Source organism: Pongo abelii, chromosome 19 (genome assembly GCF_028885655.2).
Source record: "Pongo abelii isolate AG06213 chromosome 19, NHGRI_mPonAbe1-v2.0_pri, whole genome shotgun sequence".
NCBI classification, from domain to species: Eukaryota; Metazoa; Chordata; class Mammalia; order Primates; family Hominidae; genus Pongo; species Pongo abelii.
The window spans coordinates 56,223-300,167 of record NC_072004.2 but is presented as its reverse complement, the minus strand read 5'-3'; the positions used below and the strand labels follow the sequence as shown (position 1 = coordinate 300,167).

At 51.6% G+C, this 243,945-nt stretch overlaps 3 protein-coding genes and 1 long non-coding RNA gene across 16 annotated transcripts; 2 read left to right on the top strand and 2 right to left on the bottom strand.

Annotated features, from left to right (window-relative positions):
• The first annotated feature begins 1,164 nt into the window (after positions 1-1,164).
• RFLNB (refilin B) lies at positions 1,165-11,801 on the top strand. The gene is made up of 3 exons (XM_024235582.3): positions 1,165-1,508; positions 5,866-5,969; positions 8,308-11,801. Exons 1-3 carry the CDS (start codon positions 1,293-1,295, stop codon positions 8,636-8,638), a joined length of 651 nt encoding a protein of 216 aa, XP_024091350.2. The 5' UTR covers positions 1,165-1,292; the 3' UTR covers positions 8,639-11,801.
• Positions 11,802-28,346: 16,545 nt separating this feature from the next.
• Positions 28,347-36,474, bottom strand: LIAT1 (ligand of ATE1). 4 transcript variants are annotated; one of them, XM_002826789.5, is made up of 3 exons: positions 36,067-36,474; positions 32,097-33,534; positions 28,347-28,595 (listed from the first exon to the last, which is right to left on the bottom strand). In XM_002826789.5, exons 1-2 carry the CDS (start codon positions 36,371-36,373, stop codon positions 32,717-32,719), a joined length of 1,125 nt encoding a protein of 374 aa, XP_002826835.4. In that variant the 5' UTR covers positions 36,374-36,474; the 3' UTR covers positions 28,347-28,595; positions 32,097-32,716. The 4 variants fall into 4 exon arrangements, with proteins under 4 accessions (XP_002826835.4, XP_054391298.2, XP_054391295.2 ...); XM_054535323.2 differs by having other exon boundaries at positions 32,519-33,534; XM_054535320.2 differs by having other exon boundaries at positions 32,097-33,537; positions 36,067-36,426.
• On the top strand, positions 29,896-219,006 carry RPH3AL (rabphilin 3A like (without C2 domains)). Of its 10 annotated transcripts, none has more exons than XM_054535327.2 (10): positions 29,896-30,173; positions 122,308-122,420; positions 128,191-128,334; positions 132,009-132,138; positions 163,693-163,779; positions 183,617-183,799; positions 192,317-192,491; positions 213,053-213,166; positions 215,611-215,756; positions 217,474-219,006. In XM_054535327.2, the coding sequence occupies exons 2-10, from the start codon at positions 122,344-122,346 to the stop codon at positions 217,543-217,545; spliced, it is 1,128 nt and encodes a 375-aa protein (XP_054391302.2). In that variant the 5' UTR covers positions 29,896-30,173; positions 122,308-122,343; the 3' UTR covers positions 217,546-219,006. The 10 variants fall into 10 exon arrangements, with proteins under 10 accessions (XP_054391302.2, XP_063574020.1, XP_063574023.1 ...); XM_054535326.2 differs by lacking the exon at positions 29,896-30,173 and adding an exon at positions 58,753-58,891; XM_063717951.1 differs by lacking the exons at positions 29,896-30,173; positions 183,617-183,799 and adding exons at positions 58,853-58,891; positions 87,055-87,219.
• LOC129050991 (uncharacterized) lies at positions 191,862-199,762 on the bottom strand. Its single transcript, XR_008514940.2, has 2 exons — positions 196,519-199,762; positions 191,862-192,784 (listed from the first exon to the last, which is right to left on the bottom strand). It is a non-coding gene; the product is annotated as an uncharacterized LOC129050991 (long non-coding RNA).
• Positions 219,007-243,945: the final 24,939 nt, after the last annotated feature.

Below are 243,945 nucleotides of genomic sequence, written 5' to 3'. Positions count from 1 at the left end.
GATGTGCCCTGGGCTGCCGCCGTCTCAGCCAGGGACGTCCAGGGTGTGACTCCTCTTCTGAGCTGTCCTGTAGGTCTGGGTGAGGCTCCAGCTCCAGGCCCTCGGCTGAATACCCATCAGAACCCCCAGGGGAGGGCTGCTGGTGGAGTGGGGACTCTGCACTTTCTGCTGACCTCGGAGACCCGTGAGAAACAGCCCAGTTCTACACCCCGCAGCTACGGAGACGAGTTCCCACTCAGGATAAGGCTTCATTGTCAGACCCAAGGGGTGGGGAGAAGTGCTGTCTGTTTTTCGGAAGGGATTCTCCTGGGGGTGGGGTGGGCAGAACGGTTAGCCCCGGTGAGGGAAAAGCTGCGGCCCCCACTGGGCGGCCGGTGGCCCTAGAGGCAGCCCGCGGTCCACCTGCTGAGCCTGTCCACGAGCCTGCGCCAGCCGCAGAGGGCTCTGCCCTGCGTGTCCTGTGTGGCCACAGCCTGTCCAGCTGAGCACCAGGGGTGACCCGCGCCTGCGGAGCCCCCGAGGACAAGTCTTTCCTCCGGGACGGGCAGGAGCGCCAGAGCCCGCCTTCCTGGGCCAACGGGCGGCTGCGGCCATACGCAGCGCATTAACTATTAATAATTTCCAGTTGTTTGCTCGCTGGCTTCGCCCGGCTCCCCAGGCCTCTGCGGGATGGGATCCTGCTCCGTCCGGCTCCCCCGACCGCCAGGTCGGAAGCTGTTAGCGCCTCCCGGGTCCCGCTGGGACAGGGCGAGGGGTCAACGCGCCCCCAGGGCCCCGGCGCGAGCGGGTCCCCGCGTCCACCTGTAGCGCGCTGGGGGCCAGACCGGGCTGGGGGGCCTTTGGCGCTCGGTGCCTCCAGCGGGCGGGGATCGGCCTCGGGGGGCGGGGCCGGGAGCCAGAGGGCGGGGCAGGCGGGCGGGAAGGGGGCGGGCCCGGAGGGCGGGAAGGGGGCGGGCCCGGAGGGCGGGGCGGGGCCGAGGCCGGACCTGGGGCGGGGAAGGGGCGGGGCAGGAGGGCGGGGCGGGGCCGAGGCCGGGCCTGGGGCGGGGAAGGGGCGGGGCCGAGGCCGGGCCTGGGGCGGGGAAGGGGCGGGGCCGAGGCCGGGCCTGGGGCGGGGAAGGGGCGGGGAAGGGGCGGGGCCGGGCCCGAGGCCGAGGCCGGGGAGGGCGGCGCGCGGGCGGCGGGGCAGGGAGGGAGGGCGGCCGGGCGGGCAGCGGCCCCGGCCCGCATCTGCGCCCCTCGCTGTCCCGCGACCCCGGCGCGGGTGCCTCGGGCCCCTCTCGCGCGCCGCCATGGTGGGCCGGCTGAGCCTGCAGGATGTGCCCGAGCTCGTGGACGCGAGGAAGAAGGGCGACGGCGTCCTGGACAGCCCGGACTCGGGGCTGCCCCCCAGCCCCAGCCCCAGCCACTGGGGGCTCGCGGCGGGCGGAGGCGGCGGAGGCGGCGGAGGGCGCGCGCCGGCACCGGGGGCGCTGGAGCCCGACGCGGCGGCGACCCCCGCGGCTCCGGTGAGTGGCCCCGCGCGGGCTCCTTCCCTCCAAGCGCCGCGGTTTCCGCTCCGGGACCCCCAGCGGCTCCTGCCCCCCGGGCGCGCTGTGTCGGGACGGGGCGGCCATCGCCGGGAGCCCGGGGCGGGAGCGCCGCGAGCCCGGCCAGCTGGAGCCGGTGGCTGGAAAGTTGTCATTGCCTGGGAGGCGCGGGAGCCCCGGGAGCGGCGAGCCGCCGTCTCCTCCCTTCGGGGTGGCGGCCCCGGGGCTGCCAGGCTGCGGGTCGGCCACATCTCTGCCTTTGCCGGGCGCGGGGGGCGCCTGGAGGGAACCCCGGCCCGCCCCGGACTCCGGCCCGACACCCCGCGGCTTTGGGCTCCCGCGGGGCCGCGCGCCTCCTCCCAGCCGGGCCCGGCATTGGGTGTGCCCCGGGCTCCCCATCCCAGGGCAGAGGGGCCAGAGCCTTCCTCGACCTTTAGAGAAAGGTCCCTCCCCAGCCTGCGGCCTCCCGGGGCCCCCTCTTGGCCTGAACCCCGGGAACCCGGTGCCTCCCATGACGGGTGGGTGGAAACTTTCACGGAGTCATCCTTTTACTTTACTTTAAAATGTTCATTTAAAGAAAAAACTCCACCTAATCTCTTGCCTCGGGAGTGGCTCAGATGTTGGCGTTTGCTGCCTCTACTTAGAACTCTGGGGAAGCCACATCCTGCCCGCAGTCTCCGAAAAGCTGGAGCGGGGACTTCCAGCCCCTCCCCCGGGTGAAGTCGGCGGCCGCTGCTGTCCCTAGGGATCCCCACGAGAGATTCCTGGGGACCCCCACGGGAGCCCCGGCGGTGCTGGTGGTCTCGCCCCTCCCACTCTGTCTCTCGGTGGGCATCAGGGCAGTTTCCTCATTGCCATCGCAAGGCGGGGCTGGCTTCAGCTTGGCCTTGAGTGCCCTCCCATCCGGCCCCATCTGGCCTCGTCGTCCACCTGCCCTGGCCACAGGCCGGACGCATACACCACACCAGCGTTTCTGCTGCCGCCCTCCACCCGCATGCCCAGGGCCTCTTACCTCTCCCAGGAGGCGTCCTGCTGGCCCCTCAATGCCCAGCTCATGTCTCCTCCTCTGGGAGGCCTTCCTTGATGCTTCCCAGGGGCCAGAGTCCACGGCTGCATCCCCATTCCTGTGGCCCCTCGTTGGTGTGTCTGTTACGACCTCCGCTGCCTCACATCACCCCAGCCCCAGCCTGGAGCGAGGGCCGTGCTCAGGGAGGGTCTGTCGGGTGGGCAGGGATGGAAGAGCAGAGAGGGCGACAGAACCGAGTGCTCCTGCCGATGCCTGGAGGAAGGCGGTGGGGGGTTCAGAGATCACCCGCCTTCTCATGGGGACACCTGGGAGGTGCCCCCTTCTGTTGGGCAGGGTCTGGCAGCCAGAGAGTGGGGGCAGAGCAGGGCCCACTGTCACTATGTGGGGGCTGTTTGCAGAAGCCAATGCCCACACCTTATGTGCCCTCCCCCCCCACACACCTTATGTGCCCCAACACACACACACTTTATGTGCCCCCAACACACACACACACCTTATGTACCCCCCCAACACACACACACTCCTTATGTACCCTCCACCCAATACAAACACACACACACCTTATGTACCCCCAACACACACACACACACACCTTATGTACCCCCAACACACACACACACACACCTTATGTACCCCCAACACACACACACACACCCCTTATGTACCCTCCCCCAACACACACACACCCCTTATGTACCCCCCAACACACACACACCCCCCTTATGTACCCTCCCCCAACACACATACACCTTATATACCCCCCAACACACACACCTTATGTACCCCCCCAACACACACACACACCTTATGTACCCCCCAACACACACACACACACACCCCTTATGTACCCTCCCCCAACACACACACACCTTATGTACCCCCCAACACACACAGACACCCCTTATGTACCCTCCCCCAACACACATACACCTTATATACCCCCCAACACACACACCTTATGTACCCCCCCAACACACACACACTCCTTATGTACCCTCCACCCAATACAAACACACACACACCTTATGTACCCCCAACACACACACACACACACCCCTTATGTACCCTCCCCCAACACACACACACACCTTATGTACCCCCCAACACACACACACACCCCTTATGTACCCTCCCCCAACACACATACACCTTATATACCCCCCAACACACACACCTTATGTACCCCCCCAACACACACACACACCTTATGTACCCCCCAACACACACACACCCCTTATGTACCCTCCCCCCAACACAAACACACATACCCCTTATGGACCCTCCCCTGCCACACACACACACACAACTCACTGACCTTGGCTCCCACCCACCGCCCCTCCTCTAGCCTGGCCTTGCTAAACCCCCACCCATGTCCAGGACCTGGACCCTCAGGGCCCTCTGCGTCTCTGTTCTGGTCCCCTTTGGCTTTCACATTTCCACCCCATGCCCCCAGTTGACACACCTTGTCCTGGTCTCAGGATAAAGGTCTCAGAGCCAACCTTCTAGAAACGTTTGCCTCCTTCTCTGTCCTGAGAGATGTCGGGGTGGGGCTGCCCACTCCACACCCTGGCGCAAATGTACATCCTTCTCTCAAATTAGGCAAAGAAAATGATAGATCCCGAGTAAACCAGGGAACATAAAGGGCTTCCGAGTTCAGACTCTGCACCGTGTTTATCTTTGCACACTTAACACAAAAGCCCTGATCCTGCAAATTGGGTGAAAACTAGCCCCGTGTCTAGGATGTAACTGCCTTCTAGTGAGCCTTCTTGGTTAATCAGAACGTCCCATGCAATGGCCGGGCTGGGAGTACTGCTGTGCTCTGGTTCACTGAGTATTCTGGATAGCGGAGGGTGACAGGAAGAACATTTGGTGTCCATCTCTCTCTTTTTTTTTTTTTTTGACACAGAGTCCCACTCTGTCACCCAGGCTGGAGTGCAGTGGCACGATTTCGGCTCCCTGCAACCTCTGTCTCCTGGGTTCAAGCGATTCTCGTGCCTCAGCCTCCCTAGTAGCTGGGACTTCAGGCACACAGCACCACGCCTGGCTCATTTTTGTATTTTTAGTAGAGACGGGGTTTCGCCATGTTGGCCAGGCTGGTGTCGAACTCCCGACCTCGGGTGAGCCACCTGCCTTGGCCTCCCAAAGTGCTGGGATTATAGGTGTGAGCCACCGTGCCCGGCCTGGTGTCCATCTTACCAATGAAAGTTTTTTCTTTAAAGACAGAGTTTCTTGTTCTGCCCGCTCTGTCGCCCAGACTGGAGTGTAGTGGCAATCTCAGCTCATTGCAGCCTCAACCTCCCAGGCTCAAACGAGTCTCCTGAGTAGCTGGGACTACAGGCGTGTACCACCACACCCAGCTAATTGTTGTATTTTTTGTAGAGATGGGGTCTTGCCATGTTGTCCAGGCTGGTCTCAAACTCCTGGGCGCAAGGGATCCTCCCACCTCCACCTCCCAAATTGCTGGGATTACAGGTGTGAGCCACTGCGCTTGGCCAGATTGAATCTTTAGTTAGAAAACAAAAAATTCCCTGGTAGCATATTTTTTGTTTTGACCTTTTCTAGAGTGTTGCTGAGACGACGACAGAGGGAGCACTACAGAATGGAGGATTCGGGTGAGGTGAGCCTCGGCTCACCAGGGTTTCTCACCGCAGGGTGGGGGGTGGCAATCTGGCTTGAGTTTGTTTCCTCTTTGCGGCTTTTCACACAACCTTAGCAGTGAAGGGGGGCGTCCACTTTGCTGTGCTGATAAGGTCACAGGGCATGTGATGTGACTCCTCTGAGGACACACGACACGGTCGTGGTCAACCTGGGATTTGAACCCAGACCTCTCGGCTGCCTGTCCAGCGTTTCTCTGGTGTGCCCAGCACGGGGGACACAGATCCCAGTAGGGCCCATCAGCTGGAGGCTCAGAGCCACAGCCTTCTGTGGGCAATGCTTAGAAATGGCCTGTGGGGGCCGGGTGTGGTGGCGCATGCCTGTAATCCCAGCACTTTGGGAGGCTGAGGCGGGCGGATCACCTGAGGTCGGGAGTTCAAGACCAGCCTGGCCAACATGACGAAACCCCCTCTCTACTAAAAATACAAAAAAAATTGGCCAAGCGTGGTGGCACATGCCTGTAATTCCAGTCACTCAGGAGGCTGGGGCAGGAGAATTGCTTGAACCTGGGAGGCAGAGGTTGCAGTGAGCTGAGATTGTGCCATTGCACTCCAGCCTGGGTAACAGAGCAAGACTCTGTCTCAAAAAAAAAAAAAAGAAAAGAAAAGAAACGACCCGTAAGAGCTCTAACTGCATTCTTCTCTGTCCTTGAAGAGTCCAGCGTCTGTCCCCCTGACTCCCGGCTGTGCGCTGAGGCTGTGTCCCCTGTCCTTTGGCGAAGGAGTGGAGTTTGACCCCTTACCACCAAAGGAAGTAAGGTAAATATAGCAGGCCCCAATTTTATTCTTTTTTTTTTTTAACAATTTTTATTTTTTATTCCAGATATTAATGCTTGTTGTCATAAAAAAAATTAGTTAATTGCAAAAGTATGACAAAGATGATTAATAGTTTGGTGGGTCCTCTTTCTGTTCCTGCATTCTAACCAATTAAATATATAGACATGCTTTTAAAATTAAAATAAAAATGAGATCATGTTATGTATAAAGTTCTGCATTTTCTTTTTGCACTTCATGTATCATGGCCGTCAGAAGGTTACAATTTTGTCAAATATTAATTCTTCTTTCCAGAACCTGCTGTCCCCTACTCCCTTACCTGCCAACCCCGTCTCTGAGGTCTTTTAACCTTGTCTCATAGTATAATTTCACTAGGCAAGCGCTGGTCTTCCTCTGGGGATTATCTCATCCAGGATTATCTGGGGGCAAAGATGCATTGAAAGGCTCAGGTAAAGATAGGTCTTTTTAGAGAAAGGAGTTTTACTTTTGGTACCTGGTGGTTTGATAGCTGGAGTTTCCGCTGCATTAACACAAAGGCCCCTTTGACGTGAAACAAAGACAAGTTTCATCAGTTGGGAGGTGAGCAGTTCAACCTTTGTTCCTGTAGAGCTTGTATTTTGAGCAAAATGGGGCCATGACTCCCACTAGCCTCTTAACTACTTGCCTAAGGAGGAGAGATGAAATTTCCATTCCACTCACAGAAAAGAATTCTGATTCTTACTCACCTGACCAGTGGGTAGGGGCTGGTTGGAGGCAGTGCTATTAGATGTGTCTGTATGTGACGCTCATACTCTTTTCAGTATCTACAAAGCTATAAGAATTCAGTAAAATGCATTAAAGCTTTGCTTCTGTAAGAAAACTAACTTCTGGGCCAGGCACGGTGGCTCACGCCTAGAATCCAGCATTCTGAGGGACTGAAGTAGGAGGCTGGCTGGAGCCCAGGAGTTCGAGACCAGCCTGGGCAACAACAGTGAAACCCTGTCTCTACAAAAAATACAAAAATTTCCTGGGAATGGTAGTGTATGCCTGTAGTCCCAGCTACTCAGGAGGCTGAGGTGGGAGCATCACTTGGGCCCAGGAGGTGGAGGCTGCGGTGAGCTGAGATCACCCCACTGCACCACTCCAGAGCGGGCGACAAAGCGAGACTCCGTTTCCAAAAGAAAAAAAAAAAAAGAAAGAAAGAAAAGAAAAGAAGAAAAGTAACTCCCAAAATTAAAAGAATGACTTGAAAAAATTAAGTGCCTGAGGAATATAGATGCTAATTTATCTTATGGAAATCAAGATGATAATTGGCTTTCGTTGATAAGTCAGATACCCAGATACGTAGGTTTAGGGAGGGTCCCCAAAAAGTATACCAAAAAGTGTTTGGTATAGCCAAACTTTCAGAACCAGCATTCAAGGTTTCTGGGTTCCTTTATCCTCTCATTAAAGAGCTGATAGGGTGGGTGCGGCGGCTCATGCCTGTACCCAGCACTCTGGGAGGCTGACGCAGGAGGGTTGCTCGAGCCCAGGAGTTTAGGACCAGCCTGGGCAACACAGGAAGGCCTCATCTCTACAAAGAATAAAAGATATGTTGTTTAAAAAAAAAAAAAAAAGAGGCTAGGTGCAGTGGTTCATGTCTATAATCCCAGCGTTTTGGGAGGCCAAGGCAGGCAGATCACCTGAGGTTGGGAGTTCGAGATCAGCCTGGTCAACATGGTGAAACCCCGTCTCTACTAGAAATACAAAAATTAGCAGAGCGTGGTGGCGGGCGCCTGTAACCCCAGCTACTCAGGAGGCTGAGGCAGGAGAATCACTTGAACTCGGGAGGCAGAGGTTGCAGTGAGCTGAGATGGCACCACTGCACTCCAGCCTGGGGGTGACAGAACGAGACTCCATCTCAAAAAAAAAAAAAAAAGGAAGAGGAAACGGAGGCTCAGAAGAGTGAAGTAACTTGGCTGAGGTCTGAAGTTTATGCGAGTGGGAGCGGGATCCAGGGGCTGCTGCCCGCAGTGGCTAACAGTGACTCGGGGTCAGCTTTGGAATCCTGCACCCCTGTATTTAAATCCCAGCTCCACTACTCAGTGGCGCTGTGAGCTTCACCTCTGCACCTCAGTTTCCTCCCTCAGGGTTGTTGGGGAGATTAAATTGGATCCCGTAAGTGAAGTACTTAGACGGGTACCTGGCACATAGTACTTTATAGACCCTGTGACCCTAGGCTGCTTCTCACCGGAGCAGCCACGTTTCTACCTGTGCACCCCACAAATGACTCATGGTCACAGTGGGGACCCCAAGCCCCCAGCTCAGAGGAGCGGCTTCACGCGGCCTTGTGTCTCCCGCCCAGGTACACCTCCTCGGTCAAGTACGACTCCGAGCGGCACTTCATCGACGACGTGCAGCTGCCCCTGGGCCTGGCGGTGGCCTCCTGCAGCCAGACGGTCACCTGCGTCCCCAATGGCACGTGGCGCAACTACAAGGCTGAGGTGCGCTTCGAGCCACGCCACAGGCCCACACGCTTCCTCAGCACCACCATCGTCTACCCCAAGTACCCCAAGACCGTCTACACCACCACCCTGGATTACAACTGCCGCAAGACGCTGAGGAGGTTTCTGTCCAGCGTGGAGCTCGAAGCCACGGAGCTCCTGGGCAGCGACGACCTCTCCGATGAATGCTGACCCAGCAGGCTGGGCTGGGGTCGGACTGGCTCTCCCGCTGTCCTGCCCCCGACTGCCCTGGCCAAGCTGGGCGACCTTACCCTTCATGTCATTCCAGCCCCAGAGGAGTCTAACCTAGAGATACCTCCAAGCCCGGCTGGGGGAAGAGAAAAAAAAAAAATCACTGCATCTCATAATTATTGAGATCTTTGTGTTGTAATTTTCAAGCTGTTTTTAGAGGGAATATATGTCCTGGTTTGCTGCTGTGTTGTGTCCCCAAAGTCTCAATCAGATGAGGCAACAAAAAGACCACCAGAACTGCAGGAAAGCAGCAACAGTCTGGGATAGGGAGCGGGGAGGAGAGCTCTCCCTCCACGGTCAGTTTATCAGAAGAAGAGCATGGAAAAAGTGAGATTTAAGAAATTTCAGCCACGGGTGTCTTCACTGCGCAAAAGTGGTGCTAATTCAGTAAACAGCGACACCTGTGTGGGTTCAATCTGTGGAGAGTTGAGTTCCATTCCTTTGTTTTTAAATTTCCACCTCCATTTGTGTTTCCTGTTAACCTAAACTCTTGTAATTCTCTAAATCTTTTTTCATGATATCAAAAAAAAAAAAAAAATCCCAAACCACAATTTAAGATGCCTTTTTTTAAAAAAAAGGTTCTCCGTGTTGCCACCTGCTCCGGGAAGGCCAGGCCGATGGGCGGCCAGGTTTGGGAGCAGCGGCTTCGGCTCTGATTGCTTCCTGACGGTCAGTTCCCAGCACAGGCTCTGAGAAAACGCCGCGAACCCTTGGTATCTGGTGACCGTCTCTGCAGGCTTCCATGAGTCTCCGATAGGTGTTTTGGGCTTTTGGAATACTTTCAGAATACTTTCCCATTTTTTCATAAGGCAAAACAGAGTGGAGGGCCTTTTTTGAGAGAAACAGCCTTCTAAGATTATGCTTGGAAAACACACGTGGGGAGTGGACACTCAGGACTGGAAGTGGTGGCCCTGACGAAGACCTGCGGCCACCCGGAGGAGGCAGACGCAGGTGATGACCTGGTTCATCATGAGAGGGGCCAGAGTTGACTCAGTCTTAGGATTTCGATGGCGTCAGAATTGCAGAGGGTTTCTGCCAGTGCCTTAGGTCCAATTCAAAAAGCAAGGAAGGCTGGGCACGGTGGCTGGCGCCTGTAGTCTCAGCTACTTGGAAACTGAGGCAGGAGGATCTCTTGAGCCCAAGAATTCGAGACAGGCCTGGCTGCATAGTGAGCCTCCATCTCTAAAAAAAAGTGGCAGAAAAAAAAAGGCGAGGAGATCTGTGCCCACATCCCCCGACACCAGACAAGCTAAGGTACATTCAGAGTAGGGAATGATGTCAAAACCTGGCTGCCGTGGTGGCGCGCGTCCCTCTTACACCACCATATGGGGGCAGGTGACAGTGAAATGAAATGTTCCCAAGGACCGTGTGAATTCAGCTGACGCGGCCCAGCAGTGGGGTGGACCAGGGTGCGGTGGCTTCAGCCCTGCCTCCCGCCACTCCATCCTCCCCTAACCCCTTCTTGGGACCTCCTGCCAGTCCCTGTGGCGTTTGAGTAAAGAAAGTGGCTGATGGTTTTACTTTTTTCTTCCAATATTGGAAAGAACAAGCTAGATATTTCCTTGGAATACATCCAAATTATTTCAAGTGCCTGAGGGTTACCGAGCACTGTGGGCTCAGCTCGGCTGTAGCTCCGGGTTTCTGCGGATGGCTTCCATCGTGTCGAAAGCTGAACTGAGCTCCGTAGTGCCCCGGAGCCACAGCGGCAGGTGCAGCGACAATCGCCGTCGTGTGCAGTCGCTGGAGGCCTGGAGAGCCACGTTGTCCTCTGCAGACAACGGCATCAGTGCGCTGTGGACAGAGCCTGCAGTCCACACCTGGTCTGAGCTTGCCGGGCTGAAGCCCAGCTGGGACCCGGTGAGGGGGCACCCTGGGGCCCACAGTCTCCTCAGTCACGTGCAGAGCAAAAAATGCTTCCTGTGTTTGCAAGAGCAAGTGACGCAGCATTTATTCATAAAAATGGATTTTTCTGTCTGATTTCATGCTGTGGTAGTTTAAGTGGTCAATGTGTTTTTTTTTTTTTTTTTTTTGAGATGGAGTCTTGCTCTGTCACCCAGGCTGGAGTGCAGTGGTGTGATCTCGGCTCACTGCAACCTCCACCTCCCAGGCTCAAGCGATTCTCCTGCCTCAGCCTCCTGAGTAGCTGGGATTACAGGCGCGCACCACCACGCCCAGCTACTTTTTGTATTTTTAGTAGAGACGGGGCTTCACCATGTTGGTCAGGCTGGTCTCGAACGCCTGACCTTGTGATCCACCCGCCTTGGCCTCCCAATAATTTGTAAGTTATGTTAGCGGGATCCTCAAGGCCTTGCTCTGCCCCGTGGAGGCGCTTGCTTGGATGAGCTCAGGAAACAGCACCAGCTGCGTGGCAGGTGTGGGTGTTGCGTGGGAAGACGTGGCCTTTGAACACCTCTGTGTTCTCAGACGTCCTTAGGAGATTTTTTTTTTTTTTTTTTTGTCTTAGGGGGACTGTGTTAAGTTCAGACAAATCATGCTAGGTGTGGAGAGAGTCTGAAATACGTCAGTGAAGTAAGTAGCAGTGAGCGATTGTGAATGTGTAATGCAAATGGAAAACCGGGTTTTATTGTGTTAAGTTATTCACTAGGGAGCCAATTGTAGTTCTTTGTAATCCTCTTTCTCTCCAAACCTGCTTTGCTGAAAGTTGCAGAAAAGGAAGTGTGTGGAGAGAAACGGAACGCTTCAGGGTGGGTCAGAGGACGCCATCCACAGTGGATTCATGTTCGTTTGCAGGGCAGAAGCAGTGATTTTTAAGACCCACTGATTAAAAACAAACATTCCTAAGTGCCTCTGAGAGATGCTGTTTGTTAATTAAAAAGCTTTTTTCTCGGTCTCTTAAATTATGGCTTTCATGTAATAAGGATATTTTTAGTGAAAAGTAGTTTTCCTTTCAAATTACAGACCTTTTAAAAAAACTTAATTTGAGCGAGTACCTTTTCATTTGACACTTTTCCTGTTTCTAACCTTAGGAAACCAGAATAGCGTTTGGCAGACACGACGTTTTCAGTTTACCTTTGACACCTGCCCCACTCCATTTTGCTTTGTGACGTCTTCATTTAACAATAAATTATCTGAAAAAACAAAACTTAGAGAGATGCTTCTGTTTTTAAAGTAGAATTATGTTTGGTTAAGCAAAATGAGAAAAACAGCTCCTCATCTTGAGAAATTTTAAGTTGTGATTATATTTAACAGTATTAATCTGCAAGTACAAGATTTTCCGAGTGTGGCTGGGCACGGTGGCTCACACCTAAAATCCCAGCGCTTCACAAGGCCAAGCCTGGAGGATCGCTTGAGCCCAGGAGTTCGAGATCAGCCTTGGCAATGCAGTGTGACCCCATCTCTACAAAAATTAAAAATTAAAAAAGAAAGGGGCCAGGCGCCGTAGCTCCCTCCTGTAATCCCAGCACTTTGGGAGGCTGAGGCGGGCAGATCACCTGAGGTCAGGAGTCCGAGACCAACCTGACCAACCTGGTGAAACCCTGTCTCTACTAAAAAGACCAAAATTAGCCAGGTGTGGTGGGGCACACCTGTAATCCCAGCTACTTGGGAGGTTGAGGCAGGAGAATCACTTGATCCCGGGAGGTGGAGGTTGCAGTGAGCTGAGATCGCGCCATTGCACTCCAGCCTGGGTGATGGAGCGAGACTCCATCTCAAAAAATAAATTAAAAAAAATAAATAAATAAAAATAAATAATTTCTGTAGCTTGCTTCAGGGGAGAAAAGGGTGAGGGAAGGTCAGAGAGCCCTTCGCTTCTGCTGTTTTCTCAGTTTCCTTGAGCTTAAAATACACAGCAAGCGAAAGTACCGTATTTTGGGCAGCATTTCCTGCAGGCCATCCGTCCCTTTGGGCAAAGCAAAGAGAGAGTCAACAGGAAATATTGAAAATGGACGGAGGCCCCGTATTTCATTCAAGCATCCAATTCACGGCAAGGCTGTATGTGTATTTGTCTGTCTTTGAGTGATGACTGGGAAGTAATTATGTCCCAGAGATGCAGCTCCATCTTGGATGCTGATCTGCCCTATTGACTTCGGATTCACCCCAGCTTAGCGAATGCCTCTATTTTATCTATGTTATCTACGGTTCTTGGTATAGGAACATCTACTCAGCACAAAGCCTGCCCTGAGGCAGATTCACATAGCATTCCTGCCTTTCCCTGCGAGCGTCCCACACAATCCTTCCCTATGGTGGACGAGTCCCGGGTCTAGGGGTAACAGTGCAGGGATGCACCATCTCCCCTCGCTGCTGCCAGGGACCTCATGGCTTCTGCTCATGAGGCTCTATTAGATGTTTCTTTCTGTTTTGCTTTGTTTTATTGAGACAGGGTCTCCCTCTGTCTCCCAGGCTGGAGTGCAGTAGCACAATCATAGCTCACTGCTGCCCAAGAACCTCTGGGCACAAGTTATCTGCCCACCTCAGCCTCCCGAGTAGCTGGGACTACAAGCATGTGCCACCACACCAGGCTAATTTTTAAATTTTTTTTGTAGAGATGGGGTTTTGCCATATTGCCCAGGCTGGTTTTGAACTCCTGGGCTCAAGCAATCTTCCTGTCTTAGCCTCCCAAAGTTTTGGGATTACAAGTATAAGCCACTGTGCCCATCTTAAATGTTTCTTTCTGAGGAACTAAATCTGTCAGCCTCTTTCTTCCAGCTCTCAGCTTCCCTGAACCTTGAGGATAGGGTTGCACAGGCCTGCGCATTGCAAAACAAATGCAGAGTATCGTTTCTGTAATTTTTTTTCCAGTCCCCTTTTAATAGGAATGATGCCTGATTTGGCTGACCGGGATAACAATGAGGGCTAATTTTGCCAATTAGGTTATATGGTGTAAATGTTCCATAAAATGAATTGGCTAATCAGCAGTTCCAAGGTTTTGAGGGAAAAATATTTAAAGCACCTAAGATTAAGGCTACAGGGATGTGTGGGTGTGGGCACGCGCAGAGAAATAGTCAAAAGGGTGTTGAAACCAGTAACGTCTCCAACCTTTCTAAGTATCTCAGATTAAGCTGGTGCTCCCAAGAGGAAAAGTAGTGGGGATAATCAACAATAATATGACGAATCTCAAAAAACCTTTTTGGTATACTCTCTGGAAATTTAAGAAGCAAATGACTGTATTGATTAGGTAACAAATCCCATTGCAAAGAATATGTCTTTTCAAAATTCTGATAATTTTATTTAAGAATAATCCCTATCAAGTAGTTTGTTTTTATTACTATTTTCCAAATTGCTTAGAAATACAAATAAGGTTCTATGATCAAATAAGTTTGGGGACACGAAAAGCTGAACAAGCTAAGTGTGTTTATTACAGGGCTGCTTGGGATGTTTGTATTGGTCAGCTCTTGCCACGTAACAACCACCCTAAAAATCACACCACTGCATACAAGAGTAAGCATTTATTTCTTGCATACAAATCTATAGTCTGATACAGCAGTTCTGCCCCTGGCTAAGTGTTGAATTCAGATCTTTTCCACTCAGCCCTGAAACAGGTTAGAGAGGTGGCTTGGGCACATCCTTCTCAGGGCAGAAGTCCTGTAATACCTTCTAAGGTCTACACTGGGACCTGGCACGCTGTTACCTCCACCCACATTCTATTGGCCAAAGCAAGTTACTTGGATGGATACACCAAACATCAAAGGTCAGAGAACCATGCTTCTTCCACGGATGTGGGGAGAAGCCGTGAATATTCGCTCTATAATCACCTACCCCAGCTGTTAATATGGTAGTGTGCGTTGAGAGTCTTCAACAGAGGAAATCTAGTAGATAGCACTTTCCAAACTCATTGGATCACAGAACCCATGAGCATTTCATGGGACTAATGTTTTTGGAATAAACTTTAAGAAATGCTAGTTTTTTTTGTTTTTGTTTTTGTTTTGTTGTTTTTTTTTTTTTTGAGAAAGATTCTCACACTGTTGCCCAGGCTGGAGTGCAGTGGCGCGATCTCTGCTCACTGCAACCTCAGCCTCCTGGGTTCAAGTGATTCCTTTGCCTCAGCCTCCTGAGTAGCTGGGATTACAGGTGTGCACCACCACACCTGGCTAATTTTTTGTATTTTTAGTAGAGACGGGGTTTCACTATGTTGGCCAGGCTGGTCTTGAACTCCTGACCTCGTGATCTACCTGCCTTGGCCTCCCAAAGTGCTGGGATTCCAGGCCTGAGCCATGGTGCCCAGCCAAGAAATGCTAGTTTATACGCATAACATTCAGAGTCCAGTCAGGGAAACCAAAACTGTACTAGACATTTAACACAGAGAGCTGCTCACACAGATGTTGGAAGGCTGGGCGAACAGGGGATATGGAAGTAACCCAGATCATCACGAACTTCAAGAGGCAGCTCCCACGCCCAGCACCACTCTGATGGCAATTTCCACCTACAGCAGCTAGAAAAAGATGAGCAAATTAAACTCCAAGTAAGAAGAAGGAATTTAATAATGAATATTTAATAATAAAGATAGGTGTATAAAGCAATGAAATAGAAACAGACAAATCATTGTGAATTTTTTTAAATAAAAATTGTGATTCTTTGAAAAGATTGGAAAAAATTGATAAACCTCAGCTAGATTGATGAAGAAATAGCCAGAAAGCAAAAATTACAATATCATAATTGAATAGAGATCCGACAGACATCGAAAGTATAATAAGATAACTTTACAAACAACTTTATGTTGATAAATTAGACAACTTGGATAAAACAGAAAAATTTCTTTAAAAAAAGCATCTTACCAAACTGACACAAGATGAAATAGAAAAGAAGAATACACATCTATACAAACTATTTACATAAAATGATAATATACATGTATCAAAGGAATTGAGTTTTTCTCACCAAGAAAACCCCAGGTCTAGATGATGGTGAATACTATCAAACATTCAAGGAAGAAATAACACCAATCGTACACACACTTGTTTGGAAAGCAGAGGCAGAAGTCACGCTCTCCAGTTTGTTCCGAGGCCAGCATTTCTGTGATTCCACAGCCTAACACAGCTGTTGAATGAAAACCATAGACTAATATCGTTCATGAATACAGATACAAAAATCCTTAAGAAAAATAAGTGAATTAAAGCCAGGAATATATAAAAAGGATCATACGTCATAACTAAATGAGGTTCATCCCAGGAATGCAGGGTTGGTTTAACATTTGAAAATCAGTCAATGTAATTCACCATACTAACAGATTAAAACAACAACGAAAAAGAACATGCAATTATCTCCATAGATGCAGAGAAAACATTTGAAAACATTTAACACTCATGTGTGATAAAAGCTCTCAGCAAAGTAGGAATAGAAGGAAACTTTTCCAACCTAGTAAAAGGTGTCTATGAGCCACCTTCAAGTACTTCATGGTGAAAAGAGTGAATGTTTCCAAGTGGGGGAACAAGGCAAGGACATTCACTCTAACCACTGAGACTTGACATTGTGTTGGATTCGTCTGTGAAATAATACAAGAAAAGGAAGAACATGCAGATTTAAAAGGAAGAAGTAATAGTTTCCCCATATGCAGAAAACACAATCATTGTGTAATGCATTTAATGATAAAACACTGAACGCTGACCCCCTAAGACTGGGAATGATGCATGAATACTCACTTTACCATTGTACTGTCCCATGAAATAGGGTAAGAAAAATAAAAGGTATAAAGATTGGAAAGGGGCCGGGCACGGTGGCTCACGCCTGTAATCCCAGCACTTTGGAGGCTGAGGCGGGTGGATCGCCTGAGGTCAGGAGTTTGAGACCAGCCTGACCAACATGGTGAAACCCTGTCTCTACTAAAAATACAAAAATATAGCTGGGCTTGGTGGTGGGCACCTGTAATCTCAGCTACTCAGGAGGCTGAGGCAGGAGAATCACTTGAACCCAGGAGGCGGAGGTTGCAGTGAGCTGAGATTGCACCATTGCACTCCAGCCTGGGTGACAGAGTGAGACTCTGTCTCAAAAAAAAAAAAGACTGGAAAGGAAGAAGTAAAACTGTCCCTGTACATAGATGACATGACTGTTTACATAGAAAAGTCTTACAGAATCAACCAAAAAATTATTAGAATTAATAACTAAATATATCAAGATCTCAGAATACAATGTGGAGATATGAGTCAATTGTGTTTCTATATACTAGTAACAAACAAAAATGAAATTTAAATCATAAATTTATATGTCACAAATCACAAAATACTTAGGAATACATAAAATCACATGCAGTCTTTACATTGAACACTCTAAAACACTGCAGAGGGAAATTCAGGGAAATGCAAATAAATGAAGTACACCATGTTCCTGGAGTGGAAGACTTGCTGCTAAGATGTCACCTGTCTCCAAACTGTACTATAGATTCAACGCAATCCCAGTCATAATCCAACAAAGTGTTTGTTTTTTAATAAAAAAAACTTTGAAAGTTTGTTTTAAAATTTTTATAGGGTGAGGCATGGTGGCTCACAGCCTGTATTCCCAGCACTTTGGGAGGCCGAGGCGGGTGGATCAGCGGAGGTCGGGAGTTCAAGGCCAGCCTGGCCAACGTGGTGAAACCTGGTCTCTACTAAAAATACAAAAATTAGCTGGGCGTGGTGGCACATGCCTGTAATCCCAGCACTTTGGGAGGCCGAGGCGGGCGGATCACGAGGTCAGGAGATCGAGACCATCCTGGCTAACATGGTGAAACCCCATCTCTACTAAAAATACAAAATATTAGCCGGGTGTGGTGGCACATGCCTGTAATCCCAGCTACTCGGGAGGCTGAGGGAGGAGGAGAATCGATTGTACCCGGGAGGCAGAGGTTGCAGTGAGCTGAGATCACACCACTGCACTCCAGCCTGGGCCACGAGCAAGATTCAATCTTTTTTTTTTTTTTTTTTTTTTTGAGACGGAGCCTTGCTCTGTCGCCCAGGCTGGAGTGCAGTGGCGCGATCTTGGCTCACTGCAAGCTCTGCCTCCCGGGTTCACGCCATTCTCCTGCCTCAGCGTCCCAAGTAGCTGGGACCACAGGCGCCCGCCACCATGCCCGGCTAATTTTTGTATTTTTAGTAGAGACGGGGTTTCACCGTGGTCTTGATCTCCTGACCTCGTGATCCGCCCACCTCGGCCTCCCAAAGTGCTGGGATTACAGGTGTGAGCCACCGTGCTCAGCCAATTCAATCTTAAAAAAAAAAAAAAAAAAATTAGCTGGACGTGGTGATGGGTGCCTGTAGTCCCAGCTGCTCAGGAGGCTGAGGCAGGAGAATCGCTTGAACCTGGGAGGTGGAGGGTGCAGTGAGCCGAGATCATGCCACTACACTCCAGCCTAGGTGACAGAGCAAGACTGTCTCAAATAAATAAATAAAAATAAAATTTATATAGAAATTTAAGGAACCTAGAATAGCCAAAATAATCTCAAAAAAAGAAAAACACCAACTGGTTTTAAAGCTACAGTTATCAAGACAGTATAGGGCCAGATGTAGTCGCTCACACCTGTAATACCAAAACTTTGGGAGGCTGAAGTGGGAGGATCACTTGAGGCCAGGAGTTTGAGATCAGCTTGGGCAACATAATGAGACTCCATCTCCACAAAAAAATTAAAAATTACTTGGGTGTGGTGGTGTGCACCTGTAGTCCTAGCTACTTGGGAGGCTAAGGCAGGAGGATTGCTTGAGCCCAGGAGTTTGATGTTACAGTGAACTATGATCGTGCCACTGTACTCCAGCCTTGGTGACAAAGCAAGACCTTGTCTCGGAAAAAAAGATAGTATAATTTGTCATAAAGATAGACATGTAAGTGGGACAGAATAGGAGTCCCATAGTAGACCTGTTGCAAATTGATTTTGACAAAGACACCAAAGCAATTTGATGGGGAAAGGAGAGCGTTTTCAGTAAATGGTGCTGGAACTACCAGTTCTCTGTATGGGAAAAAAGTAAACCTCAGCCTCTACCACATACCATGAACAAAAATTAATTCCAGATAGATTATAGACCTACATGTAAATGTTTAAAAGCTAAGAGAAAAATTTTAAGACCTGCAGTGCGCAGCGGCTCATGCCTGTAATCCCAGCACTTTGGGAGGCCAACATGGGTGGATAACTTGAGGTCAGAAGTTCGAGACCAGCCTGGCCAACATGACGAAACCCTGTCTTTACTAAAAATACAAAAATTAGCCGGGCGTGGTGGCGGGCACCTGTAATCCCAGTTACTCAGGAAACTGAGGCACAAGAATTGCTTGAACCCAGGAGATGGAGGTTGCAGCGAGCTGAGATTGCAGCATTGCACTCTAGCCTGGGTGAGAGAGCAAGACTCTATCTTGGGGGGGAAAAAAAAGACCTGAGAGTGAGCAAAAATTTTTTTCTTTTTCTTTTCTTTTTTTTTTTTGAAAGGAGTCTTGCTGTGTCATCCAGGCTGGAGTGTAGTGGCACAATCATAGCTCACTGCAATCTTGAACTCCTGAGCCCAAGCAATCCTCCCATCTCAGCCTCCCAAGCCGCTGGAACTGCAGGTGTGTGCCACCACACCCAGTCAATTTAAATTTAAATTTTGTAGAGATAAGATTTTGCTATGTTGCTCAGGCTGATCTTAAACTTCTGGCCTCAAGCAATCCTCCCCACCTGGCCTCCCAAAGTTCTAGGATTATAGGCATAAGACACCATGCCCAGCCCAAAGAGTTCTTAAACAGGATACAGAGTGAATAACCATAAAGAAAAAAAGTAATAAACTTGTTTCATCAAAATTAAAAACCTCTGTTCTTTAAAGACTCCGTTAAGAAAACGTAAGTCAAGACTGGGAGAAAAATTCACATCTGACAAAGGACTTGTATCCAGAACATGTAAAGAGCTCTTTAAGTCAACTTTTTTTTGTTTGTTTTTTGAGACAAGGTCTTGCTCCGTCACCCAGACAGTGATGCAGTTATGGTTCACTGCAGCTTCAACTTCCGGGCCCCAAGCCGTCCTCCCACCTCAGCCTCCTGAGTAGCTGGGACTATAGGCACATGCCACCATGCCTGGCTAATTTCTTTGTATTTTTGTAGAGATGGGGTTTCACTATGTTGCCCAGGCTGGTCTTGAACTCCTGGGTTCAAACAGTCCTCCCACCTCAGCCTCCCAGAGTGCTGGGGTTACAGCCGTGAGAACAACCCTATTAAAAACGAGCAAAAGACTTGAACAGACAGTTCACAAAGGAAGATATATGGATGGGAAATAAGTCCATGAAAAGGTGTTCAAAACCATTAGGTATCAGGGAAATGCAGATTAAAGCTACGATTAAATATAATTTGATACTTATCTATGAGAAATGAAAACATAGATCCACCAAAATGCTCACACACAAGAAAGTTACTGGTCATTCTGTTGATAGTCATATGCTGAAGAAACCAAAATGTCCATCCGTCAACAGAGTATTTGATAAATAAAAATATAGTGTATATTAATATATATAATAGAATACTATTTAGACCAGGCGTGGTGGCTCACACCTGTAATCCCAGCACTTTGGGAGGCCGAGGCGGGCGGATCATCTGACGTCAGGACTTCGAGACCAGCCTGACCAACATGGTGAAACCCCGTCTCTACTAAAAATACAAAATTAGCCAGGCCTGGTAGTGCATGCCTGTCATCCCAGATACTCAGGAGGCTGAGGCAGAAGAATCACTTGAACCCGGGAGGTGGAGGTTGCAGAGAGCTGAGATCGCACCACTGCACTCCAGCCTGGGTGACAATAGGGAAACTCTGTCTAAAAATATATATATATACACACACAGACATATATATATATACACACACACACACACACACATATATATACACACACAAAATAGAATACTATTTAACAATAAAAAGGAATAAATTGCTGATACATGTAATATTGTGGGTGACTCTCATAGACACGGTGCTGACAGGCACAAAAGGATGCATATAGTATGATTCCACTTATGAGATTCTAAAACAGGCAAAAGGATTCTAGGTTGAAAAGAATTAGACTAATGATTACCTAGATGTGTGTGTATGGTGGTTGGTGACTTACTGGGAAGGAACATGAGGATCCTTTCGATGGAAATTCAAATGTTTCAGATCATGAAGGGGGGTAGGTACATGGGTACAGGTTAAGCTAAATGCAGGAGGAATTTAGTTTATAGTTTAATTTTGAAGCAAAGATGACAACAATCTGATATGGTTATGCTTTGCATCGCCACCCAAATCTTGTCTTGAATTGTAATCCCTATAATCCCCACAGGTGGGGGTGGTTGGATCGTAGGGGCAGCTCCCCACATGCTGATCTGGTGATAGTGAATTCTCACGAGATTATAATCCCCACAGGTGGGGGTGGTTGGATCGTAGGGGCAGCTCCCCACATGCTGATCTGGTGATAGTGAATTCTCATGAGATCAAATGGCTGTTTAAGGGGCTCTTCCCCTCAGCTCAGCCCTTCTCCTTCCTGCTGCCTTGTGAAAAAGGTGGTTGCTTTCCCTTCACGTTCTGCCATGATTGTAAGTTTCCTGAGGCCTCCCCAGGCATGCTGAACTGTGAGTCAATTAAAGTCAATTAAACCTCTTTCCTTTATAAATTACCCAGTCTCAGGCAGTTCTTTACAGCAGAGTGAAAACAGACTAATACACAACCCCTTTCCAAAACAAACCCCTTTCAGTTGTTGACACAAGATGCGATGAATGCCTATATTTCTAAAGCCAAGGAGCTGATAGAAAAATATGGAAATTAGAGTAAAGCATATAAGACATTTTTCCTTTTTTTTTTTTTTTTTTGAAACTGAGTCTTGCTCTATCACCCAGGCTGGACTGTGGTGGTGTGATCTTGGCTCACTGCAACCTCCACCTCCCAGGTTCAAGTGATTCTTGTGCCTCAGCCTCCCGAATAGCTGGGATTACAGGTACGCGCCACCACGCCCAGCTAATTTTTGTATTTTTAGTAGAGACGGGGTTTCACCATGTTGGCCAGGATGGTCTCGAACTCCTGACCTCAAATGATCCACCCACCTTGGCCTCCCAAAGTGCTGGAATTGCAGGCATGAGCCACTGCACCCAGCCGAAATTTTTCCCTTTGAAGGAAATGGTATCACGACTTAACATTTAGAGGGAGAGATGCTGGTTCACTCTATGTATCAGGTATATTTTTGCTATTAGCATGAATTGTAACCCTTAATTAGGAGTATGGCAAAACTACATAGTTAACTAAATTGTAGTTGCTTAAAGCAGGTGTCTTTAAAAGTTCTTTTAGAAAAGTATTTTTTATTTTTATAGATTTAGGGGGTACGGATGCAGTTTTGTTACATGGATATATTATATAGTGGCCAAGTCTGGGCTTTTGGTGTACCCATCACTCAAATAGGGTACATTGTACCCAAAAGGTAATTTCTCATCCCTCACCCTCCTCCCACCTCCCCACCTTTCCGAGTCTCCAGTCTCTCTTATTCCACACTGCGTGACCCTGTGCACACATGGTTTAGCTCCCACTTTTACATGAGAACATGTGGTGTTTGACTTTCTGTTTCTGAGTTGTTTCATTTGGGATGATGGCCTCCAGCTCCAACATGTTGCTGCAAAATACATGGTTTTATTCTTTTTTTATGAATATGGCTGAGGGGTATCCCATGGTATACATTTGCCATATTTTCTTCATTCAGTTGCCCGTGGATGGGCACTTAGATTGATTCCATGTCTTTGCTATTGTGAGTTGTGCTGCATTGGAGCACAACTCCAGTGAGTTGTGAGTGTGGGTGTCTTTTGGATAGAAGAGTTTCTTTTCCTTTGGGTGGACACCCATGGTGGGATTGTTGGGTAGAACGGTAGTTCTACTTTTGGTTCTCTGAGAACTCTCCATGCTGGTTTTTCTTGAGGGTTGTGCTGATTTACATTCCCACCAGTAGCGTGCAGGCCTTCCCTCTTCTCTACGTCCTCGCCAACATCTGTTGTTTTTTGACTTTGTAGAAAGTCTTGCCCTGGTAGTATGTATACAGACTTTAAAATAATTGATTGTTCTTTTGGCTCATCTGTTCTTCTACAATGAGTTAGTGTTACTGGTATAATAAAAACAGGAATTAAGAATCAAAAAAGAATTAAGAATCAAATAAATGGCCGGGTGCACAGGCTCACACCTGTAATCCCAGCACTTTGGGAGGCTGAGGTGGGTGGATCACTTGAGGTCAGGAGTTCAAGACCAGCCTGGCCAACATGGTGAAACCCCGTCTCTACTAAAAAATACAAAAATTAGCTGGGCATGGTGGTGAGCACCTGTAATCCCAGCACCTCCAGAGGCTGAAGCAGGAGAATCACTTGAACTGGGCAGGCGGAGGCTGCAGTGAGCCGAGATCACACCACTGCACTCCAGCCTGGGCAACAGAGTGAGACTCCATCTCAAAAACAAACAAACAAACAAACAAAAAACCCTTTCTTCCCAAAGTATATACTTTGTCAAAATGGTACAACTAAGATTTGTGGGCCATGTGCCGTGGCTCATGCCTGTATTCCCAGCACTCTGGGAGGCTGAGGGAGGTGGCTTGCTTGAGCCCAGGAGTTTGAGACTAGCCTGGTCAACACGACAAAACCTTGTTTCTACAAAAAATACAAAAATTGGTTGAGCGCAGTGGCGTGAACCTGTAGTCCCAGCTACTTGGGAGGCTGAGGTGGGAGAATCGGTTGAACCTGGGAGGTGGGGGTTGCAGTGAGCCGAGATCACACCACTGCACTCCAGCCTGGGCAACAGGGCAAGACCCTCTCTCACAAAAAAACAAAAACAAAAACAAAACAAACAAAAAAAACAGGATTTGTGCATTCTAATGTAATTTTTGTCTCAAAGAAAATGCAGAGTCATCCAAAGGGTTGATCTTGTCCACTGCACAGATATAGCCAATTTACCAAGACAGCAGTATTGCAACAGAGAAAGAGTTTAATAAACACAGAGCCAGCTAAGCAGAAGAACAGGAGTTTATTATTGCTCAAATCCGCCTCTGAAAATTCAGAGGCTAGAGTTTTGTTTGTTTGTTTTGAGATGGAGTCTTGCTCTGTTGTCCAGGCTGGAGTGCAGTGGTGTGATCTCGGCTCACTGCAACCTTCGCCTCCTGGGTTCAAGTGATTCTCATGCCTCGGCCTCCCGAGTAGCTGGGACTACAGGCACCCACCACCATGTCAGGCTAATTTTTGTATTTTTAGTAGAGATGGGGGTTTCACCATGTTGGCCAGGCTAGTCTCGAACTCCTGACCTCAGGTGATCCACCTGCCCCAGCCTCCCAAAATGCTGGGATGACAGGTGTGAGCCACCACACCTGGTTCTGAGTCATAATTTATAATCTGTGGCTGATTTGTTAGTTTCACAAAGGCAGTGTGGTCCCCAAGCAAGGAAGGGGTTTGTTTGGGGTAGGGGTTGTTATCATCTTTGTTTCATTGTTTGTTTGTTTTTTTGAGACAGGGTCTTGTCCTGTCACCCAGGCTAGAGCACAGTGGCACGATCTCAGCTTACTGCAACCTCTGCCTCCTGAGTAGCTGGGCCTACAGTGCGTGCCACCGCACCTGGGTAATTTCTGTATTTTTTGTAGAGACAGGGTTTCATGATGTTGCCCAGGCTGCTGTCGAACTCTTGGGCTTAAGTGATTCACCCGCCTCGGCCACCCAAAGTGTTGGGATTACAGGCGTGAGCCACCGCGCCCAGCCTGAAAGTGCTCATTCTTAAAAATAAAAAAATTCATATTAGCAAAAATAAAAATCATTCATATTCTCCCCAGCCATTGCTAATTTTTTGGAGAACCGCAGCTTTTGGTGGTGGTCAGAATGGAGCTGTCTAAGGGGATATGTTGCTTTTAGACTGAGTACTGTTCTCAAGCTCACAATGGTGTAGTTGTTGAATCAAGACATTAGAGCGTGAAGGGGCTTTTTTTTTTAAGTGGAAGGTTTTTGTTCTTTATGTTTGCTGGCTTCCTTTTCAGAATGAGAACAGGGGCCTTGATGTGTCAAACCAGTTGCTGGTAATTACAAATTACTCCTTTTCTCTAGGAGGCTTTGGGCTTTGTTTAGGTAATTAAGCTGGCAAGTACAATTAACAGGATGTTCCCAGTGCCAGCACACCACCTTCCCGACCCCAAGAATTCTTACAAAGCAGGAAGGGTCCAAAAAGTTAGTTTAAATGAACTGTTAAATGAATTGTTTCATTCATTTTATTCACGTGTTAATCGTATCCACTTACTTTCAAAAGCAGATAGGGATAGCTACAAGACATCTATGTGACAGAGGCACTAAAACCCTGTCTGTTGGTTGCTGTGAATCTCCTGTTTTTTGGAAAAGTGACCCATTTTAAAGTTCAGGGTGATCACCGGGCACCTGCCACGAGTGACTTCGTTTTGGTCGCTCTGGACTGTTGGGCCTAGTGCAGTACCTTAGTCCAAAACAATGGCCTCCTGTAAATTTTTTTACCCTAGTATAAGGAAGTGAGCCCCTAAAAGACAAGGCTTTTCTCAGGACTGAACTCGAAGAGGACTTTACAACACCTGTATCTACACAGGGGACACAAAGTCGAAGATCCTCACATTGACCCAATGCCATTTCTTTTTTTCTTTTTCCTTTTCTTTTTGAATTGAGACAGAGCCTTGCTCTGTCGCCCAGGCTGGAGTGCAGTGGCGCGATCTCGGCTCACCGCAATCTCCACCTCCCAGGTTCAAGCAATTCTCCTGCCTCAGCCTCCTGAGTAGCTAGGATTACAGGCACCTACCACCACACCCAGCTAATTTTTGTATTTTTAGTAGAGATGGGGTTTCGCCACGTTGGCCAGGCTGGTCTCAAACTCCTGACCTCAGGTGATCCGTCCACCTCTGCCTCCCAAAGCGCTGGGATTACAGGCGTGAGCCACTGGGCCCGGCCCCAATGCCATTTCCTATTTGGCTCTTAGGAAAGGCAAAGAGGACATTTAAAACTGGGAGTAACCCATAGTGGAATGAGTACACACAGACTTTGAGCCAGAATGCCTGGTTCAAATCCCAGCTTCACCACTTAGCAGCTGTGTGACCTTGGGCAAGCCCCTTAAACTCCCTGTAGAATGGGGATGTTGCCGGACGTGGTGGCTCACACCTGTAATCCCAGCACTTTGGGAGGCTGAGGCGGGCGGATCACAAGGTCAGGAATTTGAGACCAGGACCAGCCTGACCAACATGGTGAAACCCCATCTCTATGAAAAATACAAAAATTAGCTGGGTGTGGTGGCGGGTGCCTGTAATCCCAGCTACTTGGGAGGCTGAGGCAGGAGAATCACTTGAACCTGGGAGGTGGAGCTTGCAGTGAGCCAAGATCTTGCCACTGCACTCCAGCCTGGGCAACAGAGCGAGACACCATCTCCAAAAAAAAAAAGAAAAAAAAAGAAACTAGATTTCCACAGATAGAGAACTGAATACTAAGCAAATATCACAAACGATGATGGAGATGTCAGTTTAGTGATTTGGAAAGATATCCATGCCATATATATATATATATACACACACACATATATATATACACACACACACGTGTATATATATACACACACACGTATACATACATATACACACATATATACATCATATACACATGTATATACATATACACACGTATATATACACACACGTATATATATACACACGTATATATACACACACAGGTATATATATACACACGTATATATACACACACAGGTATATATATACACACGTATATATATACACACACACACACATATATATATATATTTTTTTCAAGATGGAGTCTCACTCTGTCACCCAGGCTGGGGTGCAGTGCCGCAATCTCAGCTCACTGCAACCTCTGCCTTCTGGGTTCAAGCAATTCTCCTGCCTCAGCCTCCCAAGTAGCTGGGACTACAGCTGTGCACCACCACGCCTGGCTAATTTTTTTGTATTTTTAGTAGAGACAGGTTTTCACCATGTTGGCCAGGCTGGTCTCGAACTCCTAACCTCAAGTGATCTGCCTGCCTCAACCTCCCAAAATGCTGGGATTACAGGTGCGAGCCACCACGCCTGGACACCAAGCCATATTTTTAAGAAAATTATTTAAAAACAATTTATATATTGTTATTCCATTAATTTTCTTTTGTTTTCTTTTTTTTTTTTGAGACGGAGTTTTGCTCTTGCTGCCCAGGCTGGAGTGCAGTGGCGCGATCTCGGCTCACTGCAACCTCTGCCTCCCGGGTTCAAGTGATTCTCCTGCCTCAGCCTTCCTGAGTAGCTGGGATGACAGGCATGCGCCACCACGCCTGGCTAATTTTGTATGTTTAGTAGAGACAGGGTTTCTCCATGTTGGTTAGGCTGGTCTCAAACTCCTGACCTCAGGTGATCCACCCACCTCGGCCTCCCAAAGTGCCAGGATTACAGGCGTGAGCCATCGCGCCCGGCCTTAATTTTCATTTTCATTTTTTAAATGTTTTGTACAGATAGGGTCTCATTTTTGTTGCCCAGGCTGGTCTTGAACTCCTGGCCTCAAGAAATCCTCCTGTATTGGCCTCTCAAAGAGCAGGGGTTGAGCCACCATGCCTGGCCATATTTTTTTTTTTTTTTTTAGAGCTAGGGTCTTGTTCTGTTACCCAGGCTGGAGTGCAGTGGTGCAGCTATAGCTTACTGCAGACTTGAACTCCTGGCCTCAAGTGATCCTCCCACATCAGCCTCCCAAAGTGCTGGGGTTCCAGACATGAGCCAACACACCTGGCAATTTTGTTTTCCTGTACTTAGATATATTAATAGAAAAAGGCTGGAAGGATGAATCCAAACAGATAAGGCTATCTCTCTCCTAATGGTGGGACTAGTCGGTGTTTTTAAAACTTTTTTTTTTTTTGAGACAAAGTCTCGTTCTGTTGCTCAGGCTGGAGTGCAGTGGCGCGATCTCGGCTCACTGCAACCTCCACCTCCTGGGTTCTAGTGATTCTCCTGCCTCATCCTCCTGAGTAGCTGGGACTACAGGCGTGTGCCACCACACCCTGCTAATTTTTGTATTTTTCATAGAGATGGGGTTTCACTATGTTGGCCAGGCTGGTCTCGAACTCCTGACCTCAAGCGATCCGCCCACCTTGGCCTCCCAAAGTGCCGGAATTACAGGCGTGTGCCATCATGCCCGGCCTCCTAAAACATTTTTTTTTTTTTTTGCTTCTCTGTATTTTCTAGTTTGCCTCACTACCTATGCATTTCTTGAAAAGTAAGATCTAAGCGACATCACATTGTTTCTGGTGATCTGATTTAAGCGTAGAGAAACCAGATAATTAAATGGTTAGTGTGCCTGTCCCTTAGACCAGGATCGCGAACTGGGAAGAATGAGATTTTGTGCTGTTAGCAAGCTAACAAGTTAGCCTGCTACAATTTCTTTTCTTTTCATGTTTTGTTTTTTTTGTTTTTTTTTTTTTTTAGATGGAGTCTTGCTCTGTTGCCCAGGCTGGAGTGCAGTGACGCAGTCTCAGCTCACTGCAGCCTCCGCCTCCTGAGTTCAAGCGATTCTCCTGCCTCAGCCTCCCGAGTAGCTGGGATTACAGATGCCCGACACCGTGCCAGGATAGTTTTTGTATTTTTAGTAGAAATGGGGTTTCACCATGTTGGCCAAGCTGGTCTCGAACTCCTCACCTCGGCCTCCCAAACTGCTAGGATTGTAGGCGTGAGCCACCGTGCCGGGCCGCCCGCCGCAGTTTCATGGATGTTAGCTAAAGACAGGAGACTCTGCAGCCAGAGACAAGACAAAGGATGTTTATTAGTCACAGCAACAGCAGTAGCCAGAGTGTTTGCAATTGTGCTGGTTTCCTCAGAATCACTTCCCACAGGGTGACAGGAAGAGGCTCTAGGTGACATGAGAACATAAGGGTTTACGTTACAGCAGAGGAGCTCTGAGCCCAGGAACCGGGATCTTCTGTAATCATTGAAGCTAATCTGCCCTTTGCTCTGGAGGGAGACACGATCTCCATCTTCCAAGGCTATTCATCCTATGAAAGAGAGTCTGAATCAAAGGCAGTCAGTGGTGACGAGGAGAAACATAAGTAGAGTGAGAATTCCGTACGGGGAATTGTGTCCCAACAACCAGAGCCTCTCACAGTGAATGTGCATGGAATTACCTGGGGACTTTGTTAAACTGCAGGTTCTGATACAGTAGGTCTGGTTTGCAGGGAGAACCTGAGGATCCACTAGCAAGGGAGTTTCTTTTTAAAACATTTTGTTAATTTTTTTGAGGGAGTCTTGCTCTGTTGCCCAAGTGGGAGTGCAGTGGCGTGATCCTGGCTCACTGCAGCCTCAACTTCCCAGGCTCAAGCTGTCCTCCCACCTCAGCTTCCCACGTGGCTAAGACTATAGGCATGTGCCATCACACCTGGCTAATTTTGTTTTTTGTAGAGGCAGGGTCTCACCAGAATGCCCAGGCTGGTCTCGAACTCCTGGACTCAAGGGACCCTCCCACCTTGGCCTCCCAAAGTGCTGTGATTACAGGTGTGAGCCACTGCACCCAGCCAGATTCTGGATAGATTCTGTAACAATCTGTCTAGCTCATGCGTCCTGTTGGGCTGCCCTGCCCTGCTCCACGTTCTGGGTCTCTGCAGCCATCAAACACTGTATTCGCCTGGCTGCTGGGATTAGTCCAGTGATGGACATATGACCCCTGCCAGGCTAGAGACCTTCTTGGGACTGATATGGACACTGGATAGGGACGAGGAGTAACTCTCTTTTCCTTTCAAAATTATAAGGATGTCAGTGGCTGTCTTTGCCATCCTGTGATGAGAACCTATCTGAACATAAAGCTGATATGGAGGAGGCAGAGGTGAAATACGGAGAGAGAGAGACATTTTGATGACACAGTGTGTCCTCCTGGATCCAGCCATGACTGAAGCCACAGGCAACCCTGGACTGTTGGCTTATAATGGTTTATAAGTCAACCATTCCGGCCGGGTGTGGTGGCTCACGCCTGTAATCCCAGCACTTTGGGAGTCCGAGGCGGGTGGATCACTTGAGGTCAGGAGTTCTAGACCAGCCTGGCCAACAGGGTAAAACCCCATCTCTACTAAAAATACAAAAATTAGCCGGGCGTGGTGGCGCATGCCTGTAATCCCAGCTACTCAGGAGACTGAGACAGGAGAATCGCTGAACCCAGAAGGCGGAGGTTGTGGTGAGCCAAGATGGTGCTTTGCACTCCAGCCTGGGTGACAAGAGCAAAACTCCGTCTCAAAAAAAAAAAAAAAAAAGTCAACCATTCCCCTTGGTCTGTAAGGCGGTTTTCACCGTGGTTTGTTTCTTGCCCTGAAGGAGACCTCACTGCTACAGCCTGGGTGTGAGGAAGATATGCAAACTTCGAACCCAAGGTGTTCTGAGTTGAAGCCACTTGTGTGCTCCAGGAGCCTTCACCCCACCTGCTTTCTATCATTATACGTTAAGCACCGGCCTTCCGGGCCCCGGCTTCCTTCCTGCTCCACTCTCTCCTGCTCCGGGCCTCCGTCATTTGTTCTCTGTGTGTGAATTCCATCTCTTGGCCAGCCACTGAAGCCAGATTTCTTCTGTGAAGCTCACCCTTCCAGGAGGTAAGGTCTACACCATTACTCGGGACAGTCTCTCTAGCAGACATGTGGCCACACCAACCTGAAATACCACTGATTAAAACTCGCACAATAGTTTGTTTCCTGGGTGCCAGGCGCCATGCTAGATGCCTCATTGCACTTGATTCTCACAGCACTAAGGTAGGAATTTGTAGTCTGGTTTTCAGATGAGGAAACTAAGGCTCAGAGAGGTGAAGCAATCTGCCAGGGGCCACAACGCTAGCATGTGGTGGGGAAGAGATGAATTCAGCTCTGGTGTCAAAGCTCACCATCTTAGCTACTTTCCGAGAATTGTTACCTCACGGCTGGGAGATGACCACAGCCCCCGCCCCTGCCTCTCACCGCCATGGAAGACGCTGCTAAGCGACCGTCTCAGCCCAGTGCACCCTCACACTCCTCTGTGCCCCAGGCCCCAGCCACTGTGGTAGACCCGGAGGGTACACGAGATGCCAGCCCCGTGGCTGCCCCTGTTCTGTCTCTGCTTTTAATACCCTGGTGCACAAGCGAGGTCCTGTGGCGGCCACTGGAGTATTTCCTGCGCCTTCCTCTCCACGGAGAGCAGAGGACAGGCCTGGCCTCAGCACAGGGAGGGCCGTTCCTGTCTGCTAACCATTCTCCATGGCAGGAGAGGACTCTTCCAAACGTCTCTTCAGTATATTCTGACAGGGTGCAAGGGCAAATGTGGAAACTGTCACTGGCCTTTTAAGGAAGGGTCAGAAGAGGGCTGCTCTGCCAGCCCAGGGCTAGCAGGGACCACGATGCCCACTTTCACTTAATTTTTTTTTTTTTGAGACAGAGTCTTGCTGTGTTGCCCAGGGTGGAGTGCAGTGGCGCCATCTTGGCTCTGCCACCTCCGCCTCCTGGGTTCAAGTGATTCTCCTGCCTCGGCCTCCTGAGGAGCTGGGACTACAGGCACCTGCAACCATACCCGGTTAATTCTGTACTTTTACCAGAGACAGGGTTTCACCATATTAGCCAGGCTGGTCTCGAATGCCCGAGCTCAGATGATCCACCCGCCCCAGCCTCCCAGTGTTGGGATAATAGGCCTGAGACGCCGCCCCAGCCACTTTCACTTTTCAAATGAGCGTTCTGTGAGGTCTGTATTGGCTTTAACTTCTCCCGTGTACAGTGCACATTCACTTTTTGTCTCCCCCAAAACCCTGTGACCTCTCAAAGGTCAGGGATCTCATCTTAGCCCTCCATGCTGTCCCTCTCAGACCCACGGTGTTGCTGAGGTAGCTGAGGCTTCCCCAGAGACCACCCTTTTCCTTTGGACCTTTCAGCTAGAAATGCCAGGAGACACACACACACACACAGACACACAGGACCAGCCCTCGGCCAATGCCTTTGGGAAGTATAAATACCCCAGCTTCCTCACCCTCAGGTGGGATAATTCTAGAAGTGGGTTTCCCTGTGGAATTAAGCCCAGTATGAAAGCTGGCCTAATAGTCCCTGGAAGAGGGGCCAGACACAGTGGCTCGTGCCTGTAATCCCAGCGTTGTGGAAGGCCAAGGGAGGACTGCTTGAGACCAGGAGTTTGAGACCAGCCTGGGCAACATAGTGAGACACCCCCCTCCAATCTCTACAAAAAAATTTAAAAATTAGCCAGGCGTGGTGGCACTCACCTATAGTCGCTGCTACTTAGGGGGCTGAGGTGGGAGGATTGCTTGAGCCCAGCAGGCGGAGTGCAGTGAGAGCTATAATTTCGCCACTGGTACTCCAGCCTGGGCAACACAGCGGGATCCTGTCTAAAAAGAAAAGTCCCAGGATTGGCCATCTTCTCTTCTCTGTATCACCCTCTACTCATCCTTTCTTCACCTCCCAGATAATCTACTTGCATTTGAACCCTCGTCTCAGGGGCTGCTTCTGGGAGAGCACAAACTACGACAGCACATGGCCCTCACTCACCGGCTACTTGTGGCAGGGAGGAATGTGTATTTAGGAGACGCAGTGTAGCGAGGCTTTTTATAATGGAGGATTAGGAGAGGACCATGTTTATAAAAGAAGCAATATTCCTTTTGGGACTTCCCACGGTAACTTCCCAGGGATGGAGTTCTGGAACCCACTTATTTTGAGGCCATGTAAAGGCAGGCCATGCATTTAATTAAAACAGAAAAAGGCTCCAAGAGGTTCAGGACATTGTCCTCAGGCCAACAGAAGCAGGTACTGTGTGAGGAGTTTCACCATGAGATTGAGACTTAAGATGTAAATTATCTACATACTTTCTTTTCTTTTTGGGGCAGATTATAGATATCTAGCTGTGGTGAGAAATTAAGTAACAGAGATGCTTATTTAAGAAAAAGGAAATTCTGAAAAGAACTCTTCACTACATTGCTTATGTTCTCAAGGCACTGTGGCTCTCCTGGGCAACTGAGGACAGCTTGGTGATGGGAGAGTTGGTGTCGTCCGTGTACCACACATCTGTTTCCTTCAGATATAGGCCTCATTTCCTTTTATGATGATTGTTTTTAACACATAAACTTGTGGTGAGGAGGAATTATAAGTTTGTGAGTGTGGTGGGTAGATTTTTACTCCAGCAGAGTAGGAGCTAAATCAGAGTGTAGAAGCTTTGGGGTAAGGTTTCCTTCAAAATAGAGATTGGGGCACTCGGCTTTCGACGTGGGTTGCCTGTGGCTGGAGCTGCTGTCTTTGTCCAAGAGGTAGGGTAAGTCCTCAGGGGTCTCCTTGGCATTGGGGTTGGCGTGGAAACCCTTGAGGGCCTCGGGGTCGGGGTGGAAGCCCTTGAGGGCCTCGGGGTCGGGGTGGAAGCCCTTGAGGGCCTCGGGGTCCGGGTGGAAACCCTTGAGGGCCTCGGGGTCCGGGTGGAAGCCCTTGAGGGCCTTGGGGTCAGCGTGGAAGCCCTTGAGGGCCTCGGGGTCCGGGTGGAAGCCCTTGAGGGCCTCGGGGTCCGGGTGGAAGCCCTTGAGGGCCTCGGGGTCCGGGTGGAAGCCCTTGAGGGCCTCGGGGTCGGGGTGGAAGCCCTTGAGGGCCTCGGGGTCCGGGTGGAAGCCCTTGAGGGCCTCGGGGTCGGCGTGGAAGCCCTTGAGGGCCAAGCACTGGTACCGCTTTCTCCGGTTCAGTTTATAGATGCGAATCCTTTCCTTCTCTGCCTCTGGGTCAGCAAGAATTCCATCCCAACGCAGACTTTCGTTGATCCGGTTCGCAAGGTTCTCTATTTCGGCAAAGTCGGGGAGGCTGACGGTGGAGGAGTCAGAAGGGAGATGCTTGTTTTCCACTTTGCTCTGTCTGTGCTCTGGTTTCGGATCACGGTCTTTGCAAGGACTTAAGATGTCATGAAAGGAGGAAGAAAGTGGCTGGCTCTTCAGGCTCTGATTCTGATGTTTATCTGCTGAGCACATGAGCAGGTTAGTGTTTGTGGTGATGTCTGCCCTTGGCCTGCTGGGGATGGTGCCAAAATCACCCAAGATGGAAGAGGAGGATGGGGGCCTCTCCATACTCAGGGCTCAGGCTGCCAAGCCCACCAGCCTCGTGCCCACCCACTGCCTGTGTGATTTTGCTGAAATCATTTTGGGGCAGGAGGAACCATTCATTGAGCACACAGTCCAAGCCAGGCCCTCTGGGTAAAGGCGATCGGCCCTATTCTTCAGGTGAGGAAACCGAAGCTCCAAAAGCTTCAGGAACTTGCCAGTGTCATGAGCGAGTGGCAGAGCTGGGACCTGAGTGCAGGCCAGGCCCCCAATGCCCCATTCTTTCCACTGGGCCGTGCTGCCCCCATCCACCCTCGCCATGTGCTCACCACGGCCATCCCCAGGTCTGGGAGTCTGTGACTCTACCCTAGTCTAGACACTTTATGATGGAAGGAACGGAAAACAACAGAAAAGCTTCCTAAATTTGACTGATGGAAGCAGTATTATGCCAAGCCGGAAATACTTCTGCTGTATGGCTTGTACTGATTTTTTTTTTTAAACATCAGTAGCACTTCAGAATTATTTAACATGCACATAAAATGCTACAAATTGTGGTTCTTTCATCAGCTTGTCCTTTTATTTTAGGGGAGAGAGAAAGAAATCATCTTTTGACATTTCCCTCCCTTGCTACGCCCTGGAAACTATCTGGTGCCCCCTGCTGACGGTATGCGGCACATGTCACTGTAATTTCTACAGTGAAAAGCTACGCCAAAAGGACAATGAACAGCCAGATTTCTTTTTGCAGATACACACAGGGCTTCTTTTTTTTTCTTGAGACTGAGTCTCACTCTGCCACCCAGGCTGGAGCGCAGTGGCACAATCTTGGCTCACTGCAACCTCTGCCTCTCAGGTTCAAGCAATTCTAGGTGCCTGCCACCATGCCCAGCTAATTTTTGTATTTTCAGTAGAGATGGGGTTTCACCATGTTGGCCAGGCTGGTCTTGAATTCCCAAAGTGCTGGGATTACAGGCGTGAGCCACTGTGCCCAGCCACATAGGGCTTCTTGACCTGAACTGCAGAATTTTCTTGCCTTTGTATTACGATTCCGCCTGAGAAGTACTTATCATCTTCCCATTGCTCCTTTCCCACACTGCACGATCCATATGGGCGAGGCTGCCACTCTGCCTCCTGCTTGTCTTGGTGCCAGCTCTGCCACAGAGGGCCAGGCCCCAGAACTGGAGCTTAGGGCCCTCTCCCGGACAGCCAAAGCCACTGAGGTGGACCACACGGGCGACAGTGGCCTCACAGCACTCACGGGCACCTGCATTCTCTGTCACTGCTGTGTGCTCTCTCCTCAAAGTGGGTGCTCAGTCCCTTTGTCAAGAAATCTAGGGATTCTACAAGAAGAGCTTGGTGAGATGTAGGGACTGGAGTTTATGGCAGGTAGGGCGTGTGTGTTTTGAAGTTGTCCCTGAGAGAGACTGCAATTCCTGCCTGTATATGACCACACACGTGAATGTATAACGTATTAACAGTCTGTGTCTGTGTGTGTAGACTATGAATGTGTGTGCATGACAGGGATCTGTGCTTTAGTTTTTTTGTTTGTTTGTTTTCTTAAGAGACAGGGTCTTGCTTGTTGCCCAGGCTGGAGTGCAATGGTGCGATCATAGCTCACTGCAGCCTGGAAGTCCTGGGTTCAAGTAATCCTCCCACCTCGGCCTCCCAAAGTGCTCAGATTACAGGTGTGAGCCACTGCGTCCCGCCCTTTAGTTTCACTGTTGGTGTTACATGGATAGAAGGTGGGAGGAGTGGCTGAGGGCGTCCCCCGCCCTTTAGTTTCACTGTTGGTGTTACACTGATATGAAGCGGGGAGTGGTTGAGGGTGTCAGGGATTATCGGAGGATGTCACAGTGACTGGTGTGATGGGGTTTGTGCAGTCCAAGGCTGCCCCTTGGTGGGTGTGAGGGGGAGCCCATGCAGCGAGGACCTTTAATACACACGTCTGTGGGTGTGGGTGTCTACCGCACATCCAGAGGCAGGCAGCCTTAACGCAAGAGGGTGTGAGGAGGGGAGGCAGGAGTCTGCCCTTCTCTGTGCATGAGCGTGAGGGCCTTTCATGCGGCATCAATGTGTTTGGGGTGGGGAAAGTGTCTTGTAAGGAGGGCCTCTGTGGGGAAGGTGCAGACGTTTAAGATTGCCAGTTTTGGCTGAGGGATTAGGAAGTTGAGAGGGTGTCTTTGTGTGGGGCTGGAAGGCTCTTAGGAATGGTGGATGTCTGCAGGGGTCTCTGTGTGGGGCTAAGGGACCGCAAAGTTGGTGGATGGTCTCCATGAATGGGGCTGGGGCATCAACGTGCTGCTGACGGGCATGTGTGGGGAGCAGGAGGACCTCGGTCCGGGACCACTGAGCTTCTGTTTCCGGTCTAAAGGGTCTCCTGGTAAATGGGGGGGGTCCCCAAAGAGTCTCCAGGGAACCGGAGCTGACGCAGCCGCGCTAGCTGCTCCTCTTACCGTCCCCCTTGCCAGACCCCTTGGTCTTCTTCTTCCTTTTTTTCTTCTTCTTCACCTTCCGTTTGGCCAGCTCGGAGGCGCCGCCTGTGATGGGGGGCAGTCTAGACCCCCGCGGGCCCGCGGCGCCGCCCTCCCGCTCCTCCTCCTCGCCGTCGTTGTCCTCATACCCCAATGTCCCTGCCCCACCGCGGCGGTCCATCCGCCCGCTGGGTTGCAACCCAACCCGCCCCGGGGGCGCCGGAGACCCGCTGCCGACTAGTTGGTGGCTCTCAGCGCGGACTGCCAGGCCAGGGCCACGCGTCTCCATGGCGACCGCCCGCTGCGCCTGCGCAGTCAGGACGCTTCCGCGCGGTGCCCCACGGACCTCGATGTGCGCATGCGTGCTTCTGTTTTTTTGGAGACCTAGACACACAGCGGTGTGCGCATGCGTGCTTCTGTTGGGGACCTCGGCACATAGCGGTGTGCGCATGCGTACATCTGTCGGCGTGCTAGGCACGCAGCGGTGCGCGCATGCGTGCTTCCATCTGTTGGTGATCTCGGCACAGCGATGTGCGCATGCGTGCTTCTGTCTGTTAGACCTCCGCGCATAGAAGTGTGCGCAGGCGTGCATGTGTCGGAAACCTCCGCACACAGAGGTGTGCGCATGCGTGCTTCTGTCGGGGACCGCGGCGCACAGTGGTGCTCCCAGGTGTGCTTTTGTCTGTTGGAAACTGCACAGTTGACCGCGTGAAGGGGAGGTGGGCAGAGAGGTTTTAAATCCCTGGGCTGACACTCATCTCGTCCAGTCCTGTGCCTCGATCCTCCTGCCTTGGGCTCCCACCGCCACGCCTGGCTGAGTTTTGATTTTTGGTTTCAGGCTGGTCTCGAACTCCTGGGCTCCATCGATCTTCCCGCCTCGGCCTCCTAGAGCGCTGGGATCACAGGCATGAGCCCCCGTGCTCGGCCTCCTGTACCTTTTTAAATGCTGTGTATTCTCCCCTCAATTTTTATTGCCTGAGTTTCAGCCTCGTACATCTACCCTGGACTCTCAAAGCCAATGTGTCCAAAACAAACTTACTTCTCCATGGTTTTCCATTTCAGTGAATAAAACCGCTGGACTGGCCGGAAACCTGGTGGGCTTCCACGACTCCCACCCTCTCCCTTGTCCCTTACCCAGGCTGGGGCCGACTGCCGTGTCTGGCACTGGGACTTCTGGGTCCTCTCCTGAACGGTCTCTGCTTTCAAACCTTCCCCACGAACTCTTTATCCGCACAGCTGCTAGAACAAACTTAAAAACAACCAAACCGTTCACTCCCTTGCTTAAAAGTCTCCAGTGATGAAAAACAAAACATAAAAAGCCAGAAAGTCCTCCAGTGCTTCCTCATCACAATTCACATCAAGATCTAAACTCTTGTGGGGCCCTGTGCGGGGCTGACACCTGTAGTCCCAACACCTTGGGAGGTCAAGGTGGGTGGATCGCTTGAGCCCAGCCTGGGCAACGTAGTGAGACCCCATCTCTACAAAAAGTTAACCAGCTGTGCTGAGGGGCTCTTGTGGAGGAACTTGAGCCTGCAGTGAGCCGAGATCGCACCACTGCTGTCCAGCCTGGGTAAGAAAGCAAGACTTTCTCTCTCCGTTTTTTTTTTTTTTTTTTTGGAGACAGATCCTCCCTCTGTTGCCCAGGCTGGAGTGCAGTGGCGTGAACGCGACTCACTGCAACCTCTGCCTCCCAGGTTCAAGTGATTCTTCTGCCTCAGCCTCCCTAGTAGCTAGGACTACAGGTGTGTGCCACCACGCCTGGCTGATTTTTTTTTTTTTTTTTTTTTTTTTGTATTTTTAGTAGAGACGGGGTGTCACCATATTGGCCAGGCTGGTCTCGAACACCTGACCTTGTGATCCACCTGCCTCGGCCTCCCAAAGTGCTGGGATTACAGGCTTGAGCCACCACGCCCGGCCTCTGTCTCTTTAAAAAAAAAAAAAAAAAGTGTGGCTTATAAGGCCTGGTATGATGCGTCACCTGCTTTTCTTTCCAGGTTTATCCTCCACAGATTGTATTATCTGAAAATGGCTGCAGAGGGTGGGCACAGTGGCTCATGCCTATAATCCCAGCACTTTGGGAGGCCGAGGCGGGCGGATCACTTGAGGTCAGGAGTTTGAGACCAGCCTGACCGACATGGAGAAACCCTGTCTCTACTAAAAATACAAAAATTAGCCGGGCGTGGTGGTGGATGCATGTAATCCCAGCTATTTGAGAGGCTGAGGCAGGAAAATCAATTGAACCCAGGAGGTAGAGGTTGCAGTGAGCTGAAATTGCATCACTGCACTCCAGCCTGGGCGACAGGGCAAGACTCCATCTCAAAATAAAGTAAAATGATAAAATAAAATGAAACTGGCTGCAGTAATATCTCTTGTCCCACATACTCTTCGAGAATCTTGCCATTCCTGTGGTAAGACACAGAGTCTCATTCCGCTCTCCTTCAATTTAAGGGGTTTGTCGACTCGCTTGGAACCAATAGTATGTGGCAGAAGTACCCCAGTGTGACTTCTCAGGCTAGGTCCTAAAGGGAATGCAGCATCCATCCATCTTCTTAGCCCACAACGTGCTTGCTGTAGAGTCCTGAGCCTCCCAGTGAGAAGTCTGAGGACCCCAAGGCTGTCACACCTTGATAAATCCCCACCTAGTCCACATGGAGAGCCTCTAAGATGTATGGAGAGAAGAAAGATGCCTCAGCTTCTCCAGCCCCCACTTTTCCCATCCAGCTATCATCCCGCAGCAACAGCAGCAGCAGGAGAGACCCCAGGCCAGACCCAAGCAGACAAGCCTTTCCTGAATTTCTGACCCAAAGAAGCTGTAAGAGAAAATACGATGGTTGTAGTTATTTAAGTTACAAATGTTTGGAGTGATGTGTTATGCAACAGTAGGTAACTGAAGGTGTCTTTGTTAAAAGATATGGAATGGTATTTTATCTTTTATTTAATTTCAACTTTTAGATTCGGGGAGTACATGTGCAAGTTTGTTACATGAGTACATTGAGTGATGGTACATGACTCAGGAGTACAATGTACATAAGTACATTGAGGTTTGGGGGGTATGGGTGATCCCGTCACCCAGGTGGTGGGTACAGCACCCAATAGGTAGTTTCTCAGTCCACACCTCCCAGCCCCTCCTCCCTCTAGTAGCCCCCATTACCCATTGAAAATCAGCCTTTGATTTTAGCCATTCTAGTGGGTAAGAAGTTGTATTTCTCTGTGGTTTTAAGTTGAATTTCCTTGGTGATTAATGAAGTCAAGCACTCTTGAATGTGCGTTCTGGTCATTTGTGTGTGTGTATATATATATATATATATATTTTTTTTTTTTTTTTTTTTTTTTTTTTTGAGATGGAGTCTCACTCTGTCGCCCAGGCTTCTATGCACTGGCACAATCTCCACTCACTGCAGCCTCTGCCTCCCGGGTTCAAGCAATTCTCCTGCCTCAGCCTCCCGAGTAGCTGGGATTACAGGCGCCCGGCACCACACCCGGCTAATTTTTATATTTTTAGTAGAGACGGGGTTTCACCATGTTGGCCAGGCTGGTCTCAAACTCCTGACCTCAGGTGATCCACCCGCCTCGGCCTCCCAAAGTGCTGAGATTACAGGTGTGAGCCACTGCGCCCGGCCTGTTGTTTGTATATCTTTAAGTGTCTTTTGAAGTCTTTTGGCCATTCTGTAATGTGGTTGTTTATTGTTGATTTGTTGTTTGTTGTTGATGTCTTTGCACAACTTGAATATAAGTGTTTTGTCAGCTTTATGACTGCAAAGATTTTTTTTCCAGGTCTGTAGCTTATCCATTTTCTGAATGTGGTGTCTTTGGTTAAGCAGAAATTTGAAATTCTGATAAAGAATTTTTTTCAATTTTCAATTCATTTGATCAGTTTTTTCTTTTTGTATTGTGTCCAAGGACTCTTTGCCTGCCCCATATTGCAAAGACAGTGTGCTATGCTATCTTCTAGAAGCTTTATAGTTCTGGTTTTAGGTTAGGTTCATGATCTACTTCAAATTTATCATTATTATTATTTTTTGAGATGGAGTTTCGCTCTTGTCACCCAGGCTGGAGTGCAGTGGCGTGATCTCAGCTCACTGCAACCTCTGCCTCCTGGATTCAAGCAATTCTCCTGCCTCAGCCCCCAAATAGCTGGGATTACAGGCGTGCACAAACATGCCAGGCTAATTTTGTATTTTTAGTAGAGGCAGGGTTTTACCATGTTGGCCAGGCTGGCCTTGAACTCCTGACCTCAAGTGATCCGCCTGCCTCGGCTTCCCAGAGTGCTGGGATTATAGGTGTGAGCCACTGCACCTGGCCTACCTCAAATTAATTTTGTGAATAAAGTCATATATAGGAGTCACATTTATTTTTTCCCAAATGAATTTCCAGTTTTTCCAGGAACTTCCATTGAAAAGACATTCCTTTACCCATTGACTTGACTTGGTACTTTTCATTATTATTATTTTTTATTTTTTTGAGATGGAGTGTCACTCTGTGGCCCAGGCTGGAGTGCAGTGGTACGATCTTGGCTCACTGCAACCTCCACTTCCCAGGTTCAAGTGGTTCTTCTGCCAGAATCAGCCTCCTGAGTAGCTGGGACTACAGGTGCGTGCCACCATACCTGGCTATTTTTTTTTTGTATTTTTAGTAGAGATGGGGCTTCACCATGTTGGCCAGGCTGGTCTCGAACTCCTGACTTCAAGTGATCCACCTGCCTCAGCCTCCCAAAGTGCTGGGATTATAGGCGTGAGCCACCGCGGCTGGTCATTTCTGATTTTCTTTTCTTTTCTTTTTCCTTTTTTTTTTTTTTTTTGAGACAGGGTCTCACTATTTTGCCCAAGCAGGTCTCAAACCTCTGGGCTCAAGTGATCCTCCTACCTCGGCCTCCCAAAGCGTTGGGATTACAGGCATGAGCCACCATACCCAGCCTGACTTGGTACTTTTGTAGAAAATGAGTTAACTGGCCTGGTGTGGTGGCTCACGCCTGTAATCCCAGCACTTTGGGAGGCCGAGGTGGGCGGATCACGAGGTCAGGAGATCGAGACCGTCCTGGCTAATACTGTGAAACCCCGTCTCTACTAAAAATACAAAAAAATTAGCCGGGCGTGGTGGTGGGCGCCTGTAGTCCCAGCTACGCGGGAGGCTGAGGCAGGAGAATGGCGTGAACCCGGGAGGCGGAGCTTACAGTGAGCCGAGATCGCGCCACTGCACTCCAGCCTGGGCGACAGCGAGACTCTGTCTCAAAAAAAAAAAAAAAGAAAATGAAGATGAGTTAACTATATGTTTGTCAATCTATTTCTGGACTCTGTTTTGTTCTGTTGTTCTGTCTATCCTTTGACCAATACCGCATCATCTTGACTTATCATCTTGTAGCTTTATGGTAAATCTTTTTTAAAAAAAATAAAAATGAAAAATAGAGATGGATTATCAGTATGTTCTCCAGGCTGGTCTCAAACTCCTGAGCTCACGTTGTCCTCCCGCCTTTGCCTTCCAAAGTGCTGGAGTTACAGGCGTGAGCCACCGTGCCCAGCCCCATGGTAAATCTTGATATCACCTAGTGTAAGTCTTCCGACTGTGTTATTTTTGAAGATTGTTGGGACGATTCTAGAGCCATTGCTTTTCCATATACATTTTCAAATCTTCTTGTTTGCTTCTTAAAATCCCCTTTGAGACTTTGATGGGGATTGCATCAAATCTATAAATCTGTCAGTACTGAGTAAATGACAGTCATTGCTGTGTGCGGACGCATTGCTCTATAAGGGGCCCTTCTGTCAGTAGGACGTGTGTCCTCGGTCTTCCCATCCCCTGGCGAGCTCCTTGATGTGTCCAGCACAGCTCGGCATGCAGAGTGTGCAGTATCTGCCTCTTGCCTGTCTGCTTTTGTCCTTAGGAGCTAAGTGAAATACAAATGGCAGAAGGCCTTTGTGGAAATGACCAGCTACCATCGGTCTGTCTGGGGTTTGCATTTCAGATGCCCTTTCATACTCACCCTGGTACTTGCAGACAGGTGCTTGGAAAGGCTGGCTGCCCTCCTTCCCATCTTCCCTCTCAGCTGGTCCTTCTTGCCTCAGTGCTTAGCTGGCAGGAGACAGTTTGATCATTTCTCTTCTGATTTTAGTGAAGGTTATGTCGAGGTTATGTTGAGCCAGCCAGTGAGCTATGAAAGAGAAAAGTCACCTCAAGCAAAGGGATGCATTTTATGAATGCGTTTCATAAATAATCATAAAAAGGCCATGCAAGGACAGCTAATCTAAATGTTTACAGGTATTTTAATTGTGCATCATTCCGTTTGGTCTCCTTTGCAGTCTCTGTCTCCTCACTGACCCATCCCTTCTCAGCCCACTACAGTTGTAGTTCTGGCACCGTTGTGCTATCAAAGCCGCTTTACAACATCACCACTGTCCTTCCAAGTCATCGAGCGTCACCACTGTCCTTCCAAGTCATCGAGCGTCACCAGTGTCCTTCCGAGTCATTGAGTCCAGTGGACAACCTTTGTCCTTGTTGTCCCTGACCTGCCAGCAACATTTGACACTCCTGACCACTCTTTCCTTCTTGAAATGTTGTATCTGCCCGGCTTTTGGGACACCATCCTCATGATTCTCTGGCCATCCCGTCTCCTTTGCACATAAATCTTCCCTTCTCAAGGGAATGTTGAGAAGCCTCTGAATGTTGGCGTTTTCCGAGCTTGGCCTAAGGACTCTGTTCTTGAAGCTCTGTCTGTGTATTAAGGTATTCTCATCTACACTCACAGCTACGATCATGTCCTACATGCTGATGACTTCTAATTTTCTATCCTTAGCCGACAGCCCATCTATCCAACATCCAACTCAGCCTCCCATCTTGCTCACACATCCCTGGGACAGGGACTGTTGGCTGCTGTGTTGGTTGTTGTGTTTGTTTGAGTTCCCCCAAATGCCAACTCTAAGACGAGGAATTGAGTGTGGAGTTTATCTGGGAGAGGGTCTTAGGAAACACGGGTGGAGGAGTGGACAAGTGAGACAGGGAAGGCAGGACAGTTAATAAAGTTTTCACTATCCTGCCAGCTACCTCTGTGCACAACCACAGCTCAGTCCTCTGGGAGGACTCTGGGAGGCGGTGCCAAAGCATGCCGGTGATCCCAAGTGAGGGGCAACGAAGCTTCTCAGAAGCTGGGTATCACCCACCATCTCTCAGAAGCTGGCTATTACCCGCCGCCCCTCAGAAGCTGGGTGTCACCCACCGCCCCTCAGAAGCTGGGTGTCACCCGCCGCCCCTCAGAAGCTGGGTGTCACCCGCCGCCCCTCAGAAGCTGGGTGTCACCCGCCGCCCCTCAGAAGCTGGGTGTCACCCGCCGCCCCTCAGAAGCTGGGTGTCACCCGCCGCCCCTCAGAAGCTGGGTATTATCCACCAACTCTCAGAAAAGGTGGCTTCTGGAGGTCCTAACCTCCAGTTGCCAAACATGCAACTGGAGAAAAGCCCCAGGCAGAGTCACAGGTGTCGGGAGGAAGAAGCTTTCTGCATGTAGAGGTGAATGGCGGGGGATGGAGGTGGAGAAGACATTGTCAGCTGCAATTGCCCACCCAACCTTTGCCCCCTTCCTGCAGAGCTCTGATCTTGTTCTGGTCCCTGTGCCCACCGACAGCCTGCCCCGTATCTTCACAAGAGAATCCTGATTGGCCAGAGTTGTTATGGTCATCCCATTCTCTTTGTCAATGTTATGTTTGAGAAAGAACCTGTTACCCACTCCTGGCCAATGAGAGTTGAAGATCATCTACCTGAGGCTCCAGGGAAAAGTTTGCTCCTTCATCAAAGGGAGGAGGAGACACACTCCTCTTCTGCTGCTGGGCACGGTCGGCCATGGATGTGTTGCCTGGGTCTGTGGCAAACATCTCGCGACAGTGACAGGAGCTAATTGGAAGGCAGAGCCAGTGTCCTGAGGATGGCAGGATCTCTGAGAACCCCAATCCTTAAGATATACCCAAGCTTGGCACCAACTGAATGTTTAAGAAAAAAAAAAAAAAGACACACCCAAGTGAAATTCTTGCATATGGGCACCAGGAGCCATCAAAAATGTTCATATCAGCAAAGCTCATAGTAGCAAAAAGCTGGAACCACTCAGTGATATAGTCACACATGGAATATTATACATCAGCGAAAGGATGATCTATGCCCCCACAACATGGATGAACCTTGGAAACAGTATTAAATTAAAAAAAGGGGCCAGGCACGGTGGCTCACACCTGTAATCCTAGCACTTTGGGAGGTCGAGGCAGATGGATTGCCTGAGCTCAGGAGTTCGAGGCCAGCCTGGGCAACATGGTGAAACCCCATTTCTACTAAAATACAAAAACTTAGCCAGGCATGGCAGCATATGCCTATAATCAGCTGCTCGGGAGGCTGAGGCAGGAGAATTGCTTGAACCCAGGAGAGGGAGGTTGCAGTGAGCGAGACTCAGTGTCTAAAAAAAAAAAAGAAGTCTGTTTAACATACATGTATTTATGATACAACAGTATTTTACAGTGCAATAAAAAGTGTAAACTATAGGGCAGGGACAGTGGTGACCTCTTGGTGGGGACCGGGGAGTGGGGGAAGGGAGGGGCGCACAGGACGATGAGACGGTTGGTTATGTTTGACTTCTTGGTTTGGATAGTGGGTTCATGCTTGTTTAAGGAAAAGATAAAGAAAGAAAAAAACCTGGATCTTTTTTTTGTTGAGGTCCAGGCTGGAGTGGAGTGGCGCCATCCCGGCTCACTGCGGCCTCCGCCTCCCGGGTTCAAGTGATTCTCCTGCCTCAGCCTCCCAAGTAGTGGAGTGCCATGGTTGTACCACTGTACTCCAGCCTGGATGACAGAGTGAGACCCTGTCTCAAAAAAAAAAAAAAAAAAAAAAAAAAGGTTGCCAATACAATCAAGGGCAATGTCGTTCAAGTTTTGGAAATGGGCAAAAGAGAATGCTGCGTGTCCTTTCTGTGGAATGCCAGGTGTTGCCCTCCTAACTCTTGGGGATTATGATTCTATGGGGTGCACCTTTACTTACCTTTCTAATAACTAGGCTATTTTACAACTCCATAGGGATAAAAGCTAAGCTGTAAAAAAACTTACAGTAATGCAAGTGACTCTTACCTACAAGAATACAAATGAATTTTGTCTGGCAAAGATACAATTGATTTCTATCCCAGAGAAAAGATAATCTCAAAACATTACATTTTATTGTTCTGTAGGATATTATGGGTATTAACCACTTTGCATTTATTAGCAACTTCATTTCAGCATTTCTTTAATATATTTGGCCTTGAACAACATGGGTTTGAACTGTGTGGGTCCACTTACATGTGGATTTTTTTCAATACATATATTGGAAACTTTTTTGGAGATTTGTAACAATTTGAAAAAACTAGAAGATGAACTGCATAGCCTGGAAATATTGAAAAAATGAAGAAAAAGTTAGGTCATGAATGCATAAAATATATGTAGTACTAGTGTATTATTTTAAGAGATAGGGTCTTGCTCTGTTGCCCAGGCTAGAGGGCAATGGCACAATCACTCACTGCAGCCTCCAACTCCTGAGGTCAAGCTGTCCTCCTGTTTCAGCCTTCCAGGTAGCTGGGACTACAGTCACAGGCCACTACACCTGGCTAATTTTTACATCTTTTATTTTATTTTATTTTTGTAGAGACAGGGTCTCACTATGTTGAGACTCCATCTCAAAAAAAGAAAAAACAAAGGGAAAGAACTCAGAGATATAGTCACATGTGGGATGTCAAATATCAGCAAAAGAATGAACGGTGCCCCCACGACATGGGCACCAGGAGCTGTCAAGAATAGTTCCTATCAAGGAAAATTCTAGAAAATTTTCTCTACAAGAGACAGAGTCTTGCTATGTTTCTCAGGCTGGTCTTGAACACCTGGCCTGAAGCAATCCTCCTGCCTTGGCCTCCCAAAGTGCTAGGATTATAGGCATGAACCACTGCACCTAGGCCAATACTAGTTTTAAAAAATCATTTACCACCATAAAATATACATACATCCACTTTAAAAAGTTAAAATGTATCAAAACTTACCCACACATTTACAGACCATGCCTGCAGTCAAGAGAAATGTAAACGAATTTAAAGATGCAGTATTAAATCTAACTGTATAAAGTTAACTGTAACACATACTGGACTACTGTGATAATTTAAAGATGCAATGTTAAATTGTAACTGTATAAAGTTCACTGTAGCCGGGCGTGGTGGCTCATGCTTGTAATCCCAGCACTTTGGGAGGCCAAGGCAGGTGGATCACCTGAGGTCAGGAGTTCCAGATCAGCCTGACCAATTTGGTGAAACCCGCTCTCTACTAAAAATACAAAAAAAATTGGCTGGGCATGTTGGCGGGCATCTGTAATCCCAGCTACTCGGGAGGCTGAGGCCAGAGAATTGCTTGAACCTGGGAGGCAGAGGTTGCAGTTAGCCAAGGTTGCGCCATTGCACTCCAGCCTGGGCAACAAGAACAAAACTCCATCTCAAAAAAAAAAGATAACCGTAACACATACTGTAGTACTGTGATAATTTAAAGATGCAGTGTTAAATTGTAACTGTATAAAGTTAACGGTAACACTGTGCTACTGTGATAATTTAAAGATGCTGTGTTAAATCATAACTGTATAAAGTTCACTGTAACATTGCGCTACTGTGATAATTTAAAGATGTAGTGTCAAATCGTAACTGTATAAAGTTACTTGTAACACATACTGCATTACTGTGATAATTTAAAGATGTAGTGTCAAATCGTAACTGTATAAAGTTACTTGTAACACATACTGCATTACTGTGATAATTTAAAGATGCAGTGTTAAATCCTAACTGTGTAAAGTTCATTATAACACATACTGTGCTACTGTGATAATTTTGTAGCCACCTCCTGTTGCTATTTTAATCAGCCCAACTGTTGCAAATATCCTCTTAAGATGTCATGTGACAAAGTAAATTATCTAGCCAGTGTCTCATTCCTATAATCCCAGCACTTTAGGAGCCCGGGGAAGGAAGATCACTTGAGGTTGGAAGTTTGAAACCAGAAATTTTTTCTACAAAAGAAAAATTAAAAAATTACCCAGGCATGGTGGTGCCTGCCTGTAGTCCCAGCTACTCAGGAGGCTGAAGGAGAGGATCAGGTGAACCCGGGAGTTGGAGGCTGCAGTGAGCTGTGACTGTGTCACTGCACTCCAGCCTGGGCGATGGAGCAAGACTCTGTCTCAAAACAAAAACAAAAACAAACATGATTTGCATTTCTCTGCAAATCAAAACCACAATAAGATACCATCTCACACCAGTTAGAATGGCAATCATTAAAAAGTCAGGAAACAACAGGTGCTGGAGAGGATGTGGAGAAATAGGAACACTTTTACACTGTTGGTGGGACTGTAAACTAGTTCAACCCTTGTGGAAGTCAGTGTGGCGATTCCTCAGGGATCTAGAACTAGAAATTCCATTTGACCCAGCCATCCCATTACTGGGTATATACCCAAAGGACTATAAATCATGCTGCTATAAAGACACATGCACACGTATGTTTATTGCGGCATTATTCACAATAGCAAAGACTTGGAACCAACCCAAATGTCCAACAATGATAGACTGGATTAAGAAAATGTGGCACATATACACCATGGAATACTATGCAGCCACAAAAAATGATGAGTTCACGTCCTTTGTAGGGACATGGATGAAATTGGAAATCATCGTTCTCAGTAAACTATCGCAAGAACAAAAAACCAAACACCGCATATTCTCACTCATAGGTGGGAATTGAACAATGAGAACACATGGACACAGGAAGGGGAACATCACACTTCGGGGACTGTTGAGGGGTGGGGGGAGGGGGGAGGGATAGCATTGGGAGATATACCTAATGCTAGATGACGAGTTGGTGGGTGCAGCGCACCAGCATGGCACATGTATACATATGTAACTTACCTGCACATTGCGCACATGTACCATAGAGCCGAAAGTATAATAATTAATAATAATAATAGTAATAATAATAATAATAAAAAGAAAAAAAAAAAACCAAACATGAACAAACCCGCCGTGTGAGGCTAATTATCTCCACATGAGCAGCTTGCCTCTCCGGTAAGTTGTGAACAGCAGGAAAAAGTGATCGACTGGAGTTCTCCGGTGTCTTTCACTGTGTTTAGTGCAATGCCCTAAACCTTAGCAACACCCTAGGACCCAGATGAACTGCTACAAATGATGCTGGAAGTGCTCCCAAAAAGCAAAGGGAAGTCCTGACATTACAAGAAAAAGCTGAATTGCCTGATATGTACCATAGATTGAGGTCTGCAGCTGCGGCGGCCTGCTGTTTCAGACAGAGCATTCATCTTGTAGACAGATGATATAAACTTACAGTAATCAGTCAGTGTCTGTACAGTACTGTCAATGTGTTTTCTCTCTGATTTTCTTAATAACATTTTACTTACTTTACTGTATATGACACATATACAAAAAACATGTTCATTGACTGTTTATGCCATTGGTAAGGCTTCTGGTTAATAGTAGGCTATCGTTACTTACATTCTGGGGGAGTCAGAAGTTACACACGGATTTTTGACGGCACGGGGATTGGCAGCCTTAACCTCCATGCTGGTCAAAGGTCAACTGTGTTTGTGTGGGTGTACGTTTATGTTTATATATAAACACATACATAATACATATTATATACATATATCAAATGTATAAAAATAATATATGTTTATATATACAATAGACGTTTATATGGTATATATATGTTTATAGATACTATATATGTTTGTGTATAATATATACATTTCTTTCCTTCAAATTATTTGAACCAGTTTTAACATCTTATTGGTTTCTTCGTCAAAGTGTTGAATAAAATTTTACATCAAAGGCATGATTTGACCTTTTTGAAAACTGTAATTTAGCACAGAAATAAAATGCTTCCCCCCTTACTTTAAAAGAACAACTTTCTATCTTAACATTTTTGTCTTCTTTTTTTTTGAGGCAGAGTCTCACTGAGTTGCCCAGGCTGGAGTGCAGTGGCGCAATCTTGGCTCACTGTAGCCTCCTCCTCCCAGGTTCAAGCTATTCTCCTGCTTCAGCCTCCTGAGTAGCTGGGACTACAGGCGCCCGCCACCATGCCCAGCTAATTTTTGTATTTTCAATAGAGACAGGATTTCACCATGTTAGCCAGGCTGGTCTTGAACTCCTGGCCTCAAGTGATCTGCCTGCCTCGGCCTCCCAAAGGGCTGGGATTACAGGTGAGACCTGGCCTCATTCTATCTTAACTTGTATTTATTTATCTGGAAAATGCTTCTAAGCCTACAACTGCGCATGGAATGGGCAGCTCTTGGAGCACAGCTGTTTGTCTCCTCAGTCGGACCAAGTTCCCTGAGGTCAGAAAGTATGAGAAAGTATGATTTATTTCTGCTCTTGCAGCCCTGCCCAGCTCTTGGCCCAGAGCTGACGTTCTGTGAGTGGCTAAATGAGCAAAGCAAGGGGAATGGAACCGATTCTTGTAACTCTGAAAGAGATTGGGCAAGTATACTCCTATTCGATAGATGAGGAAACTGATACACAGAGATGTAAAGTGAATCGCTCAACCTCACAATGCTAATTAGTCACCAAACGGGCTGGAACCCATGTTCCCAGTTCCAGGAATCCTGCAAGAGAGCGGTGGACTTCACAATGATATTTGTTGACCAACCAGTGAGATGGTGGCATCTTCACTGTTGGTGTCGGCTTCCTCGTTTATACTTTCTCCTTGTGGTCTCAGCGACTGTTATTGTTATGAGCTCTTCAAACATTCTCCAGAGTGGAAGTTTCTTTCCCAAGAAGGATCAGGTTTTCGCCTTTGGCCGGCGCTGATGTGGGCAAACCCTGGGTAGGGCTTGTGGTTCATGCCTTTCCTGCTGTGTGCTCAGCCTGGGTCCCTCCAGCTGGCCCAGCGGCTGATTCCAGCTTTCCACTCTGTCCTGCCCACACTTGTGAGTGTCTTCCCCAAGGCAGACAAGCAGTGTCCACACTTCTGCAGCACCAGCCTTCGATGTGGGCAAGAGGAGTCCCTGCCCTCTGTCCCCTGCTCCACCGGATCCTGTTCTGGCTCCACTCCAGCTGTATCTCTCCCTGAGAGACGGGAATCACGTGGAATTGAGGGGTCTCACCCACGTAGAGCCTATCCCCCCTCCTTCCTTCTAGCCCACAATCCGAGTACCTTGGAACTTGGAGTTTCTTGCCCAAATAGCCCCAGCCTGCTTGTAGGGCCTATGTGGGCCTCTTTCCTGAGTCTTTCCTCCGGAGCACCCCTAGGCCCAAGGGCAGCATGGATGGAAACTGCACGGGGCAGGCTCAGGCGTCCACACCCAAGTGCTCACGGGACCTTCTCAGTGCTGGAGCTGGAAGTAGGAAGAGGAGGTGCAGGCCTGGGGCAGGCTGCAGAACCCTGAAGAATCTGAAATTCGAAATTTAAGTCTGACCTTCCAGGTTGTTACGAAAGTATGTTTGTCAAGGTAGGAGAACAGTACATATTTTACTTAACAGTTTGTCATAGCTTTTAATATTTAGACATAAGGTGTGTGGGCCGCTGTGTCTGCTCTTGCCCCAGGCTTTGCAACTGTGAAGAGCAGGTCTGTGCTTCCCTTTTCCTCCTTTGAGAACTCACTCCAACCGCTTCCTGATTTTCACTTCATACCTTAAAAAAAAAGGAAAAGAAAAACTCTACAACTAGTTAAGCAGATTGTACTACCTCCACATGGTGGACTACTCGGCTGCCTCTTAAAAAGAACGAGGCAGCTCATTTTACGCTGATGTGGAACAAAGACTGTTCACAGAGAGGGAGCGAGGCGCGATGTGCGGGGTTTGCTAACATCTGCTGCCCCTGTGCTCCACCCCAACCCCAGCACCTCTTTGCTGTTTCTCCGGCACCTGCTGCTCCCTGCCACTGGAACACTCTTGCCCTGGCTGTCCTTGCTTTGTTCACGTGTCACCTTATCAGAGAAGCCTTTCCTGACCTTTCCCCTGTGTCCCTTTGCTGTGCTTACTCCCCTCCACAGCACGAGTCACCGCTTGACGTGTACATCTGTTTATCTGTCTAGCACTTTCTCTTTCTACTAGAAACAGGAAAGCTGGAAACTTTGTTTTGTTCCCAGCTGTACTCCCATCACCTAAAGTAGTGCCTGGCATACAGCATCTTTCAATTAATACTTACCATATAAACACATGTGTGTAAAAGAGGTGCCATCTATGCATATATGTATGTGCCTGGAACACCGCTAAAAGGATACATAAGAAATGGGTAAAATGATTGTCTCTTTGGAAGGAGAGGAAAAGACACTTCGTTTTCACTCTATTTTCTTTTGTGATGCTTCATTTTGTTGCCACGTGGATATAATACTCATTTTGAATTTTTTTTTTTTTTTTTTTTTTGAGACAGAATCTCGCTGTGTCGCCCAGGCTGGAGTGCAATGGCGCGATCTCGGCTCACTGCAAGCTCCGCCTCCTGGGTTCAAGAGATTCTCCTGGCTCAGCCTCCTGAGTAGCTGGGATTACAGGTGTGCGACATCACGCCTGACTAATTTTTCTATCTTTAGTAGAGACAGGGTTTCACCATATTGGCCAGGCTGGCCTCAAACTCCTGACCTCAAGTGATCCGCCCGCCTCAACCTCCCAAAGTGCTGGGATTACAGGTATGAGCCACTATGCCTGGCCTGAATTTTTTTTTTTTTAAGTTGCACAAATTCATCAACAGAAGGAAAAACGTAAAAAGTGGTTGAGAGCTGGACACGGCAGCTCATGCCTGTAATCCCAGCACCTTGAGAGGCTGAGGCGGGTGGATCATCTGAGGTCGGGAGTTTGAGACCAGCCTGGCCAACATGGTGAAACCCTGTCTCTACTAAAAATACAAAAATTAGACTGGTATGGTGGCTCCCGCCTGTAGTCCCAGCTTCTTGGGAGGCTGAGGCAAGAGAACTGCTTGAACTCGGGAGGTGGAGGTTGCAGTGAGCCGAGGTTGTGCCGTTGCACTCCAGCCTGGGTGACAGAGCGAGAACCTGTGTAAAAAAAATGGGGTTGAGGCCTGGCGTGGTGGCTCACACTTGTAATCCCAGCACTTTGGGAGGCTGAGGCAGGAGGATCACTCAAGGACAAGAGTTTGAGACCAGCCTGGGCAACATAGGAAGACCCTATCTCTCCTTTTTTTTTTTTTTTTTGAGAGAGAGAGTCTGATTCTGTTGCCTGGGCTGGAGTGCAGTGGTACAATCGCAGCTCACTGCGACCTCTCCCTCCTGGGTTCAAGCGATTCTTCTGCCTCAGCCTCCTCAGTAGCAGGGATTACAGGTGCGTGCCATCATGCTGCTAATTTTCGTATTTTTGGTAGAGATGGGTTTCACCATGTTGGTCAGGTTGGTCTCGAACTCCTGACCTCATGATCTGCCCACCTCGGCCTCCCAAAGTGCTGGGATTACAGGTGCGAGCCACCGTGCCTGGCCTAATTTTTTAAAAAATTAGGCCAGGTGTGGTGGTGCACCCACAGTCCCAGCTACTCAGGAAGCTGAGGCCAGAGGATCACTTAAGCCTGGGAGTTCTAGGCTGCAGTGAGCCACAATGCACCACTGCACTGCAGCCTGGTGACAGAATGAGACCCTCTCTCAAGAAAAAAAAAAAAAAAAAAGTGGTTGAGTTTCATGATGGAATATTATATGGCAACGAAAAACAAACAATGGTCTAACGTGACCACACGTACAAATCCCTCAAATGTGCAGCAAAAATCCTGTAAGTTTTGGAAGAATACAAATGGGCAAATCCATGGAGACACAAGGCAGGTTAATGGTTGCAGGAGTTGCAGGGACGGCGACACCGGGAGTGATTATTTCATGGACATACGATATTCTTGCCCCACCCCTGTCAGCAGTGCTCAGAGAGAAAGAATGTTCTTATATTATCTTCCTTGTATGTGGAGGTTTATTATGGGAATTGGCTCACATGATTATGAGGGCTGAGAAGTATCACAATCTGCCACCTGCCAGGAGTTCCACTGTCTGAGGACAGGAGAGGGTGGATGCCCCAGCTCAAGACCAGAGAGCAAGTTCATCCGTCCCCTCCTTTTTGCTCTCTGTGTCCCTACATGACTGGATGATGTGCCCACTCACATTGGTGAGGGTGACCTTCACTCAGTCCACGATTCAAACGCAAATCTCTTTCCAGAAACACCGTCTCAGACACACCCCCAAAAAATGCCTAACTAGACACCTGGGCATCCCTTATCCAGTCAAACTTACACACAAAATTAACCCTCACAATTCTTATGGGGTGATTGAAAACGTTTTGAAACTACAGAGAGGTGGTGGTTGCATAACATCGTGAATGCTCTAAATGATACACTTTAGAATGGTTAATTGTATGTTATATGAATTTTGCCTCAATTTTTAAAAGCATACAGCATGACTGGGCATGGTGGCTCACGCCTGTAATCCCAACAGTTTGTGAGGCCGAGGCAGGGAGGTCACTTGAGCTCAGGAGTTTGAGACCAGCCGGGTGTAGTGGTACATGCTTGTAGTCTCAGCTAATCAGGAGGCTAAGGTGGGAGGATTGCTGGAGCCCAGGAGGTCAAGGCTTCAGTGAGCTGAGATCACACCACTGCACTCCAGCCTGGGTAACAGAGTGAGACCCTGTCTTCAAAACAAAACAAAACGAAATAAAACAAAACATACAGTATGATACCATTTTTGTAAAGTTTAAAACATACAAAACAGCCGGGTGCAGTGACTGACGCCTGTAATCCCAGCACCTCGGGAGGCCGAGCCGGGTGGATCATGAGGTCAGGAGATGAAGACCATCCTGGCTAACACGGTGAAACCCCATCTCTACTAAAAATACAAAAAATTAGCCGGACGTGGTGTCGTGCGCCTGTAGTCCCAGCTACTCAGGAGGCTGAGGCAGGAGAATGGCGTGAACCCAGGAGACAGAGATTGCAGCGAGCCGAGATCGCGCCACTGCACTCCAGCCTGGGCAACCGAGCGAGACTCTGTCTCAAAAAAAATAAAAGTGTCAGAATGAAAAGTAGACCTGCTGAAGACTGTCTCCACTCTACAGCCAATTCTAGTCTCCTATCGCATTTGTTTCCTGGGGCTGCCCTAGCAAATTACCACAAACTGGCTGACTTAAAACAAAATGGATGTATTCTTTCACAGTCCGGCAGCCGGAAGGCTGAAGTCAAGGTGTCAGCAGGGTGGTGCTCCCTCTGGAGGCTGAAGGGGAGAATCCGTCCTTCCTTCCTCCCGTTTCTGGAGGCTCCAGGTGTCCCTGGGCTTGTGGCTGCATCACTCCAATCTCTGCCTCCATCTTCCTAGGGCTGCCTTCTAGTCTCTAGGTACATCTTATAATGATGCTTGTCACTGGATTTAAGGCCTGCTAGATGTCCAGGATGATCTCATCATGACAGCCTCAATTTAATTATGTCTGCAAAACCCTTTTACCAAATAAAGTCACAGTTACAGGCTCTGGGAATTAGGATGTGGACATATATTTTTCAGGCCGTCATTTAACCTACTAGATCTATAAATCCGAGTTTCTTTCCTTTTTTTTTTCTGAGACAAGGTCTGCTGTGTCCCCCAGGATGGAGTGTAGTGTCGCCATCAAGGCTCACTGCAACTTCCACCCGCCAGGTTCAAGCGATCCTCCTACCTCAGCCCCCCAACCTGCCCGGCCCCCGTAGCTGGGAGTACAGGCACGCATCACCACAGCCTGCTAATTTTTTAATTTTTAGTAGAGCCAGGGCTCTCGCCATGTTGCCCACGCTGGTCTCAAACTCCCGGGCTCAAGTGAGCTTTGAGCTTCCTGCTTTGGCTTCCCAAAGTGCTGGGATCACAGGCGTGAGCCATTGTGCCCGACCTAAATCCAACTTTCTTTTTTCCAATTCCACTCCCTCCCCTCCCTGCAGTGCAGGTGCTGGCAGGTGGAAGGAGGGCTCTCTTCTCTTTCTCCCTCATCTTTCTGCTTCGATCCCCTCCAGATTTGGGCATCGGAGGGTTTCCCAGGAGCCTGTTTGTAATACATCCTCAGGCTGGCCTCTTGATCCTCTCCAGAGGAGCATCTCAGCCTCTGGTGACAGGTTCCCTTGCACCCGGGGCTTCTTCAAAGCTGCTTGACCCCCGCTTTCTTCCAGTTTCTACTTGGCTTTTGGGAAACTCTCCTGGTCAAAGAGTGGGAAGGAGGCCTGCTCCGTCTCTATGCAGTTTTGCCCCACTGCTGCAAGCACCGAGCAGTTTCCCCACCCCTAATTCTCCAGGCTAGAAAGAGGTAACAGGCTCTGGGCACGTGGTTTGGGTTAAGGGGTGGGGTGGGGGTGGGAGGGTGACCCCCAGGCCACATTTGGCAATACCTGAAGACATTTTTTATTGTCACAGCTGGGGGTTGGATGTGTGCCACTACGATTTAGGGGGCAGAGGCCAGGGATGCTGCTAAACATCGTACCATACACAGGACAGTCCCCTCACCCCCGAGAGGATTACCTGGCTGAAAAAGTCAGTTGTGCTGTGGCTGAGTAACCCTGCTCAGGGTTACTGCTCCCGAACTCCAGGGCCCCACACTCTGCTCCTGGAGCTGTGGAGTGCCAGCCAGGCTTCTGGGGAGGGAGAGACCCATCCTGCAGGCAGCCTCGATTCCTTGGAAGGATCTTCTGGGTCGGGGTGGGGGGGTGGGTGAAGGGGAAAACACAGATGGGGTTAAAGACAAGCTTGTCTTCTCATAACCTGTTGACCTATTGCCTGGGTAGCTCCCCTCCCAAGGAATACGGTCCTCTGGTATCAGTAGGGAGGCAGTGAGGGGCAAAGGACCAGCTTGGTTCCCTCTTGGAAAGTCTTGAAGGGTGTCTGGCAGCTCCTGTTTAGAGGCGAAGGTCCTTATCACCTATCCACCTCAGTGGATATGTTTGAATGTATCCCAGAGGCTTATGTGCTGGCAACTGAATCCCATTGTAACAGTGGTGGGGGATGGACATATTCAATAAGAGCCAGATATGGGGTGACTAGGCCATGAGGGCCGAGCCCTCTTGAATGGATTAATATTGTTCTGGCAGGGCTGGGCATGGTGGCTCACACCTGTAATCCCAGCAGTTTGGGAGGCCGAGGTGGGTGGATCACGAGGTCAGGAGATCGAGACCATCCTGTAAATGGTGAAATCCCGTCTCTACTAAAAATACAAAAAATTAGCCAGGCGTGGTGGTGGGCGCCTGTAGTCCCAGCTACGTGGGAGGCTGAGGCAGGAGAATGGCATGAACCTGGGAGGCGGAGCTTGCAGTGAGCCGAGATTGCACCACTGCACTCCAGCCTGGGGGACAGAGCAAAACTCTGTCTCAAAAAAAAAAAAAAAAAAAAAAAAAAAAAAAAAAAATTTGTTCTGGCAGAAGTGAGTTAGGTCTCGTGAGAGCAGGTTGTTCTAAAGTGAGTCTGGCCCTGGTGACTCTCCCTCCGTTGTGCGCGCACTTGCTTTTGCCTTCTAACTTCCACCGAGATGACCCGCCCTCGCCAAATGCTGGTGCCATGCTCTTGAACTTCCCAGGCTCCAGAACCATGAACTGAATATACTTTTTTTCTTTACAATTTACTCGGTCGGTGGCATTATGTTATAGAAACAGAGAACAGACTAAGGCAGCGGTTCTAGTAGAAATTCCTAGACAATAGGAAGTGCCCAGTAGTGTTCATTTATTCACTTGAAGTCTGCTCCCATCTCTAGACAGCAAGCTCCTTGGAGGCAAAGGATTCTCTTCACCTCTGTATCCCCAGCTCCTAACAATTATCTGTTGATGAGTAAATGAGGAGTCCACCTTATTTAGAGAATCGTTGGATTTACAGCTAGCAAGGTCTCTCTCTCTCTCTGTCTGTCTGTCTGTCTGTCTATTAGTAATCCCAGTAATTTATCTGAAGAAAGAGAAGAAATGAGCTTGCTTGGACCAAGGAGCAAAAAGAGAAGACAGGAGACCACTTTGAATGTCGCTGAGTAGATGGGGAATGAGGCTCTTGCCTAGACTATGGGAAGAGGAGTTAGTAAAAGGGCTGCATCACCAGCCCCTCCCCATGACATTGGAGTGAGGAGCTGTGCAGCCTGGTGGCTGGTCTAGGGTGGGGTGCACTCGTGTGGAGTGAGGAGCTGTACAGCCTGGTGCCTGGTCTAGGGTGGGGTGCACTCGTGTGGAGTGAGGAGCTGTACAGCCTGGTGGCTGGTTAGGGTGGGGTGCACTCGTGTGGAGTGAGGAGCTGTACAGCCTGGTGCCTGGTCTAGGGTGGGGTGCACTCGTGTGGAGTGAGGAGCTGTACAGCCTGGTGGCTGGTTAGGGTGGGGTGCACTCGTGTGGAGTGAGGAGCTGTACAGCCTGGTGCCTGGTCTAGGGTGGGGTGCACTCGTGTGGAGTGAGGAGCTGTACAGCCTGGTGGCTGGTTAGGGTGGGGTGCACTCGTGTGGAGTGAGGAGCTGTACAGCCTGGTGCCTGGTCTAGGGTGGGGTGCACTCGTGTGGAGTGAGGAGCTGTACAGCCTGGTGGCTGGTTAGGGTGGGGTGCACTCGTGTGGAGTGAGGAGCTGTACAGCCTGGTGCTTGGTCTAGGGTGGGGTGCACTCGTGTGGAGTGAGGAGCTGTACAGCCTGGTGCCTGGTCTAGGGTGGGGTGCACTCGTGTGGAGTGAGGAGCTGTACAGCCTGGTGGCTGGTTAGGGTGGGGTGCACACGTGTGGACACCTGTGTGGCAGCAGCCCCCACGCTGCAGTGAGTGTGCAGGAGCCCCCCCCACCCGCCATGAGAGGATGAGGCTGCCTCACACTGGGTCGGGGGGAGGGCAGTGGAACAATCCTGAGTGTGCTGCCTTGTGGGCCAAGGGGACAAACGCTGGGGCAGGAGAGAAGGGAGTGGTTTCTGGAGTTAGCCAGGAGGCTGCACCTGTGTTTACCCGTTAGCTATCCCCAGGGCACAGACAGATAAAGGTGGTTTCGTTACTGTCATTCGGACCTTATGTGGTAAGACCTGGGAAAACAAGGGTTAAGTGAAACGTGTGAGAATCCCGTCTAGGAAGAGCTGGCACAGAGCAGAGGTGCAACGAGTGTTTACTGAAAGCTGTAATGGTGAATAGAAGGTTGGGCGATTGGTTCGTGTGGGCTCCACAGGGGTACAGCTATAGCCAAGAGGAAGGCTTCAGGGAGGCAGCCTCAGGTCACCTATACGTTGGCCATCCCAAGGAAGGTCGAGTCACCCCGGAGGCACCGAGTGGTGGACCACCGTCTGTGCAAGCGGCGGTGTGAGCAGCTCCCGGGGGCTGGGGGGTGGGCTAAGGCCGGTGGGATTCCTGCACCCTTGAGGCTTTAGGGTTAGGAGGTGAGGAGGGAATATTAACATTAATAACGCTCTCCAGTGGAGGGCCTACAGTGAGCGAGACCTTGGGTCGTAATCTCATTCAATCATCACAACAGGACTATTGTTGTCTCTGTTTTGCAAAGAAACTGAGGCTTGGAGTTCGAGACCAGCCCGGGTAACATAGTGGAACCTCGTCTCCACAAAACATACAAACATTAGCCGGTTGCGGGAGCAGTGCCTGCGGTCCCGACGGCCGGGGAGGCTGGGGCGAAAGGGTCGCCGGAGCCCAGGAGGCGGAGGCTGCAGGGAGCCGCGCCCCTAACCCTCCGGCGAGACCGTGGGGACCCGTCCCGCGGCGAGGTCACCATCCAGAGGTCGCCCGGCCTGTGCCCTCCGGCCCGGGCTCTGCAGCGACAGGTCCCAGCCGGGCGGGCGGGGCGGGCGCCGGTTTCGCGGTTTTGGCCGCCAGAGGGCAGCGAGGGAGCGCGCGGGCCGCGGGGCCGAACCCCAGGTGAGTCCGGGGGGAAGTGGGGCCGCCCCAGGTCCGGGGCCCAGGCCGAGGCCGGGGGGTGCGCGCGGCTCAGCGGCGGGGCCGGCGGGGGGCGCGCAGGGCGGCGACGGGGACCCGGGAGCTCTCGGCGCCCCGGGTGGGGGCGATTCCGGGGCCGGCGGGGAGCGGGCGGGGCCTGGAGCCGGGTTTTTCCTCCCGCCGGTGGCCGGAGCCTGCGCGCTGCACTCGGGCCCCGAGCCCCCCACTCCGAACGGCTCGCGCTCGCCCCGGCCTCGGGGACCCTCGGGGACCCTGCGGTGCCCCCCGCTCGGGGTGGGGGCGGGGGCGGGACGCGGCGGGGGTGGGGGAGGGCGGCGCCGGGCGAGTTCCGGGCGGCGAGTCCACAGCGCGGCGGTTCCCAGCGCACGTGCGGGAGGGGCCCGGGGGTCCAGGCTGCCGCCCCCTCTGCGCCCGGCCTCGCCTGGGGTGGGGACCCGGCGCCCCACGAGACTGGGGGACACCGTGGGGCCCCGGGCCCTGCACACTTGGGCTTCCGCCCGCGGCTGGGTGGTCGGAAGGGGGGGCGCGCGTGCAGGATTTGGGGGGCCCCTTCTCACGGCCGAGACCGACGCCTCCACTCGCCGCGCCCAGCCTGAGTCCCGCGGGGTCGGCTTCCAGCCCTCTCAGAGCCGCTTCCCGGAGTCGGGCGGAGGCATCGGGGAAGCGCTTCCATCCGTCCGGGGCGCCTCACTGCGCTGGGCCCGCCGTGGAGCCGCCTTTCCTTCCCTGCGCCGCACACAGGCCTCTGCCGGGGCGTCTGGGGCTTGTGCCTCCTGCCCGGCTGCTCAGAGGGCAGCGTGACCCGAGGGTCGCCTGGGTCCGTAACACCTCGGGGGTCGTCCTGCTGCAGCTGGAGACCCGTCCCCGGGGAGATCAGAGCCATGGAGATTCCGGGGAATGGTCATTGTCACCCTGCGTCTGTGCGGCGCGCACCTTTGACCCTCCCGGCACTGAGGGCAGGGGGAGCCCTGGGGAGCCCTGGGGACGCCCCTGCAGACCCTGGTGGGCGCGGGGGTGGGTAGAGCCAGGCCTGCAGTCCCGTCCCCGCCCCGCCCGACACCGGGGGAGATCGCGCCCGGGCCGCCTCCAGCCCGCACCCCCACCGCCACCCCGCGTATCTGACATCCCCTCGGCCTCCCATCTCCCATCTCCTGAAAAACACAAAAGCCGGCATCTGAGCCGTCAGCTTGTTTCCTCTTCTCTGTCACGTTTTCCCACAAGAGCTCGGCACCTGCTGCCCCCTCCCCCCCAGCCGCCCCCCTCCATCCTCTGCAGCCTGGCTGCCGGCGGCCACTTCGCTGAAACTTCTAAACCCAAAAGTCGTTTCGTTTCCAAACACGCCTCTCCTGTGGTGCCTCGGTCGCTCTCCCCGGGAAGCGGGCCCCTGCGCGCTGGTGTCCAGCTTGCAGCCTCCCCGCCCTCATTTCTGGGCGTGCCTCTTTCCTGCTTCCTTCTCCTCTGCTGAGCCTTTTTCCCTCTCTCCTGGGACTGTTTTCCCAGGCCCTGTGTTGTACTTCTCACGGAGCTGACTCCAGGAGTCCTCTGGGAATGCCCCCTCTGACTTCCAGCCCACCCTGTCTTGCTCTCTGGGTGCCCCGGTGTCACCGCAAACTCAGCGCACCCGACTCGCCTCCTCCTCCCAGGCAGCTGCCCTCACTCACTTCCCGCTGGTGGGTTTCCCTCATTCTCTGTCATTTACACTGGTCTCCGAAATGTGTCTGCCTCTCCCCTCTCCTTTGTGATCGATTCCTACAGGCCTTGAACATCTCAGTCCAGAGTACAGAGGCCTCTTAGCTGGTCTCTCTCCTGTGGGAACCCCCTCCAGCCCCATGCGGCAATCCATCTGGCATGTCCCCTCTAGAATGATGGTCCCTTTCACCCTGTCACCGACCCCTGCCCCACCGAGATATCTTCAGAGGCTCCATATGTCCTCCCGGGCAAAGCTCAGCTCCCCTGCCCGCATTTGAAGGCCCTCAGTCACGTGGCCTCATTCTCTCAAACCAATTTCCAATCCTGCAGCTTCTTCCCTCCTGCCCTGGTTGGGCCCTCTCACCCCACCCTCTGGGACTTGGCTCAGGTGCAGCTTCCTTGGAAAAGCTTTGCTCACCTCCCTGGCTGCACCGGGACCCTTCCCTGGCTTCCCACTCCACAATGCCCTCAGGCCACCAGCTGCAGCTGTCGGCTGATCTCACATCCCCTTCTGTCCCTGATGGCAGCGGGAAGCTTGTTCTCCTTCTCTCTGGCTCTCCAGGACTGGGTGCCCTGCGAGCGCTCAATAGAGGCATTCCCACCCTCAGACCTTCCAGGACTGGGTGCCCTGCAAGCGCTCAATAGAGGCATTCCCACCCTCAGACCTCCAAGCACACCTCCCCGGCATCCTTAATACAGTTGAGAGTTCAGTTCAAGCACCGCCTCCCTCCCGGAGGGTTCCGTCCCCCCCGGAGGGTTCCCTCCCTCCAGTCCATCTGCGTTCCTGCCGGGCTTGTTGATGGATCGGTTGCAGGCTGTGCCACACAGTTTAGTACTTTGTTCTCTGCTATTAGCCTCCCATTATATCATGAGTGCGAGATATACTTTTCCAGCTCTTAATCATTGCAGCTGTTTGTTGAGTGGGTTGTCCCGGGCCGGGCAGTGTGCTAATCATTCGAGGTAGTCCCTCGTTTTCCTTTATCCTAGAAACATCCAGAGGGGTAAGCATTAGGATTATTGTCCTCATTCTGTTCATAAGGACACAGAGAGGGCCAGAGACCTGCCTAAATCACACAGCATATAGGTGGCCAAGGTGGAGGCTGGAACTCAAGTCTGTCTGACTCCTAAGGCTGTTTTTAGATGCTAGGATTTGCTGTTTGTTCAGGAAGGCATGTTTTTCAGTCCAGGGAGTGTGTGTTAAACTTCCGTGTCTTCTCAGCCCCTGGCCCAGGTGTGCAGGACTTCCTCGTGGCTCGGTTGGTTGCCTGCTTGCTTGGGACTCTGCTGGACTCCAGGAAAGGACTTTGTAACAAACAGATGGTTAATGATGGGACCAGTGATCCAGGGAGGCTATGACATCAGCCCCAGGAGGCCTTGGAAACAGGCCGTGTTTTTCTGTCTTGTCTTAAGTAAGAGTTGTGAATAGAGAGAAACTTGCAAGGGCCCTGGGATCATTTCTGCCTCTTAAGGCACCTTAAAATGCCCTTTTTTTGGTAAACAAAACTAACTCCCCTCACCCCAAATGGGAAAGCCTTCAACTAAGTTTCTGTAGGAGACGTCCTTCCCTTCTCTGTGCGGGTCACTGTCATATGAAAACGAGCTCCTGCTGTGAAACACGGTTACCATGGCAACCAGTCTTTCAAGGCCGGAATCTCCTGCTCCTGGGCCTCTTGCACTGTATGCTTTGAGGGGGCTTCTTCCATTTTTGGCATCTAAAAAAACAAAATACTCCAGTTCACTCTTCTTTTGCATCAACATTTAAAAACATTTTTTCCCAAGTAGTGATTTTTGGGTACTTTGGGTGCCCCAGCAGGTTGTCACCAGGCCACTGGCATACCATTAATAATGACCCCAGCACAGTCACTGTGGTCGAGGTCCCATTTTGAGTGACATCCAGTGCCTCATGCGTAAAAGGACAGTAGCTGCGGCTGCCACGCATCTCTGATGCCTGGAGAGGCTACGGGACAGGAGTGATCTGGTGTGGAAGGGAGGGCTTGTTGGTGGAGCTCTGCTCCAGCTGGAGGTGGTAGAGTTGCTTGTCCTCAGTTGCGATCTCCTTTTCTTTGAGGACCTTGCTCACAGATATCCGGGCAGGGGCTGCCCAGAGCAGGGTACCGCAGGGGTGTTGAGAAAGACAGGATACCTTCAGTGGGAATCATTGCTATGAACACTGATGACTGCTCACCTTATGCAGACGCTGCTCCCTTGTTTAAACCTTAGCCAAATGATGTTAGAGTACTATTCCCATTTTACAGGTAAGAAAACTGATGCACAGAGAGGTTGAGTGTTTGTCCAAAGACACACAGCAAGGAGGGGACTTTAGTCCTAGAAAGTCTGACTCCTTTGGCCAATAGTCTTCTTTAAAATTTTTTTTTAATTTTTTATTATTTTTTCATTTTTTTATTACCCAGACTTCAAGGAGATGGCCAATACCCTTTACATGGTGCTCTGTAGACAGTGGCAGGACCATGTTTAAAGAATGAAAGGGTAAATTGGAGAGGTGGGGCACACTGGCTTTCCCAAGATTTGAGGCTTAAAGCAGTAGTTTTCAATGATGTATATTTTAGGATGGGTTGCAGTGAAAAGGCATATACTAGGATGTTCATAGCAGCACTATTTGTAATAGCCAAATCCATCCCCCACGGAAATCCTATGATGTTTATCAGCAGTAGAATGGACACATAAACTGGGGTGAAGGCAGACAATGGAGCACCCCACTGTGGTGAGAAGGAACAATCTGAGCACACAGCATACGTGGATGAATTACACAAACACAATGTCGAGTAAAAGGAACGAGACAGAAAGGAGCATGTCCTGCCTGATTCCACGTCTATAAAGTGCCAAAAGGGCCAAATGCATGGAAGGTGTTGGAAGTCGGGGTCGTGGTTTCCGGGAGGCATGAGGAGGGCTTCCGGGAGGGATGAGGAGGGCTTCCGGGAGGGATGAGGAGGGCTTCCGGGAGGCATGAGGAGGGCTTCCGGGAGGGATGTGGAGGGCTTCCGGGAGGGATGAGGAGGGCTTCCCGGAGCGATGAGGAGGGCTTCCCGGAGCGATGAGGAGGGCTTCCGGGGGGCATGAGGAGGGCTTCCGGGGGGCATGAGGAGGGCTTCCGGGGGGCATGAGGAGGGCTTCCGGGAGGGATGAGGAGGGCTTCCGGGAGGGATGTGGAGGGCTTCCGGGAGGGATGAGGAGGGCTTCCGGGAGGCATGAGGAGGGCTTCCGGGAGGGATGAGGAGGGCTTCCGGGAGGGATGTGGAGGGCTTCCGGGAGGGATGTGGAGGGCTTCCGGGAGGGATGTGGAGGGCTTCCGGGAGGGATGAGGAGGGCTTCCCGGAGCGATGAGGAGGGCTTCCGGGAGGGATGAGGAGGGCTTCCGGGAGGGATGAGGAGGGCTTCCGGGAGGCATGAGGAGGGCTTCCGGGAGGCATGAGGAGGGCTTCCGGGAGGGATGTGGAGGGCTTCCGGGAGGGATGTGGAGGGCTTCCGGGAGGGATGTGGAGGGCTTCCGGGAGGGATGAGGAGGGCTTCCGGGAGGGATGAGGAGGGCTTCCGGGAGGGATGAGGAGGGCTTCCGGGAGGCATGAGGAGGGCTTCCGGGAGGCATGAGGAGGGCTTCCGGGAGGGATGAGGAGGGCTTCCCGGAGCGATGAGGAGGGCTTCCGGGAGGCATGAGGAGGGCTTCCGGGAGCGATGAGGAGGGCTTCCGGGAGGGATGAGGACGGCTTCCGGGAGGCTGGTACTGCCTGGTTTCTTTAATGGGGTGTCAGTCAGAGGGCTGTGTTCCTTCCATCAAGGCTAACGCTTACCCGTTCCATGTGTGTGCTCCTCTGTGTATGTGTTAGACTTAATACAATGGAGCGAAACAGGAAAGAAGGCTGCAGGGATCCTAAACCCGGGACGTGAATACAGACACACCATTCCAAGAGGCCACTTTGACTTCACTGTGCCTGTAGCCCTGGGTTTCTTGTGACGGGTGGGAGGTGACATGAGGGTGAGCACCCAGGCTCCCGAGGGGTCAGCTCTGGGAACGAGGGAGCTGAGCCCAGGCCGGCTCTGGTTTCTTCCCGTCTCCCTCCACCCCGCTGGGTCTGGGGAGAGCTCTCTTAGCTAGAAGGTGGCTGCTTGGGTTGGGCTAGCCCCTGAAGTGGCCCTTTTCTTGCTTTTGGGATGCTTGAGGGTATAAGCACGGGGATGTGTGTACCCCCGGCTGGCTGTGGGGAGTCCGGCCAGCAGTTCTGTAGAAACTGCAGAACACGGGCGGAGCTGCAGCCCCGGGCACAGACATCCCACCCCTCTGACAGCAGCTGGCTGCCTGCAAAGCACTGGCGTTTCAAGGCCTGCGCCAGCCCGTACAGTAAGCAGCATTCACTGGCAGGGCGGCTCCTCCATTCACATGGCGGTTATCTGCTGCTAAAAATACCAGAGCACCTTATGTAAGACCGCAATTACGTCGTTAGCACCTCGTGTAAGAGCACTTATTTTACCATGGACACTTAATCAGTTGCGTGTTGGATACTGACGATCCGGTCCTGTCTCTATCACCCAGCTGTGCTCATGGCTAAATTTACATGTTGGTGCATTTTCATCTTTGGTTCTGGCCCATCCAGGCCGTTGAGTGATGCCAGGATTTAGTCTCCTCTTGCGCAGCCCCTCCTTCTCACTCATGGGTGGGGTACCCCCTGACTCACAGAGGTGCAGCATCTGAGAGTTAGGAGGCCTGCCTTCCTCATCCGAGAGTCTTCTCCACCAGTAGCCGGATGGGCGACCATTTGGGCTATGCTCCAAGGCTGCGGATGATGTTGGCAGCCTGTCTCAGGGGTGGGTGATGGTTTTCATAGTAAGGAGGAGCCACAGAGCTACACTGAGGCCTGGAGTATCCCAGGGAGGTATCAATGCCTGGATGAAACTGACAAGGAGATATATCATAGAGATGGGGTCTGTAAATCTCTGGGATCCGAGGCTTGGAAAGGAACATCATGGTGGATGCAGTTTGGTAAGACCTGTTAAAATAAATGCAGCTGCCCTGTGACATAGTGATTCAGTGATTCTACTTCTCAGGATCTGCCCTAAAGAAATGCTGGCACCTGTGCACAGGTGACAACTTCTGGGACAGCCTTTGTGACGGTTTATGGTGGTGAAACACAGTCTGAATGTTTGTTCGTGCTGAGATAGCTCCGTAAACTTGTATTTTCATACCTTGGGCTACTGCGCAACATTGAAAAGGAATTAGAACTTTATATAAGAACATGAATGACAAGGTGGGCAGATCACCTGAAGTCAGGAGTTCAAGACCAGCCTGGGCAACATGGTGAAACCCTGTCTCTACTAAACATGTAAAAATTAGCCAGGTGTGGCAGCACACGCTTGTAATCCTAGCTACTTGGGAGGCTGAGGCAGGAGAATCACTTGAACCCGGGAGGTGGAGGTTGCCATGAGCTGAGATTGTGCCATTGTACTCCAGCCTGGGCGACAGAGCAAGACTCTGTCTCAAAAAAACAAACAAACAAACAAAAAGTAATGTCTAGTCTAAACCCCTTGCTGAGTGGAGATTCTTCGCTCCATCAGTCCCTGAGTCCTGGGTGGACTGAGACAGAGAGCTTCACTGCATAATGCTTTGCATTCAGGGGCAGCTCAGGAGGTGGAAATTCTTCCCTCTTTTGAGCTGAAATCTGCCTCTGTTGTGCCTCTGGAGCCTACACCTTCCCTTTTCCATGGGGCAAGAGTTTCACTGGTTTACATTCCCTCTTGTGCCCTCCTCCTCTGGTCACCTCCAGGGTTTCCTGTCTTCTATAGGGTAATACAGCCCATGCCCTCCTGGGTCTGCGGTGCCAGCTCCTTGCTCACGCTCTGCCAGGCTTGCCAGCCGTCCCCTAAAGTCTGCGCAGAACTGGACTGTCCGCCTGGATGTGGCTTGACTTTGACATAACAGTTCTTAAAAAAAAAAAGTCTTTTTTTTAAAATTATAGAAGTAATTCATGTTTATTATGGAAAATTTAGAAAATACAGAAAGCACAAAGAAGAAAATAAAAATCCGTGATTCCCAGCCTCCAGAGATAGCCAGTGTTTACTGCTTAAAAATGAAGATGATACTACAGACATGATTTGATAAACTGCGTTGATTTCTCTATGTTGACTGACATATGTAACAAACATTTTTTCCCTCCTTTAGGCATTTTTGTTTGGTTATTTTTCTCTTTTTAAAGATCTTGTTGCATACCAAGTATTATGATTATTTTTAAACATAGAGAAGGTTTAAATGTTTATGTGGTAATACAGACCGAACATTTGTGTTCCCCAACGTTCCTGGGTTGTGGCGTTCACCCCTAGTGCAGCTGTGTGTGGAGTCAGGAAGTAATTAAGATTAAATGAGGTCAGAAAGGTGGGGCCCTGATGCGATACATTAGTGTCCGTATAAACACAGATGCTGGAGAGCGCTCTCCCTCCCCTTCCCCATCCTCCTCCTCTCTTCCCACTGCCCACTCTCTCTTTCTCAACCTCTCTCTTTGTCAATCTCTCTCTCTCTTTTTAAATTGAAAAAAATTTTTTTATAACAGAGATGGGGTTTTGCCGTGTTGCCCGGGCTGGTCTCCATCTCCTGGGCTCAGGCAACCCTCCCACCTCGGCCTCCCAAACTTGCTGGGATTACAGGCACGAGCCACTGCGCCTTGCCTCTCTCTCCCTTTGTCAATATCTTCCTCTTTCTCAATCTCTGTCTCTCTCTTTTTCTCAATCTCTCTCTCCCTCTCCCTTTCTCTCTCCTTCTCTCTCTCTCTTGCTTTCTCTCTCCCCCTCTTCTCCCCACTTTCTCTGTCTCTGTCTCTCCCTTCCCCTGGGCCCTCACCATGTCCACAAGCCAGAAGGAGAGGCCTCGCCAGAATCGGAGCCAGCTGGCACCTTGATCTTGGACTCCCCAGCCTCCAGGACTGTGAGAAGAAATGCCAGCTGTGTAAGCCACCCTGTCTGAATATTTCATGGCAGCCTGAGCTGACTAATGCATTTCATTAAGTCCATCAGTCTTTTCATTTTATGATTTTTCAAAAACCCTCTGTTTTTGGGTTTGAAAGGTCTTCCTCACCCCAAGGTCAGATAAACGTTCAGCTCTGTTTTCTTCAGGTTCTTTTTTGGTTTCCGCCTTTCCATTCAGCTCTCTTTGACTTTCAGTGCTAATCCAATCAAAATTTATTTTGTTTTATGATGGAAGGGAAGACCTTGATTTTCTTTCTTTCCAAATTGTTGACCTATTATTTCAGTTCACTTTCTTTGCCCACAAGCTGTATTTTAAACTTAAATTTAATTTATTTTTGGAAGATACATTATAATCATGTCATTTAAGGGGCCGGGTGCAGTGGCTCACACCTGTCATCCCTGCACTTTGGGAGGCCGAGGCAGGCGGATCACCTGAGGTCAGGAGTCCAGTACCAGCCTGGCCAACATGGTGAAACCCCATCTCTACTAAAAATACAAAAATTAGCTGGGTGTGGTGGCTGGCACCTGTCATCCCAGCTACTCTGAAGGCTGAGCAAGAGAATTGCTTGAGCCTGGGAGGCAGAGGTCTCAGTGAGCAAGATGGCACCACTGCACCCTAGCACTGGCAACAGAGTGAGACTCTGTCTCAAAAAAAAAAATCATGTCATTTAAAATTCTAAAGGTACAAAAAGGCAAATGGTGAGAGTCTCCCTCCTCCTTTATCCCTCAGCCTTTTGGGTCCAGGAACTGGTGTTACTAGATTTGAGGTATCCTTCTCTTTCCCTAACTGACTTGAAGTATTAGCTCATCTGCACACTGCGCTTTTCTTTACCCATTTTTTCCCTTTTAGATTATTATTGATTCGTAGGAGATCTCCATATGTCCACGTACTGGTACTAATCAGATGTCTATTAGGCTGCAAATACTTCTCTCCATTTGTGGCTTGCTTTTTGTCTGTCTTAATGCATCTTTTGAACAAAACAGTCAAATGCTTCAGTAAGCTTTTACCATGAAGTTAGTCAGTCAGTAGTTTGTTTATGGTATTTTCTTCCGTGGTAAAACATGCATGCAAATGAAATACACAAATCTTACCTGTTCCATCTGATGAGCTCAGATAGACACGCAGGCTTGTGCAGCCCAGGCTGCTATCAGAATAGAGAATGTGGCCACCGTCCCAGAGCATTCTCTCACACCCCGTCCGCGTCAGTCCCTGTCCCACTCCCCCCGCAGTCAGCCACTCTCACACCCCGTCCCCCTCGATCCCTGTCCCACTCCCCCCGCAGTCAGCCACTCTCACACCCCGTCCCCGTCAATCCCTGTCTCACTCCCCCTGCAGTCAGCCACTCTCACACCCCGTCCCCGTCGATCCCTGTCCCACTCCCCCCGCAGTCAGCCACTCTCACACCCCGTCCCCGTCGATCCCTGTCCCACTCCCCCTGCAGTCAGCCACTCTCACACCCCGTCCCCGTCGATCCCTGTCCCACTCCCCCCGCAGTCAGCCACTCTCACACCCCGTCCCCGTCGATCCCTGTCCCACTCCCCCTGCAGTCAGCCACTCTCACACCCCGTCCCTGTCAATCCCTGTCTCACTCCCCCTGCAGTCAGCCACTCTTTGGAGTTTTTTCACCAGAGGTTAATTTTTTTTTTTTTTTTTTTTTTGAGACAGAGCTTCACTCTTGTTGCCCAGGCTGGTGTGCAATGGTGCAATCTTGGCTCAGTACAACCTCTGCCTCCTGGGTTCAATTGATTCTCCCGCCTCAGCCTCCCGAGTAGCTGGGATTACAGGTACCCACCACCACGCCCGGCTAATTTTTTGTATTTTTAGTACAGACGGGGTTTCACTGCGTTAGCCAGGATGGTCTCTATCTCCTGACCTTGTGATCCACCCTCCTCGGCCTCCCAAAGTGCTGGGATTACAGGCGTGAGCCACCGCGCCTGGCCCTCTTACCTGTTTTACTTCTTTGAAGAGTGGAATTGCTCGGTCATGGGATAGGTGAACGTTTTTTCTTAAAAAATTGAAGCATAGTGCCTGGCGTGGTGGCTCGTGCCGGTAATCCCAGCACTTTGGGAGGCCGAGGTGGGCAGATTGCTTGGGCCCAGGAGTTTGAGACCAGCCTGGGCAACATGGCAAAACCCATCGCTAAAAAAAAATAGAAAAATTAGCCAGGTGTGGTGGCATGAACATGTAGTCGCAGCTACTTGGGAGGCTGAGGTGGGAGGTCAAGGCTACAGTGACCCTTGTACCACTACGCTTCAGCTTGGGTGACAGAGCAAAACCCTGTTTCGAAAGGAAAAAACAAGGAAGTGTAGCATCTCTTCAGAAAACTGCACGCATCAGAAGTATTCTGCATTTTCACCAAGTGGACACACCCCATGTAGTCATCACCCAGCTCAAGGGGTGGGACTTTGGCCCATGCCGGGTTCTTTGCTGGGCTGTCCACTCTGGGATCTGAAACTTGGCAGAGTGAAGCAAGGGGAGAAAGGATTTTGGAGCCACTTATTTCCATAGTGAAGGGTGATGGGACTTGAAGGCCTAAACTGTTGCAGTCCCCATCAGGGTCTTCAGCCTTCTGATTGGTTCTGAGCTACGAGGTATTCCCAAGGTATTTGATTGGTTCTGAGCTACGAGGTATTCCCAAGGTATTCTGCCAGTACATTCCTTTCTGCTTAAGTCATGCAGACTTGATTTCTGTTGCTTACAACCCCGATGGATACAGTGCACCCAGCCAACTACGAGAACCAAAACTTTAGTGGAGTATACCCCTTGTATTGCTAAAACTTAGGGTGTAATTGACCTTTAACCAGTCCCTGAGTTTGTACATGACCCCATTTGGACAGTTGGATTCCTGGGCTGACAATGTGAATTCTCAAACAGGCAGTCACTTTAGATCTGACTTTAAAGTTTGTAACAAACTACTTCAAACATTTGGGACTCGTAAAGTGTTATTTTTTTTTTTCTTCCTAACTTTAAATTTAGTTCCCAGTTTTGAAACAATTTTCTCTCAATCCCCAGTGGGACGTTAATGGAGAACACGGGCTTAATTTAGAAGGTGAGATGTAGGAATGCATGTTCTTTTCTGGACTTAATTTTTGGAAACCAGGTTCATTCCTCTTGCTCCTTGATGTAGAGTGTGAGGGATTAGGTGAGGGGGGTGTTTGGTGCAGTGATCAGAAAACAAGGGTTCGATCCAATGTTTTTTTAAACCATCCCTTGGGGACTGTTTGCTTAAGAAGACCTAACACCTAAACTCTTCTGCTCTAAGTGGGGCCTCATTTAAAAGTAAAAAAGGAGATGAATTCTCTTCTGGTTTCTTTTTTTAATGTCATCCATTCACACAGATTAGTGATAAGAAATGGCCCAATTTCAGCCAGTCTCTGAATTCTCACAGCCCATGTCCTTGTTAATGTCAGGGTCTGGGGAGTGTTTGATTAAGGAGAAGCTGCCATGGGTGAGGTTCGCCAAAAAAAACATCACAGATGAATGGGAAACTATCTCTAACCCCAAATCCGTCCAGGCCAGGTCTCGAAGCAGCCGCTCAGTTGCCTGTATTTCCCCAGCGTGCGCCCTTCCCCTCCCCACCACCACCGCCTGTTTTGAGAGCTGATTCCTGCAGTGTCCTTTCTCTACCTGCCACTTCCAATCCTGGTGGGGGCTTCCCTCATTTGCAGAAGCTACTTCTCGGGGTCCAGTGATGCCCATCTGGACATGAAGACCTTTCTCACAACATCTGGCTTGTTATGACCTTCTACTTCTGACGTGAGCTGAGCAGAAACAAGACATGGTTCTTTGCTATGAAGTCTCTTAGCCCGTTCAGACTGCTGTACGAAAATACCATCATCCAGGTGGCTTATAGACAACAGACGTTTATTGCTGATGGTTTGGAAGCTGGGGAGTTGAAGATCAACGTGTGGGCAGATTCTGTGTCTGCCCAGGGCCCATTTCCTGGTTCATAGATGACGCTTTCTTTCTGTGTCCTCACATGGCAGGAGGGGCCAACAGGCTTCCTTAAAAGCCTCTTTTATTTATTTGTTTTTCTGTGGGAGACCGGAGTTTTATTATTACTCCAGTCAGTCTCCCCGAACATGCAGGGATCAGAGTTTTTAAGGAAAACGTGGTGGGTGGGGGAAGCCAGTGAGCCAGGAGTGCTGATTGGTCAGAGATGAAATCACAGGGCGTCAAAGCTGTCTTCTTGCGCTCAGTCAGTTCCTGGGTGGGGACCTCAAGATCAGATGAGCCAGTTTATCGATGTGGGTGGTGTCAGCTGATCCATCAAGTGCAGGGTTTCCAAAATATCTCAGGCGCTGATCTTAGGAGCAGTTAGGGAGGGTCAGAATCTTGTAGCCTCCAGCTGCATGACTCCTAAACCATAATTTCTAATCTTGGGGCTAAAGTTAGTCCTGCAAAGGCAGACTAGTGCCCAGGGAAGAAGGAGGTCTGCTTTGGGAAAGGGCTGTTACCGTCTTTGTTTAAACTATAAACTATAAACTAAGTTTCTCCTAAAGTTAGTGCAGCCTACGCCCAGGAATGAACAAGGACAGCTTGGAGGTTAGGAGCAAGATGGAGTCAGTTAAGTTAGATCTTTCACTGTCTCAGTCATAATTTTGCAAAAGTGGTTTGAGTCCCTCCCTTTGGGTTTTGTAACACCTTAATCTTAAGGGGTAGAAAAGCCCCTTTTACAAGAACACTAATCCCATTTATGAGGACCTTGCCCATACGACCTAATCACCTCCCAAAGGCCCCACCTCCTCATACCTTGGGGTGTTAGGGTTTCAATACGTGAGGTTTCGGGGGTCGCGAACATTCAGACCACGGCGGCCTATCGCGGGGATACTGCTGAGGAGGTAACTGCTTTGAGCATCTTGCTCGGCGAGAGCTGCAGATAGTTCTGGATGTGGTGGGTCTGCCAGACTCATTTTTGCAGGTTGAGCGTCCCACGAGGACGCTGCCTAGAAGGAGCTTTTTGTGCAGTTTGTTGGTAACTTTCTAATGAATGGAATTAACATTATTGGTTTATTATGGTGCTTTTTAACCAGGTGGAAGACAAGTGCCTCCACGAGGGGCACCTCTTCTGATCCTGCACAGAAGCACCATGAGGGCTGGGCTGGCCTCAGACTTCCCACAAACCCCTCTTCAGGTTTCAGCATCAGATGGTGAACAGAGTCACCCTTGACAGAGGGATTGGGAACTAATTTAGCAAAGGGGGAAACTGGGACAGGTGAGGGTGCCTCCCCCCGCCTCCCACCCAGTCCAGCCCCACAACGGAGGAAGAACTGCAGATTTTTGGCTGTGCAGATGAACTCAGGCCCAGTGGTGGAATTGGTGAGGGGGAAGGTGGAGAAGGACAAAGCCTAACTCAGCAAAGCGCCTACTGTGTGCCTGGCATGGTACTCCATGCTTAGTACACTCTGGGCTACTCCAGGAGCTGCTGGCACCAGAGATGAGTTGTGGGACTGTAGGATTCTGGGAACTTTATTCTGTAAGTACGGAGGAGGCTGGTGGATCTGCCGATGGAACTAATCTGGACCCAATTGTGGGCCACATGAAGACCTTCCCCAGCACTCCCAGCCTTCAGACTCACGAGGGCATATGTCTTAGCCATCAATTGCCACCATATTGTGGTGCAACAAGCCGCCCCAAACCCACTGGCATATGACAGTGAGCATTTATTTCCCTCTCACGTATCTCGGAGTTGGGTGAGGTTTGGCTGACCTAGGCTGCCGGCAGGAGGACTTGGCTGACTTCAAGCCGCAAGCGGGTTTAGGTCTGTTCCATGTGTCTCTGATCCCATTTGGACCAGAGACCACCCAAAGTCTGTTCTGTCTCATGGTGACAGGAGGAGCACAGTGAGAACCAGCTCAATCGTACAAGCACATTTCTAGCCTTTTTTCACATCATATTCACTAACATCCCATTAGGTAACACAAGGTACACGGCCAACCTCAACACAGGGCAGGGACGTACACTGCCTACTTGTAGGCCCTGGCACGGTGTGGCTGTTACGCCACTGCAGGGAATGAGAAGCTGAGACCAGTCATGTAGCCCACTCTAGGATGAGTGTCATTCGTTCACTCAGTAAATATTTATTGAGAGTTTACAGTGTGCCAGGCATCGAGTGGCTTCGGGCGACAGAATGGTGAACAAGGCAGGCCTGGTTCTTGCCTTATGGAACTTACATTCTAGTGATGGGAAAATACAGGAAAGAGCTCTGTCCATCATTAATTGTTTAATTACAACTGTGATAATCACTACAAAGGGGAATTATAGAGGAACGAGGTGCCGGTATCAAAGGGCCTGGCCTGGGTTAGGGAGGAAGATACGGTTGAATTCAGAATTGAAGGTGAGTGTTAATGAGGCAGGGAACACTCATGAAGATTAATAGCACAGCTGACTTCTCATCTGAAGCCCTGGAAAGCAGGAGGCAGTGGGTGGCACAGCCAAAGTGCTGAAAGAATTTAAAAAATTCTTTAAAGAATTCTATATCCAGAAAAAACTATCCTTCAGAAATGAAGGAGAGGCCAGGCACGGTGGCTCACGCCTGTAATCTCAGCACTTTGGGAGGCTGAGGCGGGTGGATCACGAGGTCAGGAGATCGAGACCATCCTGGCGAACATGATGAAACCCCGTCTCTACTAAAAATACAAAAAAAATTAGCCAGGTGTGGTGGCGGGCGCCTGTAGTCCCAGCTGCTCAGGAGGAGAATGTTGTGAACCCGGGAGGCAGAGCTTGCAGTGAGCCGAGATCACACCACTGCACTCCAGCCTGGGTGACAGAGCGAGACTGTGTCTCAAAAAAAAAAAAAAAGGAGAAATTAAGACATCCTAGATTAATATAATAAAAACAGAGAGAATTTGTCACTGGCAGGCATGGCCTATAAGAAATACTAAAGAGAATTCTTCAGGCTGAAATGAAAGGGCACTAGGCGGTGACTGAACTCCACATGACAATACAAGGAGCATCTTAAAGGGGTGAGTATATTCTGCTAGTAATTCTTCTGTCTGATTGAAAAGATAACTGCGGAAAGCAAAGCTTGTTAAAACTTGGTTGACGGGCTTATAATGCACCAAGATATAATTTGTGTAACAATAATAGCACAAAGGAGTGGAGGGAACAGAGCGATATTGGAGCAAAGTTTTTGTGTACTGTTGCAATTAGGTCAGTATTAGTCCAAGTTAGATTGTTTTAAATTAAAATGTTAATTGTAGTCTCCAAGGCAACCATTAAGAAAATAACTTTAAAAAATGGAAGACGAGCATTAAGGGTTATACTGGAAAATACCTATTCAACACAAAACAAGGCAGAAATGGGAAAATATAGGAATAAAAAGACAAGACATATGGAAAGCAAATAGCAAAATGGCATAAATCCTATCTTATCTGTAATTACATTAAATGGAAATGGACTACATTCTCCAATAAAAAGATAGAGCATGGCAGAACGGATTTCAAAAACCAGGATACAGCCTGGCCAACATAGCAAACCCCCATCTCTACAAACAATGCAAAAATTAGCTGGGTGTGGTGGCATGCAGCTGTAGTCACAGCTACTCAGGAGGCTGAGGTAGGAGGGTCGCTTGAGCCTGGGAGCTTGAGGCTGCAGTGAGCTGTGTTCACACCAGTGCACTCCATTTTGGGTGAATAGCAAGATCCTGTCTCAAAAATAAGTAAATAAATAAAAATTTGAAAACATGATACAGCTATTATGTATGCTGTCTACAAGAGACACACTTTAGATTCAAAGACACAAGTGGGTGGAAAGTAAAAGGACAGAAAAAGATATTCCATGCAAGCAGTAACCGAAAGAGAGGTGAAGAGGCTCCACAAATAGCAGACAAAATAGGCTTTAAGGCAAAAATTGTTACTAGGGACGAACAGGGACATTTTATAATGACAAAGGAGTCAACCTATCAGGAAAACCTAATAATTATAAACCTGTATGTACCTAACAAGAGACCCCCAAAATACATGAACCAAAACCAACAGAAATGAAGGAAGAAATACAAAATCCAACAATAATTGTTGGAGGCTTCAAGGTCCCACTTTCAATAATGGATAGAACGAGTAGGCAGAGAAGCAACAATGAGATAGACTTGAAAACACTGTAAATCAACTGGACCTAACAGACATCTGCAGAACTCTCCTCCCAGCAACCGCAGGACGCAGGTTCTTCTCATTTGCCCGGGAGGACAGACATCTGCAGAACTCTCCTCCCAGCAACCGCAGGACGCAGGTTCTTCTTACGTGCCCGGGAGGACAGACATCTGCAGAACTCTCCTCCCAGCAACCGCAGGACGCAGGTTCTTCTCATTTGCCCGGGAGGACAGACATCTGCAGAACTCTCCTCCCGGCAACCGCAGGATGCAGGTTCTTCTCACGTGCCCGGGAGGCGTTCTCTGGGAGAGGCGATATGTTAAGCCATAAAACAAGACTCGGTAGTTTTTCTGGTCTTGCTCTGTTTCCCAGGCTGGAGTGCAGTGGCATGATCACGGCTCACTGCAGCCTCAACCCCCCAGGCTCAGGTAGTCCCCCACCTCAGTTCCCGGAAGTAGCTGAGACGGCAGATACGTGCCTTCACACCTGACTGATTTTTGTTAAGATGAAGTGTTGCTCTGTTTCCCAGGCTGGAGTGCAGCTGTGCAATCTTGGCTCACTGCAACCTCCACCTCTTGGGTTCAAGTGATTCTCATGCCTCAGCCTCCTGAGTAGCTGGGATTACAGGTTTGCACCACCAGGCTCGGCTAAGTTTTCTATTTTTGGTGGAGATGGGGTTTTGCTATGTTGGCCAGGCTGGTCTCAAACTCCTGGGCTCAAGGGATCCACCTGCCTTGGCCTCTCAGTGTTAGGGTTACATGCATGAACCACCGCACCTGGCCTTAATAAATTTAAAAGGTTTCAAGTCATACAAAGTATGTTCTCTGACTGTAGTAGAATGAAGTTAGATATCAATAAAGGAAATTTGGGAATTCACAAATGTCCAAAGTAAACATGCTCCTAAATAACCAATGGGTCGGCTGGGCGCAGTGGCTCACGCCTGTAATCCCAGCACTTTGGGAAGCTGAGGCAGGTGAATCACCTGAGGTCAAGAGTTCGAAACCAGCCTGGCCAGCATTGTGAAACCCCGTCTGTATTAAAAATACAAAAAATTAGCTGGTGTGGTGGCAGGCGTCTGTAATCCTAGCTACTCGGGAGGCTGAGGCAGGAGAATCGCTTGAACTCAGGAGGTGGAGGTTGCAGTGAGCTGAGATCACGCCATTGCACTCCAGCCTGGGCAACAAGAGTGAGACTCTGTCTCAAAACAAACAAACAAACAAACACACACACACGCACCAATGGGTCAAAGAAGAAATTAGGCCGGGCGCGGTGGCTCATGCGTGTACTCTCAACACTTTGGAAGGCCAAGGTAGGAGGGCTGCTTGAGCCTGGGAGTTTGAGACCAGCCTGGACAATATAGCAAGACCCTGTCTCTAAAAAGAAGAAGAAGAAATCACAGAGAAATTAGAAAGTAGTTTGAGATGAATGAAAATGAAAATATAACCTACCAAAACTTATAAAATGTATAGCTGTAAGAACCTATGTTAAGAAGAAAAACTTCAAATAAATAATCTTCCACCTTAAGAAACTAGAAAAAGAACAGCAAACTAAACCCAAAGCAAACAAAAGGAAAGAAATAATAGAGATTAGATCTGAAAAAATGAAATCGTGAATAAAAAAGACCGCTTATTATATGATTCTGTTTATATGAGATGTCCAGATTATGCAGATTAATAAGACAGAAAGTAGATTCGTGACTTCTGGGGACTGGGGAGAAGGGAGGAATGGGAGGGAGTGGCTACTAATGGGCTTCTTTCTTTCTTTTTTTGAGACGGCGTCTTGCTCTGTCACCCAGGCTGGAGTGCAGTGGCGCAATCTAGGCTCACTGCAAGCTCCATCTCCCGTGTTCATGCCTTTCTCCTGCCTCAGCCTCCCAAGTAGCTGGGATTACAGGTGCCCGTCACCGCACCTGGCTAAGTTTTTGTAATTTTAGTATTTTTCACAATATTGGCCAGGCTGGTCTCGAACTCCTGACCTCAGGTGATCCACCCGCCTCGGCCTCCCGAAGTGTTGGGATTACAGGCGTGAGCCACCGCGCCTGGCTGCTGATGGGTTTCTTTGTGGAGTGATGACAATGTTCTAGAATTAGGTAGCGGTAATGGTGGCACAACTCTGTGAATGTACCAAAAAACCACCAAATTGTAAACTTTGAAAAGGTACATTTTGTGGTTTGTGAATTCTATCTGAATAATGATGTTGACAAAATGAATTTTAAAGAGTTAATTAGGCAAAAGGGGTTGTGGGAAGAGAGTTGGGGGAAGCATTTCCCAGGCAGAAGAATCAGGGTTGCTGCGGGTCCCCAGGGGAAAGCGCGCGGCGTGGAAAGGAAACCTCAGGTCCCCGGGGGAGGATTTCGCTTGTATCATCAGAACAGCAGGAAGCCACTGGGGCAGTTTCAGGCTGGCAGTTCCGTGACAGGGCTGATGCTTTGTTTTTTATTTTTATTTATTTCTGTTTTAAATGCGAGTTACCTGGCAAGGGCTGACATTTTGAGGAGCTCACTGTGGGGATAGTGAGGAGAAGAGAACAGGGAAGGCTGGGAGTGGATTTGGGGAGGTATCGGCAGTAGCCCAGATGGAGATTACATTTCGGGAGGTTTATTCAAGGTCACTGTGCTAGATGGAGCCAGACCTGGGTCCCTCTGCCACTGAAACCTTTGCTCTCCCCCGGCCACTGATTTGAATACTCCCAGGTATTCTCAGTCAGCTCAGCGTGGTGTTTGCTGGATGGAAGGGTGGTGGGAAAGTGGACATGATCTTACTCAGGCCGGCTAGGACTTGCAGCTCACTGGGGCTGGTTGCAAACAGTAGAGGCTGGACGAAAAGGGAACTTTACTGCCAAGGCACTGGAGTATCTCATAGAAGCTGAGGAAGATTTCAACGCTCAGGCCCCTGGAGGGGCTGGATGGAGCACAAATGCTAGAGGGAGGGGCCCCTCTCTCTGTCCTGCTTCGGCTCCATGTCGGCTCCCCTCTTCTCTGTCTCACTGCAGGCCACCTTTCTGTTTCTGTTAACTGGGCATTTCCACGAGAGGAAAATGGCCTCAGCCTCAGTGTGCATCTTACTGCAAAAGGCAGTTGAGTTGAGACTCTGTCTCTTACCCCATTTCCCAGATTCTTTTTGCTTTTTGTCTTTCTATCTATCTATCTGTCATTTATCTATGAAACTCTATCTATGAGTGAAACTCTATGTATATATCTCTCTATGTCTGTCTATCTATCTATCATCTATCTATCTATCTGTCTATCTATCTATCTATCATCTCTCTATCTATCTATCTATGAATGAGACTCATTGCAGCTTTGACCTCCCAGGCTAAAGTGATTCTCCTGTTTCAGTCTCCAGAGTAGCTAGGACCACACGTGTGCATCACCACATCCGGCCACGTGCCACCACACCCGGCCACGTGCCACCACACCCGGCTGTTTTTTTAAATTTTTAGTAGACAAGGCTCTACTGTGTCTCACTGTGTTGCCCAGGCTTGTCTTGAAGTCCTGAGCTCAAGTGATCCTCCTATCTCAGCATCCCAAAGTGCTAGGATTACAGGTGTGAGCCACTTCTCCTGGCCTTACTTTTTAAAAATTTATTTAAATTTTTTACATTTTTCAAGAAAGAGTCTCGCTCTGTTGCGCAGGCTGGAGTGCGGTGGTATGATCATAGCTCGCTGCAGCCCCAAACTCCTGGACTCAAACGATCCTCTCACCTCAGCCTCCCGAAGCACTGGGATTACAGGCGTGAGCCACCATGCCTGACCTATGTTTATTTTTTTGTAGAAATGGGGTTTCACTCTGTTGCCCAGGCTGGTCTCGAACTCCTGACCTCCAAGCAATCCTCCTTCCTCAGCCTCCCACAGTGCTGTGATTACAGGAGTGAGCCACCGTGCCCAGCCTTATTTCTCAGATTCTTAAGGGAGGGACCTTGAGGTGCCAGTTTGGCTTAGGTGCTCCCCTGGAAGAGCCAGCTGGGCCCCAGGGGACTGGCTGCAGTGTAAACTCAGGGCTTCCGGAGCCCACCCCTGAAGGTGGCTGGACAGCTACAGGAAGGCCAGGGAGGGAAGGGACATTGTTGATGGTTGGCGAGGTCAGCTATGGAGGGGAAGGGACATCGTTGATGTGTGGCGAGGTTACCTGTATTCAAAGTCCCCTCCCACTTTCTTCGGATAACCTGCTGCCTGGGATCCATCCGCCTCTAGGAATAAACCACAAGAGACCCTATTTGGTCACTTGAACTGATTGGCACACTCAGCCCTTCGACTGTGTATCACCCCTCCTTTTTTTTTGCCTTCACTTTCAGCCCTTGACTGGGCAGGGAACATTCCAGAATTTAGAGTTAATCTTACTACCTTTGTGAATTCTGTCACTTCCCCCAGAAAAGAAAGGATGGTCCATGCCCGCCTGACAAACTTGCTGAAAAAGATTCTCATTATTGGCATTGACTCACTTTCTCCTGTGATTTAAAGCCCAGTGGTGTGGATTCAGGTGCCTGGAAACCCTGGTGACTGTACCTGGGCCTGCGATGGGGGACAGGAGACGTCTGTGAGGTCTGGTGGGAGGAACACGCAGGGGTCACCTGCCCCAGCGCCCCACGGTTTCCAGCCTTGGCCTGTCCTCTTTTACCTGGCCCACGGGTGATGTGTGCTGTGCTGGCCTTTCTGCAGGGACAGTGTGGTCAGGGGACCGCCGGGGGCTGTCAGAGCCCCAGCCCTTTGCTCCATACCAGGGCAGCCGTTTCCAGTCCTGAGGGTTGCGACTTATCTTGGCTGGGGCTTGCTTCTTACTAGGAGAAGCAAGGGATCGAAGTCCTTCAGTCAGACGCTGCTCTCAGACATCAGAGGGGCAGGACACTCTGAACGCAGATGTGGGTTCTGAGGGCTCCTTTCTCTTTGAATTCCTGCAGCATTTAGTAGGAGGCCATGTGGCTTCGTGTCTTATTATTTATGGTCGAACGCGGGCTCCCTGGAGTGTTGTCTCCAATGCTAATAACGAAGCCAATGTCGTGCACGAAGCTGGTGTTGACGGCGCAGTCAGGAACCTCCCATGTAATTTGTGTTACCACTGGGGGAAGTGAGCAGTGCAGATTAGATGATAGGTATTTAATAGTTGATAAAGCCTCAGACTGGCCGGGTAAGGACTTGCGGGGATGTGTGTGTGTAACTTGTTTCCCTTCACAGTCACGTAGCTGGTCCGAGCTGGGACTGAGAGCCTGGCTTCTGATCTCTAACTCCGTACTCTGTTCACGACAGAGTGCAGCTAACTATATTCTGAATTCTTTCAGCAAAGGTTGTCCCATTCTTCGTTGGTATTTCCTGTCTGTCATCTATTCATCTATCCATTTATTCCTCTATCTTGTTCCATAAATGAATTGAGGGTGCTTACAAGAATATACGTATATCTCTCTATATATTTTATTTATATAAGAAATATAAAGGCTGGGTGCGGTGGCTCATGCCTGTAATCCCAGCACTTTGGGAAGCTGAGGCAAGAGGATTGCCTGAGCCCAGGAGTTCAAGACCAGCGTAGGCAACATAGTGAGACCCTGTCTCTGAAAAAAAAAAGGGAGAATAAATATAAAAAATAAATATAAAAAGACATGTTAATGGCTGGGCACGGTGGCTCGTGTCTGTAATCCCAGCACTTTGTTAGGGGGCAGGGCAGGCAGATCGCTTGAGTCCAGGAGTTTGAGCCAAGCCTGGGCAACATAGTGAGACCCTGTCTCTATTTTTTAAAGTAAGATATATTCATAATATATGTATATATCTAAAAGATACATTCATAGAAAAAAGATAAAGTAGGTATTACATACCAGACCTATATGTAGATGTTTTATATTTATATACGTATGTCTGTTTATATATGTCTGTACATATATGTGTGTATGTATATGTACATGTAACTAAACAGAAATCATAAAAATAAGATCAGGAAAGCCATAGATGTAGATTAGCTAGAAGGTTGAAAGCAGGGGGAGAGTTAGACCCCCTATTCAGGCCATCGAGCTGTGTATACTTTGCTGTGTTTGAACCACACATTTAGCTCTGAGCAATGAGCAGTTAAGGCAGGAAAAGAACATCAGTGCCGTGGTTCACGTGGCCCCCATAAAGGGGATTAGACCATAAAGCTCGTCCAGGCAATTAGACCTGAAGGAGATTTCTTGCCTGAGTGGTCATTTGTGGAGCCCTGGGTGACGAGGAAAACACGTGGCAAATGTGCCTCTCTGTCTTCTGCCGTCCCCTGGCAGACGCCACCCATCGATCAGGGCTCTTTCCCACCGAGCCCAGAGGCGGCCTCGCGGTGCTTCCATGCGTGGTGCTCCGGGGGTGGAGTCTGCAGGCGAGACAAAACCCGCTTGCTGTCCAGCCCGAGGGCTGCTGGTGGTGTCAGGGAGGCCAGGAGGGGTTCTGAGCGGAGATCCTCTCAAGTCCTGGCAAGCGCCTCTGCGAGGGTGACACAGGTGGGCCCCGTAGCAGGCGTGTGGGCTGGGAAACGCGTCTGGGTGCCAGTTGGAGTTGACCCATCAGGGTGACGAGGGTGGGGAAGTAGTGTCTGGAGCGACACAAGGCACACCCTTGGGATTTCTGGCTTGTTAGCCACTCATTTGTTCCACACGTTTAGCAAACACCAATTATGTGTCTGGAAAGCGTGCCCGACTCACTCTGCTCACCCCTCTGGCCCCAGTTGAATGTCACTTTCTCAGAGTCTCCTCCCCCAGCTCCTCCGTCCGCACGGACACTCGCCTCTCGCATCACCTACACCCTTCTATCCCAGCCTATATCGCCGCTTATCCTGACATATTTACTAATGTTTATTTGCTTCACGTTTTTTTTTTTTTCTCTCCAAGATGGGAATTCCAGGGTGGCAGGGACAGTGTCTGTCTTGCTCATCATTGTGTCCCCAGTCCTAGCATGGGGTCTGGCACATAGTAGGTGCTCAATTAGTATTTGTGGAATGAATGAATAAAAGAATAAAAAGGTTACAGAGATGATCCCGGTAGAAGATAAGCACATAAAGAAATACAGCATAAGCTCAGTATGAAGGAGAGAGGCAGGTAAATAGTTAAAGGACTTCGGAGTGGGAGAGGAGGCTCCTTCCAGGAGGATGAGGAGGTCAAGAAAGGCCTCCTGGTGGAGGACATTTGCTGGGTCCAGAAGGACGAGGTGGAGGGAGGGGCACCTGGGGCCCTGGGGATAGCAGGAGCAAAGGCAGAGGCAGACCTGGAGGGGAGAAGAACCAGATTTTATGTGGGGTGCTCCTAGGGTGGTAGTGGGGAGGAGCAGCCACCCAGGAAGGGTGGATCTGAGGCAGCTGCAGGAGCTCTGCACAGCAGGCCGACTGGGCAGGAGGCGGAGAAGCAGATATGAGTGGAGCGCAGGGTGAGAGGGGCCTTGGGCAGGCAAGGCAGGAAAGAGAAGAGCTAGGGGGACCGGGCAGTCCCGAGTGTGGCCCGGGGGTGGTGGAGGGAATGCCCCGGGAGAATGCACAGCCTTTACTCCCTGACTGCGTTTATATCCTGCCTCTCCGATGCGTGTTGGTCCTTGGAGACCACCCTCTGGCAGGCCCTGGCCCCAGAACCCCACACCGGCCCCAGCCCTGCCAGCTGCTTTCCCACTGGCCTGGCCCAGCTCTCCAGAAAGGCTTCATGCAGCCAGTTCCCCAGGGAACACCGTTGCCCACACATTGCTAATGTTAACATATGAATTTATCGCATCTGTAGCATTTTATCTTGAGCACAGCTTCTTTCAATGCTTTTATTTTGCAATTATAGGTTTATTTTCTTCCTTTCCTCTCTCTTGAGCTTTTTAAGGTGTTTTCTGTCACTCAGCTGGAGACTTTAAATTTCCTATTTATATTAATTATCAAATTATTTCATATATGAGTCATTCAGCTTAGCCCTTTTTGGCTCCTTGTTGCAACTCTTACTTGTGGATTTATTGGGCAATTCAGCACCTACTTTCATGTGCAGACTCAGTTGGCGAGATTTTAACTGGAGGGTGAGAGATGTCACGGCCACGGGGCCCTGTTGCTCACAGTCCCTGGATCAGAGGATGGTGCCGGATGGGCAGGTGCTGAGGATGCACACACCGCCCTCACGTTAGCACCGAAGGTTCTCGTGTCAGACATGAGGCTTCCTTCCTGGGTTCTTTCTGGCTGTGCTAGTCCAGAAGACCAGCAAACCCAAGATGGTCCAAGGTGGACGATGGAGCCTGAATGGAGAGCCTGGGGCATGAGCCAGGGTCTGGGATACCCTGGGACAGAGTTAGATGCCCCTGCAGACATGGATGAGCGGCTGAAGACTAAGGGACAGGTCACACGTGGTGACAGACAGGAGAGGCTGCTGTGCCGTCCAGGGGCTGTGGAAGGAGCCCCCGTGGAGAGGCTGCCTTTGGGCCACGTGGCTGCTGCAGAGGAACCAGAGTCGGCGTCGGCACAAACACTGGTGGCTCGAAGGAGAGCAGCGCTGGCCTGGTGTCTCTGGGGCCAGCTGCCACTGGCACAGGCCTCCAAAGGGGCAGGAACAGGAGCAGAAAGCTTACATCAGGGCTCATGCTGTGCCTGTGGAGACGTCGGGCACGTCCGTTAGTGTGTGTGGTGCTTGGTCCCCTGTGAAGACGTCACGCACGTCCATTAGTGTGTGTGGTGCGCGGTCCCCTGTGAAGACGTCGGGCACGTCCGTTAGTGTGTGTGGTGCTTGGTCCCCTGTGAAGACGTCACGCACGTCCGTTAGTGTGTGTGGTGCTTGGTCCCCTGTGAAGACGTCATGCACGTCCGTTAGTGTGTGTGGTGCTTGGTCCCCTGTGAAGACGTCGGGCACGTCCGTTAGTGTGTGTGGTGCTTGGTCCCCTGTGAAGACGTCACGCACGTCCGTTAGTGTGTGTGGTGCTTGGTCTCCTGTGAAGACGTCGGGCACATCCGTTAGTGTGTGTGGTGCTTGGTCCCCTGTGAAGACGTCGGGCACGTCCGTTAGTGTGTGTGGTGCGTGGTCGCCTGTGAAGACGTCACGCATGTCCGTTAGTGTGTGTGGTGCGTGGTCCCCTGTGAAGATGTCACGCACGTCCATTAGTGTGTGTGGTGCGCGGTCCCCTGTGAAGACGTCGGGCACGTCCGTTAGTGTGTGTGGTGCGCGGTCACACCTTCCCACACAGTGCAGGTGACTTAGGGCTCTGGATGGCAAATGACAAGGACCCAATTCAAAGTAGCATAAGCAAAAAGGGAGCTCTGTGGGCCTGGCAACCTGGGGATCAAAACAGTGGTTCAGGCACGGCTGGATCCAGCCGTTGACCATGGGTTTGAGATGACTCACCTTCATCTCTCAGCTCTGTTTAGCTGCACCTGCAGACAGGCTGTTTCTAGGCGGAGCCAGGTGGCTACTGGCCATCTTGAGCTAGTGCTGTGCTTACTGTCCCAGACAGTGGGTTTATTTCACAGGAGCTCTGGCAAGACCCCAGGAGGACTCAGTATGGCTGGGTCTGGGCCACATGCCCAGCCCTGAGCCAATTACCCTGCCTAGGGGGTGGGGCTATTCTAATTGGTCATCCTCATCACATTCACCCAGGAAGAAGGCGAAAGAGGGGCTGTTTCTCTTGCCCGGGAGGACTGGGCGTGACTACTTTGACCTGAAGAGTTATTCTCAAAAAGGAAAGGAACGCTGGGTAGACAAAATATATGCCCATTGCAGAAGGCCAGCAGGGGCCCCTGGCCTTCGCTTTGCTGAAGGTGGTAGGTGCACAGCTGTCCGGATCCTGGAGCCCAGTGTGAGGGGTGTAAAGGTGTAGAGGGTGCTGTCTGCGCAGCAGTGTGGCGGCGTTCTGCTGTTCTCAGCTGTACGGAGGACAAACACTCAGGCCTCTTCACACCTTCGTGACTGGTCCCCCCTGGACCTTCGTGCAGAGCTGGCCTTTCCATGAAGCAAACTCTGGGCACACGTGGAAACCATCCTCTTGCTGCCATGCCTGCCCCAGGGACTGACCAAGGTCGGCTCCAGTCACTGACATAGTTTATCACGTCTCTTTGGCCTCTGGTCACTGGATCCACACCTCTGGCTCTGATGTCTGCATTGAGTCCCTGTCCCTGCTGGGTTCAAGTCTCTTTTCCAGAAGCTTCACTTGGCTCAAGGCTCTGCTTGACTTGGTGTCATTTGCGTTTCTGAGCTTGGTCCTCCCGGCCTGTGGTCCTGCTAGGGGAAGAGCAGCGTGGCCTGGCTGGACCCCGGGAAAGGAGGCTTCTTTTCTGCATTTCTTCTAAACATGGAGCACACAAGCAGGACGAAGACCAGCTGATTCCCGCAGGCCTGGGTGTGTGGCGTGTGGTCCCGCACACTCAGAGGTGGCTTCCAGCACATTCCACCCTTTCTTTCTTTTTTTTTTTTTGAGACGGAGTCTCGCTCTGTCGCCCAGGCTGGACTCCAATGGCGTGATCTTGGCTCACTGCAACCTCCGCCTCCCGGGTTCAAGCGATTCTCCTGCCTCAGCCTCCTGAGTAGCTGGGACGACAGGTGCCCACCACCACGTCTGGCTAAGCCTCAGCCTCCCAAAGTGCTAGGGTTACAGGCGTGAACCACTGTGCCTGGCCTACCTGTGAATTTTATTTTATTTTTTAAATTTTAAGGCGAGGTCTCACTCTGTCACCTAGGCTGGAGTACGGTGGCTGGATCATAGCTCACAGCAGCCTCAAACTCCTGGGTTCAAGCCACCCTCCCACCTCAGCCTCCTGAATGGCTGGGGCTACAGACATTTGCCACCACACCTGGCTAATTTTTGTATTTTCAGTAGAGATGGGTTTTTACCATGTTGGCCAGGCTGGTTTCAAACTCCTGACCTCAGGTGATCCACCCGCCTTGGCCTCCGGAGTAGCTGGGGTTACAGGAGTGAGCCACCGCGCCCAGCCTCCTTCACCCTTTCATATAACCAGCAGCGCATATCAGCACTTCTCAACATCTTTACTGCAGGACCTTTTCTTCAAATGAAATCTTACCTAGAAGCCTGATAGATGAAGAGGAAAAAGCTGAGTTGCTCCAGGTTGGGCTGTAATAACCCCATTGTTCCCAGCCCCTGCTTCTACCTGCACAGTCCTGAAGAGGGGCTCCACATCCCTGGCTCCTTGGAACCCAGTTTGAGAGCCTCTTGGCGATTATATCCATCGGTCTGTCTCTCTCGCAGTAGCACCTGCTGCTGCTCCCCATGGGGAAAGGTTGCTGATGGTGTTTATTTTTTTTTAAGCATCAAAACATTTTCTTTTTTTTCTATCAGTAGCTTGTTTGCACTGTGAAAAGGTCAACAGAGAGATCCTTGTCATCTTCCTTCTCCCTGCAGGAGGGTGTCGGGGTGTAAGTGCTCCTCGCTGTGCAAGGGTTCATTTCATTCATTTCATTCCCCTTGCTCTCCTCGAGGTACCTCCGGGAAGCTGTACCGTTTACACATCCCTCAAGTTCTCTGTGCTTCAGTTTGCCTTCCTCCTGAAGAGCCACACCCAAAAGGGGCCCCACTCCAGGCTGCTGGGGCTTCAGGAAGCGATGAGATGCTGATGCACGCCCCATGCACCACCACCGCTGCCTGTAAGGACTGTTTTGGATACAGAAAATGTGCCCTTTCTAACCCAAAAAATGCTTGAAATGTGTAAAAGTGGCCAGACTAACATTCCGAAAGAGGGCTGCCCTCTAAGAGGAAGCGTCCCAAGTCTGTTCAGTTTTAGAGACTACGTGACTGGGGGACGTGGTGGGGCCTTGCCAGACATCCACGAGGAGAATCCAGGCCTTGGTTTGGCTCCAGCTGGGCCTGCCTGGTGGCTGCCACTTATTGACTTAAGTCCCAGTGATTCAGCTCCTCATCTGGAACACCTCGAGTCACCCCTGACAACGGTGGTGGGAGGGAGAGCGGCCTCCTCCTCCCTTGCGGGGCCTGTCTGGGTGAAGCCCCTCCATTCCCGGTAGGTGTTTCGGGGTCTCATGGCTCCAAGGACATTGGAAGATGCCTCTGTTTTCCTGGAGTCAGGGGCCCAGTTCATGCAGGGGTTTTCACAGAACTTTGCTAACTTCCGGGGAAAAGGTTTGTGTCTTTGCTGGGAGAGCGTCTGGTTAATCGTTGACTGGAAACTTGCTTTTCCAGGCTGCTGCAGGTCCTGCTACTTCTAAAGAAGTGGCAGCCGGGGCTGGAGAACAGCCTCATGCAGCAGGTCCTGCTGCTTCTAAAGAAGTGGCAGCCGGGGCTGGAGAACAGCCTCATGCAGCAGGTCCTACTGCTTCTAAAGAAGAGGCAGCCGGGGCCGGAGAACAGCCTCATGCCCCACTGGTACCTCCGTTGCTCTTTCTGCGTGGTCCTTTGAAACACCCCAGTGGACAGAGGTGGATTTGGGGATGCGGGGCAGAGGGGTTGTGTGCTAGCAGCAGATGGGCCTGGGGTCAGGCAGAGAATGGGGGCCACGCATCTGAGCAGACCGGAGCGTGCTGTTGGAGAGCTGTTTGTATTGCGTGTTATGCTGCGTGCAAGACTGGCTCAGGGGCTGCAGCAGGCTCTGTGCTCCCTACCCTGGGATACTCACATTTGGTGACAAGTCCCCAGATAACTGTGAGATGGGGCCAAAAAACCCAGGGGCCACAAAGAAAGCAAAACATAAAGTGCCAAGGCCACGTGTCTTAGAGCAGGAGGGGATTTTTGAAGGTTGTAGAAGGCCTCATGGCCAGCTGACTTGGTCAGGAGCAGTTGCAGTTGTCAGGATGTAAGCACAGCCTGTACACACACGCAGGGGCCCGTATCAGGACCCTTGTCCCTTGAGGTGCTGCTCCATTTACAACCTGTGTATAGGTTTACCTCGTCAGGCACACAGACAAGCATTTAAAAATGTTTTCCTGATGGTTTATTTTCATGTGTATTAGAGCATAACTTGTTTTTTTCAGCTGCCTTCTATTTATGGCATATGGGATGGGTTTTTCTATTTATAGTGGAGATATACAGTTTCCTTTGAAAATTAATTTGTTCAAGTAAAAGAGTGGGTTGATTTAAAGGGAAATATTAAGTAAAGAATCGTACGGGAGCCACGTGGGGATGGCAGGTGGCGTGTGGATGCCTGTGCTTTGGAAATTGCAGGCTGGAGGAATTCAGAGACGAGAAAAAGAGAGGCTCATGGAAGAGACAGGCGGGGTGTGGGAGGAGTGAGACCCAGCTAGGTGGAGATGGGAGGTGAGTTTGTACTTACAGGTCCAGACATGTGGGTACGATTCTTGGTGTAGGGAACAGAGGGTAGGTGTGGGACTGTATTGTGGAGGACCGTCAGTCTCAGGGTGTGGCCTCTGAACTTTTCAGGAGGCAGTGGGAGCCATTGAGGGTGCTTGAGGAGGGGAGTGTTTCTTGACAGTCCTTGAAGAGTCTCGTTTATACGTAGTGGATACCAGGACTGGAGGCAGATGACCAGTTAAGGGCCCAGGTAAAGAGGGTTGAAGAAGCCAAACTAGGGCCATAGCCAAGGACAAGCAACCCAGCCACCCAGGACATCTCTTACTGGCTTGGGGAGCAGCCTAGAGACGTTGGAGAGGGGCAGTCGGGGGTGGACAAGCTGAGCCTTGGCCCTCTGTGTGGAGGCCGTGGGGATAGGCAGGGGTGCAGGTCAGAAGTTGTGCATGGAGTCCTAGAAGGGGGGAGCATCTTCTCCTGGCCGGCACTGAGTAAGAGCTACTCAGTGACCTCTTCCTGGAGTCTCCTGGCCTAGCATGGAATGTTCTGGAATGTTCTCGGGGAAGTGGGTGCGGTCAGCTGAAGGAAGCTCCTCTCTGGGCCAGAGTTCAGACGGGAGGAGGAAGCCTGCTGTTTCCTGCCCTATGGCTTGGCCCAGATAGCCTTGGCTGACAGCCCAGGCCAAGATTTCATCCATCTCAGGGTCTGTGGTCAGGGGTCACGGTTTTTTAACTCCCATTTCATCGTTTTAGTGCGGAGAAGTTCACCAGCATTCAGGGACCAGCCTGGTTTAAAAAACAGGTTTGTTTTGTTTGGTTTTGTTTTGTGAGGGCCTGCTATGTACCAGATACTGTGTTTGGAACTTCTTTTTTTTTTTTTGAGATGGGGTCTTGCTCTGTCGCCAGCTAGAGTGCAGTGACGCGATCTCAGCTCACTGCAACCTCCGCCTCCTGGGTTCAAGCGATTCCCTTGCCTCAGCCTCCTGAGTAGCTGGAATGACAGGCATGCACCACCATGCCCAGCTAATTTTTGTATTTTTAGTGGAGATGGGGTTTCACCATGTTGGCCAGGCTGGTCTCGATCTCTTGACCTCATGATCCGCCTGCCTTGGCCTCCCAAAGTGCTGGGATTACAGGTGTGCGCCACCATGCTCAGATAATTTTTGTATTTTTAGTAGAGATGAAGTTTCACTATGTTGGCCAGGCTGGTCTCAATGTTGTCATCCACCCGCCTCAGCCTCCTAAAGTGCTAGGATTACAGGCGTGAGCCACCACACCCAGCCTGGAACTTTTACTCTGTTACCACAATTCACTCTGGACAAAACCTGTTGAGGAATGCATTACTTATTACCTCTGTTGTCCAGAGGAAGAGATGGAGTGTAGGGAAATGTAACAAGCCCCAAATTAAACCGCTGGTTAGCTTTAGAGTCCAATTGCAAACCTACGCCTCTGAAAGGGAGACCGTGTCTGCAGTAGTGAGACTGGACACACTGTTTAACTTGGAGGAAGCTAATTGGCCTCTGTGCTCCTCTGTGGGGGTGTGGGCTGTCCCTGCGGTGTGCCAGGCGCATCTGTAATATTGGGGTGCTGATGGCCCTCGATGGGACCGCAGTGGAGATTGTGAGTGATGATATAGATAAGACATTATAGAAATGTCAGCTGCTGCTGTTATTACTACATAAAACTAGAGTTGCACAATCCTGGACTCAATTTTACTGGAAGACATTTTTGGAAGGTTATGTCTTAAGGTGGAGGAGAAGCATTATTTTAATTAAATTGAATTAATTAGTAATTTTTAACACTTATTTTTATTAAACAGTTTTTTTTATACAGATGGGGTCTTGCTACATTGCCCAGGTTGGTCTCGAACTCCTGGCCTCAAGCAATCCCCCCACCTTGGCCTCCCAAAGTGTTGGGATTACAGGCGTGGTCCACTGTGCCCAGTCATTTTAATTTTTGAAATAATCAATATATGGTGGGATAGAAAGTGCATTTAACCTTAGAGCCGTTTCGAGTTTGAGCTGGTGATTTCTGGGCGTGCTCCTGGCCCCTGGATGTTGGGAGATGTGGGTGAAATGGGGGCGGTCTCTTCACTTTCCTCTCTTCTCAGCCTGACTTCAGTGAAAGCTCAAGGTGCACTTGGCTGTTTCTACAGCTTCGGAGTTCCCAGCTCTGCCCAAGTTGGTGCCAGCGAGCTGTGACCTCAGGGCAGTCACTAACCTGCCCAGGCCAGTCTCCCTCCCCCAGCTACCCTAGTTCTCTGAGTGAATTTCCTCTTCCTTTGTGGCACTTCTGGGAGGACAGTTCTCTCCCTGGAATGCTGCCTTCTGCCTGCCAAGTCCCTCCTTTTCCCTCTGAGTGAGTTTCCTCTTCTGGGAGGACAGTTCTCTCCCTGGAATGATGCCTTCTGCCTGCCAAGTCCCTCCTTTTCCCTCTGAGTGAGTTTCCTCTTCTGGGAGGACAGTTCTCTCCCTGGAATGATGCCTTCTGCCTGCCAAGTCCCTCCTTTTCCCTCTGAGCCCTGCACCACATTCTTCTCTTTGAAGCCCTCCAGGACTGCCGCAGAGCAAAATCTTCACTGTGCCTTCTCTTCACTCCCAGTGTTCTTTGCATGGCCTCAGCATTTATTGGAGCCACTGTCTGATTCATTTTGGATTCATCTCGTGCACTGTGCAATATGCACTGGCTCTTCAGAGCCAGCACAATGGAGGTGACCCTTCTCCCCGTGCACCTTGCAGAGATTAACACGTAAACAAAGAAATAAACACAGATTCCAACTGTGATGCATGTGATGAAGAAAAAGAATCGGGTCTCAGTATTTGCTGACCTTTCAGTGTTCTGCACTCCCAAGGGAGGGCCGCGTGGTGGGGATGGAACACAGGCATGGACAGTACGTACCTTCCTCCTTTAGCAGACAGGGATGATGAGCGCCGGTGATTAATCCACACAAAAACATTCGGGAGGGTATGACACTCAAATGTAATATTAGTGGCGTGGCAAGATTCTTCCCCATTGATGACGATTGGTGTGCTATTTTTTTTTTCTCTATGAAGAAGAAAATTAAAAATTTTTTCATTGCATTTGGTAGCACTTTACTTTTTTTTTTTCTTGAACAGTGTTAGGTTTACAGAAAAAATTGACAAAAAGTACAGAGTTCCCGTCTAACCTCTTACCTCTTTCAATTTCCCATGATTAACATCTTGCTTTGGTGTGGTACATTTGTTACTATAAATGTGGTAATACTGATACATTATTATTAACTGAAATGTGTAGTGTACACTTAGGGTTTGATCTTGGAGGTGTAGGTACTATGGGCTTCAACCGATGTGTAAGGACATGTGGAGAGAATAATAGCTTCGCTGCCTTCAAAATCCCCTGCAATCCATTTCCTTGTTCTTCCTGTTCCACCCCCAAATCCCTGGTCTTTTTACTGTCTCCATAGTTTGGCCCTTTTTCAGAATGTCATAGATGTAGTTGGAACCCTGCTGTAAGTAGCCCTTTCAGACTGGTTTCCTTCCCTTAGCAGTATGCATTTAAGATTCCTCCATGTCTCTTTGTGGCTTGCCAGCTCTTTTTTTTTTTTTTTTTTAACTGCTCCTTGCAGAAAAGGGTTACCCCATAGGCAGGGTGCCCAGAGTAGCCTCATTTTTCTTTTAATTAATTTAATTTTTTTTTTTTTTTGGTAGAGACGGGATTTTGCTATTTTGCTCAGGCTGCTCTTGAACTCCTAGCCTCAAGTAATCCTTCCACCTCGGTCTCCTAAAATGCTGGGATTACAGGCATGAGCCATCCTGCCCAGCCTTACTAGCTCATTTTTTTATCGCTGAGTTATGTTCCATCATATGAATATATGGTACCATATTTTGTTTATTCACCTGATGAAGGACATCTTTGTTGCTTCCAAGTTTTTGCAATTATGAATAAATATTTAGTCAACATGAGTGTGCCGGTTCTTGAATAGAGATAACTGTTCAGTTTATTTGCATAAATGTTCAGTTCATTTGCATATACCAAGGAATGCGATTGCTGGATCCTTTGGTAACAGTATAGTCAACTTTGTAACAAACTACCTTCCAAAGTGGCTGACTGGTTTTTTTTTTTTTTTTTTTTTTTTGGAACAGAGTCTTGCTCTGTCACCCAGGCTGGAGTGAGTGTGGTTGTACAGTCACGGCTCCCTGCCACCCTGAGCTCTGGGGCTCAGGCCATCCTCCCATCTCAGCCTCCCGAGGAGCTGGGACTGTGGGCATGTGCCCTCACGCCTGGCTAGACATGTTTTTATTTTTCATAGATACAGAGTCCCACTGTGCTGCCCAGGTTGGCTTTTTTTTTTTTTTTTGAGATGGAGTCTCGCTCTGTTGCCCAGGCTGGAGTGCAGTGGCATAATCTTGGCTCACTGCAACCTCTGCTTCCCGGGTTCACGCCATTCTGCTGCCTCAGCCTCCCAAGTAGCTGGGACTTCAGGTGCCCGCCACCACGCCCGGCTATTTTTTTGTATTTTTAGTAGAGATGGGGTTTCACTGTGTTAGCCGGGATGGTCTCGATCTCCTGACCTCATGATCCTCCCACCTCGGCCTCCCAAAGTGCTGGGATTACAGGCGTGAGCCACCGCTCGCAGCCGGCTGTGCCGTTTTACAGTGTTTGAGGTTCCTGTTGCCGCAGATCCTCACCAGCATTTGGTGTTGTCAGTGTTTCGGATCTGGGCTGTTCTAACAGGTGTGTAGTAGTATCTTGTTGTTTTAATTTGCAATTCCCTAATTACATATCATGTTGGACATCTTTTCATTGGCTTGTTTGCCATTTGTATATCTTCAGTGAAGCGTCTGTTGTTTGTTTTCTTATTTTTTACAAAATAGCGTTTTTCTATTTAGAATCTTATTTATTGTCTCTGACTTATCTGAAAGGAGAAGGAAAAAAGATGATGTGTGTACACGGGATGACTGATGATATGGTTTGGCTGTGTCCCCACCCAAACCTCATCTTGCATTCCCACGTGTTGTGGGAGAGACCCCGTGGGAGGTAATTGAATCATGGGGGCAGGTCTTTCCCGTGCTGTTCTCGTGACAGTGAATAAGTCTCACGAGAGCTGATGGTTCTATGAGGGGGAATTTTCCTGCACAAGCTTTCTCTTTGCTGCTATTTATGTAAGACGTGACTTGCTCCTCCTTGCCTTCCACCATGATTGTGAGACTTCCCCAGCCACGTGGAACTGTTAAGTCCATTAAACCTCTTTCTTTTGTAAATTGCCCAGTCTCAGGTATGCCTTATCAGCAGCATGAAAATGGACTAACACAACTGGGATGGGAAAAGGCCCCAAACACACATAGTTCTGTCTAGCAAAGAGTACTATGAAGTATTGAGAAATTGGACTGCGCTTGTGGTGAAGAGCTTATGCTTGGGGTTCAAATCCTGGGCCTTTGTCACTTACCAGCTGTCATTCACCTCTCTGAGCCTCAGTTCGCTCACCTGTAGAATGGGGTTGTTAAAACCTGCCTCATAGGGTTACTTTGAAAGATAAAGGAGATGATTCCATAAAGCACTTGGCACTAAACCTGGCAAATGGTAAGCCCTCAATGGTGGTTCTCCTAATTGATCATTGACAGACAAACCTTTCACCTCCCCTGTGTGACATTTTGTGTTTCGCTTATGTCCTGGTCTTTGAGACTCAGAGCCAACTAGCATCCCATTTGTCCTTACGGTGCACAGTTGGGGTGTGAGTGCAGATGGGGAGCACACATGCCCCAGCAGGGTGTGCGGGCAGATGGGGAGCACAAATGTCCCAGCAGGGTGTGCGGGCAGATGGGGAGCACACATGCCCCAGCAGGGTGTGCGGGCAGATGGGGAGCACACATGCCCCAGCAGGGTGTGCGGGCAGATGGGGAGCACACATGCCCCAGCAGGGTGTGCGGGCAGATGGGGAGCACACATGCCCCAGCAGGGTGTGCGGGCAGATGGGGAGCACACATGCCCCAGCAGGCACCCACTTCTCAGCCTCAGGGCACGGCTCCTAGCCTCCTCTCACTTGCCCCAGGACTCAGTTCTCTAGCCAGTCCTGGGTGGCTGTTTCTGTTTCTCCAAGCCTGGCTATACAGGTGTAGAAATCCCAGTGATTCCCCCTTCCAGCTTCTCTGAAGATGAACCCCCGGTGGTTTTGTTTGAGGAAGTTCCTGCTAATGGCAATGAGAAGTTAGAGCAGTGGGAAAGTGACCAGGCAGACGGAGTCCTCACAGCAGTGGCTGTAGACTTGCCAGCTACTGCCACCTTTGCGGATGGGATTTAGGGTGTTCTCCTTGTTTGTTTGCCTTTGAGGCAAGGTCTCACTCTGTGGCCCAGCCTGGAGTGCAGTGGCACAATCATGGCTCACTGCAGCCTTAACCTCCCCAGGCTCAGGTGACCCTCCTATCTTAGCCTCCCAAGTAGCTGGGATTACAGGTGTGTGTCACTGAGCCCAGCTAATTTTTTCTGTGTGTGTGTGTGTGTGTGTGTGTGTGTGTGTGTGTGTGTGTTTTCAGAGACAAGGTTTCACCATGTTGCCCAGGCTGGATTCAAACTCCTGGGCTCAATTGATCCTCCCGCCTTGGCCTCCCAAAATGCTGGGATTACAGGCTAGGATGGTTTTTGATATGGCCTCACCAACAGGCCTCCTGCCTCTCTCAGCAAGGCCACGTGGCCTTTCGCCTCATGCTGATTCCTCTTCCCAGTATATACCCTTTCTATTCATCAGGCCTACTGCCCAGATATGAGCCCCTCTGGGCATTTCTCACAATACAGAAGAGGATGATCATGAGGATAGTGATGACTGATGGTGACAATGTCTGATGGAGGCAAATACGATGATGATGGTGACAGTGATGGTGATGATGATGTGGGCGATGGTGATGATGACAATGATGATGTCTGATGGTGGTGATGGTGATGATGGTGAGGGTGATGATGGTGGTGTTGGTGACAATGATGGTAATAATGATGATGGTGATGGTGATGATGATAGTGATGATGGTGGTGGTGACAGAGATGACAGTGATGGTGGTGATGGTGACTGATGGAGGTGAATATGATGATGTAACAGTGATTGTGGGGGGGGAGGAGCCAAGATGGCCGAATAGGAACAGCTCCGGTCTACAGCTCCCAGCGCGAGCGACGCAGAAGACGGGTGATTTCTGCATTTCCATCTGAGGTACCGTGTTCATCTCACTAGGGAGTGCCAGACAGTGGGCGCAGGTCAGTGGGTGAGCGCACCGTGCGCCAGCCGAAGCAGGGGCGAGGCATTGCCTCACTCGGGAAGTGCAAGGGGTCAGGGAGTTCCCCTTCCAGGGGTGACAGACAGCACCTGGAAAATCGGGCCACTCCCACCCGAATACTGTGCTTTTCCGACGGGCTTAGGAAACGGTGCCCCAGGAGAGTATAGCCCGCACCTGGCTCAGAGGGTCCTACGCCCACGGAGTCTCGCTGATTGCTAGCACAGCAGTCTGAGATCAAACAGCAAGTCGGCAGCGAGGCTGGGGGAGGGGCGCCCGCCATTGCCCAGGCTCGCTTAGGTAAACAAAGCAGCCTGGAAGCTTGAACTGGGTGGAGCCCACCACAGCTCAAGGAGGCCTGCCTGCCTCTGTAGGCTCCACCTCTGGGGGCAGGGCACAGACAAACAAAAAGACAGCAGTAACCTCTGCAGACTTAAATGTCCCTGTCTGACAGCTGTGAGGAAAGCAGTGGTTCTCCCAGCACGCAGCTGGAGATCTGAGAACGGGCTGACTGCCTCCTCAAGTGGGTCCCTGACCCCTGACCCCCGAGCAGCCTAACTGGGAGGCACCCCCCAGCAGGGGCAGACTGACACCTCACACGGCCGGCCAGGTACTCCAACAGACCTGCAGCTGAGGGTTCTGTTTGTTAGAAGGAAAACTAACAGAAAGGACATCCACACCAAAAACCCATCTGTACATCACCATCATCAAAGACCAAAAGTAGATAAAACCACAAAGATGGGGAAAAAACAGAGCGGAAAAACTGGAAACTCTAAAAAGCAGAGTACCTCTCCTCCTCCAAAGGAACGCAGTTCCTCACCAGCAATGGAACAAAGCTGGACGGAGAATGACTTTGACGAGCTGAGAGAAGAAGGCTTCAGACGATCAAATTACTCCGAGCTACGGGAGGATATTCAAACCAAAGGCAAAGAAGTTGAAAACTTCGAAAAAAAATTAGAAGAATGTATAACTAGAATAACCAATACAGAGAAGTGCTTAAAGGAGCTGATGGAGCTGAAAACCAAGGCTCGAGAACTACGTGAAGAATGCAGAAGCCTCAGGAGCCGATGCGATCAAATGGAAGAAAGGGTATCAGCCCTGGAAGATGAAATGAATGAAATGAAGCGAGAAGGGAAGTTTAGAGAAAAAAGAATAAAAAGAAACGAGCAAAGCCTCCAAGAAATGTGGGACTATGTGAAAAGACCAAATCTACGTCTGATTGGTGTACCTGAAAGTGACGGGGAGAATGGAAACAAGTTGGAAAACACTCTGCAGGATATTATCCAGGAGAACTTCCCCAATCTAGCAAGGCAGGCCAACATTCAGATTCAGGAAATACAGAGAACGCCACAAAGATACTCCTCGAGAAGAGCAACTCCAAGACACATAATTGTCAGATTCACCAAAGTTGAAATGAAGGAAAAAATGTTAAGGGCAGCCAGAGAGAAAGGTCGGGTTACCATCAAAGGGAAGCCCATCAGACTAACAGCGGATCTCTCGGCAGAAACCCTACAAGCCAGAAGAGAGTGGGGGCCAATATTCGACATTCTTAAAGAAAAGAATTTTCAACCCAGAATTTCATATCCTGCCAAACTAAGCTTCATAAGTGAAGGAGAAATAAAATACTTTACAGACAAGCAAATGCTGAGAGATTTTGTCACCACCAGGCCTGCCCTAAAAGAGCTCCTGAAGGAAGCGCTAAACATGGAAAGGCACAACCGGTACCAGCCACTGCAAAATCATACCAAAATGTAAAGACCATCGAGACTAGGAAGAGACTGCATCAACTAACGAGCAAAATATCCAGCTAACATCATAATGACAGGATCAGATTCACACATAACAATATTAACTTTAAATGTAAATGGACTAAATGCTCCAATTAAAAGACACAGACTGGCAAATTGGATAAAGACTCAAGACCCATCAGTGTGCTGTATTCAGGAAACCCATCTCACGTGCAGAGACACACATAGGCTCAAAATAAAAGGATGGAGGAAGATCTACCAAGCAAATGGAAAACAAAAAAAGGCAGGGGTTGCAATCCTAGTCTCTGATAAAACAGACTTTAAACCAACAAAGATCAAAAGAGACAAAGAAGGCCATTACATAATGGTAAAGGGATTAATTCAACAAGAAGAGCTAACCATCCTAAATATATATGCACCCAATACAGGAGCACCCAGATTCATAAAGCAAGTCCTGAGTGACCTACAAAGAGACTTAGACTCCCACACATTAATAATGGGAGACTTTAACACCCCACTGTCAACATTAGACAGATCAACGAGACAGAAAGTCAACAAGGATACCCAGGAATTGAACTCAGCTCTGCACCAAGCGGACCTAATAGACATCTACAGAACTCTCCACCCCAAATCAACAGAATATACATTTTTTTCAGCACCACACCACACCTATTCCAAAATTGACCATATACTTGGAAGTAAAGCTCTCCTCAATAAATGTAAAAGAACAGAAATTGTAACAAACTGTCTCTCAGATCACAGTGCAATCAAGCTAGAACTCAGGATTAAGAATCTCACTCAAAACCGCTCAACTACGAGGAAACTGAACAACCTGCTCCTGAATGACTACTGGGTACATAACGAAATGAAGGCAGAAATAAAGATGTTCTTTGAAACCAACGAGAACCAAGACACAACATACCAGAATCTCTGGGATGCATTCAAAGCAGTGTGTAGAGGGAAATTTATAGCACTAAATGCCCACAAGAGAAAGCAGGAAAGATCCAAAATTGACACCCTAACATCACAATTAAAAGAACTAGAAAAGCAAGAGCAAACACATTCAAAAGCTAGCAGAAGGCAAGAAATAACTAAAATCAGAGCAGAACTGAAGGAAATAGAGACACAAAAAACCCTTCAAAAAATAAATGAATCCAGGAGCTGGTTTTTTGAAAGGATCAACAAAATTGATAGACCACTAGCAAGATTAATAAAGAAAAAAAGAGAGAAGAATCAAATAGATGCAATAAAAAATGATAAAGGGGATATCACCACCGATCCCACAGAAATACAAACTACCATCAGAGAATATTACAAACACCTCTATGCAAATAAACTAGAAAATCTAGAAGAAATGGATAAATTCCTCAACACATACACCCTCCCAAGACTAAACCAAGAAGAAGTTGAATCTCTGAGTAGACCAATAACAGGAGCTGAAATTGTGGCAATAATCAATAGCTTACCAACCAAAAAAAGTCCAGGACCAGATGGGTTCACAGCCGAATTCTACCAGAGGTACAAGGAGGAGCTGGTACCATTCCTTCTGAAACTATTCCAATCAATAGAAAAAGAGGGAATCCTCCCTAACTCATTTTCTGAGGCCAGCATCATCCTGATACCAAAGCCTGGCAGAGACACAACAAAAAAAGAGAATTTTAGACCAATATCCTTGATGAACATTGATGCAAAAATCCTCAATAAAATACTGGCAAACAGAATCCAGCAGCACATCAAAAAGCTTATCCACCGTGATCAAGTGGGCTTCATCCCTGGGATGCAAGGCTGGTTCAATATATGCAAATCAATAAATGTAATCCAGCATATAAACAGAACCAAAGACAAAAACCACATGATTATCTCAATAGATGCAGAAAAGGCCTTTGACAAAATTCAACAACCCTTCATGCTAAAAACTCTCAATAAATTAGGAATTGATGGGACATATCTCAAAATAATAAGAGCTATTTATGACAAACCCACAGCCAATATCATACTGAATGGACAAAAACTGGAAGCATTCCCTTTGAAAACTGGCACAAGACAGGGATGCCCTCTCTCGCCACTTCTATTCAACATAGTGTTGGAAGTTCTGGCCAGGGCAATTAGGCAGGAGAAGGAAATCAAGGGTATTCAATTAGGAAAAGAGGAAGTCAAATTGTCCCTGTTTGCAGATGACATGATAGTATATCTAGAAAACCCCATTGTCTCAGCCCAAAGTCTCCTTAAGCTGATAAGCAGCTTCAGCAAAGTCTCAGGATACAAAATCAATGTGCAAAAATCACAAGCATTCTTATACATCAATAACAGACAAACAGAGAGCCAAATCATGAGTGAACTCCCATTCACAATTGCTTCAAAGAGAATAAAATACCTAGGAATCCAACTTACAAGGGATGTGAAAGACCTCTTCAAGGAGAACTACAAACCACTGCTCAAGGAAATAAAAGAGGATACAAACAAATGGAAGAACATTCCATGCTCATGGGTAGGAAGAATCAATATCATGAAAATGGCCATCCTTCCCAAGGTAATTTACAGATTCAATGCCATCCCCATCAAGCTACCAATGACTTTCTTCACAGAATTGGAAAAAACTACTTTAAAGTTCATATGGAACCAAAAAAGAGCCCGCATCGCCAAGTCAATCCTAAGCCAAAAGAACAAAGCTGGAGGCATCACACTACCTGACTTCAAACTATACTACAAGGCTACAGTAACCAAAACAGCATGGTACTGGTACCAAAACAGAGATATAGATCAATGGAACAGAACAGAGCCGTCAGAAATAATGCCACATATCTACAAGTATCTGATCTTTGACAAACCTGACAAAAACAAGAAATGGGGAAAGGATTCCCTATTTAATAAATGGTGCTGGGAAAACTGGCTAGCCATATGTAGAAAGCTGAAACTGGATCCCTTCCTTACACCTTATACAAAAATCAATTCAAGATGGATTAAAGACTTAAATGTTAGACCTAAAACCATAAAAACCCTGGAAGAAAACCTAGGCATTACCATTCAGGACATAGGCATGGGCAAGGACCTCATGTCTAAAACACCAAAAGCAATGGCAACAAAAGCCAAAATTGACAAATGGGATCTAATTAAACTAAAGAGCTTCTGCACAGCAAAGGAAACTACCATCAGAGTGAACAGGCAACCTACAAAATGGGAGAACATTTTCGCAACCTACTCATCTGACAAAGGGCTAATATCCAGAATCTACAATGAACTCCAACAAATTTACAAGAAAAAACAAACAACCCCATCAAAAAGTGGGTGAAGGACATGAACAGACACTTCTCAAAAGAAGACAGTTATGCAGCCAAAAAACACATGAAAAAATGCTCACCATCACTGGCCATCAGAGAAATGCAAATCAAAACCACAATGAGATACCATCTCACACCAGTTAGAATGGCAATCATTCAAAAGTCAGGAAACAACAGGTGCTGGAGAGGATGTGGAGAAATAGGAACACTTTTACACTGTTGGTGGGACTGTAAACTAGTTCAACCCTTGTGGAAGTCAGTGTGGCGATTCCTCAGGGATCTAGAACTAGAAATTCCATTCGACCCAGCCATCCCATTACTGGGTATATACCCAAAGGACTATAAATCATGCTGCTATAAAGACACATGCACACGTATGTTTATTGCCGCATTATTCACAATAGCAAAGACTTGGAACCAACCCAAATGTCCAACAATGATAGACTGGATTAAGAAAATGTGGCACATATACACCATGGAATACTATGCAGCCATAAAAAATGATGAGTTCATGTCCTTTGTAGGGACATGGATGAAATTGGAAATCATCATTCTCAGTAAACTATCGCAAGAACAAAAAACCAAACACCGCATATTCTCACTCATAGGTGGGAACTGAACAATGAGAACACATGGACACAGGAAGGGGAACATCACACTTCGGGGACTGTTGTGGGGTGGGGGGAGGGGGGAGGGATAGCATTGGGAGATATACCTAATGCTAGATGACGAGTTGGTGGGTGCAGCGCACCAGCATGGCACATGTATACATATGTAACTTACCTGCACATTGCGCACATGTACCATAAAACCTAAAGTATAATAATAATAATAATAATAATAAAAGAAAGAAAAAAATAATAAAATAAAAAAAAAATAAAAACAAACTTATGATGTAAAAAAAAAACAAAAAAACAGTGATTGTGATGATAGTGATGATGGTGATGGTGATTGACAATGATGGTGATGATGATGAGGGCAATGATAGTGGTGTTGGTGATGATGATGGTAATAATGATGGTGATGACAGTGATGATGATAATGTCTGATGGTGATGATGACTGATGGTGGTGAATATGATGATGATGGTGACAGTGATGGTGATGATGTGGGTGATGGTAATGATGACAATGATAATGTCTGATGGTGGTGATGGTGATGATGGTGATGATGATGAGGGTGATTATAGTGGTGTTGGAGACCATGATGGTGACAATGATGATGACAGTGATGATGGTGGTGGTGACAGAGATGACAGTGATGGTGGTGGTGGTGACTGATGGAGGTGAATATAATGATGGTGTAACAGTGATGGTGATGATAGTGATGGTGGTGATGGTGACTGATGGAGGTGAATATAATGATGATGTAACAGTGATGGTGATGATAGTGATGGTGGTGATGGTGACTGACAATGATGGTCATGATGATGAGGGTGATTATAGTGGTGTTGGTGATGATGATGGTAATAATGATGATGGTGATGATGACAGTGATGATGACAATGTCTGATGGTGATGATGACTGATGGAGGTGAATATGATGATGGTGACAGTGATGGTGATGATAGTGATGAGGGTGATGATAGTGGTGTTGATGATGATGATGTTAATGAAGATGATGATGGTGATGATGGTGATGATGATAGTGATGATGGTGGTGGTGACAGAGATGACAGTGATGGTGATGATGATGATGGTGTGGGTGATGGTGATGATAATGAGGATGATGTCTGATGGTGTTGATGGTGATGATGATGTGGGTGATGATGATGTGGGTGATGATGGTGATGATGTCTGATGGTGATGATGATGAGGGTGGTGATAGTGGTGTTGGTGACGATGATGGTAATAATGATGATGGTGATGGTGACAGAGATGACAGTGATGGTTGTGATGATGACTGATGGAGGTGAATATGATGATGATGTAACAGTGATGGTGATGACAGTGATGATGGTGATGGTGATTGACAATGATGGTGAGGATGATGAGGGTGATTATAGTGGTGTTGGTGATGATGGTGGTAATAACGATGATGGTGATCATGACAATGTCTGATGGTGATGATGACTGGAGGTGAATATGATGATGGTGACAGTGATGGCGATGATAGTGATGATAGTGGTGACGATGATGATGATGGTGATGATGATGGTGGTGATGACAGAGATGACAGTGATGGTGATGGTAATGATGATGACTGATGGTGATGATGGTGGATATGATGATGATGATGGTGATGGTGGTGACGATGATGATGATGGTGATGATGATGGTGGTGATGACAGAGATGACAGTGATGGTGATGGTAATGATGATGACTGATGGTGATGATGGTGGATATGATGATGATGATGATGATGGTGATGGTGATGATGAGGACGGCCATGATGGCCCTACCCTGAGAATGCACACTGTGACAGGCTTTGCGCTGGTTGTGTTACCTGCACCACCTCTATCAGGTTTTCTCAACTCCAGTGCTTTGGCATTTAGGCTGGATAGCTCTGTCATGGGGGCTGTTTTGTGCCTCAGGGATGTTTAGCAGCATTCCTGGCCTCTACCCACTGGATGGATAGTAGCACCCCCAACTATGTCTCCAGATATTTCCAAATATCTTTTGGGGGACAAAATCACTCTGATTCAGAACCACCGGTTGAATTTATTCTTCCCAATAGCCCCAGGAGGCAGCTACTCATTTATAGACGATGCACCTAAGGCTTAGAGAAATGAAGGAAGTTGCCCAAGGTCAGCAAGCTCATAATTCACAGCCAGAATGCAAACCTCAGATACGCGACCCTGAGCCCCGACCTGTAACCACTGCCCTTTGTCACCTGGCAGAAGAAGAGAATTCATCAGCCTGCTGGCAGGGCTACCTGGAGTGCGTGACGGGGTTGAGCGCCTGCTTGGTCAGTCCCAGCATCCCTTGCCAGATTCATTTGGAGCTAATAAAAATAGTGGCTCTGCCCATTTTCTGACTTGGTTTGAACTCAGAGAGCTGAATGTGTTTATGTAGAGACTGACTCCACAGCCCACAGTCCTGTGCCACGATAGGGAAGTCCTGCATCTTCTCCTTCCCTCAGGCAGCCATGTCACCTGGTGCGTCACCTGTGGACACCTGTGGGGAGCAGGAACAGGCATGGATGTGGTTTTTTGCAAGTGGGACCTCGCAAGGTCATTGTCTGTGTCCTCCTAATGTTGTGAACCTGGTTTTTACAGGTTGAATGCCCAAAATATCTACTTGTAATTTTACTTTTATAATAATTTTTTATGAATAATTAAAAACATGCAGAAAAGTGGAACAAATGTTATAGTGAAACTTACATGCCTGACATTTGGAATCCATCACTAACAATTTCCTTTTTCTGTCATGGTGTTTCTTGTTTTTGGAACCCAGATTAGCATCATGTCTGGCTGGCTGGTCAATGAGACACTATAAATTCTCTATGAGGAGAATAAATTAATAACATATTAATTTGGGATAGATGGTCTTCATTCACCAGAGTAATGGGGAAGGTCATGGATGACCTTCTAATCACCATCACCAATCATCACCACATACAGAAACCCTGTTCCCTTTTGCTGTCCCCCTTCCCCGACCCCAACAAGCCCTAGGCAACCACTGATCTACTTTCTGTCTCTATAAATTTGTCTATTCTGAACATTCTACATAAATGGAATCATATAATATGTGGCTTTTTGTGACTGGCTTCTTTTAGCAGATTTTCAAGGTTTGTCTGTGTTGTAGCATGAATCGATATTCATTCCTTTTTGTAGCCAAATAATATCCCTTTGTATGGATACACCATATTTTGTTTGTCCTTTTTCCAGTTGATGGAGATTTGAGTTGTTTCCCCCTTTGGCTATTGTGAATGGTGCTGCTATGAACATCGGTGTACAGGTTTTTATTTGAACACTTGCTTTCAATTCTTTTGGGTCTATACCTGGGAGCGGAATTGTTGGGTCAGATGATAATTCTATGTTAACTTGTTGAGGAACTAAACTGTCTTCCATAGTGGCTGCACCATCTCCATTCCCACCAACAAGGCACACGTGTTCCAGTTTCTCCACATCCTCACGAACACTTGTTATTTTTCATATTTTTTAGTATAGCCATCCTAGTGGATGTGAAGTGGTATCTCACGGTGGTTTTGATTTGTGTTTTCCTGATGGTTAATGATGTTGAGTCTTTTTTCATGTGATTTTTGGGCATTTGCGTATCTTCTTTGGGGAAATGTCTTTTCAAATCCTTTGCCCGTGTTTAAATGGAATTGTCATTTTGTTGTTGAGTTGTGAGAGTTATTTATATAGTGTAGATACTAGACCCTTATGAGATACATGGTTTGCAAATATCTTCTCCCATTCTATGGGCTGTCTTTTCACCTTCTCGATAGTGTCCTTTGATGGACAAAGTTGTAAATTATGACAAATTTACAAATTATGATAAAGTCAGCCAGGCACAGTGGTGTATGCCTGTCATCTCAGCTACCTGGGGGGCCGAGGTGGGAGGACCACTTGAGCCCAGGAGTTTGAGATGAACCTAAACAACACGGCAAGACCCCTGTCTCAAAAAAATTATGATAAAAAGTCCAATTTGTCTCTTTTTTCTCTTGTTGTGTATGTCATCTAAGAAATCTTGTTGTGTTGTGTCATCTAAGAAATCACTGCCAAATCTGAAATCATGAAAATTTACCCTGACATTCCTTGTAAGAATTTCATAGTTTTAGCTCTTGCATTAGGTTTTGATCTGTTTGAGTTAAATTTTGCAATGATGTGATGTCAGGGTCCACGTCGTCCTTCTGCACGTGGCCCTCCACTTGTCCCAGCAGATGTTGTTGAAAAGACTGTTCTTTCCCCATTGTATGGTCTCGGCAGCCTTGTTGAAAGTCAGTTGACCACTGATGTATGGGTTTATTTCTGGGGTCTCAGTTCTATTCTAGTGCCACATGTTTTCACTACCATCTGGGCAGGAGGCACCCTGCTCTGAGGGAGTGTTTGGTCCAGTAGGAGAGGTCAGACACGTTCACCAGAAACTGGGAAGTTCTGGGAAGAGGTAAAAACAGTGTGCTTATGAGGATGAGGCAGCGATTGCTTCAGCCCCGGGCAGTAAGTGTGGATGTGGGGAGGCCTGGGCGGGGGGCAGTGAGTGTGGATGTGGGGAGGCCTGGGCCTGGGCCTGAGGGATGATGCCAGGTGTGAGACAAACTTGGCAAGGCAGGGTGGAGTCTATGGATGGCCATGAACTCCCGGGTGAGGACCCTGGGCTTGATTTTGAGGTGTCTGGATGGAGTGGGGCCTTTGGAGAGCCTGTCTGATGGCAGGATTGGTCGGGTCTGAGCTTGGGAGTCTGGAGCCAGGGGGACCCCTTAGGACTATGGGGTGACTGAGGAGGTCTGGGTGACACCTGGTTCAGGCAGTGGGTCTGGTGGGGAGCAGGGGCTGTCTTTGAAAATGCCCCAGGGCTCAGACATCAGCTCCTTTGTGCCTCTGCTCTGAGGGCCTAGGGTGGGACAATAGTGGCACTGGGGGCTGGTGACTGAGGTCCCACAGGCCTTGCATCTCTCATCCCAGCCCCTGCCTGCTCCGGGAAACAGCCAACCTGTCTCCTCTGCAATCCCCTTCAGGCTGTCCTGGCCCAGTTCTTCTCAGAACTCCTGTTTGGCCAAAATTACTGCGTGACTCACAGTTTCCAGGAACTCCGTGCTCCGCACTGCTGGGTGCATGGCAGGTGCTCGGAGAATACCCGGCTTATTGCTTTCATTAGGCATCACACCTGTAGGCACCGCACCTGTAGGCCTCACACCTGTAGGCACCGAGCCTGTAGGCACCACACCTGTAGGCACCACGCCTGTAGGCACCGCACCTGTAGGCCTCACACCTGTAGGCACCACGCCTGTAGGCACTGCACCTGTAGGCCTCACACCTGTAGGCACTGCGCCTGTAGGCACCACACCTGTAGGCATCGCACCTGTAGGCACATCTGTAGGCACACCTGTAGGCACCACACCTGTAGGCACCACGCCTGTAGGCACCACACCTGTAGGCACCACACCTGTAGGCACGGCACCTGTAGGCACCATGCCTGTAGGCACCACGCCTGTAGGCACCGCACCTGTAGGCACCATGCCTGTAGGCACCACGCCTGTCAGCACTGCACCTGTAGGCCTCACACCTGTAGGCACACCTGTAGGCACCACACCTGTAGGCACACCTGTAGGCACCACACCTGTAGGCACCGCACCTGTAGGCACCACACCTGTAGGCACCGCACCTGTAGGCACCACACCTGTAGGCACCGCACCTGTAGGCCTCACGCCTGTAGGCACCGCACCTGTAGGCACGCCTGTAGGCACCGCGCCTGTAGGCACTGCACCTGTAGGCCTCACACCTGTAGGCACCGCACCTGTAGGCCTCACACCTGTAGGCACACCTGTAGGCACCACACCTGTCGGCACTGCACCTGTCGGCCTCACACCTGTAGGCACACCTGTAGGCACCGTGCCTGTAGGCACCACGCCTGTAGGCACCGCGCCTGTAGGCCTCACACCTGTAGGCACCACACCTGTAGGCACACCTGTAGGCACCGCACCTGTAGGCACGCCTGTAGGCACCGCGCCTGTAGGCACTGCACCTGTAGGCACCACACCTGTAGGCCTCACACCTGTAGGCACCATGCCTGTAGGCATCGCACCTGTAGGCCTCACACCTGTAGGCACACCTGTAGGCACCACACCTGTAGGCACCGCACCTATAGGCCTCACACCTGTAGGCACCACACCTGTAGGCACTGCGCCTATAGGCCTCACACCTGTAGGCACCACGCCTGTAGGCACCACACCTGTAGGCACACCTGTAGGCACCACACCTGTAGGCACCGCACCTATAGGCCTCACACCTGTAGGCACTGCACCTGTAGGCACCACACCTGTAGGCACCACACCTGTAGGCCTCACACCTGTAGGCACCGCACCTGCAACCCGACGCCTTGGGAGGAGGAGGGGGATAGAAAGCACCTGGGCTCAGCCCAGCTCCATTGGGCCAAACTGGGCACCTGGTGCCGGCTTACGGGGCCTTGGGCAAGTGGCTGCCCCTCTTGAGCTGGTTTCTTCTTTTCTGGAAGGAGTGATGATCGCATCGTCCTCTGGGGCTTGTGATGATTCCAGTTGGTCAGCCAGTGGCAGGCACCTGGCAGGTGGGCAGCACCCATGGAGGCGTCTTCTTCCTCTCCCAGTTTGGTAGTGCAGGGTCAGGCTGAGCACGTGTAGGGATGTTTGTTAACTTGGGGGCCCCTCCTAGAGGCCCTGAAAACTCCTAGCTAAGTGCCAGTGGTTCTGTCTGACCCTTCCCCCTGTCTGTCTTCTCTGTAGCAAGCCATGTTCTGGGGTGGCCCCCACTGTCGCCTGAGCCCTCCGCTGGCCCCCACTGTTGCCTGAGCCCTCCGCTGGCCCCCACTGTCGCCTGAGCCCTCCGCTGGCCCCCACTGTCGCCTGAGCCCTCCGCTGGCCCCTTACGGGCACTGTCACTTATTTGGGGTCTTAGCCTCTGGCAGGAGAATGGGGAGTGTGCAGAGAACCAGACAGCTTGTTCCCAGGCAGGGCAGTGCCTAACCCTGGAGTTGCAACAGAGAAACGTCTGTTTGTGTTTCCGTGAGCAAGAGGAGACAGCTGGGCCCACAGATAGCAGGCGAGGTCAGCCGGGGATGGCCTTGGCTGCTGGCTGTAAGCAAACCCTGGCTCTGGTGAGGTGGGGGAGGAAGGTTGGAGAAGTACCTGGCAGGACCCATGGAGAGCCACCTGGGAGCTGGAGTCTGGGCTGGGCTGTGCAGAGGCTGCTGGCGGAGGCGGGTGTGGGACGCTGCCCCCCGGGGCCTGGAGCATCGCCCTCAGCACACCTGAGGACTGGGACTTTTCCAAGCGGGTGAGGAGGGGTGAGCCTTCTTTTTCCCCAGAAGCTTCTCTGCTTCATGGAGAGGTTTCTCGGGCTCCTTCAACAAGCAGCTCCCAGGTGGAAGCCGAAATCAGGTTTCCTATGCAAAGATTCTGCCTCCCTGGGACTTTCCAGACCCACATAAATCACATAAATGGAAGCAGGCCTGTATTTCTGCATTAAAGGACAAATAGCATGAATGCTTGACACTGCCCATCCCAAGCCAGGTGCTCAGCAGCCCGGGAGGATTTGGGCATTTTCTGGGCAGGGAGCGCTCAGGGGCCACAGGTACCTACGTATTATTCTGGTCACGTTTGCACTAAGTTTGAATTTCATTTTCTCTTCTCTCTCTCTCTCTCTCTCTCTGTGGTTACCCTGTAAATTTTTTTTTTTTTTTTTTTTTGAGGCAGGGTCTTGCTCTGTTACCCAGGCTGGAGTGCAGTGGTACGATCATGGCTCACTGCAGCCTCCGTCTCCTGGGCTCAAGTGATCCTTCTGCTCAGCCTCCTGAGTATCTGAGACTACAGGTGCGTGCCACCACGCCCAGCTAATTTTTAAATTTTTTGTAGAGATGTGGTCTTGCTCTGTTGCCCAGGTTGGTCTCGAACTCCTGAGCTCAAACGATCCTTCTGCCTTGGCTTCCCAAAGTACTAGGGTTACAGGTGTGAGCCACCACGCCCAGCCTGATTTCCCTGCTGTCACCACCTTCAGCTCTTTGACTGCCTTGATAGAGCAGTTCTACCTACACTGTTTCATGCCTTTCAGAAAAGATAAAAGCAAGCTATGCCTCTGGGGACATGTAGGCAGAGCTGTGGCTGTTAAAATCTGAGGGCTGGCACTTGAGATGGGGGAGAAGTAGGTTATTTCACATCTCATTTGCATTGGAGGCTTTGCAGAGCATTTCTGCCTGGGAATGAGAACAGCGTCAGATGAAGAGACGAGCAGGGATTTGGGGTCCACTGGAGCGGGAGTTGCCGGTCATTAAAGATGCCCAAGGATTTACTTTCCTAGGTTAAAAAAGACCCACAGGATTAAGTGAAACCTCCTACGTGTGCCCCATGCGGGGCCTTGCGGGGGTACAGAGAAAACCCTTGCCCGGCCCTCGAGCAGCGGGACTGAGCGGCTGGGCACGGGCCTGGTGCCTCGTCAGCACCCAGCGTGTGTGTGTTGAATGAGGACTGAGCGGCTGGGTATGGGCCTGGTGCCTCGTCAGCACCCAGCGCATGTTCGTTAAATGAGGACTGAGCGGCTGGGCACGGGCCTGGTGCCTCGTCAGCACCCAGCGTGTGTGTGTTGAATGAGGACTGAGCGGCTGGGTATGGGCCTGGTGCCTCGTCAGCACCCAGCATGTGTTTGTTAAATGAGGACTGAGCGGCTGGGCACGGGCCTGGTGCCTCGTCAGCACCCAGCATGTGTTTGTTAAATGAGGACTGAGCGGCTGGGCACGGGCCTGGTGCCTCGTCAGCACCCAGCATGTGTTTGTTAAATGAGGACTGAGCGGCTGGGCACGGGCCTGGTGCCTCGTCAGCATCCAGCGTGTGTTTGTTGAATGAACGAGGCCAAGGAAAGTGAAAGGTGCTGCTGTTGGTCCTGCCGAGGACAGGAGCAGACACTTAGCTCTGTGACCAAGTTGGGGTGCCTCCTGGTCGGGGTCCTGGGTGGCATGTCTAGGATTGCTGCTCCTCAAAGCACACAGGCAAGAAAAGCTGCAGGAGTCTTAGCAGGGGCTGGAGGGTCCGTAGAGAGCCCGTGTGTGGCAGAGGGAAAGCGGCAGGTTAAGGAGGCGAGGGGTTCACACTGTTGGGCTTTAAATTCCAGGCCAGCGAGGCTGGGCCTTATGCCGTGAGGTGGTTTTTAAGATAAAATGTTATTGGCAGGCTGGGTGTCGTGGTGTACTCCCATAGTCTCAGCTACTTGGGAGGCTGAGGCAGGAGGATCATTTGAGCCCAGAAGTTTGAGACCAGCCTGGGCAATGGAGCAAGACGCTGTCTATACCAAAAAATTAAATACTTAGCCAGGCATGTAGTTCTAGCGACTTGGGAGGCTGATGCAAGGATCACTGGAGCCCAGCAGTTGGAGGCTGCACTCCAGCCTGGGCAACGGAGCAAGACGCTGTCTCAAAAAAAAAAAATTATTGGTGCATAACCAATGTACATAGTTCCAGTGAGTGGCAAACTCTTGATGGTTAAATTAGTCCCCTGAAGGAGTACTGGACCCACCATGTCTGGGATCGGGGTAACAGTTAAAGGCCCCCGAGGATGCAGGCAGAATGAAATGCTGATGGGAGGGCGGTGGAGATGGGAGGAGCTGGAGAATTCCCAGGGGAGGTGGTGCTGGGCCACCCCCAGGTGGAGGAGGTAGACAGCGTGAACCAAAGATGTTCCAGGTGAGAGGGTGCAGCTGGGCGGCTGCGATGCCTCAAGGTCCTGGCGGCTGGAGCACCAGTTTTGCAGAGGGGTGGCTGGCAGAATGCAAGGGTGGTTTGTGCCAGATCATGGACGACCTTGAGGGCAGCTTGGGCTTTTTTCCTTAGTAGTGGGGAGCCACTGAAGGTTTGTGAGCAGGGGAATCACACGGCCTGACCTAGGCTGTAAGGATGACCTCTCTGGCTGCACATGAACCTGCAACGGGGAGCCCCAGCAGGTTCCAAGGCAGATGAGGAAGATTTGCCACTGTCCGGGCAACAGAGGAGGAGCATCGGAGCTGGGAGGAGGGGGAGCCGCCCCAGCAGGCAGACCTGGCAGGGTGCCCGGGGACGGTGGAGTCTGAGGGAGGTTTGTCAGGCACTGGTTTCCCCGGGGCTCCTGCTTCAACTCCGGAATCCACTCGAGCCTGCAATGCTTCCGAGTGAGTGGTTCCTTTGGCGTTTAGACAGGCCTTTGAGGCTCCCTCTCTGAGTCTTTAATCCTCCCAGCGCGGCCTGACAGGTGGAGGAAATGTTGACGTCTGGGCTCACCTTATCTTGCTGCTCTCCTCGTGTTTCCCGTATCATAGTAACAGAGCAGATGTCAGGGCTGTTGCTAAGGGTTCCCTTGGATATTAATACCTTGTGTTGAACGAAGGGCTCCCACACGGTGTCTTCGAGGCCTCAGGAAGCACCGGCTTGGTGGCAAGTATTCTTTTATATTTGTCCCAGCTTCTTTTCCCTCCTTTAAACCCCCTCTCTCCCTGTCGCCCTCCACGCTGGGGGCAGACGTGACTAACAGATCACAGCACCCTTTCCTACGGAGGCTGGAGGCAGCCTCCAACCCCTTTTCAACCCAGCCCTCTGGGCGCCAGCTCAGATTTAGCACTGGGGATGAAGCCTCTCTTCCAGCCCTGCAGCGGCCACCTGCGAACCCTCCAGGCCCTCTCCATGGGGTACCGGGGTACTTCCTCTGGCACCCGGGAGGGGAGGGGAGTGGGTTTTGCTTGCCTGTTGTGTCTCCTGTTTGCCTCCCTCGTCTGGTCTTTTGGCCTTTCCACCACAAGTGGAAAATCAAACTCTGAATAGTTCTGGACATTGAGGTCAGGGTTGGGGTTTTATCTGCCAGATGCCATTTTTATCTGTTATGTATTGCTGCGGTAACACCGCATGACAAGCACACCTGTCCAAACTTGGGGGTTTACGACCACCATTTATTACCCCTCCTCAGTCTACAGGCCGGCCGGGCAGTTCTGACACTCTTGCCCGCACCGTGCATTTCATTCTAAGCATCGTGATGCAGCGGCTCAGAGGGCACCAGCCACCCCCGGTGTGGAAAATGCACTGGAGCCCTCTCTCTGTGGCCGACACGAACTGGCGTCCTGCAGCTGCTGGTGGCCCGTGTTGGCCTTTGCACGTGGGTGTCCCTCCTAGGCACAGTGACTTCCCCCAGCCCCTCCATCCGCCGCCTCCTTCCCACCATCCGCCACCTCCTTCGCACCGTTCGCCCTGCATCATTTCCTTTATTCTCACCGTAGAGATGGTCTGACCTGGACACCCGCACCCTCATACCCGGGGCCTCCTTTGTCACAGTCGCTCGGGGGTCACGGTGTGGCCGCGCTCTTGGGAATGCGTTTCTCTGGGGGTGTCTCATGCTCACGACTTCAAGGCAGACCCCAGCCAAGCAAATCCGCTGGTCTCAGGAGCTCGGATCTGCTGCCCATGCTCACTGTGGGTCGGACTTTGTGGCTGGATGAAAGCGCTCTTTCGTGCCACACCCTCGGGGGTCTGAAGGCTCCGTTATATCAGTGAACGTGTCCCTGAAACAAGATCGAAGAGGTGAAAATGCCAGGGTGTAAGGTGGGGAGCGATCACGGCCCTGGAAGAAGGTGGAGCCACACTTGGTGGGGTGGTTGCCTTGTCCCTGTCCCTGTCCCTCCACAGTGGACGGGCTGGCCCTGGAGGCAGGCATGGGGAGAAGGAGCCACACTTGCTGGGGTGGTTGCCTTGTCCCTGTCCCTGTCCCCCCGCAGTGGACGGGCTGGAGACTCCGTGGGTGTTTGCCAGGCTTCTCTGAGGCAGGTTGTTTTGCCTCCGGGTATGTTTTTCAAAGTCTGATACACGTTAGAGACAGACAGCTGCAGGCGGCTGGTGTTTTTTTTTTCACTGTGCTGTGGCTGTTGTGAGTTTTGGAAGGTCAGAGTCGAGCCGCAGTTTTCCTGGAGTGATGATTATGCGCGCTGCTTCCTAGCAGGTACGGGGATGAGCTCCCAGGGCCCGTTTACGGGACCCGGCAGTCAGTCGGGGTGGAGAACAGTCGGCTGGAGGGATGTCATGTGACCGGTCCCAGCCACCGGGTCGCTCAGGGCTCTCAAGCCAGTGCTGGCTTTACCAGCTTCTGAGCCCACAAATGCTGTTAAGGAGATAGAAGCCTTCTTTTAAGTAGATGCATCTGTTTGCAAAGAAGAGGCCCTTTATTTTATTTATTTATTTATTTTTTTTTGCGAATAGAGGATCGTCTACCTTATTGAAACCATCTAATTGGAGATCTACAGATTAGGCTACCAAGACACAGCTGCGTCCAGCAGAATTTATGTAGTGGACAATTTTAGGTGCACTTTGGGGAGAGCAAGCATGAGGCCTGCAGCTGACGGCTTTGAGTGGCTGAGAACATGACTATGGAAAAGGTATCTCAAAAAATACACTTAAAAAATGTACTTCATTTCCCTTTTGGGAACTTATCCTAAAGCAGTCATCAGAGATTTATCTCCCAGGATGTCCATTTTAGTGCTGCGTATAATACAGCAAAATTGGAGACAATCCATGTGCTCCCAAACAGGAAGATGGTAAAACGTATTGTATTCAGAATACTAAGTTATAGTTTGAAATCATATTTTTAAAGAACTTTAATAATGTGGGAAAGCACAATGTGGTTTAAAAAACCAGCAAGCAGTGTATGCAGTAAGAACCCAATTTTATTTAAAAACCAGCAAGCAGTGTATGCAGTAAGAACCCAATTTTATTTAAAAACCAGCAAGCAGTGTATGCAGTAAGAACCTAATTTTATTTAAAATGTGTACATAAATGCCCAGGAAAAGTTGGAAGGTGCTACATTAAAGTGTTAAGAGTCGCCATGGGGGTGGATGACACGTGAATTTAAGGTGTTTTCTCTTTAGGATCAAATATCCCACAGCCCCCAGGAGCGACCACGTGAGGCTGCATAATGGCCATCTCTGTGTCTGTAGTGATGTCTGCAGTGATGTCTGCAGTGACTGATGCCCAGGGTGGTGAGCTCTAATGGGTGTCTCTGTGTCTGCAGTGATGTCTGTAGTGATGTCTGCAGTGATGTCTGCAGTGACTGATGCCCAGGGTGGTGAGCTCTAATGGGTGTCTCTGTGTCCGCAGTGATGTCTGTAGTGATGTCTGCAGTTATGTCTGCAGTGACTGATGCCCAGGGTGGTGAGCTCTAATGGGTGTCTCTGTGTCTGTAGTGATGTCTGTAGTGATGTCTGCAGTGATGTCTGCAGTGACTGATGCCCAGGGTGGTGAGCTCTAATGGGTGTCTCTGTGTCCGCAGTGATGTCTGTAGTGATGTCTGCAGTGATGTCTGCAGTGACTAACGCCCGGGGTGGTGAGCTCTAATGGGTGTCTCTGTGTCCGCAGTGATGTCTGTAGTGATGTCTGCAGTGATGTCTGCAGTGACTGATGCCCAGGGTGGTGAGCTCTAATGGGTGTCTCTGTGTCTGCAGTGATGTCTGTAGTGATGTCTGCAGTGATGTCTGCAGTGACTAATGCCCGGGGTGGTGAGCTCTAATGGGTGTCTCTGTGTCCGCAGTGATGTCTGTAGTGATGTCTGCAGTTATGTCTGCAGTGACTGATGCCCAGGGTGGTGAGCTCTAATGGGTGTCTCTGTGTCCGCAGTGATGTCTGTAGTGATGTCTGCAGTTATGTCTGCAGTGACTGATGCCCAGGGTGGTGAGCTCTAATGGGTGTCTCTGTGTCCGCAGTGATGTCTGTAGTGATGTCTGCAGTGATGTCTGCAGTGACTAACGCCCGGGGTGGTGAGCTCTCGACTTTAGAGAGAGAATTGCATCCTCCTGGAAGAAGGGGTTGTTTTTACAGATCTGTCTCAGGAAGTTGCCTGGGGCTGATGAGCCTCTGTCCCCTAGGAATTTTTCAGGAAATTATCACCAGGCAACTCCTGTTCCCTTCCCTGTTCCCCTCGGGGTCCTCCTAGTCCCTGCACTGCGGGGTTTTACAAGGGCTTGGGAACATCTGCCTGCTGGGCCGGCCAGCCCGAGTGCAGCCTCTGCTCAGTGTGTGTCGCCTGGCGGGGTCGAGGTGGCACCAGGAGGTCTCAGCTTCCCAGAGGAGGCTCCTGGGGGCACCAGCCCCTCAGCGAGGAGCGAGCTCAGCTGTCAGGTGGAGCTGCCTTGAGGCTGACTACCCCGTGGGGAATCTTGAGGAACAAACAGCCTGTGAGTCAGCAAGTCACAGAGCCTGGTTAGAGCCCAGCTGTCTGCTCTGAGCATGTCTGGGTTGTTTTCTGAATTCTTCCTTGTCTGGGAAACCACATCTCTCTGATGAAATACAGTTGAATTAAATGGATATTCCCTGAGCACCTACTTTGCAGTAGGCCCTGTGCTGGGCATCAGGGAGGGAGGGAAGGAGGAGGATGTAGGGACCCCTCTAGGGCGCCCACAGTCCAGCAGGGAAGGAGAGATGGAAATTTCATGTCGATAGAACTGAAGACTTCTGGGCGGGCTCCTGGGTGGAATGCCCACCCTCCCCACGATGGGCCTGCCTTCCCCATCAGCAGCCTTGACCTGTGTGCTCATTGAATATGCTCCTGTATACACACACACACACACACACACACACATGCACACATGCACACACGTCTCTCCTCCTCCAGCCTCTTACCTGTCCCAGCTGGTAGGACCTCAGAGGCAGACCTGGCCCTGGGGATCACGTCTCTAGTTTACTGAGGAAGTGGCCAGAGCTTCACCAGCCCTGTCCACAAAACCTCCTGTGTCTGATCCCCACAGAGCTCCACCAGCCCTGTCCACAAAACCTCCTGCCTCTTCTCACCCCAGAGATCCACCAACCCTCTCCACAAAACCTCCTGCCTGTGCTCCCCCCGGAGCTCCACCAGCCCTGTCCACAAAACCTCCTGCCTCTGCTCCCCCCAGAGCTCCACCAGCCCTGTCCACAAAACCTCCTGCCTCTGCTCCCCCCAGAGCTCCACCAGCCCTGTCCACAAAACCTCCTGCCTCTTCTTCCCCCAGAGATCCACCAGCCCTGTCCACAAAACCTCCTGCCTCTTCTTCCCCCAGAGCTCCACCAGCCCTGTCCACAAAACCTCCTGCCTCTTCTTCCCCCAGAGATCCACCAGCCCTCTCCACAAAGCCTCCTGCCTGTGCTCCCCCCAGAGCTCCACCAGCCCTGTCCACAAAACCTCCTGCCTCTGCTCCCCAGGCCACTTCCATCCTCTCTCCTAAATCTGGGGGTTTGCCTTCCCTGCTTTTCCACTCACCTTCTATAAGGCCCTATTTTGTTCCCTCATCAGTTTAATTTTTGTCCAGGACAAATGGTCGTACCTGAGTACAAGGGCGCAGTCTGTGTTTAATGCACAGGGCACTGCTCTTTGGAGTTTTCAGGACCCTGCTCTTAAGAGAGAAGGGTCAGACTCCCTGCCCTCTGAGCCCAAGAGGTGAGTGCTGAGTGGTGGTGAGCATAGTTTACCCACTGGTGAAGGGGGTGCCGGGCATGGGGGTCGGCTGCTGAGGCCCTCCTTGCTGCCGAGTCAGGGAGCTGGCAGCTAGCGCAGGCTGACGAGGTTTGGAGAATCGAAGCTGGCAGCCAGTGCAGGCTGATGAGGTTTGGAGAATCGAAGCTGGCTCCATGGGCAGTTTCCTAAAATGTGCCTCCTCGAGTTGCCCTTCCTCTGTGAGTGAAGGACAGCTGTGCCTTCTGAGGTGCCAGCCATAGCCAGGGTGGGGGTGCACAGCCGTCCCAGAGCCAGGGCCTGAATTCTCCTGGGTTCTCATGTCCGACCTTTGCTCGGGGCCACCCCTGTGAACGTGGTCAGTCACAGACTTGCCATCAGTGATGAACCTGCCCTGACGCTGCCCGTGGCCCCAGCTCTGGAGGCGACATCCTTTCATCTCCCTTGGTCTGTGCAGCATTTGGCTCTGTGGCTCCTCTACCCTGAAGCTACAGCAGTGAGAAGGGTGGGGACATGGAGGATGCAGTTCTTGTGGCCTCCTCCTCTCTGCCCTGTCGACTGGGCTGGGGAGGGGCTCAGTTCCCACCTCCCAGGTGGGAGCAGCCAGCAGCCTCCCTGCCCGCTGCCTGCTGCCTGGCTCCCTCGCCTCCCTCGTGTAACTCAGCAGGGTCCAAATCAGGCATTGACATTGCACGAGGCGGTTGCTCCGGCCTGTCTCACAGCTCTGTTGGGTACCAGTGGGGAAACTGAGGCTCAGGAAGACAGTTGACTTGTTCCTGGACTTCTAGTAAGTTTACATAAAAGCCAAAATTTCACAGATTTTTTTTTCTTTCTTTTTTTTTGAGATAGAGTCTTGCTCTGTCACCCAGGCTGGAGTGCAGTGGCGCGATCTCGGCTCACTGCAACCTCCACCTCCCAGGTTCAAGCGATTCTCCTGCCTCAGCTTCCCGAATAGCTGGGATTACAGGTGCGCGCCATCACGCCTGGCTAATTTTTGTATTTTTAGTGGAGATGGGGTTTCTCCATGTTGCCCAGGCTGGTCTGAAACTCCTGAGCTCAAGTGATCCACCCACCTGAGTCTCCCAAAGTGCTGAGATTACAGGCGTGAGCCACCACGCGTGGCCTGTAGTGTATTTTAATGTTTACATTGAACAGAATAATGCTTTGCACACACCCATGTGGAGCAGTGTGACTGCATAAGATAACTGAAGTTTTTAAAAAGCAAAGCGAACCATAGTGCTCTAAAGGCTGGGATGGGGCACGGATTTAAAGTTGTTTGAGGATGATGTCATTTTTGACCTGTCTTTCCTTGCTTGTCCATCAGCCTCATCTGGGAGAAGATTGAGCCTACATCTGAGGAGGTCCCAGGTGATCTGGGCCTGGCCATGGGGTTTCCACACTTGGCTATTTGGGGTCTGGGGCTGCCCGGGTCTCTTTGCTGAGGCAGCCCGCTGGGGAGGGTCAGGTCTGATCTGGAAGAGCAGGTGCCTGGACGTGTCCATGGGGTAGAGGGACCAGTGTGGTTAAGGTCGTGGCCTGGACCCTGTGTGGTCAGGTGGTGGCGGTCTGCACGTTACCTCTGCTGGTCGTCATGGAAATGGGTGGCACTGGCCGAGAAAAGCAGTTCTCCAAGCTGGGCCCAGGCCTCTCTGGGGGTCCCCCAACACCCTTCCGGAGATCCACAGGGTCAAAAATGTTTTCATAAGAATAGTAATGGGACTCTGGGTTTTATCCTCTCACAAATGTACAGAAAAGGAGAAGTTCATTGATGTGGTTTCAGATGCCACATTGGAACTAATCTTTAAGAAATTACCATCTGTTGAGTTTGGGTGCAATATCAAAGAAAAATATTTACAATTTCTGGAAAGTAAAAAAAGTCCTCCTCTTTTCAGCCATCATACATATTTGTGAGGGTCTGGATGTCCTTCAAGGACTTCAGCGAAACAACCTGTCACAAATGCGTGAATGAAAAATCAGATATGAAGGTCCAGCTGTTTTTTGTGAAGCCAAACATTAAAAAGAGTTCTAAAAATGTAAAACAGTGTCATTTGTCTAATTGCTTTTTAAGTGTAGTTTTTCATAAAATATGTAAATTATGTGAATGTCTAATGGGTTTATTTTTTTAATGAATTAACAACATTTTAAAGATTTTCTCAGTTTTAATTTCTAGTATGGTAACTATTAATGGTCATAGCCCATGTATTTTGGAGTTCTCAAGAATATATATATATATTTTATATATATATATTATATATATAATATATATTATATATAATATATATATAATATATATATTTTATATATAATATATATTATATATAATATATATATAATATATATATTATATATATATTTTATATATAATATATATATTTTATATATATAATATATATATTTTATATATTATATATATATTTTATGTATATATATATTTTATGTATATATATATATTTTATGTGTGTATATATATATATATATATATATATTTTTTTTTTTTTTTTGAGACGGAGTTTTGCTGTTGTTGCCCAGGCTGGAGTGCAATGGTGTGATCTCGGTTCACTGCAGCCTCCACCTCCAGGGTTCAAGCAATTCTCCTGCCTCAGCCTCCTGAGTAGCTGGGATTACAGGAATGCGCCATCATGCTCAGCCAATTTTTTTGTATTTTTAATAGAGGCAGGGTTTCACCACATTGGCCAGGCTGGTCTTGAACTCCTGACCTCAAGCAATCCTCCCGCCTTGGCCTCCCAAAGTGCTGGGATTACAGGCCTGAGCCACTACATCCGGCCTCAAGAATTTTTTATGGCATTTTGTTGTTGTTTTTTGAGATAGTCTCGCTCTGTCACCCAGGCTGGAGTGCAGTCGTGCAATCATGGCTCACTGCAGCCTCGACCTCCTGGGCTCAGACAATCTCCTGCTCAGCTTCTGGAGTAGCTGGGACCACAGGCATGGACCACACCCAGCTAATTTTTGTTCTTTTTGTTGAGACAGGGTTTCACCACGTTGCCCAGGCTGATCTCGAACTCCTGGGCGCAAGCGACCTGCCTACTCCAGCCTCCCAAAGTGCTGGGATTACAGGCCTGAGCCACCATGTCTGGCCTGTGAATGAGTTATAATTCATTTTTTTTTCATGGTCTGTATTTGTGCTGAAGTTGTAATTCACATACCATAAAATTTACGCTTTTAAAGGGTGCCATTCAGTGGTTTTAGTGTATTCACAAAATGTGTAACCATCACCACTGTCCAATTCCAGAACATTTTTATCACCCCAAAAAGAAGTCCTGAACCCACTGGGAGTCTGTTCCCCTCTTCCTGCAACCGCTGACAACCACTCGTCACCTTCCGTCTCTCTAGATTTGCTTATTCTGGACACACAATATAAACGGAATCATACAATACGTGGTCTTTTATGATTGGCTTTTCTTACTTAGGATGTTTTAAAGATTCATCCATGTTTTAGCTGGTATTAGCACTTCATTCCTTTTTATGGCCAAATAATAATCCATTGTAAATAATAATAATCCATTGTAAATAATAATAATCCATTGTAAATAATAATCCATTGTAAATAATAATCATTGTAAATAATAATAATCCATTGTAAATAATAATAATCATTGTAAATAATAATCCATTGTAAATAATAATCCATTGTAAATAATAATCATTGTAAATAATAATCCATTGTAAATAATAATCATTGTAAATAATAATAATCCATTGTAAATAATAATAATCCATTGTAAATAATAATACATTGTAAATAATAATCATTGTAAATAATAATAATCCATTGTAAATAATAATCCATTGTAAATAATAATCATTGTAAATAATACTAATCCATTGTAAATAATAATAATCCATTGTAAATAATCATTGTAAATAATAATCCATTGTAAATAATAATAATCCATTGTAAATAATCCATTGTAAATAATAATCATTGTAAATAATAATCCATTGTAAACAATAATCCATTGTAAATAATAATTAATCGTCATAAATAATAATAATCCATTGTAAATAATAATCATTGTATGGATATAGTACATTTTTCTCATTCGTCAGTTGATGGGTATTTTGGTTGTTTCTACTTTTTGGCGGTTATGAATAATGCTGCTAAGAACGTTTGTGTACAGTTTTTGGTGAGGACGTATGTTTTTGGTACTCTTGGGTGTGTAACTAGGAGTAGAGTTTCTGGGTCGTATGGTAAGTCCGTGTTCAACATTTTGAGGAAGTGTCAAACGGATTTCGAACCTGGATCTTTTTTAAGAGTGTAAAGGGGCCCTGGGTTTGAGAACCACTGGCCTAGCTGGGATTAGACCAGGAGAGTGTGGATGGCTCCGGAGAGCCCCTCCTCCTTGCTCTGGGATTGAGATACCCTCGGCCTCATCCCACACTCCCTTCAGAATGCACACGTGGCATCCTCATAATAGACCACCAAAGACAATCCCGTCCTTGGAGGCAAGGAGAAAGCCGGCACACTAGACAGTGCACAGGTGAAGCCATCAGGGGGTCCTGGAGCAGGGTCACCTCCCTGCGGGATCCCCAGGTGCCATGCTCATGGCGGTGTCTATGGACGGCACCCCTTGGTATGGTGCTGGGTGGCAATCCTGGCTGTAGCTGCCACCCCCTGCCCTCTTGCCTGCCCTCGAGGGCATTGTGATCATGGGTGTGAATCTGTTGGGAAGGAGAGCCAGGTCCCCAGGTTTGGGAGAGGAGTAGGGTTTCCCAGGCTGTCTGGCCGTCGCCCCCCGGCCCAGCCCCTCCTGCTGGGTGACGTGCTCACTTCGGCCCCTGCTGTACGGGGAGCGGGCAGGGGGCAGATGGCCTCCAGAGCTGAGTTGAAAACTGCTAAGGGTGTGCCTGCTCTCTCCCTTCTGACTCTAACCCTTTGATGCCCTGCCAGTCATGTTCACTCTTGTCACTCGGCCACACAAGCCACCTGGTCACCCTCCTAGAATCATGAGCCTTCTGAAGAGGAGACTTGAGGGAAGAGTGTTTTGCTGGAGAAGATGGTTCCCACAGTGAGATTCCAGGCATCAGTGGGGACCGTGCCTGGAGATGGGGTGGAGGGGCCCGAGGGCATAGAGACCCTGTCTGCCATCTGTACCCCAGCCAGTGATGCACACTCTTTTGTCTTCCCTCCTTCATCTCAGATGTGACTCCCCACCCCCAGCCGGGTGCTCCGAGCCATGGCCGACACCATCTTCGGCAGTGGGAATGATCAGTGGGTTTGCCCCAATGACCGGCACCTTGCCCTTCGAGCCAAGTGAGTACCTCTGGGGCCCCCCAGGCCTTCCCTTCCTTCTGCCTCCCTGCTCCTCTCCTGTCTTTAGCAAGATTCATTCCCAGGGGCCCAGAAGGAGAGATGTTTGGAGAGAGGTGCCTGTCGGATGCACACCACACTCCAGGCCCTGGACACAGCCATTCACTCATTTAACTGCCATGCAGAATTTATCCCCATTTTCCAGATGAGAAAAGTGAGGCTGAGCTCCTTGCCCACGTCACTTAACTTGTGGGTGGCAGGGCTTCGACCCACACCTGGATCCAGCTGACTCCTAAGCCTGTGTCCTTTCTATCAACAGGCTGCAGGGACCCACACCCCCTCATGTGCCTTCTCTCTTGTCACTGAGCCGTAGGACTGCGAGTCCCTTAATACAGGGAGCCTTTGATCTCTGGATGTCCAGTCATAGCCCAGTGCTTGGCACTGTCAGACAGGAGAACGAAGGTCTGTTGCAATGGACGAGGAGCTGCCCCTCAGGCGGAAGCACAACCAGCCCCAAGCTGCCCCAGGGCCTTCTCCGTGCTCTCCTGAGAATCTCACTAGTTCTTTGCCTCCAGTTTCTTCCCTTGGGGGTCCTGCTTTCTTTTTTCTTGTCGCCCAGGCTGGAGTGCAATGGCACGATTTTAGCTCACGGCAGCCTCTGCTTCCCTGGTTTAAGCAATTCTGCCTCCTGAGTAGCTGGGATTACAGGTGCCCCCTACCACAATGGGCTAATTTTTGTATTTTTAGTAGATACGGGGGTTTTACCATGTTGGCCAGGCTGGTCTCGAACTCCTGACCTCAAGTGAGCCACCCGCCTTGGTCTCCCAAAGTGCTGGGATTACAGGCATGAGCCACTGCGCCTGGCCCTGGTTTCCCTGCTATCCCTCGTCCTAGTGACCTCTCAGCTCTGGGTAGGTCAGGCCAGCTCCACTGACTGTGCACTGTGGCTGGAGATGGGGGTTCTCAGATGCCTTGCCTGCCTTCCAGTCCCTCCCTGTCCCTCAGAGGGGCTGGGTGTCTCTGGCGTCTGATAAGTCCAAAAGGGCCCCTTCATCCTTCAACCCATGCCAATTACGGGAGCCAGCATTTCCCAAGTGGGACCAAATTAAAAAAATCTGCAATTAGATGTTATGAGCCTGCAGGGGACAGAGCTGAAACATCAAAGGGGGATGGAAAGATTAATTCGAAACACCCCAGAAGAGTGGAGTCACGCGTGATTTGCAGGAATCTGCACCACAGTTAAGTTGTCCCCTTCGCCAGGAGGGCTCGGCTCCTTCACGCGGCCCCTGCAGTGGGTGAGGTCGGTCCCTCTCCCTCTCTATCCTCTGATGCCAGGCAGATGAAGTGTCCTCCCCGGCAGGGTAGGAGTTTCCAAGAAGAGCTCCGCCACCGTGCTCTCTACAGGGCCCAGCAAGACTCCTGACCCTCCAGGGTTCCCTTCAGCTCTGCCTGAACTTGTCTCTCGCTCAGCAGCAGCCAAATGCTGTTGTAGCCCCTTTAGAAGAGAGAATGCTTTTATCCCCTCCCCTGGGGTGCACTGCCTTGTAGTACCTGGCACAGTCTCTGGAAAGGAGAGGCGTACTAATCTCCAGCCGCGGAGCTGGGAGCTGTGTCCCGTGGGACCCTCAGGGACATCTGGGCTGCAGCTCGGGGCTCCCCTCAGTCCTCCAGCTGCCACCAGATGTTTTCTAACCCCCTACTATGTGCCAGGCACTGACTGCACCGCAGTGAACAGGACCAACACGGTCCTTGGTCTTAAAGCACAGGTGGGCAGAGGTGAGCATTATTTGAATAGTTACCCAGGTAAGTTGCTTTGACGGTGATAATAGGCAGTGGGGACGTGGGTGAAGGTGTAACTTACTCTGGGGATCAGGAGGGGCTTCCCTGAGAGTGTGCTGCCTGCACTGAGACCCAGAAGATGGATCAATGTTAGATGGGAGTAGGCGGGAAGCACTTCCAGGCAGAAGGAACAGCACGTGCAAAGGCCCCGAGGTAGAAGGAACAGGGCATGTGGAGGCCCTGGCCGGAGGTCAGTGTGTTGTGAGTGCAAAGTGTGAAGGGTGGACAGTGTGGAAGGAAGATGGAGAGGTAGGCAGGGGCCAGGGGCAGGGCCTGGTCCTCCAGAGACTCACGTTCCGGAGGGGAGATGGACGGTTTCACGTTGTCTCGTAATAACGTATCAGCCCAATGAAGGACATATACCCAGGCCTTCCAGGAACTCTGAGAGTAGATTCTTTACCTGATTTGGAGGGGATCAAGGAAAAGCCTCCAGGTGAAGGTCATGTTTAAAGAAGTCTTTAAAAAGAATAGGCTGGTCGCGGTGGCTCACGCCTGTAATCCCAGCACTTTGGGAGGCTGAGGTGGGTGGATCATGAGGTCAGGCATTTGAGACCAGCCTGGCCAACATAGTGAAACCCTGTCTCTACTAAAAATACAAAAAATTAGCTGGGTGTGGTGGCGGGCACCTGTAATCCCAGCTGCTCGGGAGGCCGAGGCAGGAGAATCGCTTGTACCTGGGAGGCGGATGTTGCATTGAGCTGAGATCGTGCCACTGCATTCCAGTCTGGGCGACAGACTGAGATTCTGTCTCAAAATAGACATAGATAGATAGATAGAAAGAATAGGAGTGAGAGGTGGACAGAGGGTTTAGGGAGAGAGACAGGGGCCCCAGGTGAAGGGTGCAGCATGAGCAAAGGTCTGGGGACTGCACGAAGCCTAGAACACAAGGGAGTCACTGGTGAGCTGAGAGACGAGGGCGCCGTGCGGGGAACGTGCGGGGGAAGGACAGGGGGCTTCCAGACCGGGGTGCAAAGTGTGAAGGGTGGACAGTGTGGAAGGAAGATGGAGAGGTAGGCAGGGGCCAGGGAAGAACCAGACGTGCAGGTTCTTCCTGGAGGTTGCAGCCCATCGATGTCATGTGCCCTCAAGTCGGCCTCCATCGGCTGTGTGGAGGGGACATTGCGAGGGGGTGGGCAGCATGCTCAGTGGAGCTATGGCCGTAGGCGGGCGTCAGGACCTGGCCCGGAGCAGCAGGTCAGATGAGAGGACGTGGATGGCTGGGGCCTGGAGGCAGAGGAGATGGAGGCAGGAACGTGGGTGCGGAGGCAGCCCTGGGGGAGACTGAAATGCTCCCAAGCAGGGCTGTCAGCAGCTGCTGGACACGAACTCGGCAGGTCAGGGCTCAGGCCTTGAGTCGGTGGTGGAGGCCAACCCCAGATTCCTGCTAGTTAGCTGCATTCCACAGCTCATTTCCCCTGAGAAATGGGGAGGCCTGCCTCGCGGGGTGCCTCAGGGTCCAGGCCTGCCTCGCCAGGTGGCTGAGGGTCTGGGCCTTACAGGGCGACTCTGAGGGTCTAGGCCTGCCTTATGGGATGACTGTGAGGGTCCAGGCCTGCCTCTCGGGGTGACTAAGGGTCTGGGCCCACCTCGCCGGGTGACTGTGAGGGTCTGAGCCTGCCTTGGGGGGTGACTGAGGGTCCAGGCCTGCCTTGCAAGGTGACTGAGGGTCTGGACTGTCTCACGGGGTGATGGAGGGTCCAGGCCTGCCTCGGGGTGACTGTGAGAGTCCGATGGAAGACATCTGTAGTGTCCTGTGCCATTACCGGCCCCAGAACAAGCTCGTGGGACCCGTGTCCATCAGGACAGGCAGTGGTGGCGGTGCTGATGCTTCTGTCCCTCCTTCTGTGTGTTCCTGGGACCCTTCCTTTCTCTCCATTAGCTGGAGGGCGGAGGGGGTGGTGATTCCCTGAACCTGGGGGCCCTGACTTCCAACTCCCTTCCCCTGGCCCGGGAACCACACGAAGTGTGTCCTGGCCCATCACTGACCCCTGGAGCCTCTGAAATGCTCAGATGGAACAACCCAGTAGGTAGGGGTTGGGGAGGGGATATCGCTTTTTGGGGCCTGAACCCCTGAATGTGTCCAGTTCATAGGAGCAAGGCAGGTGGTCCAGGCAGAGGCTGCCCACTCCAGAGACTGGCTTTGCCCCACTTCCAGCCCTGCCCTGCTGCCCCGGTATTTTCCTTCCCCAGCGCCGTGAACACTGCTTGAAAAGTGTTGGTCTAGGGCATTGCAGTTTTTTTTTTTTTTTTTAAATTGGAAAAACAGGCAGTGTAGAAGTATGGATCCCTGAAATACCACACACCACCCACGCCCCCTGCCTTTCCTGTGCGATCTCCTCCACCTGAATCCGCCTCCCTACTTCCACGGGGAAGCACCTGTTCATCCTGTAAAAGCTCACACATGGTTAAACCATGCCTGACAGCCCTCCCCATGATAATTACAGTTATCACCATTAACGACCATTTGTAGGCAATTGGGAATTTGCTATGTAAAAGCACCTTATCTACCCTGCCTCATTAATCCTCACAGCACCCCTTAAAGAGACAGATCAGAAAACCAAGGGTGAGACCCTCATCCGAGGTCTCGCATCTGGGAAGGGATGGGACCAGAAGATAAGACCGTCCAGTGGACTCCAAACCCTACATCTTCACATTCATCAGCCCCCAGCTCCCCCTGACAGAGAAAGGATATGCTTATTAGCTTTCCAAACTCCTCTTGTGTTGGCCACAGAGAACCATTAGCTGCAACAGCCGGGACCAGGCAGGACATGAGACCACCAGGGCCCATCCTGTGTCAGGGAGCCCCCAGGAAAGGGTCTGCCTCCCTCAGCCTGCTGCCCTGGGTCCTGCCTCCAGGACTCTTGCCTTCTGACACTTCCCTAAAGAAAGCGAGCCTTTCCAGAGCCTCATGCCCTCCCTGCTGGGTAATTCTCTTATTTATCCACTTCCTGATGCCACCTGCACGTCCCACCAAGCAGCCTGTCCCTGGCACCTAAGAGGCCAGGCGTCCCAGCGGGTACTTGATAATGCGTAGAATGAAAACGCCTTAGACCCGTTAGTTAAATAGGTATCTGTGTCATTGATTTGGCATCTGCCTCCCCCACCATATTGTAGTTCTTCAGGGTGCAGTGGCTTTTCCCGTCTCGTTCATCTCTGCACACAGTAATGTCACAGGCACGGAATGTCTCGGGGAAGCTGGCACCCACCCAGGGCAGGGGCTCTGGGGTTTGATCTGCTGCCGCCACTCTCTCCCTGTCCAGAAAAATAGAAGGAGTTTGAGTCCTTCCCCCGCCCCAGGTGCAGCCTCAGGAGGCATCAGTCCTGCAGCCCAGTGGAGCAGAGACAGCTCAACCTCCGGACCCACTCCCAGCCCTGCCTCGCCGTTGCCTTTCCTCACCAGGGCTCCTCTTATGAAACACGCTTTCCCCCCCGCCTCGAACCTGCTTGTTTTCAAAGTGTTCATATCAACAGCTGTGTCTTTACCCTAATTACATTGCTTTCCTGTCCCCTGGTGAACTCCGTCTCACTACCTTACGGAGCACGGAGCTCCCTTTTTCTCCTCTTGATAATCTCTCCTGCTGCTCCCTGGACACCTCATGTGCTGTGACCTTGGCCTTCTCTGTGTGCTTGAGGGTCGTATTCCGTGTTTCTGCCTCCCGGGCTAAGGTGGTGCCGCCCTCTTTGCCAAGGCCCAGGAGCTGGCAGATGGCAGGGCTGGCGCTTGGAGCCTGTGTCTGCCCCGTCTCTGTTGCCCGCGTGCCTTGCCCCCGGCACACGGCACCTGCCCCTTCTCTGTTGTCCGTGCTCCTCGCCTCCGTCACAGCACCTGGGCTGTCCACTGACTCTTCTCGGGGGGGGCTTGGTGGATGTGGTAGGGGCTGCCGGAGTTTGCACCCGGGAGACCTCAACGCCGTCTGTGTTATTCTCTCTCGAGGCTGCAGACGGGCTGGTCTGTGCACACCTACCAGACGGAGAAGCAGAGGAGGAGCCAGCACCTCAGCCCCGCGGAGGTGGAGATCATCCTGCAGGTCATCCAGAGGGCCGAGCGGCTCGACATCCTGGAGCAGCAGAGAATCGGGTGAGGCGGGGCTGGGCCCAGCTCAGTGGGAGGACAGCAAGGGCTTTGGCGCAAGCGCAGGGGACTGGGAGGCCGGCACTCCGGGTCCTGGTTTTGCTATTCACCTCCGGGAGTGGGTCAGGAGGTCACTGACTCCAGCCCTTGCCGAAGGGTGTTCTGCCTGAACACTGGGAGTGTAACCCAGCCCGCTGAGGCCTCAGCATACCCCTCTGTCAGACGGGGCTACTAGCTGCTAGCTGAGGTGTGCACCCCATGCTGAGGGCGTGAATGAGCCTGGTGAAGCGTCCCAGGGGCTGTTCGGCTGTGCACACCTGCAGGTCAGCTGTGGTTCAGCCAAGGGAGGGGTTCAGGTGGAGGCTGAGCCACAGGTCACCCCTCAAAGGCTCCAGCAGGAGCCGCTCCCCGGCTGGCTCTATGTGCCTCTCCTGGCCCCCGCCTCCAGTGTCGACCACAGCTCAGTCTTCCAGCACTCCCATCGTGTCCTGTGTTTAATTACAAAAGCAATTCATACTTCCTAGAAAATCTGAAAAACACAGAAAAGCACAAGTAGGAAGACACAAATGCACTGGGCAGGAATTGATTTCATTCTGGCCTCCTACATATCTTTTGTCTTTCTTTTCTTTTCTTTTTTTCTTTTTTGAGATGGTCTCACTCTGCAATGTAGATTAGAGTGCAGTGGTGCGATCACAGATCACTGCAGCCTCAACTTCCTGGGCTCAAGCGATCTCCCCACCTCAGCCTTAAGTAGCTAGGACCGTGCGTGGGCACCACCACACCCAGCTGTTTTTTATTTTTTTTTTTGTACAGGCAGGGTCTCACTATGTTACCTAGGCTGGTCTCGAACTCCTGAGCTCAAACGATCCGCCTGCCTCAGCCTCACAAAGGGCTGGGATTTCAGGCATGAGCCACCCTGCCCGGCCTTCTTATCTTTACAGTGGGAAAGACAGGCCAGATGGCATGGCTCATTCTTCAGCTGTGAGTCCACGTGTTCTCCCAGAGCCTTCGCTGGTCCCGTGGAACATGCCCCTCTCCTCAATGTCCCTCCCCCTCCTTCCCCTCAAACTCCCTCCCCCTCCCTCCCCTCAATCTCCCTCCCCCTCCCTCCCCTCAGTCTTCCTCCCCCTCCCTCTCCTCAATCTCCCTCCCCTCAATCTCCCTCCCCTCAATCTCCCTCCCCCTCCCTCCCCTCAATCTCCCTCCTCCTCCCTCCCCTCAATCTCCCTCCCCCTCCCTCCCCTCAGTCTTCCTCCCCCTCCCTCCCCTCAATCTCCCTCCCCTCAATCTCCCTCCCCTCAATCTCCCTCCCCCTCCCTCCCCTCAATCTCCCTCCTCCTCCCTCCCCTCAATCTCCCTCCTCCTCCCTCCCCCTCCCTCCCCTCAATCTCCCTCCTCCTCCCTCCCCTCAATCTCCCTCCCCCTCCCTCCCCTCAATCTCCCTCCCCCTCCCTCCCCTCAATCTCCCTCCCCCTCCCTCCCCTCAATCTCCCTCCCCCTCCCCCCTCAGTCTCCCTCCCCCTCCCTCCCCTCAATCTCCCTCCTCCTCCCTCCCCTCAATCTCCCTCCCCCTCCCTCCCCTCAATCTCCCTCCCCTCAATCTCCCTCCCCTCAATCTCCCTCCCCCTCCCTCCCCTCAATCTCCCTCCCCCTCCTTCCCCTCAATCTCCCTCCCCCTCCCTCCCCTCAATCTCCCTCCCCCTCCCCCCTCAGTCTCCCTCCCCCTCCCTCCCCTCAATCTCCCTCCCCCTCCCTCCCCTCAGTCTCCCTCCCCCTCCCTCCCCTCAGTCTCCCTCCCCCTCCCCCCTCAGTCTCCCTCCCCCTCCCTCCCCTCAATCTCCCTCCCCCTCCCCCCTCAATCTCCCTCCCCCTCCCTCCCCTCAGTCTCCCTCCCCCTCCCTCCCCTCAGTCTCCCTCCCCCTCCCTCCCCTCAATCTCCCTCCCCCTCCCTCCCCTCAGTGTCCCTCCCCCTCCCTCCCCTCAATCTCCCTCCCCCTCCCTCCCCTCAATCTCCCTCCCCCTCCCTCCCCTCAATCTCCCTCCCCCTCCCTCCCCTCAGTCTCCCTCCTCCTCCCTCCCCTCAGTCTCCCTCCCCCTCCCTCCCCTCAATCTCCCTCCCCCTCCCCCCTCAGTCTCCCTCCCCCTCCCTCCCCTCAGTCTCCCTCCCCCTCCCTCCCCTCAATCTCCCTCCTCCTCCCCCCTCAATCTCCCTCCCCCTCCCTCCCCTCAATCTCCCTCCCCCTCCCTCCCCTCAGTGTCCCTCCCCCTCCCTCCCCTCAATCTCCCTCCCCCTCCCTCCCCTCAATCTCCCTCCCCCTCCCTCCCCTCAGTCTCCCTCCTCCTCCCTCCCCTCAGTCTCCCTCCCCCTCCCTCCCCTCAATCTCCCTCCCCCTCCCTCCCCTCAATCTCCCTCCCCCTCCCTCCCCTCAATCTCCCTCCCCCTCCCCCCTCAGTCTCCCTCCCCCTCCCTCCCCTCAATCTCCCTCCCCCTCCCTCCCCTCAATCTCCCTCCCCCTCCCCCCTCAATCTCCCTCCCCCTCCCTCCCCTCAGTCTCCCTCCCCCTCCCTCCCCTCAATCTCCCTCCCCCTCCCTCCCCTCAATCTCCCTCCCCCTCCCTCCCCTCAGTGTCCGTCCCCCTCCCTCCCCTCAATCTCCCTCCCCCTCCCTCCCCTCAATCTCCCTCCCCCTCCCTCCCCTCAATCTCCCTCCCCCTCCCTCCCCTCAGTCTCCCTCCTCCTCCCTCCCCTCAGTCTCCCTCCCCCTCCCTCCCCTCAGTCTCCCTCCCCCTCCCCCCTCAGTCTCCCTCCCCCTCACTCCCCTCAGTCTCCCTCCCCCTCCCTCCCCTCAGTCTCCCTCCCCCTCCCTCCCCTCAATCTCCCTCCTCCTCCCCCCTCAATCTCCCTCCCCCTCCCTCCCCTCAATCTCCCTCCCCCTCCCTCCCCCCTCAATCTCCCTCCCCCTCCCTCCCCCCTCAATCTCCCTCCTCCTCCCTCCCCTCAGTCTCCCTCCCCCTCCCTCCCCTCAATCTCCCTCCCCCTCCCTCCCCTCAATCTCCCTCCTCCTCCCTCCCCTCAGTCTCCCTCCCCCTCCCTCCCCCTCCCTCCCCTCAATCTCCCTCCTCCTCCCTCCCCTCAGTCTCCCTCCCCCTCCCTCCCCTCAGTGTCCCTCCCCCTCCCTCCCCTCAGTCTCCCTCCCCCTCCCTCCCCTCAATCTCCCTCCTCCTCCCTCCCCTCAGTCTCCCTCCCCCTCCCTCCCCTCAATCTCCCTCCTCCTCCCTCCCCTCAGTCTCCCTCCCCCTCCCTCCCTCCCCTCAGTCTCCCTCCTCCTCCCTCCCCCCACTATTTCCATTTCATAGCACTGCTCTCTATCTGAAACCAGTTTGCTTGTTTTCTTGCTTATGAATTTTCTTCCTTATTGAAGGTAAGTTCCATGAGAACAGGGAACTTGTCTGTCTCTGGCTTGTTTACTATAGTGTTCTCCGTGTCTGATGAATCACAGGTGCTCAATGAATAGATGGTGAGTGAATGAAGGATTCGCTGTTATCCAGGGGAAGGGCGGGGCAAGGAACAATATCCCAGGTGAGGGGACAGCGCATGTGGCATGGTACGGTTTTGGGCCTCAGTGCAGCTGTGCCCAGGCAGGAAGCACGTTCCCTCTGACTCTGTGTCCTGTGCTGCAGGCGGCTGGTGGAGCGGCTGGAGACCATGAGGCGGAATGTGATGGGGAACGGCCTGTCCCAGTGTCTGCTCTGCGGGGAGGTGCTGGGCTTCCTGGGCAGCTCGTCGGTGTTCTGCAAAGACTGCAGGAAGGTAAGACCCTGCTCTGGCCCTGCCATTCTGGCTTCCCAGCCTGGACCAGCCCCGCTGTGCTGTGGCCTTGCAGCCTGGCTCCCAGGAGTGTGTACGTCTGCACTGGGCATGTGGTATCCTCTGCCTCTTGGCAAGAAGCACTAAGACTTAAAAATCAAATGGACTGATGTCTAGGGCCAGCTCTGGGTCTCAGCTGGGATGTATCTTCTAGCCCTTCTGGTAGATTCACACCCGAGTCACGAGACCCAGAGCTGGTGTTAGAAGTCAGGGTGCGAATCTAGCTCTTCTTCTATGACCTCAGAAAACTTGTTTAATATCTCACACCTGATGTTCCTCATCTGCAAAATATGGTCATGATACCATGTACCTCACCATGCTATGAGGATTAAATATTCTTAAATGCAAAACTCTTAAAACCTTGCCTGGCACATAGGCACTCAATAAATGTTATCATCTCCAGAATATATTCAGGCAATAAGAAAAAAATGTTTTTAGTTGTTATCAGATAAATCTTGTCTTCCTCAAGGCCAAGCAGTATGCTAGGATTACACTTCCTGTTCCATTGGTCTGCTTCTCTTGATCCCTGGTTACTCAAAGAAGAACGATCTTTGCAGGGAGATCAAATTGATTTTCTCCTTATACTAAATTGTGCCACATATTAAATTGTTTCGTATTGAGTCTAGGACTTTTTAAATATAACTTTTAGTTTTTTCCGGAATTTTGAGTTGCCTTTTTCTTATTGCTGAGAGAATAATGTGCCTTCTAATCCTCAAGACAGTTAGCATCTTAATTTTACTATCATATGGAGGCTATTTTTTTTTCCTGGCATAAACCCTTCTAGATTCTTACTCCTGCTCCTCCTAAGCTGGTAGCTGCACAGCTATTATAATGGGACTTCCCTTTGCTGCCCTCCTAGATGAGAAACACTGATCTCAAGAGACCATGTCTTCCTCTTTTTTGTTTTCACCTTAGTTTTGCTGGAACCCGTCCTCAAGTAACTTCCATGTGCTAGTCATGTTTCCCCCCCTCCCCAGAGACGGAGTCTTTCTCTGTCCCCCAGGCTGGAGTGCAAATGGCTCAATCTTGGCTCACTGCAACCTCTGCCTCCAGGTTCAAGCGATTCTCCTGCCTCAGCCTCCCGAGTAGCTGGGATTACAAGTGCCTGCCACCACACCCGGCTAATTTTTGTATTTCAGTAGAGACAGGGTTTCACCGTGTTGGCCAGGCTGGTCTTGAACTCCTGACCTCAGGTGATCTGCCCACCTCGGCCTCCCAAAGTGCTGGGATTACAGGCGTGAACCACCGTGCCCGGCTGCTAGTCATGGTTTTAAGACTGGAGTTATTATACTGAAGAATACAGAGAAGGAATTTTCTTGAGATGATATTGTGCAAGGGAACTAAAAAACAAGTAATGATCAAATAAACAAGATGATGTCAGGAAATAATAAATCCTGGGAAGAAATAACAGAGGGTGGAAGATGGAGGATGGAGGATGGGGTGGGGTGGGGTGGGAAGTGCTGAGAGAACCGGGAAAGATGGAGAAGTCAAAAGAAATAAATGTGGACGTGGAACATGGAGGCCATTGGCAACCTTGAGGGCATTTTCAGGGGCATTCAAAAGCTGGATGAGAAAACCAAAGGTACAGTGAGGTTAATCTGCCCTATTAATAAGTAGGAAAGCCAGGATTTCAGCTATCTCATTTTTATTCCTGCTTTTGTCATATGTGGTAAACTGGGCTGAGGAAGGTGGATTAACTGGCCCAGAAATACTGGAGGGGAGATGCGGGCCTCGGTGTCAGGCTGTGCTGGCTCCTCCTTTGGCCCTGCCAAGGCCCTGGACTACAGGTCAATGGAGGTGGAGCACAGGGACTACAGGTCAACGGAGGTGGAGCACAGGGACTACGGGTCAACGGAGGTGGAGCACAGGGACTACAGGTCAGTGGAGGTGGGGCACAGAGACTACAGGTCAATGGAGGTGGAGCACAGGGACTACAGGTCAATGGAGGTGGGGCACAGAGACTACAGGTCAATGGAGGTGGGGCACAGGGACTACAGGTCAGTGGAGGTGGAGCACAGAGACTACAGGTCAGTGGAGGTGGAGCACAGAGACTACAGGTCAGTGGAGGTGGGGCACAGAGACTACAGGTCAATGGAGGTGGAGCACAGGGACTACAGGTCAATGGAGGTGGAGCACAGGGACTACAGGTCAATGGAGGTGGAGCACAGGGACTACAGGTCAACGTAGGTGGAGCACAGAGACTACAGGTCAACGGAGGTGGGGGCACAGGGACTACAGGTCAACGGAGGTGGGGGCACAGGGACTACAGGTCAACGTAGGTGGGGCACAGGGACTACAGGTCAACGTAGGTGGGGCACAGGGACTACAGGTCAACGGAGGTGGGGCACAGGGACTACGGGTCAACGGAGGTGGGGCACAGGGACTACGGGTCAACGGAGGTGGGGCACAGGGACTACGGGTCAACGGAGGTGGGGCACAGGGACTACGGGTCAACGTAGGTGGGGCACAGGGACTACGGGTCAACGGAGGTGGGGGCACAGGGACTACGGGTCAACGGAGGTGGGGGCACAGGGACTACGGGTCAACGGAGGTGGGGCACAGGGACTACAGGTCAACGTAGGTGGGGCACAGGGACTACGGGTCAACGGAGGTGGAGCACAGGGACTACGGGTCAACGGAGGTGGGGCACAGGGACTACGGGTCAACGGAGGTGGGGCACAGGGACTACGGGTCAACGGAGGTGGGGCACAGGGACTACGGGTCAACGGAGGTGGGGCACAGGGACTACGGGTCAACGGAGGTGGAGCACAGGGACTACGGGTCAATGGAGGTGGAGCACAGGGACTACGGGTCAATGTAGTTGGAGCACAGGGACTACGGGTCAATGGAGGTGGAGCACAGGGACTACGGGTCAATGGAGGTGGGAGCACAGGGACTACGGGTCAACGTAGTTGGAGCACAGAGACTGCGGGTCAACGGAGGTGGAGGCACAGGGACTACCGGTCAATGGAGGTGGAGCACAGGGACTACAGGTCAATGGAGGTGGAGCACAGAGACTACAGGTCAATGGAGGTGGGGGCACAGGGACTACAGGTCAATGGAGGTGGGGGCACAGGGACTACAGGTCAATGGAGGTGGGGGCACAGGGACTACAGGTCAATGGAGGTGGAGCACAGGGACAGCAGGTCAATGGAGGTGGAGCACAGGGACTACGGGTCAACGGAGGTGGGGCACAGGGACTACGGGTCAACGGAGGTGGGGCACAGAGACTACGGGTCAACGGAGGTGGGGCACAGAGACTACGGGTCAATGGAGGTGGAGCACAGGGACTACGGGTCAATGGAGGTGGAGCACAGGGACTACGGGTCAATGGAGGTGGAGCACAGGGACTATGGGTCAATGGAGGTGGAGCACAGGGACTACGGGTCAATGGAGGTGGGGGCACAGGGAGTACGGGTCAATGGAGGTGGAGCACAGAGACTTGGGAATGGCCAACTTGCAGGACTCGGGCAGTGACTCCTGCCTGGGATAACGGGACCTGGCAGCCTGTTTCCTCCTGTCTCTCAACCCCACAGCTGCTGTGAATATTCCAGCTATAGGGGACCGTGGAGAGGCACAGAGCCTGGCCTGTGGTAAATATTCCAGATATAGTGGACCATGAAGGGGCACAGAGCCTGGCCTACTTCCCCTGGGACAGTCCAGGGCCTGTGCCACAAAGGCCACTGCTGGTCTGGCTGTGCAACGGTGAGTACTTGGAGCTGCTCCTTGGAGCCATGTCTTAGGCAACACTGGCCGTCCTGGGGAAGGACCTCAGCTGGATGTGGGTCCCCACGCTACTCTGGAGCTCTGGGCTGGTCTGGGCGTTTCTGTTGCAAATGGTTCTTGGTGTTCAGCAGGCTGAGGACTTGGTCCTGGCTTGGGTGATGAGGCTGGGGAAACTTTGAGCTTCTGAGGGGCTTGTTCCAGGACTGAGGTGGGAGGGGAGGGTATTAGGGGAACACAGCTGGATGGTGGGCTTTTAGGGGCTTTGGAGGGTTCACTCTTCCTTCTTGGAGAAGGTGGTGTCATTCGTTTGTTCATATTCATTCATTCTGTAAATAATAGCCCATTGTGTGCAAGCCCTGTTCTGGCTGCTGTCGACGCCGTGAACAAGATGGACACAGTCCACCCTGTCGTGGAGACGACTTTCCAGGGTCGGGGCATAGAGAAGACAAATGAGTAAACACGAAGCAAGACTAGGTACACCGAGGACTCTGTTGAATTAACACAGAGCACCTAGGGAGAGGCTTAGGGGGCCTCTCTGAGCTCAGGCCCAAACACAAGCAACAGCTGGCCCTGGGAAGATCTGGGTGGAAAAGTGTTCCCGGCAGAGGGAACGGCAAGCTTCCCCTGAACAGTCCTGAAGGCCCTGAGGCAGGAACCAGCTGGGCATGTTCAAGGGGCACATGGTGGCATCTGGGGCAGAGAGTGAGCGGCAGGATGGCCTATCACGGAGCCTCGCCAGTCCAGGTCAGGAGCCGAGATTTCGCTTAAGTTTAATGGGATGCCAGTGGAGTATTTTAAGCAGGGGTGTGATCTGATCTGTGTTTTTAAGAGATGACCCTAGTGCTGGAGACAAGTTAGGCGTTGATGGCTCTCACTGGGAGACGATAGGGCTGGGGACAGGCAACATAGGGACTGAGGCCATTTGCTAAGACAGAGCGTCAGCCTCTTCAGTGTATTCTAAGCAGATGGAGAGGAATTAGAGGGGGTGAAGGAGGGTTCCAGGAAGGAAAGAGCCCTAGACTTCAGGGAGCCGGGGTGAGAGGTCGCTTGGTCCACCCTGAGCAGCAAGGGGGCAGCCGGTGCTCCTGGACTTGCTGGTGAGGACTGTCCCCACGCAGACGCCACGCAGTGCTGGGGGCTCCTGCCCAGATGGGAGGGACTCATCTGTACTTTCAGGAGTGCCTCCGTGTTCCCGCAAGCACCGGGCAGGGCCAGCTTCCCTCCTCCCTGCGGGATTGTGAGGTGGTTGTGCACGGAGCTGCAGGACCAGACAGACTTGAGTCGAGGTCCCAGCTTGGCCACGGTGGCGCGGTCTCGTACAAGTCACTGAACCTCTCTGGGCCTCTGTTCTTTCATCTGTAAAATGGGGTCATTAAGCTTCCGTCATCACTGATGGATGCATTAGTGCAGGAGAAGCCCTTAGTGGACAGCCTGGCCCGTTGGCAGCATGCAGTAAAGGATGCCTGTGATTGTTATGAATCCGCTTCAGGGTCCTGCCTGCTGAGGCCACACACGTGTTACCAACGATGGAGCAGATCCCAGACATTTCAGAAGAGGCTGAGTGACTCCCCGTGTCATAGTCAGCTCAGGCCGCCAAAACAAAGTGCCACAGACTGGGCATCTTCAGCTGTAGACATTTATTTTTCAGTTTGGAGGCACGAAATTCTGAGATCAAGGTGCTGGCTGATTCTGTGTCTGGTGAGGGCCCTCTTCGTGGCTTGCAGACAGCTGCCTTCTCCATGTGTCCTCGTGTGGCAAGAGGAGAGGGCTCTAGTCTCCTCCTCCTCTTGCTTTTCTGTGTTTTGACAGGGTCTCACTGTGTCACCCAGGCTGCAGTGCAGTGGCATGATCATTGCTCACTGCAGCCTCCAACTCCTGGGGTCCAGCAATCTTCCCGCCCCAGCTTCCCGGGTAGCTGAGACTACAGATGTGCGCCGCCACGCCTGTCTAATTTTTAAGTTTTTATAGAGACAGGGTATCGCTTTGTTGCCCAGGCTGGTCTCAAACTAGCCCTCAAGCAATCCTCCCAGCTCCGCGTCCCAAAGCGCTGGGATTACAGACGTGAGCTACAGCACCCGGCCTCTCCCTTATTCTTATAAAGACACTAGTCCTATCGGATTAGGGCCTCACCCTTGCACCCTCATTTTACCTTAATTACCTCCTAAAGACCCTGTCTCCAAATACAGTCACTCTGGGGGTCAGGGCTTCAACATAGGAATTTTGAGGGGGCACAGTTCAGTCCATAGCACCCACATTCTCCTCGTTGGAATTCTTATTTTCTTAAAATTGGGGCTCCCACAGCTAGTCCCATATTTTCTGTAATTTACATCAAAGCCTCTGGAAGCCTTTGTAGCTCTCCAGCACTGGATGTCCTGGGCCGGCAGGGAAACCCCTCAGTGTTTGTGCTCGTATAAATGTCTCGTTATAATTGTCTCGTTCCTCGTATAAATGTCTCTCTCAATCGCTTCGCCCATTGTGTGCCAATCCTGGGTTAGGGGGATCCAAAAAGGTGTTCAGAATGGTTGCTTCCCTCACGTCCTGAAGGTCAAGATGGTCAGACAGTATTCTCTAGTGTGACGTGCACCGTGGTTGGGACTGGGGTTCCCAGGACTCAGAGCAGCCAGGAGGGCTGCCTGGAGGAGTGGGCCTCTGGAGGCTGGGCAGGTTTCTGCAAGGCTGAGGGGAGAGGGAAGGGCATCCGGGGAGGGGAAGGGCATCCAGGCTGAGGCTGGAAGCTGGAAACGGGCTGGGCAAGCGCTCAACTGTGAGGATGATGCCTGGGGAGCACAGAGGCGTGTGCTGAAGGAAAAAGGAACGCAGGATGCAATGGCAGATTTGACTTAGGAACAGTGGACCGAGGAGGAGGGACGGGGCATGCTCCAGCTGCCTCCAAGGCTGAGATCCTGGGGACCTGAAAACACAGGGCAGAGCTGAGATCTTTGGGACGCTGAGCTGTAGGGGACTTGTAAGAGGGTAAAGTCTTTCTGGGGATGAGCTGCATTTGAGCAGTGAATGGGCAGGTGTAGAGGGCCTGGGACTCCAGGGAGATGATCGCAGAGGCACTGCCCCCCTGGGGGCCCTGCTGTAGCGGGTGGTCGCCTAGAACCTGAGTTGCTGGAGGATCAGGGAGGCCCAGACATAGCCCCTGTGAAGCCCTTGGCCCTGCAGGGCTCTCTCATGTCTGGGAGGAGAGACGACGCCATCCCTTCCTTATCCCACAAATATTTATCGCACACCGACTGGTGTCAGGAGCCACCATGCGGATCCCAGTGCTTGGGAGGGAGGTGTGAGACCATTAAAGGTAATTAATTACAGCTGGGGTTGGGGTTAAGGCGGTAGCCCTGGAGGCCTGGAAGGGTTCTAACACTGTGTGAGGAAATGGGCCCTCCCCTCTGGGACTGCCGGTTTCTGGGCCACCTCCCTGTTTATCTCCATCTCCACATTCCGCCTCCTCACCTTCTGTGGACGGCTGCAGCCCAGGGCCCTGGGAGGTGTGTGGGCTCGGGCAGGCTGGAGAAGGGATGCTGGGGAGATCCCCACCGTGGGAAGCATCCAGGCCCAGGCATGGTTGGGGAGGACAGAGCCTCAGGTGCTCCTGGGCACACACAGGCATCCCCAGCAAGAGCCCTGGCAGCATTCAGCAGCTAAGCTAATGAGCTTGCGGGTGGAAGCCGAGATGCTGGTCCTCGGAGCTGCGTCCCCTCCGTAATTGGGCCTGCTTGCCTCGGCTGCCTGCCCTTATTATCTGAGGGCCATGGTGGGGAGGGAGAGGGGCTGGCTGGTTAATTAGAGAGGCCTGGTGCTCCTAATTGCTTTGGATCTGAGTCAGCCAGCTTTGAGTCTCATTGAGAGTCCAGCCAGCGATGGGGAGGCTGGGCAGGGCCACAGCAGAGCCCGCCTGAGGCTGGGATGCATTGTTACCATTTGAGGGAAGCAATCGGTTTTTTTTTTTCTAGTCTCAGCCGAAGGTGTCCTACAGTGTGGGTGCAGGGGAGCCTGCCTATGAAACGATGACCTGAATCTTAATGAAGGAAGACTGGGCAGTCTTTTATTTTGCCCAAGTCCCTTAGAGGAGGTCCAGCTCAGGCTGGGGGCAGGTATCACCCAGCCCAGCGTGGAGGGAAGGGGCTGGGCCAGAACCTGACCTTTCCCCCAACCTGGCTTGAGCCCACTTTGCACCGAGGAGGGGATGTGTCCTGCTGAGAGTCATCCCGGACCCCCGGCAGGGGGCCTGGCAGGAGCCCTGGGCTGGGCGGGGGACATGCCATTTTCCTAAGTCTTCAGCTTCCCTCTCTGTTCAGTATCTGGGACTCGAGGCCAGGAAGCCATGGACGGAGCAGGAGGAGTGTCCTTGTTGCTCTTCTGCCTGCAGAGCCCGACCCTCTCCATCAGTGTGCTCCTTTTTTAAGAGACAAGGTCTTGCTCTGCCTCCCAGGCTGGAGTGTAGTGGCAAACACGGCTCACTGCAGCCTCAAACTCCTGGGCTCAATCGATCCTCCCACCTCAGCCTCCCTAGTAGCTAGAACCACAGTCATGCACCACCTCGCCTGGATAATTTTTTGTTTTTTGTAGAGACAGGGTCTGCTATGTTGCTCAGGCTGGTCTCAAACTCCTGGCTCAAATGATCCTCCTGCCTCGGCCTCTCAAAGTGCTGGGATTACAGGTGTGAGCCACCACACCCAGCCTCCATCACTGTTTTATTCCCAGCAGCCAGCCCTCCACTCTTAGAGATGGTGGTGATTTGTGACCTGCCTGCAGCAGCTGCCTAGAGAGAGTCTGCTAACCTCTGAGAAGTATTCTCCTTCTGCCTTGGGAAGGTGTGGGGGTCCTGGCCCCATCCAGTTTACAGAGAGCTCCTCCTGGAGGTGGAGGCTTTAGGGCTAGGAGAGAGTTCAAGTGCTGATGGGGTCTCTGCTACTCAAAGTGTGGGCCGAGGACCTCCCCTGGATGTTCATTACAAATGCAGAATCTCAGGCCCCCACAGACCTCCCAAACTAGAAGCTGCAGTTTAACCAGGTCCCCTTTGCGTAATGCTTCCAAGGTTCATCCACGGTGTAGCATGTGTAGGAATTTCCATCCTTTTTAAGGCTGAGGAACATTTCATTGTATGTGCATACCCCACTTTGTGTATCCACTCACCTTTGATGGATATTTGGGTTGCTTCCATGTTGCAGCTGTTGTGAATAATGCAGTGAGCACGAGCGTGCACACCTCTCTGCGACCCTGCCTTCGATTCTCTTGGGTCTATACCCAGAAGTGGAATTGCTGAATCATATGGCAGTTCTGTGTTTACTTGTTTGAGGAGCCTCCACCCTGCTTTCCATGGCAGCTGCACCATTTCACATCCCCACAAGCATAAGGCTTAGGAGAAGTCAGTTTTTTGCAGAGCCTCCCTCCCAAATGGGTGTGCGGCGAAAGTCCTCTGCAGCCCCGTCCCCTGCTGCCTTTCCAAAGCTAATCCTCAGTGCCCGTCCATCGGTGGAGCTGTAGAAGCAGCACCCTCCTTGAGCCATTTCATCTGAGTCGCCTGCAAATTGGCCTCACGATGTCCTTTCTCCTCTCGACCTAATTCAGACGTGGAAGACGTGTGTTTGCGCCTCATTACAAAGATGGATTTTTTCATTCAGCGACTGAAGCTTCCTAAATTCCCGGAAAAAGTCACTTAATTCTTCTGCCCCGAGGGGCCTGCTCCGGCTGCTCTTGCATCTCCGAGGCTGTCTGGCAGGAATGGACTTGGCTCCAGTCGCTGGGATCGGAGGATTGGACCAGACACCGCACGGCATCTTGGAACACCTGCCTTGCTCGGAGTCTGGCGAGCGGAACATCTCCACTGAGGCCTCCTTTTCTCTTGCTGTCTTGAGGCCTGTGTGTGGCTTTTCTTCTTCCAAAGAAAGAAAGAGCAGCTATTTTGTGCAGTGCTGAGCCCCTTCCGTTCACCCCAGCACACTGCTGACCTTCAGCTCAGGGTCATTAGCACAAAGGCAGCCAAGGGGCTGCAGAGACCCAGGGTGGGCTTGGGGAACCACACGGATCCCTGGCAAGGCCCAGAGCTTTCTGGACAGAGCTTTGTGTGACCTGTCCCCTGGTCATTTCCTGTGTGCATTCAGCTTACCTTCGTGCCAGGCCCCAGGGCTGAGGAGGTGGAGATGCGGCCCCTGCCCTCCAGGAGCTCATAGTTGGTGTCAGCTATTGCAGTGCAGTGTGAGAAGTGCTGTAGAAGTAGAAGTCAGGGATGAGTGTGGGGCGGACCTGCTGGGGGATCTGCCACGGGGAGGACCTGCCGTGGGTGAGCTGTGGCACCTGGGGAGGTGGGGGAGGCCCCTGGGCTGCAGAGTGGAGCAGATGTGGCAGCCGGTCCTGGAGGGTGGGTGACCAGGTGCCAGGAGAGGGCACAGCTTGGCAGAGGCAGGGTGCCCAGGAAGTGTGGGGCATCGGGCGCAGCTGGGAGTCTGGTTATGCTGGGGCGTGAGGAGAGGAAGAGAGGAAAGGGAAGAAGAGGAGGGCAGAGGGGAGAGGAAAAGAGGCTTTGAGGGGTAAGAAGCAGATGGGGACGGAGAGAAGGAGAGAGACGTGAGGATCGGGAGGGCTCTGTGTGCCGGGCACAGGAGCTGGGCTTGTGTCCTGTGGGCAGCAGAACCATTGAAGGGCACTAAGCAGGGACATGACAGTCTCGTGGGCCCGTGGGGAGGTTAAGTCCAGATGCAGAGGATTCGTGGATACTAATTATCCAATTCGCCGTAATGAAGGCCTGAATTAAGGCAGGAGCAGCCAAGATGGAGATTCTGAAGACAGGAGTTAGCCACGCTAAAGCTGCCGGCGGTGGAGAGCTCACTCTAGGGGTACCAAGCCCGCACCCGCCTGATTGGCAAAACCACCTGGGAGGTCCCGGTCTCCACGTTGCAGGAGAAGACACGGAGGCGAGGTGGAGGTTAGTCCCTTGCCGGGTCACACGGCGGGCCAGTGCTGGGTCTGATGGCCTTGCCGGCTGGGCTGCGCACGTGCACGGGGCCTGCGTGGAGGGCTGGTCTGGGGTGGGAGCAGATGTGGGGAGGGGGCTCGTGGGGCATGTTGGAGGTGGGGCTGGGGTTCCAGGGGGGCTGTGTATGTGTTCCAGGTAGTCCAGGCTGGATCCCAGGCTGTGGGTTAGAAAGGGGCTGGGGAAGTTGGGCGCAGTGGCTCACACCTGTAATCCCAGCATTTTGGGAGGCCAAGGTGAGAAGATCGCTTGAGACCAGGAGTCTGAGACCAGCCTGGGTAACGTAGTGAGACCTCATCTCTACCGAAAAAAAAAAAAAAATAGCTGGGCATGGTGGTGCCCAGTTACATTTCCAACTACTTGGGAGGCTGAGGATTGCTTGAGCCTGGAAGGCTTGAGCCCCAGAGGCGGAGGCTGCAGTGAGTCAAGATTGTGCCACTGAACTCTAGCCTGGGTGACGTGTTTCAACAAAAAGAAAGAAAGGAGGGAGGGAGGCTGGCAGCTCAGAGGCGGATGTCATGGGGGTGATTGAGTGATGTGAGTAACCTGGGAGAGAACGTGGGCCCAGGTTGAGGAGAGGAGCCCACCAGGTGTGGGGTGTGGTGGGAGAGTGGCCGGGCGGCTGTCTTCTTCCCTCGAACCTGCCTGAATGTCTGTGTGGAGACAGTCCTGTGACCTAGTATCTCCATGCGGGTGTCCTGCTGTTGAGATGTTGGGGCTGGGAACACCGCTGGGCACCTGCCGTGTGTGTGGTCAGGTTACCTGATCTGGGAGGAATCCAATGGAGAAGGAACCGACCTGTAACCTCGTGAAGCTCCCTGGTGGGACGTCAGGGGCTAGGAGGTTGGTGTGAGCTGCGCCTCCAGGGTGGAGTAGCCCTTCCCTACCCGGCCCCCTCAGCTGCAAGGCAGGCACCACCCCATCCTCCTGGATTGTCCCCGTGGGGCCTCCGCAGTGTGGCAGGTGCAGGCTGAGGGCTGTTACGCTCCATCTCGACGTTGCCTCAGCTTGGCTTGAGCCCCAACTCGGCCGGTGCCTAGACACGAGGCTGTACCTCTGGCTGTTTCCAGAACAGATGACTCCTGCCACCTCCTGGGCTGTGCGCCTAGTGGTGCAGATGCCCCAGAGCCCACCCAAAGCACCCTGATGACCCTGTTCCCCTCTCGCCCTGTTCCTCTCTTGCACTCTGGCCCCTGGAGCTCGTGGTGCTGGACCGGGGGCGGCCCCTGTTTCCATACCACCTGTGAGCTCGGATGGTTTTACGTTTGTAAATGGCTCGGCGGGGTGGGAGGGAACAAAAGAAGAGTATCACGTGGCATGAAAATTCAGTGAATGTAAATCTCAGCGTCCCTCAAGGTTTACAGGAGCCCAGCCACGCTCACTGGTTCTCCTGTAGCCTCTGGCTGGTTCGGCCCTGCCCTGGCTGGGTTGGATCCTTGTGACAGCCTAAAATCCCAGGCACCCAGCTGCTCAGAGTGAGAAGGGGCCTGACTTCCTTCCCCTCTGGTTATGTTGGTGATGGGGGTGGCCTGGGGTACCAGCCTCAGTGCCTCAGTTGTTTGAGCCTCAGCAGATTACAGAATTTAATGAGCTAGCTTCTCTTGGTCTTACTAGTTTTCTTTCCCCGGAATTTTAAAAAGTAACTTACACTACTGTGCAGAGGTTTAGAACGCTGGACTCTGGCTCCCTGCATTCTCCGGGCCTGGGCTCATTCCCTCACCTCTGTCTGCCTTAGCTCTCTCACCTGGAAGTTGGGAATAATAGTACCTATCTCGGGGGTGGTTGTAAGGATTGCAATGAGGAAAGCATGTGATAAGCTCTTAAAACGGTGCCTGAAACATGGTCACTGCTGAATAATTATTAAAAAGTCAGTACAGCATTCCTCCCTCCCCCCCACCTCTTTCCTGAAATATGGTCACTGCTCAATAATTATTAAAACGTCAGTACAGCGTTCCTCCCTCCCCCTCCACCTCTTTCTTATAACTGCTGGGTGATCTAATTCGTTGCTAAGTTGTTAAATCTTTTATTTTTTTTTTCATCATTGTTTTTTTGAGACAGGGTCTCGCTCTGCTGCCCCGGCTGGAGTGCAGTGGTGTGATCCTAGCTCATGGCAGCCTCAACCTTCTGGGCTCGAGTGATCCTCCCACCTCAGCCTCCCGAGCAGCCGGGACTACAGGTGTGCGCCACCACTCCTGGCTAATTTCTTATCTTTTTAGACACTGGGTCTTGTTATGTTGCCCAGGCTGCCGCAAACTCCTCAGGGGATCCTCCTGCTCAGCCTCCCAAACTACTGGGATGCAGGCATGAGCCGCCAACCTTAACGATAAAGTTAGGTTGTTAGTTCTTAACTTTATAAGCCTCAGATTTTATCTCCACCCAGAACCTTATAGAGAACTGCCAAGTTTATTTTCTGACTTGGATGCCTCGTAGACATTACATATCAAGGATAATCCAACCCTAAAAATAAGTCAAACAACACAGATGTGTGTGAAATGTTAAGCTCCCGCCCCTGACCTTAGGGGTCTGGGTGTTTGTCCTTCTCCCGCCTTCTCTGTCTCCTCACACTCATACAAATGTTCGCAGGGTGGGTGCGTATGTACACTCTTCATGGGACCAAAATACATTGCTTATTCTGGAATTCCCTTTTTTCATCTTCTTTTTCCACTTTAATATATCAAAAACATTGTCCCATGACTATAAATATAAATCGAATTCCAATTTTAGGAGCTGTGTTGTATTCGGGGCTTTTTCACCCTTCCCTATAGCTCCCCTTTTCCAGGCAGCTCGCACACCTGCTGGGCAGGCCTGGGGTGAGTGTGGGCGGCAGCCGGGAGGGCCGGGCCTGGACCCACCCTCCCTCGACGGCGGGCGCCTCCCATCCTGTTTCCCGCTGAGCTTAGCCTCGTCCTGGGGTCCGAATCTCTCCTGGGGCCACGGCCCTCTCTGCAGTGCGGCTCCGATGGCTTCCTCTGTACTCCCCCCACCGCACACGGACACACCTGCCCACGTCTGAAATCCAGCTGAAGGCGTGGCTCACGTTCATTCCCTTCCACCGCTCCTTGGACGTTGTGTAAATCGAAGGACAGACGTAGTGGGTCGGGGAGGGTGAGGCCGTGCTGCCTAAATTCACAGGTAAAACACATCTGAGCCTCCGTGTACCTGCCTGGCCTGCTACACCCAGACCTGCAAGAGTCGGGGGACAGCTGTGCTCAGAACCTCCTGCGTGACCTCAGATGAAAATCTGTTCCCCTCTCTGGCCTTCCAGTGACAGGCAAAGGCTGGACGAGAGAATCTCTCGGGCCTGCCTGCGGTTTCCTCCCAGGCAGCTTGGGCTCAGTCCAGGCCTTGCAGCCTCGCCGTCTGTAGATGCCGCAGCGGCAGCAGCTGGGCTGGGAGCCGAAGCTCTTGCCTCTGCGCCTCTGGGACACAGCTCGATTGTGGTTATTTTAAAGCCGTAGCAGGTTTGCCGCCCAGTTCGCTTTGGCTCAGGCCGTAGTGAGTCTGTGCCCTCTGAGCGGGAGGAAGTCAGGGTGGGGGGTGCTTCTGAGAGTCGCTGTGCCTGACATTTCTACGATGTCATGTGTCCCTCATGGCCCCCAGGAGATGGGCAGGCAAAAGGCAAGGTAGTGTTTTTACTCATTTTCCAGATGGAGACACTGACGCTCAGAGGGATGACTCCCTCTCGGTGACACAGCCAGTGCCTTGCAATTACTCCTACAGCTCGGCTCAGGACTTTGCCTACAGGCTGGGCGCGGTGGCTCACACCTGTAATTCCTGCACTTTGGGAGGCTGAGGTAGGAGGATCACTGGAGCCCAGGAGTTTGACACCAGCCTGGGCAACATGGCAAAACCCCATCTCTACAAAAAAACACAAAAATTAGCCAGACATGGTGGTGTGCACCCATAATCTCGACTACTGGGGAGGCTGAGGTGGGAGGACTGCTTGAGCCTGGGAGGTTAAAGCTACAGTGAGGCGTGGTCCCGCCACTGTACTCTAGCCTGGGTGACAGCGTGAGACCCTGTCTCAAGAAAAAAAAGCCCAGAGAACTTTACCTATGTACCTTTTAAGATGTAAAGAGATCTAAAGGTGAGCAGGAGACTCCCGAATGAAGGTGACATCTAGTCCCACTTGCGAATGAGGTGGCTGATGAAATGAGGTGGCTGACGGCTACGTGCCCCCGATGCTGGGGAAGGGATTGCAGCCCCGATGGCGGAGCATCCAGAGTGAGAGGTAGCACCCAGCCCTGGGCCCCCCTGAGGCAGCACCCCCTACAGAGCGGGCCTGAGGCCTTGCCCTGGTCTGTCCCACCCTTGAATTGGCTGGACAATAGTTGGATACGTGGAGGAGTCACGGCCCAGCCTCACTGTGAGGCCAGCCCCTGCTAGAGTGGGTAAGAGCTTCTGCAGGCCGAGGCTGGGTACATGGGACACTGGTCAGGGCTGTCCTGCAGGGACTCCTTCTCCCCCAGTACACCTGCCACGTAGGCTCAGTGGCTGTCTTCCCTGGGTCTGGTCAGTGTAGCCTTGGGAGAGCTCTGGCAGCAGGAAGAAGCATCGTTGGCAAATCCACTTAGCGGCCGTTGCCAAGCGCCGTAATTTTGCGCAGCCTCTCGTCCTCTGTTGTGGTAAATAACAGATAATGACATTTGCAGTCCGGCGTGGCCCCGTGCCGCACACCTCGCTGGCCGTGCCCTGCAAGCTGGCACACTTCGGGAGGCCTGCGATTCTTCACGGGCCTCCAGTCGCCCCTGTGCCTCCTGCTGGGACGTTTCCATGCAGCTGTTTGCTGTTCATGGGCCTTAACTCGGGAAGGACTTAGCCCATCTGGTTCCCTGTGGGAGGACACGGGGGGCAGCTCTTCTGCTGATGTGGGAGCTGAGTGGAAAAGAGGGACCTGGTTCATTTCCCCCAGGCTCCTTTTAGCCTGGGCCTCAACACTGAGAATCAGGCCTTTACTGGAGGCCTCTTTAGCCCTCTCCTTCCAGACTCTCCTCTTACCCTTGTCCTGTCTTCCATGGGAGGGAGGGAGGGAGGGAGGATTCTGCCCCAGGTTACAGATGGATAAACTGAGGCTGAGAAGGGTGAGACCCTTCTGCCCAGGAACCACATACAGGCTCAGACAGCAGCAGCGTTTGGGCCCTGCAGGGAGTGAGGCCTGAGCACCTGGGTTGTCAACCCAGGGGAGGGGCTGCTGGGCCATTGCAGGGCCCCCAGTGGGTTCCAGACTGTGGATGAGTCTCATTCGCTTTCCAGTCCATCCCCTACTCCTCTGCTTGTTCAAGTGCAGCTCTGATTAGGTCACTGTCCCCCTCCCTCCCCCCGAAGTCTTCAATGGCTCCCTACTGCCTGCAGCATAAAGTCGAAAACACCCCCACGTGGTATCCAAGGCCCTCAGTTCATTCCCTGGCTGTAGCCTGCTCACTTGAGCAGCGTGAGTGAAATCCCCAGCTGGGATTTCTAAGGCCCAGGGCCAGGCCTGGCTCCCCCAGCCCCGACCTGCCGTCCCCCTCCTTGGAGCTCCGTTCTGTGCATAACCAGGGTCCCTAAGGGATCGTTAGTGCTGTTGCTGTTAGAATATTAAGAAATCCTACGATCTTTGTCTAGTCTGCTGTATTTTTCAAATAAAAGATAAGTTCCAATAACACGTATTTGCTGGCTGGGAGTGTTTTATGTTTTTTTTTTTTTTGGAGACAGCTTCTCCCTTTGTCATCCAGGCTGGAGCGCAGTGGCCTGATCTCGGCTCACTGCAACCTCCGCCTCCCAGGTTCAAGTGATTCTCCTGCCTCAGGCTCCTGAGTAGCTAGGGCTACAGGAGCATGCCTCCATGCCTGGCTAATTTTTTTTTTTTTTTTTTTTGTATTTTTAGTAGAGATGGGCTTTAGCTGTATTGACCAGGCTGGTCTCAAACTCCTGACCTCAAGCGATCTGCCCAGCTCAGCCTCCCAAAATGCCAGGATTACAGGCATGAGCCACTGTGCCCAGCCTGGCTTGGAGACTGTTGACTGTATCCCAGGCATGGGAATGAACACGGGGAAGGGAGAGGGTATTTTTGCGGACTGACCTCTTAAGGGTTATGATAATCCTGGAACATCAGAGAGGCCGGTGCTCTACCCCTGAGATTGGGGTGGGGGGAGGGCTACCGAGGGGCCCCAGCACCCCACGCTGAGCTGGTGGGGGCAGAGCTGGAGGACGTGGACAGTCTCCTGACTTTGGCCGGGTGGTCTGTGCTGACTCAGTTTCTGGTGGACCCTGGCACTGGGTTATGGAGGAGGAAACGTCAGGGTTCCTGAAGGATGTGTAGAAGTTTGCCAGGTGTGAGTCACTGGGCACAGAGGCAGAGAGGTGGCTAGAGGGTTGGGAGCAGACAGCAAAGTGTGGGGCTGGCGTGATGGGCTTGGCAAGGCCAGTGGGGATGGGACTAGAGAGAGGCGGGGACAAGGGAGGGAAGTTTGCATGTGGGTCCGTGTGTCATTTTCTTGCCTCTCTCCCCATCAGCTCGTGAAGCCTCCCTGTCCTCTGGCTAGTCCAGGACCCGGGAGTAACAGGGACTTAGAAGTGTTTGTGGAATGCCCTTGGCAACATTGGCCCTGACCTGTGACCAACCTTGCTCTTCACTAAATTCTAGGGAATGGGATGGCGGAGAGAGAACCGAGGCTGCTGCCTCACCCTCCTGGGAGGTTTTAAGCCTTCCAGAAGCACAGGACTTCAGTGTCTTGGGCATCAGGCCCTAAAAATAGAGGAAAACACCGAGCAAAGTGGCTTTTCCTATTCTCTTACAGTCACTCAACACAGCACACTCCTGGGACCTCTGGTCACCAAGATGCGTGTGGATTTCTCCCACCCACGCCCAAAGCACAGCAGATTCTACAGTGGGCTGTGCTCAATTCAGACGCTGTCTACCCGGAGACAGCATCAGATCCCGCAGGATGAGGGCTCGGTCCCAGGAGACTGTCCCCCGCCTCAGATGCCAGTCACACATCCAGGCCTCTGGAACTTCTGAGCAGCTGGCTGTGAACCGGGGTTCCCACAACCCATACTTTGGGTTCGATAATTTGCTAGAGCGGCTCACAGAACTCGCAGAGAAACACTTTGCTTATGTTGACTGGTTTATTACGAAGGATATTACAAAGTACACAGATGAACAAGGCAGCCGCCAGATGGGAGAGGTGCCCCGGGTGGGACATGTGGGGACAGGCGAGGGGCTCTCGGACCCCATCTGGGGCCTCCCCACAGGAACCTCCCCGTGTTCAGCTATATCTGGAATCGCCCTAAGCCCCATCCTCTTGGGTTTTTGTGGAGTCTTCATCACGTAGGCTTGGAGAGGATTGTGTTCCAGAGCTCCTGATGGAACTGTCCTCAGAGGGGTGGCTACGGATGCATGTTGATTTCCAGTCCTCACTCACTCTCTGGGGAAAATCGGTGTTACGGTTTGTCCTCACACAATGCCCCACGAGACCCAGCCTTGTCCCCTTGGATGCTTGAAGGGGATGATTCTGGAGACCCCCAAGAGGCCTCCTGAGCGGAGCTGGTGGGTTCCTTTTCCTTCTCCGGCAGGACGTTAGAGCAGCATTGATCCACGTTTCAAAACCCAGGCTCCCTTTTGATACACGTAGAACCCTTCCACACCCTTTTTTTATATGTGATTTGAAGTTTCAAAACAATATTGTGTGTTTGAAAAAAGTGGGCATGACATTGAATAGCCCGTCTTTGGGCCCTGCAGGTTCTGACTGCCCCCCACAGCCCCTCAGAGGCGAAGGTGCAGACCGGTGGTGGCCATGGCAAGCCATCGGGGGAAACGAGCACGTGAGGGACTTGCTTGGCCTCTGGGCTTGCCATCCTCAGTCTCATTACCAAGGTGGAGCTGGTCCAGGAGCTGCTCCAGGCTGTGCCCTCCAGCCCCGTGAGGACAGCTCCTCTGTCCCTCCCACACCGATGTGCATTTCCTCTGCCCGTCCATTTCTGCAGCGTCTCTGTCCCTCCCACACCGATGTGCATTCCTTCTGCCTGTCCATTTCTGCAGCTCCTCTGTCCCTCCCACACCGATGTGCATTCCTTCTGCCCGTCCATGTCTGCAGCGTCTCTGTCCCTCCCACACCGATGTGCATTCCCTCTGCCCGTCCATTTCTGCAGCTCCTCTGTCCCTCCCACACCGATGTGCATTCCCTCTGCCATCCATTTCTGCAGCTCCTCTGTCCCTCCCACACCGATGTGCATTCCTTCTGCCCGTCCATTTCTGCAGCATCTCTGTCCCTCCCACACCGATGTGCATTCCCTCTGCCCGTCCATTTCTGCAGCTCCTCTGTCCCTCCCACACCGATGTGCATTCCTTCTGCCTGTCCATTTCTGCAGCATCTCTGTCCCTCCCACACCGATGTGCATTCCCTCTGCCCGTCCATGTCTGCAGCGTCTCTGTCCCTCCCACACTGATGTGCATTCCCTCTGCCATCCATTTCTGCAGCATCTCTGTCCCTCCCACACTGATGTGCATTCCCTCTGCCATCCATTTCTGCAGCATCTCTGTCCCTCCCACACTGATGTGCATTCCCTCTGCCGTCCATGTCTGCAGCTCCTCTGTCCCTCCCACACTGATGTGCATTCCCTCTGCCTGTCCATTTCTGCAGCGTCTCTGTCCCTCCCACACCGATGTGCATTCCCTCTGCCTGTCCATTTCTGCAGCGTCTCTGTCCCTCCCACACTGAGGTGCATTCCCTCTGCCCATCCATGTCTGCGGCGTCTCTGTCCCTCCCACACCGATGTGCATTCCCTCTGCCCGTCCATTTCTGCAGCGTCTCTGTCCCTCCCACACTGATGTGCATTCCCTCTGCCCATCCATTTCTGCACAGGTGTTCTTCAGTCCTGGTCAGACTTGTTGCTCTGTCCACTCAGGTTGGCCTTTATAAAATTTGAGACTGGGTCTCACTCTGTCACCCAGGCTGGAGTGCCGTGGCGCAATCACAACTCACTGCAGCCTCGACCTTCTGGGCTCAAACGATTCTTCCAAGTAGCTGGGACTACAGGTGTGCACCACCATGCTCGGCTAATTTTTGTATTTTTTTTTGTAGAGACGGGGTCTTGCTATGTTGCCCAGGCTGGTCTTGACCTCCTGGGCTCAAGTGATCCATCCCATGCTGGCGTTTGTACGTCTCTTCATCCCATTAGCACTCCTCACAGCTCGCACTGGGCTCGTACCTGGCACGCACTGTGTCCTCCACAGATGCCGAATGAACTCATGAACCCCTGGAGACCAAGCCCCACGTCCTGTGCTTCCCCCTTTGATTGAACATTATTAGATTTGCTGGGTTTTATTTTTATTTTATTTTTTTGAGACCGAGTCTTGCTCTGTCACCCAGGCTGCAATGCAGTGGTGCAATCTCAGCTCACTGCAACTTCTGCCTCCTGGTTTCAAGCAATTCTCCTACCTCAGCCACCACATAGCTGGGATTCCAGGTGCTTACCACCACGCCTGGCTAATTTTTGTATTTTTAGTAGAGACAGGGTTTCGCCGTGTTGGCCAGGTTGGTGTTGAACTCCTGACCTCAGATGATCCGCCCACCTCGGCCCCCCAAAGTGCTGGGATTACAGGCGTGAGCCACTGCGCGTGGCCAGATTTGTTGGTTTTGAAAAACCCTCCTCCCACCTTCTGATTTAGCCACCCCATCCGCCCCTTGGCCGAAGCTCCTGTTGAATGTGTCGTGCTCCTGTCACCCATGCTGCACAGCCCTCAGCCCAGCTCTAGACGGCTCAAACCTCCTGTTTCCCGTGTCCTGCCGGAAAAGATGCAGAAACCTCTCTGGGACTGAGGGGATGCAGAGGTTAACCAGGACCGGGAAGGGGTTAACTGAGGCCCCGCGGGACGGGCAGGTGAGGCGTGGTCCCCCCTGCCCGCCCCTGGACCCCCGGCCCCACCCCCGGACCCCCAGCCCCCAGCCCCCAGCCAGCCTGGCGGCTTCATGCTGTCCCACCTGTCCCCCGACCCCCCGGCCTCCAGCCAGCCTGGCGGCTTCATCTTGTCTGAATATCCCGATTTCCCTGCGACTGACACTCGCAGAGGCACGAGTGCAGAAATGATCCGAAGCCCCGTCCAAGTCATGATTTCTTATTATGTGCTCTGTGAATGTTAATAGTCAACAGCTGATGCTGTTGCCTTTTTTAACCCTCCTCTCCACTCCGGACGCAGTGGTAACTGCATGAGTGGCAGGCAGAGGGAGGAGGTGTTTGGTGTCTTGGAAGCTGAGCTTGAAAGCGACAGGAAATGATGGTGCTTGCTTTCAACTGGGAGAGGTGGCTGGGGGCTGGCACAGGCCTGGGGCTTGCAGGTGGTCCCCAGGCCATGTCAGAGGCTCTTCTGATGGAGCGGAAGGGCCTGCTCGGTGGTGGTGCTGCAGCCTGCCGGAAGCCTTGGTAAAGAGAGGCGGCTCGGCCCTGTGTGGCCGGTTCCCCTGGGAGCTGCCAGCAGCCAGGATGGAGGAGGGCCCTCGGTCCCTTTGCAGGACGTGGGGTGGGAAGTCCAGGGAGACTTGCCTTCCTCCTGAAATGTTTCTCCATTTGCCTCTGGCTTCTGTCTCAGACCCAGTAGCAGGTGGCTGGCGTTAAGGCTGTGCCTCGTTGGGGCCTTCTGTGACTTGGTATTTGTGGGTAGTTAGGGTAAGGTCCAGGGCTCTGCGTGCTCCCAGCACTGCCAGCCCCCGGGCTGTGTCCTAACGAATGGGAAGAGGGGTCTGGCTGTGCCCCTCCCACTTGAGGCTTGACCTCATCTGTTGTTCTGGAAGAGGAGCCAGGGCCCAGGGAGCCAGCCCTGCCTTACCTCGGGGTGGGGAGTGTGAAGTTGGGTCCAGGCGGGAGGATGAGGGCCTGCCAGAGTGTGCTAGCCAGGCAGCCAGGCCCGGCTGGGGCAGCAGGAGCCCAGGTCCGAGGCTCAGACAGAACAAGGTTCGCATCCTAGGTCCCCGCGTCAAGTTGCTTAACCTCAAGCCTCAGATCCCTTGTGTAAAACAGGAACAGTCATACCCACCCCATAGGGCTGTTGTGAAAATTAAATGAGATTCTACATAAAACAGCTAGCTTGGTGCCTGGTGTAAGCATAAGTACCCGAGAAAGTATATAAATATTTATAATTATATACGTCAATATCTGAACTGTATATATGTTTAAAGTCATTTGGCAGCAGGGCCTGGGTTCCAGACAGCGTCTATAGCAACAGAGCTGTATCCAGCCTTTCTGCTGCTGGCCCACTGGGGCAGGTGATGCTTCTCCAAGCCTGGCGGATGGCACTTCAGGGGCTGAGCAGGGCTGAGCTTATGATCGGAGGGGCTGGTGACCCGGGGACACCATCTGGGACCCGCTCTGGGGGTGCGCAGACCGGATTACACTTGAGCCACAGGCAGCCACTGTGGACACTTTCAGCTGCTTTAATCCATCCTGACCTGCAAAAATCCAGACCTGGTCAAAAAATGAAGTCGGGGCAAGTGACTTTCCAAAGCTTTTAGCATAAGCTTCCTTTAAATAGGAATTCTGCTTATCCATTTAAAATAGATTTTGACTTTGCACAGTTTGATTTCCATTTGGGCTGATATCTTTCTAGATAGTTCTCTGTGTATATATAGACTCCTCCATAGATATAGGCACATCTACATATCTACGTGGTGGAGCGCCCTGCTATGCAGACTGTTTCCAACGTGCTTTTTTTAACTTAACAACTTATGGTGAATATTGCCCCACACAGCTTCGTCGTCATTTCGACACTTTTCTATTTACATCATCATCGTCTTTGTCGCTGCAAAGCTTTCCCCTAAACCTAGTAAATTTTCCCTTTTGAAGATTTGATTTCTAGCATCAGGAGCACATTGTGTGGCATGAAACACACACGTGGAGGCTCTCATCATGCTGCTTTGTGCACACCAAGGCCATTCAGACGTAGCTATTTCTTATCCTATTTTATCCGGGCAGGGGGATGACCCCTCTGTAAGCACCGTCTGCAGCACGGTTCCTAATGAGAAACCAGCTCACCTGCCAATTTGAACTCACTGGAACTCTCAGGAAAGTAATTTTCCAGATAAAAGATTGCTATTTTATTTTATTATTTTTTAAAATGACATAGGGAGTCTCACCGTGTTGCCAGGCTAGTCTTGAACTTCTGGCCTCAAGCAATCCTCCCAGCCCGGCCTCCCAAAGCACTGGGATTACAGGCACCTGGCCCTAAGTTTTGCTAGTTGATAAACTACTCTGTTCAATGGGACACTCTTTCACACTCTCTTGTTTGTTTTTAGCATTCTTAGAATAATGTCTTCCCTACAGTATAGAAAACGTGTTTGTGAATTGAAGCTCCACACGTTTAAACCAGCCATCTTCAGTGTTCATTTCCACAGCATAGCGTACGTTTTCCAGGGCTCCTTGTACAGGACATTTGAGCACAGTTTCACCCTTTTCAGTTGAGTGAGCCTCGTGAACAGCCCTCTCCGTGCCATGGATGGTCCAGGCCTCCTTGTACAGGACATTTGAGCACAGTTTCACCCTTTTCAGTCGAGTGAGCCTCGTGAACAGCCCTCTCCGTGTGATGGATGGTCCAGGCCTCCTTGTACAGGACATTTGAGCACAGTTTCACCCTTTTCAGTTGAGTGAGCCTCGTGAACAGCCCTCTCCATGCCATGGATGGTCCAGGCCTCCTTGTACAGGACATTTGAGCACAGTTTCAACCTTTTCGGTCGAGTGAGCCTCGTGAACAGCCCTCTCTGTGATGGATGGTGACACTGTGAAGCTGTCCCGGCCCGTCCAGGAGTGTGAGGCTGCCGGTGACTGACTCCAGACCGCGGGTGCTGTGAGACGGCGGCGTCTGCTTTCAGAGCAGTTTCATTCCCTCCCCCGACATTGGCACTAAGCCCCTTCCCATCTTCTGATCTGCGGGAGTGTGGGAGCCGCGCCGCGGAGCGTGGTGGAATTCCGCATCGTGAAATGAGTCGGTGAGGACTCAAAGGGCAGCCTGGGCATGAAGGACCTGAACTTTGGAGTGGCCCCGCAGAAGCTTCTGTCGTATCGTGACTCTTGGGTGCCATCTGGGAAGGAGAAGGGGTGGGATGGGGAGTTGCAGGAAGCAGAAACGTCACTGAAGTGGCCTGGATAAGAAGGACGTTGAGGAAGTTGCCTGATCGGGCCTTGGGACGGGTCTGCACACATAGGCGGCCGCAGCACGCACCCGGGGGAGGCAGGCAGGAACCGTCATGGGAAGGGTCTGGTAAACATCCCCGCCTCCCACCCTCAGTGAAGGATTCCCGGAGTCATTTCCCCTGTGGCCATGGGCCAGCCTGCGTTTATGCTCCCTACCCTGAGAATGAGGCCCACCTAGCCACCACCCCACCTCCTCGGACACTCACCCCCTGTGTGGCTGTCCCTGGTTTGGCCTCCCACAATCCTGCTGGTCAGCATCACTCAGTGTGGACGTGATTGGACCCTGCCTCGTGCCGCTGAGCGAGCGCCTTCACGCCTCCGTGCAGCTTGTCTTCCCGGCAGGTCGGCATATTCCAGGAGGGGATTTGCCTTTTCAACTGTAATATCTTAAGTAGCTTCCATTTGTTCAATCCGTTCTTCTGCAAGTATTCCTTGTGCCAGGCACAGGGAGCAGGAAGGTGAACAGAAATAGACGTGGCCTCTGCCCTTGGGAAGCTGACAGCCCAGCAGGGGAAGTCACAGGAGCCCTACAGCCACACAGCGGAGGGTAAAATCACAACCCTGACAGCGGAGAAGAGGCAGGAGCCCATTCTGGAGGCTCTCATCGTGGAAGGAGTTGCGGAAGGCTTCCTTGAAGATGTGGTGCTTTTGCTGAGGTCCGAGGGGTGCGTAGGTTAATGAAGAGACAGTGCGGCCAAGTGCCTCCCACACAGAGGGGGCAACACGTGCAAAGGTCCTGTGGCAGAAGGACCAGGGTCTGACAAACGGCCCACACGGCTGGAGCTCAGAGGGTGGAGGACGAGGAAGTGGAGCAGGAGGAGGCAGGGCCAGCCCGAATGCCTTATGAAGTGGGGCAGTGGTCACCCCAGAGCAGCAGGAAGCCTCTGATGGCTTTTAGGTTGGGAGGGATGGGAGAGGTGACATGATTAGATCTGCATCTTGAGAAGATCGGCCTGGCTGCCGTGTCGGGAACCAGTTGGAGGACAGCGGTGGGGTAGAGAGATCGGAGACGGGGCTGCAGGGGGATTGACAGGTTGGAGAGAGATTTGAGTTCTTGGAGACGGATTATCTGGGCAGGAGGGAGGGACGATGGGGGCCCAGGATGAGTGCTGGGTTGTGGCTTGCGTGACTGATGGATGCTGGCCGCCTTCACTGAGACAGGCATGGCTATAAAGGTCTGAGGTTGCTGCCTGCCTGACCTTTTATGGTGCTGAGCACTTTCATGACCATCTCCTTTGATCCCCTCATCTGCAACCTGGGGTGGGGGGGCTGTTACCACCAACTTACAGATGAGGAAGTGAGGCTCAGAAGGTGAGTACCAAGTCCAAGGTGCCTCTAAACGGCACACCCTGCTCTCTCCTGCCCCAAAGCCTGTGTCCCGTGGGCAGGTCCCTGGGGAACCCCCTTCCCTGTGTTCTCGCCGGTAGAGAGAATATACATTTCTTTGCAAAAGAAGCGCATGGAGGGACTGAGACAGGAGTGGGGAGAGAAGAGGGTGTGAGGTCTGACTGTGGGGAGAGAGGGGGTGAGGTCTGACTGTGGGGAGAGAGGGTGTGAGGTCTGACTGTGGGGAGAGGGTGTGAGGTCTGACTGTGGGGAGAGGGGGTGAGGTCTGACGGTGGGGAGAGGGGGTGAGGTCTGACGGTGGGGAGAGGGGGTGAGGTCTGACTGTGGGGAGAGGGGGTGAGGTCTGACGGTGGGGAGAGGGGGTGAGGTCTGACTGTGGGGAGAGGGGGTGAGGTCTGACGGTGGGGAGAGAGGGGGTGAGGTCTGACTGTGGGGAGAGGGGGTGTGAGGTCTGACTGTGGGGAGAGGGGGTGAGGTCTGACGGTGGGGAGAGGGGGTGAGGTCTGATGGTGGGGAGAGAGGGGGTGAGGTCTGACTGTGGGGAGAGGGGGTGAGGTCTGACGGTGGGGAGAGGGGGTGAGGTCTGACTGTGGGGAGAGGGTGTGAGGTCTGACTGTGGGGAGAGGGGGTGAGGTCTGACGGTGGGGAGAGAGGGTGTGAGGTCTGACTGTGGGGAGAGAGGGTGTGAGGTCTGACGGTGGGGAGAGGGTGAGGTCTGACGGTGGGGAGAGAGGGTGCGCGGTCTGAAGGCCTGGAGTTGTGTGGCTTCTGCCCTGGATTAGTTAGGCCCAGAAGCTTCATCGTTTAACGCTTGAATGCGGTTCTAGGCTGCAGAGTGCATGAGGCAGCCAAGCCCAGGAAGCCAGGACTCGCTTGCCCTGGGCAAATCCACTCCGAGGAAGCCCGTCTCAGGCAGGGAAGTGAGTGGCCGCCCCTGGGCCCCGGGACTGTCCTTGACACAGATCGTGAAGTCTTGTGTTTGCACCACGTTGATGTAGAGGCTGGCTTGCTCGCTCTCTCATGGGTTTTAAAAAATACCACCTGTTTCGTTTTCTTTGTTGGAACCTGGGAACAAAGACCAAGCCCATTAGAAGAGGCTCATTACTGTCTTATTGATCTGAGATTTACTAGAGCAGCAATTATGTGTTATTTGAATGGGAGTGTGTCATCTTTTCGCACCCTCGCCTCTTAGGAGCACCCCCTGCCCCCTGCCAGCCAGAGACACTGAAGCAACATGGGGATGACTGAGAGGTGGAGAACTGACCATAGGTGCCACCAGTGATGGTTGGTGGCGGGAAAACAGGCTGCCCAAGGCGGGATGGGACTGTTGTTCTCTCCACCTGCCCAACCACAAGCTCCTGTTGGGGCCTGGGGAGCAGGCAGCACCAGACCCCATGGGGAAGGCAGAGGTTCCTGGGCCCAGCAGGGACAGCCCTTCACCCAACCTCTGGAGGGCGACTGGTCCACGCTGCTCCTGTCCCCAGATCCGTTGGCTCCGCGTCCTCGTGGTCCGTGAGTAGAGGACGGGACTCAGTTCCGTGGACGCTCTCCTGGTTTCGCTCTCTGCCCCCACAGCACTGTTTCATCAGTGAGACACGTGCACATTTGTCCCTCAAACCCCCCATAGGGCAGCCGAGCTCCCCCCAGCAGTGGCAGGGGGACATCGGAGCAAGTGTTTAGGGCATCCCCGGGTGCACGGTGGGGCCTGGGCCCACCCTGTTCATCCGTGTCCTGTCAAGCCAGGCCTGTGCCCCTCACGGCTGCTCAGCAGGTGATGGTAACGTGGATTAGTAAATCGGAGGGGAGGTGAGCGCTAGACAGGGTAGGGGTGGAGATAGAGCCACGCTGAGGGGCAGGCACATGAGTGCATTAGTCGGATTGATTGGAAGCTGTGGGGCAGCAGGGCGAGCAGGCTGTTGGCAGGTTGAGTGGGGAGACTGAGAGCAGGGTTCTCTGGCCCAGCGCCGTCCTGCAGAACCTCACAGTGAGGATGAAAATGTATTTCTCTGTTGTCCCATGCAGTAGCCACCGGCCACGTGAGGCAACAGAGTGCCTGAAATGGGGTCAGTGTGACCTCAGAGCTGTTTTTCATTTTATTTAATCACAATCAGTTTACACTTAAATAGCCACCTGCAGCAGGTGGCTAATGTATTAGATAGTGCGGGACTAGAGGAAAATCACGCCAGGCTGTAGAACACGGCGCGAGGGGCTGCACTAATAACCGCAGCTGGCATTTATCGAGTTGCTATTACGTGCTGGTTGCTTTTTGTGTGTCTCAGTTGATCCTCAAAACAACCCAAGGGTGTAAGTATTAACCCACTTTACAGATGAGAACGTCTGAGGTTTAGAGAGGCTTTGGGTAGCTTGCCCGAGAGCCCACCCAGGTCTGCCGCCCTCTAAACCTGTGCGCCGTGCCGTGCGGCCTCTGAAGGAGCTGAGAGCCATGTTTCAGGAACAGGACTTGGTGATAGCGCAGGATGGCGTGAGGTGCAGGCTCAGGGGGACTGAGGGCTCTAGACGACTCCAGGGCTGAGAGAGACGGTGACGCCCCCATTTCTAGGGCTCCCGAGTACAAGAGCAGAGAGAAGATCCCAGTCCTGGTCGGGGGCTGCTGTGGACTGAATGTTTATGTCACCCCCAAAATACCTACATTGAAGCGTTACCCAGATGTGATATTTGGAGATGGGGACTTTGGGAGGGATTAGACGAGGTCCTGAGGGTGGGGCCCCCGTGATGGGATCGGCGTCCTTATCAGAGGAGGAGGAGGCCAGACCTCACTCTACTGTGGGAGGAAACAGTAAGAAGCTGCCGTCTGCACGCCAGGAAGAGCCCTCACCAGAACCTGACCGTGTCGGCACCCCGACCGGGGCCGGCGGGCCTCTGCAGCTGTGATAAAGACGGACCATGATCGGCCGTCAGGCCTCTGCAGCAGTGATAAACACGCTTCTGTTGTTTCAGCCACTCAGTCTATGGTATTTTTGTTACAGCAGCCTGAGCTGACTATGATGGGGCAGAGGCTGTCCCCTCCCCGTTGGCTGTGTGCGTAGGGGAGGGTGACCCCGGGGGAGAGGCCAGGCTGTGAGGGCACCTGTGGGGTGCAATGGGGAGGCTGCTGGGCCTCCTGCTGACCTAGCTGGAAACCTCTCCCCTCCCCACTGGGAGAGCATAGAGGACAGGGCCAGACTCCCCAGCCTGGGCCATTGCTCCTAGAGCCAGCATCAGGCCACACCCACGACCCCAGCAAAGCTTTGTCCCAGGGTCGGCCCCTGGCACCTTCTCTGCCCATTGTTTTGAGAGCCATCAGCCACGTCCCCAGGGACCCACCTGAGCAGAAGCAGCTCTCTAGAGAGCCGTGCGCACCAGCCTGGCACCAGGGCAGGGGAGGGTGTGACTGACTCTCCTGAGGTCTGAACAAAAATCCTGCTTTACCACTAACGAGCTGTGTGACCTCAGGCAGCCCGAATCATCTCTGAGCCTTTGTTTCTTCATCTATATAGTGGGGATCGTAACACCTGCCTCCCTCACACTCTGTGGCCTGGCTGTGGTGCCTGGTCCGACAGCTGTGGGTGTTTGATTCCCTCCTGTTCCCGCACCATCATCTCGTTCAGCAGCCGCGCGGGGCAGGGCACTCTGGGTGTTTATAAGGTGAGCTGCCTTCAACCGATGCGTGTGTAAAGAGTGCAGAAGGGAGAGCTCACGTCTCTGAGGGCCACACTCATTTCCACCTGTTACCGTGTACACAGGGATGCTGGGAATTTGCAAGGAAAACAGAGTTAACTAGCATCAGTGCTTCCTTGCTCCTTTACCCAGAGAGGAGAGGCCCACGTTGTGGTTCTGGAGCCCACCTCATGGGCTGATGGGGGACCCTGTTGTAGAGGTAGAAACATTGGGAGCGAAGGGTGGAAGAGGTGGAGAGAGGCTGCTCTCTAGGGGAAGGGGAGAGTCACCAGACTGTCTGAGGGATGGTGGCCTAGGGTTCCAGGGGGACAGGCTACTGGTCCTTGGAGGGGCTGAAGCCCAGCCTAGCAATGATCCCAAACCCAAGACTGGCACAGATACGGCCACATGCTCCCACTCCCTCTCAAGGGCCCGTGAGAGCTTGGGAAGCAAGCAGGCCAGCAGTGAGGAGTGTGGACAGCAGTCAGGGGACCCTCTGCAGATGTGCTGGGCCGTCAAACACCCCAAGCCTAGCACCTTCATGAGAGCTGGAAAGGGGCCCCAAGTGTGGCTGAGGCTTGGGCAGATTTTCCTGCCAACCCAGAGGGACAGGAGCTTGGAGCAGATTGCATTTTATTTGGAGAAATAAAAGAGAGGTGACATTTCTCGTACCTGAGCATTGGATGGTAGCAAATCCGTCCCCCGCAGGAATGTATCATAGCTTCCGTCCCCTGTGAGTTTGCTCCTCCACCCCGGGGGCACTGAGCTCAGCCACCCAATCAGGCCAGTGACCTCGACACGCTTGACACGCTCGACATGGAAGCCAAGTTGGTGACATTTTTCCTCTCCATGGAGAGACGTGCTCCTTGCTGAGTTGGCAGCCTGCAGAAAAGGCCAAGCAACAGATGCAGCCTTCCCTCGGCGGGGGGCTGCAGAGAGCACCCACCCACGCAGGGACCGGGTGGCTTCCGTGTGGCAGAAAGATTGATGAGCTGGGGCAACAGTCCCGAGGAGTCGCCAGCTATTGCTGAATCAGACTCTACCTGGGTTAGCCTGGAGCCGGTCTCAGCCCCAACAAATCCACCTCTGCCTCCCAGCTTGCTTCTTCTGGCCTTGCTGTGCGTTCAGGGAAAGCAACCTAAGTCCGGTCCTGCATCACCTAATGACGTTTCGGCCAACACATGTCCCACACCATTATAATACCACATTCTTACTGTACCATTTCTATGATATATTTAGATACAGAAATACTTTCCGCTGTGTCACAGTTGCCTGCAGCATTCGGTACAGAAACATGTTGTGCAGGTTTGTAGCCTAGGAGCCAGAATACACCAGCTAGCCTGGGTGTGCAGCCGGCTATACCATCTTGGTTTGTGTAAGTGTGCTCTATGTGGTATTTGCACAATGGTGCAATCACCTAACTGTGCCTTTTCTCAGGACATATTCTTGTTTTTAAGCAACAGTAATTGTATTTATAAGTTATGAGCTTAATCAACCTTGCTTAAAGCAAAGCCCCTTTCTGGCTGGGCGCGGTGGCTCACACCTATAATCCCAGCACTTTCGGAGGCCGAGGTGGGTGAATCATGAGGTCAGGAGATCGAGATCATCCTGGCTAACACAGTGAAACCCCGTCTCTACTAAAAATACAAAAAAAAAAAAAAAAAAAAATTAGCTGGGCGTGGTGGCGGGCACCTGTAGTCCCAGCTACTCGGGAGGCTGAGGCAGGAGAATGGCCTGAACCCAGGAGGTGGAGCTTGTAGTGAGCCGAGATTGCGCCACTGCACTCCAGCCTAGGTGACAGAGCGAGACTCCGTCTCAAAAAAAAAAAAAGCAAAGCCCCTTTCCAGTTCTCATGAAGCTCCTAGGTGTGGGGTCTTTGATGGCCCAGCACATCAGCAGACTGTAGATTCTAGATTCTGGCTATTTCTGTGTCCAGAGAACATGATAAAATGTCTCTAGAGTCTGACCTGAATCCATGGTTGCCATGTGAACCTGAGCAGATCCTCAGACTCTGCCAAGCCCCAGGTTCCTCACCTATAACATGGGCCTGAAGTTTACATAACTGGGGTACTACGGTCTTTAAATGGGGCTTGGTGTAAAGGAAGAGTGCTCACGTTGTTACCAGCATTTCTCACAATTGTGTCTTCTGACCTGTCAGACACGCAGGCAAGTTTCGGGTTATACGCAAATGTATGTTTCTTTGTTGAATTGCATTATTGCCTGCCCCGTTTCCAGGTAGCACCGTGATCTGCTGTGTGAAGGCCAGATCACGTGCTGTCGTGTTTGCCTGGACCCTCCCCTGGCATTGGGCGTCTGGGTTGTTTCCAGTTCTTTGCTATCAAACACGATGCAGCTGTGAATGTCAGCAAGCTTAGTTTCTTTGCTGTGATTGTAACAGAACCTAACTCGGGGGCGGTGGGGGGTTCCATGGATGGGGCCATCCATTATGTCCAAAGCCAACTAAGGATTTTTAGATGATCTGTGCCTTTGGAGTGATTGAGTCCTTCTATCCTGAAGCATGAGACGCTCCTTGGAAGATGCCAAGTGTCCCTTCGTTACGGTTGTCTGAGCCCCTCGGCAGAGGAGAAAGTGGCTGCGGTCTTTACAACCCTATGTCCTCTCTCTTGTAGAAAGTCTGCACCAAGTGTGGGATCGAGGCTTCCCCTGGCCAGAAGCGGCCCCTGTGGCTGTGTAAGATCTGCAGTGAGCAAAGAGAGGTAGGGCGTCCAGGGTGACAGTGGGGAGGGCTGGGCGGGCCGGATGTGCTCTCAGATGGGGATGGGTGGATGGTCAGGGTGACGGTGGGGAGGGCTGGGCGGGCCGGATGCGCTCTCAGATGAGGATGGGTGGGCAGTCACTGGGAGGGCTTTCTCCAGAGGTCAAGGAAGAACTGACCACCCGGCGGAGAAAAGCACGGAGGGACAGCCTGTGGCCACTTCCCCCATGCAGGGGTGGCAGGTTCTACACCTGGGAGAGTCTGAGGTTTCGGTGGGAAGCCCCTCGCACTGTGAGTGTGAGAGCATGTGGTGTTTGTGGGGGCTGTTATTATGGGAACAGTAGTAGCTACCCCAGGGTGAACGCTGACTGTGTGCCTGGCACTGCCATAAGTTCCTTGCATGTATGAATTCATTTCATCCCTGCACAACCCCAGTGGTGCTATTCTTATCCCCTTTTCCTGATGGGGAAATAAAGACACAAGAGGTTAAATAACCTGCGAGTGCAGAGCCAGTTAGTAGAGGAGCTGGAAACCAAACTCAGCTGTCGTCTGCTGTCACGATGCCACCCAAAGCCCCTTCTGCTGCTACAGTTCTATGGTTCTAGTTCCAACCCCATTTAAGGGAAGGAAGTTGAGGCTCAGCAAGGACTCTGGGGAGTAGCAGATGGGCAGGGACAGTCAGAACCTCCCTGTGCCAGGTCGGATTGGAGCCAAAACAGCAGGACGTGGCAGGTAGCTTCTGGGAAGTGCCCTGGGGAGGCAGGGCTGGGACAGAATGTGAGGGGCAAGGAGGGTGCAGCTGGTCTTCCAGATCGGGATTTATTACTTTTTAAATCTCGCTTGTCACATCCAAGGATCCACAAAATACCTTCAGTTCTGGAAAATTCTCAGCCATGATATCTTTGAATATTGTTCCTCTGCCATTCCTTCTCTCCTCTCTGGAAATCCCGCTGGCTACATTTCAGAGCCCCTCAACCATCCCTCACAGCTCCCAACTGCTCTTTCTTGTTTATTTCTTTAGCTTTCTGTGATAGTTTCTGCGTGAGTTCTTCGGTACTGCCTTCCAAGTCACTAAGTCTTTCCTTGAGATCACTTCCCCGTTGGTTTCATGGGTTGTCTTTCTTAGGGTTAGTTTTCCTTGGATGTTTTGGAATTTTGGTTTGTGCGCTCATCCTGTGTGATAATAGTCCGTTTCTCTCTCTTTCCCACCCAGCTCTTCTAGCTGAATAGTTTTGCAGCTGCCTCCACCTGGGTCTGATGTTGCCCAGTGCTGAGCCAGGCATCCTGGGTTTGTGGCGAGCTGCTCATCCGTGGTGATACTGGGATTATTCCCAGACCCTCATCCCAGCCGTGACAGCTTGGCCAGGCCCTGCTGCTGCCGGTTTGCTTTCCTCTGAGCTCATTTCCTTATGTATGCTATAGTCTCGGGGCAGGGCCCTGCTGTTTTCAGCCTCCTTTCCCAGGTGGAAAATCCCCTCACCAGCCTGATTTTAGTGACCCTGCTCTGGTCCCCCACCTCCCAAAGGTCACTTTTAGTCCCTGAACCCTGGAAGACCAATCTCCCAGCTGCCTCTGTCTTCTTCTGAGCCCAGAGCTCAGCAAGCGGCTGTGCCTTCACCCCTCAAAATGGCAAATACTTCGAATTTCTGATCCATGGAGATATAGATCTTGTTTTTGCGCACATTTACTTGCTGCTGTTGTTGTGAAAATATTTTCCTCTATCACTGCTGTGTCTTTGGAACAGGAAAAGCTGCAGGCAGGGCCTCACAGTGTGTGCTGGCATTCCGTCTTGTTGGAAGTCCCTGACTCCTCATCCCCAGATGGAGTTAATAATGCCCGCTGCACAGAGTTGCTGCGAGAATTCAGTAAGACTGTTGAAGTGGGCAAAACCTCCAGCATAGATATTCCATAACTGTTAGAGGCCTCCCTTCCTCCTCAGCCAGAAATCTCCCCTTTGAACCTGAGATCCTTCTAATCTTCAGGGGACCCCTTTGATGATGCAGATGTCCATGGAAGAGGAAATTCCTTAAAACATCATCTTGTGGGGAGCCACTTTGTGGGATGAAAAGATGGTCACAGCTGAGCTGTGGCAGGGCAGAAGTGAAGGATCTTTGAAGGAAAAGAAAGTGAATGGAAGGAAAGGCAAATTTAGCAAATTTAATACTTTAGTCGAGGGCTGCCCCATCCCCCTCCTGAGTCACCCTCACACTCTGTAACAGTCTTGAGCTACCACCAGCCTGTCTTAATCTCCAGAGCACGCCAGTGCCCAGAAAAGTCCGAAATAGCTTAGGATGAATTTTCTTATCTTTCCTAAGGCAGAGAATATGAGGCTGTGCGTTACGCTATCACTTTGTCCTTGAATTTTTAGAGGCTGATAAAACTTAGCCTCTAAAAGATCAAGGATGTTCCCTTTCTGCAGCACCAGGCATATGGTGCACAGTTAGTAGGAATGGATGGGGCTGGGAACATGTTCATGGTATATGAGCCTGGGTACCTGTGGGTACCAGACCCAGGTGCTGGATTTTTCTGCCTGCTTGTGGGGTGTGGGAAGGCTGGTGTAATTGGTTTCCTAATGCCCTTTCTTCTTAGAAAAATGTCTAATCATAATGAAGAGATAACTAACTAGAAAGGCCATTTAAAATGTCAGATTTTAAGCTGGTTCTGAGTCTGTGATAAAAATTTGGAGTTCTGTCTCCCCGCAAAAGCCAAATCCTAATGGGAGAACTTGGATTTTCTGATGAAAACTCTTGGAGCATTCTGCCCAAGGCCTCTTATCTTCCTTTTGTGCTTCACTTCCATCATCTCTGGCTGTAATTGTAAGTATTTTTGCTGGAGCGAGTCGAGTGCTGGTGAGATGTTCCTGGGGCTGTCAGGGTGGTGTTGCTGCCTGTGTTATGCATTTTCACCAGGCAGCAGTGTCAGCCTCAGCCCATCTGCTTTGGGAGCCTGCAGTCAAATGCATTTATTCATGTAGGCAGCCGACACATTTATTGAGCATCTCCTATGTGCCAGGCAAAATAGCTCTTCCAGTGGGAGAGGGAGACCACAAACCCAGTAAATTCTGCAGTGTCACAGACAGTGATCAAGTCCTTAGGGCAAAGGGGAGAAGGGGTGCTGGGGACACTGGGGTAGTTGCTGGCTTATATGGGGATAAGAGAGGGGCCCACTGACAAAATGACTTTTGAGTGGAGATCTGAAGCATCTTCTGTGGCTATGTGGAGGGAAAGCATTCCAAGTAGGGGTACAGCAGGTGCAAAGGCCCCGAGGCAGATGTGTGTGCTTGGTAGATTTGAGGCACAGCTAGGAGACCAGTGTGACTGGAGTTAAGTTGGGGCTGGGGAGAGGTTGTCAGATGTATTAGTCTGTTCTCATGCTGCTAATAAACACATACCGGAGACTGGGTAATTATAAAGGGAAGAGGTTTGATGGACTCACAGTTCCACGTGGCTGGGGAGGCCTCACAATCATGCAGAAGGCGAAAGGCACGTCTTACATGGCGGCAGGCAAAGAAAGAATGAGACCAAGTGAAAGGAGTTTCTTCTTATAAAACCATCAGATCTCCTGAGACTTATTCACTATCACGAGAACAGTATGGGGGGAACCGCCCCCATGATTCAATTACCTCCCACTGGGTCCCTCCCACAACACTTGGGAATTATGGGAGCTACAGTTCAGGATGAGATTTGGGTGGGGACACAGCCAAACTGTATCATCAGAGATATGATAGAGTGGGTCAGACCATGTTGGTGCTTAGAGACCTTTGTAAGGACTTTGGGTTTTGGGGTTTTTTTGTTTGTTTTGTTTTTTTTGAGACAGGATCTCACTGTGTCACCCAGGCTGTAGGGCAGTGCCACGATCTCAGCTCACTGCAACCTCTGCCTTCAGGGCTCAAACAACCCTCCCACCTCAGCCTCCTGAATAGCTGGGACTACAGGCTATACCACCACACCCAGCTAATTTTTTGTATTTTTGTAGAGATGGGGTTTTGCCATGTTGCCCAGGCTGGTCTCAAACTCCTGAGCTCAAGCAATCCACCTGCCCCAGTCTCCCAAAGTGCTGGGATTACAGGCGTGAGCCATTACACCTGGCCAAGACTTTGGTTTTATACTCAGTAAAATGAGGCGCCCTTGGAGGGTCTTGAGTAAAGCGGAGACAGAATCCGATCTCCCCCTCTTTTAAAGGGTACTCTGGCTGCTGTGCTGAGGATAAATTGTAGACTATCTCAAAGCCAGTAGCATAGTATTTTATTTTTCTTATTTAATATTGCCCAGATATTTAAGTTCTTGTCTGTTGTTACCTTTGGAAGTTTTCATTTTTTAACATATTCTATACATTTTACTCTTTTCTGATTATAAAATTAATATGGATCATTGAGGAACATTTACAATTATAGACAAGCATAAAGAAATATACACCTTCTAAAAATCCAGAACCAGAGACAACCACTGTTAATATTTAGTATATTCCAACCATCTTTCTGTGCCTTTTTTCTTTATATTATTGAACCTATGTTTTAAAATGAATATCTTAAGTCTTTTCCGGTGTAATCAAGAACTCTTTGTAAACATTCTGTCATGTAGATATTCTCCTAATTGAGGACATTTAAATTGTTTTCATTTCTCTTATTACTGTGTGCATAGCTCTCTGTCTACATTTTAGACTCTATCCTTAGAATGGATTTCTAGGAGGAAAATCGATGATTATTTTCTTGTAGACTCTTGAGTTATTTTGTTTTTCTAATAATTAGCTGGTCTGTAATTTTATGTAATTAAAAAAATAAGGGTGCATGGATGATACACTTTCTGAGTCCTTGGCTATCTGAGAATTTTTGCCTTTATACAAAAAAGACCACTTTACTGATAATGCAATTAATCTTTCCCACTCAAAATTCTGTGGGTTTTACTCCTGTTGTCCACCAGCCACATTAAGAAAAGAGGGAGAAATGGAAAATATAACAGCTTGGAGAATTGGTACCCAGAAAATGAGAGCGAATAGTGAAATGGTGAAAGAGATGATAAATGTGTTTTTTAACAATTAATTAATTAAAAGATACAAGACAGGCCAGGTATAGTGGCTCACACCTGTAATCCCAACATTTTGGGCAGCTGAGACAGGAGGATTGCTTGAGCCTAGGAGTTTGAGACCAGCCTGGGAAACATGGCAAGACTTTTTCTCTGCAAAAAAATACAAAAATTAGCTGGGCATCGTGGTGCGCGCCTGTAGTTCCAGCTTCTTGGGAGGTTGAGGTGGGAGGATCACTTTTGCCCGGGAGGTAGAGATGGCAGTGGGCTGAGATCGTGCCACTGTACTCCAGCCTTAGTGAGAAAGGCTCACTGGGGTCTTTAGAGCAAGACCCTGTCTCTAAAATAAAACAAAAGATCTAAGACAAGGAATAGAAACCAGGTTGAACAAACCAGACCTTTGAGAAAAGTACAAGCAAATTTGAAAAAGAACCCCAGGAACCGTTTTCATTCCTAAAAATGAGAGATCTCACTAATGAATTTTATATTTTAGTCATTCCTATTAACAGCCACAGATGTTTCCTTATTATTTGCTTCTCATTGGTTATTTTAAATATTTGATTCCTGATTGGTGCTCCCAATTATCTCATCCCCGATTTCCTCTATACCAACTGTCCTGGAGACGAGGTTCTTGAGACCACACAGAACCGTGACATTCTCCTAATGAGCTGCTTGCCTTTGTAAACTGGCTGCTTAGCTCAGTGCTCCATTTCCCAGCTCTGGACTCTCCATTCCATTCCCGCTGTGGACTGGCACACTGTAGTCCCTCGCCTGGTTTTCTTGCTGGTGGATTAATAAACTGTGACGTGTGTTCAAGATTTAGATAAACAAAAAGGGGAATAAGCCTGGGCATGGTGGCTCGCACCTGCAATCCCAGCACATTGGGAAGCCAAGGTGGGCAGATTGCTTGAGCCCAGGAGTTTGAGACCAGCCTGGGCAACATGGTGAAACCCCCTCTCTACAAAAAATCCCCAAATTAGCCAGGTATAGTGGCAGGCGCCTGTAGTCTCAGCTATCAGGAGGCTGAGGTGGGAGGGTTGCTTAAGCCCTGGAGGTTGAGGCTGCAGTGAACCATAATTGCACCAATGTACTCCAGCCTGGGAGCTTACAGTTCTAAACTGTACTCAAAAACACTTGTGTACAGTTTAAAGAATCATAATAAAAGAGGTACCCACTAATTACCATTGGAGTTGTTACCACACTGTAAAAGTCCCCATGCTTAGTTCTGCTGGTGTTTGAATGTGACATAAACAAGGTGGATCTGTGTGTATTTTTCTGTGCATTTCTTCTTTATTCAACATTGTGATCTTGAAATTCACCCACGTTGATACGTGTAGCTGTATTCATTCCTATCACCGTGGTCTATATCCCATTGTAAAAAATACATACCTATTTGTCCGTTCTACCATTGGTGATCATTTTGGTTACTCTCAGTTTTTTTTTTTCCTGTTATGAATAATTGTGCTTGTAAACATTCATGTCTCCTGGAGTACATGTACATGTACAAGAGTTTCTGCAGATTTTAGGCCTGAGGGTTTCTCTTGGATTACGGGGTGTGTCCACATTCAGCTCTGTTGGGTAATTCCTGATCATTTTCCAGAGTACTTGTATTAATCCCAACTGATGCTCTTATGAGCCTAGAACAGCGTTCAAGGAACTCTGTTTTCTCCGCGGCCACGTCTGCTCTTTCCCCTCCGGTGTAAGTTTCGATTCTGCTCTCCACTCTCTGGTTTCCCTGCGGTCCTCCATTATTTCCTTTATTTTGCTCGTTTTCTTCTTTTGGTTTTCTGTTTTATTAGTAAGGCCCGTCTTTATGTTTCCTAGACACCAAACAATTGTCTAATTATTTTCCTGAGCCCTAGCATGCCACATCCACCTGCACTGAACTCTTTAGAGGTTTTCCCCTCCCCGCTTCTGCAGCAGCCTTTCCCAGGCCCCCGTCTCCCTCTTTGTCCACCCTCTGATGCGGCAAGCCCCGCAGACCCAGGATTGACTCCGAGGCATCCCCTCATAGCCCCTCCCTTGGTCCGGGATTGTGCCTGTGACGCTGCCCCACGCAGGAGGCACCTTTGACTCTCCTGCAACCTGGCCGGTGGGAACCAGGGAGGACGAGGGACTGCAGCCCTTGGCTTGTGCTGTCTCCTCAGCTCTTCCTGCCTCTCCCTTCTCTCCCAGACGGAGCCTTGCTTCAGGAAATACCCCTTCCCCAATGCAGCTCACATTGCCGGCCTGGCTAGATTCTGGAAGCTGTATCTCCCAGGGATGACAAGAAGGTTGGCGGAGGGAGGACAGCCCCTGTGGCCCCAGGAACTGACAGCCCTGCGGTGCCAGGAAGGCTGCCCAGGTGGCTTCAGCTGCTGCCCCTACCCCAGCCAGGCAGGCGAGGCCCAGGTGGTCCATAGCACGCCTCCCGCCTCATCCCCTCACCTGATGTGGAGCCTGGCGCTGAGCTGTCAGAGGCCCCGTGCTGGGGTTTCGCGGTGCCTTTTTCATGTGCTTTCATGGGTGCCTTAATTGGGGCTGGGAGGAACGGCACTGGCGGCTTCTGAGCACAGGATGTTGCAAACCAGAAATTCATTTCGTTTACTGTTTAGCCTTGAATCCCTATCCATTAAACGAAAACAAAGAATGACTCACTCAAAGTGATGCTGTAATCAGTAGAAAAGTTCACTGGAATCTAGATTCCCCAGGATTCTGCAAACTATTCATTCCCTTGGCTATAACAAAGCTTCTTGGAGGACACAGGGGTCATCTGAGGGGGGTGGCCTAGAAAGGGGTGAAGAAGACCAATTTTTAAGGAGCTGAAAGCTGGTTAAGACAATTAGCGTGTTCTCTGTTCAGCATTGGCTTTGCCTCCTCAATTTCCTGCCGCATCCTGATTATAACCCAGCAGCCACAGGCCTCAGCCAGCACTCACCTCCTCAATTTCCCGCTGCATCCTGATTAGAACCCGGCAGCCGCGGGCCTCAGCCAGCACTCAGTGTGTCTCCTGCAATGTGTTGTATACAAAGGTGCTCGGGAAACGTTTCTGGATTGAAAGAGAAATTTGCAAAGAAATTTCGTGTTCCGATCTCTTCAGAATCTTTTACCTGTGGGGCACTTTGGATATCCCTGATGTAGCCCTTGCTGGGGACTCTCCCCGACGTCGCCCTTGCTGGGGACTCTCCCCGACGTCGCCCTTGCTGGGGACTCTCCCCGACGTCGCCCTTGCTGGGGACTCTCCCCGACGTCGCCCTTGCTGGGGACTCTCCCCGACGTCGCCCTTGCTGGGGACTCTCCCCGACGTCGCCCTTGCTGGGATCTCTCCCCGACGTCGCCCTTGCTGGGGACTCTCCCCGACGTCGCCCTTGCTGGGGACTCTCCCCGACGTCGCCCTTGCTGGGGACTCTCCCCGACGTCGCCCTTGCTGGGGACTCTCCCCGACGTCGCCCTTGCTGGGGTCTCACCCTGAAGTCTCCCTTGCTGGAGACTCTCCCTGACGTCACCCTTGCTGGAGACTCTCCCTGAAGTCGCCCTTGCTGGGGACTCTCCCTGACATCGCCCTTGCTGGAGACTTTCCCTGAAGTCACCCTTGCTGGGGTCTCACCTCACCACTGGTGCACTGACGCTGGGTCTTTATTTCTTTCTACTGGCCCCTCTCTCCTGCTTGTTGATTGACTAAAAAAAGAAAAGTGGCTTCACAGGGTTGGTCTTACATGGTTTTTTGGTGTGTGTGTGTGTGTGTGGCTTTTTTTTTTTTTTAATACTTTAAGTTCTAGGGTACGTGTGCACAATGTGCAGGGTTTGTTACATCTGTATACACGTGCCATGTTGGTGTGCTGCATCCGTTAACTGGTCATTTACGTTAGGTATATCTTCTAATGCTATCCCTCCCCCCTCCGCTCACTCCACGACAGGCCCTGGTGTGTGATGTTCCCCTTCCTGTGTCCATGTGTTCTCATTGTTCAGTTCCCACCTATGAGTGAGAACATGCGGTGTTTGGTTTTTCGTCCTTGCGATAGTTTGCTGAGAATGATGGTTTCCAGCTTCATCCATGTCCCTACAAAGGACATGAACTCATCCTTTTTTATGGCTACATAGTATTCCATGGTGTATATGTGCCACATTTTCTTAATCCAGTCTATCATTGATGGGCATTTGGGTTGGTTCCAAGTCTTTGCTATTGTGAATAGTGCCGCAATAAACATATGTGTGCACGTGTCTTTATAGCAGCATGATTTATAATCCTTTGGGTATATACCCAGTAATGGGATGGCTGGGTCAAATGGTATTTCTAGTTCTAGATCCTTGAGGAATCACCACACTGTCCTCCACAATAGTTGAACTAGTTTACAGTCCCACCAACAGTGTAAAAGTGTTCCTATTTCTCCACATCCTCTCCAGCACCTGTTGTTTTCTGACTTTTTAATGATCACCATTCTAACTGGTGTGAGATGGTATCTCATTGTGGTTTTGATTTGCATTTCTTTGATGACCAGTGATGATGAGCATTTTTTCATGTGTCTGTTGGCTGCATAAATGTCTTCTTTTGAGAAGTGTCTGTTCATATCCTTCACCCACTTTTTGATGGGGTTGTTTGATTTTTTCTTGTAAATTTGTTTAAGTTCTTTGTAGATTCTGGATACTGGAAACATTCCCTTTGAAAACTGGCACAAGACAAGGATGCCCTCTCTCGCCACTCCTATTCAACATAGTGTTGGAAGGGATGTGAAGGACCTCTTCAAGGAGAACTACAAACCACTGCTCAACAAAATAAAAAAGGACACAAACAAATGGAAGAACGTTCCATGCTCATGGATAGGAAGAATCAATATCGTGAAAATGGCCATACTGCCCAAGGTAATTTGTGGATTCAATGCCATCCCCATCAAGCTACCAATGACTTTCTTCACAGAATTGGAAAAAACTACCTTAAAGTTCATTTGGAACCAAAAAAGAGCCCACATTGCCAAGAGAATCCTAAGCCAAAGGAACAAACTGGAGGCATCACGCTACCTGACTTCAAACTATACTACAAGGCTACAGTAACCAAAACAGCATGGTACTGGTACCAAAACAGAGATATAGACCAATGGAACAGAACAGAACCCTCAGAAATAACACCACACATCTACAACCATCTGATCTTTGACAAACCTGACAAAAACAAGAAATGGGGAAAGGATTCCCTATTTAATAAATGGTGCTGGGAAAACTGGCTAGCCATACGTAGAAAGCTGAAACTGGATCCCTTCCTTACACCTTACACAAAAATTAATTCAAGGCGGATTAAAGACTTAAACATTAGACCTAAAACCATAAAAACCCTAAAAGAAAACCTAGGCAATACCATTCAGGACATAGGCATGGGCAAGGACTTCATGACTAAAATGCCAAAAGCAATGGCGACAAAAGCCAAAATAGACAAATGGGATCTAATTAAACTAAAGAGCTTCTGCACAGCAAAAGAAATCACCATCAGAGTGAACAGGCAACCTACAGAATGGGAGAATTTTTTTTTTTTTTTTTTGTGGAGTTTGCATCTCGTGATGTTGCCAAGGCTAGCCTCAAACTCCTGAGCTCAACCAATCCTCCTGCCTCTGCTGCCCTAAGTGCTGGGATTACAGGCATGAGCCGCCATGCCTGGCAGGGTTGGTTTTTAAATAATCTCCAACCCACTTATCCTGGAGGTGACCAGCAGCCCACTGGGGTCTTCCAACTAGGAGATTCTTCCTCAGTCTGGGCCTCACAGGCTTACGGAAGGTCAGGATCATCGGGGACTCCCAAACTCCGCAGCCAGCCCGGCCGCTGGTGGGAACTGGCCGTGCTAGCCAAGCCCCAGCCCAGCATCCTTGCGGCACCTGCTTCCCAGGCAGGCGGCCTGTGCTCACCGCAAGCTGCCATCTGTTTCTCCATGCTGTTTCTCTCCTGGTTCTGCTGTTACTTGCAGTTTGGATTTTTGCTGCAAACAGCTTTGCCAGAGGGCCCCCTCCGGAGGTCTGTGAGTGCATTCAGGAGTGGGTGGCTGGTGCTGGGGCGGGCAGCTGCCTGAGCACCCCACCATCTGTGCCTGGCTCACTCTGGGCTGCTGTCACAGCGTCCCTGGGGGACACGGATGGTCATACTTCCTCAGTGTGTTGGTCGCCTCCCACACATGGGTGGTGGCAGGAGGAGGGGGCTCCTGGTGCCCACCAGCCCCCAGGGCAGTCTGCCTCGTGGGGACTCCTGCACTGCACCCCTGCAGATGGACTGAGCCATCCCATCCTCCCCTGCCCCTTGCCTGGGGCATCTACCTGAGCCCATGTCTGTGCACTGGAGAAGATTGCCTCTGAGGCACCGAGAGATCCAAGAGGCTGCTGACTTTTTCAGCACAGTGCTCCAGTCCGTGAGTTCATCGTTCACACCCAGGCACACCGAAGGAGTCCCATCATTCATAGCAGAAGTGAGCTGAGTGCCCACTAAGGGCCAGGCCATGAACATCTCGCTTCATCCCCACGGGAGCCCGTTGTCCTCTGTGACAGTTGTGGAGAAACTGAAGCTTAGAGAGAGGAGGTCACTCACCCAAAGACGTCGGGTGGTAATTGATGGAGCCAGGGATGAAGCCAGATGCGTCTTCCTGCAAAACACCTTCTAACAACTCTATTTGTTGCATCACTTATTCCTCTAATGTTCTCTGAGGAACATTGGAGGCACTGTTCGAGGCCCCTGGAAAACAGCAATGGTGAAATAGCTCTGCCTCAAGCTTGCATTCTAGCAAGGGGGCCAGGGCTGGGGATGGGGAACAGACAATGAAGCATAAAGAAATAAGCAAATCGTATCATACATTAGATGCTGAATAGGAAAAAGAATAAGTAGGTCAGGCACAGTGGCTCACACCCAGCACTCTGGGAGGCTGAGGCAAGAGGACTGTGTGAGGCCAGAAGTTCAAGACCAGCCTGGGCAACATGGCGATACCTCGTCTCTAAAAAATAAAAAATCGGCCGGGCATGGTGGCTCACGCCTGTAATCCCAGCACTTTAGGAGGCCGAGGCGGGTGGATTACGAGGTCAGGAGATCAAGACCATCCTGGCTAACACGGTGAAACCCCGTATCTACTAAAAATACAAAATACAAAAAATTAGCTGGACGTGTGGCGGGCGCCTGTATTCCCAGCTACTCGGGAGGCTGAGGCAGGAGAATGGCGTGAACCCGGGAGGCGGAGCTTGCAGTGAGCTGAGATGGCGCCACTGCCCTCCAGCCTGGGCGACAGAGCGAGACTCCATCTCAAAAAAATAATAACAATAAATAAAAAATAAAAAATCATCCGGGCCTGGTAGCATGAACCTGTAGTCTCAGCTACTCAGGAGGCTGAGGCAGGAGGATTGCTTGAGTCCCGGAGTTTGAGACCAGTCTGGGTAACATGGCGAAACCTGTCACTACAAAAAGTTTTTAAAAATTAGCCTGGTGTAGTGGCGCATGTCTAGTGGTCCCAGCTACTTGGGAGGCTGAGGTCGGAGGATGGCTTGAACCTGGGAGGCGGAGGTTGCAGTGAGCCAAGATGGTGCCACGGTACTTCAGCCTGGGCAACAGCGTGAGACCCTGCCTCAAAAAACCCAAAAACATACTTAAAATCTTAATATAACTATTAACTCTCCAAAACTTAACTAATAGCCTACTGTTGACTGGAAGAGTTATCAATAAAAAACATTCAGTTAACACATGTTTTGTATATTATATGCATTATATACTATATTCTTACAATAAAATAAGCTAGAGAAAAGCAAATGTTATTAAGAAAATCATAAGGAAGAGAGAGTATATTTACTCTTCATTAAGGGGAAGTGGGTCATCGTGAAGTTCTTCACCCTCGTCGTCGTCGTGTTGGGTTGGCTGAGGAGGAGGAGGAAGAGGAGTTGCTTTTATGTCACAGGGGTGACGGGGAGATGAGGAAGAGGAGGGGTTGCTTTCGTTGTCACGGGTGACGGAGGGAGAGGAAGATCCAGCTAGGAGTGGGCCTGTGCAGTTCCAGCCCACGTAGTTCATGGGCCGACTGTATTTATTTAGAAACGCATACATACATACGAGGTTTTTTTAAACTAGAAAAGCAAGAGGTTGCTTAATACAAAATTCTAGATGTTGGTTACCTCTGAGAGGGAGGGTGGATTTACGGGAACTTCTCAGATTCAGCACCATTTTATTTCTTGAGGAGCTCACAGGTGTTTACTCAAATGTGATTCTTTGAAATGTCTGTATGAAATACACTTTTGTAGGTTTGCTAGCTTTCATGGGCATACACCCAAAAGATGAGAGGAGGTCGCCAAAATCGGGCAAAAAATAAGAAGCTTGAATCAGTGATATGGAGAGAGACCTGTAGGATCTCCCAGAATGCAGGCAAAAACCAAAGAGCTAAACGTGCTCAGGAAAACAGTGATGACTGTGGAAGACAGAGAAAGCAATGGAACTTCAGAACTAGAGGCTTTCCCCAGCAGGGAACAAGACCCGTCGGAAATGAGGCACTAATCAAATACGTAATCAAAAGTGTCCCCAGATGCAGGCCCCCCACGCTGCACCACCCTCGAGCCCTGCTGATTGGGGTCACAGCCCAGACAGGGTTTCACTTTGGCTTGGGAGCATATTTCTGAGACTGTGTTTAAACACAGGCACATTTGTTGTCCTGGGAATTGAATCAAAATCATGAAGCTCCTCTGAAAAGACCTGGCTCGGTCTAATTGGCTTGTCCAATTTTCCGCCTCCAGCCCCTATTCATTTCCTGCGTGCAGCCCACTCCATCTGGGAACAGAGGCGGCTTCGCAGCCAAACACCATCGTAACAGGCCTGCCCTCTCTCAAACCGGTGTCAGAGCAGCCTCAGTACCGGGGCTCGAAAGGATTTCATGCTGCGTGCCAGTCGAAAGTGAGGGGAGTCTGTCAAATGTTGACAATACAAGTCATTAAGAGCAGCAGATGAAAGTGTCATTAGCCTCCATGCATTTGCTGAGCTCACAAGAGCATCTGGACAAAGGGAGAGGATGGTGCGCAGGACCAGAGAGAAGACAGGGGCCCCTGTTCTCAGCAGCTTGTAGGGACCTTTCCTCATCACAGGTGATGTGAGAGACGATGCAAAGGCCACGGGGCGCCCACGGGGCACAGACCCCGAGGCTGGGCTACAAGGCAGGGCGAGGCCAGAGGTGAAGCTTGGCGGCCTGTCCCGGGGTTCTCCCTGATCCAGGGGCGCACAGCCCTGCAGGCATTGGGAGCCAGTGTTGGGCAACACCTCCCTCTGCAGCTGCCAAGTGCTCCTTACTGGTAATTGTGTAGATGCCTCACAGGAGCCAGCCCCTCACCAGGGGTTAATGGAAGCCAAAGCATTTCCTCTGGTTCTGAAATAATCTAGCCGAGGTGTTTAAATCATCTGTCAAGAAAACAGCACCCTCAGAATTCTGTTTCTCACTGCTGTTTTTCCTTTCTACTGTGCTGGCAGTTGCCTGCCTCCCAGACTGACCTGGTTGCTCAAAAACCCACTTGGAATGAAGAGGAAACTCACTCAGGCTCTGGAGAAAGCTGTGCTCTCCTAGGCTGAGCGGGGAGCTTTGCTGCCCCGGGGGGGATTTGGAAGAAAGGGCAGGTGCAGGTGCATGCTCTGTCTTTCCTGGGGTGTGATTTCCAGTGCGTCTCCTGATGAGGGCGGGGCCCTCCAACTGGGGGGTACAGGGGAGCCAGCCAGCCACCTGCAGCATGGGGAGGCAGCAGACTTTCCAGGCAGGATGAATTTGATGAATCTGTGCATTCCCACTGGAGTTGAGGGGAGCACAGGGATGATGGGGGCTTTCTCCCTGGCTCACCAGCATGCACACAGGTGCACACACACACACACACACACACACACACACACACACACACACACACACACACACACACACACACACACACCACTGGGGCCTTAAAGTATCATCTTTTAAAACACAAATACATGAATCCTCCTGGAAGGGGCCTCACTTTGCTTTGAGCTCACACCTCAATTAGGAATGAGTTAGCACTTTAGAAGGGATTGGACCAGATGGATGCCTGGGTGAGGAGAGGGGCAGGAAGAAGAGGCTGCCCACAGCTCTGCCCAGCTGCCCTGGTGTGGCTCAGACCCTCTTGGGGGCTTGGATCGCTTGCTTGTGCTTTGTCCCCTCACGCTGAACATCCGCCGTGAGCAGAGACTCACCCTGTGGGGTGGAAGTCAGCGGAACCCTCCCAGAACAGAAGGGCCCGAAGGCAAGGCGTGAACACTCACACAGGAGAGAAGAGAGCCCACTGTGGATCTGTGCCACCGGCCTCCCGTCTGCAAGAACATTGGATTTTGTTTCCTTAGCTCAGTCTTAGAACTGTACACGAGATGCTTAATAAATGTGATTTGGATGAATTAATATCCACTGACTCCCTCTTCAGATGTTGTTTGTGTCATTTTCCAGAGGTCGGGGAAGGAAATAATGAAGCAAGAGTTACTCTAAACTTAATTCCTACTGAAAGGAAAAGGACAACAACAAGGAGAAATTATAAACAGAGCACAAGAGAGGGAAGAGGGAATAAAAGAAAAAGCCGTCAGCAGATCAAGTATTTCAGGATGACGAACGTTTTTCCTAGTTTTAATTCTGCTTGTTGTCTTAGGTGGATATGTGTATGCATATATATATAACTTTTGAATATTCAAAGCTATACTTATCTAATTACTTATATTACAATACAAAAAATATCTCTTGGCACCTGTAATCCCAGCACTTTGAGAGGCCAAGATGGGAGGATCGCTTGAGTATAGGAGTCTGAGACCAACCTGGGCAAAATGGTGAAATCTCATCTCTCTTAAAAAAAATTACCAAAAAAAAATTAGCTGGGCACGGTGGCACGTGCGTGCAGTCCCAGCTACTCGGGAGGCCTCGGTGGGAGGATCAATTGAGCCTCGGAGGTGGAGGTTGCAGTGAGCTGAGACTGCACCACTGCATTCCAGCCTGGGTAACAGAGCAAGGTCCTGTCTCAAAGAAAAAAGTCTCTTAATTCCCTCTTCTTATAAAGTATGAGGGACCCAGTGTGTTTATTTCCAGCTACTTTTTGGGTTTTATTGAGACAATCTGGAATTTTGGGTCAGATTTGTTTTGTTAACTGATTCTTTTATATCTACTTTCAAAGCATAATTTCTTATACACTTTCATGTTTTGTAGTTATGTGTACATTAGTAATTTAGACTGAATTTTGTCTTTCATTGACCACTGTGAATTTTCAGGTACCACGAGTTCCCCATTCTTGAGATTTTTATTTTACTTCATCCATTGGTCACCTGAGCTATGATATACCTGTAAACAGGTGTGTGGGGAAGAATGGCTGCATCTCTGTGTTCCATTTTTGCTGATACCAGTCACAGGTGGAAGGGTCATCCTCCACCCTTAGAAGAGCAAATGCTGACCTCTTCCTGCATTGGTCCCGTGTGGTCAAAAATGTGTCCAGTAGGCTTCGTGACGTGCTTCATGCACGCCTCACATCGATCAGTGGAAAACCACCATGCAGTGGTCACACCCAATCCAAGGTGCGGATTCTGAGTCTCCATTCAGTGTGCACAGCTCTGAAGGGTAATCCTGCTGTCAACATGCTGCGGATTCTGAGTCCCCATCCAGCGTGCACGGCTCTGAAGGGTAATCCTGCTGTCAGCCAGAACTTTGAGGTAGGGCGGTTCTATTCGGGTTTGAGTGACAGATGGCATTTCCGGCAGAAAACAATGCTAGAAACAAGTGTGTATGTTACCTCAGCACACCTCACGTTCGCTGGGCTTGTTCAGTATCGGTGTGGGTCCAAGGCTCTTGGAGAGTCCAGCTTGTCACACGTGGCCAAAATCGTGGCTTTGAAATCTGATCAGAGATCACCGCCCAGCCGTCTTGGAAAGCAGCGTTGCGTCTGCTAACAGCACGAAACCCTCAGGCCCTTGTTTCCTGCTGGACCCAGCTCTGCCTGCCCATCTGCAGTGAAACTTTGGTTCCCCCTTGAAAACCTGTCGAGTTGCCCACGGCCAAAAATCTGACTCCGGGTGGTTAGGTGGGCTCAGCGATGTGCCGGAAGGAACTTGGCCTTCTTCAGGGACAGAAGTGTCGGTGTGTTCCCAACTCATACTGACGTTCTCAAACTAACCATAACTTCACAAAGTCTCTTCCATAGCAGAAAATTGTACTTAGCGCATTCCTTTCCTTTCCTGAGCTACCAGCTTTTCTCCCTTAAGCCACATCCAGATTCAGTACACCAGCCACAGACCGTGCCAGCTCCCCACGAGTCGACCTACCGTGCAGACTGAGGATTTAATAATATCAACATCCAATTACCAATCTGTTACATTTTAATTTTAATCAAAGTAACACATCATATGGTTTAAAAAAATCAAATTGTTCGGAAGAGCTAACGTTGGGGAACGGCAGTCGCCCGGCGGCTCCTTGCCAGCGCGTCACCCACTGCTGCCTGTTCGTCCACGTGCTGGTTCCTGCCGTGCCTTTCTTGATGTACCAACTTGGGAGACTCTCTATTGACTCCTGGCCATGCACGATGAGGAGCTGGCTAGCTTGGACTCCTCTGCTTCCCCTCTCTCCCCTGATGTTGATCATTGTGTTATTACTTTCGGCTCCTTGATTAAGTTTGTGACTTTGTATAATGTTCTCCTCTGTCTTCTTCCATCAGCTTTGGTACCCTTGACTCCCTCTGTGTGAGCTGTGGATATGCAGGCCGCCTCTTCCTCCCCCACACCCACCTCCCTGCTTGTCTAGATGGTATCTTAACTTGTAGATTGCCAGAATTTACATTTAGATTCTGTTCTTTAGCTATAATTAATTCTTCCATGCTTTATGATTTGTGCCCAGGTCTTCATGCACGTGACAGAGTGATGACACAAAGAGGCTAATGTCATTGGAAGAATTTCTTGCTCACAGTTCCTGAGAGGAGGGGACCACCACGTCGGGCAGGGCTACGTGGGGAAGCACCAGAGCCAGTGGTGGGCAGAGGAGAGGGGAAAGCACATCCACAGCCTTTACTGGGGCTTCTGTGGGGAAAGCAAGGTGGGGCTGGTCTGAATAACCCTGCAGGCTTTGTGGCATAGAGGCTGTCCCTAGTTGTGTGGTCCCTGGCTCTCCATTGATTTAGGGCAGGGGGAATATTGGCTTGGTGTGTGGGCGTTAGATAAAGGAGATGGCTCGGGGCATGGACTTAGGATTTGTTTGATGGTTTGTCTCTTGATTTTTGCCCACAAGAGCTAGGTCACAAGGGAGATGTAAACAGCTTGGCCAGGCTGGCCTTGAGTTCCCAGCCTCAGGTGATCCTCCCACCTCGGCCTCCCAAAGGGTTGGGATTATGAGCATCAGCCGCTGCAGCTGGCTGGGATTTACATTGTAAGAAATTATTTTGTAGGCCGGGCGTGGTGGCTCACAACTGTAATCCCAGCACTTTGGGAGGCCGAGGCGGGTGGATCACCTGAGGTCAGGAGTTTGAGACCAGCCTGGCCAACATGGTGAAACCCTGTCTCTACTAAAAATACAAAAATTATCTGGGCCTGGTGGCGGGCGCCTGTAATCCCAGCTACTCAGGAGGCTGAGGCAGGAGAATTGCTTGAACCCGGGAGTCAGGGGTTTCAGTGAGCCGAGATTGTGCCACTGCACTCCAGCCCGGGTGACAGAGCGAGACACCGTCTCAAAAAAGAAAAAATTGTAAACATTAAACATCTTAGGCTCAAACGTATGTGAGGATCACATTTTATAATGACCTTGACTCCTAGACCGCCCCAAGGAGAATGTTCCCACTATTCTGAGCAAACATCCCTTTTTAACTCTGAATTTCTTCATCCCTGTCACATTTTAATTTACCCAATATTTGGACCATGATGTTCTGGTGTAACTTTTCGTTTTTCCTAGAGTTTTTATTGACTGTGTTTCTTATTGACAACAGAATAATTAAACTTTACATCCTCTTCTATGCAGCTTTTTTATTTTACCATCTATCGTGTGGAGCCTTCTGTTTTCCTGTGAGATGCCCTCCAGACCCCAGAGTAGTTCCTGAACGCTGCCTTCCAGGAACTTCCCCTCAGCTCACCTTTTGAGTTGGAGACTGTTTCCAGGATCCTATGTTTTCCCTTTTTTGTTTTTCACTTGTGTTTTTCTGGAACCCGTCCTAAGTTCTTCTTAAAAAGAGTGTGTGTAAGGGAAACTCAGCGTCCTTACGAGTTTAAAAACATCTGTATTCTGCCCTCCCATTGTGTTGATAGTTCGGCTGATAGAATTCTAGATCCAGAGTCTTTGGGCAGCCACTGTTACCAGCGATAAGTCTAATGCGATTCTGACTCGGGTTTCCTTATAGATAGCCTAGTGGCGTAAACAGTGGAATTTGTTTCTCAGAGCTCTGGGGACGGGGAAGTCCAAGATGAAGGGGCTGGCTGATTCAGATCCCTGGTGAATTCGGATCCCTGGTGAAGGCTCTCTTTCTGGCTTGCGACTGGCTGTGTTCCCGCTGTGCCCTCACATGGCGGAGAGAGAGAGGAAGCACATTCTCCTGGTGTCTCTCTCTTCGTAAGGGCAGCAGTTACCCTCATGGCCTCATCTAAACCTAATTCCCTTCCCAAGGTCCATCATCACTCACAAGCACATGAGGGTTAGAGCTTCAACATGTGGATTTGGAGGACACAGTTCAGCCCCCAGCACCCTCGAGGAGCCCGCGCTTCTCCTAAGTAACCTGAGTTACTTAAGCCTTGCAATTTGGATGTGTGTTCAGTTGACTATTTGTTGGGTATCTGCTGTGTGCTGGCACCTGCTGGGCACTCTGCCTGGCTCCCGCTGTCATGGGGCCTTCCATCCAGCAGGAAACAGACACGGAAACAGGTGATCATAACCCAGGGAGTGTGCATAGCCGTGGAAACATGCAAGACTCTGTCTGGAAGCTTCTGGATAAAAGTGATTTCCCAAAGGCTGGAGACGAGCTGGTCCAGGGAAGGGAGAAGGAGCAACGTCTTCAGAGGGAGAGCTTTGAAGACTCACTCAAGGGAGTGAGTGTGGCTGTGCCTGGTGATGGGGGTGCGGGAGGTGAGAGGTGAGGCTAAGAGGGATGCCGGGTCCTGGGGTGTTGTTGGCCTGCTGTGGAGTTGTTTAACTTGCCTATTAGGGCTCCTGGGAGACCAGCATTGTGAGTGTGTGTCAGGTAGTGGAGGAGGGAGAGGTACTGCCTCTCCTCTGCCAGAGGATTGACCCTTGAAGAGACCTTTAAAGTAACTGCAGTATAATTGAGAAGACCGCTCAGCCTCAGTCACAGGGCATTTCCCGTGGCTCTCCAAGACTGGTTCAGTCTGGAGCTTGTTAGGCAGAGAGAACACAGTCTCCCTTGAAGGCGAGGTCTCCCTTCTGTCCCCTGGAGACGGTGCCTCTGCTTTCCCTTCTTTGTTCATGTGGTTGGTCAGCAACACTGCAGGCTCCTCACTGGGTCCTGGGAATCCAGAGATGGCTCAGGCTCAGCCCTGCCCTTGAAGAGCTCACAGCCTCCTGCTCAGGAAGGTGGGCGCGTCTGAGCTCCAGGCCAGGTGTGGCGTGCTGTACCAGTGGGACCACATGGTCTCCGGGAGCACGACAGAGGGGCCCTGATTCTGCACGAAGGGGCACCCGCTGAAGGCCTCCAGGGGGAAGCGTGACTGCCTGTTAGAGATGCCGATGAAAGGCACTCCAGGGGGAAGGAACAGCAGGTGCACAGGCCACAGACCGTCCCCTGCTCTGACCCGTGGGGCTGGGGCAGAGAGGTTGGACGCCTGGGCCAGTGAAGAGCTCAAGCCAGGTGCACTCCCAGGGTGGCACGGGAGAGGGAGTGACACATGGAAGGGGTGGCGCAATGGACAGAGAGAGGGGTCTTCAGGCTCCCCCGCCCCACCCCCTCCAGTGGCAGGTCTGTGAGACTCCCCTTCTTTCCAGTGGACAATGGACAGAGAGAGGGGTCTTCAGGCTCCCCCCGCCCCACCATCTCCAGTGGCAGGTCTGTGAGACTCCCCTTCTTTCCAGCACCAGCCTGACAATTACCACCTTCTCCAGCCACAACCATTTAGGAAATGCCAGTGATTAGCAATTGTTATCATGGTAATTAAAATTCCCTGGGAACAGCTTGGCGAATATCCATCAGTATCTGCAGTCAGATTGGCCGTGAGCTGAAACCCTAATGCAAACCTGGAAGCGGAGCACAGAGCAGGGCGAGCAGCGGTACCAGGAGCGTTTACTGCTGCCGGACACGCCGGACACCCTGGCCACCGACTGGCTGTGGGTCTTTTCTCATTAAATGGCATTTTCAAGGCTGGCTGCTTTGCCGGCCTTATCACAGCAAACCACACGTGGGGAGCCGAGTAGGGTTTTGCAGAATTGCTCGGCTTCTCCAGAAAGTAACTGATTTTCAATCTGCGGGGTGGCCTGGGGTGGGGTGGGGTTAATTCCCACGAGGGCTTTTCCTGCCACTATTCCTGGGGGGGAGAGGCAGATGTGGATGCCAGGCAGCGGGTGATGGGCCCAGATGCACAGAGCAGAAGTCACATGATTAAGACTACCGTGGTGTGTTTTGCAGAGTGGGGCGGGCAGTGAGGAGAAGGCCTGTGGGTGTGTATAAATTGGCATGGGGGTGAGGGTTGCAGCTCAGAGCTCAGCCCAGCTGGGGTCCTTTGCACCTCACCTCACCAGACCTGCTCGCCCATGCGGAAGGCATTTTCCAAAATACTGACAGTGTGTTTTATGCACGTCTGCATGGGTACACCTCCCGTACTGGGTGATACACCTGTGTGCTCCGGTCCCCTGACGCTGGGACTTAGGAACTGCTGCTCCTCACGCTGGTCCAGATCACCAGCCACGCTGGATGGTCAGGGTGAGCTCTTAGACTTTCCACCTGGACTACAGTGACAGCAGGAGAGAATCGGAGCAGAGGCCCCGTTACAATGGACTCACAGGGAATGACTGATCCATCGGGTGCTCGTGGACCTGCCCACAGATCCCCGGGGAGGCACGTGGCCTGCCTGGCCTGTGGGGTCATTGCCCCTGCTGGGCATAAATATCGGGGTGAATCGTATGAAGTTGACGGGCTTTTTTGATAGTTCAAAAATGATTGACTTAGCCGGGCATGGTGGCGTGTTCCTGTGGTCCTGGCTACTCGGGAGGTTGAGGTGGGAGGATCGCTTGAGCCCACGGTGTCAAGGCTGCAGTGAGCCCTGGTCGTGCCACTGCACTCCAGCCTGGGCAACAGAGTGAGACCCTGTCTCAAAAAAAAAAAAGGTTGACTGTCCCAAAATGGCTGAGTACCAATGGCAATTCAGCCTGATGCTTTGGATCCTGTGCTCTTTATCTGTCTTCCAAAAGAACCTCACTGAGCAGGGATTTGAGTGGAGTGGGGATGGGAGACGGATTGTTGCAGCAGGAGGCAAGGCTGAGGCACGGGCCGGGGGCTGGGATATGCCAGGGGAGGCAGGGCAGCTGGGGAGGAGAGGCTGGGAGCACCCTGGGCAGTCAGGGAGGCTCACTGCGCTTTCCTCCCCATGAGCACACCCCATCAAGCCCTCCTCTTTATCCCTCTTTTAATCTGAAATAGGAAGTCCATTTGATTAATTACAGGAACTTGAGTGAAACACCCAGGCTTCTTTCCCAGGAAGGTGGCAGACTGTAGGTTGAGACGCGTTGCAGCAAACGACCCACAGCTGCCAGCACAGTCATTCAACCAGCGTTTACTGAACACCTACGATGTGTCACGCGTGTGCTAGGAGCTTGAAGAAACAGTGGTGAGCAAGACGGCTGTGATGCTTCCTCCTGTTTGGTGGAGCCTGGTGGGGGAGACAGAAGAAAACAGAAGGACCAGCCAAAATGTGGAAGCACCCCACGTACCTATGAACAGATGACAAAACGTGATCCATCCATACAGGGGAACGTTGCTCAGCCTCAGAAAGGAAGGACATTCTGACACGGGCTGCTGCGTGCGTGAGCCCTGAAGAAGTGATGCTGAGTGAAATAAGCAGCCAAAAAAGGCCAGACACCGTGTGGCTCCCCTTGTAGAAAGTATGTAGGGTAGTCATATTCCTAGGGACAGAAAAGACCAGACACCGTGTGGCTCCCCTTGTAGAAAGTATGTAGGGTAGTCATATTCCTAGGGACAGACAAGACCAGACACCGTGTGGCTCCCCTTGTAGAAAGTATGTAGGGTAGTCATATTCCTAGGGACAGACAGCCGACAGGGGTGGCCAGGGGCCAGGACAGCGGAGAGCTATTGCTTAGCGGTTATAGAGTTTCAGTTTTGCAAGATGAAGAGTTCTGGAGATGGGTTGCACTTAAGGTGATACATTTTATGTTATGAATACTTTAACACAATGGAAACATTTTAAATTTTTTTAAAAAAGGGCCACGCATACCCAGAGGCCTAAACTGTGGTCCGGTGCTGCAAAGGAGAAGCTCAGAAGTCCGTGAGATGAGGACTCACTGGCACAGATGAGCTGCTCGGCCCCACAGTGTGCGGGAATGCAGCTCTGTGGGGCGTCTTAGTATCTTCCCCTGAAGCCTCACAAGAGAGACGGCTTGGCCACATTGCCAAGTCACCCTGAGCATCAACCTGCCCACTCCCCATTAAACAGGGCCTTGACTGGCTGGGCGTGAGGTGGGGGAGCTCTCTCAGCTCCCAAGGCCTGTCCTAGGGATGGCAGGGCAGCTCCATGGTTCGCCCCACGCCCCTCACTCTGGTGGCCTCATGCCCTGACAGATGCCTCTCCCCAAGCCCACTGTGGTTCCGTGGGAACCTTCCCCAATCAGGGTCCATAGAGGGGGCCTTGGATTTCACCAGGGAGCGTAAGCCGAGGTCCCCACCCCGAAAACACTTACTGTAGCTTCCTGGGAATGTGGCTTTTCCTCCTGGAGGGCGGCCTGACTCTATGTCATCGTCCAAACACACAGTTCTCGACCCTGCAATCCCGCTCTGTGGAGTAAAGGCTGAGTATCATTAATCAGAAAACCCAAAGCTGAAAAGCTCCAAAATCCAAAACTCACTGGAGCATTTCAGATGTTGGATTTTCAGATTTGGGATGCTGAACTGGTTAAGTATAATGCAAATATTCTAAAATTCGAAAAAAATCAAAATCTGAAGCACCTCTGTCCCAAGCATTTTGGAAAAGGGCAAAATCAACCCGTCTTTCCTAAGGCAATAACCGACAACTGGGCTGATGCGGTGGGTGCAGGGTGATGGCTGCGGCGCTGCCCGTGAGGATGAGAGATTGGAAACAAATGTCCCTCAGTGGGGCGCTGGATTAATTAAGTTTAATAAATCCAAACTGTGGAGCAATTAAAAATGATGATGGAGAAGTTATGAATTTGGAACGACTGCTCTGATGTGTAGTGAGGTGTTGGGGGGAGGGTGGGAACAGGTTGCCTCTACATTAGCCTAGTTTCCAAAAAAAACAAAAAACAAATAGTGTGTTTGCCCAGGCAAGGGTGTAAGAAAATTCACTCCGCCATGCTCAGCAGGGCTGTCTCCATGCAGTGATGTTATAGGTGGCCTAGTTTCATTTTACTTTTTTGTTATTGTGCTAATTTTGTATGCTAGGTATGTATTTTTCAGGAAAATAAAAAAAGGGAGAGGCTAGGCGTGGTGGCTCATGTTTGTAATCCCAGCACTTTGGGAGGCTGAGGTGGGCCGATTGCTTGAGCCCAGGAGTTAGAGACCAGCCTGAGCAACATGGTAAAACCCCATTTCTACAAAAAATACAAAAATTAGCTGGGTGTAGTGGTGCACACCACCTATAGTCCCAGCTACTCGGGAGGGTGAGGTGGGAGGATCTCCTGAGCCTGGGGAGGTGAAGGCTGCAGTGAGCCGATTGTGCCACTGCACTCCATCCTGGGTGACAGAGCAAGACCCTGTCTCAAAAAAAAAAAAAAAAAAAAAGTAAAGAGAAAACTTCTGTGGCAGGTAGGGGAGACAGTGTGGTGTGCGGTTCAAAGCCTGCACAGGCCCCACCATTCACAGCTGGCTCTTAAGGGCCTGCTTCATTTGGGGTCCCCCAGGCCCAGCCCACGGTGGAGGACAGGGAGGTGGCGTGCTCAGGGCAGGATGAGCAGAGCCTTTGCTCATCAGTGGGAGGCGTAGCGAGCCCTTTGCTGGCACCGCATGGCCCCCGTGACCTTTTGGACTTGGGTACCTGCTCTAATGAGCCTTGCAGCAGCTCTCCCGAGATGGGGTGGACTTGGTGGCTGCTGTGTGTTTGCTGCTTCCTCCTGTCAGGCAGTCCCCTCCGCTCTGGTGTCCTGCCTGTAGGACACTAAGAGTCCACACTGACGTCTGACCCACTGAGGATTTATTCACCACTCAACCGCAATTTAGTGAGCATCTGCTTTGCATCTGTAAACTGTTGGGTGAGACTCTGGGGCCTTCTATGTGGAGTAGAGGCCAACAGAGGGGTGTACTGGCTTTGGGGAAATTGCTGAACTTGTTGGAGCCTCAGTTTCCCCACCTGAAAAGTGGAGATAATAACCAAGCTTCTTCAATGCTTCTGGGAATGGGGGAGGAGACTGGCTACTTTTGCACTTTGTGGATTTTTAGACCATGTGCCTGCATTACCCATTGAAATAAATGTGTGTTGTAGGAAGGCTCTGAGAGGATCAGAAAGGGTTTTCCAAAGTGGGTGCCATGAAGCACACATCCCACCAGACAGGTTCCAGGCCGTTCAAGAACCACACAAAAGCAGGCCCTTCACACAGGGTGGCTGGAAGGGGCAGTGAGGGGTTCATGCCAGGGACCTAGTCTGGACGTGGCAGTCCGTGCCTGGCACTCCGAGCATAAGGAGGTGCCCACAGTCTACTTGGCGATGCAGATGCTCATCGCTCTACAAGTGGACAGTAAGTGCTGCCCAGTTAAGTGCCAAGTCCACGCAGACCCATTACCAAGGTCGCGTTTCTCTAGGAAAACCATCCGGGCAGATTGCGGGTAGAGAGCATGGTGTGTTCTGTTGTCCTCTGGGATAACCCTGTGCACCTGAGCTTAGTAAAGGCTCTGAGAGGTCCCGCAGCGATGGAGCTTAGTAAAGGCTCCCAGAGGTCCTGCAGCGATGGAGCTTGGTTTAACCTAGTGCTTTTCAAGTGTATGTGATTAGAAAACCTTTTTTTTTTTTTTTGGCTTGGCTCTTGTTAATATCCCACAGTATTAATGTGGTGCAGAGGAAGTTTGGGGGGTGGGAAGCAATGTCTCAGAATCAGGTGGATTCTGGTTCTGGTTTTGAATTCTTCTAGTAGGGAATTGGCCCACCGGTGATAAAGCTGTTTGTGTTTGCCAGGTGGCAGGAGGTGGGGTGGCGGTGGTGCCCATGGGCCTCTCCTCTGTGGAGAGGCTGCTCCGTGCCTGGCACTGGCCCTTGAGGCTTCACGTTCATTCTTGGGCCTGATCCTCAAGTCCTCCCGGTGAGATAAGCCCTGCTCCTGTGTTTGCCTACTGATGAGGAAACTGAGGGCCAGGGAGGTCATTGTGTCCAAATCACACGGGTGCTGGGTGCCAGACCCAGGATTCAGATTCAGGACGTCGGCTCGGAAGCTTGGCCTGCCCGTCTCTGAGAAGGGTCATGTCAGTTGAGGTTTTTGCAAGGTGTTTGTTTACAGGCTCCCACCCCTCCTGACTAAATACCCTGAATTTATTTCCTTCATCAGAAAAGAGACTATACAGTATGTGGTGTTTTCTGAAGGAGGTATTAAAAATTTAGGGACTCTAACTCAGCAGCTGCTCTGAATTCTAATCGGTGGCTCTCTGCAAGAGGCGGTCCTTTCTGTTCCTGTTGGAGAGGCTGTCCCATCTGAGAAGTCCTCAGAGAAGAGCTTCCAAGGCTGTGATGTGGTCCAGCCCGGCTCTCCCTCAGCCTCTGTTGCTCTGCCCTGGAGCCTCGAGCAGAAGGGACAGGAAGGAGGCAGGCAGGTGGCATCTTGTGAACACCTTCTGGGTGCCCTTTGCTCTGTTGAGCACTTCCAACTTTCTCAGCAGCTATCACATTTCATCAATTTAATCAATAAAGAAACTCAGGCTCAGAGAGGTTAAGTAACTCACTCAAAGCCATACAGTGAGTGTGTGGAAGCTGCCATTGATTCAGCTTCCAGCGACAGCAGGAGTGGGGAGCCTGGGTTTCCATGCTGGGGGTATTAGAGGAACAGAGGGACCCCTCAGAGCCCAAGGGGCTGTGCGTCCCAGACCCAGAACACCTCCCACCCTGTGAATTCAGGGTGGGCATCCCCGGATTCCTGGGGCTCTGCCAGCCTTTGGGGGTGTCTGTCTGGCCAGCTTTAGGGTGACTCTCACCACTTCCCCAGGGCAGTGATAAAGGGATGCTTTGCACCTGCTTGGGCCCTGGCAGGCACCCTCTGACCCACCTGGCTCTCAGAGTCCCTGGGGGACTACATGAGGTCAAGAGGGGCTCGTGGGAGGCTCAGGACCCAAGGAGGACAGAACTGAGGCAGGAAAGAGCGTGGAAAGCCAGTGGCTGTGCCCTGGGGGCAGCCAGAACAAGTCTGGAGCTCTGTGGCCACTTCTGAGCCCCTCTCCCGAGGGGCAGTGACAAACATGGTGAGAAGGGGTGGCTCGATGAGAGGGGACTTGGGACAGCTGAGGAACCAGGGTGTTGTCCTTGAGAAGCTGGGGATCTGGGCATGGCACCAAGGAGAGCTGGGGCCCGGGGAGGTGCCTGCAGGTACTCGTGGCTGGGAGAGTCTGTCCCGTGCAGCCCTCTGCCTTGGGCCAGCGAGAGAAGGTGCCCAGGAGGTCAGCTGGCAGGGAGGAGAGCTTGGGGGCTGGGTGAGGTACCTGCAGGTACTTGTGGCTGGGAGGGTCCGTCCCGTGCAGCCGTCTGCCATGGGCCAGCGAGAGAAGGTGCCCGGGAGGTCAGCTGGCGGGAAGGAAGTGCCAGTCACTGGCAGATCTAGTGGAAATTCAGCAGTGCCTGGTGGCTTGTGGGCTTCCTGTCAATAGGAGTTTTCCAGCAGGGGCCGGAAAGGACTGGGGATGGGCAGGAATCTGACTAGGCAATCTCTAGGATCCGAGTGGTGGAGGATACAGACGGTAACAGAGGACAGTTTTCATAAACATTTCTCACATGCCAGGCCTGTATTGAGATCCCCGCTCTGCAAGAGAGAAACAGGAGGACATGGGCTTGTCTTTAAAGCAGGTGTAGACCCAGGTGCAGTGGTCCCAGCTGCTGAGGAGGCTGAGGCAGGAGGACGGCGTGATCCCAGGAGGTGGAGGCTGCAGCGGATGATGATTGCATCACTGCACTCCAGCCTGGGCAGCAGAGCAAGTCCTCAACTCTAAAATAAGGGAGAGAAAGGAGGTTTGGAGAGTTTATGGGACTTAGCTCCTAGTTGTCCTGAGTCCTGGGGAGGTAAGTGACAGCCCAGCCCATCAGCCAGCGAGGGCAGAGCCAGAGTTCCCACTCCCACTCTGCTCCTAGTTCTCCACGTCCTGCCTCCCATCATCTGGGCAAGGAGCAGGAGGGGAGGCTCCTCTGCGTCCTGTGCCCCAAGCAGCTCTCTCCCCCACTCAGGTCTGGAAGAGGTCGGGGGCCTGGTTCTACAAAGGGCTCCCCAAGTATATCTTGCCCCTGAAGACCCCTGGCCGAGCTGATGACCCCCACTTCCGACCTTTGCCCACGGAACCGGCAGAGCGAGAGCCCAGAAGCTCCGAGACCAGCCGCATCTACACGTGGGCCCGAGGAAGAGGTAAGTCCCCTCTGCCTCTGTCCCAGGATGGCCTGTAAAGTTTGGGTCATCAGCCAGCCCGGCAGTTTGCAGGCACAAGGCCAGTCCCCCGCACCCTCCATCCACGAGGCTCATTCTAGTGATGCGTCCCTCCCTGTGCCCTCAGCTCCACACCTTCTCCCGAGTGAGCAGCGGGGACCTCCAGCAGGTGATTGTTCGCTCTGTGCAGGAGTGCGGCGGGAGGGCCCCCGGGGGGCAGTTTCACATACAAGTACTGATTTGGGGGCAAGGATGCCATGAGCAGCACTGCGCATCTTCACAGAAATGGGACGTCAATTAAGGTATTTTGCAAGGTATAAAACCTGCATCTTTCCCAGGCAGGCCCTCACCATCTCTTCCTGGCACTTGTCTTGGGTCTCAGTAAGGGAGGATGCCTGGCTTCCCTGGTCCTAATGAGTATGATGACTTTGTACCCCAGTGTCCCTGGGCGTTCTGGTGGCTACACTAAGGTGCGTGTGTCCCAGGTGGCCGCCCCACTTGGCAATGATGGCGGCGCCTGGTTGTGGACCACTCTCCGCAGCTTTCATGATGCTTTGATGTTTGTGGTCTTATTTTCAAAGTTCCTGGTCTCACAACAGGCTCGGAAGGTGGTCAGGGCAGTTATTTAATGACTGCATTTTATAGATGGGTGTACCTGCGGCTCAGAGAAGAGGAGGGACTTCCTCGGCAGGTGTGTGGCCCAGCTGGGATCCAAGGGCAGGCTCTTACCCTCTCTGGTGTCTGGGTCCTTTTGCTCTGAAGTGCTCATGTTTCTGCCAAATACTCAGGGTCTGAGGGTCTTAGATGAGAGAGCAGGCAGAGGGGTGAGGGAGGCTCATTCGGATCATGGCTCGTCTTGGAGGAAGTGGACCCATGACAATAGACCTGGCAGCCGCTTCTCAGGGGCTGTGGGACATCTTGGTCTTTGGTTGTGACCTGACATCTGACCATCTTTATGTCATTCGGGCTTTTTTTTCTTGTTACAAAAGTAATGCATGTTTATTACGAACATGTGAAAGTTGTCCAATGACGTATGTAGAAGGTATAAATCCCCCATACGTGGACCTGCCAGGCAGATCGGCATCTGTGCCTTGGTGTGCAGCCTGCAGGCACTTTGTCCTCAGCACCCCGACTCCCTCATAGCAGCCTCTCCTCGCTGGTCCTATCGGATGCTGCGTACACCTCTGCTGCCTGTGAGTTCACCCCCCAACATCGCTGCCACGGACAGACATTTGTCGGGACTGTGGGATGCAATGCAGTGGAGACCGGGCAGGTGGGGAGTCCCTCAGGAGGAGGGGGTGCAGGCCTGGCTGGGACACTGGCCTGAGGGGCACTGTGGCCGCCCAGCCTGGAAGTGAGTGGCCAGAGATTGGCTGGAGAAGTGGCGGTCCTCCACCTTGTCCCTCTGCCACCCTCGGACCTCAGGCCTTCTCCTGCTGAGCCCTATCGAGATCTGTCCATGTCCCTCAGACAGTGGGAGCAGAAGCTGGTGGACACTTGTGGGTTTAAAATGCTGCTTGGAGCCAGTTGAGCCAGAGAGGCTGAAGGCCTGTGGGGGCAGCTGTGGCCTACGCCCCACTTCAAGAGCTGCCACTGCCCCGTCTGCTCCAAGTCAGGGCACACACACACACACACACACACATGCTCACATCCACACACACAACCGCATTGACACACGCTCACACCTACACATACATCAACATGCACACACAACTGACAGCCACATACACACATACATTCACACGCACACACACATCCACATGGACACAGACATCCACACACATCCACGTACACACACTGATACCCACACACACACACGCTCACATCCACACACACATCCACATTGACACATCTACACTTGCACACACACATTCATGCACACACCACTTGCACACACATACACGCTCACATTCACACACACAGACATCCACGTACACACAGACACATCCACGTACACACACACATCCACATGCACACACATATCCATATGCACACACGTGCACACACCATCCACACGCACACACCCACATGCACACACACTTGCTCACATGCAGACACACAAGCTCACACACACATGCACACACATTCACATGTACATGTACACACTGGCTTTACACACATGCACACAGTAGCTCACATGCTCATTCACACGCACACACACTCGCACTCTGCGCACACACACAGTTGCCCACACACACACTCCCATTCACATGTGCACACCGTGGGGAGGAACAGAGCCCGCCTCACCTACTCAGCCATGCAGACTTGGCCTTTTAATTAATTAAAAGATGGCCTTTTAATTTCATGGGTGAGGAGGGCAGTGGCCCCAACGCTCTTGCAATAGTGTGGATCCTCTGGATTGGGGTCTGCTGGAAAGTCCCAGGAGATACTCGGAGGCTGTGAAAAACACCCTGCTCTCACCAGACGCTGCTCCTCCTGCGACCCTGCCTCTGAGGGCCCTGGGGCCAGCATCCTTCTCCCGCCCCACAGTCCCTCTCACTGGCTCGGAGCCGATCACAGCACCAGCTCGCTCGCTCGCTCGCTCTCTCAGCCTCCCTCTAAGCTTCTTTGCCACCTCCATTTCTCTCTCTCTCTCCACCCCACCCCCTTCTCTTCCCTTCTCTCCCTCGCTCCCTCTCTCCCTACATCCCACATCCCTTAGGCTCATGCACCTGTAGCTCCCAACTTCTTCTCCCTGCATCCCAGCCCACCCCATTTTCTTTCCCATGCCCTGTTGGAAGAGGAAGGGTAATCAATAGAGGAAGGTAATCAATAGAGGAAGGGTAATCAGTAGAGGAAGGTAATCAATAGAGGAAGGGTAATCAGTAGAGGAAGGGTAATCAATCAATAGAGGAAGGGTAATCAATCAATAGAGGAAGGGTAATCAATCAATAGAGGAAGGGTAATCAATAAAGGAAGGTAATCAGTAGAGGAAGGTAATCAGTAGAGGAAGGTAATCAGTAGAGGAAGGGTAATCAGTAGAGGAAGGTAATCAGTAGAGGAAGGTAATCAGTAGAGGAAGGTAATCAGTAGAGGAAGGGTAATCAATAGAGGAAGGGTAATCAATAGAGGAGGGTAATCAATAAAGGAAGGGTAATCATCAATAGATACTACAAGTCATGAACTTTTCAACCCACAGAGCAATCAGGTGAAAGGGTTGATGTTTCTGAGGTAGGTTCCTTTTTCTTCCTCCTTTAAAGTTTTTTTGTTAATTTTTTTCTTTTTTTTATTGAGACAGTCTTGCTCTGCCACCCAGGCTGGAGTGTGGTGGTGCGATCTCGGCTCACTGCAACCTCCGCCTTTTGGATTCAAGCAATTCTCAAGTCTTAGCCTCCTGAATAGCTGGGATTACAGGCATACACCACCAAACCTGGCTAATTTTTGTATTTTTAGTAGAGATGGGGTTTCACCATGTTGGCCAGGCTAGTCTGAAACCCCTCGGCCTCAAACAATTCTTACCAGCGTGAGCCACCATGCCAGGCCTTTCTTTGTTAATTTTTAACTACAACATGGGTGCTGCAGTTCCAGCTGTCATTGTAAAGAAAGGAAGAACGATAAAGGTGCGGCTGGAGAAGCAAGGCTGCCGGGAGTCATTACGCGCGGAAGCGATTCTCAGACGGAACGTTGTTCTCTGCCTCCAACGCCAAGGACAGTTAACAGGATGCGGCTTCTTCTTCTCTTCAACCTCCAGAGCTGTGACCCGCAGGCACCGCTGCCTAGGTCTGCCCTGGAGTTTCTTTTAGTTTCTTTTCTTTTCTTTCTCTCTCTCTCTCTCTCTTTCTGTCCCTCTCTCTTTTCTTTTCCCCTTCCTTCCTCTTCCTTCCTTTCCTCTCTCTCTCTCTCCCTCTCTCCTCTCTCTGTCTCTCTCTTTCTTTCTTTCTCAGGGTTTCACTCTGTCACCCAGGCTGGAGTGGAGTATAGTCGCTCAGTTTCAGCTAACTGCACACTCGACTTCCCGGGCTCAAGCAATCCTCCCGCCTCCCAAGTAGCTGGCCATGTACTACCACACCTGCTAATTTTTTTTGTATCTGTAGAGACCGGGTGCTTCCACGTTGTCCAGGCCTGGTCTTGAACTCTTGGGCTCAAGTGATCCGCCCAGCTCAGCCTCCCAAAGTTCTGGTACTACAGGTGTGAGCCACCGCACCTGGCCTGCTGTGTCATTTCTCCCTGCCTTTCTCAATTGTGACTGAGTGCCTGACACCAGGGGCCTGAAGCCAGTGTTCAGAGGGCTCTCAGGTGGGGGCCAGGACCTCTGGATTCATGAGGTTTTACCATGTGGACCTCGGCCTGGGATCCTGTGGTATCATCGAAAGCCTTGTCACTGGGCTGTGGCCTGGCTAGATTTGGGGAGGCCTCTCCACTTTGCCCAGCACCATCAAAAGCCCTGCTCACAGGGTGTAAATACGCACTTCCTCCTCACGTCCATGCCCTTAGAGAGGAACCAAAAAGCTCCCAGGCTGGGACACAGGCAGCTCTGGCTGTGAGGCAAATTCCTTTTCCCTTCTCCGCTGAGGCCTGAGTCATTGTCCCTCCTCAGACCTCTCTGCAGGAATCCTGCCACCTCCCACCATCCATCCTTCCCCAGAGGGGAGCGCAGGCCTCCTGGGTAGCTTTGAACAGGGTGACACACCGGTTCCCTTCAAGGTCTGTTCCAGAACAGGGTGACACGCCGGTTCCCTTCCAGGTTTTGGATTTGTTCCAGGTGGGGAGTTTTAAGAAAAATGGGAGTTTCACGATCACTTCAGTGGCTCACTTGATGTTAGACAGGTTTTAAAAATTCCAAACTGTGGTCCTTTTTGTGGTGGGGTGAAAGCAAGCCTGAGGGTTCTGTGTGGGTTGAATAGTCTGGTTCAGCTCAAGCCACAAATGTTTGCCGGGGCCGCCCTTGCCCAGTGACCCCCTGGCTAACCTGCCGCCCCCACCCCACGCCCTCTACCTGTCTTCCTGGAAGAGCTGAGTTCCCTCCGAGCTGTACTAGCCCCAGCGCTCTGTGACTCATGGGCACTAACCCAGCTGATGCTCAGAGCAGCCTCCAGGGCAGCTACAGATGGTGGAATGGACGGTTCATGATGGATGAGGAGGGAAGGCTGGCCAGGGTCCTGTAGGCAGCCAGGCTGTGCCCAAGAGGACCCAGGATCCCGGCTTCCAAAACCCAGCACATGCCCCGCCCGTGGCAGAAGCCGTGCGGAGTCAGGCTCTCGCTCAGTTCTCCACGCTCACTGGCTTTTTCTTTTCTGACTGTTGGGGATTTTTGGTTGTGAGGATCAGGGACCACCAAGGCTGGCAGGAGGCAGGGGTTGCTGCCAAGCCACTAAGGAAGGTTCTCCTAGAATCAGGGCGGGAGACGAAGGCTGGCGAGGCCATGAGGAGACAGACAGGGCGGCTGAGCTGCTTCTCCTTGTACCAGCTCTGTGCTCCCGACGCCCGCTCTGCAGCTTGCCCACCCTCCAAGCCAACCATCTGCCCCACCCCCACCCTGCTCTCAGGACCCCACGTCCATACTTGGGAGAAAAAGTGATTGGTCCAATTATTTCTGTTCTGTGTCCGATAGTCAAACAGAACGGATGGCTTGGCCAGTGTCCGATAGTCAAACAGAACGGATGGCTTGGCCAGCTAAGGCCACTTCTCCCAGACCCAGAGCAGAGCTGAGGCAGGGCAGGGGACATTTAGGTTTCCTCGATCAATAGCCAGGGCAGGGGACATTTAGGTTTCCTTGATCAACAGCCATCCAGCCACAGAACACTGAGTGTTTTGCATCTGACGGAGGAGTGAGCTCCCTGTCAATGGCAGCATTCAAGCCCAGAGGTAGGACATTAGAGTGGGGGTCCTGCGGGTCAGAAGCCGTGAGAAGCTCACTGTGGGCTGGCACTGTATGTCCAGAGTTAAGCCCAGGTTGGGAGCAGGGCTGGCACAGGGCGAGGCCTTCTGTGCTCCAAGATCAGGGAAGCCATGTGGCCAACCCCAGCTTTGAACCTGGGACCCCCGTCTTCTTAGCGCGGAACCTCTGCGGACCCCAGCTTTGAACCCCGGACCCGTCTTGTTAGTGAGTGAGGAGCCTCCGTCCACGGGGCTAATAAGCAGCCCTGTGGCTGCCGTTTTTCCGTCAAACGCATATGCTGTTTCCTGACTGCTTCACACGGCTTGCTATTTATACCAGCCGATCCATTCATTCTTAATGAGGTGCAGTTGTGGATTGTAAAATGTGTTATTTTCAGATAGGATTGCTGACTGCCCAGAGCCAGCTGCCGCTATGCCGCCTTCCTTCTCTCTGTCCCTGAGAGATTTGCATTTTGGAAGCTCAGCCTCCTTCTCCTCACCCCCAGCCCACTCCCCACCCCCGTATTTTGCTAGCAGACTCTGGATTTGCCATTTCTGTCACATACACCAGCCGCGGTACGTGAATTCTCCACAGCCTTCAGAGCAGCTGGGAATGTGTGTTGTACACACCGGGGCCGGGGGCTGGAGCTTGCAGGAGGCGGAATGGAGTAGGAAGCCGCCATGTTGGGAGGTGGGTGCCGTCTGTCCTCCGGGGGCCACACATTTGCCTGTGTTTTGGGTCACAGACTGGTGGAGCAGTGATTCAATCTGGCCTACTGCTTAAAATTCATTGTCAACTTGTTTAAATGTGGAGAACTCTCGTTTTTGAAAAATTGGAGCCCTGGCTTCCTTTGTGGAAGTCAGAAGGGCTTCCGATACCTCCCCGCTCCGGGAAGTTGGTCAGTCAGGGTGAGTAGCCGCTCCCCGCTAGAGGAAGTTGGTCAGGGTGAGTAGCCGCTCGCCGCTCGGGGAAGTCGGTCAGGGTGAGTAGCCGCTCCCCGCTCCGGGAAGTCGGTCAGGGTGAGTAGCCGCTCCCCGCTCGGGGAAGTCGGTCAGGGTGAGTAGCCGCTCCCCGCTCCGGGAAGTCGGTCAGGGTGAGTAGCCGCTCCCCGCTAGAGGAAGTTGGTCAGGGTGAGTAGCCGCTCCCCGCTCCGGGAAGTTGGTCAGGGTGAGTAGCCGCTCCCCGCTCGGGGAAGTTGGTCAGGGTGAGTAGCCGCTCCCCGCTCGGGGAAGTTGGTCAGGGTGAGTAGCCGCTCCCCGCTACAGGAAGTTGGTCAGGGTGAGTAGCCGCTCCCCGCTACAGGAAGTTGGTCAGGGTGAGTAGCCGCTCCCCGCTCGGGGAAGTCGGTCAGGGTGAGTAGCCGCTCCCCGCTAGAGGAAGTCGGTCAGGGTGAGTAGCCGCTCCCCGCTCCGGGAAGTCGGTCAGGGTGAGTAGTCGCTCCCTGCTAGAGGAAGTCGGTCAGGGTGAGTAGCCGCTCCCCGCTCGGGGAAGTCGGTCAGGGTGAGTAGCCGCTCCCTGCTCCGGGAAGTCGGTCAGGGTGAGTAGCCGCTCCCCGCTCGGGGAAGTCGGTCAGGGTGAGTAGCCGCTCGCCGCTCGGGGAAGTCGGTCAGGGTGAGTAGCCGCTCCCCGCTCGGGGAAGTTGGTCAGGGTGAGTAGCCGCTCCCTGCTTGCATTCTGTGGTTCGCTGCAGTCCCCACCCGGCCCTATTGTCTCTGACACACTTTCAGCATCACCATTGCAGTGTTTTTAAGAAGAAAGGGAAACCGTTCTTGTTTCACGTCCCTGTGAAAAGAAAGAATAGAAGACAGACCAACAGGGACACCTGTTGCAAGAAAAATGGGCATGCTTCTCTCGGAAGGGAAGGGCCCTCATGTCCAGCTCACTTCACTCCCTGACCTTTGCACCTGGCCAGTGGAAGGCAGGGGCCTGACCAGGTCACGTCTGTGTGTCTGTACTCCTAACCCTGACCCCTTGACCCTGCCCCTAGTGGCTGCTGTGAGCATGGAGGTGGCCCAACGTGACGTCAGCAGCAGGGCTTACAGGCCCAGCCCCTACAGGGCTAGTGTTTTCCTGGGGGACTCCTGGGCTTGGACAGTCTTGGCGTTGGAAGTCCTTTTTCCTCTCTAGGTGTTGGTTTCCCTATGAGTAGAATGGATGAGGGGCTGGGACAGAGTCTGTTCTCTCCCAGCAGTCATGTCTTAAACAGGTCTAAATCCAAGGGAATGAAACTTATGGAGGAATTCCAGGCGCGGGGGTAGAGCAGTGGCTGGCAAGGCAGCTCTCAGATCAGCCTCTACTGGAAAGCCCAGTCCCATTTCCACGTTGGCCCCACCCTCTGCACACACACGCACACGTGCCACACAGGCATGTGCTGCCAAATGAAATCCCGTCAGACCCACCCAGCGTCCCCACTGTGCTGTGGTAAGCACTCACTAAGTGCCATGAACTGACTGAAGCTTCCTTCCCAAGTCCTAGCCCCAAGAAGACCTCTTAAGCTTAATTATCACCTTCCCTGTCTCTGTTCATTTTCCTCCCTGCATGGATTCTGTAGTCCCGGGGAGCTGGAAGTACCTGGGATTTTTGAAATATAAAGCTAATAGAAACACACACGCACGCACGCGCGCGCGCCGGAAAGGACTGTTTAGAGACAAGGAAGGGGGGAGTTGTCTGAACCACCCGAGAACAGCACCACAGGCCCCGCGTGGCACCTTGGAAGCCACTGACTCAGATCTCCCTGGTGCAGGTCTGCTGTTTGGGTCAAGAAAATAAACAATCAAACAATGTCATGGACAGTTGTGTGTGTGGCTCTGGTCCAGCCAGACATTTGGGGAATGAATGTCATCCCTCCCAGCTGAGGCAGGGCAAGGGGAGGGGGTGATGCTGCACTGCCTGAGGCCGCCGTGGGTCCCACTGGGAGAGACACTGACAGTCGGCCTTGGTCTTCTCAGGCAGCTGCCATTCTGCCAGGGTCAGCCGAGGCCTGGGTACCATTTGCCTGTCTGTGCAGGTAAAAGGGACGGGCTTTGGCCCTCGCTGCCGAGGAGTCCGATAAAAACAGCAACAGCCGTAGCTGCCCTAGATGACACGGTTTCTCATTGCAGGCTGCGCTGGGTGCTGTGCATCTCTGTTATTTTGTGTCGTTCCCCAACAACCTGTGATGGGGCCACTACTGTTGTCGCATTTTACAGAAGAGGAAACTAAGTCACGGAGAGGTCAAATAATTTGCACCATAGTCTCAGCATGGAAAGGCAGAGAAATACCTGCAGCAGTCAGGAAACTGCCCTTTCCCTAAATCTCAGGGGAGTAGAGGCCCGGCCACGTCTTGCATGGCAATGTTTTGAAACGGAAGCCCACACACACGAATTTGTTTTGACCTTTGGAGCCCTTGGTTAAGCCAGACACAAGCTCAGTGATGATGGGCGTGAATGGAGTGGCCGCCTCCTGAACAGATGTCCTGAGCACAGATGAACTGCTGTTGCTTTCCTCACCTGCTACACCCGACCCCTTCCCCCAGCAGCCCACCTGCCTATTGTGGGCCTCCTTGCTGGCTTACAGATGGATTTCCAAGAGCAGAAGGCACTCATTAGCCACACCATGGAGGTCAGGAGCATCTCTGTCGCCTCTAATTTGCTTGAGACCCAATGACAACCTTGGCTGATTGGTCAATTCCAGCTGCAAGGTGACATCTGTGGGCCCCTTGCCTCTGTCTTAGCTGAACTGGGAGAGTGGGGCCCAGCCCCCAAGGGCCAGCCTCTGGCTTGCTTCTGGTGTGCAGAGCTCCCATGTGTGCCTGGCCCATGCTAGTCTCTGCCTCGTGCAGTGAAGCACATCCATCTCCAGCCGCTCACCTGTCTCGGGGACTAAGTGAAGTGAATAAATCTGGGCCTCTCTGCCCCATCTGATTCCAGCAAAGGCCTGGGAGATAACCGCCCTGGCTCCACTCAGCTCTCAGCTCTTTCCCAGGGCCACCTGTCCATCACAGGTGAGGCCTGGCCTTGTACATGGGGCTGAGCTGATTTCCCGCTGGTGGTCCAGAAGCGGGCAGCAGGGCCCTGGACTGCACACAGGAAGGGGCAGGCAGGCCTCCCTACCTTGGTTGCCCCTGGGATAGACAGGAGATCCAGGCAAAGCAGGCAGCCCACCCCAAACCTAAGCTCTGACCACAGACCCCGTGGGCCTGAGAGAGTGAGATTCCAGCCCAGGTGGGGGAAACTGAGGCACAAACCCAGAGGCCAAGAAAGCAGGGCCCTGAGGATATGTGACAGAGAGACCTGGGGAGGGAGAGACAGAGATGGAGGCCCAGAGATGCAGAGAGGCAGATCCTGGAGAGTGAGAGGAGCTGGCATAGACAGAAGGAGGAACCAAGAAACACTCAAGAAGGCTCTGAACACACAAAGACACAGACACGGAGGGAAATGAAGATAAGAAATTCAAAGGCAGAGGGAGATTTTAGAAACATCATCAAGAGGCCGGGTGCCATGGTTCACGCCTGTGATCCCAGCACTTTGGGAGGCCAAGGCGGGTGGATCACTTGAGCCCAGGAGTTCGAGACCAGCCTGGACAACATAGTGAGACCCTGTCTCCATAAAACAAAACAAAACAAAACAAAAAAACAAGGGAGGCACAAAGAGATGAGGTGAAAGAACAGTGAAGGCCCAGAGACACATGGAGAGAAAGGCTGGAGTCAGGATGCACCCAAAAGCACATCCTGCACCCCAGCGAAGTCATGGGCAGGGGGCATGGGCTTGCTGTGTTTCATTCTTAAACCAAAAGCCATCATCTGTCCCTGACAGTACAGACCACACGCAACCCAGACCAGGCCATGTCCCCTGCATGCCAGAGCCTGGGGCCTTTCTCCTGAGCCAGAGGAGTCCACTGCCTGGCCTTTGCTTTTCCTGTTCTCTGTCCAGGATGCCTGGCACGCCCCGGCCTCAGCTTTTGTATCTAAATTATGCCCATCCTTAAATTCCAGCTCTTCCAGGAAGCCCTTTCTGACTATCCTTCTCCCTGAATGGTCCCCCGCCCTTCGCGTTCTCTCTGGAGGGAGCTGATCTCATCTTCCATCCATCCACCTTTCATTCTATCTGGAGCTCCTCAAGCAAGTGCAGGGACCACGAGATTTCAATGCTGGTGACCACATCTATTGATTTGAGGATTTGTCTTCATTATCCGGTGCCTCCTGTTTGTCTCTGGGCCTGAAGGAGGGAATAAATGAAAATCGATGATAAATAAATAAGCAAGTGCAGGATGCCCTCCTCCACTCCCCAGACCTGGATTCCCAGCCCTGTCTGTGCCCGTCAGCTCCCGGGCCTGGGGCTGTCCTTGGGGGCCTTTCCATGGCAGCCTGGAAGGGGGACCAAGGGAGGAGCGCTCTCCAGGTACCACGTCCTCTCCAGCCCTCTGAGGTAGTCCTGTGGCTGTCAGGGGTGGTCAGGTGGTAGCCAGCAAAGGGCCAGAAGCACACCCCATATCTCCTGGCTCCAGGGTCCCTGAGGGAGGGAGGGAGGGGCAGGCTCTGAGCCTCTTATGGCTGCCAGTGGACCCCTCCCTAAGAGGACAGGCTCTCTAGGCCTCAGAGCCCCCTTTCTCCCTTTCCAGACCCACACCCTGCAGGGAGTTTCCAAACCAAAGGAAGAGCGTGTTTCCCCCAACCCTGCACCCTGACCCGGAGGTGGGTTTGGAAGAGCAGGCTGCGTGAACCGGACACTCTCCCCCAGGACCCACTCATCTGTGGCCATGGAAGCAGCCTCCTACAGCCCCTCCCCATTCAGCTGTTTTTTGCCCAGGCTGAGGCCACCAGCATCCTCCCGAGTGTCCCTTCGGGGGAGGCTGGGAGAGGCTCCTGGCATCCCTGAGGTGCCTCCGTCGTGGCTCAGAAGGGCTGCTTGCTCAGCGCCTGTCCTGGGGGAAACCTCAGCTCTTTGGGGGAGATGGAGGTGACAGATGGGGTCTGGGGTCTCCTTTCCCTCTGCGGCGCACCCCTTGCTGACCCCAGCCAGCCCTGCTGTCTTTGTACAGCGCAGTTTCCTGCCCTGGGGAGGATTTTCAGGAAAACAGTCAGCAAATATTTCCTGAATACCCGCTTTGCCCAAAGCCCAGCAGTGGGGCTGAGGGAAGGGACACGTGCCTTTAGGTGTGGCCTTGCCCTCGAGTGGTGCCTCAATCTGTTGAGGAAGTCGAGGCAGGCATTGGTAGGAGCTGAAATGCAAGTCAGACAGCATCTGGGTGGGGAGAGGAGGGAGGTTGCATCTTCCCTGCTTCTTTCCATTGGCATTTTGCCCGTGAGGATTGAGACTTTTCAGTGGAGAAATGATTTGAATGGGTTCCTGGAGGGGGTGGATTAGATTCTAATTTTTAAAAATATGTATAGGCTTGTATAGCCTTTTAAATTTGCAAAGCTGTTTGTCCTACTTAGTAGTTATTTTTGTCTCCATTTTACAGATGAGAAGACTGAGGTTGAAAAAGATTAAGGTATTTGCCCAGGAGCATCCAAGGCAGGACCAGAGCTCAACCCTAGCTGCTGAGAGTGAACTAGAGCTCTCTCCCACACTGCAGCCTCTGCTGCGACAGAAAAAGGGTCCAGAGAGGGCACAGAAGAGCATGGTGGGGAGACTGAGAGGGGACTGGCCACCTGGAGAGGAGGATTTCTGAGAGGATAGAGCCGTTAGGGTCAGGCAGGACCCTGGGGCGTCCTGCGTGCTCGGTGAGGTGGAAAAGCGATGTTTCTGGCAATAGAAAGGCCTGGATTCAAATCCCAGCTCTGCCTCTGAATGGCTTCTGAAGGCATCCTGTGTCCTGGGTGTCCTACAAAGCCCAGCTTGGGAATCCACACTCCCTCGAAAGGGGTGAGTCCACCTGCGAGGTTGGCCTGGGCACCCCATCTCCAATGTAACAGCTCTTGCCTGTCAAGCACCTACCACAGGCCAGATGCCGACCGCGTTACTTCTTTTCACCCTCAGGACAACCCTGGGTGAGAGTCCCCATCCCCCTTTCCACAGGCGAGCCCCTGAGCACACAGAGAGGTAAAGGACTGCTCCACGGCCGGACACTCACACCTGTAATCTCAGCACTTTGGGAGACCGAGGCAGGAGGATTGTTTGAGCCCAGGAGTTAGAGACCAGCCCTGGCAAATAGGGAGATGATGTCTTTACAAAAAATAAAAATAAAAAATAGGAAACTGGCCTAAAGTCATACCGCTGGGAAGTGGCAGAGGCAGGACACCAACCCAAGTCTCAGAGCCGGTGACTCCCCCACCACAGGCTTCCCTCCAGCTGCCACCAGGATGGAGCCCCAGCCTTGGGAGGCATCCCAGTGGGACTTCAGGCCACGGACCCTACCCTGTGTGCAGGTGGAACAGCCGTCCCCTGTCCCAGCAGGGACAGACAGCCCTGCGTCTCTGCAGCTGTGCCTGCCTGGTGGGCTGGAGATGGCTAATTGGGAGTGTCTACACTCCCGGGGGCCTTATCATCGTTCCTTTACATTAGAGAATTTTTTTTTTGTTTTTAGTATGCAAAATTTTCCACCATCTGCTTTGCCTTGGCAGAATGTTTGCTGAAAATATCTCTCTTCCTCTATAATTCCCATAATTTCTAGGGGCTTTGGGAGCCTCCAAGCAGAGTGGCCGTAGCTCACAAGTGCCTCCCAAACTCAGGCTGCTGGCTGTCCTTGTGCCGGGCGGCAATGCTGTGTGGCCCAGCAGGAGCATCTCCCCACCCCCGACCAGGGAGGGGCACCAGGGCTGTCTCCACCAATGGGCTGTCCCAAGGTTGAATCCCAGGATTCATACCCAGAGTGGGTGCCCGGGTCAGCCCCTGTGTTTTTGTAGTGAAGCCTGGAGAGATGCCTGGGGCCATGCAGACAGGTGGTGGCTGAGCAGAGCCTGGAAGCAGGGTCCCCACATCCTAGCGCAGTGCTGTGAGGCCACACGGCCAGCATGACACCTGTCCCCTGGACCGTCCCAGGCCAGGCCTCTCCACAGGACAGCTGCCACCCATGTCCTTTGAGGCAGTCAAGAAAGAGTTTCCAGAAGGAAAGACTCTTCCCCCCGCTCCGTGTACCAAAACCCTGCGTTTCCATGGTGACAGTCAAATTGCAAATCCAGCCAAGAGTGAGCAGGGGGAGAGAAAAGCTGGCCTCTCCCCAGAGAAGTGGGCACGGCTGGTGCTGGGGCTGGCCACTGCTGAGGATGAGCACCAGGCAAGCAGGCAGCCCTTCTGGGCTGCGGTGGGGAAGCCTCAGGGATGCCAGGTCCCCAGCAAGTGGCTCAGGCCCCTGTGGAGGGGCCCAGGAGGGGAGATTCTCCCCCACCCCTGCCTCTCAGTGGCACCCGGGTGACTCCATGATACTTCTTCCTCCGAAAGGCTATTGGGACAGCCTTCTCCCTGGTGTACTCGCATCTTCCATCTAAAAAATCAGGCGTGGGCAGAATACAGGGCTCGTCGGTGAGCCATCCCAGAATCAGCCTTTGGGGAATTAAAGAGAAAAAAAACATCAGCCTTCAGACACACAGAGTGTTATGTTGAGGATGGAAAAGCAAGGGCCAGAAGATGTATGAGCCTGAAAGCTTTGTTAATAGACCTGGAACACTGACAATCACAGCTGCTGTGCAGGGAGAAAGGTGGCAACGGCAATCAAATGGCAAATTAGCTGAGGTTTGGGTTTTACGGTGACATTTCAATGGAGGGAGGAAGAAGAAAAGGCTTCTTCCTTTGCAGCCTGAGGAAGCCAGGAACATCTGGGGACACTGTGTTTGTGTTGGGCCCAGGGCTTCTCAGCAGGGTTTGCTCGGTGTGGCCCTTCCACCCTGTCAGTAAATGCCAAGGCCGGTGCGGGCACTGCTGACTTCCTTTGGTTTATTTCTTTCGAGTGGTGTTTATTAGAGTGGATTAGAAATGGGATTTGGGTCTGTACCACAAAGACCTCTAAGCCCCAGCTTGAAATTCCGACACAGTGAGCAGAAAGGGTCCAGTCACGGAGAGGCTCTTCCCCCTTCTTGACAGCTGGGGCCCTTTGGGGTCTGTAAACGGAGATGAAGAACAAGGTGACTGTAACTCAGGGAGGATTTCTACCTATTTTTTGTGAATCCTTGTGCACACGGGCACCAAATGGGGACTAGGCCAGGTGGCACCCTGACCCTAACCCCACCTCCAGGGTTGCTGCTTTGGATAAAATGTACAACTCATAACAAATGCCATCCTCACGCCATGGCACGGCACGGTTCACGGTTGTCCTCGGTTTTCGCCTGCCCCCAGCCCAACTCTGTGGCCATGCGTGACAGATGACAGAACAGGGAAGCGTGGGGAGATGGAGGGTGAGCTCGCCTCCCTAACCCCAGTCCTGGGACATCCCATCCCCTCGTCTCCTTCCGAGTCCTTTGACATCTGCCCCTTTGCAGCAAAGGAGCCTGGCACTGTGTGACACCACGGAGCCCCATGCCCACCCCCAGCCCCAGACTGTGTAGATTTTCCATATTAGCCGTGGGGGAGATGGGACATTCCAAGTCAGGAAGCACGACTAGACCTCCCGTAAGCATCTCTGCCAGAGAGAGGCGGAAACCGGTGTGCAGGCGAGCCACCTCGCCCTCCGCAGGACTGTCCTCCTGCTGGACACCTCCCTGCTCCTGGGAAGTATGAGCCACAGGCCTCTAATTTCACTGTAGCTGCCCCAAGGGCAACATGGGAACAACTTGCTCCAGGAGCCTAGCAGGAATCCCTGGCTCCTTCCCACCTCCTCTCCCTTTTTCACAGGGCCCATGAGGTTGGCATCTAATCAGTGAGTCAAAACTACATAAATGCTTATAAAACTGATGCCCGTGAGGTCCAGTCTTGGTGGATTCATGATCAAAGCAGCTCAGTCCAGGACCCAAAAAACAATGCAAAATAAGGCAGGTTTTCCTTGCATTTCTCAAATACTATGAAGAGGGCACACGGACCACAACCATGCCCCATCCCTATCTCCTCTTGCTGCTGCATCACAAAAGTCCGAGGAGCTAGAGCAGAACTCTTCCTGGAGAGCAGGAGAGAAAAAGGCAGAGCCTCTGAGCAGATGGAGGAAGGAGAGGCCAGGCCCGATCCCATGCTCATCACCCTTTTTTTTTTTTTTTTTCATTATACTTTAAGTTCTAGGGTACATGTGCACAATGTGCAGGTTCATTACATATGTATACACGTGCCATGTTGGTGTGCTGCACCCATTAACTTGTCATTTACATTAGGTATATCTCCTAATGCTATCCCTCCCCCATCCCCCCACCCCACGACAGGCCCCAGTGTGTGATGTTCCCCTTCCTGCGTCCAAGTGTTCTCATTGTTCAATTCCCACCTATGAGTGAGAACATGTGGTGTTTGGTTTTTGTCTTTGCGATAGTTTGCTGAGAATGATGGTTTCCAGCTTCATCCATGTCCCTACAAAGGACATGAACTCATCCTTTTTTATGGCTGCATAGTATTCCATGGTGTGTATGTGCCACATTTTCTTAATCCAGTCTATCTTGGTTCCAAGTCTTTGCTATTGTGAATAGTCCATGCTCATCACTCTTGCTTCAGTGCACAGGTCAGGTCCACAGAGAGGAGAGCCACACCAGCCTCATTTGCATGTGCAATTTGGTCCCTGCCCTCAAGGAGCCTCACGACCTGCTAGAGGAAGCAGACACGCAAACAGAGCAGAAAGTGGTTGGTGCAGTGGTAGCAGAGAGCACAGGGCGTTCAGCCAGCCAGGGCACAGGTGAGACGGAGGGCTTCCTGAAGGAGGCAGTTTTCTGAGCCAAGAGAAGACGGGTGGGCAGGGCATTCCGGGCAGAGGCAAGCCGGTCCCAGCGGGAGGTGGTGACAGGAGCCACAAGCTGCGGGAGGCTGGAGGCACCCGGGGTGAGACAGCAGGTGGCGTGGGATACAGGTGGAAAAGTAGACAAAGGGCAGGAGCCCAGTGTGGTCCTGGGGCTGTGGGGAGCCTTTAAAGAGGGTGACGCTGGGATCTGTGCTTTTGCTGGAGCATCCCCTGGCTGTGCAGAGAACACAGAGTGGAGTGCGTGCAGGTGAGGCTCTGGTGGGGCATTGTCACAGGAGTCCAGGTTGGAGGAGCTGACACCTCGAGTTAAACAAGGCAGTGACAATGGTGAGGAAGTGACTGATTTAAGAACCATTTGAGTGAAACTGGCAAGACATGAGGAGAAAAGAGGCAAGACCACGAGTCCCTGACCTTCATGAAGCACCTACTATGTGCTGGCCGCTCTGCTGGGGACACACCCACTGTGTGCTGGCCGCTCTGCTGGGGGTGAACCTACTGTGTGCTGGCCGCTCTGCTGGGGGTGCACCCACTGTGTGCTGGCCGCTCTGCTGGGGGTGCACCCCTGTGTGCTGACCGCTCTGCTGGGGACACACCCACTGTGTGCTGGCCGCTCTGCTGGGGGTGAACCTACTGTGTGCTGGCCGCTCTGCTGGGGACACACCCACTGTGTGCTGGCCGCTCTGCTGGGGACACACCCACTGTGTGCTGGCCAGTCTGCTGGGGGCGCACCCACTGTGTGCTGGCTGCCGTGCCGGGGGTGCACAGGGTTGAGAGTCTTCCGGGTCTTCACGGCAGCCAGCTCCAGCCTCTGGTTGCTTGTTCCTGTGGCTCCCTTAGCTGAAAGGTGACAGAGGCTGGAGCCATGAAGACTTTCCAGAAGCCTCTGGATCTACATGGAAGCTTCCGTTTCCCCGCCCCAGTGCCCACGGTGGATTTCCCTAACTGACCAGGCACTTCCTCCCACTAAGCTTCAATGCGGTCTCTGAATTCTTCCCTACACACTGCTCCAGAAAGGGCTCGCTGGATCACATGAAACGTGCTAGCCACCTCAGTATAGATGGATTTTGTTTCCAGTCTTACCTCCCACCAGCGGCTACCGTGGCTCAGGGTTGTTTGGAAGACGATGCTCACTAAGGGCCCAGCACAGTGCCTGGCATAAGAGCTCAACCCGCCCTAACCTTCCTCCGTAACCACCAGCGTTTTGCATTCCCCAAGGAAAACCCTGACAGGCGCCCCTGACTCCTGCCCCATCTGCTGAGTTTCTCGCCTGTGAGAGCTGGTTACCCTTGATCCAGACCTTTCTGTGCTGTTGTACTCGGTATTGCAATGATATCACTTAATTAAATGTTATGCGGATTGACAGAAAGAGGCAGAAAAGAGACAATTGTTTCATGAAAACCGAGACTTTGGAAAGTCTTTTTTTTTTTCTTTTTTGAGACAGAGTCTCGCTGTGTCTCCCAGGCTGGAATGCAGTGGCGCAATCTCAGCTCACTGCAACCTCCGCCTCCCAGGTTCAAGTGATTCTCCTGCCTCAGCCTCCCGAGTACCTGGGATTACAGGTGCCCGTCACAACGCCAAGCTTATTTTTGTATTTTTAGTAGAGACGGCGTTTCACTATGTTGGCCAGACTGCTCTTGAGCTCTTGACCTCAAGTGATCCACCCACCTTGCCCTCCCCAAGTGCTGGGATTATAGGCGTGAGCCACCACGCCCAGCCCTGGAAAGTCTTGATGGAAGCAACTTGCTTTATAAAAATCTATGGAATTAGGGGCGGGCAGGACAACCGTGGAAACCAAGAGGAAGAAACGGAAAAAGGAGGATTCTGCAGTTGTCCTGCTTGGCCAGGGTCTGTGGGTCCCGCTGCAATTCAGAGAAACTGCACCTGGGGTTGCAGACAATGCAATACGGGTGCAGTTTATACCTGAGAGACTGTGTGGGCCAATCTTGCAGAAGTACCCAAGCCTGGCATCGAAAGATTGGCAAATGGATGTACATTTCTGTGTTTAAAATTAAAATAGAATGTTTAAAGGGTAGCTATATCCTGTATTATGACTCTCACTGTTGATTACCCAGCCAAATACGGTTTCCATTTAGTCCAGAAAAGAGAGTTTCTCCCACGGTGGGTGTTCACTGTGACAACACCCTCACCTCCACTTGCTGGGATTCCAGCCCCATCTGTCTGGTTCCCTTCCGCATTTGCGAGACCCCACTGTGCATTACTGGATGAACTGGGATGAGAGCCTGCCTGCTGCCTCCCAGTTCAATTCTTGCAGTGAAATCAGAGGGTTGTGAGCAGGGGCCGCGGAGCCAGCCTGCCGGGATGAGAATCCGGCTCTTCTATTTACAACTTGGGCACGTGCCCCTATTTTCTTGCCTGTTAAATGGGGTTAATGCTGTTTCCTACCTCACAGAGTTGTTCTGAAACTTAAGTGAATGTATCTTTGGAAAGTGCAGGGAATGCTCCCTAAGGGTCAGCTCTGACTGTCCCCACATCCCTGCAGAGCATTGCCTTGGGCCTATTGTCTCACCGAGTGGAGGCCTCAGAGCTGTTGTTCTTGGGCCTATTGTCTCACCGAGTGGAGGCCTCAGAGCTGTTGTTCTTGGGCCTATTGTCTCACCGAGTGAAGGCCTCAGAGCTGATGTGCTTGAGTCTATTGTCTCACCGAGTGGAGGCCTCAGAGCTGTTGTGCTTGGGCCTATTGTCTCAGTGAGTGGAGGCCTCAGAGCTGTTGTTCTTGGGCTATTGTCTTAGTGAGTGGAGGCCTCAGGGCTGTTGTTCTTGGGTCTATTGTCTCACCGAATGGAGGCCTCAGAGCTGATGTGCTTGGGCCTATTGTCTCAGTGAGTGGAGGCCTCAGAGCTGTTGTGCTTGGGTCTATTGTCTCACTGAGTGGAGGCTTCAGAGCTGTTGTTCTTGGGCCTATTGTCTCAGTGAGTGGAGGCCTCAGAGCTGTTGTTCTTGGGCCTATTGTCTCATCTAGTGGAGGCCTCAGAGCTGATGCACTTGGGCCTATTGTCTCAGTGAGTGGAGGCTTCAGAGCTGATGTGCTTGGGTCTATTGTCTCACCGATTGGAGGCCTCAGAGCTGTTGTTCTTGGGCCTATTGTCTCAGTGAGTGGAGGCCTCAGAGCTGATGCACTTGGGTGTATTGTCTCAGTGAGTGGAGGCCTCAGAGCTGTTGTGCTTGGGTCTATTGTCTCATCAAGTGGAGGCCTCAGAGCTGATGTGCTTGGGTCTATTGTCTCACCGAATGGAGGCCTCAGAGCTGACGCACTTGGGCCTATTATCTCAGTGAGTGGAGGCCTCAGAGCTGTTGCGCTTGGGTCTATTGTCTCATCGAGTGGAGGCCTCAGAGCTGATGTGCTTGGGTCTATTGTCTCAGTGAGTGGAGGCCTCAGAGCTGATGCACTTGGGTCTATTGTCTCACCGATTGGAGGCCTCAGAGCTGTTGCGCTTGGGTCTACTGTCTCAGTGAGTGGAGGCCTCAGAGCTGTTGCGCTTGGGCCTATTGTCTCACCAAGTGGAGGCCTCAGAGCTGTCGTGCTTGGGTCTATTGTCTCACCGAGTGGAGGCCTCAGAGTTGTCGCATCTGCACCATGGTGATAATCGGCCTCCACCATGGCAAGTGGGTCCTTGTTCCACCAGAGGAACTAGAATGGGGGTGGCATGTGGAGGTGGCTGGCCAACAGGTGAACTCTTCTCTGCTGGTCACGCTGAGCCCAAGTCCCAGCCTCCTCACACCAGGACTCCCCTCTTTGGCCAGCAGAAATGCGTGTCCTCCCATCCTGAGACCATTATTTCTTCTGCCCAAAGTGAAAGGGCCAGCTGAGCTGCTACGCCACTTGATCATGAGCTGGGGAGGCCTGCCCTGGCCCCTCCGTCCATGCCTGCAGGCAGGGGCTGGTTGGGTGACCTCCCGTGCTGTGGTCTGTCTCTTCCAGTGGTTTCCAGCGACAGTGACAGTGACTCGGATCTTAGCTCCTCCAGCCTAGAGGACGGACTCCCACCCACTGGGGTCAGGGACCGGAAAGGTGACAAACCCTGGAGGGGGTCAGGTAAGGTCGGGAGTAAAATGCTGCTTACTGGCCGGGCGTGGTGCACTCCAGCCTGGGCAGCAGGAGCGAAAATCCATCTCAAAAAAAAAAGAAATGAAATGAAATGAAACTATTAGGCTGGGCACAGTGGCTTATGTCTGTAATCCCAGCACTTTAGGAGGCCGGAGTGGGCGGATCATGAGGTCAGGAGATTGAGACCATCTTGCCCAACATGGTGAAACCCCACCTCTACTAAAAATACAAAAATTAGCTGGGTGTGGTGGTGGGTGCCTGTAAGCCTAGCTACTTGGGAGGCTGAGACAGGAGAATTGCCTGAATCCAGGAGGTGGAGGTTGCTGTGAGCTGAGATTGCATCACTGCACTCCAGCCTGGCAACAGAGCAAGACTCCATCTCAAAAAAAAAAAAAGAGTGCTGTTTATTTCTGAAGCTCCAGGGACAGAGTGGCTTTGCTGCCTCCTCAGATTGCTGCTTCCCAGTGGGTGTCCAAGGAGTTCTTCTGCATCTGGAAGGAGGAGCAGGCCTAGGGATGGGACAACAGGCTCCTTGAGGCTCCTCTGTACACACAGCGGGGGAAGGAGGGCAGGCAAAGGACAGGAGCCAGGGCCAGCCAGGCCACCCGTGCCCTTGGCCCACACACTTGGGACTCCGCCCGTGCCCACCTGTGAGTGTTCCCCAACTGAGAGTTTGCCTCTTGAATCATGAGAGCTGAGAAAATCAGGTGCAGACCTCCCTGCACTAGGTCAGTCCTGTCATGAAACCACCATGGGGTCCCCAGGACCTGCTGTGACCTCTGGGCCTGCATTTTCTTCTCGTTAGCAGGTGAGACAGAACAGGCAGCCCCCAAAGCCCCTTCTGACTTGGACATCCCTGAGCTCACCCTCTGGGAAACTGCTGTAGGAAAGCGGGTTAACGGGGGCATTGAGACTGGTACAGAGAAGGCCTGGGAGAGGAAAGGAAAGACATTTTCCTGTCCTTCAAACACACGAAGGACTTCTGGAAAAAGGGCCAGCTTCATTCGGTCACTCCACAGGTCAGAACTGGACCCTTGGAAGAAATTTCAGGGAGGCCAATTTTAGTACAGAAGAAGAAAGGGCTCCATAATAACTGCCCCAAACGGGAATGAAATGCCTTGGGGGTCCCGATTTCAGCGAGGCCAATTTTAGTGCAGAAGAAGAAGGGCTCTGTAATAACTGCCCCAGACGGGAATGAAATGCCTTGGGGGTCCTGTCTTGGGACCAAGACTGGGTTGGGAATGGAAGTTTGAGCTAAATCAGAGCCGGCAAAGGCCTGGCACACGTACCAACACCCCCCTCTCCTGTGACCATGGCAGACCTTACTAGGTGATCATGATACTCTTTCCACAGAGCCCTGATGTGCCCTCAGAATCCTCCTCAGTGCAGTTTTCTAAGTGGCCAATGTCAGTAGGTAGAGATGGTGCAAGAGATGAAAACTCTCTCTGGACCAGTGACTTCCCAGGCTCCTTCAGGCTGAAGATTCTAGAGAAAATTTAGAAGAGCATAAAGGAAACTTACCTGCCAGCCTCGGTTTCCAGGGCAGGCTTTATACTCCCCTCCTCCTCCCACCGCAGGCTCTTGTCCCCTCTCTCCACACCCACCCTCAGCTCTGACCAAGCAGGACTGGGAGACAAGAAAAGGTCAGCGAAGTAGCAGGCTCCACGTCTGCTCTCTTGGCCAGGCAAGGACCAGAAACCGTGTTTGAGTGAAGACCCTTTAGTGAGTTAAGGCAGCAGTCAACACCTCTCTCTCATTAGGTTAACCAAAATATATCCCCCACCCCCACCCCCATTCTGTGATAATTGTGGACTTTCATGTTGGTGATCTGTGACTTAGTGAAACGACCTGCAGGCGCGTTCTTGGACCCACCAGCAACGGCCAGAGGGTGGGGTCGGGCGAGAGCCTGGCAGCCATGTGGGTGGGGTCGGGCCAGAGCCTGGCAGCCATGTGGGTGAGGTCGGGCCAGAGCCTGGCAGCCATGTGGATGAGGTCGGGCGAGAGCCTGGCAGCCATGTGGGTGGGGTCGGGCCAGAGCCTGGCAGCCATGTGGGTGAGGTCGGGCCAGAGCCTGGCAGCCATGTGGATGAGGTCGGGCGAGAGCCTGGCAGCCATGTGGATGAGGTCGGGCCAGAGCCTGGCAGCCATGTGGGTGGGGTCGGGCCAGAGCCTGGCAGCCATGTGGGTGGGGTCGGGCCAGAGCCTGGCAGCCATGTGGATGAGGTCGGGCGAGAGCCTGGCAGCCATGTAGGTGGGGTCGGGCCAGAGCCTGGCAGCCATGTGGGTGGGGTCGGGCGAGAGCCTGGCAGCCATTTGGGTGGGGTGGGGAGCAGACACCCCACAGAGACCTACACAGTTCTAAATGAGGAACTGGACTGAGATCACCCCGTCTCGGTTGGAGATCCACGGGGCCCACACGTGATTTCCCACAGGTGGCAGCGTGGAGGCCCCCAGGATGGGGTTCACCCACCCGCTGGGCCACCTCTCCGGGAGCCAGAGCAGCCTGGCCGGTGAGACGGGGACGGGCTCCGCCGACCCGCGGGGGGGACCCTGCCCTGTGCTGACCCGAAGGGCCCCGGTGAGTACCCAGCTGCTGCCTTCTCCCCTCTCCTGCCCCCACGGCCGTGTCTGTCTCATTCACTCCTCCCAAACTGGAGACTGGTCGGTGACATTTTCAATTCTGCATGTTTACCAAGCACTGTGCGGGGGAACAAGGTGAGCCAGACCCCATCCCTGCCTGCAAGGAACAGAGAGAGGGACCCAGAATGGAACTGGTAACCATCCCTAGCCACTCTCGGTAATCACAGCAGTGGTTACCATCCTCTGCTACATAAAATGTGCCGGGCTCCCCTGGGGCAAACTTTCATTCTGTTGGCAGAGTGGCTGGGAGGCTTATTGTCCCCATTTGATGGGTGTAGAAACCAAGGCACAGAGAGAGAGTGAGGGGAGAATCCTGGGCTCCCACCCTGCCCTGCACCTGCTGGGCCCAGCCCTGGTTGGCTCAGGATCATCCTGTGGTGGGGGTGAGGGTTCTCCTTAAACTGAAGCCAGAGAAAACTGCGCAGGTGCAGGATCAGCCCTGTCTCCTTCAAGAAAGAAGCCCTGGGCAGGTTGGGCCCCTCCCTGGCCAGAGGATTCATGGGTACACGCGTGCACCAGGGCGGCAGCTGATCCCCATCCCCGGGGTGTGGAGGGCACCCGGCAGCCACCCACAGGAACGCCTGCCCCACCTCTCTCCTTCCCCACTCGATAGCTCCCCAGGAGCTGCAGAGCATCCGGGAGGCATCTTTGGCTGTGGAGCGGACCCTGCCCCCTCCCTCTAGCCTCCTGAAGGTCCTCCACAGAGGACAGTGTAGAATCCGGCAGCCCTGAGTTCTTGTCCCAGTCCTGCCACCCACAGCCATGTGACCTTGAGCAGACCCCCAGGTTGAACCATATGAAATTGCTTTTTTTTTTTTTTTTTTGAGACAGGATCTCATGCTGTAGCCCAGGCTGGAGTGCACTGGTGTGATCACCGTTCACCGAGCCTCGACCTCCTGGGCTCCAGCGGTCCTCCTGCCTCAGCCTGCCAAGTAGCTAGGACTATAGGCAAGTGCTGCCATGCCCAGCTAATGTTGTTGTATTTTTCAAAGGGACGGGGTCTCCCTATGTTGCCCAGGCTGGTCTCGAACTCCTGGGCTCAAACAGTCCTCCCACAGTGTTGGGATTACAGGCAGGAGCCACTGCGCCCAGTTGAAATTGCATTTTTGTGGTTCAAAAACAGTGAAATACCAGCAGTTCAATATGGTTCACCCTTATATTCGATCTCTCTGCGCCCAGTTCTATTATCAGTACAGTGTCCTTCACAGGGTTCCGGGGAGACAAAATCCAGTGTCACATGGACTGCCTTCCCCTAGGAGGTCCTCAGTAAATGTCTGGTAATAAAGGGGGAAGCTGTGTGGCCCAGTGCAGAGAGAGGGTTCCTGGGCTTAAGAAACAACTTGGGAAGGATTGGCTTAGAGGAGGATGTTCTATTTCCGTGCCCATTTGCTCCTTCCGGCATCCTGAGGTTGCCATGTTGATCACCTGGGTTAGGAGGGGGGCCTGAAGCCCAGAAGGGCAGGTGACTTTCCTGCCATCACACAGCAGAGCAGAGCGGCGCTGGTCTCGAGCTCAGGCTGAGGCACGGGTGCTGTCAGTAGAAGCCTGCCTTCCCCACCCGCTCCTCCATCTCATTCCCAAAGGCCAAGTTGTCACCGGGGAAGGAGGGACTCCACCCCTGCTCACCACGCGGTGACCTTTTCTTTCCTCCAAAGGTAAAAGACGCACCTGGACGAGCCCCCGCTGCTGACGCAGCTCCAGCAGGCCCCTCCAGCTGCCTGGGCTGAGGTGTCTGCTGCCTGGAACAGACTTCCCTGTGGAGGATTCCTGCCAGACCCTGCCCGGCTCCTCCCTGACCGGCCCTTGTGCCCTCGTGAGACACCCTGTTGGCCATGACTCGACAAACCAGTGTTGGGAGCTGTCTGCCTCCCCCACTCAGTGCCTTTCTGCACCCCTTCTCTCCTGGGGAGCTGTCTGCATCCGCCACCCCCTCCACCCACTGCCCTCAGCCCCTGACCTTATTTATTGCCCTCCTCCCACACCCCCAATCTACCTACTGATGATTTTAAGTTTGCGTGTGTCTTGGGTTGGGCTGGGGGGGTTTCCCACATGCAGTGTCAGAGGGGCTGCCCGGCGGGGCTTTCTCCGTGGCTGTATTAATGGTAAGACTAAATGAAACCTAGGGTACGGCCTCCAAAGCTGCGTGTGGCCCCTTAGAGGCGAGCATCAGAGCCAGAGCAGTGAGGGTGAGATTCACCCACCCTCTCCCTCTCCCTTCAGCTCTGGGAGGCGGGAGCAGTGCCCCCCTCCCGTGGGCTGGCCCAGGACCGCGGGTGAAACCTGGCTCTGTTTGGTTTCTTTGGTTTTTGTATGTTTGTTTGTTTCGGAGACAGAGTCGCGCTCTGTTGCCCAGGCTGGGGTGCAGTGGCGCAATCGCGGCTCACTGCAACCTCCGCCTCCTGGGCTCAAGCGATTCTCTCATCTCAGCCTCCTGAGTAGGTGGGATTACAGGTGCCTGCCACCACACCAAGTTAATTTTTGTATTTTTAGAGGAGATGGGGTTTCTCTATGTTGGCCAGGCTGGTCTTGAACTCCTGGTCTCAAGTGATCCGCCTGCCTCGGCCTCCCAAAGTGCTGGGATGACAGGTGTGAGCCCCCACACCCAGCCCTATTAGGTTTCTTTGAATCCCCTCATGGCCTTCCTGGTTTTTGCTCAGCCTGTCTTCAGCTTGAGGAGTTGGGAAGCTCTGGTGGATGCTATGAACTCACTCGCTGAAGAGCAGCCTTCAGGTGCATCCCCGGCCAGGGCACGTGGCTCCCTCAGCCATGAATTCACTTCTCTTCCGGAGGCTCGGCTTGGCATGAAAACACTTCATTCAGAGTATGGGCAAATGCTTCTGGAAAACCCTTCCGTGAAGAGAGAGAGTGTGTGTGTGTGTGTGTGTGTGTGTGTGTGTGTGTGTGTGTGTGTGTGTGTGTGTGTGTGTGTGTGTGTGTGTGTGTGTGTGTGTGTGTGTGTGTGTGTGTGTGTGTGTGTGTGTGTGTGTGTGTCGGTGTTCATACCCTCCTATTCTTCCTGCCTCCTGCCCCAACCCTCGGGTCCCTGGGTCTGGAAGGGCCTCCTCTCCAAGCTGGGAGCTCCTGGGCCCCCACCATTCACTTTTTGTCCTTGCTGCTGGCAAACAGTAAAGAAACTCACTTTCCCTGTGGCACGTTATGCTTCAGAATTAAAACAATGAAGATTAAAATTTGCACTGAGCCAGTGTGTTGATCAAAAGACCCCAACTGCCTGTGTTTCTGAGATGCATCAGTGGAAAAATGGATGGAAAACACTGTGGTGCGTTGACTTGCTGGAACACTTCCTAAGCCGCAGTGAAAGGAGGGGCTGGAGCTGTGTGTGTTCATGCAGCTCACACACCTGATGCTGAACGGATAAGCAAGGCCATCTACATACAAAAGGAAGTACACACAAATAATCAGAATGAGTTCTGCAAACATACATGTATGTATGCAAAAATGTCTTTTAAATGCACGAGGACTTCTGGTTACATATGGTGCATTGAATATATTCATATTTTCCTCTGTCCCTCAAAACCCTACTAGAATGACATAAAGGAATGAAAATGACATAAACCACAAAGACAAAAAGAACAGGAAAGAAGATGGCAGTGAATGCAAATATCTGAAGAGCTTTGGAAGCTGGAACAGTATGATTTGCTTAGTGTCAGCCCCAAAATGTCTACAAAGAAGGAAGCCAAGCATGAACAAGCCCATTTGCTCTGCAGAATCCCCCAAATGCACAGAACTTGGAGGGGCCAGGTGTCCCGAAGGTAGAAGTTCAGGGTGGGTCTGAGAATTGTCTTGATTGAAAGAAGTGTTTACACCCTCAGGTCCCCTCCTGGCCTGGTGACTGCCCTTCTCTGACCATGGCAGGAGACAGGTTTACTGCCGGCCAACGGTGATCTGAAAAGATCCTGGATTGGGGACCCCAAGGGTAGCCAAAGGCTGGGACAAGGTGCCTTACTGAAATCAGGATGTAAATGGGGAAGCCCTCATACCCCTTTAAAATTCCTGATGGAGGCTGATAAAAGCCAGGCCTAGTCCCCATCCATCCACCCCCAAGGCAGGACATTTATTATTATTATTTTGAGACGGAGTTTTGCTCTTGTCACCCAGGCTGAAGTGCAATGGCATGATCTCGGCCACCGCAACCTCCGCCTCCCGGGTTCAAGAGATTCTCCTGCCTCAGCTTCAAGTGAGTATCTGGGATTACAGGCATATGCCACCACACCTGGCTAATTCTGTATTTTTAGTAGAGATGGGGTTTCTCCATGTTGGTCAGGCCAGTCTCGAACTCCTGACCTTGGGATCCACCTGCCTCAGCCTCCCAAAGTGCTGGGATTACAGGCATGAGCCTCTGCACCTGGCTGGCAGGACATTATTGAATTTCTCTCTGGGAAACTGATCAAAGAGAACAGATGGACAGATCCTGACACTGGGGGTTCCCCAAACAGTGGGTCTCTGCCCAGTCCACTGTGAGACCTCCAGTCCACAAGCCTCACCCACATGTTCAGTGCTGCCTATTAGCTTTGCTGTGTTTCACTCATAGTGGGGACAGCCAAGGGCACCCAACGTTTGATGAAATCCAATACCTGAAAATACAGAGACTCCAGTACACAGAAAAAAAGAATCAGGAAAATCCCCTGAAGTATTAGACCTGTGAAATGAGAAAAGAATGTTATTTTTTTAAAGGCAGTGTTAAAGTTCTTGAACATTAAAAATATAATGGCAGGAATTTAAAATGCATGAGAAGGGATGGAAGAGGAGAGAAAATCTCCCAGAAAGTAAAATGCATAAAAGCAAAAGAGGAAAAAGTCAAGAACATTGAACAACAACAAGATCAGCTCAACACAGAAGATCCAGCCTCCATCAAATAGGAATTTCAACCCGAGAAACAGAAAACAGAGGAGAGGAGATTGTTGAAGAAATGACACAAGAATATTTCCCAGGACTGAAGGGAATGGGCTTCCATAGAGAAAGCCTGTAAGTTCCCAGCACAGGGATGTGAAGCCTCCACACTGGTGTGGCCCCCGCCACCATCCTGAGCAGCAGTTTGGTGATGCCCAGTAGGCGAAGGTGGGCGCGGCCTGCATCCATCCCTGAGGTCCTCCTGAAACACACATGCTCACTCGCCAGCTCTGGGGCGGGACCCCAGTGTGCACATCTAACGCACTGGCAGGTGACACATGGTTGAAGGGCCACTCCTTGAGTAGCATTGGTCTGGGACAGTGGTTGTTCCCCTTGGCTGCTCACTGGAATCACCTGGGGAGCTTTAAAAGTACTCCTGGCAGACCCACCACTAGAGATTTTGGTTGAATCGATTTTGCATGTATCCTTGGCTGGCATCGGGATTTGTAAAGCTCTCCAGATGACTCCAATGTGCTGGGAGATCTCAGGACTATTTCCCTCCAGAAACTCATCTACATGGGCTCCAGGAGACATGCACTGAATATTTACAGCTCAAATTTAGAAACAACCAAAAAGCGTTCAACAGAAGAATAGGTACATAAATTGTGATATATGCAAACAATAGAATATTATGCAGTGGTGAAATTCAGTCACCACCCTCAGAGTATGTGTATCTCACCAATAATGCTGACAAAGAGACAGGTGGCAAAAAAATATGTGACACCATCTATATAGAGATTTCACAAACATGCAAGAATATTATATATTAAAATATATTTTATGCAGCAAGAGAATTCAGAAACAGGAAGGATAACAAAACAACAGACTCAGGACACATCTTGGGAAGAGGAGAAATACAATTAAAGAGGAATCTTAATGTTTTATTAAGCTCAGTGATAGGTAGATGGGTTTGTAATATTTATATTTTACTTCATATTGTATATTTATATGTTTATTATAGATTTGTTTTTGTTTTTTTTTTTGAGATGGAGTCTTGCTCTGTCACCCAGGCTGGAGTGCAGTGGCGCGATCTTGGCTCACTGCAATCTCCGCCTCCTGGGTTCAAGCAATTCTCCTGGCTCAGCCTCCCGAGCATGTGCCACCATGCCTGGCTAATTTTTTGTATTTTAGTAGAGATGGGGTTTCACCATGTTGGCCAGGATGGTCTCTAACTCCTGACCTTGTGGTCCACCTGTCTCAGCCTCCCAAAGTGCTGGGATTACAGGCATGAGCCAATGCGCCCGGCCTAGATTTGTATTTTTTATATGTCAGAAATATTTTAAAGTAAATTAAGGAACTACACCAAACCTTCTTATGAAATTTCAGGACACCAGGATAATCAGAAAATATCCCAAAGCCTTCCAAAGAGAGAAAAAAAAAGTCAGATACAAAGAATCAGGAATTCAAATGGCGCTGAAATTCTCAAAGCAAATTTTGAAGTCCGAGCAGAGAAGCAAGATCTTCTGAATTCTGAGGCCAAACAATTTCTAAGTTGACTTATCTATCCAGCTAGAACTTAGTGAAGTGTGAAGGTAGAATGAAGATATGTTCAGACATGTGAGTTCTTGAAAAATATCACCTCCCTTGCTTTCTTTCTCAGGCAGCTACTGTAGGATGTGCTCCAACCAAACAAGGGAGAAAACCAAGAGAGGGGGGCACAAGAAACTGGAGCGCTGACACAGGAGAGAATCCTCAGGGTGATGGTGGAGCTGGGTGGCTGGTCCAGCCAGCCCAGATGAGGACAGAGGAGGTGCACGAGGATATACAAGAAGCATATGTGTGTCAGGGAGATCGTATATGAGAGCTACATCATATTTTATAATACATAATGCTCTATAAAATTACAAAATCAAGACATGGAATCCACATGAGGTTTTAGATACCAGGGAACTAAAAGAGTTCTAAGGTGTTTCGAGGTGAGCAGGGGATTCCTACTTTACGTTATAAACTTTGTAGGACAGTTACCCTTTTAAAACAATATACTATATTTCATGTATAACAATGAATTTTTATGGAAAAATACACATCAAACTGCTGACAAACCCATAGGGTGGGGGCGGCAGCAGTGAGCCCGAGGCCATAGCAGATGAGTGAGTAAACACCTGCCTGGCAGAGAAAAGACAGCCTATGGGCTACCCCGCAGTCCCTGGGTCCACACCCAACCTGGGAACACCAGCCTGGGAGTGGCTTGGGCCTCTGCCCGAAGTTCTAAACTGCAGGTGCACTCCCCATGCCTCTGTGGGACCAAAGCCCTCTCAGACCTGATGCAGATGAGCCCTCACACTCAGCCCCCACCAGAACCCCATGACTGGGCCAGACCCAGTCCCTGCAGCCCCAGGGTGGATTCCAGATGCATTTCCTGGAAGGCATTCATTAAGACGATGTCATTGTGGAAGTGTCAGCTTCAGAGCTGAGGTGGGATAAAGATCCCTCACGGGAGGCTGCGGCTGCCTTGGAGTCAAGGGTTCTTTGTGGGCTGGTCTGGGAACCAAGAAATCCTTTCTTTATGAAACTGCTTTCTTAGTCCCAAGCAACCACCTTACAAATTAGCTTTCAGAACTGAGCCTTTCCTGGTAGAAGGTGGAAGGTGTTCTGTGACATCCATAAAAATCAGGCCATACGGAAGGGACTGGATTTGTCCCAGATACCAGATAACCCAAGTGGTTCCTAAAAGAGGCAGGAAGTGGAGAGCTCATGAACTTTGGACCCTGGTTTCAAATCCCAGATCTGCTACTTAGTGCCTGAAAGTATGGGTGCTTCTCTGTGCCTCTGTTTTCTCATCTGTGAAATGGGGATAACACTTCCATCCCAGGATGCCTGGAAATTTAAAACATGAGAGCCCCAGTACAGCTCCCACCACCGTGACCAGCACGTCAACAGCTACCAGCTGTTTCTCCGGTAGAATTCAGTGAGGCACGTGTCTCAGGAGTGGTCAACATGCCATAAGAACGTGAGCAGGGTGGCTGCCTGGTACCCGGGGCACAGTAAACCTTCACGCTCCTCCCTTTGGGGCTTTGGAATAATGGTGCTTATCCACATTCATTCCTCTGTCGAGCATTAATCGGGCAGCTGCTGGTGCAGGTGCAGTGTTCTAGGCCCTGGGTTTGGTAGCGGACAAAACGGACATGGCCCCGCCCCCCCCGCTGCATCTGAACCACCCAAGGGACTTGTTAGAGCACAGAACGCTAATCCTACCTCGGAGTTTCTGATTCAGAGGTCTGCCGTGGGGCTGACAATGCATATTTCAGTTCCCAGGTGATGCTGAGGTTCCCATTGGAACCAGCTCACCTGTGACTCCTGGGGCTGACATCCCTAAACCCGCACCAGCTGGGGCAAAAGATACACGGACATTGGCAGACGACCGAGGGGCAGGGGATGAGGATCCGGCTGGCAGAGAAAACGCAGCCCTCACAGCCCTGCTGCCGCGTCCCACCCCCGACAGATGCAGGGCTCCGCGCTGTTGCTCAGCCCTGGCGCACAGGCCCAGAGGGTTAGAGGATTTCCACCCCAAACAGTGGGGGCTGGCATCTTTCCCACATGAGAAAACGCCCACTTTCTGCCCTTGCCTCTCACGGTCCTCAAAAGCCGGCAGTATCTGTCCTGCCTGTTCCAGCCTGTCTGTGAACCGGCGGTGGCAGCGGCGTGTTCTGCCGGGCAGGGCGCAGCAGGCTGTGGAGGGGGAAGCTGCCTGGCTCCGGGAGGGAGGCCTATCAGGACTCCAGGCCACGCCCTCCCTGGGTCCCCGCTTCCCTCGCCGCGGCCCCCACCTCCTCTCACCAACTGGGCTTTGTTTGCTGACAACAGACAGAGCCTCAGTTCCACGGAGCCACGGCCGGGGAGAGAGGAAGCATCTTGCTGTGCGGGGATGACCATCACCATCACGGCCACCGTTTGTGGAGTCAGGCACCTGCATGAGCTTTGGGGAATCGCCGCCCACCTGTGAGTCAGGGACATTTATTGTTCCCACTTTACAGAGGAGGAAACTGAGGCCCAGAGAAGTCAAGAGGGCCCGAATTGGAATCGGGGTAGTCGGATGTCAAAGACCACGCCCCGCAGGCTGCACTGCAAGGCCAGGGCTTGATATGAAAAAAGTTAGGGTTCCAAGGGCAGAGGATGCAGGCAGAGGACAGCCAGCTATGTCGGCAGCACAGATGGAAACTTCTAGATGAATGTGGGAAAGTCAGCCCCTTGTCCCACTGGGGTATTTTCCCAATGCTAATGTAACAAATGAGAGTAAGTCTCAGTCAATGCAGAGATTTTGCCCCCATTCTGAAAACGGTCTCATGTCCGTGGCCCCACCCAGCTGCGAGCCCCAGGTTCTGAGCTCAGCCTTCCTTTGTCGGCACTTGGGGGTGGGTTCATTGAAGCAGCCGCCCTTGCAGGTGCAGGGGTGGCTTTGGCTGGGAGAGTTTCCAGTAGCTTCCATGGATCAAGTGGGCTCTCAGGGCCTTTGGAGCCCAGAGCCTGTCTCTAGGCTGACCTTCAACCTCAAGGAGGGTGTGGGAGCCGCGCCATGGAACGTGGCACCTGAACTCCAAGAAGGGGAGCTGATCCCTTGGGCCCCCGGCGCCGCTCACAGGCTCCCACAGTTGTCTCATTTTCCCACAAGCACCTGCCTCCCCTTTTTAAAAATTGCAGCAAAATTACATATATTTAAGTGTACAGTTCAGCGGCATGAAGTACCTTCACAACAGTGTGTAACCATCATCCATTTCCAGAGCTTTCCGTGATCCCATAAACAACTACCCGTTTCCCCTCCCCCAGCCCCAGTAACCACCTTTCCACTTTCTGTCTCTATTGATGACTAACCTGGGTTTCTCATATAAGTGGAATCATATATTTGTCCTTTTTTGTCTGGTGTCTTTCACGTAACATCGTGTTTTCAAGGCCCATTCCTGTTGGAGCACCCCTCGGATTTTTATTCCATTTTACAGCTGAATGATATTTGTGGACGCTGCAGTGAGCCATGATCATGCCATTGCACTCCAGCCTGAGTGACAGAGCCAGAACTTGTCTTCAAAAAAAAAAAAAAAAAAAAAAATACCCAAGAGGAATTGTTGGATCATATGTTAATTCTAAGTTGAATTGCTTTTAGAACCATAGTCTACTGAGGCGTACCACTTTACACTCCCACTAGCGATACACAAGGGTTTGCCTTTCCTTTGAATGCAGGATGCCATCCTCCTGAGCCCCTCACTGGCCCCCAGCACCATCCCCTGCCCCAGGAGCTTCAGCTGTTCCCGTGATGTCTGGAGTCCTCCTGGCCTCCGTGCCGGCCGCATGGGCATGCGCCCTGGGCAAGCACACAGGGCCCTCGGCTCGGTTCAGTGATCTGCTGTCGCCATCTGGAAATGCTTCGTTATGTTGAATAACGAGGTCCCCCCATTTTCATTTTGCACCAGGCCCTGTGATCGTAGAGCGGGTCCTGCCTGGCCTGGCTGTCCTTCTGGGCGCAGACTCTGTAAGTGCAGCCAGATCAACAGTCCAGGCCGACTGGGATGAGTCCTCTGACTCTCTGTGGAGGGGCAGCCTGGGGAGGTGGCAGGAGTGCCTGACCGGGCGTCTGGGACACAGGTTCACATCCTGGCCCTGCCTCGAGCCCTCCGTGTTTGTCACTCCCCGTCTGTGAGATGAGAGAGTCTCTCGCTGTGTTCCCCAGAGCTCCCTGGGTGGGAGATAGGAAGTTCCGGAGGGCAGTTTGGGATGCCGCCCACAGAGTGGCTGCCGCTGACCTGTTCGCTGTATTGCGATGGGTTCAGGACACACTACCCCAAAACACAGCACCTTGGCAACTGAATGCCTTCAGCTGAAGAAACCTGAGAACGAGAAGGAGCATGCGCAGGAAGGACTTTTTGACCTTCCCCTGAAGCAGGTCGACCGGAAACACCTCGTGCGAGAAGCGCCCTGCTGGTACCTGGAGGAAAGGAGCATCTTATCGCGAGACCATGGAGTGGGGTCGGAACGACATGCCTGGCTCAGGTCCCCGCTCACTCCACCGACCTTGTTCTCTTCGCCCAATCACGTTTCCCCGCCACCTTCTACCTTCCTCGAGCTGCCGTAAGAAACACTCGTCCAATCATGTTTCCCCATTGAGCTGCCGTAAGAAAGACTCGCCCAATCACGTTTCCCCATCGAAGTGCCGTAAGAAACACTTGCCCAATCATGTTTCCCTATTGAGGTGCTGTAAGAAAGACTCGCCCAATCACGTTTCTCCATCGAGCTGCCGTAAGAAACACTCGGGCTCCGCGTGGTTCCTTCAGGTGTTCACTTCTTCATGGTGCTTCTGTGTGACGTAACACATGCTAAATACATGCTCAGACTTTTCTGTTGTTAATCTGCCCCTTTTTTTTTTACAGGGGGCCCAGCCAATGAGCCTGAGGTGGCTACAAGGAAAAAGCTCAGTTTCCTCCCCTATGACTGGTTCCCCAGCAGGAAGGAGGCTGAGGCTGGGTGGGGAACTGGCCTGCCTGCAGCCTCCACCCCAGGCTGCCCTGCCCTGCACTCCGCCCATGGGGGAGAGAAGCCTCCTACATAAGGTGACCAGCTGGAGGGTCCAGCTGTTGGAGGTAGTAGGCAGAAGGGGCCCTCGCCAGGGGAGATGGACGGCACACAGACGCACACACACGTGTGCATGCACTAATATGTACAAACACAGAAAGGTTCACCTGTTTACAAAATACGTAGGAGGCCAGGTGCGGTGGCTCATGCCTGTAATCCCGGGACTTTGGGAGGCCAAGGCAGGAGTATCACCTGAGCCCAGGAGTTCGAGACCAGCCTGGGCAATATGGAGAGATGCCATCTCCACAAAAATTAAAAAAAAAAAAAAAAAAGCCAGACGTGGTGGTGCATGCCTGTAGTACCAGCTACACAGGAGGCTGAGAAGGGAGGATCACTTGAGCCCAAGAGTTTGAGGCTGCAGTGAGCTGTGACTGTGCCACTGCACTCCAGCCTGATTGACAGAGCAAGACCCTGTCTCGAATATATGTGGAGGACCAGTGAGTTTAAATTGCTCATCCAAGTGCCAGCAAATGCTCTTCTGCACAGGGGAGGGATGAGACCAAAGGAAAACCTGGCACTGGCATTGCCCGGAGTATGTGAGGAGAAGGACCTTGGCAGGCCATGTGTGAAGAGCATTGGCAGAGCCCCTGCCGTGGCTAAGTCCTGGCATCCCCTGTAGAGCAGGGCCTTGACGCTCCAGTTTCCTGTCTGTTTCCTTTCCTCTGCAAATGGTCAGGGCTCTGACCTGCAGCGCCTGGCCCCACCCCCGGGGCTGTCTTGTGCAGAAAGCAAAGCAGAGTGTGCCTCTCCTCACCCCACAGTACCGAGGAGAGCAGGCAGGCAGGAGGAGGAGGAGGCGGGAGCTCAGAGAGCCTTAGGAGCCCCCGACAAGGTGCCCCCAGTCTCCACCAAGACGGGCCAAAGCTCTGAGCCTTTGATGCAGACCCCAGGATGTCTGCAGCTTCTTCAGTGCCAATTACCAGAAAATAATTCAGCGTGCTTACCCCCTGCCTCTCAGCGGCTGCTCTTTGGAGACGTTTTAAGTCTGTCTGTACCTGCTGAGCAGCTGACAAGTGAAGCTTCTCCCTCCCCGCTCCCTCCTTCCTGACTGCCACCACCTCCACCTTTGCCCAGGCTCTTTCATGGGGAAAAGGGAACCAAAAGCTGGGCCGTGTCATCACTGCCCCCACAGCAGGGGCCTGCCCAGATCAGTCGCTGCACCTTCTTCCCAGGCTCTGCTTCCAGACGTGGCATGGCAAGGCTGGGTTCCCTAGAGCCCGGCTCCTGAAGGCCGAAGTCAAGGCTTATTCACCTTTAGGTCCCTAGTTAGCTGTCAAGAAATATTGCTGGATCGATGGACGCATGGATGCATGGGTAGATGGAGGGGTAGGGGATGGGTCAGTGGGTGGTGGAGGGGTGAGGAAGGTTGGGGGATGGGTGGATGGCAGGTGAGTGAGGGGATGGATGGAGGGATGGATGAGTGAGGGATGGGTGAGGAGATGGATGGGTGAGTGGGTGGAGGAGTGGGGGATGGGTAGGGCGATAGTTGAGTGGGGAATGGGTGGGGGAAGGATAGGTGGGGGAGGGGTTAACGGATGGCTGGGTGGGGGAAGGGTGACGGGGGCATGGGGGTGGATGGATGGATGATGATTGGGTGGGGGATGGTGGGGGTGGGTGGGTGGAGGAGAGATGGGAGGATGGATGGTGGACAGACTGATGGATCATTGGACAGATGGATGGAGAGACAGGTGCATAGATATTCTGCATGGACCGATTGCTGAAGGACATCTGAGACGATGGACAGATGAACAGAGGATATAGATATTCTGCATGGACCGATTGCTGAAGGACATCTGAGACGATGGACAGATGAACAGAGGATGGACTGCTGTCCTGATGGGAAGAAGGATGCGTGGATGGATGGAAACACTCCAGGCCCAGGGCCTGTGTGCTCTGCATCCCTAGGGAGGGGCCAGCAGATCGGGAGCCCCAACCTACACTTCCCACAAGCTGTGGGTCCTCGGCCAGGGACACTCAGTTCAAAGCAGCCACAGGAATCCTGGGCAGAGCAGCTCTTGAAGCCCGCCAGCTGCTGGGGACTGTCTTCTGGGCCTCAGTTAGTGCCCTGCCTGGGGACCAGGCCAGGCCTCCAGGCCCCGGAACAGCCACCACCCAGGGAGGGAGTAGCAGCTCTGGCCTGCCAGCCTCTAACTGCCCACTCACTGCCCAGGCCAGGCCACTGGTGAAGGAGAGTGGGGCTGTGAAAGGTCCCAGGGCCCTTGTGCAGAGCCTGGTCTGTGTGCCTCAGAGGGCCCTTGTGCGGAGCCTGTCTGTGTGCCCCAGCCTGCCTCAGTGACCCCCAACAAATTCCCCCCTATCAAAATCACTATAGCTGTAGTCCCAGCTACTTGGGAGGCTGAGGCAGGAGGATTGCTTGAGCACAGAAGTTGGAGGCTGTAGTGAGCCATGATCTCACCACTGCACTCAGCCTGGGTAACAAAACAAGACCCTATTCAAAAAAAGTAAATAAATGAAGCAAACTCACTGCCACATTCCTTATGCTAATAAGGCAACCCTAAAGTGTTTTTACAGATGAGGATTAGCTGATTTACTTGACTTGTTAATTAGCCAGCCCTTAATGTGTGTGCAGATTAGATCTTACTCAAACTCATTCACACAGAAGTATAGGCATGTGTCACCTAACAACCAGGATACGACAGGGATACTTCCAAGAAATGTGTCTTCAGGCGATTTCATCATTGTGCAGACATCATAGAGAGCACGGACGTAAATCTAAATGGCAGAGCCTACAGCACACCTAGGCTATGTGGGAGAACCTGTGGCTCCTGGGCTACAAACCTGTACAGCATGTGACTGTACTGAATACTGTAGCAACTGCAACGCAGTGGAATCATGTGTTTAGCTAATCATAGAAAAGGTGCAGTAAAAATGCGGTATAAAAGATTTTTTAAAATGGCACAGGTGTATAGAGCACTTACCATGAATGGAGCTTGCAGGACTGGAGTCGCTGTGGGAGAGTCGGTGTGTGGTGAGTGTGAGGGCCTAGGACGTTACTGTCCACTCTTATGTGACTGGCAGTGTAGTAGGTGTGTTTACACCAGCGTCACCACAAACAAGTGATAACGTGTTGCACTGTGACATTACGACAGCTGCAACATCACTAGGCAATGGGAATTTTCAGCTGCTTTGTAATCTTATGGGACCACCGCTGGATATACAGCCTGTCACTGACAAACTTCGTTATACAATGCATGACTGTATTTTAAAATAAATCACTCAGATAGGCCAGAGCACCACTCTCCTGCACTCGCCGCCTCCAGAGTGTGTAAGTACAGACAGGTCACTTGGCCAGTGTGGGCCTCAGATTCCCTGTTAAATACGAGATTGAGTCAGATGCACTCCAGGGTCTCTTGGCCCTGAAAGTCTGTGACTTTGTGGCATCTCTGCCCTAGGCTATGGGGTGAGACCAGGCCAGGTCGCCAGGCTCCTCACACTGGGGGAGGGCCCTTCATCCAAGCCCAGCGGCTCCTGCAGAACCTGAGAGCTGTGCCAGGCCCACCCGGGGGAGCAAATGAGCCAGACTCTAATTGGGGTCCAGAGCCATCTCCCTCTGAAAGAGCTGATGATGTGGTTTGGATCTGTGTCCCCACCCACATGTCATGTCCAATTGTAACCCTCAGTGTTGGAGGTGGTGCCTGGTGGGAAGCGACTAGATCTTGGAGGCGGTTTTCCCATGACTGGTTTAGCACCATCCGCCTTGATGAGTTCTCACGGGCTCGGCCATTTACAAGTGGGTAGAACCTCCCGCCTCACTCTTCTTGCTGCTGCTCTGACAGCGTGGCATGCCTGCTCCCCCTTCGCCTTCTGCCATGATTGTAAATTTCTTGAGGCCTCCTCAGAAGCTGAGCACATGGCAACATCAAGCTTCCTGTACAGCCTGAGGAACCGTGAGCCCATTACATTGCTTTTCTTTATAAATTACCCAGCCTTGGGTACTTCTTTATAGCAGTGCAAGAAAGGACTGATACAGCCAGGGATGGTGACCTGCAAGGCCTGGAACAGACCCCAAATGTGGCCTTCCCCAGCTCTTAGGGCCTTCCAAGTCTAAGCTGATAGCTCAGCATTGTTGCAGGTAGAACACACCTGCCATTTCTGAACAGCTGGGGAGGGAGCAGCTCCTCTTGGGGAGGGAGCAGCTCCTCTTGGAGAGGAATTGTCTTCGTTTAGGAAAAATGCTTTTAAAGGGCACATTTCAACCTGGGGCCAAGGCCACAAAAGAGACGTTAGAAACGAACAGAATTTAAAGGAAAGAGCAGAGGTCAGAGCGAGGAGTTGAGGCAGGAGGTCCCTGAGTGAAGCTCCCTTCCACCCTTGCATCCCCCACACTTTCAGGGGGCGGCCAAAGGACTTGTGTGTCATGTTCCATTTGATGCTGTTTGCACTACAGTGATCTCAGCGCCCCCATCCCAACACAAACGTCTGCAGTGTCTCCCACACCCGGATGCCTTGTGTCTATGGATCTGGGGGGGAACGGGGGCCGAATGTCACATCTGAGTCTCTGTGGTTCAGAAACGTGTGCAAGCGCACGCGTCCATCTCAACACTGAATTAACTCAGCCAAAGCAGGCCTCAGAGCCACAGGTGATATTACAGAAACCTTAGCAAGGGCTTCAGGCTTCCCCAGGACACAGACGTGACCTGGCACTTTTAGTGCAGTGAGGAGCGGGAGACCACAGGCAGAGTGAGCAACCATCCAGGTTTTCCAGGACCAACGGGTTTCACAAGATGCGGGACTTTCAGGGCTGAAACCAGGAAAGTTTCCAGCAAACTGGAGAGAGTTGATCACTGTAAACAGCCACCACTAGGGTCAGATGGAGCCCAGCTGGAGGCCAGACTGGGTCTTCACACACTTCTCCTGAGTTAGCTCTCACATTAAAGGAATAATGGGGGGTGGACACCATTCCCTCCACTTCACAGAGGAGAAAACTGAGGCTGAGAGAAGTCCATCAGCTTGCACACGACCGCACACAGCGAGTGGCAGAGCAAGGATTTGAGCCCAAGGCCCGTGCTCTTAAGCCGTGTGTTGCCACGTGGTATCCTGAGGATCCTCCACTTGTCAAAAACCGAAATCAACACCCTCAACAGCCTTACTCTGTGCCCTGGTCCAGGGCCTGGCCCAGGAGTCCCCTCGCTTTCTGTAGCCCTCTCTGCATTCCTACCAATGCCTTTGCCTTCCTAGGACCACCCCCTGGCTGTAGGTCGCAGTGGCCCTCTGCCACCCTTCCCACGTATCAGCCCGGCAGAGCCCTGTGGAATTTCATCACGCAACCCCCTCTGGATTCAGAAGAATCACAAATGCTGCCTGGTTTCTGTCCTCAGCCACCTCCCCACTGGGTCCTTGTCCCAAACACCCCCTGACCCTCCGCCAAGCCTGCAGGCAGCACCTCCCTCGTCTGCTCCTCCCTCAGGAAACAGCATTTCCTATCCAGCCTGGGGATTTCCAAGCTGGAAATTCAAACAGCTCGGCACGGAATAGGCTCCAACAGGGTCAGGTAATGGAAATAACAAGGGGATAAATTATTCCAGGGAAAGGGTAATTTTCCTCATTTGCTGCCTGACTCTGAGAACACTGTGATCGTGGTGGAAATTGGAGGGGTCAGAGCTGGTGTCTAGGGAAAGAGAAAGGAAGGCACTGTGCCCGCCGCTGTCAGTGCAGCCCCAGGTGTGAGAGAGGGTGTGAGGTCAATCCCAGGCTGGGCTCCCAGCCGGCCACGAGCAGGCACGTCCTCCCTAGAGGCCCAGGACCTGCCACCAGCCGGCTGAAGAGGCTGGGGCGTCAAGGCAGAAAGCCAACATCCTGGAGTCGTACAAAGGCACGTTCTCTTCCCAGCTCTGGCACATACCAGCTGTGTGGCCTTAGGTAAGTAACGTGACCTCTCTGAGCCTCCTGGACACAGCAGTAGCGAGGGCTACATGAAATAATGTGGGGCACATAGTCAGAACGGTGCAGCAGTAAATGGCAGCTGCCCACTCCCGTGATCAGAGGGCTCTGGGTGTGAGCTGCTTCAGGGCACGGTGGAAACTGCCATTAGATGCAGGACCCTCCAATTATCTAGAGGGCCAGGCCCATCTCAGAGGAACAGCTCCAGAGGTAAGCGCACACCACTGCTAATTCTGCAGAGGGTCCAGTCTGACCCCTACCTCCCACCCAGCCAAGGCCCTCACCTGGGCACCCTCTCCTCTCTCTGAGGCTTCCAGATAACGGAAGTTTATCCTTTCCCTTGCCTGTTTGTGTTTTGTTGTGGTTTTATGATTGCTTTTTAGCCCGTTTTATGGAACTCTTTCTAAGATGTACTAGGAGCACCTCCTTTTTCCGGATCAACGTAGAAGCGTCTTGTAAACTTAGATGACTCGGTGCTGTGGAAGTAAGGAGACCTCTTTACCCCCACACTGCCTGACCCCGGCATATTGGAGCTGCCTCCTTCTGCAGCCCCAGACAGCTCTCCCAGCTTCCTGTTGAATCTGCAGCCAGTTACCCCTGGGGAGACCAAGCCTTGCTGGTGGAGGGGAGATAAACAAGCTCACCAAATCATTATTCTTAATTTGCAGGAAGGCCAAAGCTCTCTCTGAGCCAAGCTCTATTCTAAAGACATTTTTTTACTGTTTAGAAGCCTTTGATTCCTTTACTTCCCAGCAACTGGCTGAGTTCCCAGGGCTGAAGTTGCCTTGAAGTTTGACTGCTGAATAAGAAAAAGAGTTTTCCTCTATTTTGTTGTTAACTCAATCCAGAGTTTGAGCTGGGAGCATAAAGATTTCAAACATACTGAATAGGATTTCTTCAACTAGATTGTTTTGGAAAACACAAATATGACATCTGAGAAGGACAGATACAAAAGAAAAAGAAGTCTCAGTTCCAGGCTAAGGTGGACGGAAAGGGGGTGCCCTAAGGAGGCTCGAACCTGAGACAGTCTATAAACCAGAAAAACCTCCCCTAGAGTTTGGGGGCTGCCGTGCAGCTGCTCACATTTTTATCTTGCTAAATTAAGAATATAAAATAATAACCATTGGATAAGATCACCCTTATTTTATAAAAGAGAGGGGAAAAGTCAACAAAAAAGGATTTTTTTTTTTTTAATTAAAGGGATTTAACTTTACGAAAAACTTCCTACATTGCCCTGTGCTTTTCTTATTTTGTCCTGGGTGAGTAAAGCTGTCAGCTTCTCGGCTTCTGTAAACCACCAGGGTAGGACCAAGACTTGGAGGCCGGATACTAGAATGCCTGGATTCCAGGCTCGGGATCCCGCTGTGGACGCCTGGGTTCCAGGCTCGGGATCCCGCTGTGGACGCCTGGGTTCCAGGCTCGGGATCCCGCTGTGGACGCCTGGGTTCCAGGCTCGGGATCCCGCTGTGGACGCCTGGGTTCCAGGCTCGGGATCCCGCTGTGGACGCCTGGGTTCCAGGCTCGGGATCCCGCTGTGGACGCCTGGGTTCCAGGCTCGGGATCCCGCTGTGGACGCCTGGGTTCCAGGCTCGGGATCCCGCTGTGGACGCCTGGGTTCCAGGCTCGGGATCCCGCTGTGGACGCCTGGGTTCCAGGCTCGGGATCCCGCTGTGGACGCCTGGGTTCCAGGCTCGGGATCCCGCTGTGGACGCCTGGGTTCCAGGCTCGGGATCCTGCTGTGTTGCGTGAGCGGGGATCGGGTGTTCTCTGTGCTGGGTTGTGCAGTCCAAGTTGTGCAGACACAGCCTGGGTTTGAATCTAGCCACGGGGCCCTGCAGAAGGCCGCTGTGCCTCAGTTTCCCCATCTGTAAAATGGCAGTAGTTGCTGTGCCCTGCTCATGGACCTGTGGTGAGTCCCCCTGTCTGGCTCTCGTGTCTGCTCACTGGCTGCTGCTTGTGGTTGCTTGTTAGATGTGGCTCCTACAGGCCCTTGCAGGTCTGTGTAGACTCAGAGGAGTCGGGGGGCAGAAAGGAGCTTTGGGGATGGAAGCACCAGGCCAGTGAAAAGAGACGCGGCGGATTCGACGTGGCCACACGGGGCCAGGCAGTCCCCAGAGATCATGCCCAGCTCCGTCTTCCAGGTCCTGAAAGTTTATCTAAGGACCTCAGCAGGTACTTGGTAGCATAAAGAGAGGGTGGTGGGGCATGGGGCCCTTCTGGCTGAGAGTGCCTTTTGGAGAAGGGGTCTGTCCCTGATGGAGCATTTCTCAGATCTGCACCCTGACAGATGGGCCACCAGGGGACCCCGGAAGACTGAACTCCTGTCTCCTACCACACACACACGTACACACACACACGCATAAGCACACATACACAGTGACATTTTCCTCACCCTGAGTAACACAGGATCTGTGAACACCAATTCTAGTCATTTCAGTGTGTGTACAGCTGTGTGTGTATACAGCTGTGTGTGCGTGTACAGCTGTGTGTGTACAGCTGTGTGTGTGTGTGTGCATGTGCACATGAGCCTCTGTGTGTACACCTGTGCCTGTGTGGGTGTGCACCTGTGCCTGTGTGGGTGTGCACCTGTATGTGCCTGTGTGGGTGTGCACCTGTATGTGCCTGTGTGGGTGTGCCTTTTAGGGTGTGTACACCTGCGTGGGTGTGCATCTGGAATGGTGTGTGAATACACATGTGGTCTTGGGTACATATATGCATGTGTGTGCACACACGTACAGCCTACACACACAGAACTGTGCACACACTCAAGTGACTAGAGTTGGTGTTCAGAGATCCTGTGTTGCACATGTATATATGTAAGTATCTGTGGATATAGGCTGAGCATAAAAGAATTTAAAAGTTTGTTCTGGCCAGGCGCAGTGTCTCATGCCTGTAATCCCAGCTCTTTGGGAGGCTGGGATGGTGGATCACTTCAGGTCAGGAGTTTGAGACCAGCCTGGCCAACATGGAGAAACCCTGTCTCTGATAAAAATACAAACAATTAGCTGGGCGTGGTGGCAGGCGTCTGTAGTCCCAGCTACTTGGGAGGCAGAGGGAGGAGAATCACTTGAACCCAGGAGGCAGAGGTTGTGGTGAGCCAAGATCTCACCACTGCACTCCAGCATGGCGACAGAGCCAGACTCCGTTTCAAACAAACAAACAAAAAAAGCTTTCTCTGACATCTCTCTCTCCCCCTTTCCACCCATCCTCCTCTTTTCTCTCTTTTATTCCTTTGCTGTAATGGAAAAAAGGAAAGGCAGCCAAGGAGACCAGCAAAGGGCCAGCGAGCTTGAAGTCACATAGACCTAGATTCAAACCCCAGCTTTGTTATTCTCTGTCTAGTGATACTGAGCAAGTCACTTAACCCCTCCAAGCCTCAGTTTCTCATTCATACCGTGGGATAAAAACATTTGCCTGACATAGCACACGACAGTAAGAGTGCGTGAATTCAGAGTGGGTGGCTGTGCAGTGGGTGGCTAAGTGGCTGACTCTGGGGTCAGACTGGGTTTGCAGCCACCTGCTGTGTGAGTTTCTAATAGGGTGACCGTGGACAGTTTGTTACCCCCCTGTGCCTCCGTGTCAGCATCCCTAAGACTGTCACCTTGTGGAGCTGCTATGAGGAGTGAATGTGGTGGCATATTTAACACCTTACAGCAGTGCTTGGCACATAGCAGGAGCTTTATAAGGGGCAGTTATTAAAATGTGTATCAAAAGCACTTAGGAAAAAAAAGAGAGAAAGCAAAAAAGCATTTGGACTTTTTTTCTCTTTAGAGACAGGATCTTGCTCTGCCACCCAAAGCTGGAGTTCAGCGGCGAGATCCTAGCTCACTACATCCTGGAACTCCTGGGCTCAAGCAATCCTCCCACCTCAGCCTCCCAAGTAGCTGGGACTACAGGTGCAGCCACTGTGTCCAGGTAATTTTTGAAAAAAAATTTTTTTTGTAGAGACAGGATCTCACTAGTTGCCCAGGCTGGTCTGGAACTCCTCTTAAAATCCTTTCACCCTGCCTTCCCAAAGTGCTGGGATTACAAGCATGAGCCACCATGCCCAGCCTATTTAGAGTTTTTAGGAGGGATGGAAATGATCTAAAATTGGATTGTGCTGGTGGTTGCACAAGTCTTTAAATTTACTAAAAATCATTAAATTGTGCACTTAAAATGGTTGAATTTTATGGTGTATAAATTGTGCCTCAATACAGCTGTTTTTTAAAATCATTTAGAGTTAGTGAAAAAGCAACTTGCAGAATAATATACACAGTATTGTTGTCATTTATGAAACGTTTTAAACTATGTAAAACAATACTTCTCTAATACAAATATATGTCGTAAAAATATCAAATGCAGCCTGGAATAATATATGTAAATTTCATAATTATGCTTGCCCCTGGGATGGGGTTGAGACACAAGAAGGGAATTTTTATCTGTAATGTTTTATTGTATTTATACTTTTAAAAGACCAGGAAAGCTGGGCAGTGATGTCACATAAAGTCATAACATAAAAACGGCAAAGCCAGGCACAATGGCGTGGGCCTGCGGTCTCAGCTACTCGGGAGGCTAAGGCAGGAGGATCGTTTGCGTCCAGGAGTTCAAGTCCAGCCTGGGCAATATAGCAAGTCTCCACCTCTAAAAAAATAAATAATCATGGGGGCAGGGAGAGGTGCCTAATGAGAGAAACACACGCTGGGGGTGGGGAAGGCTGGCAACTTCCTGTTTCATGAGTTGGGTGGTGACTGTGCTGATGTCTGCTTTAATCATTTTAGGCAACTGTGTTTTATGCAGTTTTATATGCTGTCGTTCACAATCTTATGGGTTCAAAAATCTCAGGCTGGGAGCAGTGGCTCGCACCTGTAATCCCAGCACTTTCGGAGGCTAATGGGGGAGGATCACTCTAGCCCGGTAGTTTGAGACCAGCCTGGGCAACATGGTGAAAACCCGTCTCTGCAAGAAAATACAAAAAAATTAGCAGGTTGTGGTGGGATGTGCCTGTAGTCCCAGCTACTGAGGGGGCTGAGGTGGGAGGATCACTTGAGCCCAGGAGGTGGAGGCTGCAGTGAACCGTGATTGTGCCACTGCACTCCAGCCTGGGCGACAGAGCAAGACCCTGACTCTTAAAAGAAAAGCAAACCAAACAAAACCCTCCATAAAAAATAAAAATGTTAGTTTGGGTGGATATGTTTTGGGATTTGTTATGTTATTTTCTACAGTCTTGTGTATTAAAATTCAAAATAATTAAAACAAAATTATGGCCTGCCTTGCAGGTTGGGGTGGGGGCTGTTGGGTATTTGGGATAACACACTGAAGTGCCTGGGGAAAGGGAGGGAGGCTTGCCCGCCCTCCTCAACTAGGGGAGCCCCGAGGCGTGGCTGTCTCCATTCCCCGGAGGAGCAGCCTGCCCCCCCAGGCTCCCAGACGCCATCAGATGCTTGGCAAAGGGGCCTCAGACAGCCTCCCTGATTTACGAGGCTCTACACGTTCCCCGCTGATGGCTGGCCCTCCCCTCGCCCTCCCTCCTCCCTCTAAACGCTGCTGTCTCCAAGGCCACAGGCCCAGAGTGGGAGCCGCACAGGCAGGGAGGAGCCGGGCTGGCCTCCCCCCTCCTCCCACCCAGCTGCCCCGTCACCCGGTGGTCGGCCCCATGGCTGCCTCCCTTCCACCTCCGTGAATTGAGTGCTTGCCCTCCGTGAGCCAGGCACCAGGCTAGGCCTCTGCCTCCAAGGAGCCTTGCAGACCAGAAATGAGCAGGACCTGAACACAGCTGCTTTCCACGGTTCCCCAGGCCTCTCTAGGAGTTGGCCTCGAGTGAGAACTTCAGTGAGGATGAGCCCCCCATGGGATGGTTTGGTGCCAGAATATTCCAGGAGGAGGCCCTGGCCAGTGCAAAGGCCCTGAGATAGGTGTGGCTGTGAGCCTGGGCAGGTGTGAAAGTGGGGAGGGTAGGACAAAAGCATGAAATGGGTTCTTCCTGAGTACTAAGAACTTTCTAGCAAGGCCCTGTGGGAGGGGTTAGCCACAGTCACCACCGGGGCTGCTGGAAGCCAGGTGGGGTAGGAACAGTCTCCCCACTGGCCGCACTGGGGTAGACTTCGAGCCCTGAGCTAGAACCCCAGAGGGAGCCAGGAGCCCTGGCCCTGCCTCACCGTTACTGTATGACCTTGGACAGCTCAGGCCACCTGTCGGTCTCCATTTCCACATTCACAAAGCTGGTGAAAGCTCTGCCGGAACTCCCGCTTCAGAATACTGGGCCCTACCCTGGGCCGGAAGCCTGGGCTCCCTGGGAATGGGTCCTGTGAATCTCCCAGAGGGTCCCAAGGCAATCAAGTTGGACCCCACAGCTCAAGGGCCACAAAGATGGTGATGCCCCATTCACGTCCTCAAGAAATTCAACACTGTTGGGGAGACACACTTGAACTATAATCACCAAGTGTGGTAAGGCCCATAAGGGTGGCACAGATGTGGCCCTGCCAGGGGACCATTGTGGAAAGCTCGTTGGAGGAAGCGACACCTGAGTAGGGTGTTGAGGGCAGCATAGGCGTGTGCCAGGCGGTCAAGGGTGAATGAGGCTGCCCAGCAGGCAGAGCGATCGAGCAGGGGCGTGGTGGCTGGAGCTCACTGCTGTGTTTGGGCGCTGGGCTGTGGTGGGAGTGGGGAGATGGGGGGTACTGAATGAGTTATAGGGACACTTCATCCCTGAGTCTTTGACTCTGAATGCAGACAGCAAAGGGCTCCCCGCACTGACCCATAAGACAGGTGGAGCCCACAGCATCAGTAGCCTCCAGGGGAGTGTGATAGGAGGGTGACCACATGCCAAGGCCACAGGACGAGTGCAACAGGAGCCACCGGGCCTCCACCCTGTGCCCCGTAGGGCCCCTTCCCACCAAGAGCTCCAGCCAGGCTCAACCACAAGCAGCTCCCCAAACACCACACTCCTCCCCATGCCCGGCCTCAGCATGTGCTGTTCCCCCTGCCCGGACCCCTTCCTGCTTCCTGCAGCTCTTTGCTGGGCTAACCTTTTCTCAGCCTTGAGGTTCCAGGACTGAGGCCAACACAGTGCTTCTTGCTCTTGCCTTAGGGCAGAAGAGGGGTTAGGGAGACAGCGGGTGGGGCTGCAGAGGCAGGGGCTGCCGTGTGGTCACCCTGATGCAGACCCCCAGCCCTCTGAGGAAGGCTGGGCATGAGCCTGAAGGCCAGGCCTTGTAGGGAGTCCGGGACCCCTGGATCATTGTCCTGTGGGTTCAAGGGAGCGGAGGACTGGCCCAGCACTGGCAGGTGCCACCAAGGATGGTAAGCAAAGCTCAGCTCAGCTCGCCCTCCCTACTCACCCACAAAGAACTATGCTCTGCCACCTGCAGCCTTAACATGTTGGGCAAGCATGCCCCTTCACGGGGGCAGGGGAACAGGTAAGTGTCACAGGCCAGGGGAACAGGTACCTGTCACGGGGGCAGGGGAACAGGTACCTGTCACGGGGGCAGGGGAACAGGTACCTGTCACGGGGGCAGGGGAACAGGTACCTGTCACGGGGCCAGGGGAACAGGTAACTGTCACAGGCCGGGGTAGGTGACAGTGGTCAAGGGTGTCAATTCTGGAGCCAGACTGTCAAGCCTCAGGGCCAGCCTGCTTCTTTCTAGTTATGAGAACTTGGCCATTTGCTTAACCCTCACTGACTCAACACACCCTATTTTACGGTAATAATTATATGTTTATTTCAATGTGCCATAGAGAGACATAATCAGCACATCAATTCCCATCATAGATATTATTGTTAGGACAAAGCTAACCTGGGTATTTAAGGGATTTTTAAGTAAGTCTGTTTAAAGAAAAGTACTAAGTAAATAATGGTGCAGGTTCCAGTTGGGAAGCTGATTCGTAAGTGATGAAAGTTAAGGTAATGCCAGCTGGGGTTTTCCTTAGACCCAGTGGTCTTCGAACTGTTCCCCAGACCCTGGGAGTCCCAGAAGGTTCCAGGCAGGCAGAGATGCACAGACTAGGGGGTGGGAGAGGGGTCAGAGTTGCTCTCCAGGGGAGCATGAGGAAGCTGCTCATGGACCAAGTGCTCTCCCCGGTGCAATTTAAATTTGTTTATTGTGAGCTTATTTTTACCTGCTTTTTTTAGTGTGGTAAAATAGACATAACCTAAGATATACCATTCCAACCATTTTTCTTTTCTTTTCTTTTCCTTTTTTTTTTTTTTGAGATAGGGTCTTGCTCTGTCACCCAGGCTGGTATACATTCTGCAGCCTCGATCGCCCTAGTTCAAGGGATCCTCCCCGCTCCTCCCGAGTAGCTGGGACTACGGGTGCATGCTACCTTACCCCACTGCTTTTTTTTAAATTTTTTGTAGTGATGGGGTCTCACTGTGTTGCCCAGGCTGGTCTCGAATCCCTGGCCTCAAGCGATCTCCCACTTCGGCTTCCCAAAGTGCTGGGATTACAGGTGTGAGTCACTGTACTTGGTCTTTTCTTTCTTCTTTCTTTCTTTCTTTCTTTCTTTCTTTCTTTCTTTCTTTCTTTCTTTCTTTCTTTCTTTCTTTCTCTCTTTCTTTCTTTCTCTCTTTCTTTCTTTTTCTTTCTTCTTTCTCTTTCTTTCTTCTTTTTCTTTCTTTCTTTCCCTCTTTCTTTCTTCCTTCTTTCTTTTCTTTCCTTCCTTTCTTCTTTCTTTCCTTCTTTTTTTTTTTTTGAGACAGGGTCTCACTGTGTTGCCCAGATTGAGTGCAGTGCTGAGAACATGATTCACTGCAGCCTCAACCTCCTAGGCTCAAACAATCCTCCTGCCTCAGCCTCCCCAGCAGCTGGGACCACAACGTGTGCGCCACTGCACCCGGCTAATTTTTAAAAAACATTTTGTAGAGAAAGAGTCTCACCATCTTTCCCAGCCTGGTCTCAAACTCCTGGGCTCAAGTGATCCTCTTGCCTTGGCATCCCTAAGTGCTGGGATTATAGGTGTGAACCATTGTGCCAGGCCATTTCAACATTTTTTTTTTTTTTGAGATGCGGTCTCGCTTCTGTTGCCCAGGCTGGAGTACGGTGGCATGGTCTTGGCTCACTGCAATCTCTACCTCCTAGGTTCAAGGGGTTCTCCTGCCTCAGCCTCCTGAGTAGCTGGGATTATAGGCGACCACCACCACGCCCAGCTAATTTTTGTATTTTTAGTAGAGACGGGGTTTCACCATGTTGGTCAGGCTGGTCGTGAACTCCTGACTTCAGGTGATCTGCCCACCTCGGCCTCCCGAAGAGCTGGGATTACAGGTGTGAGCCACCGTGCCCAGCCCATTTCAACCGCTTTTAAGTGTACAGTTGAGTGGCATTAAGTACAATCACAATGTTGTACAACCATCACCACTATCCATTTCAGAACTCTCTCATCATCTCAAACAGAAACTCTGCATCTATCAAATAAAAACCCCCTATTCTCTACCCCAAAACATCTGGCAACCTCTATTCTACTTTCAGTCTCTGTGAATTTGCCTATTCTAGGGCTAAGTTTTTCCAACAGGCTAATACACATGCCTGGTAAGAATTCACAGAGCAGAAAAGTTTCCCTGTCCTCTAGTGCTCTTCCCAGATGAACTGTTGTTACCAGTTTCCTGTTCATTCTTTCAGAGGTATTCTGTGCATATACATACCAATATTCATGTGTATACATATCTTTTCATTTATTTACAAAGGGAATATGCTTTTTATGCCTCTTGCTTTTTTATTTAACAATAAATCTGGGAGATGAAAAGATATTTAGTACATCAGAATATCAATATCTCTTCCATATCGGCACACACATCTTTGTTAATGGTTATGCAGTATTCTATTGCATAGGTGAGGCATACTGTATTTAGCCAATCCCTTATTGATAGAAGCTCTTCAATTTTTAATTTGTTGCATTTATCTATTGATAGCACATGCCCACCCTTAGCAGCAGAAATGAAGTAGCACCTAGTTAGCAAGGAGAACTAATTAAACTTAAAAAAAAAACCTACCAGACTAGCGAAAATTCAAGTCTGGCAATACCAAGTGTTGACAAGGACATGGAGGAACTGGCACTGTTACAGATGGTTGGTGAGAATGGCGATGGTTCTAACCAGTTTGGGGAGCAGCTAGGCACTCTCTAGTCAAGCTAAAGATATACAGACCCTAGGCCCAGTAAATTTCCTATCCAAGAAACTCTAAAGCAACTCTCCCTGGCCAGGTGTTGTGGCACACGCCTGTAATCCCAGCACTTTGGGAGGCTGAGGTGGGAGGATCACTTGAGCTCAGGAGTTTCAGACTAGCCTGGGCAACCTGGCAAACCCTCTCTCTACAAAAATTATACAAATTAGCCAGATGTGGTGGTGTGCACCTGCAGTCCCAGCTACTTGGGAGGCTGAGGTGGGAGGATCACCTGAGCCCAGGGAGGTTGAGACTGTGGTGAGCCGAGATGGCACGATTGAACTTTAGCCTGGGCAATAGAGTGAGACCCTGTCTCAAAAAAAAAAAATCCCATATATGGACCAGGAAACAGGAATAGCCATTGCAGCATGTTGATGATAGCTACGCATAGGAACCAACTTAAATGTTCAACAATAGGAGAAAAGAGAAATTATGGCGTATTCACATAGTGGAACAGTAGACAGCAATAAAAACAAACTATAGCTAGATGCACCAACAGGAAAAAACTTCACAAACAATAAGTCAAAAATGAGTTTAATGAGGTTACATACAGTATGATGCCGTTTTTACAAAGTTTTAAAGCATGCAAAACAATACCATATATTGTTTATAGGTACACACATT

Bases quoted from the DNA above. Each gene is read 5' to 3' on its own strand.
- LIAT1 (XM_054535320.2), bottom strand. From the start codon at position 36,373: ATGGAGACGCGTGGCCCTGGCCTGGCAGTCCGCGCTGAGAGCCACCAA. The intron at 33,538-36,066 runs GTAAGAGGAGCA...TCATGTGCTCAG, and splicing joins GGGGTCTGGCAAGGGGGACG to CAGATAAACATCAGAATCAG.
- RFLNB (XM_024235582.3), top strand. From the start codon at position 1,293: ATGGTGGGCCGGCTGAGCCTGCAGGATGTGCCCGAGCTCGTGGACGCG. The intron at 1,509-5,865 runs GTGAGTGGCCCC...CTGTCCTTGAAG, and splicing joins CGGCGACCCCCGCGGCTCCG to AGTCCAGCGTCTGTCCCCCT. The intron at 5,970-8,307 runs GTAAATATAGCA...TCTCCCGCCCAG, and splicing joins TTACCACCAAAGGAAGTAAG to GTACACCTCCTCGGTCAAGT.
- RPH3AL (XM_054535327.2), top strand. From the start codon at position 122,344: ATGGCCGACACCATCTTCGGCAGTGGGAATGATCAGTGGGTTTGCCCC. The intron at 163,780-183,616 runs GTAGGGCGTCCA...TCCATCCAGCAG, and splicing joins TCTGCAGTGAGCAAAGAGAG to GAAACAGACACGGAAACAGG. The intron at 192,492-213,052 runs GTAAGTCCCCTC...TGTCTCTTCCAG, and splicing joins CACGTGGGCCCGAGGAAGAG to TGGTTTCCAGCGACAGTGAC.